This window comes from Elgaria multicarinata, chromosome 17, assembly GCF_023053635.1.
Source record: "Elgaria multicarinata webbii isolate HBS135686 ecotype San Diego chromosome 17, rElgMul1.1.pri, whole genome shotgun sequence".
NCBI classification, from domain to species: domain Eukaryota; kingdom Metazoa; phylum Chordata; class Lepidosauria; order Squamata; family Anguidae; genus Elgaria; species Elgaria multicarinata.
Window position 1 is genome coordinate 28,092,908 of NC_086187.1, and position 250,296 is coordinate 28,343,203.

The following is a 250,296-nucleotide window of genomic DNA, read 5'->3' on the forward strand; positions in this document are numbered from 1 at the left end:
CTGCAAGCTGTTCTGGGATCCTATCTGGTTGACAAGCAGTGTAAAAATGCTTTAAATAATAAATAAACAAGCAAACAAGGTGTTACAGGCAAGATGCAATATTGACACCTCTCTGAAATACCTTGATATATCCCACAGCCACAGCTTCTTCCTGTGCCCCCTTTTTCTGCCTCATTTAAATCTAAATAACTACAAACATGCAATACTATTTCATTCATCCCTAAACAAATGTGTTCTGCTAAATCTGTGCCGACCAAATTATCATCTCTTATATTACTGCCACTGTTTAAAATGTCAGTCCTCAAGCAAAGGGTTTGGTGTTGCAATTACAGCCACAACTCTGCTGGCTGTAATTTGCTTTTCACATCAACAGTGGGGCAATACAATTAAGAACAAGAACAAGAATAGCTTGCTGATGACTGAGAGGACAAAACTAGCAGTTCTGCCTAGATCTGATCCGATCGTGCGTTTTAGGGAGCCGAACGGGTTCTTGACGGGCATGAAAATTGAATTGGTACGCTTTCCAATGTCAACGCTTCCAAGCAATCAAACGGGGATAATCTTCAGACCGACATGATAGCGTGTCAGCGGAAACAACAGATTATAGAATCAAACAGATCCAGCGCTTACGTTTCCTGGTTGCAGATTGCCGTGTGTGCTGCATTATACATGGCTTAGCAGTTATTTTATTTTTATTTGCATGATCATGCTAAATTTCCTGCTTTCATGACCTGCCTGTGAGCTTTCCAGAGACATCTGGCTGGCGTGTTCTTAGAGTAGTGGACTTCTGGTGTGAACCCAGCAAAGACAAATCTTTCACACGCTTACGTTAGGAACATAATTAAGGGTGCAAACCTAGGCATGTTTAGACTGAAAAAAGTCCTATAACTCCAAGCATTCTCCAGTCAGCCATGTATGCACTTCCCCCGCCATTTACCTCCATATTTAATTCAGACCAAATCTATGCTACAAACTGCTGATGCTTGCCGTTCAGTCGCGCGCACATCAAATAAAAGGAGTTTTTGCACTGTACTGACCCAATTACAGTGTGTCATGTTTCTCCAAAAGCAAAACCTGAAACCTGTTACGTGAAGAAGGTGAGAGCTGGTGGATGGGGGTGGGCAGTTCTTTATCCCCCTGCTTGGGATCAGTTTATGTGTGGGTTTAAGCTCAGACAATATATGCCGGAACCAATGAAGGCTGATCTCCATCTTTCGATTTTAGTCTTCGAGATGGAACAGCAAAAAGACTGGCAGCCTCTAAAGCCAGTTGCATGAAGCGGCCATTAATTGGAACCAAAACTCCACAGAATATTAGCCAAATTCCATTTGGGAGTTGGAATGAAGATAGAACCAAATGTTATTTCAGATTATCCTGCAGCTCAAAATTGAGGGGATATGGAGAAGGGGGGGGGAGCTTCCCAGAGATGCCTTCTAGTTCATCCTTTTTCACTGCCAACATCTGTTTTCCAGCTTGGTAGCCATATTCTGGGTCTCTCAGCAGCTGGTGGATGGCCACCATTTCCCCCCCTAGGAGGCATCAGAGTGAGGAAGCCCACACTCCCACCCTAGAGGCCTTCAAGAGGCAGCTGGACAGCCATCTGTCAGATATGCTTTAACCCTCCTGTATCGAGCAGGGGGTTGGACTCGATGGCATTATAGGCCCCTTCCAGCTCTACTATTCTGTGATTCAATGATTCATTGGTTCTGGAATGAAGTTATGGGATGCTATGGAGCACCATAGTGAATACAGTTCATGTAAGGGCAATTCTTCCTGCCCTTAATCCAATTCTCATGGGGTGGGGAGATGAGAAAGTCAGCCATCTGCTACTGGTACTATCAAGAGCACTAGTAGTATTTATTTAATTTATTTTGAATGATTTTTCGGCTGCCTTTAAGAGGAACCCCCAGAGAGCTTCAGCTATTGGCTGAGCAAAAGAAAAATGTAATAACTGTCCACTCACACAACCATGCTTACCGACAGAAGGTGTAAACATGACTTCAAAGTTTTGGTATTTGCTTGAAACAATAGCTCATCACAAAGCATGAAATACACAACAGGAAAAACACCTTGTGGGAGATAATGTGCCTTAATAAGCAAATACCAACTGTACAGTTAGCAAAATGCATTTTTAAAAAAGCAGTAACCAGGAAAATGGCCAGATCATGTCCAGCTATAAATATATACAGAGTCTTAAATTAAAATGATCACCAATAAAAGTGATAGTTATTGATTGGACATATTTACTTCTGATTTGTTACCGCAAATAAGGATGAACTATGAGTTGTAAACAAATCAGAAGAGGCATATCCTTTCCAAGGCTATGATATCAGGGTAAACAAGACCTAACCAAATCTACTTCTAAAGACATTGTATAGAGGGCATTAAAGGAAATAGTGGATGATGGCCTATATACTATTATTTAGAGATAGATAAATCTGTCTGCTTTGCTTTCTCTAGCACCCTAATGTTTTAAATCTGAAGTTCTTTCTGTCCCAGATAAGAAGAAATATGTGGATATCAGTAGATTTTTATTAAAAATGAAATGAAATGCTGGTGGACCAGGATCATTCACATCAGAACTGAAATTCAAAAATTGCTAGGTTAGTCTGAGATAGTGAATGATACCCAGACAGATTCATAGTGAAGTGAAGATTTGAACCCAAGCCTTACTGGTTAAAGTCTGACATTCTAACCATCACCCCACATTAGCTCAATAATCAATGGTCACAGACCCCATCCCAAATTCCTTGGCTTATATCAGTTTGCCATTACATTGTTTTGGCTTGCCATTGTATTTGCTATTGTATTGGCTTGCCATTCTTTTATTATTATTATTATTATTATTATTATTATTATTATTATTATTTATTTATTTATTTATTTATATAGCACCATCAATGTACATGGTGCTGTACAGATAACACAATAAATAGCAGGACCCTGCCGCGTAGGCTTACAATCTAATAAGTTGTAGTAAACAATAAAGAGGGAAGGAGAATGTGAACAGGCACAGGGAAGTGTAAACAGGCACTGGGTAGGGTGAAGCTAAACAGTATAGAGTCAGAACAAACTCAATATTTAAAGGCTATAGGGAAAAGAAAAGTTTTTAGCTGAGTTTTAAAAGCAGTGATTGAGTTTGTAGTTCTCAAGTGTTCTGGAAGAGCATTCCAGGCGTAAGGGGCAGCAGAAGAAAAAGGACGAAGCCGAGTAAGGGAAGTGGAGGTCCTTGGGCAGGCGAGAAGCATGGCATCAGAGGAGCGGAGAGCACGAGCAGGGCGATAGTGTGAGATGAGAGAGGAGAGATAGGCAGGAGCTAGACCGTGAAGAGCTTTGAAGGTCAGCAGGAGAAGTTTATATTGGATTCTGGAGTGAGTTGGAAGCCAATGAAGAGATTTCAGAAGTGGAGTGACATGGTCAGAGCGGCGGGCCAAGAAGATGATCTTAGCGGCAGAGTGGTGGACAGAGACCAGCGGACTGATGTGAGACGAAGGAAGGCCAGAGAGAAGAAGGTTGCAGTAGTCCAACCGAGAGATAACCAGTGCATGAACGAGAGTCTTGGCAGAAGAGACAGACAAAAATGGTCGAATCCTGGCAATATTCTTTCAACACGGACAATTATTTGCTTCAATTAACAGTTACTGCGTCATGCAATTTGTAGACTTAAGGCCACATTAAAATGTGCATGTCTTATGAGAATAGAGATGGTTTGCTGTTAAAGATGAGAAAAGAGTTGGTTTGGTGCAAAAGGCCAAAAATTAATATTGCAAGAATGCTGATATTGTAGAAATGTGTAATGTTCATCCTTGTAAATGTGCATTTCTTGTCAAATGGAGAAATGATTCTGGAATGACTACCAGACATTTTGTATCAGGATCTGGAATATATGGTTCTGCAATATATGATTCCCATTTTTCATAGTTAGGATAAAAATTCGAGCCTGAAAGAGCAGAGACATATTAAGAAGAGCAGGGAGGGGACCAAGAATGCTTCTTTATGCAGAAGGAAAAGTGCTGGAACAACGTTTCCACCTTTCTTGCAATGTCACCAGCTGGAAAACAAATTAGATGCCTCTTGTACATCTTCATGAATTATGTATTTGTGCTATATAATGCATAAGCACTTCCTCTGTTTTGTAAGCATGCTGGGCCTTTTCCACATTTTAAACCAAAAAAAGTAATCATACACATTTTGTATCATCTTGCTGGATTGGCTGCATTCAGAATCTACATAGCTAACACAAGTCTAAAATGAAAACTGAAAATAAAGGTGATTTTTTTTTCTTAACACATCATTATATGGGACTTCTGCTGAGGGTAGTTTAGCTGATTTAAATTTTCCATAATTCTATGTTGTGAATTCTGATCACAAATATTCCCCAACTGCAACAATATAGAATCATAGGATCATAGAATAGCAGAGTTGGAAGGGGCCTACAAGGCCATCGAGTCCAACCCCCTGCTCATTGCAGGAATCCACCCTAAAGCATCCCTGACAGATGGTTGTCCAGCTGCCTCTTGAAGGCCTCTAGTGTAGGAGAGCCCACAACCTCCCTAGGTAACTGGTTCCATTATTGTCCTGCTCTAACAGTCAGGAAGTTTTTCCTGATGTCCAGCTGGAATCTGGCTTCCTTTAACTTGAGACCAAAAAGCAGGCAAAAAATAAATAAATAGAGACAGTGATTTGTGAGGGCAAGGATCAGAGAAACAGGGACTGTTTTAAATGATGTGATATGCAAGCTTGGTCTGTGTTGTCAGATCTCTGTGGACTCTTTTGCACATTCAACCCACTGCTGCACTTTGGAAGTGTTACACATCATGCATGATGCCATCTGAGCAGCTGCAGTGCCCTGACACATTGCTGTTTTTCAGTGTTTTGCTTATTTTGATGTTTTGACCTAAACTTTGGATTCCTTTCATTATTATTACAATTATTATTGCTTGGAGCAGCCTTGACTTCTACTCCATCAAGCGGGATGCCAAAACAAAAATCGTTTAAATAAATAAACAGGAGGAGAAAGAAGGGCGGCTCTTTGCCCCAAAGCTGTAACTGAAAGACGACTCTTCTTCAGTGGAACTAGATCAAGTGCCTGAAACCCTTCAAAAGATCAATAGTCTTTGAGAGTGCTTGTGATGACACGCAGCTGGGCTGTAATCTCAGCAGGAAGGATGGCAAAGGAGAAGGACCAGGAGAGAGAGAGAGAAAGAGAAGGGATGGATTCATATTTATGTTAAGGATGCTATAGAACAGAGGTATTGAACCTGTGTCCCGTGGGCTGTATGCCATCCCAAAGCCCAGTTTATGTTGTCCCATAGGGGTCATAGAATCATAGAATAGTAGAGTTGGAAGGGGCCTATAAGGCCATCGAGTTCAACCCCCTGCTCAATGCAGGAATCCTCCCTAAAGCATCCCTGACAGATGGTTGTCCAGCTGCCTCTTGAAGGCTTCTAGGGTGGGAGAGCCCACCACCTCCCTAGGTAACTGATTCCATTGCCGTACTGCTCTAACAGTCAGGAAGTTTTTTCTGATGTCCAGCCGGAATCTAGCTTCCTTTAACTTGAGACCATTATTCCATGTCCTGAACTCTGGGGGGATCGAGAAGAGATCCTGGCCCTCCTCTGTGTGACAACCTTTTAAGTATTTGAAGAGTGCTATCATGTCTCCCCTCAGTCTTCTCTTCTCCAGGCTAAACATGCGCAGCTGTTTCAGTCTCTCTTCATAGGGCTTTGTTTCCAGACCCCTGACCATCCTGGTTGCCCTCCTCTGGATCTGTCAAATGTTAGTCAAGATGTAAGGTTGGCCCACGGTTTCATTCATATCAGCTTGAGGAGGGGCAGGGGGAAGAAGTTGTTTTCAAATGCTGTGCCTAAAAGAGAGAAAGAGGTTCTACTCTTTAATGTAATCTCTCTCTTTGGGGTCTCCATGATTTATTTAGGGAGGTAAAAGGTGGTGTGCAGGACAGAACTAAAAGCGATTGTAATAAAAACTAAAATGACTTATTTCCTAATTAAATACAGATATGTTTGCCTTCAAGAGGGGGGAGTAGGGGGAGAAGGGGAGAACACAGCAGCAGCATTCAAAGATTGTAAGTCCAATGCTGCATGTAATAACTTGCTGGTGGAAAGGGAGCATGGATGTGTTTTGACTCCTAGAGAATAAGGGCTATGGCAAAAGAAGACCCCCTACATGACCCTGAAAGAAAGGAGATGGAACAGGGCCTTATCCCCTTTTCTGAGGGGAAGTCTACATGATGTGTCCCCTTCCTTCCAGTCTTAAGTGGTAGCTTGAGCTCCCCATCATAACCATGATGGGGGGAGAGCTGTTTTTGCAGGCATTTCTCCTAATGCATGCACTTTTGTATACAACTTTGCCTAACTTACATGTGTTTTGTGTGCATTTTTTTCCTAAATTGATGCTTTTCAGTTATTTTTTTTCACCAAATCGATTCATTTTTCTGTTCACAAAATAGTGAGTTTGAGTCCATGTATTGGTTTGAAAAGTGCCAAAGTTGCTAATTTTATATTAAAATGCATTTTTCCCCTATCACTGGCTCACCATTGCTGATGCTCCCAGGTCCAGGAGACACCATAGCTGGACAGCTCCAATCCCGGTTTCATAGGACACCAGAGCTGGACAGCTCCACTCCCGAGTTCAAAGGACACCAGAGCTGGACATTTTAACTCCAAGGTTCATAAGACACCAGAGCTGGACAGCTCCACTCCCAGGTTCATGGGACACCAGAGCTGGACATCTTAACTCCAAGGTTCATGGGACACCAGAGCTGGACAGCTCCACTCCCAGGTTCATAGGACACCAGAGCTGGACATCTTAACTCCAAGGTTCATAGGACACCAGAGCTGGACAGCTCCACTCCCAGGTTCATGGGACACCAGAGCTGGACAGCTCCACTCCCAGGTTCATGGGACACCAGAGCTGGACATCTTAACTCCAAGGTTCATAGGACACCAGAGCTGGACAGCTCCACTCCCAGGTTCATGGGACACCAGAGCTGGACATCTTAACTCCAAGGTTCATGGGACACCAGAGCTGGACAGCTCCACTCCCAGGTTCATAGGACACCAGAGCTGGACATCTTAACTCCAAGGTTCATAGGACACCAGAGCTGGACAGCTCCACTCCCAGGTTCATGGGACACCAGAGCTGGACAGCTCCACTCGCAGGTTCATGGGACACCAGAGCTGGACAGCTCCACTCGCAGGTTCATGGGACACCAGAGCTGGACAGCTCCACTCCCAGGTTCATGGGACACCGGAGCTGGACAGCTCCACTCCTCTTTCTAACTCACCTTTCCAATAAGATGTGAATCTGAGCCACACACATCCATGGAAACAAGAATTGGACTACTGCCTTACGTGAATGCACCACTCCTCACCCCATGTTTAAGGTCTCTGCTGAGGTTTTCCCTTTCACCATCTTAACAAAGGCATGACAATCTTTTGATGGGGCATGCCTTTAGTAGCACCTTGAAAGCAACTTGGATCCTTCTGCAGCATTCTGGGATGTATTAGATAAATAAATTAATAAATAAATAAGCAGCAGGAAAATGGTGAAATGTCTCTCTTGGTATTTTGTTGAAGCTCCCAGCTGTAGTTATAGATCTTCTCAGTTTCATCAAGATCTTTTGTTCCCTTGGCACTCAGCCCATTTCTCTTGAATGCTGTTCCAGCAGAAACTGCAAAGCCTTCAGCCCCCTCCCCCCCCCCCCCCGGCTTGCATTTTCTCTTTTTCCCCCTCCTCTCCCAAAGCTGCCATAAAAAGAAGTGGAGATGGACGGCTTCTATTAAGGAAGGCTCTTTTTGCTGTTGCTGTGGCTCAGCCTTCAACAACCCAACATGATTTATTTTGTTAAGACCAGAAGGAAATCTGTGGCTATCGTCTGATTTTTCTAAAAAGGAGCATTACCCTCTGGCAGACATGTAAGAAAAAGGTCAACTATTTATACTTTTGACTTAGGAAACACATTTGCCATATGCCCTTAAATGGTTTCTTATCACACACACACACACACACACCATTTTATCCAAAACTATCTCATTGATGTAGGCATTCTTTCATTCATCTGTATTAGTAATCCTGCTTTTCTCTCATTGATGCTTAAGGCAGTGAAACAATAAGCCAATTAAGATGCAAGAAGAGGAATGCATTCCTAATATCATTGCTTAACTAAATCTAAGAAGAATCCAATGATCCTAATCATAATCATAATAATACAACATAGGAACAGAGGAAGCTGACTTATTCTGAGTGAGACCCTTGGTCTATCTAGCCCAGTATTGTTGACACTGACTGTCAGCTGTGGCTCCCCAAGGATTCAGGCAGGAGTTTTTCCTTCCCTATCTGGAGATGCCAGGGATCGAACATGGGAGCTTCCGCATCCAAAGCAGGAGCTCTACTACTGAGCTATGACCCTTCTCCTAATATACTTTGCAATATTTCACAAACAAAAGGGGCCACATTTGGAAAACCCAACTGGTCATGCCAAGGATCACAGCTGGATCCCACCCACTGTTTCATGGAATTTTATTGTGGGGTGGATCTTGGGGGTCATCTAGTCTGACCCGCTGCTTAATGTAAGATCAGCAGTGTGGATTGCAATGACTGCAGCATCCCTGACTGATGGCCATCCAGCTTCTGCTTTAATATGCCCAGAGAAGCAGAGCTCAACACCTCCCAGAGCACTCTGTTCCAAAACCTTTTACACTTCAGAAGTTTTTCCTAAAGTTTATCTGAAATCTGCTTCCCTACATGTTCCACCCGTTGGTTCCAGTAGTCCTTACCTCTGCAGCAACAGAAAACAACCCTGCTCCTTAATATTGCTGAAGGTACCACTTGACCTGCTATACCTGTTTCAAAATGGCCTGCCTGGCATTTCTTTAAAAGACAAGAAGGCGCATTTCCCACCTTTTAGGGCAATTTATGCTAGGAAAATATAACCTACCAAGAATATTTATCAAGTGTCCAAAATACCAGAGCATAAAATGCAGATTTTACACTGCAGGGTGTATTTGTGTTCAGGCACATACATTTACATGCATGAATACTGGAAAGAAGATGCAATACATTCTGCCCTTCCCTCAAACATTTATCTTCTGAAACTTTGAAGAATGATAATTCTAGCAACCCACACTGGCCTCATTGTTTCTGAGGCATCCGCTCAAAAGATAGGGACAAAATAAGGACAGTGATCCTATAAAAATGGCAGGAACCAGAAAAGGACATAAACAGGGAGAATGGGGGGGGGGTGTTACACAGCAGTCAGATCTCATTTATCATATAAGAAGCAGCAACTGAAAAGACCCATTGAAAAATAAAATCTGAGCTACCTGCCAAAAAAGTGAGCAACGATAAAACATTACTGCTCAGTCTTCATAAATATCTTTACCAGTGTCAAGTAAATGCATCATTCCTTACAAAAAAACAACAACATATCCGCCTTTTCATATATAGTGCTCTCTCCTGTTCTCACTTCCCATTGATTTCAGTAGCCTGCAGAGATGTCATCACACAGCCAACTGTGATTGGTTATGTATCAACATGACAAAGGATCTCTGCAAACTGGGAGAATGGCCATCAAAAAGGCAAATACTGTTTAAGGTAAGCAAGTGTAAGGTGATACACGCTGGGGGAGGGGGGAACCCAACTATATATGCTGATGGGATCTGAGCTATCAGTGACTGACCAAGAAAGAGACCTTGGGGTTGTGATGGAAATGCTGGCCCCGAGTGCAGCTGCCATATTCCATGTTAGGCATAAATAGGAAAGGAATCGGAAATAAAACTGTCAAGATGAAACTCCCCTTATATATACCTGTGGTGCAACCTACACTGTGTACAATTTGTGTGTTGGAGGTGGAACCAGTAAATAAGACACAGACACGGAGGTTGGGTTCAACTTGGGCCTCTTTATTTAATTTTGTAGCATCATCCCTCCCTGGATCGTCATGTGACTGTGTGGGAATTAAATCCTGACTCAGGCCCCATGGCCTGTTATTATGGGCAAGCCACATTCCAAGCCAGAAGCCAGTAAACCTGGCTCCTATCTTATCCGTCACTTTGTAAGTGTGGGGAGACCGCCCTATTTTACCCCGCTAGCTCCCATAATGACAGCAAGTAGGTGAAGTAGGAGGGTCTCCAAAGGCACACCATGTCCTGACACGTGAGCTGCAGAGCCCCTGCAGAGCAGGCCATCTGGATATGCCAGTCACCCAAAACGGGTGCCAGTGTGCTTAAAATCCCTAGCTAAACTCTCCAATTCCCACACATCCCTGCCACAAATTAACCTATTTAATCACCCCTTCTCCTAATACCTCCAGTATGAAGTAGGCAAAAACCCTGAAGGGAAAAATTTCCTACTTAGCCCCCGCCCCCCAAAGAGAGCCACTGGCTACTCCCATACTAGAAGAGGGAGGGAGGGTGGGGTCAGCGACCCAAAATAGGTTGATGTCTGGTGAGGGCTGCTTATATAGAGCAGCCCCATGCAGAGGCCCCACATGACAGCATTCACTGGGGGGAGCGCTTATTTTGCTCCTCCCAAGACGCTACTGCTGGCTTCCCGCCCAAACATTCAGTTGGGCGTTGGGCCGTTTTTGGTCACCATGCCTAAAAATGATATTGCAGAGTTGGGGGGAAATTGCAGATCAAGGGGCTGGAGCAACTCCCCTGTGAGAAAAGATTAGAGCAGCTGGGATTGTTTAGTTTAGGGCAAAGGAGGAACATGGTCAAGATATTGAAAATTGTGTCTGGTGTGGAGATAGTGGATAGAGAGACATTTTTCTCCCTCTCTCATAATGCTAGATCCCAATGGAGTCATCTCTGGAATCTGATTGTTCGTCGATTCAGGACAGACAAAGAGAAGGACTCCTTCACACAGCTCATTGTTAAACTATGGAATTTGCTACCACAAGACTTAGCAATGGCCACTAATTTTGATGGCTGTAAAAGGGGATCAGACAAATCCATGAAGGAGAAGGCTATCAGCAGGTATTAGTCATGATGGCTACATATTACCTGAAGTATCAGGTAGTTGCAGGAGAACATGGGCAGTAGGGTGCTATAACCTTACAATATACAAGAGCCTTACTTGCGTATATCCCACGGGCAGCTGGAAGGCTACTGTGTGAACAGAATGGTGGACTAGATGGACCTTTGTTCTGATCCAGTGTAGCTCTTCTTATGTTCTTATCCTGTATGCAGTGTAATCCCTGATTGGCTGGGATTACCCGTGTGTCTCATCCAGGAAAGAAAAAGAATCAGCAATGGAGGGTGAGGAGACGATGAGAGAAATGGAAGTGAGAATGGTTTTTTAAAAGAAAGAAAGAGTGAACGGGTTTTAAACTAGAAAATCAAAATTGGAGGCCGTCCAGCCCACCTGTAACCATTATGCGTGGTTCATGATATGCTTTTCTTTTCTTCATGCTGTTGTCCAACCTATTTAAGTTTAGGATCATTGTTGTTGTTTTTCCCACAGTGTGTTTATGGGAAAGCGTGAGCCATAGCTGAGAGCCACTTGGCTGGAGGATTGGAATGTAAATTCTGCAGAGCTGGCTTTTGGCATTTGGAAAAACGAGCCAAGCGTCTTGGGAAAAGAGAACTCGGCTGGCTCGTGCACCTTCTCCGTTTGGTTTTTAAAAGTCCTCAAAATGCTTGTAAGCTCAAGGCAGGCATAATTAATGCAGTACGTTTAGGCACAGGGCAGCTGCCTCGGGGTGGATCTGCAGGAATAAACTTGGCACCAACCACTGCTAGGGACGAGGAAACTTAAATAAATGTCATGGCTAGACTCCCACTCATATAAGAACAGGTTACAAGTATGGGATGTTGGAAATAAATTTATAGCTTGTCCACCATATGTGAACTCTGGTTGGCACTCTGAGGCTGTCCCTGTGGAACTCAATGGCTTCAATATTAAATTACTGCCTCCTTCGGAGCCCCATGGGACTGGTGCCTGTCTGGTGCTGGGCCAAAGAAGGATGTCCTGAATTTGGAGAAACAGATGCCAAGATTACTCTGAAAAGTGTCTGTCTTTGCTCTTGACAAAGAAAAACCATGATAAAAAGGACAAAACAGGAGAGATGTTGCCGCTTGTTCCTGCCATGGTGGTCATCCACAGTGGTGTAAGACTGCTGCTTCCCAAATTTCCCTTCCAAAGGGAGGGGGCACTGCTCATCAGTAGAGCACCTGCTTTTCATGAAGAAGGCCCCATGTTGAGCAGCAAACTGCTTCCCATAGTGCACTGGTGTCCTGCTTGTGGGTCCCTGGTTGACAGCTGGTTGGCCATTGGTCGCCTGGACATCAGGAAAAATGTCCTGAATGTTAGAGCAGTACAACAATGGAACCAGTTACCTAGGGAGGTTGTGGGCTCTCCCACACTAGAGGCCTTCAAGAGGCAGCTGGACAGCCACCTGTCAGGGATGCTTTAAGGTGGATTTTGTATTGAGCAGGGGGTTAGACCCGATAGCCTTGTAGGCCTCTTCCAACTCTACTATTCTATGATTCTATGAATGCTGGACTAGATAGACCCTTGGCCTGATACAGCCTCCGGGCTCTTCTGATGTTCTCATGTCACTAGCATCTCCAGTTGAAAGGGTCTCTGGGAAAGGCCACTCTGACTCAGGGAACAACTGCCAACTAAGGCAATTCGATTCATCAAGGCCTGCTCCAAGTTTTGGAGGCCCCGTGGGCAAAACAACCTCAGTGGGCCCCTCCCTCGGTGAGTCTACCTTTCCACCCCCATTGTCACCACCTGCTCGTGCTCCTTCCCTTCTTTCTCATCATGGCTCCCACTGGCTTGCTTGACAAGCAGAGAGCCGGTGAGCAAGGAGGCCATGGCCTCTCCGGCTTCTCCATCTCACCACCTCCCTTGTCTGGGCCAAAAGCAAAAGGCAGGTGGACAAACAAGTTGAGGGACCCTCGGCAGATGCCCAACCATGGCCCGATCTACAGTTTGTAGGCCTTCTTCATGAAAAGCAGGTGCTCTACTGACGAGCAGTGGCCGCCTCCCTTTGGAAGGGAAACTTGGGAAACAGCGGTCTTGCATCACTGTGGGTGACCCCCATGCCAGGAACAAGCTGCAGCATCTTTGTTTTGTCCTTTTTATCATGGTTTTTCTTGGTCAAGAGCAAAGACGGACACTTTTCAGAGTAATCGTGGCATCTGTTTCTCCAGCTTATGTCAAATCATTACAAATGTGGAATAAAAAGCAGGAAATAACACTAGGAAAGAGGTATATGGAATGTGGAGTGTGCCTGAACAGGTATCAGCACACCACAATGCCACTACAAAGATCTACCCATGTCTACCCTTGACATTGGCCCAGTGATTCAACAGAAGGCAGCATCACAGTGACATATTTCAGATAGCTGAGTCACAGTATTTTTCTGAATTAAAATTGGAAGCACATGATAAAAAAAACAGGGAACCTCAGCACAGGGCCTCAGAGGGAGAGGCCCCTGTAGAGAGGGTTACTTTTCCGAAGTCTCTCGGTCAGGAGTTACAGCATGGAATGCCTGAATCAAAGCTCTTGTTAAGATGTGAGAGAATTACCTGCCTCTCCCCAGCAAAGTCTGCTTAGGTAGGGTGTCCATGTGAAAAGGAGGACAGGGCTGCTGTCTCTTTAACAGCTGCATAGAAAAGGGAATTTCAGCAGGTGTCATTTGTATGCATGCAGCACCTGCCTGGTGAAATCCCCTCTTCATCACAACAGTTAAAGCTGCAGGAGCTCTGTCCTGTTTTGTATCTGGCCAAGAAGGCAGGGCTCCTGCAGCTTTAACTGTTGTGATGAAGAGGGGATTTCACCAGGTGCTGCATGCATACAAATGACACCTGCTGAAATTCCCTTTTCTATACAACTCTTAAAGATACAGGAGCCCTGTCTTCCTTTCCATGTGGTCACCCTAGCCTAGGAAGACCTGAAAAGTTTTGCATCTCCCACCCTCCCATTTGCAAAATGCTGGGGGCATACAAGGGGGGGGGCAATTATACTTTTAAAATTATGTCTGCATGCTAATTGGTGACATAAATAGGGGATTGGAAGAGGAGGAGGGAGAGAATACACACACAGAGAGAGACACCAAAATAAACCAAAAACTAGTGAAGCAACAATGAATATTCCAGTCATTCTCAAAAGTTTTCTGGAGAGCTGTCAGATGGATGTGATTGACATGCAGTCTAACAAGGAGGTGGCAAGGAGAGAGCCAGAACACGTACTGAGATAACTGCCTGCCTCCCTAAAGGATGTAAGTGCCATCAGGCAATAAATACATGAGATGTTAAAAATATATTTGGATCTTCAAGGTTACAAGAGAGACGCGCACAGAATGGGAAGCCCTCAGGAGGAAGAAAACAATAAGGCAATCATCATAACTGAGAGCACTAAGTAAGTAAGTTCCCAACTGAAATGGCCAGGATCCAAACAGCTGCTTTAGAGGTGCTGAAGGGTTTTCTTGGGAGGCACCCAGGTCTCCTACCCTTAACACTCCGTAATAACAGAAGATGAGCCCTGTTGGATCAGATCAAAGGCCCATCCACTGCGATGCCCTGTGTCCAACGGTGGCTAATCAGAAGCTTCCAAGGTAGCCCAGAAGCTGCCATGCCCCAGAAGCCGTCACACCATGTTTCTCTCACCACCAATTGCTTGGTGGTTCCCCAGTTTTTGAGAAGTCCCCCCTCCCACTCTAAAAGGTTAGAATGAGTCTACCAGAAGATGTGGTGATAGACACCAATTTGGATGGCTTTAAAAGGGGGGTGGATAAATTCCTGGAGGAGAAGGCTATCCATGGCTACTAGCCCTGATGCATATATGCTACCTCAAGTATCTGAGGCAGTAGGCCTGTGTGCCCTCATTGCTGTGGAAGATGAGTGGGAGGGTGCTGTTGCACCATATCTTGCTTAGTTGGACCCTGGTCAACAGCTGGTTGGCCACTGTATGAACAGAGTGCTGGACTAGATGGACCCTTGGTCTGATCCAGCAGGGCTCTTCTGATGTTCTGATGTTCTTAGTCTCCTAAGGCTTAGTTATGGGCCATAAGAATTTTGAACTACAGCAGGCTAGAACAGGAACAGTTCCACACTTCTGGGTGCCCTCAAGCTTGGTGCCACCAAAGGCCCATACCTCCCGTCCTCCTCCTTGCTTCCGCCATGCCCTTAACAGATGCATTATTAAGGCAATATACATCTGGCCTCCTATGCTGTGTTTCAAGACTACTTGGGAGCAGCTGATGGCTGTCAATGGCCGAGCGGTGGAGCTAAGTCCCAGATTTGTCTGTTCACTGGAATAGACTCAAGGAATCTATGCTGGTTCTAGTCCCCACTCAGCCATGGAAACCTACTGGGTGACTCTGGGCCAGTCACAAACTCTCAGCCCAATCTACCTCACAGGGTTGTTGTTGTGAGGATAAAATGGAGAGGAGGAAGAGGATTATGTATGCTGCCTTGGGTTCCTTGGAGGAAAAAAGGCGGGATATAAATGCAATAATATATTCAAGTAACCAACGCTACCATTCTACATTACAAATACTCAACTGCCATCCATGTTTGTTTGTTTATTGATATATGTGTATGTATACACACAAACACACACAAACACACACACACACACACACACTTGCATAGGGCAACAAATCCATGGGGACTATATTACAATTATATTTCAGCCACAATTAAGCAACAGGGTTGATGCAGCAAGTTCAGCAAAGATGGAGGCCTGAATCTTAATTGATCAATCAACCAAGTTTGATTTGGTTAATGAATTAATTAATCGATTGAATCTACGTAAGTTTGCACATGTCTAAAACTAATTTTGAATAAAAGTGCAAACTCCCGTTGTGTTTTAAATGGCGCATGCACGTATCACAGCAAACGCCATCTTGTAAGAGGCATTTTCTCTTGTGTAAAAGAGATGGGAGGATGCCTGTTCTGTGCCTTTCAGTGGCTCTGTGTGTGTGTGTGTGTGTGTGTGTGTGTGTGTGTGTGTGTAATGAAATGTGTTGGGTTGGAGTTTTTTTTAATCAATTTAGGTTGTAATTCTATGTACTCTTACTTAGGAATAAGTCCAATTAGGTTTTAATCGTTTTAACTGATTCACCAATGAATGTTTGATGCCTTATAGGAAAGGCCTAGAAAATAGGAATGTCTGCTTTCATTTCCTTTCCTTTCTTGGTTTTTTCCTTAGCAAGTACTCCACCACTGATCCTTGGCTGTTATAAAAGGGCCGGGTCTTTACAAGCAAAGCAAAAGTGTGCTCAGCTCAAAGCCAGAAGATCCAGCCTATTAAGGCAATAATTACAAAGCAGCCTGGCCTTCAGGGAATACTGCTCTGATGCAGTGCTATAGAAACCCTTTTTATTTTTTGGCAGATAAGCTTAATCTGTTTAAGAAGTTACTGCAATAAAAAAAACATTTTTGAAACAAAATCAAGGGAGAGCAATAGCTGGGAAACAAGAAATATTGCATTTCTGAGGTCTTCTCTCAGCCTGAAAGGAATGTAGCGAATTCATTGCAGTACACACACACCATTAGTTGCAAAACCATTTAAAAAAATAGGGCAAGATTCAGCCACATTTCAAATCCCTCTGTATGTGCTTAAGCGGGAGATCTTTTTTGCTCCTTTTCTTGAACTGGAGGTGCTTTTACCAGAAGCTTCTAGGAATTGGCCTGGAATAGGGTGACCCTATGAAAAGGAGGACAGGACTCCTGAATCTTTAACAGTTGCATAGAAAAGGGAATTTCAGCAGGTGTCATTTGTATGCATATTGCACCTGGTGAAATTCCCTCTTCATCACAACAGTTAAAGCTGCAGGAGCTATACTGCAGCTGTACTGTGATCAGATTGAAAAGAGGGCAGGGCACCTGCAGCTTTAACTGTGGTGATGAAGAGGGGAATGTCACCAGGTTCTCCATATATACAAGTGACACCTGCTGAAATTCCCTTTTCAATACAACTGTTAAAGATGCAGGAGCCCAGTCCTCCTTTTCATAGGGTCACCCTAGCCTGGAACTTTCTCTACCACTCAGCTGTGGTTCCTCATCATTAGAAGCTAAGCAGGTCTGCTCCTGGTTGCTGTCTTGCTAGAAGGCAGCCTGGGAGCTCCAGGGTGGGCCATCTGGAGCTGCACAGATGAAAGAAGGAAACTCCTGCTGGATCAGACCAAAGACTTCTGTGAGCCAGTGTATTGTTTTCTACAGCAGCCAACCAGATACCTCCATGGGGAGCCAAAAAGCAGGGCATGAGTGCAGTAGCTCTCTTACAGTGTTGTTCCCCACCAACTGGTATTCAGTGATGTGTTTCCCCCTGATACTGGAAGTAGCATTTCACCACTGCGACTATTAGCCCTGATAGCCATAGCTTCCAAGGAAAAACTAGAAATGCATGTACTGAATTAATGAAATAACTTTGGCAAGATCATGCCCATAGACCACCTAAAGAAAACTGCACTGAACCAGAATCAAAGCAATGCATTGGCGCAACAATGACACCAATGTTAAAATGTCCAAGAAAGCACTTAAATTTTACAAAAGGGATGGACATCTGGAAACTTCCCAGCAACCAAGTCCTACACGTCTTTGGGGGAAAGTGCGGAAGAAGGTTGTAATGGATGGCTACCAGGGAAAGAGCCTTCTCTGTAGCAGCCCCACATCATTGGAAATCCAACAAATAAATGAATAAATAAATAAATGTAAAAGAAAAGTACTGAAACATCACTCATTATAAGTAGAATTGCCATCGACGTTTTGCTAAAGCGAAATCTGAAGCCAGTGAGGTGGGTGACTCCTTAGGAGGAACATTCCTCAAAATTGGGAGAGGAATCCAGATGGTTGATGATGGTACAATCAAAATCCCATTCCGTTTTTGTTCTATGGCTTAGGTAAAATACCGCATCGAGTTTGCTTTTTCTGCGACGTTTTCCCAATGCATGCAGACGCTTCAGCATTGCAGAGGACGGCGAGCTACCAACGAACGGAAGGAATGGAACACTGCTGCAACTTGCATCAGGTGTTCCCACCCACGGCAATCCTAAATGGAACGATGGAAAACCCTAAAGCATTTGTTCCAGTGCAGAAACAGAACCAGGCAATTTGGAACTCCGAAATCCGGGGGGGGGAGTTCAGATGAGGGGAATTTTGGAAACAGCTCTAGTTTTGATAAGACTAGTGGGTGGAGAGAAAAAACCTCCAGGAAGGGTGCATATAGCCTGAATTGTAATGTGCAGTTCCTGTAAAAGAACGTATTTTTAAAACATCACACACCCCTTTTTGCTCTGCTGCCTTGCATTGAGTGGGGAGGGGGGCGGCGGATAGCAGAAGAACAGTTTCTATTTTGGGTCCTGCCTCCTGATTCATCCTTTCTTTAGAATAAAACACTCACACAAATATATATATATTATAAGTCCTTCTTACAACTCCTAATGCTCTTCGATGACGGGGATGTCAAAAGACTCACTAGTGTAACCAGCTGATCCAACGGAGGCCTTTAATCTGGACCACAAAGCCTCCCGGGGAGGAGGGGTGGGCTGTTAATCCGGATCTGCTCTGCCAGTCAGTTACAAAAGCCCATTCTGGTTTGTGTACACTGGGATCCTTGCCCCAGCGTTTCCTTCCTTCAGAGGGTAAATCAGCTCGAAAAACTTTTAATATTTGGACGAAACAAGGAGACTAATGAAGTGCTGTTGCAGCCATTGTTAATTCACTGCAAGGAAAGAGAAGGTTAAGAAACAAAGAACTCCCAAGTACTACACATGGTGGGGCGGGAGAGATCTGTAAAGTCATATTCCATATGAGCCCACATTCTTGTGTAACAGATAAAAACCAGGCCTGCGTCAGTTAGTTTGGCACCGTAGCAGAGAATGCTGCCTGCAAAGAATTTTAATGTAATTTGGGACAATGAATCCCAGCTCTTTATCTAAATGTAGATTTGAGTATTTGAAATATTTAGATCTAGACATTCTGTGGTGCAGCAGCCTTGCACATTGCGAAAGAGAGAGAGAGAGAGAGAGAGAGCAGAAGTTGACACCAATTTGCATAAAATGTGCATATGCTAATTTATATGTTTAGATGAAAATTTTGGAATAATTACTTTGTCATAACTGCTGCAGGGGTCTGGTTACCACATGTGCACTCTGAAAAAAGAGGAAATCAATTGGCAAAAAAAGAGGACAGAGGCTTGCATAAATTTGCATGTGCTAATTGATATGTAAAGATGCTGATTTAGAAATAATTACCATACTTTAAAAAAAAATACAATGCAACTCGCTGAAGTGGGGAAGTCTGGGATTAGATGACCAGTGCAACTACTCTGTCCGCTGTCCATGTGCTAACAGTTCTTAGAGTTCAATGAATCATAGAATAGTAGAGTTGGAAGGGGCCTCTAAGGCCATCAAGTCCACCCCCCTGCTCAATGCAGGAATCCACTTTAAAGCATCCCTGACAGGTAGCTGTCTAGCTACCTCTTGAATGCCTGTCATGTGGGAGAGCCCACCACCTCCCTAGGTCATTGGTTTCATTGTCATACTGCTCTAACAGTCAGGAAGTTCTTTATCTTGAAACTGGTCTTCATCTGGACAAGACTTCAAACTGAGGATACCTTTGAATATGCAATTGTGTCCAATGGCAGGCCTTCAAATAGAGGACTTCATATAGCCACCTTAGGTGCTAGAATATCCTTTGGGCTTCAGAGATCACATGAGCAGCAACATCTCACATCACACCCAACCTGTAAACCAGATATTTTTAGATGGAGTGCATTCCCATCCAGATCAGGCTGAATGCCACTTTTGCAATCCTTCAAGCCATGCACCAATAGTACCTCTATCTTATCCAGATTTACCTTCAATCCTCTTCTAGTCTGTTGCAAAAATTTGACTTCACTGACTCTATTCAATCTAATTGTCTGTGTTCACACATAATGCTAACCCATGGTATGGGTTGATGAAGTCTGGATTTTTGTGTTGTGTGAACCCAACCATGCTAACAAGCCATGGTTTGTTAACCACAAACAACCCAGAAAGAGAACCTATGGTTTGTTCTTGGGTTGTGAGAACTGTGGGTTGTTTAAACCATGGGTTATTGCATGTGAACACAGAACCATGGGTTGTTCATGGATTGTTTTGCCAGGCTAAAGAAACATTGAGCAAGAGTGGTTAAAAACAAAGAAACAAACAAAAAACAATCATTCTGAATGTCAGTACTACAGCTCCACAAAGCCATTTGGGATACAGGAAGGGAGTGGGCAAAGGAAGAAGGAAAAAACACAGATACTGAGAAAACAAACTGTGGTTTGTTCGACCACCTGCCAGACAAAATCACGAGTTAGTGTTATGAATGATCCAGGTCATTTAAATATGTGGCGTGACTTACCAATACTCATTAAAGAAATTAATGAGTATTAATTTGACCCTATCTAGCCATTGGTGAACATCTGCTGAACATCAGTGCCGATTAAAATGCAGTCAGATTAACATAAGACGAGTCATATGGCCTAGATGGACATCTCACGTGATATCATACAACAAGGATTTCCATTTCAAAATTTTGGAATTATTATTATTACTATCATCATTATTATATTCACATCCTACATTTTCCCCCCTCTTGCAAGGAACTCAAGGTACCTCACATGGTCCTCCTCCTCTCCTCCATTTTATACTCACAACAACCCTGTGAGGTAGGTTAGGCGGGCACTGGCCCAAAGTCATCCCATGAGCTTCATAGCTGAGTGGGGACTAGAACCCAGATCTCCCAAGCCCCAGTCGAACACGCCACTCGTGACACCACACTTGCCTTCATGAATCATCTGAAAGTTGCAGTTGTGTTCCTGAATGCACCTTTTTTTTAATGACACCGTATTATTATTATTATTATTATTATTTATTTATATAGCACCATCGATGTACATGGTGCTGTACAGATAACACAGTAAATAGCAAGACCCTGCCGCATAGGCTTACAATCTAATAAAGTTGTAGTAAACAATAAGAAGGGAAGGAGAATGCAAACAGGCACAGGGAAGTGTAAACAGGCACCGGGAAGGGTGAAGCTAACAGTATAGGGTCAGAACAAACTCAAAGTTTAAAAGCTATAGGGAAAAGAAAAGTTTTTAGCTGTGTTTTAAAAGCTGTGATTGAGTTGGTAGTTCTCAGGTGTTCTGGAAGAGCATTCCAGGCATGAGGGGCAGCAGAGGAAAATGGACGAAGCCGAGCAAGGGAAGTAGAGACCCTTGGGCAGGCAAGAAGCATGGCATCAGAGGAGCGAAGAGCACGAGCGGGGCAATAGTGTGAGATGAGAGAGGAGAGATAGGCAGGAGCTAGACCGTGAAAAGCTTTGAAGGTCAACAGGAGAAGTTTATATTGGATTCTGGAATGAATTGGGAGCCAATGAAGAGATTTCAGAAGCGGAGTGACATGGTCAGAGCGGCGGGCCAGGAAGATGATCTTAGCAGCAGAGTGGTGGACAGAGACCAGCGGACTGATGTGAGATGAGGGGAGGCCAGAGAGGAGGAGGTTGCAGTAGTCCAACCGAGAGATAACCAGTGCGTGAACGAGAGTCTTGGCAGAAGAGACAGACAAAAATGGTCGAATCCTGGCAATATTATACAGGAAGAAACGACAAGATTTAGCTACTGCCTCGATATGAGGAATAAAGGAGAGCGAGGAATCAAATATAAAGCCAAGGCTACGAGTTTCCTTGACCGGAGTAAGCGTGACATCGTTGACAGTAAGAGAGAATGAGAGATGAGGAGAAGGTTTAGGAGGAAAAACAAGCAGTTCAGTTTTTGCCATATTGAGTTTCAAACGGCGATGAAGCAGCCAGGCTGAGATATCTGAAAGACATGCTGAGATACGATCGTGGACATCAGGAGAAAGTTCCGGAGATGAGAGGTATAGTTGTGTGTCATCGGCATACAGGTGATATTGGAGGCCATGAGATTGAATAAGTTTACCCAAGGGCAGCATGTATAGAGAAAACAGCAGCGGGCCAAGCACCGAGCCTTGCGGAACCCCTACTGAAAGGAGAAAGGAGGAGGACGAGCTGCCGTTAGCCGACACGCTGAAAGAGCGACCCTCTAGATAGGAGGCGAACCAGTTATAGACAGAGCCACAGAGTCCAAGGTCATGGAGGGAATCTAAGAGAAGATCGTGATCAACCGTGTCAAAGGCTGCAGTTAGATCAAGGAGAATAAGGATGGAATAATGGCCCTTAGACTTGGCAGTGAGAAGATCATTGGTGATCTTGGTAAGGGCTGTTTCAGTGGAATGCAAAGGACGGAATCCAGATTGAAAGGGATCCAGAGCAGAGTTACTAGAGAGAAAGTCAAGACAGCGAGAGTAGACCACACGTTCCAGAATCTTTGAGACAAGGGGCAACAGAGAGACAGGTCGGTAGTTAGACAGAGAAAGTCGATCAAGAGTGGGTTTTTTGAGAATGGGAGAGACAGTAGCATGTTTAAAAGCAGAGGGAAATGAGCCAGAGGACAGAGAAGAATTAATGATGTGAAGCAAGGACGGGAGGATAGCGGGGATAAGATTAATAAAGACGCGAGAGGGAATTGGATCACGGGAACAAGTGGAAGGCTTCGACGAGCGCAGTATTTTAGACAGTTCATCAGCTGAGACTGAGGGGAACGCCGAGAGAGTTGCAGGAGGAACTGACAGGTGAGGCACAGGAGCTGGGAGCGGAGCAGAGCTGGCCAGATCGGAGCGAATAGTTTGGATTTTAGCATTGAAGAAAGAGGCAAAGTCATTGGCAGACAGAGAGGCGGGGAGAGATGGTGGATTAGGTTTCAGGAGAGAATTGAAGGACTTGAAGAGCCGCTGAGGGTGTCTAGCATTTGACTGGATCAGCGTTGAGTAGTGCTGCTGTTTGGCCAGTGAAATGGCAGAAGAGAAAGAGGAGAGAACAAATTTGTAGTGGACAAAGTCCGCCAAGTCCCTGGTCTTACGCCACAGGCGTTCGGCTGCCCGGGAGCAAGAGCGAAGGTAGCGGAGGAAAGAGGTGAGCCACGGTTGGGGTTGAGAGGGGCGAATTATCCGAGTTGTAGATGGAGCAAGATTATCAAGAGTTGAAGACAATGTGGAGTTAAAGGAGGAGACGGCTGAGTCCAAGGAGACGGCTGTGAAGACAGAAGGAAGAGAGGAGGCTAGAGACTGAGAGAAAGCCTCATAGTTGATAGAATGCAGGTCACGACAAGGGCGTGAAGCAGGACGTGAAGGAGGGGGATTGTGAGTAATATTGAAAGAGACTAGATGATGATCTGACAGAGGAAAGTCAACAATAGAAAAGTCCAGGACAGAGCAGTTCCGAGTGAGGACAAGATCCAGACAGTGTCCAAGGGAATGTGTGGGTGCTTCAGAGCAGAGCTTGAGATCGTAAGAGGAAGATAAGGAGCGAAATCGTAGAGCTGCAGCATCGTGAGGGTCATCCACATGGATATTGAAGTCACCCAAGATCAGAGTAGGAGAGTTGTCAGAGAGGAGAAAGGACAGCCACGAGTCCAGATCAGAGAGAAAATGATTGAACCGTAATGATTGAACCCAAATAACTTTGGGTTATATGAGCTTTTCAGCCTGACCAAGATAAATTTGATGGTGCACAATAAGAAGTGAAGCATGTCAATGCCAGGAATCATCACAGGAACCATGCAAGAGATAGAGAGTGATTAATTCTGCAGCCATCGTGGTGAGGATTAATTTGCTACCTTAGCAGCCAAAGTAAAATTCCTTTGTCAGCAAATTCACTTTCTGAAAGAAGAAAGGAATCCAGGCAGTGGGGGTGTATATATGTATGAGAAAGGGGAGAAAAAAGAGCACAGAGTCCAGCAGAAATACACAAATTGTTGGGGCAAGCTTTTATCGGGTCTGTTCCTTGACCTTGGTGAGTCTTGGAATGTGACGGCACAATCCTATGTGTGTCTCCTCAGAAGTAGGTCCCAAGGATTTCAATGGGGCTTGCTCCCTATTGAGGACAGCATTGCAACTTTGTAGTGCTTTGCTAACATCTGTGTTTTACAACTCTAGTTATTGGGCAGAAGGATGCAGGCATGTACACCAACGGAGAAGCCCTTTAGGGAAATGTTGGAAATGTCCATTTCTAGAGAGCCGAAGTAGGCACCAAGAGATCAAGGGTGCCAAATGACCCCCAAATAGGCCTTATCAATAGTGATTGGGCAAGGCTTGGCATGCAGTAAATGAAAGAGCTTCATTGGTAAGTTGTGTGCCATTTTAAGTCATATTTGCCCTAATGTGAGAGGCAGCAAGTTGAACCAATTGACTCCCTAACTTTGGGGACTGCACAGCCAATGAGAGCATTGGTGTGGTTAGAGGCCTGCCTCTTCCTGCTCCAGGGCCCTTTGGCTGTATCCACCCAAAGCAGCATCTGATTGGTTCACTTCACTGCCGTTCTTACTCATCTCAAAATATGCCCCGCCTAGAGCACCACAATGTCTTGAGATGGCCCTGGTTGGAAAGCGTGAGCTGCTATAAGATGACTTAGATGCATAGCAGTTTCACATGAACACTAAGCCCAGGAGAGACGTGATTGAAACACATGCAATAAAATTAATGAAGCCGCTTGAGTCCCCCAGATGCATACTGAATGGGCTTGGAGATCCTATCAAGTCTGCTACTTGCCAACCAACTGGAAAATCCATTTCTTATTTTTCTGCTGGTTACATTCTAGAGGCTGAACCCAAGACTAGGTCATAACCTGTGATGGGAACAAGGATTTATCTATCTATCCCAGTTCCTGTTAAACTGTACATACTGTAACATGCTGTACGTGGGGCTGCCTTTAAAGAGTGTTCCGAAACTCCAGCTGGTTCAAAGAATCATAGAACCATAGAATCATAGAATAGCAGAGTTGGAAGGGGCCTACAAGGCCATCAAGTCCAACCTCCTGCTCAATGCAGGAATCCACCCTAAAGCATCCCTGACAGATGGTTGTCCAGCTGCCACTTGAAGGCTTCTAGTGTGGGAGAGCCCACAACCTCACCAGGCAACTGATTCCATTGTCGTACTGCTCTAACAGTCAGGACGTTTTTCCTGATGTCCAGCTGTAATCTGGCTTCCTCTAACTTGAGCCCGTTATTCCGTGTCCTGCACTCTGGGAGGATCGAGAAGAGATCCTGGCCCTCCTCTGTGTGACAACTTTTTAAGTATTTGAAGAGTGCTCTCATGTCTATCAAGAGTGCTATCAAGAGCTGCAGCCGGATTGTTGACCGGGGCTGGTTACAGGGAGCAGACAACTCCCTTGTTAAAACAGCTCCACTGGCTTTCAGTCTGTTTCCAGGTGCAATTCGAAGTGCTGGTTATGACCTATAAAGCCCTATATGGCTCAGGTCCAGGTTATCTGAAAGACCGTATTCTCCCTTATGAGCCTGCCCGTGCTTTGAGATCTTCTGGAGAGGCCCTTCTTTCAGTCCCACCTTCTTCACAGGCACGCTTGGTGGGAACATGGGAGAGGGCCTTCTCGGTGGCTGCTCCGGTGCTCTGGAACTCTCTTCCCAGGGAAGCTAGGCTGGCTCCCTCCTTGATGGGCTTTCGGAAGCAGGCTAAAACTTGTTTGTTCTGGCAGGCCTTTGGAGAATAATCTGGTCCTCCATCTATGTTAAGGGACTTGTAAAGTTTATGTTTTAATATAGGTGGGGTTTTTTTTGTACATTTCTTTTCATAGGTTTAAAATGTACATGTTTTAAATTTTGTAAGGCCACCTTGAGGCCCAGTATTGGACAAAAGGCAGGATACAAATAAATATAATAATAATAATAATAATAATAATAATAATAATAATAATAATAATAATAATAATAATACATCAGCCTGAGTATGAAGTCATCCACATGTCCAGACCATTGGGACCCATCCTAAGCATGTGAATAGGCTTTCACCACATAATTCCTTTAATTTTGAGCCCAATCATAGTTCAAGCAAAAACCTGATCCTCATTTTAGCCCAAAGTCAGGTGTCCTTGTTTCCCACTGTCATTTGGCAAACAGTTTGGTTCTGCCTTTAATTAAACACCATTAAATAAAAGAAAGGGGAGTGAAGGAGAAAGAAAGAAAGAAAGAAAGAAAGAAAGAAAGAAAGAAAGAAAGAAAGAAACCTTTTTATTATTGATTTTCAGGGGCAGCCTAGTGTGAAATTTTTGATGTAGTTGTTTTGAGGATTAAAAAGTTGAGCATGAAAATGTATTATTGATTTTGCCCAGCAAAGTACAGTATACTGTTCATCTACGCCATACATTATTGATTAAAGCACTCAACAGTCCTAACCTTTTACTTGATCACTCTGAGGCTTTATTTATTTATTTACTTATTTATTGCTGCCACTGAAGTGACTTACATCCGGTCTCCTCAGCTGGGGGCTTCTGAGGGAGCACCGGACGTCGGCTGGCTGGCTGCAATGCCAAAGCGCCTGTGGAGATGCCGCTCATCAGGAAAAAGCTGCTGAGAGACTTCAGATGGGAGCACACTAGCACCAGCAGCGTAATCCTAAGCATCTTTGACCAGGGGTTCAGTCTCATTGTGTTCAATGAAACTTCATCCCATGTTGGTGCACAGAGGATTGCAGCCCAGATCATAGAATCATAGGATCATAGAATAGCAGAGTGGGAAGGGGCCTACAAGGCCATGGAGTCCAACCCCCTGCTCAATGCAGGAATCCACCCTAAAGCATCCCCGACAGATGGTTGTCCAGCTGCCTCTTGAAGGCCTCTAGGATGGGAGAAGAGCCCACAACCTCCCTAGGTCATGGGTTCCATTGTCATACTGCTCTGACAGTCAGGAAGTTTTTCCTGATGTCCAGCTGGAATCTGGCTTCCTTTAACTTGAGCCTGTTATTCCGTGTTCCAATTTACCATGAATGGTCCCTCTTTTCTGTCTCATGCTCAAACTGAATATGAGCCATCACTGCAATGTGGCTGCAAGAAAGGCAAATGCTATTTGGGGCTGCATTAATAGAAGCATAGCTTCCAAATCACGTGAGGTACTGGTTCCTCTCTATTCAGCCCTGGTTAGGCCTCATCTAGAGTATTGCGTCCAGTTCTGGGCTCCACAATTCAAGAAGGACGCAGACAAGCTGGAGCATGTTCAGAGGAGGGCAACCAGGATGATCAGGGGTCTGGAAATAAAGCCCTATGAAGAGATACTGAAAGAACTGGGCATGTTTAGCCTGGAGAAGAGAAGATTGAGGGGAGACATGATAGCACTCTTCAAATACTTAAAAGGTTGTCACACGGAGGAGGGCCAGGATCTCTTCTCCATCCTCCCAGAGTGCAGGACACGGAATAACGGGCTCAAGTTACAGGAAGCCAGATTCCAGCTGGACATCAGGAAAAACTTCCTGACTCTTAGAGTAGTATGACAATGGAATCAGTTACCTAGGGAGGCTGTGGGCTCTCCCACCCTAGAGGCCTTCAAGAGGCAGCTGGACAACCATCTGTCAGGTATGCTGTAGGGTGGATTCCTGCATTGAGCAGGGGGTTGGACTCGAAGGCCTTATAGGCCCCTTCCAACTCTGCTATTCTATGATTCTATGATTCTTAATAAATCACATTGAAAATTGATTTTTGTCACAATTGTTGACTTGGGAGGCGGAGGGGGAAAGGTGTTGCTAAAATGTTGCTAATGCAAGTTGCTAGAATTATCTATCTACATCTATCTGTTGCTCTATCTACTTAGCTTTTAAACCACCTAAAAGCCCAAGTTCTCTGGGCGGTGTACAATACACTAAAAGCATAATGGAATTAAACCAAGGTCCAACCAGCAGCAAAGAGTAAAAAACAGTCCAGCTCATAAAACCAAAGGAGAAGAAGCAGCAACAAAATTGTCATGTTTTAGGGTTCAGTGCGTGTGATGCCTCTTGGCTCTAGTGTGCATGTGTATAAAACCAGGCATGGGGAACAGCCCAGCCTGTGGGCTGAATGCAGGTTGCAGAAGTTCACCAACCAGTCTTGCCATTTCCTTCCCCAAGCGCAACTCAAGGGAAAGAGATTGCCCCCAATCGACTCCAATTCCTGCTCAGCACTGAGAAAGGGAGTCCCGCTCAGCCAGTGAAGGCTGGTAGCTCTGATTTCAACAGCGGTGTTTTTGAAGGTATTGTAAATCAGAGGAACAGACACTCTTATAGCTTGTAAATCAGTGGAGGATCAGCTGTTGTGGAATAAGTGAGTGAGTGGTGGCGAAGACCCTTTTGCAAGGCAGAATAGTGGTGGGGAAAGGTGTGGCTAAGCAGTGATACCCGCTACAAGAACTGGACTGTTACAAACATGTGGGGTTTTTTCATTGGTGAAAATTTAGATGGAAGGGGGGTGCTCCCCCACCTCCCCCAGCTGGGTGCCAGTTTCTTGGTACTGGCACCAATGGGCTCATTCACCAAAGGAGGGAATTACAAAAAGTTCAAGGCAGGACAAAAAAAACCACATAGCAAAATTGTTGTCCCTAATCGTGTGACTCATATGATCCCTGATAGGTTATCTCCTAGTACTGCTGGCTCTAGAGCTCTAAGGCCTGTTTTGCCCCCTCAAGTCAGACAATGCAAACCAAATATTATGGAGGCAGATTGTCCATGTGAGTTGTACACTGCTGAAAATGTTTGCAAAAACTCATAGGTGTTGGAATACAACCTCCATCATATCCACCCTGTCTTGAAGAGAGCAGATTTCTTGGTCTTCAGATCAAAGAAGGTTTAACTGTATAACCTTCCATAAGAGATTTTGTAGGGAAACAGCGGAGTTGTGCCATTCCAGATCTGCCAGCATTTAATACTGATGTGATGCACAGCAACCTTTTGAGATGGAAATTTAATGAGCCTTTGCAGACTGGTTGATGCTGCCAGCCACAACATCACCATAAATGGAGCTCTGTGAGAGAAGCACAGAGTCTGTGGCTTTGAGGCGGAGATACAAATTTGGCCAATAAGTCACAATCATTTATGCTTGGCTGCTTCATTTTCATCGACAAATGTTATTTACAGTGAATTTGCATGCATGCCATCCGCTAGTGTATTTTATTCCTTTAAGAATGTACATATAATTTATGCTCTTGCTATTTTTTTATTGATGCATAAATTGGGATTGGAGTTGTGAAGCATGCACAACCACCTCCCCCATCCCTGTGGCTTCCTTCTGCGCATTGGGCTGTTGAGCACTGGGAGAGATCCTGATGCAATTCGGCAGAAATCCGTCTGTTTTGCAGACGAATAAACTGAGCCCGAACAACCTCATGAAAAAGGCTCTCATTTTGGCTCAGGGCTGGCTCAGACATTCATGTGCCCTGCTGGATTCACTTACAGCTCCATGTTTTGGATGGTCCTTTGACGGGATACCTTCGCTGGACGCCCTCCCTCGGTGACTCGACCCTCTCATGGCCATGGTCACTAGCTGCTCTGGCTCCTTCTCCTCTTTCTCATCATTGCTACCACTTGCTTGCTTGACCAGCAGAGACCCGGCAACCAAGAACACCACGACTTCTGCTGCTGCTCTTCTTCACCACTATCCTTGCCTGGACCAGAGTGAGACGTAGGGCTCATCTACACCAAGCAGGATATTCCACTATGAAAACGGTATATAAAAGGCAGGAGCCACACCAAGCAGCATAAAGCAGTATGAAAGCGGTATTTAGTATGTCTCAATGGGCCCCAACAGTTGTCAGTGCACTTCAGTACCACTATAAAGCAGTTGTGTGGCTCCTGCCCTTTATATACCACTTTCATAGTGGCATATCCTGCTTGGTGTAGATGAGCCCTCAGGCAAAGAAGCAGGTTGCAAAGACGAAGAGGAGGAGCAGCTTCAGTGGGATCTTGTCAGTGGGGCCTCTGTTGGGGCATGGGCCCTCAGCAGATGCTTGATCATGCCTACCCTTTATGCCAGCCCTGGCTTCATATGATTTCTCAATGATTGATGACCCACAGCTAGTGGAGTGCTTCAGAATCTGAGCTGGATAATCTACGATTCACATTTTATGTCACCTAGATGGTCTTAGATATGCCAGCCTCAGCCCAGCTCCACATCTTTACAATCCGAGGACAATGTAGTAGTAGTAGTAGTTGTTGTTGTTGTTGTTGTTGTTGTTTAGTTCAAAGGCTATTGTGTTGGATCATAGACAACGGAGACTCAGGATCATGGTCCTGCTCAGCCACACCACTTACCATGTGATCGTATTGTGCCAATCCATATCTCATCACCAAAAATAAAAGTTGGGGGCATACGTATGACACCTTGAGTTCCAACATGGATGGCTTTAAAATTGGGTTACACAAAGTCATGGAAGATAAAGTTAGTAACAGTTACTAGTCATGATGGATGTCTGTTACCTCCAGGATCAGAGGCAATATGCCTCTCAGTATCATTAGCTCAATTCTTTCCATCTTGAATATGAAGAACTTTGTGAATGTGGGTAAACTGTTATCAAAAAAATCCGTAAGTGCAGCTATTCCCAGTATGCAGAAGACCATGTTGAACTTGCTGGTCATATAGCTGTTAAAGATGAAGATGCTGTCAGGAGAGAGAGAGAGAGAGAGAGGGAGAAAGAGAGGTGGCAACCTTAATTAAGAAACAGAAACATGGATGAATTCATAGGAATTCAAACCCTCTCAAAGCTCTGGGCCTGATTGAATAAATCTGTCAGTTTTAATTTCTCCCAGATCCAGTGGTGGTGGTGGTGGTAGTTGTCACCCCAATATGGAGAACTGTATGAATTTTGGTAAATTCTTATCAAAACCAAACTAAAACAAATTTCTCACCTATCCCTACACAGAACAAATCCCAATCTAAAATCCAAAACCTGATCCACACATCTCTCCTTTAGAATGAACGCAAAGGAGTCCTCCCTCCATCTGCCATGGGACATTCTTCAAGGATTCCTTTGTACCATTTCATGTCCTGTCAGCGATAACTGCCAAAGGAGGGAGAGAGGGCGGCTTCATGCAAATTAATTGCTGCCTGCTCTTTAATAGGGTTGGATGAGTCAAATAATTAACTTGCCAATAGAGCAAGAAGAGGTTAGAAGCTACAGAGCAGAATATTTAGTTACCAGTTCCAAAGAACGGCTGCTGTAAACCAATGAGGAAAGGAAGGAGTTCTGGCTAAAATTCCAATATTGTTATTACCCTGACCAGAACACAGGCAGAATGTAAGAGTCGCTGGGATTTCCATCTAGCTTGTGGGTTGGATCTTCCATTGAAAGCAACAATGAAGAACTTGGTTATTCATTTCTAAGGCTCGAATTGTACATTATAGGGAGATTTCTGGGTTTCATCAAACCACATTGTTCCTCTCCAAAAGGTCTCAATAGCATAGCAGAGAGGATGGGAAATCTGAGTGCAACATTATTTCATTTGCACTTCCTTGCCTAAGATTTATTCCATTGGCTGTGACTAGAGTTGGGTGAGAGTTTCAGTTCAGTTTGGTTTGGTTTTGATAAGAATTCACCCAAAGTTCTCAAATTTCTACATAGTTTGAACAAACAGAACTTGAGATTTTTTTTAAATGCTGGAGAAAACAAATTTGTACAAATCAAATTGGGAATTTGGAATGAAATGAACACAAGCGTGCATTCGACAATCTATGAATATCATTGGTGGATAGGGGCTGCTCGCATATTTTGTGAGCAAAATCAAAATTCTCATGCCTCCCTACTTAAACAATTCAAATATTTTGATTGTGCTGTAGCCCTAATATTAGCATATTCAGAGTTCTCTGCCCTTTGATTAAAAAATGGGGTCTAAACAGAATAAGGGTAGCTTTTGTGCTTTCTTGTTTTTATCATATCCAGAATGATATGATACCAACCAGACTTTGCGAAGGATTTCCTTGTTTAGAGGCTCTTGGCTTCATCGCCTCACAAATACATTTTAGAGGGATGTTTAAAAACCTTCAGTCAGTTTTATTGCGTTGTTAATTATACTCATGAGCTGGATAGGAAAAGCACTCAAAAAACACTTCACAGTAAAGCTATACATGAAACGGTGTCAATTTTCTGCCATTTTGAGAGAGTTTAATGCATGATTTTAGGTATTTAGATTCATAGCGGTTCAAGTTAAAGACGATGCAAGTGCAAGACTGTTTGCACCTTTTAGAGGCAGCTGTAGCCCAAGGGATAGGAAAAACAAAGCTGTGCTTATGTATGAGTAATCCCAACTGCATTCAGTGACACTTACTCTAGAGCAAATATGCACAGGAATCCAAATCTGGAACATATATATGCAAAGTTTTGATACATTGTACTCTAATTAGCCAGATGAAAATAGAGTTAAGAGGGGAAGTATGTTTATAATAAATGCAAAATTTCATATTTAATTCAAACTATTTAATGAGGTTCATATATTGAAGAAGGAAAATGGTCTGGGAAGTTAGCCTCATCTTTCTTCTAAAATATTAAAATGATACCCGGCATAGCTGTGGCGTGAAAAGCAAAATCAAAATAAATTATCAGCACTCACTGGGTTGGTTATTATTTTTTTCATTAACATCCAAAGGAGAAAAGTCTAGAATTGGCAGTAACATCAAATGATTATAAATGAGGAAAAATAGGAAAGGACGCAGCTAAGACTATTATCCAAAAGCGACCCTGCTCATTACGGTTGGGTTGAAGAATAATGGGGACGTACGTGATCCTCGTGAAAATTTCCAATCAAAACGGTGGGTTATTTTTGCAACGGTTTCGCCGTGATTAATAGTGGTATAAATAGAATGGCATGAAGTGATGGAAGTTACAGAGCCAGCCAGCTGTATACCGGGAAAGGTCTGCTGCGAATCATCGCTCCTCTGGTGATGACTGACGGCAGGCTACAAAGGAGACAAAAACTTATCTCCTGCGTTTGGCCTACCTGGAAGCATCTGGTTGATAAATCATGCCTCTCATTTTGCCTCTGATGCCTTGCTTTCTGCAACGGCGTTCGTGTGCGTGGCTGGCATTGTTATTTCTCTATATCACAGCTTTTCCCAACTGAGTGAACTGATGGGGTGGACTCACTGGTGGCTCTGCTTTAGATGGAGAAGAACCCTATCTCCTATTTCGGTGGATGGAGTTCAGCTCATTTAGAGCTCTGGCTGGTTCTGTCTGAGACCCAGAAAGAATTCATAGCCCCACTGGAATCAGAGCCACCAGCCTCCACTGAATGTAGTCTATCACATCTGAATGGCTGGGGAAGGTTGGTATAATGCTTAACTCCTGCCTCAGATGCCTCGACATTAAATAAAATTGTGGAGAAGTGGGTTCAGAGGAGTTTCTCTCCCTCTCTCACAAGACTAGAACATCAGAAGAGCCCTGCTGGATCAGACCAAGGGTCCATCTAGTCCAGCACTCTGTTCACACAGTGGCCAACCAGCCATCGGCCAGGGATGAACAAGCAGGACATGGTGCAACAGCACCCTCCCACCCATGTTCCCCAGCAACTGGTGCACACAGGCTTACTGCCTCGACTACTGGAGATAGCACACAACCATCAGGGCTAGTAGCCATGGATAGCCTTTGCCTCCAGGAATTTATCCAACCCCCTTTTAAAGCCATCCAGATTGGTGGCCATCACTACATCTTGGAGTAGTGAGTTACATAATTTAACTATGTGCTGTGTAAAGAAGTCCTTCCTTTTATATGTCCTGGATCTCCCACCCATCAGCTTCATGGGGTGACCCCATCGGGTTCTAGTATTTCGAGAGAGGGAGAAAAGTGGCCGTTCAGTGAAATGGATCCACTGGAGGGAGGGAGGAAGAAGGAAGTCCTTTGTACAATGCATAAGTTTTGTATGGAATCCTCTTTCTCTAGCTTAGATGACTTTAAAGATGATTAGATACATTCATGGCGAACAAGGCTACTAGTCATGACGATGGCTGTGTGCTACCTCCAGGTTCAGAAGTAGTGTGCCTCTGAATGATCAGTTGCTAGGGGGAGACACAGTCATGTCTAGCTTGTGGGCTTCCTCTTTGGCCATCTGGTTGTTCAATGTGGGAATTAGGATGGTGGACCATTGAGCTGATCCAGCAGGATTCTTGATATGTTCTTTGTTAAATTTCAGGGGACACACACATTTTATTTATTTATTTATTTATTTATCTATTACATTTTTATACCGCCCAATAGCATCTTGTTGATGTCTCCAGTCTGGAGGCTCTGCCTTACCCCAAAAGGACTCAGTGTCCAACAAGATAGTGGTCACTCCATTCTAGGGAGGACCCTTGGGAACTCCTTGATGCATCCTGAAGACCCAAGGACTCAACCCTCCCATCAACTTCAACCTCCAAGAATGGTTCTCCCCAACCCTCTGAGATCCTTCAACTGTATAGAGCTTAAGGCTATAGAAATGAGCATGGGCACTTCAAGGCTCCAGGCAGTACCCATTTGGAGGTGGAGCTTCTGAGAGGCCTGAGCCGACTGGCTAACTTCAACCTCCAGTTGCTGCTGGTTCCTTGCTCTTTCCATGGGAACTACCTCAGTTTAATAGTCTCTGCAGAGAGCTGTCCAAGGTGCTAGCAGTGTCTACTTTGCTGGGCTCTAGTTTAGCCAGCATAATCGCCAACTGATTATAGCTTCCTTCTACCAAATCCTACAGGAGTCTGCTTCCCCCGGAGTCCAACTTCAGTCAGGACAGTTGCTAGTGTACATGTAGATAAATGCATGCCTACTCATGAACACGGAGGTCCATGCAGTGGACAGCCTGCTTGTTTTAGACACTACAGCAGTTGAGGTCTGTTTTGAATACTTGACGATATGCTGTAGAACAAATGAGGTTTTTCTAGCACATCTTTATCAAATTGTCTTCTTCACTCATAAATCAGTGGAAGACAGGGAAATTCAGGATAAATAAGTATACTGTGCAACACCTGGAGAGGAGTGTCCAGCACCATGGAAGGATGGAGAGGGTGGGGCTCCCAAAGTGATCCTTGTGCAAACCACTGGGGCGGGTGTGTTACAACAGTGTCCCTACAATGTCCCAATTTTAGTGTTGAAGGGTGTGATGACACATGGGACCAAAGTTGTCTTGCAGCTGAGAGCCATTTCTATCACTAGTAGAAGGATACACAGGTGTGCTTAATTGTTGTCTGTGCTGAGTTATTTTGTTGCTCTTCCTGGTTTGTATAATTAGAACACAACACCTGTTCTGCACTAGTCTGGAGATAACTTTTGCTTCAGTAAAAAAGGAAAGAAAAATCAACTGAACCTCCAATCCTATCCAATCCTCCCATCCTCCCACGGCTTCAGCTTAGGATTTAAACAATGCAGGAGACCATAGACAGCCTGCATTTTATTTAGTTTGGTTCTTGGATGGCAGATGAACAACCATTCTGCATTTCTGCGTAATTTATGACCCCAGCTGGCCAAAGCACAGCCTGCTAGCCATGAATTTTAGAGTTGCCACCTCTTACCTTAAACATCAAATGTGGGCTGTGGTTCCACGTGTCCATTCGCTTTCCTCCTCTATTCTCTTCCCCTCCTGAGCTTTAGTGAGTAGGTCTTCAGGCAGGCTGCCTGTAATTTCCAGATATTGCCTAGAAATCTGGGTATTTTTAATGTGTAGAAGTGCAAACAGCCGTCTGTATGCACTACAACATAGCCGCCACTTAAATTACTCTCTCATGCACTCCAGTGCTTGACAGATGAAAACTGATCAGCTGATGTATCATGCATGCAGATTTTTTCATCCCAGCTGCAACACTGACTTCCCTCGGTTTCTTGTCCACATTTTTTAGTTATTCCTGCGGTGAACGACCGTCCTGCTCTGCTGCTGGCGGTCAGCCAAAAACACCTGCCTCCCTTCAATACTGAAGCCATTAATTCCTTACGGAGACTGAGCTTTTGACATCTACATCCATGAGAGTGGGAATGAAATATGAGCTAAGGACCTGGCCAAAAGACCATTAATGTTTACTAGCTAGCTGCCCACCAGCTGGGAAGGTTAATTATGCAGCCTGGTGCAGCATGCCTGTGTGAGGTCAGAATGTTTAAACATTCAGTAGAGGGAGAGGAACGGCATACTGGCTGCTGATGTCACCACAGCTCCTAATCACACCATGTGATGCAGGAAATATATGTTGAACTAGACCCCGAGGGACTCAGGTTCCAAGTAAGGCTCGGCTGAAATGTCCATCCACACAATTTCACAGCTCCATGGCCATGAAATTGAGTTGGGGCATTCCAGCTCTGTTGAGGGTGAGGGGTGCCATTGAGGGGGGAGGTACTGTAATTCCTTTGCTTTGATTGGCTGCTGGTTGCCATATTTTTCCCAATGCCTCTTGGAGTAGAACATTTCTGGGGAAGGAGATGGGAGTTCCGGTAAGTTTCCCCTGGAAATTTTGCATTCCCAATTCCAAACTGTGAAAGATGGACAGTGACATCAAACCTGCCCCCCCCCTTTCACCGCATCTCCAATTCCTTTGCCTCAAATTGGGTCAAACTTCAATAGATTGAAATTCTTTGGAGCCTTTTCGCTACTGCTGCTGTGGCAGCAAATTCAGCAGCCGTGGCATTGAGGGTGGGGGTGGCAGTGGGCTGCAAAGAAGCCTACTCCTGCTTTACACAGAATCATGCATGTATCCAGAAAATTACACTATAGAATGTTAAGAAGCAGCCAAACCCAGTGCTAGGCTGAAATTTTGAAAGATCTATCCAAATTTTGGAGAAGTTTGGGAGTGATAGGGGAGGAGAAGCCACATTTCCCATCTTCTGCATTTTGGGTTGGGGGTTGCACATTTCTGGGGATGCTGGGATTTACTAGAGCTTGTGAAACGCCATTCTGGTGGCCACTGCCATGTTAGATTTCACAGAATATCCCATTCTAAAAGACAATGGGAGAGACGGATGGCAGCCACTGTGTATTGCTCCCCGCAAATGTTCCTTGGAATGGAGCATTCTGAGAAATCTAGCATGGTTGCTGTCAGCATGAATGATGGGTTAGAACAGGTTCAGAGGAGGGCAACAAAGATGATTGAGGGACTTGAGGACATGTCCTCTGAGGATAGGCTGAAGGAACTTGGGATGTTCAGTCTGGAGAAAAGAAGACAGGAGGGAGATATGTGAGCAGTGTTCAGGTGCATAAAAAGGTGCCACGGGGAAGATGGTCAAGCACTAGTTTCCATGGCCACACAAATGAGGACTCAGAATAATGTGTATAAGTTCCATCTACCTAGATCTCGATTAAGTAGAAGGGGAAACTTATCTGTACAACAGTGGAACAGTCTACCTACAGAGCTTGTGGGTTCTCCATCTCTTGAGGTTTTTAGGAAGAGGCTGGACAGCCACCTCTCGTGGATGGTATAATTGGTTTCCCTGCACATTGCAGAGGGTTGGACTAGATGATTCCTGTGGTCCTTTCCAACTCCGCAATTCTATGACAACCATGGGGCAGATGTAAGCAAAGCAAATGAGATTTTTAGTTTGGGTACGACTTGGTTTTTGAAAACTTGCATTTTATGACACTTGAATACACTGGCTTCACTTGTGTTGAGGCTCCTTCTGGGCTTGGTTCAGATTTCGGTTCCAACAGTGACCAGTCTCTGGAAAGCCATCGGAAGGACATGAACGTGACGGATGATGCCCCCTGCTGGGTTTTGTCCACCACAACTCTATTTGGAAGTTTACTCAGTGTAGACTTCCAGGCTCCATGATGCTTTCACAGTGATTAACCACAGATGGACTTACCATCCAAGAGTCTGTGGGCTCTTTATTCATTTATGTTATTATAACAGGGCCTTGTTGATGAAATTGTTGGCCATGACGCCAGTAATTTGACAGAGCCTGTATTAATGTTGACTTTGTGTGGGGTGGGTGGGGGAGTTTAACTATGTTGCACGGATGCCTGCTAATTATTTCTGAGCTGTGCCTACGACATGCACAAACCCCTCTGTTCTACTTACCTGTATTTTAAAAGAAAGAAAGGAATCTGCATAACCTGACTTCATTAGATTTGACAGCTATCCCCTTTGATAATATTCTTTACACCGCAGATATCACTGCAGGCTGCCTCTCCTTGTTACTGCTAACATCTGGCATGGAGCCCTTGCTACACGCAAACAGAAATTTCATCCTTTCATTACTCAACGTGCTTATAAGAAGGTTATAGACTTATAGCACGGGTGCTAAATTAACTTCAAGATTGATTAGGCAGTGCAGACACAAACTGGGCTCTTTGGGCTCCTGCTGTTCTCCCAGTGGCAAGGCTGTGGAGCGGCGCATGCCTCTGAATCCTCAAAGGGTGCCAAAGCGAAGAGAAGACAAAGTGCAGGAACAAAGAGAGGTTGGGAAGCACCGGCATGAAATCCCATGCCTTTACGATGTGTGGATATGGGCACACATGCACACAAGGTGGAGGATAAGTGGCATTTGCATTCCTCCTGGAGGGAATGTTATATCGTGCACTGTGAAACACAGTCGCAGAGCAACGTATGAACATAACGTCAGAAGAGCCCTGCTGGATCAGACCAAGGGCCCATCGAGTCCAGCGTTTGGTTCCCACAGCAACCAAGCAGCTGCCCATGGGAAACCCTCAAGCAGAATATGGGTGCAAAGAGTCCTAAGGTTGTGTGTTGCTGGGAATTCCATCTCTTTGGGGACTTGCTGGATTTCTGTAGTGACCCCCAACTCAGCTTGCATTTGCAACTCAAATTGCAGGTTTCCCCTCAAACTCTGGGGAGGGTGGTCCACAGAGGATTCCCCAGGTTGGATTCTTAGAAATCCAAATTCATTTTAATCTTCCTCAGATTTCTCTAGCATCCCTACTGGGGGCTAGGGAAGTACATGCAACCCAAATTTTAGCTCATCAACAGTCTCCAAATTCTACCTCAAGGCGTGTTCCAACTCATGACCATCCCAGATTCTGGTTTTTGTTTTTTCCTTCTTGCATGAAAATTCATGTGCATTTTCCCAAATGTATGCATCAGTTGTGCACAGCTTTGAAACAGATGCATTCCCCTTCCATTTATTAAAGCATGTCTGTATGTATTTGCACGCTCAGAAATAGTTCAGTCTGGGAGGTGTGAACTGGGTAAAGATCGGAGGATGGTGCGACGACGCCACCTCACACCCAAGGCTCTGACGTGCACACCTCCCTCAGCTAAGCACCACCACTTAAATACCTGAGGAAGGGGTAAAAAGAAAAAGTATAACCTTTCCCTTATAGCAGAGGGAAAAGGTAAGGAGATTTGGAAAAGGCTTTTCTGTGACAAAAACAGGCTGAAGGTTTAATGCAATGTGTTTATTTATGAACCAATAGAGCAGGAGACACAGCCAAACTGACACGTGGTTTTATGGTAGCAAAACAAAGAAAATGTTTATTGTTCTTTATAGTTCTTAGTTCCTTCAAATTCAATTCAACTCCTACATATTCTTAAGAATACTGGTAGTAACAAATCTAATAATAACAATCCTTAGTCCCTATGATCTTATTTTCACTCACTCCTCACACAACTCCTGACAAGAAATCACACAGCTAAACACATCTACCCTCCAACCCCAATCACCAACCGAACCCCTCAGACCACTCAGCTCCCCCATATATATAGACTCCTCCCCCTTTCCACAGCATCACCAGCCACACCCACTCAGTCCAACATTCCGTACTCTCTAGACATACTCATCCAGACATACCTAAGGGAATAGAAATGTGGGTAATGCCACAGTTATGTATTTGCAAGATCAGAAATAGACAGACTTAGAATGAATTCAAGTTCCATGTTTAGTCTGGGAGGTGTGAACTGGGTAAAGCTCAGAGGATCACAAGGGAGAGGGCCTTTTCAGTGGTGGCCCCTCAATTATGGAATGATCCCCCCGAGGAGGCTCGCCTGGCACCAACATTGTTATCTTTTCGGTGCCAGATCAAGACTTTTCTCTTCTCCCAAGCATTTAACAGCATTTAACAATGCTAAGTTTGTTTGTTTTGTAACAGACCTCAGAACTGCTGCTTTAAAATGGTTACCGTTGTTTATTATATATTTTTGATGGTTTTAAATTTTGTATACTTTTTAATGTTCATTGTTTAAACTTTTGTAAACCACCCAGAGAGCTTCGGCTATGGGGCGGTATATAAACGTAATAAATAAATAAATCCAGGACAAAAAGGAACCAAAGTGGATTTCTCATGCATCCCTCCTGGGGGAAACAGCGAGAGGAGGAGGCTGCCTTCCTACTATGCATTTGGGATCCTCAGAAGCATCCATATTGCTGTGTTTCTGAACAGCATGCTGGACTTAACTGGCATTCAGAGACACAAAGGAAAACAGTCACAAAAGCAGTTGTGTAATTTCAGCTCAGCCCTGCTAATAACACACTTAATTTTCTTTTCTATCGCGTCGGTTCTAGCTCTGAGTACAATAAAAAAAAATCTTATAATGGGCCTACAGTTTCCTTCGGGCAATGGGGTGAGTCACAGCAAGACGGCCCTTCTTATTCCAGCGCACCAAAGTTTTCCTGCTGACATGGGAGCAACAGGCTAGCTTGGAAAGGCAACGAAGCCGTGACAATTTCACAGAAAATGTTGTCGGGGAGCCTCCGAGGCATGAAAAGTGAGATGGCGACAGCTAAAATTAGCATGTCTTCCTCCTCCTCCTCCTCCTCCTCCTCCTCCCCCTCCTCCTCCTCCTCTGCAAATGTTTGTTTCAAGAGGCACCACGCATTCCAAGGCAATGTGAACTGCCCAGAGAGCTTTGGCTATTAGGCAGTATAAAAATGTAATAAATAAATCATAGAATCATAGAATAGTAGAGCTGGAAGGGGCCTACAAGGCCATCGAGTCCAACCCCCTGCTCAATGCAGGAATCCACCCGAAAGCATCCCTGACAGATGATTGCCCAGCTGCCTCTTGAAGGCCTCTAGTGTGGGAGAGCCCACCACCTCCCTAGGTAACTGATTCCATCGTCGTACTGCTCTAACGGTGAGGAAGTTTTTCCTGCTGAATCACAATGGGGTGATTCATCAGAGGGCAAAATTAATTTGAGAGCAGCCTGAGTTGGTTACCTCTTGTGACATTGGGTTTCATTGCAGGAAATTATATTCTCTTACCATAGGGGGCCATGAGAACATTAGAAAAGTCCTGCTGGATCCGACCAAAAGTCCATCTTGTCCAAGAGTCCCCAACCTTTTCGGGCCTGTGGGCACATTTGGGGATTTGAGGAACTGCTGTGGGCACCACCACAAAATGCCTAATCAGTGGATCCCTGCTTTGGTGTCTACTTGTCAAATCCATGGACCTGAGGCTGCATCTTATTCAGCAAAAACACCTGTTTTGTGTCTATTGGATGCCACAATGATGCCTTAATAAGAGATGGTCTAATTCAGCTCGTTACTTGTGGTGCAGTACAACTCTTGTTTCTTTTAAACGTATATGTTGTCAATGTCCAATAGTTTCCTCTTTTGTGGAGGAGGTCAATACACAGAAATTTTTGTACTGGAACAGTCTTTAATATTCAGTGATTATTCACCTGCTCCATGGAAATTAACACATGGTCGGTGTTAAAGCATGATGCCTGGTCACCCCAAGGGTCCATCTAGTCCAGCACTCTGTTCACACAGGGGCCAACCAGCTATTGACCAGGAAACTGCAAGCAGGGTATGAGTGCAACAGCACCCTTCCACCCATGGTCCCCAGCAACTGGTGCACAAAGGCATACTGCCTCTGATACCAGAGGCAGGACATAGCCATTAGGACTGGTAGCCATTGATAGCCTTCTCCTCTAGGAATTTATTCTTTGCCATGGTTGCAGGAGGGAGTCCTGTCCACCAGCTCCTGCATTTCTGTGAGCTTTACGTTGGAGCTGCCACTAATAGCTTCCATTGAGCTGCCTTGTTCCTCTGTATCATTGATACAGTTAAATATTTGATTCTATTTGTTGTTGCAAATCTCTAAACAAAGCTGGCAGTTATGCAGAGTTTGAAGAAATTAATGGCACCATGCACACAGACACAGAGAGAGAGAGAGACAGACAGACAGACAGACAGACAGACAGACAGACAGACAGACATGTATGTGCGCACACACATGCACACAGAGGGAGGCAGAGAGAGGGAGAGGCAGGCATGCGCACACACACGCACACGCACACACACGCACACACACACACACACACACACACACACAGAGAGAGAGAGAGAGAGAGAGAGAGGCAGGCAGGCAGGCAGGCAGAGAAAGAGAAAGATTCACACAAAAATATCTTTCCCCAAAAATCTCTAAACCAGATTAGCATTTATACAAAGTCTGAAAAGAACTAACGGCTCTAAGATTTCTTTCCCAGCTCCGCAGGAGTTTAGGCCTGTTCTCCAGAGCTTGAGTGAAGCGCTCTCATGGTCAGTGTGCCCTTCTCTCAGAGGGCGTATCTGCTGCACCGGCTTCATGGGCGAAGAGAGGAACTCTGAGTTTCAATGTGAATTCGGTTGTCATTGCAGTTCACGTCCTGTCCTCAGCGCTGTGTGACTCCACAGTGGTTTTGGGTTGAACAGGGTTTAATTATTCATAGTATCCCATTTATATTTTATAAATTAGTCTGCATCCGCCGTGACGGGTCCCTTATGCATTATGTATGTGTCCCGCTCCATCATGGGGGCATGAATCGATGACCCACAGAAGAGGCATGATCCAGCCAACGTTAAGCCCATGTCTCCTCAGGAGTAAGGAGGTTGATGGGAATCAGCTGCCATCAGCCCAGACAGCACGACCAATGGTCAGGAATTCTGGGAGTTGTAGTCCAAAAATATCTGGAGGACACCAAGTGGAGGACTATTGCTCTGTTCAGACCACCAGGATGCCCCAGCGAGAAGAATAAGAGTTGCACAATTATGGGCTGAATCATGACCCATTTTTTAAAAAGCCTTTTTTTATTTTGAAACCATACTGGGTCAAATATTTTTCAGCTCTTTGTTGAGGTGGCTCTCCACATGCTGGGATAATATAGAGCGGGACGGAAATCTTGCTTCTCTGAAACAGAAAGCTTGTAATGTATTCATCATAAAATTTATAACAATGATGACAGCAGCTGGATTCTGTGCAAAATGTGGTGGGGAGAGCGGGAGAGATGACTTTACAAAGCAGGTTATTTTGAAGGGGGGGTTGAACTTGGCATTTTAATTCTTCTCAGAAATCCTGACTCTGTAAGCTGAAATAAGATGAACTTGGTGCTTATGCAAGCAAATTTAAAATAAAAATTAAAAAAAAAGCTTCCTGCCAATGCAATTTAGCTGGATTTATTTTCAACAACTGCTCCTGGCCTTACATTTTCACGCATGGGAACAGCTTTTGTAAGACATTCCCATGAGTAATGTTTCAGGGCTGAATGAATTTACACAGATGGACATTTTGTACAGCTTGAGTTTCTAGGACCCTCCCAAACACAGAGGTCAGACTGAAAAACAGAATTCGGGGGGAAATTGTGCATCCAGAGGTGCACAGATGAGAACAAGAGCCCTTTTGTGAAAGACACAGGGCAGTGCTGAAATGTACCCTCTTATTATGTCACCATAGTTGCCAGTGGCAAAATTGGAAGGGGTCGGCAATTGAGCAGGGGGGCAAAATATGGGGGGCTCAACACTGGTGGTACTCCTCTGTTTCCATTTGTCCCCTCTAGAAGTCCCCTGGGAATAATATAGGGTCATTCTTAGGAGGGCTACAGGAACTAAAAATGGTTGCTGCCCAAGGCTAGAGGGCCACAGCTGCCAATGTGAAATTAGAACAAGCACCAAAAAAAGGTTGCGCTGGGCACTTCTCCCCAACAATACTCAAAAGTTGGGCTTGAATGTTCTTGCAGGCAAATTTTCAGCTCTGTTGTAATAACTGTAAAGGTGTAGGGCAGCGTTCTTTAGCCGTTCTCACTGGATTTAGCATGTGCCCCAGGACAAAGACGCCAGAGGCTCACCAAAGTGAGGTAGAAGACTTTATTAGACTAAGGGTAGAGTTGATACATGGGGAAGAATAACCAATAGAACATCATAAAGGCATGCATAGCATAAAAACCCAGTAATGGTCTAAAACAATAAAACTTAACTGTGCCTATACTCATGCTGGGCCGGGCCCACCGCTCCTCATGCCAGCAACAGACACCCCAAAATTAGGGAAGGCCTCTCTTATACCTCTCCTCGCTCTTCCCCCCTCCCTTCTCAGACTTTTGTTCTTTGGCCTGGTTTCACACCTCCCTTGGCCTGGGTGATCACTCAAGGCTGTTTGACAGAGAAGGTCCAGGGTTCTGGCGCCAGCCTCCGCCATGCTATCCTCCCCCCCCCCAGGTGTTTCTCAAGGCCCTTTGTCTGTTAACCTTTAATGTGTCATAAAAGATAGTTAAAAGAAATCCCCTTCCCATACTACATCACCCATGTGTCCTTACCCAGCGCAGTCTACCCACTTTCCCTTACAATAACATCCAAGCTGACCAGGAAGATGAAGCAGGGTGCTACAGGCAGGGGAATACATGGATGGTGGAGCCAAACTTCTTAAATTGCTGATCCTAGGATGGTTGGTGAGCACGGGGGAGGACCATTTGGTGCTCTTCTTCAGGAAGGAGAATAACTTGGGCTGGCAACTGGGTCTGTTGCAGTACAAACAAAGAGAGCTCTGTGGCACCTTAAAGACTTGCTGATCAATGTTGGCAGAAACTGTCATGGACTAGGGCCCATTTCAACAGACGAATGAAGGGTTATCCCCAGTTGATAGAGAGCAATATTCAGGAAACAGCAAAAGAACATTTCAGTCCCTTGGGACACTCTCAACCTGAGAGTTGGCGTTCATTCTTCAACAAAGGAAAACACTAGTATGAAATTACTCAGTCAGGAAGTTTGAGTCCATTTGTTTGAGCCCAAAAATATGGTTTCTTGCCCCCTGTAGGGGTTGAATTAGCATTGCAAATTGAGGGAAATGGTGGTGTGTTGTCCCCAGTGACTGGCATCGTGAAGAACCACTGTGTCTACCTGAGATCCTTGTAACTGGAGACGCTGGGAATTAAACATGAGCTTTTCTGCATGCGAAACATGTACAGTGCCCCGGTGCTCCGCCCCCTCCCCAAGTCAACTAAGAAAGGATAAGTCAGAGTAAATGTAACATTTTTCAAGGACTATCCAAAAGGGGGACATTTTTCAAACCTGCTGAAAATACTCGTGACAACCTGTTTATAGTTGCAGCTCTGTCCAAACGGCAAGCCATCAATGGACATAAATTCTCTCTTATCTGCAGTAGAGCCAACACAGGGGTAAGGAGAGCCTTGGCTCATTTCCCACCCTTGCTCGCTGCCTGCCACAGAGTTTGTGTGGCTTTATAAGCTTTAATGGGATCCTTAATTGTCAGAATGCATTAAACTGCTTCCCTTAGCCAGCATAGGCTGGTTTTAACGCACAGCTTTTTTTTTTATCACCATATGTTCCTATTTGTACTAGAAAGAGGAGAGGAAGAGCTCAGATCTTCAAACAAGTTACAAAATAAATGAGCAGCATATTATTCATCATTAAGGTTTTTTTTTTTTAAAAAAAAATGACTTTCTCTATTTCAGGTTCTCTCCATAACCAAAAGAGCTATTACACTTGAAATACAGAGAGAGAGAGAAAGAGAGAGAGAGAGAGAGAGAGAGAGAGAGAGAGAGAGAGAAGGATAGACTGCAAGCATAGACAAAAGGATTTTTAATTTTTATTTTTGTTGTAAATAGTAATTGCACTTCCTCCAGTCCACTCAGATTCAAGTTTGCAAAGAGACAACAAAAACCCCAACTTCACTCAAAGTTCCATCCCATAAGCTTCGTGTACTCCTTTGTTATGATCCCAGTTTTGCTGGTTAGGTGTCAAAATGGCCCAAAAATTCTCTACTCATTGGGATACCCACTATTTGTCTAGCATGCATGAACCATTACACACACACCCAGAGCAGGGTTAGGTAACCACGTGCCCTCCAGAATGCTTTAGACTACAACTCCTATCATCCCTGACTGAATGAGCAGAATTATGGGAGTTGCAGTCCAAAAACATCAGGAGGGTGCTCAGTTTCCTATCTTTGCCCTTGAGGCTTCATCCATCACCCCTACCACCTGGAAGAGCTAGGACTTTCAATCTGTTTAGGTGACCAGGTAAGAAGATGCCATTCTCCCTTAAGGGAGTGACCGTACATAAGTGATAGAGCACCCTTTGGATGCTTCCAATCCCAGGTTCCGTCATATGGTACACAAGAACATCAGAAGTGCCCTGCTGGATCAGACCCAGGGTCCATCTAGTCCAGCACTCTAGTTCACACAGTGGCCAACCAGCTGTTGACCAAGGACCCACAAGCAGGACATGGTGCAACAGCAGCCTCCCACCCATGTTCCCCAGCAACTGGTGTATATAGTAAGCTGCCTTATACCAGGGCAGTCTATCAGTCTATCTAGTCTAATAATAACATACAATCCCAATTAACAAATGTCTGTGCCCATGCAGAATGGGTGCTATAGGGCCTGTTGACCATGTACTCCTGTATTGTAATCTGTATAAAGATTGCAGAGAGAAGCTGATTTCTCCTTTATTAAGAACTCTCCTAGGACAACCTTGTGAAGGTGATGTTTGAAGGATGATTCATCCTATGTCACTGGGAAGGTTGCTTATTTGAAAGAAAACAAGAGGAAATTATGTTGGCCCCTTTTAAAACTTATTATCATAGAATCATAGAATCATGGAATAGTGAAGTTGGAAGGGGCCTACAAGGCCATCGAGTCCAACCCCCTGCTCAATGCAGGAATCCACCCTAAAGCATCCCTGACAGATGGACATATTAGTTTTATTGAATCACTCTTAATTAGCTGTGTTTTTCTTTTGTACAAAAAATTGTACTGGTCTGTGTATGTAATAAACAATTTAACAACTTCAATCCTCATCATCCTCATCCTCATCCTCATCCTCATCATCATAGTCTAGGCTTGAAGCCAATGGCATCAACGGGCCACAGAGAATCCTGCCCAACTCCTCTATTTCTTAAGGCTGATTAGCCGATTGGCCAAGAAATTATTCAGCACCAAATCTGAGGCTGGAATCCTTATGAAATGCGAACAATTAATAGAAAGTGAACAAGACCAAAGAGGCCTCTGAAAGGTCTGGTGGTTTTATAACGAACAAACCATCACGAAGCAGTTCTTTGATATGGTAATGGTGAACGCAACAAAAGAAGAAATGTCAAAATTAATCTCATCATCATCATCATCATCATCATCATCATCATAACTCTGACTGCAGATCCAGGAATCCGAAGTATCCCACCTTCCATCCCAAATGCTGCCCAGCAGCCACTGGACAGCTCTCATGCCTCTGTGTTTCACAGGAAATAATAAATTATCGGACACAGTTCTATGGGAAGCATTCTATTGCACCCCCACACTTGCGTGGTCCATTGTCCGGCTTGTTTCCTGAATGGGGCAGCATGTGGAAAAGAGCTCCCCCAACCCATCCCAATCCAGAAATGAGCATCTCCACTTGTTGTGCAAGAAAGAGGACTTGCAAGTGCAACAGAACCGGTAGAGGCAAAGGAGCCCCATTGAATACTGCCCCATAACAATAAAACAAGATGGTAAAACCCTGTGAACAGGTGTGTTTTCAAGAGGCGTTTACAGCCTGCCAACATTTCTGCCTCTCTAACCGCACGAGTGTTCCAAAAGGTGGGTGCCACCCCTGACAAGGCTCAGTCATGAACCACTACCCGGCAACATTCCATTGGCCATGGAACAACCAGAAGGTGGATATCAGAGATATTCTTTTGTTTGCATTTAAAAAATCCTCTGCCAAGCCCCACAACAAACGCTCCAGAGAAACAGCGCTCTCTGGCTAATGAAATGCCAGCTAACAGACATAACTTCTTGAATCATTGTTGATCGTTCCATATTAAGAATGAAAAGGAGACCTGCCAGTGAAACCTCCAAGCCATTCGGGTTGGGGGGGGGGGGAGAGGGAGGAATGATTTGCTTCTTACAGTTCCAAATACTTGGAAACTTAATTCAATTAACGGCTTCCTTAAGCCAACACGGAAGCCGTGCCAAGCTCTGAGGAGCAGTAAAGAAAAGCATTGGACGGGATTCGAAAAGGTCATGTAGCACAGCAGAATACTTTAGTTAACATAGACCTAATCTATCATGATGGCCTGAACTGGCGTGACACGTCTTTAATTTCATTTCCCACCCCCGCCCCACCCCCCAAAAAACTGCTGACCTGGTTAGAATTGCTTATGATGTGTGCTTTAAATAGGATCTCAAGGGAGTCAGACGTTAGCTGCAATGAAGGATGAGTTGAGTGTAAGGAAAGGAAAGGAAAGAAGTGAAGTGTAGGGAGGAAAGGCAGCCCATGAAACCAAGGTGGGCATCTTGTTTTGGCCTACACCTCCCATCCTCCCACACCATTGGCTAAGGCTGATGGGAGTTGTAGTCAAGATGGGTTAATCTTGTCCCAATGACATCCAGGCGAATTCTGAACACTACTTAAAGGAAAGAGACAGGCCCACAAATGCAACTTGGTTAAGGTTAAACAAATGGATCTGTTAGTCTACTGGCAAGTATTCTTCTTTATGTGTGTAGAGGGAAAATTCTGAAAATTTGAATAAACTGCCTTTCGCTCAAAAGGGATTGGATTGGAAAATAGGCCACAAGTAACCAGGACTCATTATGCTGGATGCATAAACCATTACGAAAACTGAGATATTAAAGGCTTGGAGGCTGTATGGATAGCTGTGAAGGGGCGCATGGTGGCTTCTCCCTCTCTCCCTCTCTCTTTTAGGAAAAAGGCATGAGTTGCACCTTGACTGAGGGAGCCATTTCTTTCAGATTTGTGTCTAAAAATGCCTCCATCTGAACAGGTACAGTCAAATGACAAAACTTCTTCCTTATCTCCAAGGTACCATGTGCTTTTATAATGAGAATTAAGAATTGCAACCTCTGGACCTAAATCCTGAATTGAAATTATTACTTTTTAAGGCTGTCAAGCTTATAAATCTCCGGTTTAGATCTATGGTCACTCAGTGCAAAACGCCAACAGTCAAACGCCAGCATGATCTCAGCTAAGGAAGGCTGAGTTTTAGGGACAAGGCTAAGATGTTTCCTTGCACAGTGCCTTCCCTCCGAGATCTCACTAATCTCTGTGTTACGTTATCACCTATTTGTCCTCTATCTTCCTTGCCATCCATCGGAAAGCTTGCTGCAGCCAGGAAGCAGGTAAAATGGAGGGGGGAATTGCAGCAGGAAAAAACTCATCTTTCTTTCATTTCGATTATTCCCAAGAGCAACACGTGGTTGGAATGACAGAAAGAAACAGATGGGCAAACTGTTCCCAGGGGGAAGTTAAAGATGATTGTATTGCATTACGTGCAACGGTGCAGATATGGGCTTGACTGCCTCACCTGAGTTTCAACAGTATTTCATCCCGGACAGTTTGGAGTAGTGAGCAGGGAGAGACCTCTGAAATTCTGAGCGTGGCAAGTGGCTCAGAAGTAGTGGTGGGAAAACTGAGCCCATCAGAATTGGCAATTTCCCCACCAAGTCACATACCCAACATTTTTAAAATTTGGGTGAATGTCTTTGAAGCAATAACTAAACGTACTGTAATACAAGGGGATTGAAGGACTTTTAAATTATGTTCTTCTTTGTTCTTTTAAAAAAATATATCAGAAGGCTTTCTAAGAGACTGGGAGGTGAGCCTCCTGCCAGGCACCTTCGGAATGGGGCTGGAATTGTCTGTGGAAATGCTGCAGTGTGACTTTGTGATGTTGTTTTGATCCTGTTTACACAATGACCAATCAGATACACAAATGGGAAGCCCACAAGCAGGACATCTGCACAATAAGACCTTCCAGTTTGTGTTCCCCACTTTCTGAACTGAGAGACGTACTAGTAGCCATTGATAGCCTGAAGGAAGGAAAGGAAAGGAACCTCTCATGCAAGCACTGAGTCATTACTGACTCTTGGAGGGATGCCGGCTTTCGCTGACATTTTCTTGGCAGGCCTTATAGTGGGGTGGTTTGCCGTTGCCTTCCCCGGCCGTGACTACATTTCCCCCAGCTAACTGGGTACTCATTTTACCAACCTCAGGAGGATGGAAGGCTGAGTCGACCCGAGCCGGCTGCCTGAAACCAGCTTCCACTGGGATCGAACTCAGGCCGTGGGGAGAGTTTCAGCTGCAGAAACTGCTGCTTTACTGCTCTGCGCCACACGAATCCTCCATGAATTCCACCCAAGTTACTGGCCATCAAAGAGAGACTGAAACAACTGGGCATGTTTAGCCTGGAGAAGAGAAGATGGAGGGGAGACATGAGAGCACTCTTCAAATACTTAAAAGGTTGTCACACAGAGGAGGGCCAGGATCTCTTCTCGATCCTCCCAGAGTGCAGGACACGGAATAAGGGGCTCAAGTTAAAGGAAGCCAGATTCCGGCTGGACATCAGGAAAAACTTCCTGACTGTTAGAGCAGTACAACAATGGAATCAGTTACCTAGGGAGGTTGTGGGCTCTCCCACACAGGAGGCATTCAAGAGGCAGTTGGACAACCATCTGTCAGGTAGGCTTTAAGGTGGATTCCTGCATTGTGCAGGGGGTTGGACTCGATGGCCTTTTAGGCCCCTTCCAACTCTACGATTCTATGATTCTATGATTCTTATGGTAATCAAATCCATAGATTAACTATGCTCTCTGTGAAGTCCTTTGTTTTATCAGTTCTGAATCTCCCACTAGTCGGTTTCATTGGATGGATCCAGGTTCTGGGAGATATGGTTGAAATATACCAGCCTTCCCCAACCTGGTGCTCTCCAGATTCAGCTCCCATCACCCAGAAAAGCCAGTGATCAAGTGTTGGGTTCAGAGTGAAGCTGGATCAACTTCACTTACAGCAATGGACCCCACCACCACTGCCTCCTTCCAATGGCAGACCCTCCAACTGCCCCCCAACAAAAAAAGGCTACACAGAGAGTAAGTGGTACCTGATAAATGGGATGGGCTGTGGCGTAGGCAGAGGAGGGGTCCCCAAATGTCCATCAGCAGAGCCCTTCCTTTCAAGGAAGGCAGATCCTGGATCCAGAGAAATTATGATAATCTTATCAAAACTCGATTGGCTTCCTTTGAAATTCCTTGAATATTTTGTCATGAAAGGACCACTGAACTCCACTTTTAATGTCAACTTAGCCGACATTTCTGTGGAAGCCCAAAAGAATTCCATGCCTTCCTGCTTTCCCTAATGTTGCCCTCAAATGATCATTTACATACTTGTGATCACTTTTCTTTTTCTTTCTTTCCTTTTCTTTCCTTTTAGGCAAGAAGGAACTTGCTAGGAGAGCTGTGAAACATAGTAATTAGCAGATTTCTGTTTAACACACACCTCCCAATTACATTAGCAGCTTACTACTGTTTGTTCTCTGCTGGTATAAGCACAGAATCAAGGTATTCATTAGCCACTTTCAGACCTTCAAATGTGTAGAGTGAGCAAGCGGCACTGGGAAAGAGTGGGACGGGGCAGCGGGTGACCTGCCCACGGTCTGTTGAAGGTCAGAACAAATGTGATGCATGGCCAGCTCTCTCCACATGGATGAGAACCCTGGAAAAGTCTCTGCTTGACCTTGCTGCATCGCCCATGCCGCTCACTATACACAAGCTGAAGGTCTTGTAACTTCAACGGAACAGAGAGGTTTTAAAATCCCCCCTCGCCCTGTTTCATTTAGAACCAACAATCTGTAATTGGTGAATAAGCAGTCACTTAAAACACAGTTGAGCAAGGCAACTACTGTTGAAGACTCCAGGCTTCTTGTTGTTGCTGTTTTTATAAGTTCCTCTGCTTTAGTCCAAATTCTTCCATACTGGCAGCCTGAAGTGTCTCGCAAAGGATTTCAATTTCATCTTTAACCTTGCTATGTCAGATACCCCTCTACTTTGGGTCAGGATTTATGTAGACACACCATTGCCAGCTCTTTGAGCCACTCCACTTTCCTCTTGGTGGATTGATGTCAGCGATGCATTCAATGACCATCCATCCATCCATCTATCCATCCATCTCTTTGGCATCTGTTCAGCACACAGGGGAGAGGTTCTCTCTCTCTCTCTCCCTCCCTCCCTCCCTCCCTTCCTTTTTTTCTTTTATGTAGTGTAAAGGCTGCAAGTACAAGTTGGATTTGGAAAGCAATGATGCACTCCTAGGCTAGAAAAGGCTGCAAACCGTAAGCACACACCAGTTGAGGGAAATGAAAAACGTATGTTGCTCATAACCGAGCTGCTGCTGATTCTGCTGTTTAGAATAGAATTGATGAGTTTTGGCAGGGAATCTAATCCTGCCATGTATGGATGCAGCCAGATGTTGCAGCTGGCCACGGAGTGAGGGATTTTGACAAAATTCATTGGATCTTGAGGGACCATATCTCTGGTTAAATGATCGAAGCTTGTAAAGCTCAGAAAAACTTGTACTGGAGACCCACAGTCAATCAAAGGGGACAATACAGAGCTGGATGGACCAATAGTTGGTTGAACTCAGTCTAAGGAAGCTTCATAGAATGAGTGGGTTGGGTCCAGATTTACTAGCCCACTGAAATCATTTTAAGTTAGTCATGATTTTAATGGATGTACTGACTAAATATGGATCCCACCCAGTGTGTTTCCCTCCTCTACATGGAAACTAAATTTTAAAAATGGAACATCTCCTGAAGCTGAATTCACATTTTCTTTCCTCCTTCACAAGATGGCAACCACATCCACAAAACTCTTATGAGTGAGTTCATAGACTCGCAGAGGCAAAAGGTCTACCCATCTAAAGCAGCAAATAACTTGAATCTGTTTTGCAGATCAGATAACTTGCACACTGTTCCATGAGCAGTAAAGTTAAAATGCCTGGTCAAGTTGTAAACTAAATACATACACATATAGAAATACATAAATATCATGAATAATAGGCTGACGGCCTGTGCAGAGGAATAAAGCTCCACACCGTGCAACGTCTTGGATTTAGATAAGCTATAATATCTTGCCTGTTCTACAGCTTAAACGTCTTACGCATCAAGAGGGAGAGATCCCTGTCCCTCAGCACTACCTCAGTCAGACTAGCATAACCTTGAATTGTAGAACACAGAAGGTGAGGGGCCGTAGCCGAGTGGCTGAGCCCTTGCTGTCCATGCAGAAGGTCCCAGGTTTGATCTCCTCCATCTGCAACCCCCTGCGACCTCGCCCACACTGTACCCAAGGGTCTCCCAGCCCCCAGGGGACAGGGGGCTGCAGAAGAAGATGAGAGGCAAGAAAGCCTATTCTCTGAATGCGCTCTTACCCCGGCAGCAGGAGGCCAGAAGAGACAGAGGAGGAGGCAGCTGGGGAATCCGGCAGCGTCCTTGCCGCCGCCTCCCCGCCAGCCTCCTGCTGCCGGGGTAAGAACGACCCGGGTCGGAGAGCTCGGCTTCCGCTTCCGCCGAGCTCTCCGACCCGGGTCGCTCTTATCCTGGCAGCAGGAGGCTGGTGGGGAGGCGGAGGCGGCAGCAAGGATGCGGCCGGATTCCCCAGCCGCCTCCTCCTCCGTCTCTTCTGGGCTGCAGGTAGGCAGAATCTACACCAGTGTTTTGGGGGCATACTGGGGGCGCGTGCAAGCGCCCTCAGTACGACGTGTAGATTCCTAGGCTCCAAGCCCAGTCTATTTGCATTTTTGATCCTCATGTGAATCCTGGCATTTTTAGATCGCCCTCAATTCTTTCTATGCCCTTGATCTTTTCAAACTGATGTTCTGTTTCTCCATTGCCTGTTGTGAATCTCCCTCCTGTCTTCGTCTTGACACTTTTCATGCCAATATGACTTTGTCTCTCTCTTCTTGCACCCGGATCTTTTGTCCTTCAGTCTCTTGTCCATCTTCCTCTTTTCGGCAGAGTCTCTTTGCCTTAACTCTGCTATTTCTCTTTTTCCTCCTCCTCCTCCTCCGCCTCCTTCTTCCATCCACACTATTGATCCCCCCTTCTGTTCATTTTCTTTGCTCTCATGCTATTGAACTGCTTCGGAAGAAGCCCCATCATGTGATGAACATGCCAGCTACTGCACTGCAACCATCTTTTCTTTCCTTCTAAATCTGCCCTCTCCCTTGCTGAGCTGGTGTGTGTGTGTGTGTGTGTGTGTGTGTGTGTGTGTGTGTGTGTGTGTGTGTGTGTGTGTGTGCTTTCCCCTCTGATCAGCCCTCAATCCCACAACCGCAGCCATCTGCTGTCTGCAGTTAAATCCCTTCTTAAACCACCTCATTTCTGTCTGCCAAGGACCTCACCTCTCCTTAAGAAAGAGCTGATTGACTCTCATCTGCCTGAACATATCCTCTTGCTCCACTCCCTCTTCCATCCCTTCTGTCCAGGGCACATTTTGCCCTGATAAACCTCCCTTCCCTCCTTCGAAATCTCCTTTCTCATTTCGCCCATCCATCTTCCTGCCTCCCCTCTGACCTTAACCCCCCCCCCGCCATCTTCCAACACTTATTCCTCCTGCCGTCTCACTTGTCTGCTGTACATCGTCAACCCCACACTTTTCTCCAGGCACTTCCTGCCGGCTTTCAAACATGACAGTGGTCCCAGCACCCTCCAGCAGTCCTCGTTTGACCAGGGCACCTCTTCTGCCGTCCAATGTACTTCTCTTTGACTCCGAGTCACTTGAATGTGCAGTGCACTGGCTGCCCTCTACTGGTTACTCAGAAATGAGGGGGCAAAAATATAGAGCAAAATCTGGCTCAGATTAACCCCCCCAAAAAGTGTGTTGTTACTTTAGAACATGTACATTCAAACATCGTGTAGATAAGTATTCCAAAGAGGCAGTAAGTTTGAGAATATCGTTATCCAATCTAGGTGGATGGCAGCAGCTGGATGCACAAACAGGTGTGCAATTCAGCCAAGGCACAATACTGATTTGGTTCTGCATCCTATTGGAGCGATGTTGTGCTTTGAACGGGATGAATGATGTACAGTTCGGCTGACTGTGGGTAATAACGTGCAGGTGACGTGCAACCACGATTGCTATCTTCGCTTGGAAAACTGTATATTGCTTTTTGTAGATGAGTGTGCCGAACACTGCATGCAGGAAGTTGGACATAACTGTGTAAATAAAGGGATGTTCATGCACTTTCTATTACATATTTACAAGTGTCAACTTAGAGACAAGTTTAACTGCTCTGTTGGTCCTTTTCATATGATTTTCATTAATTCCAAACTAGCACATAAAACAAATATATTTTGGCTTTTTCAGGCTGTGGTCGAAAGAGCTTGGATATGTGCAGTCTGGTTGCTATGCCATTGATTACACAAAAGCAGGAAGTCAAGCTCCCATGATTCATAGCAGGCCTGAACAAGCGCAAAGCTTCATTCCACCTTCCAAACACAGCAGCTGTTGTTGCACACTCCTGTTTCATTCGCTGCTTGAAGAGGGGCCCCTGAGGACTCAACACTCACCATCCATGGTAGTTCACTTGCCTAGGTTTCAGCCTGTAGGGTGACCCTATGAAAAGGAGGACAGGGCTCCTGTATCTTTAACAGTTGCATAGAAAAGGGAATTTCAGCAGGTGTCATTTGTATATATGGAGAACCTGGTGAAATTCCCTCTTCATCACCACAGTTAAAGCAGCAGGAGCTATACTAGAGTGACCAGATTTTAAAAAGGGAAGGGCACCTGCAGCTTTAACTGTTGTGATGAAGAGGACATTTCACCGGGTTCCCCATATATACAAATGACACCTACTGAAATTCCCTTTCCTATGCAACTGTTAAAGCTACAGGAGCCCGGTCCTCCTTTTCATAGGGTCACCCTATTTCAGCCTCACACCACGAGGCTCCTCTCAGAGTCTCTAGCTGGCATTTCTTTCAATCTAAGCAGCAATAACAGCATATCAAGCTGTCAGATTCTGAACATGATAGAAGATAATTTATGGCAGCTGTGAGTTGATGCCTGTTTGGGGGGAGGCCGGTGGGCTGTGGGGAGGGGGTGGGGAGATCTCTGGCAGCGTCTTGGTGACATTGAGAAGGTCAATGCTTTGCTTCCATTAGTAACAGCTGAGTTGTATCCCCCCTCCCCATGGTTTCATCTCCACTTCCTGCAGTGATCAATTTAAACAGCCCATTGGGATGACATGGTCTATTAGTTGAAGAGTCCTTTACACCTCCTGTTGAGATTCAGACCTAGGGTTTTTTTTTCCCTCATCATATGTGTGATTGACATATATTTGTCAATGAGCATACAATGGCAGGGGATCCTTCATGTCATAGCTTCCTTTTTATTGGATTTTATTTGGGGCTGGGGAGAAAAAAGATGGTACCTGCCCATTTTCATCTTCTGTGGCAGCTTCCCAACAATGGGACCCCCTCCCAAAAGAGGTTAGACTAAGGCAGGATCTACACTACTGCTTTATAGTGGTATCAAGGTGCACTGACAGTTGGGGCCCATGACACATCTACACCAAGCAGGATATAACACTATGAAAATTAGGGGTGTGCTCTGCTCCATTATGGATCCCTGGATCTGAAGCGGAGTGGGCCAATCCGGACCTCTGAAGCCTGTTCCAGAGCGGATGAGGGGAGGTCCGGATCGTCTTGAAGCGGTTCGGAATGGTCCAAAGCGATTCGGACCGTTCCAAAGCTTCAGAGCCCGGTAAATGGGGAAGGGGGCTTACCTGGCTCCGCCACCGCAGTCCGTGTGGCGATGGCGGCAGAGCCAGGGGAGGGGGAGGGGGAGGGGAGATGGGGGCTTACCTTGCTTCTCCACGGTCCGGGCAGCGGCTTCAACTGCAGCCCAGGACTAAGGGCGGAAACAGGCCTGTTTCCAGACTTAGGCCTGGGCTGCACTTGAAGCCACCGCCCAGACCATGGAGGAGCAAGGCAAGTGGGTGCGAGGGGAGGGGGGCTTACCTGGCTATGATGACGACGATGCAGTAGAGCCAGGTAAGGGGGAGGGGGGCTTATTCGGCCCCCATTTTGTCCCCCTTCCCCACTTACCTGCCTCCACCATCCGCCACAGAGGCAAGTAAGTGGGGAAGGCGGGCAAAATGGGGGCCGAATATCGATCTGGACCTCCAGATCTCACTCCGGATCCAGTTCCGGAACGGATTGGGGGAGGTCCAGATCAACCCGAAACGGTTCGGGCCCAATCTGGAAGGTCCGGATCGGGATCCAAAGCAGTTTGGGTAGGGGGTGCACAGCCCCAATCATGAAAACAGCATATGGCATGTGTCCTGGGCCCCAACGGTTGTCAATGCACTTCAATGCTGCTATAAAGCAGTAATGTAGATCCTGCCTCCATATTCTGCTTTCATACCACTTTCATAGTGCTATATCCTGCTTGATGTAGATCTTAATCATGGATGGTTTTTTTAGGTGGACATGAATAGCATTTTTATTCAGTCTGGCCTTCAGTGGTGCATAATGATGTTATTGAAGTTTTAACTCTCTTATCTGCTCCAGCTTCTTAGTCTCTGTATTGAATTTTGATTAATACGGTTTCGGTGATTTTACTGGCTTTGATGGTATCATAAACTCTTGGGGCCAAAAGGTGGACTAGAAATGATTTTATAAATAAATACAGAATAAAAATATATTATTTCTCATATTTATTTGTTATAATACCAATGGACTTCACAGATTTCTCAGCTGGTTTAATGAGTTCATAAACTTTAGTACATGACTTCCAAGATTAGTGGTGCAATTTGCTCATCTCAATGCCTGTGGGGAACCCACAACCAGGTCATGATTGCAATCATGGAATCATAGAATAGCAGAATTGGAAGGGGCCTACAAGGCCATCAAGTCCAACCCCCCTGCTCAATGCAGGAATCCACCCTGAAGCATCCCTGACAGATGGCTGTCCAGCTGCTTCTTGAAGGCCTCTAGTGTGGGAGGTCTTCCTCACAAGGTCTTCCTCAGCTCTTCCGTGTTCAGATATCCTTTGTTTGGTCTTTGGTCCTGATTTCTAGCTTGCTCAACCCTGTCTCCTGATTTGTCCTTTGGTTCTGCCTTTCTCTTCAGTCCAGACTACTGGCTTGTCTCATGTGTCCGTCACCGGTCACCGCAGACCGCTGTCTATTGTGGAGTATGTGAACAATGCATACTACAATTCTACAGTGAATTGGAGACATTCCCCTAGTTAGACTAGAATTCAGGAGGAGAAGGGCAACAGAGGACAAAGGGAAGAGGAGGAACAGTAAAGGACTTGAATGGCAGCAGATCCTTTCACACTTTCCCTTTCATTTTCCCACCTTGTCATTGAGCTCCGGGGTTTCAGGTGACCCTTGGTCACTCAGTGGGTCTTTTCCTTCTCACCACCACAGTTGTCTGGGCCAAAGTGAGAGGTAGGTGGACAAGGAGGCTACAATAGTGAAGGAGAGGGGCAGCTCGGGGGGGGGGGGCTGTAGTCATTTGACCCCTGCTGAGCTGTTGGCCCTTGGCAGGTGCCCAACCATGCTTAACCTCCACACCAGCCATGGTCAAATATCATCATGGTTCAAGTCAGTTCAGCTTTGACTCCAAATACATCGTACTCCCCATCCAACAGCACAGAAAAGCCCCCAATCGGATTAATGTGCAGTACCCGATACTCTCAAGATCATTTCCAATTAAGCACCATTGGACAGAGATATTGCCTGCAACTGAAAGGATGTTAATTAGCTAAGACCTGTCAGGGAATGATTCATGAGTCTCTATTTGGGAAGCAGTGAAAGCCTCATTTCGTTCCGCTCAGAGTCTAAATTTACATACCCTCCAACATCACACAGATGAAAATGGGGACACCATTTTCACACCACGTGCCTCGCCATCTGGACACATTGTTGAAACATGGAACAGGAAGGGCCACAAGCATTTTCCTTTTAAGTTGTATGGATCCCGGCCTCTCTGGTGTCCTCCTTTCCCACTGGAAAACCTCCTTTCTTCCTCCTCTGAAGTTGCTTTTCCAACCTCGGAGAAAAAGCCGGCTTGGTTCTTTCCATGACACCTGCGAGGGGGAGGAGTCTGAGGTTGGATTTCCAACTCTCCCTTCGGAGGTCGGAGCACTGACTTCATTCCATCATGACTGCTTGTCCAGTGCTGAGCTTCCTGTTATCTTTGTAGTTACATCATGAAGACGATCTCTTGGTAAATAGCTTTTATTATGCAAGCTAGAACCAAACCAGGTTACAATTGTAATCCACACACAGCAACAGTGTCAGCAACCTACATTCTCTAGTCAGCTTTGCATAATGCTAATTAGGCTACAAAAAGCTACCTTTGATGGATACACCATGTTAGAAAGTTGCAATGAAAATTGGTGCCAGCCAACAGTACAAAACCTGAGTCGCTTTTCCAGTCCCACCCTCAGGGAGGGCCTTCCCCATGGGACTTCTTTTGAGCAGCCAACCTTTTAGAATGCCTCACATCCTGAAGTTGCTCCTCCCTCCTCACCTGACATCTGATTCTTGTATCCATCACTCCCAACACCTCCCTCACTATAAGACTTTGCATTCTCATGGATGGAGACTGATCCAACTGGTTACCCGGCCTCTGGAAAGACTCCTCTCCAGCATAGTTACCCTGCTCTATCTCCAACGACCTCAGCAGCTCCACCAACCCTTCTCCATCTCCTTCATCTGACTGTGAATCCCACACCTCCTTGGGTTACTTTTGCAAAGATGTTGGGCCCCATCATTACGCTAATAGCCATTGCATGAAATAATCATGCAAGCTTCATTTTTTCCCCATGGGATAAGATGGAGTAAAAATGTAAGAAATCAAACAAGTACTTATAACCATAACTGGGCCACACTGGAAAGGAGGCCATGTAGCTCCAGCTAGATGGGATAGGAACTAAGTACCATTAGGGTGACCCTATGAAAAGGAGGACTGTAGCTTTAACAGTTGTATTGAAAAGGGAATTTCAGCAGGTGTCATTTGTATATATGGAGAATCTGGTGAAATTTCCTCTTCATCACAACAGTTAAAGCTGCAGGTGCCCTGCCCTCTTTTAAATCTGATCACCCTAGTATAGCTCCTGCTGCTTTAACTGTGGTGATGAAGAGAGAATTTCACCAGGTTCTCCATATATACAAATCACACCTGCTGAAATTCCCTTTTCTATGCAGCTGTCAAAGAGACAGGAGCCCTGTCCTCCTTTTCATAGGGTCACCCTAGTTACCATGAGATGGTAAGCTCATGCCAAAAGTCTGTAGAGGGCCACAGCGCAAGGGTAGAGCTCCTGCTCTGCATGCAGAAGGTCCCAGGTTCAATCCCCGTCATCTCCAGGTGGGGCTATAAGGAGAAATCCTGTTTGAAAGCCTGGAGAGACATGGCTGCCAGTCTATGTCAACAGTACTGGGGTAGATGGACCAAGGGTCTGACACAGTAGAAGCCAACTTCCTATATACTCTTTATATACAGGATGATATCAGGAACGGAGGGGGGAACCTAAATGGCAGAGGAGGAATAGGGCAGGAGGGGGAGAGAACACGGAATCATGTGCTCAAGTGACAGGAAGCCAGATTCCGTCTGGACATCAGGAAAAACCTCCTGACTGTTAGAGCAGTACGACAATGGAACCAGTGACCTAGGGAGGTTGTGGGCTCTCCCACACCAGAGGCATTCAAGAGGCAGCTGGACAACCCTCTGTCAGGGATGCTTTAGGGTGGATTCCTGCATTGAGCAGGGGGTTGGACTCGATGGCCTTATGGGCCCATTCCAGCTCTACTATTCTATGATTCTATGATTCTATTGAATTAGAAAATGAAAGACTTAATAAGAAGAAAAGGTAACTCTTCTTGGAAAGGTCTTTTGCCCTGCAAGGACACAGTATACATTAAATAAATAAATAAATAAATTTGGGGGCTATTTAACCTCTAGGGACTTGAAAGGAGGAAGAATGGCAATTTCAGTGCATGGACACACACACTTAACATTTGAAATACTCATCCCAAAAGGGCAAAACTGGGCCAGTGGTTTACTTGTTTCCGGCATCAGAAAAGAGAGACTTTGGCTCATAAATGGGATGCACATGAATTTAGCTTGGTGAGCATTTTGTGTATTAAAAGGAATATTAAATCAGTGATGGACCGTAGAATGTTACAATGTTCTTGGTTGGGGAAAAGCGATATAATTAGTTCCATAGGTGCCAGCAACATTAAGTGTGAGCTGTAATATTAGGTTGTATATTCCACTAATTAGGAAATGCACACAGTCTTAAATTCACTATAGATCCTGTTAAACCTCATGAATAGAGGCTACTGTATCAGGATGGAGGTGTGGGTGGGAGGTAAGAGAATAATTAGTTTAGGGCTAAGCAAGGAGGCTGATGGAAATCATTTCTGGTAGGGAATACAGAAATTCAATTTCAACAATATGCAGAAAAAAGCAAGTTTCAGCAACTTACAAAATCAGCAGTGTGTGTGTGTGTGTGTGTGTGTGTGATTATTAGTGGGTGTCTGTGGAATTTTGTATAGCAATTTTGCTTTACTACTGGACATAATAGAGTCAGGAATCAACAGACATATCTGGCAAACTTTGCTGCCCCATCGGGGTAACCACTAAATGAAAGCGCTCTAACTGATCACAATATCTGGCAAGGCCGTTGCAACATTTTGTGAGTGGTTCTTGGCAGGGACTTTATCCCCATCATTTCTGCATGGTGAGGCATTTGCTTGAAAGTTCCTGTGGACCAGTGGGAACCAAATGTTGCACTTCACCTCTGAGAAGAGGACCCAGAGTTCGGACACTACAGAGGAAACCTGCATGAGAGAAACGTTCAGCACTGGACCCAATTCTGGTCCTCCACAGCTGAACCACAAGCAATACATGACCGCAACCACACCCTCCCACCCATGTTCCCCAGCAGCTGGTGTACATAGCTATACTGCCTCTAAAGCTGGAGGTCATAGATAGCCATCATGATTAGTAGCCAGTAATAGCCTAATCCCCTTTTAAAGCCATCCACATTGGTGGCCATCACCACATCGTCTGGAAGTGCATTCCATCATTTTAACAATGCACTATGTGAAGAAGTCCAATGTTAATACAGGATGTCAAGACATGTTTAGCATCATATCATGCTTGGCTCTAAGATGGAATTCTTTGATTCAGATCTTACTCTGTGGGGACTTCCTCAATGGTTTTTGGCAACCCATTCTCTCTCGGCCTCTACCCCTTAGATGAAAAATGGGCATGATGCAACCCACCCACCCCATTTAAAGGATCATTGAAAGGATACCTGAAATTATATGTGAAAGTGATATAAGGCGCAATCCTATCAATTACAGCCTCGAATATCAGAAGCTCTTGAACTCGGAGGCTTCTGATGATCCAGTGTAGGATGGGAGGAATGGAGGAGGCAATCTTCGCCTCCCTTTCCTCCTGCCCTGCATATTTTGCTAGATGGGCTTCTAAGCTTTTTAGCCCATCTAGTGAGCTAAATCAGAGGAAGAGGGAAAGAGGCTGTTAAAGATCATATCCCAGCCTATCTGGTCTCCTCCTCTCCCCACCCACAGGCACGCCTTTCCCCCACCTCCAAGGTTGACCTTCTGACCTTGGAGGGCAGGTCTTCCCATGCTGGCTGTGAGGGGCAGGGGAGGGGTGGTCAGATCTGACTTAGAATCATAGAATAGCAGAGTTGGAAGGGGCCTACAAGGCCATCAAGTCCAACCCCCTGCTCAATGCAGGAATCCGCCCTAAAGCATCCCTGACAGAGGGTTGTCCAGCTGCCTCTTGAAGGCCTCTAGTGTGGGAGAGCCCACAACCCTTCCAAGGTCAGAGAGGTGTCTTCAGCCTCAGATTGGGGAACCCCTAGTATCCTATGGCCCCTGAGATAATGTGTAAGGGCCATAGAATTGCACTCTTAAGAAGGTAGGAAAAGAGTATTTCTAAACTTTTATTCATTCAGATTTTTTTAATAAAAAAAACCCACCATACTAAAAATTCAAGAACTAATACAGCACAGCTTAATCGTAATTATAATAACTCCAAACTACCATTAACAATTAAAAAAAAATCTATGATCCATATTCCTAATTACCTATTAAGCTTTTACTACTAGCAATGAAGATATCATTGCCAGTACTGGCCAGCAACAATCACTGGGCCAAAACGAAATAAATTACCTGTGAAGTACATTAACATTTTCCCACCTTCTTTTTCTCCCCCTACCCTCTCCCCATCCCAGTTGATTGCAACTGTGGTGTTCCGGGTCCTCAGCAGGGGTCCAACCAATCCTACCCTTGAGGCCAGACCTGCGCGTTTGCAATGTTTCATCCACGCTCACAGGCATAGCCGAAACACGGGGTGAGGAGGCGGAGGTACAAAAGAGCATGAACAACAGGAAGCTGTGGCAAACCGAGCACACGCCGGTCCTTGAATTAATTTTAGAAATTGTCCTAGTTAAATGAGAAGTGGGCGAGTGGACTGCAAGGCAGAGTAAGCCAGAGAAACAATAAAGGGACAGAGCAAGGGATAACCCCTCCTCCCTGGTCATGGCCAACTTTCTCCCATCTGTTTAAATATGACTAACATGCAAGTTTCAGAATTTCATTGTTGTTATGGAGTAGAGGAAGGATTTGAGTGGATCTGATGTGTATCTCTAGTAGGGATGTGCTCCGCTCCGATTAGGAGCGTAGAAGCAGTAGCGGATTGGCCTGCTCCGCCTTACCCAGAGGCGGAGTAGGAGCGGACCGCGGACCCCCTAGAAGCAAGGCGAAGAGAAGCGACCATTTTTCGGAGCTCCGAGTTCAGTCGGAGCGCTCCGGTCGCCATCTTGAAAACATTTCGCCATAGGATTGCATTGCGGCAAATAATCGCGCATAACTACGTTGTTTTTGAAGCTATCGTTCTGGAAATTCTTGTGCACAGAGAGTCGTGGATGGGGGTCATTTTGAGACCACTCTCACCTCTCTGCGTGCTGTGGTTCACGTGCAATATTTTTTTAAAAATCGGGTCAACCGCGGGGCTCAAACTGCGTTTCGGCTTTTCGCCCATAGGATTGCATTGAGGGAAAGAATCGGGGATAACTGGGGGGGGGTTTAAGCTATCGTTCTGAAAATTCTTGTGCACAGAGAGTCGTGGATGGGGGTCATTTTGAGACCACTCTCAACTTTCTGCGTGCTGTGGTTCACGTGCAATATTTTTTTAAAAATCGGGTCAACCGCAGGGCTCAAACGGCGTTTCGGCTTTTCGCCCATAGGATTGCATTGAGGGAAAGAATCGGGGATAACTGGGGGGGGGTTTAAGCTATCGTTCTGAAAATTCTTGTGCACAGAGAGTCGTGGATGGGGGTCATTTTGAGACCACTCTCAACTTTCTGCGTGCTGTGGTTCACGTGCAATATTTTTTTAAAAATCGGGGTTTGGGTTTTTTTTTATTATTATTATTATTTTTTTGGAAGCGATGACAGGCACATTCAACTCCCAATCCTGATGAGAATTCATCTCCTCAGAAAGCATCCTCCTCCAATCCCAGCGTTGGAGGGGGAACTAAGGCAGACCCACCCTGAGAACTTTCTGTTTTGTGTCTCTTTGTGGGTTGGCGTTCGTGGAGGGAACACTTACTTAGCTAGTGCTCCTGCTTTGGAGATAGATTAATTTAATATAGGTTTAGTTTGGCGCGTGTGTGTGTTTGTTTGCTTCTTTCTGACTTGTAGCTTAGTTTGCCCTGTGTTTTCCCCTTACTTTGATTTAATATAAACTTTATTTTTGAATTTTGGAGTGTGTGGTTGGGTTGGTTGCCCCCCCCCTTCCCTGTATTAAAGCCTGACTGTTCTGCTTTTGTGAAAGCTTTCTTTTGAAAGCATACACACACTTTTTGTCCCATTTCCCTACATTTATATTCTTAAACATATTTTATTATATTCTTTCACATAGTCCATTAGTATATATTCTCATACATATTATATTAGTATTCATATTTTGTTCTTCTTATAGTAGTGGTTGGTTCTTTTTCCCCCTCCCCTCTCTTAAATCCTGATTGTGTTTCCTTCTATCTTCTATATACCAAATATACCAAAAAAATTGGATTCTCTTTTTCTTCTCTGTGTAACTTCGACGGAGTGGGCTGCTTTTGTCAAGTTCAACAGGCAGCCACAGATTGAGCATTTTGGGGAAAGCATACGCACACCATTTCCCTATTCTTAAACATATTATTATTATATTCTTTGACATAGTCTTAGTAGTCTATTAGTATACATTCTCATACATATTAGTAGTAGTATTCATATTTTGTTCTTCTTATAGTAGTGGTTGTCCCATTTCTTGTCCCATTTCCCTACATTTATTAGTAATATTCTAAAACATATTATTATATTCTTGTAGATATTCTTAGTAGTATATTCTCATACATATTAGTAGTAGTATATTTTATTGTTCTTGTCCCATTTCCCTACATTTAAACATATTATATTCTTCTTATACATATTCTTAGTAGTACCTTATACATAGTATTAGTAGTATTAATATTTTGTTAGTCATCATGAAAAGAGAAAGCAGGCGTGCTGAAAGCAGCAAGGCTCAGTCTGCCAGCAGGGCTTCCTCTCCTCCTGTGAAACTCAAACGGGCAACTCCTTGGCTGACTGCTCCAAAACAGAAGCAGGACAAGCAGCAGGCAGAGCCACTCTCTTCTGCAACTTGTGCCCGGCGTTCTCTTTTTGAGGGTGGGAATGGGAAAAGTGCCCGTTTGCAAGAGGCACGTGGCAGCAGTGCCATTAGAGGAGGAGGAGTATCCCCAACTCCTTCATTCTCCTTTCAGCCCACGAGCCCGCTGATGGACCTAGACGAGGTCCTCAGCACAGTGGAGGGGGGGGAGGAGGAGGAGGCGGTGGGCCTCCAGGATGTGGGGGCTGAGGAGGAGCAGCAGCAGGCCGAGGCTCTCTCCCCAGTCTCATCCCACACCCCTGTTTCTGTGGCAACACCAGAGAGCTCAGGCGGGCAATTGGTGGTGTCACCACAGAAACGAAAGACAAGCATCGTGTGGGACCACTTTGAGTTGGGAGCGGATCCCCGCTTTGCTGTCTGTCGCCACTGCAAACTCAGCCTAAGCAGGGGTTCATCGACAGGGCATTATGGAACCAGCAGCATGAAGATGCATCTTCATAGGCAGCACCAGGCGATCTTGCTGGGGAAAGAGGCGGGCAAGGCGACTGGTTCCAGGGGAAAGCCGAAGGCTGCTGCTGGCACTGCCACTCTAAGCTCTCCATCTCCCATCCCCACAAGGGTTAGGCAGGCAACCCTGCAGGACATGGGGTGGGGGAAGTATTGACCCACAAGATGGCGTTTTCCAATGCCCACCCAGGGTGCTACTGTGTTGGGGCATCTGCCGGGACTGACTCCTCCCCAATACTAGATCTATGACATGTCACTCTGCCTGCCCCTCTGCTAGCCTGTCCTCCTCGGTGACCGACTCGCTGGGATGGTTTGCGTTTGCAATGCGTGACTAACTGCAATGCTGGCTTAGAAACCAGCCATCACTTCCTTGTGCCCCCAGAAATGCCCGCAGCCTGCCTGCCTGCCTGCCCGCCTCCCCCGGGGTGCTGCTGTGGTGGGGCATCTGCCAGGACTGACTCCTCGCCTACTCTGCCTGCCTCTCTGCCCGCCTGGTGCCTGGTTTGCTCCCAATCGTCCTCCTCTGTGCCCCTCAAGGCGTAACTGCTGGCTTAGAAAGAAACAACCAGCCATCTTTGCCTCACTTTGCGCCCACTTATGGGTTGGTTTGCTATGCGTTAGTGCTCAAGCCATCCTTGCGGCACTACAATGCATGCTGCCTGCCTGCTTTCCATTGATGGTGCTATATAAATAAATAATAATAATAATAATAATTCTCCCCTTCCCGCCTTGCAGCGATGGTGTATGTGTCTTGCTTTGACTAAGGGGAGAAGTCCTTCCTGCGCTCACTTAGACTTTATCAAATTCAATAATCCCTTTTTCAAATGTGCCAGAAGATTTAGGGTTATCTCGTGGCATGTTGGGATTGCCTTGGAACTGGCCCCATTGAGCTGTCTGCAATTGCAACTTTAAATCCCTGACATACTGGAGTGTTCAAATTTCAAAAGTTCCCCTAACATCAGGGGATGATGGGATTGCCTTGAAACTTGGTGTCCATGGGGACACATGGGTAAGCTGTCATGGGACCAAAGGATAGGTTTCTAACGTGCAAATTGACGTAGTTGTAGAATGGGACTTGATTTGGGGTGAGTTAAAAAGTTTAAGCCGCGCCAAAAATCAGGGGATGATGGGATTTGCTTGCAACTTGGCGTGCATGTGGACACATGGATAAGCTCTCCTGGTGCCGAGTTTGAGGTTTCTAACATGCAAATTGACGGAGCTATCCCAAGGGGTGTGAATGGGGTGCCCGATTTTCATAAATTCCCCAAAAATCAGGGGATGATGGGATTGCCTTGAAACTTGGCGTGCATGTGGACACGTGGATAAGCTATCATGGTGCTGAGTTTGAGGTTTCTAACGTGCAAATTGACGTAGTTGTAGAATGGGACAATTTGGGGTGAGTTAAGCCATGCCAAAAATCAGGGGATGATGGGATTTGCTTGCAACTTGGCGTGCATGTGGACACATGGATAAGCTCTCCTGGTGCCGAGTTTGAGGTTTCTAACATGCAAATTGACGGAGCTATCCCAAGGGGTGTGAATGGGGTGCCCGATTTTCATAAATTCCCCAAAAATCAGGGGATGATGGGATTGCCTTGAAACTTGGCGTGCATGTGGACACGTGGATAAGCTATCATGGTGCTGAGTTTGAGGTTTCTAACGTGCAAATTGACGGAGCTATCTAAAGGGGTGTGAATTAGGGTTATGGGAGGTGCGTTAGAGGGTAGAGCCGCGCCAAAAATCAGGGGATGATGGGATTTGCTTGCAACTTGGCGTGCATGTGGACACATGGATAAGCTGCCCTGGTGCCGAGTTTGAGGTTTGTAACATGCAAATTGACGGAGCTATCCCAAGGGGTGTGAATGGGGTGCCCGATTTTCAAAAATTCGCCAAAAATCAGGGGATGATGGGATTGCCTTGAAACTTGGCGTGTGTGTGTATACGCCCATGAGGTGTCATGGTGCCAAACGTGAGGTTTCTAACTTCAACGGAAAAAAAGTTGTTTACTTTTTTAGCTTTCAATGCAAGCCTATGGGGGGGCAAAAACGGAGCTCCGGATCCGATCCGGAGCTCCGAGCGGAGCGGAGCGGAAGTGGGCGGAGCGGGGGCGGGGCGGAGCGACCCGCTCCGAAAAATGGCGGATCTGCAAGTGAAGCGGAGCGGGGGGTCCGTGCACACCCCTAATCTCTAGTGAATGACTAGCATTCTGGTGTCCATAAAACCCCACTAATGAAAATGTTGGCCCATTCTCTTCTGACCTTACATTTGACCAGCAGACTTGATTAAAATCTACACTTTTTTTTAAAAAAAAAAAAAAGCCTACATTCAGGGCAACCGAGTCACAAAAGAGAGAATTACAATGATTCCATTTTATAATGCTCCCATATGGCAAGGAACAGCTTTTCTACACTATTAGTTATCTGCTATTTAGAGCATCAAGAAGACTTAGTTGAATCTCTGTCCGGATTAAGAGGGATTTGAGTTGTGGTGATATCTTTTAAAGAGAAACAGCTGGCTGGCAGAAGACTTTAGCACTAATAGAATTTGGCAAAGGGAGAAGAGTTCTGGTGTGTCTCGGTTTCCATATGCTTCTGCCACAGAAAAAGGAGTTCTTTCGGCTTCTATACAAAAACTTCCTTGGTTTTGCCGCAAGAGAGTGAAAAGCGGAAATCCTATTCCCGCTTACCTGGGAGTAAGCCCCATTGAATTCAGTAGGGCTTACTTCTGAGTAAACTGCACTCAACACAGCTGCCCTTTTGGGAATCCCTTCAAAGGTATATTGACTTCACCATAGATAGAAAATCTGCATTTTCTAATGGACGTGTCCAGCAGTTAAATTCTTAAGGGAAAGGAGACATTCCCTTGATGGATGAATACCTCTTGTGAGCTTTCGGAATGTAATTCCCATCAAAGTTTAGAGACAGAGTCAAATGGAGAAGCAAAAAAACCACCCCAGTTTGGAGTCAGAGTTGAATTGGGAGAGTGGAAGCCTTGAGGGGTTTAGACAGAATTAGCTAGACACAGGTGCAGGCTTGTGGGACATGTGCAGCAGCTATTTCCTGGATTGCTGATGCAAGATTGGTAGTTTTGCAGCCTGCTGTAGGAGTCTTTTGCTTCTAATAGGTGCTACTTGTATATGTATAAATACAAGAAAGGCCCAAAGAGTCCAGTAAATAAAACAGAAGGGTCTGGAAACAGAAATGGATGGGATCTCATTGGAAGACAATGAGAAATGGCCCCCATAGCTCCCAGTACATGCTGGAACTTGGGCAGATTTATATCCCTTGCCACATGCCTGCTGTGTCACAAAATAAACTCACAATTCCTCCCTGGGACCCAAGAAAAAAGGTGGCACCAAACCCAGACGGAAGCCACCATGAGAAGGCAGAACAGTTGGCAGGCAATGCAAGGCCTCCTTTTGCCAAGTTCTTAATCCAGAGAACAAAAGACTGACAAGTGTTTCCAGGAATAGGGTCTCCAGTGGATGCCAAGAAGGGCGGGGTTGACAGGCCTTCTATAAGAGCCATCAGTTGCTGCTGCCTGCCTGTTATAAGGTCTGCACTGCTTGGCTCTTTGTTAGAACTTCCCTGACGTTTCACTAATTGTGCTGTAAACTGAGGATGTATTTCACATGGGGTGTTGTTAAAGTATGGGATTTGCTACCACAAAATGGGGCAATGACTTGGGTGTCTTTAGAAGGAGATTAGACATATCTGTGGAAGAGGAGGAGGGTATCAATGGCTAATAGTTATGATGACTATGTATGACCTTCATTATCAGCGGCAGCATGCCTAGGTATATAGTTGCTGGGGAACACGAATGGGAGGGTGTCCAATTCTTAAGTTTTTATGATCTAATGCCAGGGAGAACACACACAAAACCCAGGAAACAACCCAACAAGTGGTGCTTGGGATAAAGAGGTGGCATCAGGAGAATGGTTGTGGCATTTGGGGAGCCCAGAGGGCTAGACTGGGAATCTGGGCCTGAGTTTCTGTGCCCTTGCACTAGACAGATCTTCGGTCTGATCCAGCAGAGTTCTGCTTATATTCTTGGATGTTTTTCCATCTGACAGGCTCTCAATCCTGACCAACACCCCCAAAGAGAGTCATGTTCCCTTAAAAAAAAAAGGTGTGACAGCTTCAGCACATTAATATTTGCATGATAATTTTATTTCCTTCTCTCAATTTAAATCCTATAAAGATGACCAGCTAGCTTTTTTTCACAAAGCAATCAGAAACTATGATATCCTCAATCTAACTTCTCCTATCTCTCTCTCTCTTCCTTTGCTTCCTGCCACCACCGTTTTAATATGCACCAGTTCAGGCTTTCTTTTGCTGATTTGTTATCTTAATTAATGGCAGTTTTGCAGCGGGCCGAGATTGGGATCGCCATGATTAATTGCATGCTCTTACTTAACACTGTGGTTGAACCAGTGAAGTAAAAATAGAAAACAATTGCTATGCAAGCCGTGGGGAGGAAAGGTTTGAATGAAACAGGTATTTATCTGTATTAAAGAACCCTGCATAAAATTCCATACTTCCCTTAACTTTGATTTCTGTTGATGGAATGAAAAAAGGTATAGCTTTTTTTTTCTTGGGCCAGCAATGCACATGAGTGTTCAGAATCATATATCCCTACCCACCAAATCTCCCATAATATACAGACCTTCCTTTCGCACCCGTTGTTGGTCTGTTATTACTTGGCCATGAAGCCATTGAAATTTGACACCATCTGAGGATGTGTCCACATAATGAATGCTGCACCCAGGGTAGAAAATTAGACATGCTTTGTCTACCTTTCCCCTTTGTTTGCTCTACAGCAATAGCAAAGTACAGATGCCATTGCTCCCTAAAGACAAATAATTCGTAGTGGTCTTGCCAACAGCACTGGAAGTACCAAAGCTTCGGAGGAAGCAAAAATGTTGTCTAGATTTTGCTTCCTTGTTGACTCTGGGGGAAAGTCGGTAGGAGGAAAATAAAGACAAATGATTGTCATCAAAGCAAAAGGGAATATTGAAAATGTAAACCGATGACCAGAGTTGATCTGCTGCGATACACGCTCTCTGGGTACCAGAAATTTAGCTGTCTTTCCATTGCATTTGATGAAGAATCTCACATAATTGTGCAGGTCTTTTCCTCCACTGGCTACCTGGAGATGCAAGAGATTGAACCTGGGACCTTCTGCCTGCAAGATATAAGGCAAGCTCTACCAAAACCTAGTCCCTAGTGGTGATTTTTAGCAGCAAACTGAAGAACTGTCCATATGACAATTGATGAATCATAGAATAGCAGAGTTGGAAGGGGCCTATAAGGCCATCGAGTCCAACCCCCTGCTCAGTGCAGGAATCCACCCTAAAGCATCCCTGACAGAGGGTTGTCCAGCTGCCTCTTGAAGGCCTCTAGTGTGGGAGAGCCCACAACCTCCCTAGGTAACTGATTCCACCGTCGCACTGCTCTAACAGTCAGGAAGTTTTTCCTGATGTCCAGCCGGAATCTGGCTTCCTTTAACTTGAGCCCGTTATTCCGTGTTCTGCACTCTGGGAGGATCGAGAAGAGATCCTGACCCTCCTCTGTGGGACAACCTTTTAAGTATTTGAAGAGTGCTATCATGTCTCCCCTCCATCTTCTCTTCTCCAGGCTAAACATGCCCAGTTCTTTCGGTCTCTCTTCACAGGGCTTTGTTTCCAGACCCCTGATCATCCTGGTTGCCCTCCTCTGAACATGCTCCAGCTTGTCTGCGTCCTTCTTGAATTGTGGAGCCCAGAACTGGACGCAATACTCTAGATGAGGCCTAACCAGGGCCGAATAGAGAGGAACCAGTACATCACGGGGGTTGCTATGTTGGTTGCTATGTTGCTGGAGTTTGCTAGTGAAGAAGTGAAATGAATAGGAAGTCCCGTCTGCCAACACTTCTTTACGATAGAGCTAAAGACAGTTGGCCAAGGCAAGAGGTTAAGGGAATAACATATTCTAAAGGTAAAAATATTTGTCCAATATTTAACAAGAACGGGGTACATTTTGTGACATTTCTTGTTAAGATACACCGTGACAGGACAGAGGGAGGTAAGAATGGGTCTGCCAAGAATTTTTTCCCCCTGATGTGTGGTAGGAAATTTCCCTCCTTTCATCCATGCTGTCAATTGTAACTCAAATGCAGGAAGGAGACCGTGTTTTCAGTCCTGATTAAAGTTTAACAAGGGCACAAGTTCAGGAGCTGAAGATGATAATGAGACATTCTAGCTGGCTCAGGTATTTTTCCTTTATTCCAAAATCTGACCCCCTCCGCCACATTGTTCAGGACAGTAACACGTTGCAGGCTATGACAGGGACTGTACCATTAGCTGCCAACACCTGGTGCCCTAGACGGACCGTGCTGTAAGTGCTCCACCCCCAAACCCCAAGGCCAGATTTAGGCTGAGGTTTTTGGCAAACTGGGAAACATTTTGCCCCTATGTGACGTTTAAAGAAGAGGCAACATACAAACCCCTGCATTTTTGGAAGCAGAACTATTATCATTTATAATAAAGCATGCCCAAAATGGTTGTCTTCTCATATATATATATATATATATATATATATATATATATATTTACTAAGCACTCTGTCAGCACAGAGAGTCTGATAAAACAACAACAGAGATGAGCACAGCCTTACGCTCTGCGGGGGAACAGAGGTCCCATCCACAAGCCCCAAGGGAGGTCCCTGGGAGAAGGGTCCCAGTTGCATCCTTGGGGTGACATGACCAACAAGGTGCCACCAGCCCCAACAATCTGCCATCTGAAGGCAAAGGAAGCTGCTGCTCTAGGGGTGGGTGCTTACACCCTGCCTCCCACTAGGAGCAACAGTGAAGTAGGAGGATCTCCTGCATTGCTTGAGGGAGGACCAGGTCCTAAAGGTGGGTGGGCAGGCTCCCTGACTTAGCCCCACCATCCCAGCCACTTGCTCACCTGCATAGCCTCATTTATATTCCCTCTGAATGTGCGTGGGAATTGAAATCAGGCCTAGGCATGAGCTACCGGGATGACCTAAAGAACGCCCTCCTCAGGCACAGCTGGGAATAGGATCATGAAACGTCACCCCCTGTGATTGGTGAGCAGCGTGACATCCTTAGATTGTCCACACTTGGGGCCTTGCTGGACCAACCTGGGAATCCGTGCTGGAGGTGGGGTAAAAGCAGGCTATCCCACAGAGGCCCCTCCCCTCACGGTCCACACGTCCTGTGGCCCATCTTAGCTCCGGAGGGGGGCCGGTGCGGGAGGTTGTTGCAGGTGTGGCGCTGTCAGCACAAGCACAGGACACGGCGCAACACGGGTCGCATTTCCGGGATTTTTTTTTGTTCTGTAGTGCGATTTGCGCAAGTGCGAAAGACCGTAATCCGCAGTGGGTTGGCGGCGGCCACACACATTTGAGGGCAAAGCAGTGCGGTTGGTTTAAAAAAAAAAGAGCCGGCGCCACGCCGCTCTCACAGCTGCGGACGGGGCGTTAATGGCGGAGTAGCTCTGACCGAAACCCCTGGCCACTCCCCTTAGCACGACTTCTGCCTGAGCGCTGACCTCACGGGGAACCGCGCTGACCTCATATCTCGCCACACCACCGCCGCCCGCATCGACATTAGCGCGCGCCGGCAGGAAATACTGGGCTTAAAGGGGTTTCGGGAAAAACGCCACAACAGAGGTTTCAGCTCACAATGAGCACGGATGGTGGTGAATGTCATGCGGCCCTCTTATGACGCCGCCGGTATGTATCGCATGATAAAACCCCATCTAGCAAGGCCCTTGGTATAAAAGGCTTGGGGTGTTACCTGACCAACAGAGCAGGGCCTTCTGCAAGCTGCACTTCAGTCCCTCACCCCCAGCTCCTCCAGCTGACATGCAGGAGAACCTGGATTGGAGAACTCCGTCTGCCAGGTCTGGCCCATGGCATTTTGCTGCCTGACATGGAACCACAAATGGCACCCTGAATCAAAGGGCGTAATACCCAAGGCTGGCTAAATTATTTTGGCACCTAAGAACATAAGATAATCCCTTCTGGATCAGACCCAGGGTCCATCTAGTCCAGCACTCTCTTCACACACTGTGGCCAAGAAGCTGCCAACCAGGACACGGGTGCAACGGCACCCTCCCACCCATGTTCCTCAGCAACTGGTGTATATAGGCTGACTGCCTCAGATATCTGAGGCAGGAGATCTCACGCACCTTCTTCTGGAGGAGTAAAACTACAACAATAATACAATCAAGAACGAAGAACTTGTTGCCCATCCATGACACTGCAATTCAGTTGTCTGAGGCAGTGGCCTCGCTCTGCCTAATGGTAGGGCTGGCCCAGCCTTGGAGATGACTGCCGAGAGACTCAACCTGAGCCTGGGAGGCATGGGGAGGGAGGTAGAGTGGCTTTATGTTCCAAGCAGAGACGCAGCCAGGCAGCTTGAGTGTTGAGACAGCAGGCATTTCTCTTTGCTAGGTTTATGTTAAATGGATTTAAGCCCATCTGAAATAACTGAGCAGCTGACTCTCTTTTTGTTAATGTATGAAAAGAAAAATCTGTCAAAAGCCTATTGTGGAGTTCTCCAGAGGAAACAGATGAAGAAGAGAAAACGCGTATCTGAAAGTGTGACAATTACGCAATCACCAAGAACAATGGTCGGAGCGGAGGGGCGACGTGAGGCACATGGGAGCGTAATGGGAAATTGCTGTGGAACTGATTAAATGCCAACCAAAACCTCTACCGACTGATCTTATCAGGTCCAATTGAGTTTCAGACATTCAGAGAGAGGAGGTTGGGGGAGGAAGAAAAGATTTCTAATCCTTCAGCAGCATTCGTCCTGTCTCTGGGTTGATTATCAAGTTTTTCAAAGCCACACGTGCAACAGTATAATATGCCCTCAAACACATTTCATTTCAGTCTTTCTTTAACCAGGTTGTTAAATCCAAGGCTGAGAAAAGGAAATGTGTGTTTTGCAAGTTCTGTTGCAGCTGTGTATTCGTTGCTTTGTTCGCAACGCAATCATACTGAGGGAAATACAAGCCCTTAAACTCCGTATACACTTGACAGCTAAGACAAGCATCCCAGGAAGATAACTTCGGTGCCTGTGATGAATCTGGCAAGAGGCATCAACAAACAGTAGACCTTTTGATGCTGTTGTCCCTTTTTCGGCTGAAGGTTTCTGGCTGGTGGATTCATTTTGTGGCCCATTCCATATAACAGCTAGTGTACATCTGCAGGGGAAGCTAAGTGGAAATATCCAAAAGATGTAGAACAGCAACCATCAAATAAATGCACTTAGGACACTGAGCTTCTCAAACTTCATTCACATTAAAACACCAGCAGTTTCATGAAGATTTCATCTTCCGTGTATGCTGCTCAGTAGGAGAGACAGTGATGAATTACCAGAAGAGAAGAAATGCACCACTCAAAAAGAGGACATAATAGGCCATGAATTTGCATGAAATTTGCATATGCTGATGTATCTCTCTAGATACAAATTTAGAAATTATTATTATAATTGAAATAGAAACACCGCTCATCACACCGCAGTGTGAAAGAGGGTGACCAGTTGACTTGTGTAACCAGGTGCTGCTACCTGCGGATGGGCAACAGGATGTGATGGTTCATTTTCTTTAAAATGGGATTGGACAGGACAGGAGAGCCCTTCATAGGACAGGAGTGTCAAATAGAGCTTGGTCCACTGGCAGCCCTTGAAAAACGGGACTATCACCTGCAAAAGAGGACAAACGGCCACCCTATGACACTCAGGGCCATGAGTCATAAAGCCACCAGTTCCATGACCTGAATTAGCCAAGCTATGATTTTCTAGATTTTCTCAGTTTCACAATTCAAGAAGGATGTAGACAAGCTGGAGCGTGTTCAGAGGAGGGCAACCAGGATGATCAGGGGTCTGGAAACAAAGCCCTATGAAGAGAGACTGAACGAACTGGGCAGGTTTAGCCTGGAGAAGAGAAGATTGAGGGGAGACATGATAGCACGCTTCAAATACTTGAAAGGTTGTCACACAGAGGAGGGCCAGGATCTCTTCTCGATCCTCCCAGAGTGCAGGACACGGAATAATGGGCTCAAGTTAAAGGAAGCCAGATTCCAGCTGGACATCAGGAAAAACTTCCTGACTGTTAGAGCAGTATGACAATGGAACCAGTTACCTAGGGTGGTGGTGGACTCTCCCACACTAGAGTCATTCAAGAGGCAGCTGGACAGCCATCTGTCAGGTATGCTTTAGGGTGGATTCCTGCATTGAGCGGGGGGTTGGACTCGATGGCCTTGTAGGCCCCTTCCAACTCTACTATTCTGTGATTCTATGATCATGTATTGGAGAACATAAGAACAACGTGACTTATAGCATTGCAGTCTAAAACAAAACAATGGAGACAAAAGAGAAAGGGTGGCTGTACATCATGAGGGGCGGGACTGTGGCCTGGGCTTCTAAAACCAGCAGCACTTACCATCGCCAGTGGTGCATCGAAGTGATCTTCCAAGGAACAGTGAATTTTTAAGCTGCTACTCTAAACATTTGCTTTAATTGCATTGCGATAAAGGGACCGGGCTGTGCAGTAGCTCTAACCATAGATGAGGAGAAGGGTTATATAAACACTTCAGTCATCGTCAGCGGGCTGGCTTTTGACGCCGTCTTGTGCGTGTGCTTGGTTTGTCTTTCTTAATTGGTGTAAAATTGCAAAATCAAGAAAAAGCTGGCAGCATTTTGAAATGAGATGATCTGCCGTATATGCACTAAGAGGCTGCAGTTGGGCTGCATTATCTTGTGGCACAAGGCACAGGCCCTGTCGTGGCGTAGGAAGGATTTGTTTCTTTTTCCTTCCTTCCTCCCTTCCTTTCTGTCTTTGTTTTGTTTCTCTCTTGCTTTTCTTTATGTAACATGCTCTAAATCAAATTGCTCTGCAGCAGCAGCTTGTATCGCCGGGAGCAGGGAGCAAACAACGGGAGACATTGGCTTCCAAGCGTCATGGTGTGCTTCTTCCTTTCCCTTTGAAGCATCTGCTCCGATCCGCAGAGGGCTTGGCGAAAATAGACCTTGGATTCCATGAGGGGTCTACAAGAATTCCGTTACTGTTCAATAATCATGGAAACATGACCTGTTCGCTGTCCCAACCAAAACCACAAACAGGAATGTGTTCCTTTGTCAAGAAAGGTTGATGTTTGGGAAAAGTGTAGTGTTCTTCACTGGCTGCCAATTAGTTTCCGGGCGAAGTATAAAGTGTTGGTTATCACCTTTAAAGCCCTACATGGCTTGGGTCCAGGCTACCTGCGGGGTCGCCTTCTCCCATACAATCTGCCCCGCACACTCAAGTCCTGACAGGTATTACCCAGAGGACCTTCTCTTCTGCTGCTCCCAGACTGTGGAATGGCCTGCCGGAGGAGACTCGTCAACTTGACAGTCTAGTAGCATTCAAGAAAGATATCAAGACTGATCTCTTCTGGCAGACCTATCCAGGGGGATTTTAGGATTCTTTTAGAATGCTTCTAGGATGTTTTAACAATGTATATTATGTTCTTAATTCAGTTTTATGTATTTTATATTTACTGTTGTTCCCCGCCTCGATCAAAATGGAGAGGCGGGTAAGAAATAAATTTTATTATTGTTGTTGTTGTTGTTTTAAAATATGCACTACAATTCCCATAATCCCTAATCATTAACCAGGCTGGCTTGTGCTAATGGAAGTTGTAGTCCAAAAATCTGGAGAACACCAAGTTGCCTCCCCCGACTGAGTTCACAAGAGAGAGGCCTTTTCAGTAGTGACCCCTCAATTATGGAATGCTCTCCCCGGTGAGGTCAGTCTAGCTCTGCCATTGTCATAGTGTCAGCCCCAAGTTAAAACCTACCTCTTACCCCAGGCATTTGTCAGCATTTTAATGGGTCCTGGGATTTCTTATTGTACATTGGCAAAAATGTTTATATTTTTTCTATGTAACTGATCCATATTACGTTTTTTTCTGATGCGTTTTGAAAGTTTTAATCAAATTTTAAAGTTTGGGGTTTAACTTTTAAAACCATTTGGGTTTTTTTTTTAATGAATCCATAGTCTGTGCTAAAAAGGAATTTTCCGATCACAGAAGAACCGTTCATTGGATAGTAAAGGAAGCCAGATTCCAGCTGGACATCAGGAAAAACTTCCTGACTGTTAGAGCAGTACGACAATGGAATCAGTTACCTAGGGAGGCGGTGGGCTCTCCCACACTAGAGGCCTTCAAGAGGCAGCTGGACAACCATTTGTCAGGGATGCTTTAGGGTGGATTCCTGCATTGAGCAGGGGGTTGGACTCGAAGGCCTTAGGAACGCCTCCTCCGGTATGTACCTGCCCGGACCCTAAGGTTGTCCTCAGGGGTCCTTCTCCACGAGCCCTTGCCAAAGGAAGTGAGGCAGGTGGCTACCAGGAGGAGGGCCTTCTCTGCTGTGGCACCCCGGCTGTGGAATGAGCTCCCTAAGGAGGTTCGCTAGGCACCTACGTTATATCCTTTTAGATGCCAGGTGAAGACCTTTTTATTCTACCAGCATTTTAACAGTCTATAAAAATTTTTAACTTGGTGTTTTAAATTTGTAATTTTGCATTGCTACTGTTTTTATCTGGTTGAGCTTTTATATTGTATTTTATACTATGGTTTTATACTGTTGTTTTATACTTTGAATGTTTTTAATTTTTGTGACCTACTCAGAGAGCTCCGGCTATTGGGCGGTATAGAAATGTAATAAATAAATAAATAAATACTATTCTATGATTCTATGATTCTTAATAAATCACATTGAAAATTGATTTTTGTCACAATTGTTGACTTGGGGGGCAGAGGGGGGGAAGGTGTTGCTAAAATGTTGCTAATGTAAGTTGCTAAAATTATCTATCTATATCTATCTGTCGATCTATCTACTTAGCTTTTAAACCACCTAAAAGCCCAAGTTCTCTGGGCAGTGTACAATACACTAAAAGCATAATGGAATTAAACCAAGATCCAACCAGCAGCAAAGAGTAAAAAACAGTCCAGCTCATAAAACCAAAGGAGAAGAAGCAGCAACAAAATTGTTGGACTCGATGGCCTTGTAGGTCCCTTCCAACTCTGCTATTCTATGATTCCATGATTCTGTGATTCATCCTCCAAATTACGACTGTTACATTTTTATAAGCCACCTTAATATATATCCTCTTGTTATCCACTCAATGCAAAACCTCTCATTAAGAGTTTCTGGTGAATGGAGAGCAAAAGGGGTGGGGAACCATTAGAAAATCAAAGTCTCTCTTCCATAGATTTTTGCCTTTTGTGTCTGCTAGACCAGGGTCCATACAAAAAGATCCTATGCATTTGCTCTCTGTTATCCACAATGAGGGTTTCCAATTTTCAAAACATTTGAGCCAGAACAGCTCAGTGGAGGCTGGTGGGTCTGATTTTGATGGGGATGTAAATCCATTCTGGGTTTCAGTCTGAACCCCACCCCCGAAGTGGGTTCAGCCACTTGCGTAGCTCTTTTAGCTAACAAGAGAGGGAGCAGCGGAAGAGATATTTTCATGTATTCATTAGAACTAATCAGCCAAATCTTTAGCTAGAGGCTACTAGTGATATTTTATGTGAATGTTCTGTGATTGACAGTATTTCATAGCTGATGTGCAAGGATATTTAGTCTCTAATAAAATGACAGTTTACAGATTTTGTTTTGGATTGCTCTTTCCCTTGACCCCGTGACCGTGTCCTGCCAGTCTCTGGAACAACTGAGTGTGCTGATGAGTCTCTTGGATCAAAGCAGGAGTCAGTGGCAGCCATAGGCTCTTCTCTGACATAGGAGCAGTTCAGCCAATCACTGTTAGAGGCAACACTGCCATCTGGTTCTTCAATCCCTTACAATTTAGATTGCAATATACACTTCCCCAAGGCTAATACATCTAGGGCTTGGATCCAGGTGAAGTCATACTTGGAGCAGACCCATTTAAATCGAAGGGACTTGAGTGAGTCATGACTAAAGTCCCATTGATTTTAATGACTAAATCTGGGTCCAGTCCTAGGTTCTGTAGGCTGCAAAATACATCTTCCAGTGTTTGAGCAGTTATATATGGGAAGAGATGATCCTTCAGGTAACTTGGCTCCATAGTTTTATTTAGGGCTTTAGAGTTTATACCAGCACTTTGAATTGGGTCTGGAAATGGACCCGATTGGCATAATAAGCTCATATTGAACAGTCCCTGCCCAAAGCTAGAAGAGGCGCTATCCCGGGGTGATCCACGGGATCATCCCTCTGCATTCACATGACGCACAGGGGATCCTGGGATCAGGGAGGGATGATCCCTCCTTTGCCCCAGGATCTCACCCTCACCTTTGAATCTGCTTTTTCCAGAGTCTCAGGCTGATCCTGAGATCTCAGAATGTGTGTGCGGGCATCGCAGTTTGTCCCAGCTCCTCATGGTTACTCGCGAGGAGCAAGGAGCCACGCGGGGGGCGCAGAGCTCCTCAGGAGCTCTGCGTCCATATGGCGTGGGGTCAGGGGAGCGGGGAGATTTTTTTTTAAAAAAAAAAAAGACTTACCTTCTGCGCACAAGCGCTCCTTCTTCTTTAAAACGAAAAAATGGCAGCTGCAATGTCGCGCACCGCATGTAGACCAGTGAGACAATCTCGCAATCATAAAATCGCGAGATCATCATGTAACAACCCCCTGGTCTAGCTGAGGCCCCTGGTGTTAGTAATCTCACTGCCTTATTTTGGACCAGGTGATATCTCTGGACCATTTGCAAAGACAGTTCCACATATGGGCTTTCCCATCCCATTCTGAATTCCTTTTCACTGGACATGCTTCCAGGAGATGACCTTCTGCCTGCCGATCTGTGTGATCTAATGAATGCAGTTTGGAAATCACAATACTAATGAACAGATGAAACCAAAATGACTGGACTTTTCCCTTTTTGTTTCCATTTTCGTATCAATTTGGCAGAAATTATCTTTATTAGAAAAATGAAATTTTCATGTATTTACATTTTGTACATCTTGTTATACTTGGCACATGTGTTTTCTCTCGCAGGTATGTACATTTCAGTATACGTAAACATTCAAATTCCCCACTACCTTAGCATCTTCTCCTGCTCACTCGCTCCCTTTTCCCCTCCTACAGATTTAACAAAAATGAAAAATACAATACAATTTGAAGACAACCATAGTAATTATATACTTTTTTCCTATCATCAAAAGTTTGAAGCAAACATTTGTGGGGTTTTTTGTAGATATGTCTGAAAATATTATTTATACAGTATTAGCACTTAGTCATGCATTTGGATTTAAATATGCTGGAGGGGTAAACTGCTGTTTAGACAGAATACATAACAAAGAAACAAACAAACCAAAAGAAAATATCCTGGATCACAATTATTTTTGTATCCCACTGTGTTAGTTAGAACATCATATCCAACTATCATTGTAAGATTTTGAAGAAGTCTACAAGTGTGTCTGGACATACTGTGTATTGGTGACTCCGAGTGTGAAAGTGCATCTCTAAAAACTGCTGAGTTTAAAAAAACTAAAACCGCAATTATGTGTGTGTGTGTGTGTTGAAATCACTTTCCATTTCTGGTGGCCGGCCAGTTCACACAATACATGTTAGTTGCTTACCTTGACAACATCAACACCAAGTGTTGACTTGCATGTGCAATGGGATGTCATACATGGACCACCAGAGACAGAACATTCATATCAACTCATACTCTTCAGTAGAGCCAGTCCACTAATTTATTTATTTTTCTTAGATATTTAAACACCTAAGTTGTTTTAACTTTAAATGTAAAAAAGTGTAACATGTGAATGCCACAAAGAAGTGCAGGGATTGGGTGGCCATCTGTCAGGGATGCTTTAAACTGGAGTCCTGCACTGAGCAGGGGTTTGGACTCGATGGCCCCTGCCAACTCTATGATCCTATGACTCTATGATACTTGGGTACGTGAGTATCATGCAGGAATACTCATCAGGGAAACGAGGTTGACTGAAGCTCCTTTTTGAACATCCTCTACAAAAGGCACCCCCAGAAAACATGTTGATACACAAAGTTTGCAAGTATAAATGTCTGGATTTCTTATCTCCAAGTATGAAAGACTTGTGGTTGTATGTTAAATGGGTCAAAATAAATTGAATGGCAACGGTATAAAGGATCAGGTAATCTTATCTATTTTGTTTTAATACAATTTATATGAGTGGGTGTAACGGGGATGCTAAATTACTGAGAACTCAATGGGTCATCTCAGGCATGTCATACTACCTGAACGTATTCATGAATGTCTAAATTCAGCAGGACATCTCCTGGAAGACCCCAGTTTATAGATACAAAAAGATTACCTAGAAGTCTACACTCTTCGTGTATTAACAGTAGAAATTGTCATCACACATGGTATGATATGTTGTTGACTGAATTTCACTCATGAATAAGTTCATATATGATGACATGGAGGAGTTGACCAGCCTCCTGTTCAGTTCTCGGTGATTTAGCTTTATCAGCACACGCACACACACACACACACACGCACGCTATGCCGCTTGCATTCATACGTGACAACAGCTTGGTGCTGCAAACACTCTTCCGGCAGGGTAATGTAATCATATGTTAATGCATTTAATACATTTATAGCTGAAGACTCTTGTGCGTGAATGGATTTATGCTGCTCTTGTTTGGGAGGTGCTCCCCCTCCCCCATTTTTAAACGTTGTGTGTCTAAATTTAGTTTCATAAGAGAAAATGCTCGGTGGCATACCTGGGTTTTCTTGCTGCATAACGTTTGAGTTGAGAATGGAAAAATCAAGGAGGTGGACACACACACACACACGTGAATCCGCCGTGAGCCCCTCTATCTTTTTTTTTTAAGAGAATTTGTACTGTAAGTTCTTATACAAGGCCTTGGCTGCCACTTGTAAATGCACCATTTATTTATCTGTTACCTAGACAGAGATTTATTTCTCCCACTATGTAGCTTTTGTTAGCAGTTTGAAATTTATGCCTGAACTCTTTAAGGTGTGAAGCATTAGTCTCTCAAGGATGCAATAGTAAATTGTCCCAGAGAAAAGAAAAAGAAAAGAGGAAAGAAAAAGATCATTACAACTAGTAATGCTTTAATTTCTTCTTTTCTAGCAATCCCGGAATGATCTCTTCACCTCACCCTTACTCAATGCAGGAAATATTTCCACAGGTCCTAATGAGATTGTCTGGTTATTTTAACTGGATTTTCTGAGAGTATTCAAACACTCTGGGCAAACGTGGCCTACAAAACTAAAAGCCTTACACACACGCCCTGCGCAGCCTGGGCGTGGTGAGGCCGTTGTGGGTGGGGGTGGCGAGACGAGGTGTGGAGGCTGTCCATTGGATGGCCTCGTGTCGCACCACTGAAAAGAAGAGGGGATCCAGAGGATATTTAAGGGTCTCCTTACCTGCCCCCTACTCTTCTTCTTGAAAGTGGCTCCCTCCTGCCCTTCTCTGTAGGTAATGTGGGTTCGCTGGTCATCTCTAGGAGGCCAAGTAGGATTTTTTTACTCGTTACCTGATTTTAAGGTCGTGAGTTTTTTCGCCTACTTCACACTGCAAGACAGGCCAGGGTGTATTAAATAGGTTGCTTCGAGTTCTTTGTTTTGGTCACATTTGTTGGCCTGGAAGCGGACATCTCCACAGGGTTAGGGCTGGTGAGCATTCCAAGGCACCTAGCGGTGATGGGTAAACACCTGAGGCTCAACAGCTGCGACGCCGACAGTCCAGCTGGGGAGATAAGTCTTACCCTGGAGACCAACCTTTCTCACTCACCCGTAGACTTATGTCACGGGGAGGGGTGACACCGGAAGGTCTCCCACCCCAAAAGGGGGTGCCAGGGGGTGGCGGAATGAGTCACGCCACCCTCTGGACTGGAATGTTTCGCCCAACATAAGTACGGCTAGAAGCCGTTGTAGAGGAGATACCCGCTTAGGTTACCCTTCTGCAGTTACTCTTTAATAAAATGGGGCCCAGTTATAAAACCCAACTGTTGCCTCGTTAGTTCCACACTCCACTTTCTGCAAACCAATGAGGCGCAATTCCACATTAAGACATAAGGTTGGGTCCAGATTTAGTCATATGTAGACCCATTTAAATCAATGGGGCTTGCTTTAGTTTTGATTAACACATATCCTATTGATTTCAATAGGTCTACTCTATGTATGACTCAATCTGGACCCAACCCATACATTGAGGAGGAGGCAACCTGCAGCTTGGATGGCACAACGGCACAGGAGGTGGGTGTTTCCCTTAACAGACCAAGCAAGGCTCTGGTTTGCCGCTCCAGGCCTCAGCCGCTGCCTGAGTCCCCTTCTCTGATGAGAAATGGTCTCCTGCAGTTTAACGGTGGGTGATCCTCTGCTTACTCTAGCAGAATGTACTGATTTTGTTGGGATTACTTTAGACTGCATCTAGGGCTCAATGATCACAGCCTTACAAATCTGGGAATTGCTGATGAACATTTGGGACAAAAGAAAGACTGAGCTGAATACTCTACTTGAAGGGACCATCCCCCCCCCCGGGCCTACAACTATTATTCTACAGCAGCCTCCCCCACCCTGGTTCCCCCTTGATGTGTTGGACCACAAATCCTATCATCCCCAAGCAGTATGGCCATTGGCAGAGAATGATGGTAGTTGCAATCCAACACATCTGGAGGGAAACAGATTGAGGGAGACTGCCCTAAGAAGGCATTTTCTACACACTTACTTGAGAACAATTCCATAGAACTCTGGCTTACTTCTGAGTAAACATGGATAGGTCACACATGTCACTGTCTACTTCTTCTTTTTTAAAGAGCCTTCCTGATGTTTTAAAGAAACAAGTCATGAAATACTTTCCAGTACATTCAAAGAAATGGTGGAGCTCTGTCTTTGGGTTGTGGGGAGGGGGGTGGGTACATTAACTAAATACTGCATTTGGCATTCAGTGAGGGCATTTTTAATTTTAACCACCACCTTCCATATCCCATCTTGAGGCAGGATGATAACCTGATGAAATTTAATTCGGGTCTGTTTTGCCCCCTCTCTCCTTGCCTTAAAAAAATGGACAAGTATTCGCGTAGTGCATAATTTATATCATGGTGTGTCTGTGTGTGTGTGTGTGTGTCATAACCCAGAGACCAAAGCCAGGGTGTCCCTATTCCAAGAAAGGTGTTTTGTTTTTCTGGGCACTCCAGGGATATTTGGACAGGAGTGTTCAAAGATAATAAACACACACCCTGGCATGTTCTGTAACTACAGAATTACATACGTTATGTGCATATATTGAGTATTTCTGATGAATTTCATTAGAGAAGTAAAAAAGAAGTTCAAACGTACATACATAGATGATATTTCTAGACAGAAAGCAAGTCACTATAGACGTCCCGAGGTGCTATTGGCAAACAAAATAGTCCTGCATTCCTGATTGAGTCCATTCAACATATATGGCTGTTGGTGTCATACATTAAGACCTGTACGTAACATTGAACATATGGTTAACCGGAATGGGACCTCTACTGGGTTGTAAACAAATGAGCTACAATTATTTTGGTGGCAGCGGTGGGGGTTCTTTTTGGAGCAATGTGAAGGGACAAGGGAAAGAGAGGTACTATACAGCCCTGAGTTATCATCACCAATGAGGGAGAGACACAAAGTCGTGTACACATTTAGGTTTCAAGTTAGATTATGAGGTCTACAGCTTGACAGACGTAAGCTCCATACACCAAGACTTAAATATCTATATATTTTCACAGCTGTGGAGATCTTCTAGCTGTGAAAGTTGGACTGTGGATATTTTTCCCCCTACAAACCAATTTCATTACAAAATGAGTATCTGTGAAATAAAATGAAAGCATTTGGACACCAACATAAATCAGTAGCTTACAGGTGCAATGAGTCGGGCCTACGTTTCTTTCCCTATTTTTGGCTTTGGTCTCCAAATTGGTCTCTCCAGAATCACCTCCCTGAAACTTAGGGTGGATTTAGACTTAACAAGGCAGACCTTGGAGCGGCAGAGAAAGCTCTGTGCTGCAGCTGTAATGTCTGTAAGCCACTTGGTTGGGCAGATTGTCAGCAGCCCTGTATGAAGGATTCATCTCATCCTTCCAGTTAAATCCTTACAAACATTATAGATATAATGTGGTGCCACAATGCAGAGAAACTTCCCACCCCACCCCGCCGCCCCATCACAAGACTACCTGTACTATATTTGTAATGTCTGAATCCACCCTCATTGTCTCTACAGTCAACAAGACTCCTTTGAGACTAAAGTGTTTTTAGTAAAGTCAGCTATAAAGTGCTGGCCTTCCAGGTCTGCTCTGGAACACCAATAATTTCAATGGAATTCATCCTGGAGCAAAATCACATGGATTAAACCATACGGGCACAATCCCCCAGGAACGTCTCCTCCTGAGTCAAGAGTAACAGGACACATTACAGTGACCAGGAAGAGGTGATTCTAAAATCTCTTCATATGGTGGCTACCGTCAAATGGTGAGCTATTTGTGTGCAGCAGCTCAACATCTTCATGGGGACATTTTGCCCACGTCACGGCCTACCACACAGGGCCATTTGAAACTTCCTCAAAGAGCACATTCTGCCCTGCTCCTAAGCCTTCTGCCTACAGAAGCCTAACACAAATACATTTCTCAGGTATAAGCTTTCCTGCCACACATCAGCACACCAGGCAAGCATTCATGCACCTGCAAAATTTCTGCAAATGGCAAAAGGCGCTGGGCTAGTAAGAAAGATGGTGAGGCTACGATAAAAATGGAGACCATAACATGTGAACAGACTCCAAGTCTTGTTAAAAAGAACGGGAGTTGTCCAAGAACACAGGAGCGTTCTCGTGTGCTTGTTTTGTTTAGGGAACAGCAAAATGGCTCTACCTTGGGGATGGTCAGGAGGGTTAAACTCTGCAGCTCAAACTTCTGAAGAGCTTCTGCCTACCACCCACCTGCTGGTATCTCCACATGAACTGTCAGGGGATGAAAAATATACTTTAGCATCTGAGGATGGTTGGTCCCTAGGTAGGTGAATTATCTGGGAACCTATATGCTTAGACCTCAGTGCTCTCTTCATATTGACAGAGAATAAAAATGCCTAACATCAGCCCCTTCGATAAGTTGGAAGTAAGAGGTCTCCAGATTGGCCAAGCCATAGAAATGCCAGGAGACTGGTCTCTTTTTTCTTGCCTGGTCAACCGAGCGGGATTTCCTTGTTGCTGCTCTCTAGGCTGCCAGCTCACCCCAGACCTGGTCCCGGGTAAGGTCACCCACATCCCCAGCTTGGCTTTGACAGGGACTAGTGTGGTCTGTGCAGTCATAGATTGGGATGGGGAAGAGTCCCTGCCTTTCCTGGGACACCTTTCCTGGGACAGGTTCCCCCTTCCTGGTTGTACGCCACATCGCCCAACTTGGAGCTGCTATCTGAACGTGTGACCTCAATTAGCAATTATGAAACTTCCATTCCTTTCAATGGGATTTGGCAGGGAGTGAGTTGTCCACGGTGGATTGCAGCCTTGGTCTCTGTAAGACAGACAAAGATGAACACAATTTTGTTTCCATTCATGGGCCCTGAGGATTTTTTCTTCTTTTTTTTCTTTTTTCTTTTTTTGCTTTTGTTTGACTGTGTTTAAAAACAAAGATGAGAAGAAATCAAATAGATATACCTATATATAGTTGTTTGTTCTTTTTTTTTAAAAAAAGGACTAACTTTCTAATCTCTTTGACAAGTCTTACCATTGTCAGTGTGCAAATGCATTCTTAATTTGTTTTTGTTCATTTTTTGTTTTTTGTTCTGTGTCAAAGTACATGCATACCATATTGCTTATTCTCTATTAAAAATAAAGTTTGGGAGGACAGAATTACATTAGGTGAAAGTGCTAGAAGGACTCAGTCTGATGGACAAGGTAAAATAACCATCCTAATATAAAAATAACATAGTTGCCAACATGTATCGGGGTTATTCCAACATGAATGACCATCAATGGTGGCCATTTTTGACCAATGTGAATCCATCCCTAAAGGCATATTTATGCTACAGATTGAAACTTATTAAATGGTCATTCCCTTTTCCTGGAGAACTATAATTCTGTAAGGGAAACCAGGGATCTCTAACAAAGAATCCTAAACACCATTACCAAGATACAATTCTCAGGGTGCTTTGGGGGGACCCCTAGCAGTGGAAAGCTGTATAAAACCAATTATTTACGTTTGTAGTATAAACATGCCCTTGGAGGGGTTGTTCTTCCCTTTCTTATTTTTCTTTCCTTCTCCATTTTTTTGGTATAACTGTGCAACTGATTGACGACGTACTGATTCAATATACGGAAGGCATTGCAAACCCCCAATTTCTACCGCCCTGCTAAGGAATATCCTCTTTGCATTTGAGATGCTGGCAACTATGTTTCCCTATAGATAAAATTGTTAATGGAAAAGCTAAACGTCTGATTCAATGCTAGGCATCTTCTTATACACGCGTCTATTGCTGCAGGAATTTAAAACTCTTGGAGCCGAGTAAACGCTATTCTGATTTGCAACATAAGGCCTCCCATGCTCCGAAATGTACATGTCGTTGTGGACCCGGCCGTCTCTGGAACAGTACGAGGTGGTCGATTTTATCGACGACCTTGAGTAACTATCATTTCTCGCTTTTGTGGGTAATGATTGTTTATAAAGGCCCGCGGGGCTCCGCCCGAGGACCAAGTGCTGGTCGTCGCAATAAGTGTGCAGAAAAGGGTTCTCCGCAGAGCGGTCGAGATACAGGGACTTGATCCTCTTACCGTCGTCCAGAGTGCGTGTGAAAAGCGGAGCCTGGTTGCTCAAGAGTTTGCTTTGGGGAGCATTAAACAGGTTTGCATAAGGGCTGCCTTCCAGAAACTTCTCTTTCTCTTTCAGGCTTACGCTTCGAGCCGGCCGCCCAACGTCGATTTCCCGGGGCTTGTCAAGAAGGTTGTCGAACGAATGCTGCCTGCTAATCTTCAGCTTGCTTTTTTTTTGAGGCTGGGTTTTGTTGTTCTGCACCCAGTCGTGCCGATACATCTCTTCCCGTTGCGTAGAGTTGGCGCTGTCCTGCAACATTTGGTCTTCGTCGATGTCGTAGAGGTTCCCCATCCGCACGCAGGCATCGCACTTGTAGGGGGACCGACTCAAATAGTGTCCTGCGTAACTGGGAAGACTGGAAAGGCAACTTCTGCAGTGTGTGGACGTCTGCCTGTATCTGTCGTTGGCTTCGCCGAAGGAAGCGTTCTTATCTTTTAAGCTATAGTGCTTTGAGTAGAACTTGTACTGATCATTACTTGGAAGACTTTCTTCATTTGGCAAGGGAGTCCTGTCACTCTGTTCAGCCGTTCGGTAGTTGTCGTTGTGATCCTGATAAATGTCAGAGAACTCCATAGACTCTGGAAGAATAATATTCTCAATATACTGGGGTGGATCTAGATGAAAGCCGCAGTCTTTATCTGCATCGATGATGTAAATTTTATCCCGGGGCAGAGACTGTTTGTTTTTCAGATATGTCAACTCTACTTCACTACAGTCCTTCGGATATTTCGATACGGGCCTTTTTTTAACGTTGTCCTTCGACTTGTGGGGCTTGTTGTTGTTTTCAGGCTCCATGTGGCAGGTGGCTCGGCTTGAGGTATCCGAAACATCGGAGCGAACAATCTCTTCGGGGAGGAACCGTGAGCCTTTCAGAGAGTGCTGCCGGTTTTCGTCGGCTTCGTTCTCCCTCTGAGAGCCTTGGCGAATGGATTCTTGGCGCAACGATTCAACGGATTTCCGCCACAGCTGCCGTGGGCGCGAGTTTCCTTTGGCTTCAGCCGCAACAGCAACTTCCACCGTGTTTGGGTTGGATTCGTTCAGCGTCAGCGGGTGCTGTCCTTGGAAAACGTAGTTGTTGAGGTTGTCCTTGTGCCGATTGCCCATGAACGTCTGGAGCTCGCTCATATTGTCACTGAAAATGTTCTCCTTTGGTGGGAAAGGCCTGTTGTTGTCAGCGAAGATGATATTCCCCTTATCCATCATCATGTCCATGATTAAGGAGCCCCTGTGAATGAAATCGGCTGTTCTTTTGGGGGAATTCATCTGTGAGGGGTTCATGTTGGTGATGTTGGTCATATTCTTGGCTGACCGCAGGAGCTTCAACATATTCGTTTGAGAACTCGTCAGAGTGAAGTTGGGCGATTTCTTCTTCTCCTCAATGTGCACCCCATGAATGCAGCTGTAAATACCCTGCAATGGTTCCAACATGAAACAGGTGACATTTCAAATCATCAACTCTTCGAATGAATGCATTTGAAGATTTTACACAGGTCATTACTTGTAGCACTACATTTATTTTATTTAATTTACAGCTTGGTCCTTCCAAGTAGCCTAGTGAGAAAACATTGGGCATTATGGGAATTGAACCAGGAGCCCTGTGGAATTAGGCACATATTCCCTGCATCATCAAGGGGTGCTATCTGAAGATGGGAATTGTTGATGGTTCAAGTCTTGATATGAACCAGGAATAGATGACCCAAAAGAGCCAATCCTGTACCACCTCTTGCTATTCAGCTCAAGCTCTGCTCCCTTCCCTTGTCATGAACAACCTGTTGATGCAGTAAGCCATTTGCTTTACCCTCTGGGCTTTCAGAATGTCATCCTGGTTCAGACTTAAAGTCCAGTACCCACCCACCCCAATCATATGAATCTGGGAAACCCACAGGCTGTTCTGCCTGCCACCCACACTATTTCAAGCTTCCTGCTGCATCTCCAGGTGCCAAAGGTGAGACGATGGTAGCATTTGATGCACAATGGTGTGACAGGTGGCTACCAGGAAAAGAGCCTTCTCTGTACTGTTTCCCACCCCCCCCACCCCCCCGATGTGACTGTGGCAGGAGGGACTACAGAAAATGCCCTTCCTGGGGAGATCCACCTGGCATCTTCCCTATATAGATTTAGCCACCAGGTTAAGACCTTCCTCTTGCAACAGGCATTTAATCTTAAATCAGTTGCTCTGTTCGTTCATTTTCCAGCTGAGTCTTTAATGGTTTTAAAATTTGTAATGTTGAATATTGTATTCTTTCAATGTATTCATACTGTAGCCCTGAAGGTTGTGAGCTATCTCCAGTGTTCGAGGCAATAAGCCTGCATGCACCAGTTGCTGGGGAACATGGGTGGGAGGGTGCTATTGCACCATGTCCTGCTTGTTCATCCCTGGCCGATGGGACAGGTTCTTGCTAAGTTCTAGCTTCCTCTGCATTTTTAATGGGCATAAGCAGGCAGAGAATACAGTCGAGTCTGGTTCTTTCCCGCACACTAGGAAAAAATCACTGATCTGCCATCAGCTGTCAGTCATAATAGCAGCCAAATGGAGCAATAAATGGTGTTACTAATCAACCTTCCAGCCCAGTTTGTGAGCATCTGACTTCTGTTCAAAATAGATTGCTGGACTGGATAAGTTGTGTTGGACCCAGCAAGGCCTTTTTCGGTTTTGGCAATAGGGATGGATTTGGAATATCTTTCAATTCAGTTTTGACCAGAATTTGCCCTGTTCACACCTCCCAGACCTGAACACAGATTCAAATGCAAAGTGCAGTTGTAGTCCATAGATGTTTGAGCTCACAATGCAGTTTGCAGAACAAAAGGAAGGCATTTGAAACATCCATACGTCTGAAAAACATGTACGAAAAGATGGGAGAACCATGGGAGAAAAATTTGTACACTTCAGAAATGTGCACAACTGACGCATACATTTGGAGAAATGAGCAGACAAATGCACATAGGTTTTCAGGCCAATTTTTTTTTAAAAAAAATGGTGCTTGCAATCTGATTCAAACACAAGTTGAAACGGGTTTTGAGATGGAATTCAGAGAGCTCTGATGGGCTTGAGTTTTGCTGATTCGTACACCCCTGGAAAGCAATTTTGTGCACACATGTAGGCTGTTTATGAAGACGTTCTGCAAACCAGCAGAAAAAAAGAGGTGCCTGTTTCAGAGCCAGGAGGCTGAATTTTTGATAATATTATTGCCAAGTCTTTCTCTCTCTCTCTCTCTCAATCTCCTCATGTAATTAAGCATCTAGCTCAGTAGTACCATCCAATTATTTTCCATACACTTTGGCGAGGATAGAATTGCAGAGTCAATTAACTGATTAAAAAGAGAGGGGGAGGAAGCCACCACTACCACCACTGGAAGTGGCCAAAGATTAAAACTAAGCATATTTACAGCTTGTATCTAAACAAGTAACTTATTTGGAAATAAAAAATCCACTGGTTGCATAATCACCCATTTTTTAAAAAAAGAAAAGCAAGAAAGTTGGCATGGTCTCTTCTGGACAAATGACTTCATTTATAATGCTAATTGCACTTATTGAAGCCGTCTAGTTAATTGGGAAGATGTGGCCGAGGTGCTCAGCTTTATCATTCCATGCGGGGAAATGCAAGCTCAGATGGATTGGCCTTTCCGAGTTATGAATGTGCTGGTGTGGAAATGTGGCAAGGGGAGCCAGCGACTTCACTGAGAGGGTGAGACCTTGGGATTCAGTCATCTGTATGAGTCTGTGTGTCTTTTTCCAAGTGAGTTTTTCCCCCCTAGTTTCTTTAAAGGCTACAATGGCCCAAGCCTTGCGGGGTTCATGGAACACCTTCTACCTCATAAACCTCCCCAACTCCTGAACATCTGGAGATGTGTTCCCAGCTCACCACCCTTCTTTCACTTGAGCTGGGGTGAGACTAAGGTTCGGGTGATAAACCAATGGCTTTGATGTTGAAGGCTGAAGGCAAGTCACGTGCCGCAGTCTGATCAGGAAGGATCCTCTTGAAGTTGGGGTAAGTATAAAGTGGTGTGATAGAAGTGGCCAAAAATGGCTTCCATGTGGACAGTTTATCAGGGGCAAACAGGTGCCCTCCAGATGTTCTGGACTACAACCCCCTTGGCCAGCATTCCAATCATTGGGGATCATGAGAGTTGTAGTCCAAAGTATCTAGGGGCACCAGGTTGCCTACTCCTGGGTTAAGGTATGTGTTATTGGTCATATACAACAAAATACGCAGTGTGCGTACGTAACCGGGAAGGAGGTTGCTTAGATGGATGGCCCAGCAAACTTCAAGTAATGTGTGTCCATGGCAAATCAACAGATAACATAAATGGTTCCTGTGAACACAGAAACAGATTGGCCAGGCTCCAGACACCCATTTCAGAATGCCTAGATGCTTTATATGCACCCAGGGTGAGCTTTTGACGTGTGTGTTTTCCTTGAACGTGCTTGGCTTTGTTCTTAACATCACTCTCAAAAGTGGCTTGCCATGCAAACTTTGGGGGAGCAGAGGCCGCTGAGATGCTTTTTTAGGAACTTAAAACCAAAGACCCTTTGCTAAGGTATGTGGAACTATGGTTCTTTGGGATCCTGGTTATTGACTGGTGAAATTAGTAAAAAATGAAACTAACCCTGCTGATAGAAAAGAGCAATCCTGTCCTGTCGGAGCAAACCCCAGTGAAGCAGAACCTCAGTTTCCAGTAAAACAAGTGCTCCCACACGAAGGTGATCAGGCTGAGTGCCATCGCAGCAGCAAGCATGTAAAACACCCCGGCCATGTTGTCAATATCCAGCTGACTGCTCATGACCTCATTCTTCTCGTTGTGACAAATGCCCGTCAGCCACAAAGTTTCCAGTTCCTCCATTTCTCCTAGAGAACAAACATCAAGAAAAACAGAAAGCAAGGCATCCAAGGTTAGGACATGGAAACCAGGAAACTGGCACATACTGTCAAGATGGTTGGTCCTCGTGCCTTCCAGAGTGCAACAGAGAACTCTGGTGAGGATGAAGCACCTGGAGCTTTCTCAGAGGTCGTTCAGTTCAGCAGCTCAATCTGGGCTGTTCTGGCCAGAGAGCACAGCCCTGCTGTGACCCTCTGGTTCAGAGGATGAGTTCCCAGCAGAACTAGCCTCACTGAAATTTAAGACTGGGAAACCAGGTGAGGGCCCTTTGAAGTCCAGTGGGCTCCTCCAGGCTGGTGTCTTTCAAGAAAAGATGCCTTTCCGCTGCCATCTTTGAAAGACTCTCAGGCAATTTCAAGGCCAGCAAACTTATTGGAATGCCGATGAAAGAACCTCAAGAGCAGCAACACAGAAGGTTTCGTTCTAAAAAATATCAAAAAAAAAATCCCCACCCCATGATATTCACTAAGGCCGTTGCTAGTCCTACCTGAAAGTCCGGTCGGGAGGAGGGGCGAGCCCGCGCTGCAGCTAGCGTGGGCTACCGCCCCAGTCTACATGTCACACGCAACGGGCTATAAGAAAGCCCCGTCATGTCTGCCATTTTTAATTTTTTTTTGTCTTAAAGGGCCAGGTGCACAGGAGCACACCAGCGACCAAGGTAAGTTTTTTAAAAAAAGATTCCCCACTCCCCCCTGCCCCCAATCCCTCCATCTCTCCCCAGCTGCAATCTCTCCCCCTCCCCGATCTCCCCACCTCAACTCTGATCTCCCCCCCAATCTCCCCACCCTGGCTCCAATTTCTCCCCCCCCCCGTATCTCCCCACCCCAGCTTCAATCTCCCCCCCCCGATCTCCCCACCTCAGCTCCAGTCTCTCTCCCCCAATCTCCCCACCCCAGCTCCAAACTCTCCCCACCCCAGCTCCGATGGGCCCAGCGCTCCTGTGGAGCACTGTGTCCCATGCACGGCTTCTCCCAGCTACACGTAAGACGCGTAGCTGGGGAAAGCCATGGAATGGGCTAGACCTTCCGTGGTCCCGGCCTCAGCCCAGGACTGCGGAAATATCAGGCTACAAGCAGAGCCCGTTACCCCGGGCCAAGGGACAGTTGACCCCTGCCTGACCCCGGGATCCCCTGTGCATCATCTGGATGCACAGGGGCAAGCCCTGGTGTCAGCCCAGGCTAACCCCTGGTCTAGCAACGGCCTAAGGTACCGACAAGCACAATACTGCTCTCCCCACTACTAACCTGATTAGAAAGTCACTTCTTCCACAACTCAGATTTATTTGCTTATTTTTCTGGGTGGGGGGAAAAAAAATCCAAATCTGCTGGTTTGCGAACGGCAGACCAGAAAACTCAACCCAGTCTGCAGACGTCACGCGGACCAGACTAAATGCATTCCTAACATCCCCCGTGGCTACTAAGGAGAGGTCCTTTTGAGCAGTCTGGCTGTCGAAAGTCCTCCCCAGAGGAACTCGCCTGGTGCCCGCATTGTGGTCTTGCCGCTGCCAGGGGAGAACCGTTTTATCCTCCCAGGCACTTTAATTCTTCAATTTAAAATCTGTCATTGTGTTTTACATCCTTACACTGCTGCTGGCTTTTATTTGGGTTTTATAATGCAGCTTTATATTGTGTTTGGTCATGTTCTTTATATTGTTATCGTTTTAACTGCTGTGAACCACCCAGAGAGTTTTAGCTATTGGGTGGTATAGAAATGTAATATACAGTTACATAGAATGACAGATAGCGCAAGGAGCCCTCCGTCTGGAAGCCACGAATGACGCTTGCACGGTGGTTTTTAAAAGACAACTGCAGGAAAAATCTACTTCACCAATGCAAGCCCACCCCTATTGATTTGCCCTAAAAAATAAAAAAAAATAAAAAAGAGCCAGTTTTGGACGCTAATGTGAGAACTGAATAATTATAGAGTAAAGTAACATGTGCATATGCTAAAACCGGTCTTTTCCTTTTAAAAAAGAGAAATGAAAAACGCTGATGGGCTTGTTGTGGTTTCGGTATAAATAGAGAAAATAGCTGTAAAGAATTACTGAGATAAGATGATCTCCCTTTTGTTACAAAGCTGATGTAATTAGAGGGGAGAAAGTGGCTATTCAAGGCATGACAAAGAGTTAATCTCTTTGGCTCTGAGGGTTTGCAGGGAGGAGAGAAAATCAAGTTCCAGGAGGACTTTTTTAAAAAAATCATTGAATAAGTCACTGCAAATGCACCACACTGACGCATCCCTCATAACTCCCACGTAACGTTCTCTGCTTTGGTGAGTGCCGGAGGGCCTCCCGTTGAAGGCATTGGAGATGAAAATTAAGAAGAGGAGACACCCTGAATGTACGCCAAGGAAAAAAAATCCTGAAGGTTTCTCTCTCTCTCTCTCTCTCTCTCTCCCCCCCCCCCCCCCCCGTTTTAACAAAATTGCTGGGGACCTTTTTCTCCCACCCTCGCTATGGGCCTCCTGCCTTTTGAAACTTTAAAAATAAACATTTTATGTTATGTTTCCAAAGTTTTCTCTGTCGCCATGATATTTAAACATTAGAAAGGTGGACAGATTGCAGCATTTCCATGTGTGCCAGGACTTTGCATTGCTAAAGATGACAGTGCCTCCAATGAGGCCATCCTTATTATGGGATGGAGCTTCCAGGTTAAAGCTCCATGACGTGGGGCAGGGCTGCTGAACCTCTTCCACCCAAATTCAGTTTCGGAGAAGACCTTGGGAGCCACATCCCAGTGGTGGGCAGCACCAAAGGCAAGAGGCACGGGACACAAATACCAAAAACTTTCAGCATATTTCAGCTTACAGCTTTTACTGCCAGTAACTAAGAGTGTTTCTGGATGCGGCCTTTTATCCTGCCATCGCCACGCTTCGTTTACGGAAGGGAGGTCCAAAACGACGTCTTCAGCTTGTCACCCTCCCGTGTTTTCCCACCACTTCTTCCACCTTTTGTCTTAAGAATTTGACCTAGTTACAACTCCAATAATGTGATGCTGCAAATGAAGTGCATTATTTGAAATACGCACACCTGCCCAAAGAGCCAAAATTGACAATTAGCAGCTGCTGCTGCTGCTGCTGTTGCATTCTGCACAGATCAAATTCATGTAATCCCCTTTTCTGGGTGCCCTTTCCGGGTTAGAAAAATTGACTTCAAAAAACAAGCTCTCCTTGGAAAAGAGATGACTGAGTAATAGCTATCAAAGCTATTCACGAGCTAGTAGCTATCTATAGCCTGGCACGATCCTGTTCTTCAAGGCTCAATGGACAGCAGAGCAGGACTTCCAATATTATTCTCTCTCTCAGGCTTTGCAAAGTGTAGTCTTTTCACCACCTTCACTCCTGCAACTTTTCATTCTCCTGGCTGTTTTCCACCACCACCACCCCTGCCCCGGCTTAGCGAGGGCACTAAACATATCAACAGAAAGCCAAAGACATCACCGGGGATGCATGTGTGTGTGGATGTTCTGCCTGTGTACAACGCTGGGACACTATGGCCTGGTTAAAAGGAAGGAAGAAAAATGTAGCCACGACGCTTGCAAAATGTGGCGTCAGTGTTTAAGGCACCTTTAAGGGTACAAGATAAAGACAAAGAGTGCAAGATAAAAACAAACAACGCAACACAATAAAATGCAACTAAAACTAGGGTGACCATATGACCGGATTTGCCCAGATTTGTCTGGGTTTTTGCCGACAAATCCGGGAGGGGGAGGGGAAATCCGGATTTTTTTTCCAAAGAGCAGCTCTAATGGGAATTAACAAAAATGCTTATAACTCCATCATTTTTTAAGATAAAGTCATGAAACCTGGCACAATGGTAGCTCTTAGGAAGGGCTTTAGTCATACCAAATTTGAAACAGATCCGTTCATCCATTGATTTTTTAGGAATTTTTTAAAAATTGAGGTTTTAAAATTATTATTTTTAAAATCGTCATCTTTAAAGATAAAGAGATGAAATTGGCGCCATGATTGCTCTTAACAAGGACTTTAGCTATGCCAAGTTTGGAACAGATCTGTCCATCCATTGAGTTTTAGGATTTTTTAAAAAAGTTTGAGGTTTTAAAATTATTTTTTTTAAATAATTTTAACATGGTGACCATGTTGTCCTCCTTTTTGGTTTCCAAAATATGGTCAACCTAACTAAAACAGTGTCTATGAGCCCAGAAAATAGTAAATGGCCTGTAAAAAGCAGACCTCTCCTGAACTCCTTCAAAGAAGAGGCCTGGGGAATCCCCAACAGAAGTTCCTTCCAGAGGTGAGAGGGCATTACCAAAAAACCACACACACACCTGTACTCACCAAACTAATCACCCTGGGTGGCAGGCAAGTGAGGAGGGCCCCTATGGCTGCCCTCAGAGTGTGGGCAGGTGAGTACAGGTAAGAGCAACCCCTCAGGTAGCTTGGGCCCACACTATTTAAGGGTTTACATGCAATGTATCTTTGCAGACAAGGGACCCAGAAGATGTGCTGCACCCCCAACAAATGTGCAGAGAGGGAGAGCATGCGCCATTCATCATAATGACGGACATTTTGCTAGTCGACGCTCAGCAACAGCACCTGGGGCTATTTTCAAGCCTGTTCCATGTAAGAAGTTGGCTTATACTAGAACAAACTATTTTCTCTATCCAGACCAAAACTGGCCTGGTTCAGACAACACCCTAAACCATGCTGCTTAACCACAAAATGGTTAAGGGAATGCAGTTAAGCAGCATGGTTTGGCGTGTTGTCTGAAAGAGGCCAATGTCTGTTCTCCCCAGCAGTGAATCTCCAGTAGAAGAGTATTTCCAATAACCTGCTGTCCAACCTATTTAATTGGAGATGCTAGAGATTGAACTGGGAAATTTCTGGATGCAAAACAAGTGCTCTAACTAGGAGCTAGGGTTCATCGACATCTAGAAGAGCATGGCATTTGGAGCTGTGGTCGCCATTGCAAAATGAAACGCATGACTTTGCAAACATGTTACATTGCAAGCTGTCCTGAGAACTTTTTGTTATAGGGCGGCTGATAAAAGCACTTGTTAGCAGCAGCAGCAGTAGCCATGGAGGAGGATTCCTGGAAGGTGAACAGGAGGAGGAGCACACTTCCTTTTGGCTTACCATCCCCCACAAATTGCAGGAGCGCAAGATCAATTGCCCTCTTCCATGGTGATCCCTTCTGGAGAGCGATGCCGTAGCCTGTGGTGGCAAAGATGTAGCCGCTGCCAATGGTCACCAGTTTGCACCCCTCGTCTCGCCCGGCCTTGTAGTTCAGCACTGCCGCGTCATAGATGAAAGCGTCCAACTTCCTGAAATAAAAGAGGGTGTTTTACAAACCAAATGAAACAGCAGAGGGGCAGTGGAGCTTCCTTCGTGCCCCCTTGATGCTGTTGAGGCCCTAACAGCATCTTAGACAGGTTCAGCAGCAGCAAGAGAGGATTTCTGATCTACACACAACACTTTCAACATTGCACAGTAGGGGAGGGTGGTCACCTTAGATGTTTATGGAACTCAACCCCATGGAAAACGGAGGTGGTCACTGCGGCAGGATCTACATGACTGCTTTAAGATGGTTTATAACAGTAGTGACAACTGTTGGGGCCCAGGACACACCCCATAGACAGTTTTCAAACCATTTTCAAAGTGTCATATCCTGCTTGGTGTAGATATGACCTATATTAATTGGCATTAGAAAGAGGCAAAACAAATTCATGGAGGAATTTGGCCATGAGGAATTTGGAATTTGGCAAGAAGGGAGAGGACCTTTTCAGTGGTGGCCCTCCAATTATGGAATGATCTCCCCGACGAGGCTTACCTGGCACCAACATTGTTATCTTTCCAGCGCCAGGTTAAGACCTTTCTCTTCTCCCAGGCAGTTAACAACATGGGCTGAGTTTGTTTGTTTTTAACAGACCCCAGAATAGCTGTTTGTTTTAACTTTTGTAAACTGCCCAGAGAGCTTCAGCTATGGGGCAGTATATAAATGCAATAAATAAATAAATAAATAAATAAATAAATAAATAAATAAATGATAGCTAAACAAGGATCATTATATTATGTGAACTGCTTAGGGGTTTCGTTATATTAAGCAGTAAAGATCACAAATTCATGCTTTTTATACTGTATTTTGTATTTGTGTTTTTAACCTGTTGGTTGTTTTATTATGGTTTTAATTTTTGTGAACCGCCCAGAGAGCTTCGGCTATTGGGCAGTATAAAAATGTAATAAATTAAATAAATAAATAAATAAAACAATTTCAGAGGCAATTTGCCACCATGTACCACTTTGGGCCATAATCCATGGGCTAGACTGTTTGCTTCTATAGACTGCTTGTGGCCTTAGTTTGACTACATGGATTATACCAAGATGAAGCAAGAACTAGTACTACATAAGGATGATCTCAGTGCAACCCTTTTTCTAAAGATTGAGGTTGCTCTCTGTCCATCAAGCAAGCAAGTGGTAGCAATGATAAAGAAGAAGAAAAGAATAAAAAGACTTTGAGGAGACCTTCTAGACTGTGCAAGGATATATTTGGTAGTATATGTACTGTATGTACAAAGTTTCTTGTGTAATTTTTTATTCAGTCAGTCAGTCCACCCTTTCTCTGAGGACCTCAAGGCAGCATAGATGCCCCCCCCCCTCATTTTATCTCCACAACAGCTCCATGGGGTAGGTAGGTTAGGCTGAGAGATACTGATGGTTCAGTCACTCAGTGATTTCACTGAGGACTCACACCTGGATCTCCCCAGTTCTGGTCCAGCACTCTAACCACTACAAAACACAGCCTCACTGTATGGAGGTTGGAGTGGATTTTATCCAACATATTGATCTGCAACCACCTCTAAAGATCAACTTTTTTAAAAAAAAAGCATCATGAAAATTGCAATATGTTTCAGTCAGTCTTTGCTATGTGCTCTTGTCTTATAAAACAAATCTCTTGGCAGAGAGAAATAAATAAAATACAATGAAAACACTGGGGAATTATAAAAGAAGAAGGTGGAAATTAATTCTCTTGTCAACTACTGGAAGCCCTTCCAAGGCCATCTGATGGAACTACGTACATAAAGGATCTGTGTTTAAAATAGACTCAAAAATCTCCCTTCAAGGTTCATGGTCTCCTGCCCCTCGTCACTTCTACACCTCAAGAACAGTAGAGATGGATGGAGGTGCAGCGGAACATTTGTTTAAAAAAGTGTTCAGGGCAGTTCTTCATTACAAAAAGAAGAAAAGATGACTAATAATAAATAGAGCTGCTATCCCTCCTCCTGTTCTTCTGCAAGAGATCTAAGACCAGTAGTGAGAAGAAAGTATGAGATGGGCTAAATCATCATCAGAGAAACCTGCCTAAATGCGGGAAAGGACCATAGCTCAGGGGTAGAGTACCTGCCTTGTATAGAAAAAGTTCAATCCCCAGTATCTCCAGTTAGGGCTGAGGAAGACCCCCATCTGGAACTGGAGAGCTGCTTCACTGAGCCAGATGAACCAAGGGTCTGAGTCAGTATAAGGCAAGGGGAAAGAAGAAGATCCCATTCACGCCATTTTTTTTCTGTCTAGATCCAGGTCCTCCTCCAAGAGCCTACTCCGAGGGCAGCTCAGAGGATGGCAACCAGGGAGAGGGCCTTTTCAGTGGTGGCCCCCCAATTATGGAATGATCTCCCCGATGAGGCTCACCTGGCACCAACATTATCTTTTCAGCACCAGGTCAAGACTTTTCTCTTCTCCCAGGCATTTAACAGCATTTAACAACATATGCTAAGTTTGTTTTTTAATGGACCCCAGAACTGTTGTTGTTTAAATGGATACTGTTGTTTTATACTTTTGTTTTTATAGTTTTGATGGTTTAAAATTTTGTATACTTTTTAATGTTTACTGTATTTAACTTTTGTAAACTGCCCAGAGAGCTTCGGCTATGGGGCGGTATAGAACTCTAATAAATAAATAAATAAATAAATAAATAAGGATCCCTTGTTAAGGCTTCCAAGAACTTGTTAAGGCATATAAACTAGGGCTGTGCTCCACTCCGTTTCAGAGCTTAGAAGCAATAGCAAGGCGGCCTGATTCACCTCCAACAAAGGCGGAGACTAAGCGGGTTGGGGGGGCTGTGGATCAGGGCGAGGGGGGCCTTACCTGGCGCCGCCACTGCCACCACAGTCCATGCAGCGGCGGCGGCAGAGCCAGGAAAGGGGGCAGGGGGGAAGGGACTTACCTGAGTCCGTTGTGTTCCGGCAGCGGCTTCAACTGAGCCCAAGGACTCTCGGGCTCAGTTGAAGCAGCCGCCAGACCCCAACAGACGCAGGTAAGGGGGAGGAGGGAGGGGGTCTTACCTGTCGCCACCACCACTGCAGAGCTCTGATTCAGATCTGGAGCTCTGCAGAGGAGCGGACCATAGGCGGATCGACATGGGGTGGAGCGGACCTGATCCGGAATTTGTGTTTCGGGTGCAGAGCGGATCGGGGTGGGGGGTTCGTGCACAACCCTAATATAAACCCATTAAAGCAGAAAGTAAGAATTTAGCAAAGACCCACTAAAGGAGACTCTAGCCCTAACCTCTCCCACAATGCCCCATCAGTATGCTGCTACTGCTGCTGCTCTCTGCACAAGCTCCATCACGCAGCCTGAGGAGATACTCCAAACCAAGCCCTTCTGCACCTCTTTCCAACAGCAGCCTGCCAGATGCCCCCCCACACGCAAAGCATGAAGACAAGAACTCTCTGCCACTTCTGCCTGCCAGCAACTGGTACTCAGAAGTAGCGATGGGTGGATCTGCCTGGTCCATTTCTGCAGACACCCCCCTTTCCCTCCTCCAAGTCTGTTCTGTACTAGTTCAGTGTGGATTTTATTAATTTTTTAACAGGAAACAAATCCATATGGTGTTTTTTTTTAAAGAATGATACTAAGTCACCAGTGAATTGTAGTAAGAGACATCTGTTCCAGGAATTTCTGCAGACGTTTGTATAAGTAACCCCCCAAAGAAGGCTTTAAATTAACAGTAGGCCAAAAAACGTTGGTCTTCTTCCAAATACTTCTTTTGTTCTAGCATCCTGAGACTTTCTCTCCGTCTTTGGGTCTATTTTGGATGCTCCCCACTTACGCATCTTCGTATTTTTTTTAATGCACATTTTTTTGCATATTCTTCAAATTATACACATCCACCCATGGGCTAAAGTGTGTTCAGATGCATTTTTGAAACGTACATGCTTTTTTCTTCTTTGCACACATTTCAACTATGTGTATGGTATCAGAAGCATTTCCCCCCATTCCCCTGAACCCATCATACTGTAACTCTGAAAATGTATGGATTTCTGGTCAGCATTTGTTTCTGGGTGGTGTGGATTGGCAAAATGTCCAAAAACTAATGATACTAAAATCTGACGGAGCAAATTTCTCACATATCTGAGATGCACAATGCCTCTCAAAACAGGAGGTTGCATAGAACCAAGAGGACCAGTAGCCACTGAATTTTTCTAATCCCCTTTAACCCACGTAATCTAGTGGTCATCACTCTACCACATGGCACCAGATTAATAAATCCATAAATCAATGAGGCACGGTGAGATGGAGGACTTTATTTTGTCCATTCTGAATCTCCTCCTAGTTTCATGGACATCCCAGTTCAGGTTTTATGAGATAGGGAGAAAGCCCTTCTCTCTGACCGTTTTCTCCACACCGTACATCATTTTATAAGGTCTATCATCCCATCCTGCAGTCGCTTAATGATCTGATTCAGCATAAAGCAGGTACATCTTAGCATTATTTATTTATTGCATTGTTAAATGCTTCATGAAATAGATTTCTCTGCGCAGTGCAATTTAAAATATCATACTCAGTCTCACACAATAATAACGTAATAAAAATGCAACAGGATCACAATAAAGCACTAGCATCCAGCACGACATAAAACCAGGTAGACAGAGAGTGGCCACAGCGTGACAACATATAAAGATAAAAACCACCAGCAGTTAGAAGAGATAAAACCACAGCACTAAATAGGAGGTCTTAAAATGCAAACAAAATTCTAAAATACTTCAAACGAGAACACAAGAGAACACAAAAGTCTTAGCCTGGTGCTGAAAGGGTAGCAATGTGGGTGCCAGGTGTGCTTCACAAGAGAGCGCATTGCAGGGCTAAGGGGCCACCACCAAAAAAGGCCACTCTCTGATTGGGCCCGTTCAGACAACACGCTAAGCCATGGTTAGGCCACTAACCCTTTTGCAACAAATGGTTAGTGAGCGGGTTTAACCCGTGGTTAGGAATGGTTCACATGACATGCTAAGTTATTGTTCACACGACACACTAAGCCATCGTGTTTAGCTCAAAATGCTTAACCACTGTGGCTTAGCGTGTCGTCTGAACAGGGTCTTTGCCACACTCCAAACCCAATGCGAACTGGAGGGATTTTCCTACTAACCCCATCCTTCTCCAGCTATCACATTCTACTTTCTACAGATGATTCAATCCTGAAACCAAGGAAAGATTTTCCCCCATTGAACTAAAATATAAAGGCACTGAATGGAGAGAGAGAGAGAGAGAGAGAGAGAGAGAGAGAGAGAGAGAGAGATTTTTTTTAAAAAAGAGGCTATTCAAAGATTTAAAAGGGGATAAAAACACTTCCCCAACTCAGCCCCCGAGAGGCTATTTCATATCAAACACTCAGAAGGCAAACATTTTGGCCCCAAACAATTATATTTAGTGCGTGACTCACCGATAGCAGTGATCAAACACGAGTCATGACAGATTGCAAATGCCAAGGCACTGAACCATTTCTGGTTTACCCAGTGATTCTCTCCCTCTCTCTCTCTCTCTCTCTCTCTCTCTCTCTCTCTCGAGCATTTGCTAAATCTCCAGCATGCTTTCATGAAAGTGATGGCTATTTTTATCCCCAAGTCTTGAGAGTCACAGAGGAAAGTTTTGCGGAGTCCAGAAAAGGTCCCAAACACTCCAGCAAGGGAAGTCTCTGCAGCAGGTCGAGGGCTGTGTCTCTTCCCGAGCTGCTGCAGAGATAGATGCCCAGATAATCGGGAATTGCTGCATTTTGACCTCACCATTCACACGGCTATACAAGCAGAGCAGAAGCGCTCTGAGTGTCACCTGGAAGAAAACTGGAAGTCTCCTGCTATGAACAACTGCGGGGCTAAAACAGAAAGCTGTTAGTGGTGCATGGCTTTTTTCAGTGTAAACAGCCATTGCAGGAGAAGGTCCGCAGGACTGGGGCCACCACAGCATGTGAACATAAGAACATAAGAAAAGACCTGCTGGAACAGACTATCCATTCCAACATTTGGTTCACACAGGGGCCAACCAGACGCCCACAGGAAACCCACAAGCAGGACACAAGTGCAAAAGCAGCCTCCAGCCCATGTTCCCCAGCAACTGGTGTACATAGGCTTACTGCCTCTGATCCTGGCGGTATCACAGAGCCATCAGGAATAGTAGTCGCTAATAGCCTTCTCCTTCAAGAATTTATCCAACCCCCTTTTAAAGCCATCCAAATTGGCGGCCATCACTACGTCTTGTGGTAGTGAGTTCCATAGTTTAACTATGCTTTAACTATCATTGTACTGTTTATGAATTGTTGTAAACTCCTCAGAAAGCTTCAGCTATGAGGTGGTATAGAAATGAAATTAATAACAATAATAATAATAATAATAATAATAATAATAATAATAATAATAATAATAATAATAATAATATCTGCTTGTGTGAAGTCCTTTCTTTTATCATTCCTGAATCTCCCATCAACCAGCTTCATGGGATGACCCCATTGGGTTCTAGAATTACGGGAGAGGGAGAAAGATGTCTCCATAGCCACAGTCTCTCTCTTTATCTCCCCACCACCACTGACGTCCTGGCCATGACAGCAGCAACACCCCAAAGATGCTATTTTCCCTGGAAGGAAAGCTCGAGAGCCATTTCTCAAAGAACCATGGTGAGTGGCAAGGACTGAACACTCCTCCCGATGAAGAATGGTCCTGATCCTGCCCACCACTGGTGGCTATTCCCATTTGGATCAAATGTAAACGTCTGTTCATTGCTTTCCCACAATTCACGGCATGCTGCGCTTGGCCCCGGGCCAGCCTCCCTACAGCTGTGCTGAGCCCCAAATCCAAAACCTGACCGGGTGCAGCGGAGCATACTATCCCGGGGACAGAAAAATCAGTACGAGCGCCATGACAAGATGAAATCCTGTCTTCCCCGCAGTTGCATAACTCTGTGCCAAAGCTGTTATCGGCACTGTTGCCTGAGCAGCGCATAGCCATCCATCACAGCGCGAGGAAATAAGATTTCCCTGACAGGGCCGCGTCGCTTAACTCTCTTTATAAAAAGACTCGTTGAGAGAGAAAGTAGAAACAAATCGCTTCAACGCTCGATACAATCCCGGTGTTCATTACACATCTTTCACACAAAGTTTTTCAAAGTGGGAGTCAGCGAGATTCGCAAGAGTCTCTCTCTCTCTCTCTCTCTCTCTCAAGATGGAGCCACACTTGCTGTGTTGCTGGAGGAAGGAGAGAGAGACCACTGTTAGAGGAATCACACTGTGAAAGGGAAACAGGAGCTGCCTTATGTAAGGCAGACTAAATGTCCATTGAGCCCAGTATCATCGAGAGAAGGAGCCTTCCTATCCAATCCCTTTCCCATGTTACAGCAGCTTCACCAGCTACCCGTCTATTTCCAGGCAGAATTCAAAGTGCTGGTTATGAGCCATAAAGCCCTATAGGGCTTAGGACCAGGCTACCTGAAAGACAACCTTCTCCCACTTGTGCCTGCCCGCTTCTTCAGATCTTCTGGAGAGGCCATTCTTTCAAGGCCACCACCTTCAGAGGTATGTTTACTGGCTATCCGAGGGAGGGCCTTTTTGGTGGCCGCTCCCAGGCTGTGGAACTCCCTCCCAAGGGAGGCTAATGTCACTCCCTCTCTGCTATCCTTCCACTGGCAGGCAAAGACCACCTTGGTCAAGAAGGCCTTTGGCCTGTAAATGGGACTGGTGGGTTGGGTTCTGTTTTTATTCCATAAATATTATGCTTTGATTCTACTTTAATGTGTTTTATTGTTTTAATCTATTTTAAATTTATGTATTTATTATATTTACATTTATAACCTGCCTTGTTTGTTTGATTGATTGTTTGATGCATTGAGTGACAATTTTGTGAACCGCCCAGAGAGCTTCGGCTATTGGGCGGTATAAAAATGTAATAAATAAATAAATAAATAAATAAATAAATAAATTTGTAGTCCAAAGGTAGAGTATAAATCAAATAAATACTCAATGACTGGAAGACCCTCACCTCAGAGGCTCCTGACCATCCCATGCAAGGCAAGAGGAACTGCAGAGGTGATCTTGGCCTCCTTGGCCTCCTGCCCTAAAGGCTATCAATGGCTACTAGCCTTGATGGTTGTGTGCTATCTCCAGTATTCGAGGCAGTAAGTCTGTCTGCACCAGTTGCTGGGGAACATGGGTGAGAGGGTGCTGTTGCACCATGTCTTGCTTTGTTGGTCCCTAGTTGACAGCTGGTTGGCCATTATGTGAATAGACTGCTGGCCTAGGTGGACCCTTGGTCTGATCCAGCATCAGGGTGCTTCTTATGTTCTTATGACTGTGCTTCGGACGGGTAAGGAAGGGTGCTGGAGAGGCCTCAGGATAGCTCATATCCTGGCCTCTGTGGTCTCCTCCCCTCCCCACCCACAGAACCGCCCCCTTTACCCCCTTTAAGGTTGCTCTTTCCACACTGGCTCTATCTCAGAGGAAGCAACACTGACAGATTTGCCCATCCCGAATATTCAGAGAAAATTCGGCCAAGCGGCTTTTTTTCCTAGGGGAAGGGCAAGGAAAAGAATAATCTCCAGCATGTTCTCGGAAAAATGTCTCCTGAGAAATTTCTGCACAGCTCTAATACAAGCCAGGGTAACTGACGAAAGAGCCAAGCGCCGTGTCTTCACAGCGCCATTAATGCATTTTGACAAACGGAGCTCGGCTGCACCTTTCATGCAGACTGCTTCTCTCGTGTGTGTGTGTGTGTGTGTGTGTGTGTGTGTGTGTCTTCAGAGTGTTCTGTGTTATTGGTCCATAGTAAGTCAAACTGACACTGTCACATCACTCAAAGGCCCTCCGATGTAGCCACTACTCCTTCGTGTGGTACCTCTGACTGTCTTGCCTTTTCCTTGCCAGGGTGACACTTGGGGACAAGAGGAAAAAAGCAAAAACGCACGGCTGTTTAGAGCAGAGCTTTGCCTCCTCAGAGGCTGTGATGATGTGCTTCGTGATACGTATTTGTACGTCATTCTTATGGCTTCATTAATAAAGCTTCGTCAACATGCATGATGCTTTACACCAGAAACAATTTTTTTTTTAAAAAAAAATTGAAATAAAGAGTTTTTCTACATGAAGCTGTTCTTTTTGGTTTTGTCCCAGAATTACGGTCCGAGCACTACACGGGAAAACTTTCCATTGCTGCTTTTCCACTACATAACCTCTAGGTGGCACAGCAGTACAGCAGAAAAGCACAATTACACAAGTGAGGGGAAAAGTATGCTCTTTTGCTTTCACCAATAATATCACATTTTCCCTGCTCTAAAAAAACAAAGAACAAAAAACACCTCACCAAAGGTGATGTTTAAAAACAGAAGTGAAACTGGAAGGTCACAGTGTCATCTAAAGAACCTATATGAACCACCATGAATAGGAAATGACAAGTGCACAATAAATGCCTTGTGTAGGGTATGATAACCATTTGGTGATTGTATTATATTTAGCAGCATATCAATATCACAATAAACAGATAAATTGCTCAGATAAGCCCCTGTCCCTGCCTCAAGGTGTTTACAACTCAGATCAATAGAAGCAATATGAATTAATTTGGAGAAAGCACTGCAGAAGGTGTTGTGATAGCACCTAAATTGCTATAACATAAGGCTGGATAAGTCTTGAAATTTAGCTTAATTGAGACAAAAAGGGGCAGGTTCCCAACCACAAAACTGCCAGGAACTTTTAGCTTGAAGCTCTCAGCACCATTAACAAAGCCTTAAGAAGGACACGTCACCCTTGTGGAATGAGGAAGCCGACAGCCCAAAACCCAGGGAACTGCCAAGTGATTGTCAGTTGGAGGAATGGGGGAGGGGCCAAGGGAAGGGGGAGGGAGCGTGGCCCTTTGCGGAACTCTGGAGGGAGAGATTGGGACCCCAGGCCTGAGGTTCAGCACCCTTGGTCTAGAAGATGAACCTTTAGTCTGATCCATCAGGCTTCTTCTCATGTTCATCTTGCTGTCCTGCAATGGCAATCAAGGATTGCTGCCCCAGAGGCATGCATAAGAATGCAGTGTGCCGAGAACACCCTGTTTTCCCCCGATCTATAAATATTGTCCAAGAAAATCATTTTGCAATCTATCTTTCTATACTCTGTGCTTTTTCTTATGCCTGATATATTGATCTGAACTCATTCTGTCTGTTATAATGAAGTGGACGGTATAGAAATAACCTTCGTAGTTACCGTAAGTGACAAATGGCTGCCATCTTTCCCTCCCTCCGCCAGCCTGACCTAAACAACATTTGTAAACATCTTTTGTTTTTGTTTTTGGGTTTTGCAGAATAAAATAGAGCCAATGATACCTCCTCCCCATATGACCTACCTTCCTGGATCAGGCCAAAGGTCTGGGTAGCTCAACGCCATTTCCCACAGTGGCTGGACAAATGCCCCAATGGAGAGCTGACCAGCAGTGTGTGAAGCCAGGGGCCCTGTCCAGTGTCTGATTGTCAAAGACAGACTGCCTCTGCCCTTGGAGGTTCTATGTACTCTTTGGATCCCTGCAGTGGATTCTGCGTGGGGCTGCCCAGGACGACAACTCAGAAGATTCAATAGGCACAGAATTCAGATGTCAGAATTTCACTGGGACTGCCAGGTCAGGACACATCGCTCAGAGAACTGCATTGCTTGTTGATTTGCTTCTAGGAACCATCTATCTATCTGTCTCTCTAAAATTATTTGTAGAGTGCGTTTAAGAGTAGAACCTTCTCAATTCAAAGTTCTGGGATTTACCTTTAAAATCCTAAGTGGCTTGGGACCCAAATACTCAATGGAGCATCTCTCCTCATATCTGCCTGTGTGAAAGGATGGAGTAGAAATTTGTTCAGTTCACGTTTTAATGTGAAGGTACCTAATTTTGCACTTTCGAATCACTGTGAACTGAAATTCAGCTGCTCTTGTCTACCGCCCAGAGAGTTTGGGCTATCGTGCGGTACAGAAAAGCAGTAAATATATATATTAGCAAAAAGCTCTCTGGCCACTCTTTTCCTGAGGTCTGAGGTCTGGTCTTGGGATGAGGATGCAGAAGGAGGGCGCAGGGAAGGAAGAGGATGGGCTGCAGCTCAAGAATATCCAAAGTTCCTGTACTCAGCATGTGATTCAGCTAGAGGAGTTCAAAGGCCAAGCTAGCGCAAAAGAAAAAGTGCTAGAAGAGGGCAGAGAGGCTAAAAAAAACCTTGGCTGCTTCTCCCATCCCAGCAGGGTGTTGGATTCTCGGACGATTCCAGGGCTAGGAATGCGCAAACTAGCGATGTTCAAGAGGGCTAGATTCTCCAAACATTGTCTTGCCGCTCGGCTCATGGCCAATTCCAGTCCAGGTTTGCGTCCGCTACTCGCTTTGCCCGATTGGGAGATTTGTGTGAGTCAAACAGTGATCAGATTGGCGATCTGCACAAATTGAGCAGTGTCCGACTGGGAGATTTCTCTGTGATGGCACCCACCCCTCTGGAAAACCCTCCCTTCCTGCAGTTCGGGAAGCAGAAATGTGACCTCTTTCAGACATCTCCTGAAAACGCACCTATTCAGCCAGGCTTCCTCCCTGGGCTGGAAGTAAATTATCATGATGAGAATAAAATAATATACATGCTTTAAAATACATGAATGCTTCCCCCCCTCCCGCGCGTACACACACACACCACCCCCAACACACAAAGACCAACCGACCATTTTTTAGTTACTGCATCCATAACTCAAAATGTATGGCATACTGTCAGTTCCATGCAGAGTCATTTTTCTGCTTTATTACAGTCATAATATGGTTAACAATACTTGACAGTGGATAAAACACAAAATGGTGAATTTCCATCAGGGAAGAAAAAATGGTCCGCAGACTTTCCACCGACAAGAACAAGGGAGCTGCCCCCTTTCTGGTTCAATGGTACAAGCCAGCTAAATAAAACCTCCAGGTCCCAAAACAGTCTACCACTGACTGCCAGTTTCGCGGGAGAAATAGTGGGAGATGGTTGCTGCCTTCATATCCTGCATCATGATCTTCCCTTAGCTGCTGTAGGGAGAAAGAACTTCAATGGACCCGCGACGTTGCTATATTTTATGGTTTTTAATTGTGCATTGCCCTGAGAGCAGTATGAAAAGGTAATAAATAAATAAATAAATAAATAAATAAATAAAATAGATAAGTAGGGATGTGCTCCGCTTCTAATCGGACCTGCGAATTAGAAGCGGAGCGGGGTGCTTCGCCTCCCCTTAAAGCGGAGGCGAAGAGGATTGGGGGGCCAGCGGAGCGTTGCGAGGAGGATCGAGGTGGGAGAGGAGGGAGGGGGGCCTTACCTGGCGCCACTCCCCTCCACTGCAGAGCTCTGATTCGGAGCCGGAGCTCCACGGCGAAGAGGAGCGGACTATGGGCGGAGCGGAGTGGGCCGATCCGAAATTTTCAGATCGGCCCGTGGGGCGGATTGGGGGGTCCGTGCACACCCCTATAGATAAGCCCCATTCAACTTGGTGGGACTTAATTCTGAGTAGACATATACAGGATTGCACTGTTTGAGACCAGGGGCAAAGAAGCAACGAGGGACAGGGTCTTTTCAGTGGTGGCCGCCAGACTATGGAATGATCTCCCTGACGAGGCTCACCTGGCGCCAACGCTGCTATCTTTCCGGCGCCAGGTTAAGACTTTCCTCTTTGCCCAGGCATATGGCGGCACATCTTAATCACCCACTTGTTTATTTTTTTAACGGTTTTTAATGCTTTATGTGTGTATGTTCTGTGTTTTAAAATTTAAAATTTTGTAGACTTGTTTTTTGTCTTAATTTTAGAATTTCTGTAAACTGCCCAGAGAGCTCTGGCTAGGGGGGGGAGGGGGCGGTATATAAGTGTAATAAATAAATAAAATAAATAATCATGAAGTGAAAAGTCCTGGATTCAAATCTCTTTTCAACGATAAACTCAACAGCAACATGATAACGATACTGCTCTACTTCATTGGGCCATCATAAGTGGCACCGAAGAAAGGAACGGTAATATAGAATTACTCAATAGTATTCGTGTTCCTCCCTCTCCTAAACAACCATGTTAGAAACCTCTGTGTGTGTGTGTGTGTGTGTGTGTGTGTGTGTGTGTGTTTTCCAAAGTGTTTTCCAAAGTTACCAGCTGAAACGATTAACTTCTCCCCCTCCCTTGCTGAAGCAACAGCGACCGCTTCGCAAGGGGAGCCCTCCCCACCACCACCACCACCCCAAGCCACAGACAAGGAAAAGTGTTCTCTGCGTTGCTTCTAATCTCCAGTTCCCTGCCTCATCTGTCAAAATTTCATATCCCTGCAGAGAGACACACAAGACAACAGCAGAGTGGGGCGGGGGGGGGGGAAACAGCTCCGTGCAGAACCAAAAGCTACCCACTGTAGTAGCCGGATCGCAACAGACTCGGAGAATGCTTTCAAACGCCTCCTTTCGCACTTGCAGAGGGAGCTCCCTTTTTCACCGGCCTCGTCAGCCGGAAAGAAACGCAGGCAGCAGCCAAGCTCACAGAACAAGAACGCGAACCGCAGATACGAGGGACGTGCCGGTTGTTATCTGTTGGAAGAATTCTGTTCCCCTTTATTTTCATGAAGCGACAAAGACAGGGATTCTCACCGATGCTGCATTATTGAACACCTGACAAAATACTGCCTCGTTTCTTGGCGCTGAGCTCGTTTTTCGGCCCAAGGGCCAGGCTGCCAATGGCAAAAAAAAGTGTCCAGCGCAGAAGCGAGGAAGACGAATATTTCAGGAAGAGCTGAACTCCTCCCGCAATCCCATTCCTCAACCAGCCTGGTTCCCCCCAGATCTTTGGGACTTCAACTCCCAGCATTCCTGACCACTGCCCATGCTGGATGGGGCTGGAGGGAGCTGAAGTCCAAAACACCTGGAGGGTCCCAGGAAAGGCTGCTTGACTGTTCCACCGCCTGAATTCCAGGTTAATTGGGATGGTGCCCAAATTCAGTCCCAGATTTGGCCTGTGTGTAGTTTGTGCTGCAGCGTTCGGCTCCTTCTGTGCCTTTTGTATCATTTTCCCCCCTCAGCGTTACCAAACACACACTTCTGCATGGAACGAACACTGCCCCAGACTCATCTACGTGAGGCAGCCTGTGTGTCATCCTGTGATGGACTTGAACCTGAGGCCCTCTCAGCAGTGTCCGGCTCAGCCTTCGCGCCTGCATTTCGCACTTGGGCCTCGAAAACAGGGCTGACCTAGCTGCAGCCATCTGATGCTCTTGGATACATGCATCACTATCACTCCATGTGGTGCTCGAATATCTCTCTGAGCAATAAACCAAGGATGGGAAATCTGTGCCTCTCAAGATGTTGTTGGACTCCAACACCTATCAGCCCCAGCCATTGATCAGGGATCATGGGAGTCGAAGTCCAGCAACATCTGGAGAGGCACAAGTCACCAAGTCCTGAAAAGATGGCTTGCTATTGGAGTGACTCTACCCACCGAGAGTAGCCATTGGCTCTCCTCAACAGGAAGTACTAGAAAAGCTTCCTGTTCAGCCTGGGACTTTGCCTGGGCAATGATAACCTTTCCTGATTCCCAGCTCTCTGGGCAAAATCCAGTGGGGTGCTTAGGTCTCTGCTGATTCCAAGTGGAACTCATCACTTGCAGAAGGAAGTTAAATTCTTAAAAATTCAGCTGGACGTTCTTAGAAAGAGGCCTTGAAGGACCGTTTCCAGCAGTCCTCGCCTGATGTTTTCCAGGTTGTGTCATTTATTTCCAGTTGCAGGGCTTGGGATTTCTCTTTGCAGAATTGGCTTTAAAAAAAGATTTTTAAAAACTCCGCAGAACTTCCAAAACGCTCTCGACATCTGTGCCTGATGGAGTGTTGCGTTTCCCTTGCCTCTCAGCCATTCCTTGGCTCACCGGGACCCAAACCCAAACCCTTCGGAGTACATAGCACTTGTCAGATATTGATCACGGTAATACGGTACATGACAGGTGATTTGCACCATCTGCTGCAGAAGGTGTCCGTCAAGGGAAGCAATGAAGACACCTTGGGATGTCCACATTGAGAAATCACTTAGAAAGGGAAGGTGGCAGCAGCGGGGAAAGTGTCAACAGCAATGAATAGCCCATGCTGTCGAGAGGACGGAGCTGACGGCCCTGGAACCAAGGGGTGGGTTTCATTGCTCTGCAGCCTCACACTGGATGCCACAGGAACAGCTTTCCGGCCTCATCCTAATTCATGCTGTTCTATGGTTAGGTTCCATCAGGCTGAAACAGAGGGAGAGGCAAGTAGGGATGTACAGATTTCATCCAATTCATTCCATCTGCGTATTGCGGATTATCAGGCGTCTTTTGCCCCATTATCCGCTCATTGACAGAATCAGATTTTTTCACATTAGCACAAATGCACATTCGGACACTTCTATAAATGCACGAATGCACATTAGTTACTGTCAATTAGTACTAATCTGCATTAATGCTAATGTGAATTACTGCCAATGTGCATTAGTGCTAATGTGAATTAGGGCAATTCCCCTGCCCCATCAAATGAAAAAAACGTGTGATTTGGGAAAAGACGGTCTGCTGTGGAATCCACAGGGTGGGTTCATAGGAAACAGAATCATAGAATAGTTGAGCTGGAAGGGGCCTATAAGGTCTTCAAGTCCAACTCCTTGCTCGATGCAGGAATCCACCTTAAAGCATCCCTGACAGATGGCTGTCCAGCTGCCACTTGAAGGCCTCTTGGGTGGGAGAGCCCACAACCTCCCTAGGTAATTGGTTGCATTGTTGTACTGCTCTAACCATCAGGATGTTTTCCTGATGTCATCTGAATTCATTGCAAACTTCTCCAACATCCCTAGAGGTGAGACAGCCAAGCCTTCTGCTAGTACCCTCCAGACAACTGCTAATCTGATTGGGCAGGTTGCATATTCCTCACCATGGATACACTGGATGTGCGAAAGACGGCAATGGGTGACAAGATTCGTTTGGTTCACATTTCAATGAGAACGTACTAAATTCACACTTCTTGAATCTAAACAAGAACTGGAATGCTATTTGCTGCAGTATGGAGCATTAATGAAAGGGACTTAAGTCCCATTCATTTCAGTGGGTCTACTCAAAGTAGTATTGGATTTTACCCAAAACAACACTTCATTCATTCACATATTGCTTTCAAAAATGCATATATTTTCAAAAGTGCACACAAAAATGCATCAAATACAAATTTCAACACATACAAAAATATGAACAATTTTTCATGTGGGTGGGTGGGGAATGCAATCTTGATGTGGAAATGAGCCTGAATAGATGGTGTGGAAGGAAACTAAAATCCCACCTACCCAGTCTTCAAGCTGACCAAAGCGTCCTCCACTCCTTTCTGATTATATTTGACCATGTAGGCATGCATCTCCTTATAGTTGTTCCTGATATTTCTCTCTGTGCTCCCATTTGGGACTGTCCCGAACCGGAATGGAGGCGAATAAGCATACGGTTGTTGAAACTGGATGAAGGGAAGATGAAGGAAGGACAAACTAATCAGGAGCTCCAAGGAAGCCCTGCTTCAACCATCCGAGCTTCAGGGAATATATATTTTTTTCTGTTCCTTATTTTGGTCTCATCATGGACCTGGATGAATAAATGAAGTTGCCAGATGCCAAGTCAAGCCCTTTGTCCATTGAACCCAGGGCAGGGCAATGTCCAGAGGTTGGGGGGCCATATTGTCCACCCAGAGACCGCCAGGGACGGCACCCAACCCTGCCGTAATTGCCCCCAGTGAATCTGCAGGTGCAGCAGCAACCCAGCCACCCTGGTAGCAGTCTTAGAAAGAAACAAGGCATGTGGGGAGTGCATGCCTAATTTCCAAGCAGAATCCTGCTCAGAGGAGGAATACCTTGTTTTCTTCCAAATTTGGTGGGGGTAGGGTGGACAGCAGAACCACACATTGCCCACCCCCTCTTGATTGGCAGTGGCTTCTTTCAGGGGTCTATAGCTCTCCAGGAATTGGTGTTCAGCAGATGCGATGGTCTACATCTCCCATCAACTCCGGACAGCAGAGCAGGCTGGACTATGGCCAAGGGCAGCTTTCCCCAGCCCAGTTAGAGATGCCAGGGGATGAACCCAGAACCTTGAGGTGTAAAGCAGCTGCTCTACCAGTGCATTGCAGACTCATCAGTATGAGCTGCTTGGGACAGAGGCAAGCCAAGGGCCCATCCAGCTCCACCTTGGCTTTGAGTGGAGGTAAGTCTCTTGAATCTCAGGTGGAGAGGTGAGTCTTTCCAAGCACTGATATCCCAATATCCTTTTAATTGGAGAGGACAGGGATCAAACCGGGTCCCTTCAGGAAGTGAAGCAAGGGCTCTGCCAGTGGGTTCCAGGCCCTCCCCTTTTCCCTGACTTGAAACCGCTCTGCAGTAGGCATGAGGAGGGGAGAAAGCAGAGATCAAAGGACCCTCGCTCACCTTCTTGTCGCTCAAGCCCGTCACCTGGTCGACAAACTCTTCCTGGATCATGAAGGCGGCCAGGTTGGCTGTGTAGCTTGCCAAGAAGATGACGGCAAAGAAAGCCCAGACAGACACCATGATTTTGCTGGTGGTCCCCTTCGGATTCTGAACTGGCACAGAATTGTTGAACACCAAACCCCAAAGCAGCCACACCGCCTTCCCGATGGTGAAAGAGGGGCCGTGGGGATCTGTGGACACAAAGAACATCAACTGTTAGCTCCATTGGGTATTCATTGACATGATCATAGAATCCTAGAATCCTAGAATAGCAGAGCTGGAAGGGGCCTACAAGGCCATGGAGTCCAGCCCCCTGCTCATTGCAGGAATCCACCCTAAAGCATCCCTGGCAGATGGTTGTCCAGCTACCTCTTGAAGGCCTCTAGTGTGGGAGAGCCCACAACCTCCCTAGGTAGCTGGTTCCATTGTCAGATGGAATCAATTACTTGTTAGATGCTTTGGACTCTTTCTAGGAAAGGGAGGGTGCACCAGTAGCTGGGGAACATGGGCGGGAGGGCACTGTTGCACCTTGTCTTGCTCATGGGTCTCTGGCCAACAGCTGGTTGGCCATGGGGTGAGCACAGGGCTGGAGCAGAGGGACCCTGGGTGTGATCCAGCAGGGCTATTCTTATGTGCTTATTCTGCCTAATAGCTCCAGGAGGCTCTGCAGTCACGTGCAGTAGAGTAGAGATCAGGGTAGCAGTAACCTTGGCTGGCAAGCCGCCCTGGGGGCACAGGGGGAAGGAGCCAGGGCCCTGCTGCCAGAGGCATTTGTCCAAGACCTCTGATGCTTTACAACAGTGTTGTTTTGACAGATGTCCTTAATTAAACATACACATCGGAGATATGGCTGGAAGGGTGCCAGAGGATCTAAAGCATTACACCAATCCTAATAGTGCTGCTAATGCAAATTCCAACCATTTGTAAGATACAAATGACCCATCGTGTCATCACCACCTCAAATGGCCACCCCCCACCCCCTTTGCCCTGACTGCTGATCATTCAGTAGTTCCCTGGGTTTTGTGTGGGGCCCCTCCGGCCCTTAGAACAGCCTGTCCTAAGGCTTCGTCACCGGCAATAAGAGCCTTAAGCTCAAACAGGCTGGTATTTTGACACTGCCTTTATGCCCTTGGCCTTTCCCCATTTTCCCCTTTGGGGAGGGGCCTGCCACTGGAATGCAGCCCTCAAGAGTTTTGCCAAGATTAAATTTGGCCCTCAAGCTGTAAGAGGTTTGAGACGCCTGCTTTAGAGGCCCTTTAGGGGTGGTGAGGGCAGAAACAACCCTACGCAGAAGGAGAGCCTTGATGGATCTCACCAAAGTAAAAAAGCTCCCTGGAGGGTCAGATCCTGCACTGAGGAACCCATCACGGCAAAGGCCTGGCAGTCGCCCGTTGTCTTAAGCATCACAAGCGATCTCATGAATAAAGGTGGGGCCTGAACCGTTCCATAAGTCAGCACTGATGCATAGTAAACACTATTGCATTAGATCCTGGACTCGTCCAGCAACCTGTCAGGGAAGGATGCTTTATACCCGCATTTCAGCCAAAACCTCCCTTTCCTATCATCTTAATTTCCAACCTCATCTCTAACACCCTCCGGCTTCTGAGAAGATGCTGCACTTCTTTGATTCAGGGTGGCCTGAAAAAGATACCATGCAATAAATAAATGCAATTGCACACTGGCGTCTGGCTCAGGCAAGACAAAAAAAGAAAAACGAATAAGAGCTCTGAGGACCCGTAAGAAGCCAAAAGCGGAGCAGTGATAAATTATTATGGATGTTCTCTGAGCTCCTGAGATAAAGGCAATATATCAGAAATTACCAAAAAAAAACAAAAAACAAGAGAGGGACAGAAAGTTTTTGCAGTCCCCTAGTCTAGGACATTAGATGCACCAATCATGTTCTTACATGGAATTAGGCCAACCAGGCCCTTATGCTTTGAATCAGAAGAGGGCCTACTATCAACTTCAGCTGATACGCCAGCTGTGCCCCTTCCTAGAGTTGGAAGACCGAAAGACAGTAGTGCACACGCTGGTAACTTCGAGGCTCGACTTCTGCAATGCGATCTACGTAGGGCTACCCTTGTGCCTAGTCCAGAAACATCAACTAGTTCAAAATAGGGCAGCCAGGTTGGTTGCCGGTACACCTAGGGGGGACCATATTACACCAACTCTAAAATCACTTAACTGGCTGCAAATTAGTTTCTGGACGAAGTACAAAGTGTTGGTTATCACCTTTAAAGCCCTACATAGTTTGGGTCCAGGCTACCTGCGGGATCGCCTTCTCCCGTACAATCCGCCCCGCACACTCAGGTCCTCTGGGAAGAATTTACTCCAGCCAACAAAAACAAGGCTGACAGGTATTACCCAGAGGACCTTTTCTTCTGCCGCTCCCAGTTTGTGGAATGACTTGCCAGGAGAGATTCATCAACGTAACAGTCTTTCTGAATTTTAAAAAAGCTATGAAGCCTGGTCTCTTCTGGCAGGCCTACCCAGTCGAATTTTAAGATGTCTTAAAAGATTTTAAGATTTTAATAATGGATTGGTTTTATATGTTTTTAATCAGTTTTATGTATTTAACAGTATTTTTGTGTTCAGTGTTGTTCCTTGCCTTGATCCAGAGGGAGAGGTGGGTAAGAAATAAATAAAATTATTATTATTATTATTATTATTATTATTATTATTATTATTATTATTATGTGGGGAGGAAGAAGCATTGCATAGTACACACATCTAACCACTGATCAACATGGTAGGCTGATGATGTCACTGTCCAATGACTGTGCTGGGCAGCACCTTCACCCCAAAGCCCCAGCCTGAACCACTGTTGGGCACCCGGTTCCCCACAGCGGCCACCCAGATGACCCAATGGGAAGCCCATGAGCAAGGCATGAGAGAAACATGCCTCTCCCATTTCCTCTGAGCTAGTGCTCAGAGTTATATGGCCTCTAAACCTAGAGGATCCATTCAGTTATCATCACTAGAAGCCATAGATAGCTTGATCCTCCTTATCTACCCACCCTTTAAATTCATCTAAGTTGGTGGACATGAGTACATCTTCTGGCACCGGGTGAAGAGAGAGACTTCAAAAAGCTCTACTTCTGAAAGCCGTGGAGGCATCCAAAGAGGCCGGTGAATGGCAGAACCTGATCTCTGGAACCCATCTCTATATTTGCATGGAAGAATCCACTTGTCTCACTCAATGAGCATGATTACAATGCTGCCATTCACGCAAAACGGCAGCGTGTTAATTGAGTGCCGCACATTAATGCGCCACTTGTACAACTTCCATTGTATGTTCTCTAATTGTTTCCCAGGAAGAAAAAGGAGAGAAGGAGGTTCAGGGTGGGGGGAGAGGGAGAGAGAGAGAGAGAGAGAGAGAAGAGTGAGCAAGCTGAACAGAGCCTCATTCGCGCTGCGAGCGGAACATGAAGCCGTACCTTTCCCTTGCGCTAAGTTCCGGTTATAGCCCACGGGGCTGAAGTACTCAAACACAAACACCGCAATGGCTGACACAATGAGCAGCATCACAAACATCATCACCCAGACAGAGGCGCTGAAGGGCTCTGTGGAAAGAGGAGAGGCATGGGTTAGGAAAACCAGCCCCCACAGGCTTGCTGGAGAGGATCTCGTTGAACAACCAAAATCGCAGCAGACAATCTGACAACGCAGCCACATCTTTCTCAGAGCTGCAATGCAGGTTGGCGAGACCCTCGCTGCTGCGCTCCGAGCAACAAGCATGGAAGGAAAGGCTAGAGACCCCCGCAGCACTGTGCCCTGGAACAGAAGCTGCAACACCGGCCCCACACCCACTCTGGGTGGCACAACGTAACCGGCTCTCCTTGCAACGTTCGCTCAGGGTCACCGTGTGGGTCAGCAGCATCTGTGCTGCCGCTGAATGTGTACAATCACATGGGGAGATGTCAGGTCAGGTTAAATGGATTCAAACAAAGGAACAGGGAGAGAGAACGAGAGAGAGAGATGGTGCAATCTCCTCTTGGACGGTGTTTCCCTCCTGGGACTGTTTGCTACAGAATTAGGACACATCCAGATCAGGGTTCTATTTCAGACTTCGTTTGGGGACAGGCAAGGGTAACAAGGTGCAAAGGCAAACGCTTGGCTACTTTCGAGCTTGAATGGGAAAATAATGATTCAACAGTGTTGTATGTTAAGCATATTTGTTGCAATGCTTAATACCTCAAATAGAAAGTGAGCATCCAGTGCTGTACACTGTCGAAGTTAAATGCTTGGAACTGATCAGGGCCTGGATGGGAGACCACCAGGTGTCCCATGGAAGCCCCTCTGGAATTCACAGGAAAGAGAGCACGGGGCAAATGGCTTGAGATTTCAGTAACTGACGGACCATCTTTGCCACATGAACCCAATGACCAAGGTCGTCACCAGACACCCTTTTCTGGCTACCCCTCCTTCAGAAGCCAGGTAGATGGCTACTAGAGAAAAGGTCTTCTCTGTGGTGCTGGCCAGGTCCCTCCCACGCTTGCTTCCTAGAGTCATCTTTATTAGCTTACAATATTTACAATAATCATAATAAATACAATAAAGAGAACATAGAAAGAAAATACATATTTTAAAGGGTTGTTCCACTCAGACTGTTCTAATATTGTTGTGCCTATGAGCTGAAAATATAGGATTCAGCCCTGTTGACTTTTTGTAGAAGACCTTGAGGAGTATTTAAACTTTAAGGGAAACACATTTATTTTTCTTCATCTTTCTGCATACGTAGTAGCCAGCTAAGAAGTGAAAAGGTGCTGGTATAAAGTGCCAGGACAAGATGGGTCATTGAAGTGCAACAAAACAGGAAGTTGGAGAAATCCGCAATGGAATAAAATGTTTGGATTTCTGTGAGGCTGACCTGTGGATTCTGCAGTGAACCAGCTTTTCCCAAGTCGCACAGTCTTTTTCTATTTTCCAGAATTTTATGCAAATTTTGTCATAGAAAAATACATAAAATAAAAAAGCACCAGATGAAAATGTGTATTTCTTGGCTAAGGCATTAAAATGCACATTTTGGGGGATTTGTGCATCTTGGGGGATTTGTGCATTTTTGCAAGTTTAAATTTGCACAAATGTGAATTTGCGCAAATTTGTGAAATTGGAAAAAAGGCACCTGGCAATCCACGAAATGCAGACAGAATTTAAGCTGAGAAGAGGTGATATTCTTAGGCAGCACACCCCACACCTCTTCATACCATCTTTCAATCTTGGGGACAGTGGTAGGTTCGGGATATTGATGGTTTATACAGAACCATGATAAAGGACCATTGAAACGTCCCCATGACTCCACTTGGAAGTTATAACTATGGGGATCCCTTCCCCACCCCCACGAGCCTGGTTTAGCATCACAGGATGCAAATCTACTTTGGCTGAAATCCTTCACGGGTCTATATTGTCCACATCTTTACTCTACCACTCTTTCTGAGAAAGCAAACTCCACAGCCCACGGGCCAAATTCCACCCCTGGCATGATCATGCGATGTGTGAGTTGTATCTTATTATACAGGATACAATTCATACATCACTTTGACTGTCCAAGATGCCTGGCCTGATTTTTTAGCCTGAGACTTCTCCAAGACTGGGCAGATGGAGGTTCTGCCAGGGATGCATCCGCTTAACCAGAGAACTGTGACAGGATTTTGTCCTCTGACCGGGAGGGCCCCAAAGATGGCACTGACCATCCTACCCTTGAGCAGCTTGTCCACACCAGAAGGCCCAAGAACTGGGGCCGTGACACCGCCAGACTAGGGTGACCCTATGAAAAGGAGGACAGGGCTCCCGTATCTTTAACAGTTGCATAGAAAAGGGAATTTCACCAGGTGTCATTTGTACATATGGAGAACCTGATGAAATTCCCTCTTCATCACCAAAGATACAGGAGCCCTGTCCTCCTTTCCAGATGGTCATCCTACACCAGACTCAAATGAAAAATAATCAGAAGGCATTCCAGGAGACTGTGTTAACGTTTCCTGGTGGATTATCCTCACTGCTCTGTATTCTGGAGCCTTTGGTTTTTATTATTAATAGTGTGTTAATGATGATGCAGTTGTGTAACCTACCCTGATCACTGTTTTTCAGAGAGATAAAGCTGAGGTATCTATGCATAAGTAAACCAAGACACTCATTTGGCAATGCCAAGCAATGCTCTCCCTGCAGCATCTGGGCAGGGGACCTGCAGTCCTGCCCTCTCTTCTCCCAGTACTCACCCTTCCTTGGGAGGATCTCACAATGCAGCTTCCTGCTGCCATCGCTTATGATAGCATTCGGAGCACTGCTGTGAGAGAACTTGCCATGTCACGGAGGATGGAGGCAGAGGCCTTCGGTTTCCAGCTCCCCTGCCAAATGCTGGCCCCCGTTTTCAGCGCTATATTAAGCAGATACGTTTGCTGTCCAAACTTTTAAATGTGCAATTTAAAAACTGTCAGAAATGTGTCAGGGAACAGCTAGGTACCCTGTGCAGCTTTTCTTTTTTAAAAAAAAAAAAAAAAGTGAAACCTGTCAAAAGTATATGCAAAAAAGAAAAGAAAAAAGATAACAAAGCCAATCCAGTCTATAGAAAACTGAGCATTGGGGGAGGAGGGGGAAAGGCTTACCTAAAAAAGCAGATGGAGAAACGGTGCCGTTGCTCCGAGATACCATGACGCTAATTCCCGTTTCCACGAACGGCACCGAAAAATCAACCACCTCCGAGCGCTCCCCGTTAATTGTGAGGGACCCCACAGCCATCACGGCTTGCTTTTTGACCACCTGGTTGCAAAAACAGAGGGAGGGTGGGGGTTAGGGAAAGAGAGGGGGGAGAAGACGGAGGCAGAAAGCGTTAGCACACCTACGGGAGCCGGCAACGTCCCGGGGGAATTTGAAAGGAGGGCATCCAAGGCTTGTGTTAAGAGCTCTTTTACCTAACAGAACTTACTTCACCAATCATTCCATTCCACTCATTATTGATCTTTTTCCCGTGTTTCCCGTTGGTCACCAGGTAGAGGTCGTAGGTGAACTTGATGGCCTTGGAGAGTTTCTTCAGGATGTCGATGCAGAAGCCTTTGCAACATTTTTTCACGTTCTTGCCTTCCTTAGTGATGTTACTGATGACACAAGCAAACAAACACAAGAGGCCACCCAGCTTTAAAAAGGGACATTCATGGAGATAGACAAAAGAGATAGACAAATGCATAAAGGAGGAGGAGGAGGAAGAGGTACAGGAGGCATGGCTACAGCTACACGATGACTAAATAGTACCTCCATACATAGGAGCAGTCTACCTCTGAATGCCAATTTCTGGGGAACATGAACAGGAGGGTGCTATAACAGCAATATAAAAGTATTGGTTACCAACCCTGTCTGTCCAGGAATGGCTTCCCATAAATGGGACGCCAGCTGTCGTGTACTGTAGCTGCTCCAGCTTTCTCTGGGAGACGAATGAGGTGAAGTGCTAGGCAATGTACAAAGCTTTATTGCAAGCAATAAACACTTCTGTAACACAAACTAGGCGCCTTCAGTGAAACTCCCCCTTAGGCAAAAACTATGCAAACTAAGTAAGACAATTGTCCGTTCAAAGAAAAGGCTTTTCAAATGTTCATAACTTCACGGTGGTTGAAGCGTGGACGATTTCTCATGCAATCTGTCCGACAGTCTCTTTGCCGCTAACTTCGCTGAACGTTTTAGTTTCCAGTGATTCCTAGCATCAAGTAAGGTCTTTGAATGCTCACCCCTGGAAGTTGACTCCCTGTCTCCTGAAAGCATAGAATTTGACCTTGAAGAGATAGACCCTGGAGGGGGCAGATTTCCAGCTGGAGTCTCACCCGTGTGAACCTCCTCCCCCACTGGCTCTAACTGCCTGGTGCCTAGCTCGATGTCTTCTGAGTCTGAATCTGATTCTGATTGATGACCTGCCTCACCTACTCCCAATACAGGAGCAGTGGGGCTATAGATGACACCACCCCTGAAAAAGGAATTCAAATGCTGTGACGACCGGAGCCCAGAATGAGGAGACTCCATTGTGGATTTGGACGGCAGAAAAACAAGGACCACCCCACCAGCTCTTGCACTGGGGTATGCTTTGGGAGGAGTGCAGCCTTCACAATATTTCCTTTGAAGGCCACACAGATCAGATTTCTTTGAGAAATGGAGCATTCTTGACAGGGTGAAAATAAAACTACGGACTTACTTAATGATGATATATTTTCGGCAGGGCACGGTGTTCTTCACGCAGGTCTCCGTCAAAGGGTCCATGTCTTCCACAATGACAAACGGAGCCTCCTCCAGAGTGACAATGCTTAGGTGGTTGTTGTCCGGGTCGCTGTCATTGAAAGAATTGAACCTGGGCCACACGGAATACTTATGGCTCAGGCTCCTGTTCTCCCATTTTCCCACCTGAAAGGCCAACACGTGAAGATGGCTGAGATGTGGCTGACCAAAGCCGTGACAATTCAAAACCTGGCGCTACACCCGGGCACTTTTCTTTTCTTTTTTTTAGACCAGGGGCAGGCAGAAGGTGGATCTGGATGGGCTGATGGAACTCTGGGTTGATCTGAAGTACAACGGGCAGCGTTTCCAGCTCCCAATGGTTAAACAAAATAAAACAAAATGGATCTATTTTGCTTCCACTCTACCTTTTTTGTAATTTCTCTTGTAATTTATTCTGCGCTGCTCCGATCTTTCTCAATGTGGAGCAGTTTATAAGTTTTGTAATAAGTAAACAACAAGAACAAGCCTTCCCCCTTCCAAAGTGTGCTGCAAAAATCAAGAAAGATTGCAAGTGTGGGAATACTAATGTGAAAACGTTTGTGCGCAAGCGCCAGTTAGAATCATAGAATCCTAGAATAGCAGAGTTGGAAGAGGCCTACAAGGCCATCGAGTCCAACCCCCTGTTCCATGCAGGAATCCACCTTAAAGCATCCCTGACAGATGGTTGTCCAGCTGCCTCTTGAAGGCCTCTAGTGTGGGAGAGCCCACAACCTCCCTAGGTAACTGGTTCTGTTTTGATTGAAAACTTTCCCCAGTTAAATAGGCTTTATAGGTGAAAACTAGTACCTTGAATTAGGATTGGAATCATACTAGCAGCCAATGCAAGCAGGGCAGAATTGATCTTATATGCTCATACATTCTAGTCCCAGTTAGTAATTTAACTTCACAGAATCATAGAATAGTAGAGTTAGAAGGTGCCTGAAAACTATTTCTTGGGTTCTGCGTGTGCTTTAGGGTGGATTCCTGCACTCAGCAGGGGGTTGGACTCTATGGCCTTGTAGGCCCCTTCCCACTCTGCTATTCTATGATTCTATGCTCAGAGGCACCCTTGTTCTAGTGGAAAAACAGGCTAGAAAAAACAAGTTTGAAGTCTGCCTGCTCCTGCTTTAGCCCTCCCACACTGATAACTGAGCAGTCTTCACAATTATCATTTTAGAATTTGCCTGGGCTAGGAAGAAAAAAAGGCAGGGGGTGGGAGAGCCAATTTCAGATCATATGGTGAAATAAAGTTTTAAAAAACAGGTTCAACGCGTATTAGCGGAGCAGCAGTAGCTCAGCTGTAGAGCCATATGTACTGTATTTATTTATCATCATAGTGGTCATCACTATTGCAGCTGGTGAGGCTGAGGAGGGGATAAGGCTAAGATATCGTAGCTAGGGATGTCCATCGCCAGGAAACCCAACCCTTTGGGGGCTTACCATAGTTTGCACAAATCTTTATTAGCGCAATAAGAGAAACACAGAGAGAGAGGCCAAATCTACACCAAGCATGATATTGCACTGTGAAAGCGGTATATAAAAGTCAGGAGCCACACCAAGCAGGATATAGCACTATGAAAGTGATATGAAAGCAGTATATGGTCTGTGTCCACGGGCCTCAAGAGTTGTCAGTGCACTTCAATACCGCTATAAAACAGTAGTGTGGCTCCTGCCTTTTATATACCACTTTCATAGTGCAATATCCTGCTTGGTGTAGATTAGGCCAGAGACAGAGGCCATAGCTAGACCAGGTCTATATCCCAGGATCGTCCTGGGATCATCCCTGTGCATCCAAATGACACACAGGGGGTCCCAGGAGCAAGCAGGGACAACCCCTCCATTTGCCTGGGATAATCCTTAGGTCTAGCTAAGGCCAGAGAGAGAATCCACTAGCCAGCCCAACTCAGTGCAGACCAAGTTGGGCAGCTAGCAGAAGATGTGCCAAAGTCTGGAGGCTGAGCCAATGAAAGTGCTTCGAACTCCACCCCAGCCACCAAAACTGGATTGGTCCAACATCTCTAATTGATGCTTGCCTTAAAGCAACCAGGAAAAGGGCCTATAACGCTGCAGCAGAGAATGTTCCTTTGCATGTAGCATGTTCCAAGTTTAATCACTCGCCTCCCCACTTTCCAGGAAACTCAAGTTGCAGGGTGAGTCGCTTGCTGTGAAAGCCAGCATGGGTGCTTGGTCTGATCCAGCAGGGCTCTTCTTCTATTCTGATGTTCTTAATTAATGGCCGAAGAAAAAGCAATTAACTGAAGTGGTTTCTCATAGGCTGGCCATTCGGAAGGAACGTGGAGAGGCTAGGCATAAAACGGGAAAGAACAGAACTCCCCAGGGATGTCACACAATGCAAGGCCGCTAATCAGTCCTTGGGAATGAATATTGTCCTTTATTGTGCACTAAAAGTTATTCATAGGTCCTTCCACTTTAGGAGTCACGGCGTAATTCTCAGCAGAGCGTTTTAAGCAATGGCTAAGAAAGATGATGGACTATTCAGCAGGCGCATCCATTTTTATTTTTATTTAAGAATGGAAGGGACAATTACCAGAAGGGGAACAATTTCAGGGAGGACAATGCGATATCGTTAATCAGGTTAATGCACTAGACTAGTGATGAGGCAGCCCAGCCCAGCAGCAGCAGAGACAGCGGGCTGTAAAATGTACAATAGGAAACTTAATTGGCCATCGGCGTCAGGGACCCAAATGAGCCATTTCAAGGTGTGGATCTTAAGGGCAGCAGCCCTTTATAATGTGAGGCCGGGGGGGGGGGGCTTCTTTCACATAGAAAGCTAGCACATCAAAGAGAAAGGCAGGTGTAACATCCCTCCCTCACATGCCAGCTTTCTTTCTGCGCAAAGAGTTTTATCAGTGGGGGAAATATTCAACCGCTTGTTTACAGAAATTGCCCTATTAGAGCTGGTCACTGCTGGCGGCAATAGACTGTGCGATAGAAACTAGCCTTCCTTCCTAGTTGGACAGTTCCCCCACTGTAACTCCCCTCATCCTCGAACATTGGCTGTGCTGGGTAGGGATGATGGATGTTGTAGTCCAAAACATCTGGAGGTGAAAGGTTGGGAAAGACAGTTGGAGTTTTACACCCATCAGGGCCTAACCTGTATTTTATTTTATATCAATTTTGTTGCATGGTTTTTATCCTGGTTGTGCTTTTTATACTGTATTTTGTATTTGTGCTTTTAACCTGTTGGTTGTTTTATTATGGTTTTAATTTTTGTGAACCGCCAAGAGAGCTTTGGCTATTGGGCAGTATAAAAATGTAATAAATAAATAACCTGCAGGACACAACCAGAGCCCAAATTGGCTCTGTACAGCTTACAGATACCACATAACTCTCCCACACTATACGCCTTCAAGAGGCAGCTGGACAACCCTCTGTCAGGGATGCTTTAGGGTGGATTCCTGCATGGAGCAGGGGGTTGGACTCCATGGCCTTGCAGGCCCCTTCCAACTCTGCTATTCTAGGATTCTATGAAAGCGGTATCTGAAAGGCAGGAGGCACACTGCTGCTTTATAGTGGTAAGAAAGTGCTGGGTTCCATTGACACATACCATATATTGCTTTCATACTCCTTTCATAGTGTTATATCCTACTTGGTGTAGATGTGTCCTGGGCCCCAACAGTTGTCAGTGTACTTCAGTACCACTATAAAGCAGTAGTGTAGATCCTACAGTGCACTTCAATACCGCTATAAAGCAGTAATGTGGCTCCTGCCTTTTACATACCACTTTCATACCGCTTTCTTAGTGGAATATCCTGCTTGGTGTAGATGAACTCTGACTGACCCTGAGCGATAATATTATGAACAGTGGGTCAAGGTACAACTTGACATACAGGAGTTCATCACAACAACACCCACAGCCATGACCCCCAAGAAAAATCCATAGCCACACACTCTGGGATATTTATATCCTGTTTTTCTTTTACTTATACTCAAAGGAGCTAACACTCTGCTTAAAAACTCCATTGTAAATCACAGACATCCAAAACAAGCAAACCACTGATGAGAAGTTCATAACTGTATTTACATGGCATGACACCTCTCTCATGCATGGTTAGCTGGGAGCCAGCTCCGTTGAGCTCAAAGGTGCTTACTACTACTAACTGGATAAGTTTGATCTGTGAAGCACTTTGAGCTTTAGTGAATAAGCTTCAGCCAGGAGAAACACAACCTTTCACTTTTAATTAGAAATGCAAACAACCTTGGGACAGAGATGTGAACTCCTTGAAACTGCTAAGGTGGAGCAGGTGCCTCACGGAAGGAAAGGAAAGCCTTGACTTGAGTATTTCTGTCATAGAAAAATGTAATAAATAAATAAAATAAATAAAATTTTCTGATTCCCTCCATGCTGTTACTAACAGGAATAAACCTTGAAAGTCTCATAGAATCAAAGAATCATAGAATCGCAGAGTTGGAAGGGTCCTACAAGGCCATGGAGTCCAACCCCCTGCTCAATGCAGGAATCCACCCTAAAGCATCCCTGACAGATGGTTGTCCAGCTGCCTCTTGAAGGCCTCTAGAGCCTCCCTAGGTAACTGATTCCATTGTCGTACTGCTCTAACAGTCAGGAAGTTTTTCCTGATGTCCAGCCAGAATCTGGCTTCCTGTCGCTTGAGCCCATTATTCAGTGTCCTGGACTCTGGGAGGATCGAGAAGAGTTCCTGGCCCTCCTCTGTGTGACAACCTTTCAATTATTTGAAGAGCGCTATCAGGTCTCCCCTCCATCTTCTCTTCTCCAGGCTAAACAGGCTCAGTTCTTTCAGTCTCTCTTCATAGGGCTTTTTTTCATTAATGTTCTCATTATTGTCTCTTTCACTGGCCAGAGCAAGAAGGCTCTAGCACTCCAGTAGGTGACTAACTTTACTATACCACCAATTCTGAAAGGAACAAAAATGTATCCTTCCCAATTCTCCATGGATCATTTTATAACCCCCTGCTCCCACCCCATATGTCTACCTTTTCCCTAAATTGAGAATGGCCAAAACGTTTAGTCTCTTCTCCCAGGAAAAAGTGTTCCTGGATATATCCTGCACCTTTTCTAGCTGTCAAACCGCTTTCGGGGAAATTGACCTCACCCCATCAATGTCTATCAGCAAATCCACCCAAACAGATCAATCCAGACTCATTTTCCCCCCTCGTTCGTTTGGCTAAATCCCCATTTAACTCATTATCCGTTGCTCGTTCATCAATACTGGGCCTATTAATCCAAGTTATGCCCTTGACAATCTTGCTTTTCTTCTTCTCCGCTTCTCCAACATTCTTAAATATAGCTGCTATTATGCACCAAGAATCATGATTACTGTGAATTAATGCTCTCCGGCTTTAATTGCTGCCCATATGGAAACTCTTGCCATTCTCTCAAAGTTAAAACGGCCCTTGAGCACAACGGTGAAGTGTTTCAAGAGAGCGTGACTCAGGCAAAGAATTATACAGTAAGTGGTATAGAAATGATTGGATGTGACCAGCAACTTCTTCCTCATCCCCCTCCATCTCTCCTCCTCCTCTCTCTCTCTCTCTCTCTCTCTCTCTCTCTCTCTCTCTCTCCTCCCCTCGTTTAGTTACAGATGAGATTAATAAGGACGCCAGCTCTTTTTACAGATGGCACTGCTGGGCTGCAACAGTGAATTAATTGAAAGCTAAATCGAGTTAAAATTCCAGCCTTTCTGTGTCATTTGGAAGCATTCTCAAATCAAATGCCAATGTCGTTGGGGTGGGGAGAGGGAGAGAGAGAGAGAATCCAAGGGACTAGCTACATGCTACATGCAAAGATGTTTATCAGATGCCTAATGGCATCTTCTATGCCTGCAATGTATCGTTCCATTCTAAGGGGCAAAATACATGTTATTTTAGAGCCACAGCTAGCAGTTATGTGTTTTTCTTTTCTTTTTCTTTGCTTGGATGTTCATTGATAAGGGCAAAGGCAAGGAGAGACACCACTACTGAATTCATGAAAGCAGCACACGCTCAGGGTCCTGCATAAAATGCTGGTTTGAAAAACAATCAAACACAGAACAGAACCAGGAATCGGTTCCACTTCTCTTCCATGAGCTACACAGAAGCTGTACCTTACCTTCTCCCATGTCCGGGATTGATTTAACACAATGACCACCAGTCTGGGATGCGCTTGATAGCCGTCTTCAGTGAAAGATAAGTCTTTGCCTTCCCAGGTCACATTCATCATAAACCTAGAAAGAAAGGAAATGTTCAAAGGGAAATTAATGAGCTGTCCAACAGTTAATGAGCAAGCTAATTCAGTCATTGGATTAACTCTGAGGAAACACACGCCATAAATCCTCTCTTTGCTATGAAGAATCTTCTTTTTTTCCTTCATTTTTTTTTTGGCTCAAATCAAATCCACCATGTATGTGCTTGGGGATTACTCCTATTAAGATCAGCGACACTTAATTCCCACACAAGTGTGAATTGGCAGCCAAAGTCTGTGGTGTTTAAAGGACTAGAAGGGCATTCTTTGAAGAGCCAGCCAAGCTATTATGACTATCTGCCCAATACTGAAATGGTGTCCTGTTTCTTATCCCTCTGCATATTACTTTAGACAATTAGGGAGGATCACTTAATTGCGATTCTATAAACATCCATCACTTTACTCTGCTGATGTGAAAATTACATGTTTGCTGTAGCAGATAAGTGTCCCAAAACAGAAGAAAAAATATTCTCAGGTGCCTGGGGGGAAAAATAACTTTGTGCACAATGCGTTTTGGAAAGGATTTTCCTTCTTCAAGGGCTGTAATTAAAACATCATTGCAAAATGTTATTTAATTATATTTTAACATTTGTATAGTTCTATTTATATGATTTAGTTGTATATGTTTTAATTTTGTAAAGCCAACTTGAGTCCCAGTATCAGGGAAAAGGCGGGATACAAATAGAGGAGGAGGAAAAGGAAGAGCAAGAAGGAGGAGAAGGAGGAGGAGGAGGAGACGAAGGAGAAGACGAAGGAGAAGACGAAGGAGAAGACAAAGAAGACAGAGAAGAAGACGGAGAAGAAGACAAAGAAGACAGAGAAGAAGACGGAGAAGAAGAAAGCAGCAGCTAATGTGACAGTTAGGTTTCTTACAGAAAGGAAGCCAGTGACAACGTATTAGATATGTTTATATTTTTAGCTTTCTTTTCTATAACAACAATGTGAGGGGCTTCGAAAAATCATATAACATATTAGAACATGTTAAAGCAAAATGGAAAAAAATGGCTCCATCAGTTTTGAGGCTGTTCCCCACTCACCCACCCTGCCCCCATCTTTCAGTGGTGTCAAACACCAGTTCCGAATAGCCAAGGTACAAGGTACGCATCATTTTAATTCAACGCTGGTTTTGGAAATTAAGACTTGGCTCTAACAGACAGCTTCAGCATGAGCAAGGGGTTCATGCCAGCTCAGAGGAATTTTTTATTTCTTTTTCTTTGAACAGTCATCACATCCCTGCCATCATCATCATTATTATTATTTTAAAATATTTGTATCATGCCCTTCCACCAAACCAAAGCTTCATGGGTTACTCCCAATAAATAATATAATCACTTTGGCACAATAAAAGTGCAAGATTAAAAAGAATAGTTTTTGGAAACTTCTCTCCACTTCCAAAGCTGTTTGCCAAGCAGATTGTGTGTGCTGGGATGGGGGCGGGGGCAGAAAACACATTTCTAAAGCGCCTTTGGGTTTGCGGAATTAGTTTCACGGTTCTTTGGATCCGAGGCCTGTATCGGCAAGGGAAAAGGCTGTTAATTTTAGTTTATTTTAATATCTTTTTAGGCAATCTCCCATCTCATTGTTCCTTGCGATATCATTAATCACACTTCCCAGATGCTCATAGTGAAATAGGCAAGGCCTGTGATACAGGCAGCTGCTGCATTGTTGATTCCAGAGACCAAAGACCTGTTCACCTGAACTAAATGTTGGCCTGACCATGCGTTACATTCAAAGTGCATTCAAAGCTCAGGATTAGTCAACACTAAGGATAGGATGATCCACATTTTTAAGCGAACCGAACTAATTCACACTTCCCGGGCTAATGTGTGGATTGGAACACAGCTATTTTTCAGATTGGTCAGTTCTATGAATTTTGCAATGCGGTACTTGGCTCAAATTGTGCATACAAAAAAGTGTATGTTAGGGGAACATTGCACACAAAAAATAGATGTTTGGTGGGGGAGTGGGAGATGACTAAAGGTGGTAGAGAGTGAAATTAGAAGTGTGGAGAAAATGGAAAGATTTTTTTTCACCCTCTTTCATAGTACTAGAAAGTAAGCTCCTCCAAGTAAATTGGTTGGCAGTAGATTTGGGACAAATGAAGTACCTCTATAGAATGCAAAACTGGTTTATGGAACTCTGTTGGGGCATCTGGCTAATTCCTGTGTGAATCCATTAGGTAAAGGGGCAAATATTTATTTATTTTTATTTATTTATTTATTTATTTATTTATTTATTTATTACATTTATATACCGCCCCACAGCTGAAGCTCTCTGGGCGGTTTACAACAGTTAAAAATGGTAAACATTAAAAAAAAGTATACAAAATTTTAAAACCATCAAAAACATAAAAACAGTATGAAAACAACAGTTTTTATAGAAATGGCTGGATGCACCTTTTCCCATTGAAGGATCCAAATAGGCTTGTCTGCCAGTTGTTTTATATGGCAGTTAAGGGCAATCATGAGTACGCCCTCTTGTGCCTTCTCTGTTGCCCATGCATGGACAATGTGTGCCCATTTACACTGTACCTGCATTTCATTTAGTCCCTCAACTGTTTTTGCCCTACTTTTCCTCCCAAAAGGAAGGCTGCAGCAGCCAGTGCAAACATTCCAAAATGAATATAACAACATACAAAAAGTAAACAGCCAGAGGACCAAGGGGTCCTGGGGGCTGCTCCCCCCTTCCCCCACCATTTCCTAGGAATAGCACCGAGTCAAGGGGGAGACCACCCTGGACCATCTTCTGGCCAAAGGAGGAGCAGCTGTTGGGAACTCATCTCTCCTTCCCAACCAGAAAGAAGACTGGATTCTCCTATAGACCGTTGCCCTGCTGGGACTGCAGAAGGTAGAGGAAAGAACACTCTAGCCTCATCCATCGGCCAAAGGAACAAGAGACACCAATTGTAAGAACACCAGCAAGGAATTCACTAACCCAAGATGCAGTGAAGGCCACTGATCTGGATGGTTTTAAAGGGATGGTGGATAAATTCCCAAAGGGCCTGATCGACACCAAGCAGGATATTGCACTATGAAAGTGGTATATAAAAGGAAGGGGCCACACCAAGCAGGATATAGTGGTATGGAAGTGGTATATGGTATGTGTCAATGGGCCCCCACAGTTGTCAGTGCACTTCAATACTGCTATAAAGCAGTAGTTTAGCTCCTGCCTTTTATATACCGTTTTCATAGTGCAATATCCTGCTTGGTGTAGATGAGGCCGAGGAGAAGGCTAGCAATGGCTACTAACCCTGATGGTTATGTGCTACCTCCAGTATCAGAGGGATTACGCCTGTATAGACTAGTTGTTGGGGAACATGGGTGGGAGGGTGCTGTTGCACTGGTATCCTGCTTGTTCATCCCTGGCTGATGGCTGATTGGCCCCTGTGTGAACAGAGTGCTGGACTAGATGGACCTCTGGTCTGATCCAGCATCAGGGCTCTTCTGATGTTCTTATGAGAAACAGCCTGGTCCCAAGTGCCTGTAAAAATGCCCACTTAGTCCTCCCCAAATTATTCCAGGCTTGAAAAACTGCTGCTCCTCCTCTTCCTTTTCCTTCCTTTTCCCTTCCCTTGTACGACTTTTTCTTTTAAGCTTGCAAGCCTAAGGGTGGGGCATCTCTCTCTCTCTCTCTCTCTCTCTCTCTCTTAATCGATGTGAGATGCTTTGGGAGACAATAATTGTCTGAAAAGCAGGATCAAATACTGTAAATAAATAATAAACAGCCAAATGATGATCTAATAATAAAACAGGCTACAATATCAATAAAATTGAAAATCAAATTTTTCAGCACATGAGCAGGACCGCTGAGACGCCCCCGCAGTGCAACCGCCTGCCTTTTTACACACTGCAGATGCTGAGATCTGCTTTGAACTGACAATAAAACGCACTGTGGCCAAACTGTCTTTTTTCAACCAAACGAACTACCTCTGCCTCAGCTTATAAATCGGCGGAGGATGGCGAAGAGCCTTCAACAATGCCCGGGGAAATGATCCCTGGCGTGAGAACATGGGATGGTGCAAACATTTGCCCAGTTTTCAGCTGTGAAAATGTGGGAGGGTAGGTAGGGACCCCCTAAACAGCATCCCAGAAACCCCAAACGGAGTGTGGGGAGCAAGAGAAGTCGAATTTGGTGGGGGGGGGTTAAAGTTATCCCCCACTTCCATATTATATAAACTGGGTTTATTTTAAAAAAAAGTAGCAGCAGGGATTGGAGAGTCCAAGGTGTATCTTGGGAAAGGGTTGCAGGCAGAGTGGGAAACAGGCAAACATCAGACTATGCGATGGGGCTGTTGCACCGTGGCTTCAGCAGGAGAACTTCCCAGTGCTTTGTTTCTCGTGTTCATAAGAGGTTGGAGGTGGTGGGATTTACCACTCAAACAACCTCAGCCCACCCTGGGGAGGGATGCCAGGCAAGCAGGTCCCACCACTGCGAAAACTCTTCTCTAACTTGAACATCCTGGATGAGATTATTGCAAAGGTGTTTGCGTTGGGCTGCCATTGAGCAAAGCAACAGAGACGCCTTGTGGCCAACAGCGGTAATGCCGTAAAAGTGTCCGGTGAAACCTGCCGGTGAAATCCGTGGCAAAGAAGAGTTTGCTGCCAATCAGCTGTCAGGAAGCCATGTTCGAAGGCCACGTGGACATCCCCATGATCCTGGTGCTTGCTCAGGGCTGTGCTTCCAAGATGCGAGAACTATAGCAATGCAAACGGGATGCCACAAACGTTACTGACGGCTGCCGTTGGATAACATGTCTAGGAGACGATAGGACTTGCAGTCCAACAGATCTGGAGGTCACTGGGTTGTAAAAGGCTGATACATAGCCAGTTTCTGATTGTGGGGATATGCTGAAGGTTTTAGGTTGCCTGTTGAAGTTGTGGAGTGGGGGGTGGCCTAAAAAAGATTCCGGCGACAGACGGGAAAGGTGCAAATGCACTGGGTGACTCAATCCTTTTCCTTGACTTAATTATGCAAAGTAAGAGACATTGTGCAAATCTGTTTGATTTGGCTCAGTGACACAGCTCATAGAATTAACCTTTTACTTGTCGCAGGGTTTTCATGGAAAATGCAAAGGTAGCCATGCTGGCCATAAGAAAAATCCCCCAAAATCTATATTAATACCATTAAAAGATCAGAAGAGCCCTGAGGCTGGATCAGACCAAGAGTTCATCTAGTCCAGCACTCTGTTCACACAGCGGTAACCAGGGCAGGATCTACACTATTCATTACACCGTTGTTTAAGTGCATTGTTGCGTCCTCCCTTGCTACGTTCCAAAATGCAACTTGAGCCCAGTCAATCGAAATACCTTTTCTTCTATCGTTTTACCCAGGCACACTCTTCTTTAGAACGTTCTTCATTATGCTCATACCGGCTCTGAAGTAAACCTCCTTCTTCCGGTGACTCTGAGCTAGACCTGCCGGGATAAGCCGGCAGGGAGGCGGGGCGACGCGTAGGGACGAGGGAAGCCCTGCAGCATCTTAAAGGGGCCACGTGCGCCCCGAAAGATAAGCGTTTTTTTTTAAAAATTAAGCCTCTGTCCCCTCTTTCACCGCCCTCCCTCCCCCTCCCCCTCCCCCTCATCGTGTTGTGCCAGCTCTCCCTCCCCTAGAAAAGCCCTCACTTGTCCTAATCAGGAAGCAAAGACCATGGTCACGAGACATGACTTTGAAAGACGGCATTGAATACAATGAAAGGTTGGGGCACATTGTTAGTTTTAAAACGATTTTAACAGAAAGTGGAACGGTTTTAAAAGTCAGAAGAAACGTAACAACAACAGCATCACGTGACTGCTGACGTCATCTCTTCCAACTTGTTACGTTTCATCTAGACAAGTGTAGACGGGCTCCAGGTGTTGACCAGGGGCCCACCAGCAGGACTCAGGTGCAACAGCGCACTGCTGCCTAAGTTCCCCAGCAACTGGTGTACATTGATGGTGCTATATAAATAAATAATAATAATAATGGTGTATATAGGGTTACTGTGTTCAGATACTGGAGGCTGCACAGAACCGTCAGGACTAGCAGCCATGGATGGCCTTCTCCTCCAGGGATTTATCCAACCCCCTTTTAAATCCATCCAAATTGGAGGCCACTACTACATTTTGTGCTAGTGAATTCCATAGTTCAACTATGTGTTGTGTGAAGAAGACCTTCCTTTTATCTGTCCAATCAGCTTCACGGGGTGATCTCATGAGGTTCTAGTATTATGAGAGAGGGAGAAAATGGTTACCCAACTCAATGGTCACCTCAAAAATGCAAGCTTTAAAGATCTCCAGATCTCTTTCATCAAGCAGGATGTTACAAAAAGCAGGTGGCTGGGACGGTGGGGAAAGGGTGCATTGAAGCCATGAGGTCTGCATGGCCAAAGTCTTATGATGAAATGGGGGTGGGTGGGTTGCAGAGGTTCACATTAGGGCTCTACCAGTTGAGTTGTTGGTTTCCGGTTGCACCTGGGACTGCCCCTAAAACTTCAGGGAAACAAACAAACAATGGTGGATCCTCCATTTTTGAAAACATAAAATCCGGCTGTTACTCAGAGCTGTCTCCAGCCTTAGATGAAACGCACAGGTTCCTTGGGAGGTGGAAAATAGAAACAGAGAGAAATGAGCTGGAGATAATTTAAGATGATGGCGTTTTTATAGAGTGTGATTTAAAGCAACAACTAGAATGTGGGTAACTACCTTAGAACAGGTCCATTGAGCTTAATTCTCTCCTCTGACCATAGCAGTGTTTTACCCAGAGTTTCAGTAGGGTGACCCTATGGAAAGGAGGACCAGGCTCCTGTATCTTTAACAGTTGTATTGAAAAGGGAATTTCAGCAGGTGTCATTTGTATATATGGGGGGGAAAGGAAAGGAACCTCTCATGCAAGCACTTGAGTCATTGCTAACTCCTAGAGGGACGCCTGCTTTCGCTGATGTTTTCTTGGCAGACTTTGTAGTGGGGTGGTTCGCCATGGCCTTCCCCAGTCTCGGCTACCTTTCCCCCAGCTAGCTGGGTACTCATCTTACCAACCTCGGAAGGCTGAGTTCGACCAGAGCCGGCTGCCTGAGAACCAGCTTCCGCTGGGATCGAACTCAGGCCGTGGGGAGAGTTTCGGCTGCAGTAACTGCCACTTACTACTCTGCGCCACACGAGGCTACATATATGGGGAACCTGGTGAAATTTCCTTTTCATCACAACAGTTAAAGCTGCAGGAGCTCTGCCTTCTTTTGAATCTGGTCACTCTAGTATAGCTCCTGCAGCTTTAACTGTTGTGATGAAGAGGGAATTTCACCAAGTTCTCCATGTATACAAATGACACCTGCTGAAATTCCCTTTTCGATACAACAGTTAAAGATACAGGAGCCCGGTCCTCCTTTTCATAGGGTCACCCTAGTTTCAGGCAGACTATTTCCTTCCCACCAGCTACTAACGGATTCTTTTTTTAATGGAAGAGGCCAAGAATTGAACCTGGGACATTCAGCACGCCTACCCCAGAGCTATGGCCCAATACATCTGAGAGGAGGACCAGAAGCTACCTTAGGCCAAGTCAGGCCATGGGTCCATCTAGCTCAATATTGTCAACACTGGCTGGCAGCAAAGGCTCCTCCTCTAATGCACCTGGGCCTCTGTATGTTTCTACGGCTCTTTAAAAATAACAGAACAATTTTCATTTGAGGAAAATAAACATGTTGAAACCTAATATGCACCATTTATTTAACGCACACAGCTGGAGCAAAGAAAGCGTTAATCCAGCCATTCCTAACCTGATGCCATAAATGTGGCTTTATTTTCTGCTGTGAGTGTTCCCCTCCCCAGCCCCAAAAAGGTTCCTTGTAAGGAAGCCCTACGGTTCTCTCACACTTGGTAGCAGCTACAAGCCCTGAAAACACAACGCTTGGGAAAATAAGCTACACACAATTAAGTTGGCTTTCTGCTGTGGCTGCACATACAAGCATTTTGATGGATGAACTGTTGCCGCTGCTGCAGTTGTTTTAAATGTAATCGGAGATCTCCATTAACCAGTAATCATCTCCAAAACATTGTAATAGCTGCCGCGTCCAGCGATTGTAGGCTCTGCATGCAGCCTTGAAGAAGGCCCAAGGACAGGGGATTTGGGGGCTCAGATTTGGGAGGCATCTGCTCAGAAGTAGACCTGTACATCCCAGCTGCTGCCCCTGACATCTGGCTAGTTTCTCACACTGGCCAACCCAATGCCTCTAGGAAGTTCATAAGGACATGAGGACAATAGGTCTCTCCTGTTGTTGTTCTCAGAGAATGCTGCTGCCTCTGATCCTCTGGGAAGGAAAACTCACGGAATGCATTGGCTATGGATGCTCCATGTTTTACCTGTTCACACACCTGCAGCTGCTGGGGTATTTTTGTTGATCATATAGTTTAGGAAGGCGGTCATTTGTTCTTTGGAGGCATATCTCTAACCCAAATCACCCTCTTGGCTTTTACATTGGTGGAGGACAAACGAATTCAGAATAAACAAACATGGTGCATGGAAGAGAATCCACCCTGCCCTGTGTGTAATCAAAGGGGGACACCAAGGCCTTAGCTAGACCTAAGGTTTATCCCAGGATCATCCCAGGGTCGTCCCTGCCTGCTCCCAGGATATCCTATGTGTCATTTACATGAACAGGGATGACCCCGGGACGATCCCGGGATAAACCTTAGGTCTAGCTAAGACCTTAGACTGTAATCCTTGGTTTGGGAACAGAGGTGTTACCAGCAAGTCTCTTCGTAATATTAGAGAGTACAAAACAGAATCCTATAATGTATTTATTTAATAGATTGATATACCGCTTAGGATGCCATCCTATGTATATTAGACAGAAAAAAGTCCTACAGCTCCCAGCATGCCCCAGCCAGCCCTTACCATGTTGAAAAATATCTGTAATGTTCCCCTTAAAACAAAAAGCCAATATAGGCTCATCTTGAGATCTGCCCTGGTGCTTCCAGGACAAAATTAATAGACATATATTTTAAAACACACACACAATATTTGGAAGAGGCAACGGTGAGCCAGTTCTGGCAGTTAACTTCTCTGAAGCTATCCAAGCATGAAATGAGTGTTGCTCCAATTAAGATCTCGGCCCCAGCTAAACCAAATGATTTAGGATGCAGGGGATTAAAGTTATGAAATGAAATGCAGTTTACATCAAAGCCATCTTGGGCGCAAACCATAACGCATGAGGATGGGGGAAGGACAAATGCTCAGGTGGCATGAAAACGGGGGGGGGCATGAATTCTCCCCTCCATTCCACTCATCTCTTTCGTAGCCTCAGCTGGTGACCAAGAAACTGATACAAACTCTCAACGTGGTTTCATGAGTGCTGCCATTCCAGATGAGCTGTTCATTTTTTATTTCTTCTTACATTTATATCCTGCCTTTTCTTCCCCTCTTGCAAAGAATCCAAGGCAGCTTACATGATCCTCCTCCTCTACACATTGGGAAGACAGCAGTCTTGAAAGGCAGCTAAGACATACAATATCATCATCATCATCTATCCTGCCTTTTCCTCAAGGGAATCCAAGGCAGCGTACATGGTTGGCTTCCTCTCCATTATTATCCCCACAACCCTGTAAGGTGGGTTAGGCTGTGAGTCAGTGACTGGCCTAAACTCATCCCATGAGCTTCATGGCTGAGTGGGGACTAGATTTCCTAAATCCTGATCCAGACCTCTAACCACTACTCTCAAAAGCGCTGCTCTCTTTTTCCAGTGGCTTCCAAGTTTATTAACCAGTCTCACCAGGATTAAGTGTCCTCACACGAATTCTCGTTTTCCTTTCCTTTTTTTAAAAAAAAAACATGTTCAGTATGCGAATTAAAAAGAAAAGCAGACAGTTCAAACTACGGCTTAATCAATGTAGTCTTAAGGTAGCAAAAAGAGGCCTCCCACTACCAATTCCGACAATGGATTCATGACTCTCGTTTCCCTTCAGAACGATGACTGATTTGATACAAGTCAAATGTATTGATTTTGTTGAGTCGGACACAGCCTATAACTTCCATAGAAATTCTGTTTCGGTTGGGACACGGGGCGTTTTCCATCTTGCCACAGTTTCTAGCTTAGCTAGCTAGCATGGCCACGCTCCCCAGCTGGTCATTCCTTCACCGACCCCAACAAGAGGGATCCAAAGGCACGTTGCATCCCCTCTCACCTTTCCTTCATCCTATAGCGTGGGTTCTGCCCGTCTGGTTTTGTAGCTCGTCCACCAATTCTGCATCGACACCGGCACCGAGGTTGCCACAGCCAGGTTCTTTCTCAGGGGGAGGGAGGGCCACCGCTGCACTGCTCACCTCTGCCCAGTGTATGCCAGCCCCTTCTGCCAGCAATTCTGCATCATGGACTGTAGGAGTTCATGTTTAAAACCTAATTGCATTGCCTCTACACATGCTTCTCCCCTTGTAGTCATACAGATTTAATAGCCCAACACAGTCAGAGGGAAGAGGAGGATAAGTAGCTGTAGAATGGTGAGCTGCTCCAACTCATTTAAATCTGGATGTACAGAAGGAAGGGGGAGCATCGCCTTCTGCACCTGAAAGCAGCAGTTTATCTTAAGCGATGAAGAGCAGGCTGCATTGGGCTTCCTCCAAAATATTGTGGCCACCAAAGGTAACTGCCTCACCTGGCTAATGGAAGGGCCAGCCCTACTTACTCCTCCTGCCCCCACCCCATATAACTAAGCCCAGCTACACATAATGGAAATAAATGCATATTCTCCACATATTCTTTCTCTTTTGTGGCACCCCGGCTGTGGAATGAGCTCCCCAAAGAGGTCTGTCTGGCGCCTACACTGTACTCCTTCCATCGCCAGCTGAAGACCTTTTTATTTTCTCAGTATTTCAACACCTAATTTAACTTAAATTTATTTTTTTCTGTTTTAATTCTGTATTTTAATTCTATATCAATTTCTGCTGTGTGGTTTTATCCTGGTTGTGCTTTTTATATTGTATTTTGTATTTGGGTTTTTAGATTGTTGGTTGTTTTATTATGTTCCTCGTGGTTTTAATTTTTGTGAACCGCCCAGAGAGCTTCAGCTATTGGGCGATATAAAAATGTAATAAATAAATAAATAAAACCCTGTTTGTCTTTCCCTCCATTTCCTTACACTTCCTCTGTTGACTCCCCATCTCAATCAGGGATGTGTGGGTTGTGTAAAATGTGTTCCATCTGTTTCACAGATTGCCTGGTACCTGTCATTCCATCATCCATTCACGGATGGAATCCGGGGGGGGGGTTCCCCAATTTCCTGAATTTGCACAAATTCGCATTTGCACAAATTCACACGTCTGTAATTCACACTTGCGCAAATGCATAAATCCCCCCCCCCAAAAAATGTGCAAATCCCAACCAAAATGTACATTTTTTCATGCTTTAGCCTGTGGTGGGTGGGGAATGTACATTTTCAGCCAGTGTTTAAAAAGTTCCCCCAATCACATTTTTGACACAAATATCGAAGGTAGCATATACATTCAGCTCAGGACTAGTATGTGCCAGGTCTACTACAGCGACACACTCTGTCGTCCCGTCCCACCCATCGCCACCCTTTTCAAGTGGATGCCAATGAAAACGGTGCTGCCCTGCCATCTTCACACGTTTTTGTTTTTTTGCTGTAGCCATTCACCCACCATTTCAGGGTGTGGAGAAACTAGATGCAAGCCACTTTGGGGTGGGTGCGGGGGGAGTGGTGGAAGAATCCTTTCTTTGAAGGTCTTCTTCCCCTTTGGCAACGCACATGATGAATATGGATACAAAGTCTGAAAAGAGCACAATCAATATCCAGCACTCTGCAGGAATGACAGAGTGAGCCGGCTGAACTGAAAAGCAACTGGACTTTCCAAAGAGAAGGTCCAGAAGCTGCTTCTACAGAGTCATACCTTGGGTCCTTCTAGACCAGTATTGTCAACACTGACTGGCAGCCAGGGCTCTCTGGGTTCCAAGCAGGATTCCTTCCTAACTCTGCCTGGAGATGCTGCCGGGATTGAACCCGGGAGCTGCATATAAAGCAAGGGCTGAACCACTGGACTATGGCCCTTCCCGTTCAGGGGAAAGACAGCGAAGGATCTGAAAAATTAGATAGCCTCTAGCAGAGTCCCAAGTTATCATGTATACGTCCGGTATGAACACAACTCGAAGCCTCAAACAGATACTTATCGGCATTTGTTTCATAAATATAGAGATGCTTTCCCTTCTGAGAGCGCTACTTATGTGCTTCCTCTGCAACCACAGCCGCAACGACGACGACAACAGATCCTTGACAATCAGCGTAATTGGCTATTAAAATAACCATACAAGGAAACCCTGAATTCCCCTTACAATGTTTTGTAATACAAGAGACGTGTTTTGGATACATCTCCTTTGATGCAACGAGAAGAGCAGCCAAGGCCGGAGTTTACCTCTCCAGGGCTCCTGAAGGAAGGTTTGTGAGCATCTGATGAGCCAGCTCTAAGATCCCTCAGAGCACAGTAATGTCTCCTGGGCCTGCTCTTTTGAAAGACCTCCTTCTTTAAAGACTAGCACCGCCCATTTGGGTACTTGCCTTTTGCTCTGGTAACAGCTAGGGATGTCATGGGGGGATCAGTTGATTTCTGACCAGAATTCACCAAGTTCACACTATCAACAACAACAACAACAACAAGCATTTGTCCAGATCTCCAAAGCGCCATGCAAATATCTTTTTTTCCTTAAGCACAAATAAAGCCTTACTTGTGTAGTGTGTGAGACGGCTGCTCATTGCTCTCCAGCTGTCCATAGCAACTGGTCTTTGCTTCAGGGATAAAAGCGTACTTTTCCAACATGGCTGCTGCAGCCTTAGTAATAATCCCAAGGCCGTCCCGTATCCGAGCATCCAAGCGGTAGTCCCATTCGTCGTAGGCCACTGACATCAGCCCCGCAGGAAACTCTTTCGGCGTGATTTCCATGTTCCCACTAACCAAGCTAGGAACAAGCCAAAAAAAGTCGTAGCCAGTCAGTCCCAAGGACCGTGCTTCATCCAAGATGTAAACGGCTTCGTCCTTGGAGCAATACAGAAGGATAACAGAGGAGTGGATCTTCTTCAGTTGAATCGTTGTCTTGGCATCTCCAATGGATGTGTCCAGGGTGACAATGTTTTGCATGTCCCAGCCCACGAAACTGTTTTCCACAGTGTACTTGATGAAACTAATGAAGTCCCGGTAGCCGGGGAAAGTGCTAGTCACCACAGAGAAGACGTGCCAGTCGTAATACTGCATGAATTTCAACATGATGATGGCTTCCTGCTGGATTGATGCCCCGAACTGGAAAAATGTGGACATCACATCCTACAAAGAGCCAGGGAGAAAGGAGAGGTTGTTTAATATTAGACTGATTAGTAGGTGGGTTTTGATCATGCTCACTCCTAGATATACTCTATTTCTTCCACATTTCCAGTTTTCCATGTTAGCTAAAGACTTTGACAATTTGGTTCTTTCATACATTTCTCTGCACAAGTCACTCAAATTGCCTGTGCCCATTGGCTCCACAACTCACCGGGCCCTACACCAGTGGCGCGCTGTGGCCAGGGTTATGTCATCTGAATTGGGGTTGCTAATGGGTGGACCTGGTTTGGAATGGAAGCCAGTTCTACTTCTAGCTGGCCACAGTTCTACTTCCAGTTTGTTGATCTAAATTATTATTATTATTATTATTATTATTATTATTCAAGCAGACAGTCATCAAGTGTACACTAATCACAAATAGAGAAACCAAGTGGTATTCTTACACATGTGTGCCAACCCTTGAGACTTCACCCGTCTTGGATGGGAGATTTGGGTTGATCCCCTATTCAAACATACCATGTCCTTGAGGTTCAGAAGAAATCAAAACAGTAAGCCATGCATTTTTTACTGAGATCTCTGTAATCAGTTAATTAATCCATTAATCTCTTTGCACCCTGAAAGGTTATCTGAACCCTATGTCCTTTTTCTTCTTACCAATACAAAAGAGTTAACTACAGAAACTACAGTTACGTATTTGCTGACAGCAATGAGGATACGATCTAAAATAGCATCTAACGGGCTTAATTTTGATATATATATTTTTGTACTAACGAAGATATCTGACCTATGTTTTAGGATTTTACTTCTGCAAGTTAAAGAATGGCTCTGTATTTTACTCTCCCATGTCAATTGTTCTATAGGTTTTATTGTGAGGTCTGTTGGCTGGATCAATAAACTGATTGATTGACTATTCGTGACGGAATGTATCTGCTGTCTCCACTCGAAAGCATTGCATTTGTGGCAGGATAAAAACGTCTGGCTGCAGTGCTTGGTCTGTGATCAATATTTCATCACTTATGTGTGCATAAGCCCAAAGCCATGGGCATCAAAGGCATGGGGTGGGGGAGAAGGGCATTGAACCTCTGCAAGACTTTACACCATGGGTCTCAAACCTCTTTCAGCCTGAGGGCCAAATTCAATTTCAGATAAGCTCTTGGATGCCTGGTTCCAGTAGTGGGCAGGACCAAACCAAAAACAGTGGGACCAAACTACTCCAAACACCAGAAACACCAGCATTTCTTGCATAAAGTTCCTACTGCTAGCAAATAAACCTTAGAAGAGGCGTTCAGACCTTTTAGATGGCAGGTTCTGCGCAAATGCTGGGCATTTGCAAATGCAAGCATCAGCGGTTGTGGGAAAGGGGATAAGCAATGATGAAGGGCACATAACTATCTGGGGAACCTTAAAGGGTCCTATTTGCAGCCCAGTTGGGGCAGATTTGTCCCAACTCCCCTGCTTTACGCATTCATCGTCAGAAAAAGTAATGCATTTACTCCATTCAAGCCTGATATTGTTTCTGCTCTGCAAACGTTAGCAGCGGGAAAGGAAACCCAACGTTTGTTGAAGAAGCAGAACGATTAGAAATAGCCGCAGTGTGAAGATGCTCAAGTCTTTTGAGACTCTGTACCCACAACATGAGAAGCAGAAGCAGAAGGGGACAGTGGCTGCCACTGGAGGAGAAGGATCACCTTCCACTCGCCGGACAAGCTCAGCTTGTCCTGATCTCATTTGTTTATACAGTAGGCATGTCTACACCAGCCATTTATCCCGGGATCATCCCTGTGCATCCAAATGACACACAGGGGATCTCGGGAGCAGGCAGGGACAATCCCTCCATTTTCCTGGGATAATCCTTAGGTGTAGAAAGGGCCAGGAAAGCTGCAGTATCACAGCGAGTGGCGAGAACCTGATTGTGTGGGCAAGAAGGCGCATGCCAGTCAAGGAGGGAGATTCGGTGCAAAGCGGTGGCAGATATTCACAGGGAAGGGAGATGTAATTACCAGTGATGCTATTGAGCAAAGAAATCTGTGTTTCACATATCTCATCTTCCTGTAAACCTTACAACCCTGTAAGATAGGTCAGTATTAGTAATCCCATATTGCAGATAGTGGACACTGAGGTCTTAGCTAGACCTAAGGTTTATCCCAGGATCGTCCCAGGGTCATCCCTGCTTACTCCTGGGATATCCTGTGTGTTATTTACATAGAATCATAGAATCATAGAATAGCAGAGTTGAAAGGGGCCTACAAGGCCATTGAGTCCAACACCCTGATCAATGCAGGAATCCACCCTAAAGCATCCCTGACAGATGGTTGTCCAGCTGCCTCTTGAAGGCCTCTAGTGTGGGAGAGCCCACCACCTCCCTAGGTAACTGATTCCAATGTTGTACTGCTCTAACAGTCAGGAAGTTTTTCCTGATGTCCAGCCGGAATCTGGCTTCCTTTAACTTGAGCCCATTATTCCGTGTCCTGCACTCTGGGAGGATCAAGAAGAGATCCTGGCCCTCCTTTGTGTGACAACCTTTCAAGTATTTGAAGAGTGCTATCATGTATCCCCTCAATCTTCTCTTCTCCAAGCTAAACCTGCCCTGTTCTTTCAGTCTCTCTTCATAGGGCTTTGTTTCCAGACCCCTGATCATCCTGGTTGCCCTCCTCTGAACACACTCCAGCTTGTCTGCGTCCTTCTTGAATTGTGGAGCCCAGAACTGGACGCAATACTCTAGATGAGGCCTAACCAGGGCTGAATAGAGAGGAACCAGTACCTCACGCAATTTGGAAGCTATACTTCTATTAATGCAGCCCAAAATAGCATTTGCCTTTCTTGCAGCCCTATCGCACTGTTGGCTCATATTCAGCTTGTGATCTACAACAATTCCAAGATCCTTCTCGTTTGTAGTATTGCTGAGCCAAGTATCCCCCATCTTGTAACTGTGCCTTTGGTTTCTTGAACAGGGATGACCCCGGGACGATCCCAGGATAAACCTTAGGTCTAACTAAGGCCTGAGTTTGAAAGAGGATAACTTGCCACACAGAGACACATGCATGCCAGTCATGTGCTGGAGGGATATACATAATTATCATGTTGTGTAAACCCGGCCAGCGTGGCTTGTTGTCATGGCCACCCAGAAAACGTGGGCTACATTAGTTATTCTTAGGGCCTGTTCAGACAACACGCTAAGCCATGGTTAGGTTGCTAACCCTTTTGCAATAAATGGTTAGTGAGTGTGGTTATATTGTGGTTATGCAGCCACCATGGTTCGGAATAGTTTGCATGATGCACCAAGTCATGGTTCACATGACACACTAAGCCATAGTGTTTAGCTCAAAGTGCCATTAAGGTGTTTTGGATCATTTGGTTAGCCCTTTTCTGTACCTTTCCTTCTTCTGTGAAACACTAACTTCAGATGCAGCAACTTCCTCTTGGAAGTGGAAGCACTGCTCACTCTCACTTTCTCTCTCTTTCTATCTCTTGCACACACACCCTCCATACAAGTTCATTTTATGTGCTCTCTGGACATGGACTTGTCTGTATTCTATCCACCATGAAATGAGTCCTGCATCATTTATCGGACACAAGGTGCCTATTGAATCTTCAAAACAATTAACTTTCCTGGAACAAAACTACCTCTGTTCAGTTCTGAGTGCTCACTCCCAAATTGAAATTTGCATAAGAGAGGGATGAGAGCTGCAGTTACATCATGTACAATTGTGCTTTAGGGTTCACTGTGGATCCTTATTCTATGGCTTCTGTGTGATTGTGTCTAATAGCGAAGAAGACTTGGGAGATTTGAAATGTTTTGAGAAAATCTCTGGCATTGGCTTAAAGTGGCTAATGTTGTTATCAAGAGGGAACAGGTGGGCATCTTTTCTTCCTGGTACTCACAGAACCATTATTACATTATTTTATTAGTTTCTGTACAAAAGCATGTCTCTTGGTACACAAAAATGATACAAACATAAAGGCTCTCAAAGCTTCTTGGAGTTGTTCTGGGAGCTCCAAGCAGGCTCTGGAGGAGAAAGTTGCTTCACATGTTCAAAGCCACCTCTGGGGGAAACAGCTCTCTGGAAGACTAAATGGCCATTTTCCTCCTGTAAGTATTATAATCCTAGCACTCTAGGTGTAGCACGATAGCGGCACCTAGTGACACAATACCAGCATTGCAAAGTACAGAAGACCAACCAAATGGGAGAAAAGAACGTAAGAAGAACCATGCTGGATGAGAGCATCTGGTCCAGCGCTCTGTTCCCACAGTGGCCAATTAACTGTCAACCAGAGACCCACAAGTAGGACATGAGTGCATCAGCACCCTCAAACCCATGTTCCCCGTCAACTCGTGTATACAGGCTTACTGCCTCTGATATTGAAGGTAGCACTTAGCCATTGGGATTATTAGCCATGGATAGCCTTCTCCTCCAGGAATTTATCCAACCTCTTAAAGCCATCCAAATTGGTGGCCATCACATCTTGTGGTAGTGAATTCACTATTCACTGTGTGAAGAAGTACTTCAGACAGGAGAAGGGCCGTGTAGACCATAAGAAAATTTCCAAAATCCACGTAACATGGATTTTGGAAATATCCACAATGCTGCAGTTATAGAGTGCCTCTCCAGCCCTCTTGCATTTGCAGTTCTCCCTCAAGCCCGGCAATGAAATCATTCTGGCTTTAGCATGTGAAGTTCATGAAACAAGACATCTCACTGGAACATAATGTAAGAGCAGCTCACCCAAAAATAAATTAGCTTTTCCCTCGTTGAGCAGGTGTGCATTAGCTTTAATTGGTGTGCACCTTCAAGGGTTTCAGCTCTGAAAATGTTCTGATTGTTCAGAGGACAGAAACTGCAAAATTCCAAATTTCATGCTCAGCAATAAAGTAGAAGACAAAATATTTGTCTGTGCATCCCACTAAATACCAGAGGGGCAACCATCTTGGCATGGTATAACGAAAGCAAAAGGAATTTTCGGGGATTTTAAAGAGTAATAGATTTATTGTGACAGAGAATCCAAATCAGATATGCATACACAGAGGGTACCGGGGTGTGGGGGGGGTGGAATGGTAAATAAATAATAGGTCCCCAAAGCCATGAAACAGAAGATGTAAAGTCTGTGATATTCCCATGAAAAGCTGGTAAACTCTGGCCTTAGCTAGACCTAAGGTTTATCCCGGGATCGTCCCGGGGTCGTCCCTGCCTGCTCCTGGGATATCCTGTGTGTCATTTACATGAACAGGGATGACCCCGGGATGATCCCGTGATAAACCTTAGGTCTAGCCAAGGCCTCTGTGACAACCACAGCAATTAGCAATAAGGTTATCTTCTTTGCTTCACTTTGCTGACCGCCCCAGTCACCCATGAAGCTGGCCAGTCACCATCACTCAAGTTAAACTACTTCACGGGGTGTTCCGCATCCCAAAGAAGGGAAAGGTTGGTGGGTATGTAAACTGACCAGTTAACATCTATTGTGGTAGAGAGAACCTTTGTCTCTGTTGAGTCCTAAACAGATAGGATCAAACTTGCTAATAAATTCTATTCTGGCAATGTCTTGCTGTTGTCTCGGTCAGAAATTAGTTTGTTGGAGAATAAAAGTGTACAGTTAAGAGGGCTGGTGCAAAGGGGATTTGGTCCCTTGAGAGTGTCATTTGCATTAGGCCCAGTGTTGAGATACACAGAAGATGTTCATCATATTTGGCCAAGAACCAAAGCAAATAGATAAGGATGTTCATCCCACTCATTTGAGGCATGGGCTGGAATTTCAGCTGCCAAATCTGTAACGAAGCCCCTTACCCATGCGCAGGAAAAGCAGCACTTCCTGGAATTCCTTCTTATAAGTAGTTCGTGGCCCTCCTGTACTGCTCTGTATAGCAGCCTCCACTATTCTGCTGTGCTTCAGAGTAGTTTGACCCTATGAAAAGGAGGACCGGGCTCCTATATCTTTAACAGTTGCATAGAAATGGGAATTTCAGCAGGTGTCATTTGTATATATGGAGAATCTGGTGAAATTCCCTCTTCATCACAACAGTGAAAGCTGCAGGAGCTATACTAGAGTGGCTAGATACTAAAGAGGGCAGGGCACCTGCAGCTTTAACTGTGGTGATGAAGAGGAAATTTCCCCAGGTTCTTTATATATACAAATGACACCTTCTGAAATTTCCTTTTCAATACAACTGTTAAAGATACAGGAGCCCTGTCCTCCTTTTCATAGGGTCACCCTACTTCAGAGCATACTATGAAACAGTGGCGATGTGAAGAATCAGATGAGTTTGGAATTCTGGCCCGCTTGCATTGACTGCCTATATGTTTCTGAGCCCAATTCAAGGTGCTGGTTTTAACCTATAAAGCCCTACACAGCTTGGGACCACAATACCTGTTGTAAACCGCCCAGAGAGCTTCGGCTGGGGGCGGTATATAAATGTAATAAAATAAATAAATAAATAAATAAATACCTGATGGAACGCCTCTCCTGACATGAACCTACCCATACACTGCACTCAACATCTAAGGTCCTCCTCTGAGTGCCTACTCCAAGGGAAGCTTGGAGGATGGCAACCAGGGAGAGGGCCTTTTCAGTGGTGGCCCCCAATCATGGAATGATCTCCCCGATGAGGCTCGCCTGGCTCCAACATTGTTATCTTTTCGGCGCCAGGTCAAGACTTTTCTCTTTTCCCAGGCAATTAACAGCGTTTAATGACTCTAGGTTGGTTGGTTTTTTTAACAGACCCCAGAACTGTTGTTTTTGAATGGATTCCGTTGTTTTTATACTGTTTATGTTTTTGATGATTTTAAATTTTGTATACTTTTTAATATTCACTGCTTTAAAATTTTGTAAACCGCCCAGAAAGCTTCGGCTATGGGGCGGTATATAAATGTAATAAATCAAATCAATCATGACTCATGGATTCTGAAACAGGCTGGCATTTCCCAAATCACACACATTCCACAAACTTGTGAACCATTTGGGGATATATATTTTTCTTTATTTGTTTGTTTTACTTTCTGGAGGCTTAAACAAATTTAGTCATAGAAAAATATGTAAAATAATAATAAAAATATGAAAAAATTGGTCAAAAATGAGCATTTCCCCCATACTGTAAAGCATAAAATAATACACACATTTGGGGGGGGGGATTTAGGCATTTGGAGGGAGGCACATTTTTCGCAAGTGTGAATTTGTGCAAATGCAAATTTGTGTAAATTTGGGAAATGGGGGGGAAAGATTCGTGGGATGACCCTAGATCCTAGTATTATGAGAGGTGGAGAAAATTGGCTCCCTGTCCAACTACTCGTTGCTATAACAAAAGTGTGGGGTGCCAGGGGAGGGGGGGTGGATAAACAATGGGGGACCCCAGAGTCCAGAGTGCAGCATCTTCACTTCTTGCAACACCAATATTCAGCTGCTACAGCAAACATCGCAGGCTGAAGTCTGGGCCTCGAATGTGCCCGCAAGGGTACAGGACCAGACTGCCTGTGCATTCTGTCAGCTGACCCCAAAGGGGCCAATCCCTGCACACCAGGCCATATAAAACCCTCCACTCAGGTTTGCTGTTCCGTCGCAAAACCTCATCTGTGGTGTGAAGACACAGCCTAAGTGGCTGTTCTTGGGTTCTTTACTTGCGGCTTTTTAACTTGGCTTGATTTTGAGTATGCATCCACCGCTGTCCCTTGACCCATGCTGAGGCCTGGGCAGATGGATCATGACCTTTAATATGTCCCTTTTCTATTATTATTCCCCATGATAGTAGCCCACCAGAACCAAACCACTTCTAATGCCTTTAACTCGCAGCCTGGCTGGTTCAAATTTGCTCCGATTAGCCTCCACCAATTAATCAAGTAGAGCTGATTAATCTATTGATTAAAGCTTGCAGCACTAGTGATAATAGGAAGAAAAATTGTGGCTGTTGCAGGGAGGCAAATCTTAACTCATGAAGGGCTGGAAGGCCGCGAACATTCGATATTCTTTCTCTTGATATAACTTGACCCCTTTATGTAAGATATGTAAGCTTCTTTTGCCCAACAAGCCATTTCCTGGGTGGCCCAGATAACTGCCATTTTTTAATAATATATATCACAGTTGTCAACTCGGAACTGCTGACGGTTCCAACTTTCCAACCTTACTGTGAAATTTATGTGTTTATCAGAATTCTGCACAACTGGAAGATGGCATGTAATTTCCTTTGACTGTGTGTAATGGAGGCAGATGGCACTGCGCCTTGAATTCCCTTCGGAAATATCTTTTTATTATTATTTCCCTGCCTTCTGCATAGTTTCCCCCCAAACAACCAATGGGCTTGTCTCCTTTTTTTAAAGCTAGTCAGACTAATTATAGAGAGCAAATTAAACAAACCAGGGAGAGGCTGGAGAGTTAGGACTTTTCCCAAAAGTTTTCTTCCTCTCTGTCACCTCAGGCTAGTTCTTTGGTTTCTTAAAAGCCTTGAAACCTCTGGGCTCAACAATAGGGTGACCCTATGAAAAGGAGGACCGGGCTCCTTTATCTTTAACAGTTGCATAGAAAAGGGAATTTCAGCTGGTGTCATTTGTATACATGGAGAACTTGGTGAAATTCCCTCTTCATCACAACAGTTAAAGCTGCAGGAGCTATACTAGAGTGACCAGATTTATTTATTTATTTATTACATTTTTATTCCGCCCAATAGCCGAAGCTCTCTGGGCAGTTCACAATTTAAAAGAGGGCAGGGCCCCTGCAGCTTTCACTGTTGTGATGAAGAGGGAATTTCACCAGGTTCTCCATATATACAAACAACACCTGCTGAAATTCCCTTTTCAATACAACTGTTAAAGATACAGGAGCCCGGTCCTCCTTTTCATAGGGTCACCCTACTCAATAAGCCTGGGAGATGCCCTCCTCTACCCATCATTGCAGTCTCTAAGAGGGTCTTCTTTAGCTGACCGTATCTCAACCAAGTTAGGACTGCAAAGCTGGACACAGAAGTGGACAACCAGTGGCCCTTGAGATGTTTGACTACCACTTCTATCACCCCTGTCCACTGTCCATGCTGACTGGGGATGATGGGGTTGGAAACCTACAGCAACTCCAGAGCCACAGGCCATGGCTAGACCAGGCCTCTATCCCAGGAATGTCCTGGGATCATCCCTGTGCATCCAAATGACACACAGTGGATCCCAGGAGCAGGCAGGGATGACTCCTCCATTTGCCTGGGATAATCCTTAGGTCTAGCTAAGGCCACGGGCTCTTCATGCCTAGCATACCCAGGCAAGATCTCAGAGGTATATTGATCCCAATACTGCCCAGTGCAGTGGTAGAGAATTCAGCTCATGGAAGGTATCAGTTGGATCTGTGGAGGAACCTTCCCCAGCCCAGCCCCCTCCCCTGATTGACTGGGGAATGCTGGAAATTGTCTGGCTGGGGAATCTTGGGAGGTGTAGGCCTTTTTTTCTAGCTTTGGGTTGCTGGGATTTGTTGGGCGTTTTTCCCAAACATACATAGGATTGTACTCTTAGATATTAATTAATACAAGTTGGAGCTGCAGCAAAATGTTGCAGTCTGAAGTGCTCCTGTTCTAGTCAACTAGGGTGACCCTATGAAAAGGAGGACAGGGCTCCTGTATCTTTAACAGTTGTATTGAAAAGGGAATTTCAGCGGGTGTCACTTGTATATATGGGGAGCCTGGTGAAATTTCCTCTTCCTCACAACAGTTAAAGCTGCAGGTGCCCTGCCCTCTTTTAAAATGGTCACTCTAGTATAGCTCCTGCAGCTTTAACTGTTGTGATGAAGAGGGAATTCCACCAGGTTCTTCACATATACAAATGACACCTGCTAAAATTCCTTTTTCTATGCAACTGTTAAAGATACAGGAGCCCAGTCCTCCTTTTCATAGGGTCACCCTAAGTCAGCCAGCCATGTCATCCTCCACATCATTCCCTTCTATTTTCCTTCCTACACCAATTTTCTATTAGACCATTTATGGCTGCAGTTTTGTGCAAATGGTGCTTTTTATGGCTGCGATTTTGCACAAATCAGGATTTCTATCAATAACTATACCTGTGATTTTGCACAAAGTAGCAGCTTTTTATGAAAAAGTGGGAAACTGTGCGCTCTTGCTGGGGGCCTGCAGACTGCCTGGGGTCTCATCCCCCGTGCCCTCCAGGGCTGGGCAAGTGGTGGGAGCCCCATGAGTGATGGGCGAACAAGGCGCGGGGGAGTTCACCCATTCCTAACGGATACTCGAAATGTTCAGCCCTCATGGGGACATTCAAGGGGTTTCTCTTCCCACTTCAGATTTCTTTTTCCTAATGGGTTTGCTTTGTACTTCTGCACAAGTCCCCCAAGCCTACTGATATCGCCGTCTTGCACACCGATGGTGCCGTTTTGGTGGTTTAAGCGTTGGCCCTCACATTCTGGACATCTGAAATAGAGTGAAGCATGCCTCAAAATGTGTGCTCGGAATATTAGCCACTGGGTGTAATTGCCAAACAGGAAAAGGCCTTTCTTGAATGGTATCTGAAACCGGCTTTCAGCAATATTTCTCATTCATGGGGATTTGACGCAAAGCAAAGACGCCGTTAGCCAAGGCCATTTCGGTGCCTGTGCCTTTTGTGCTGATGATTAAGTAGGCTGCTCCTCACTCCCACTAAATAGGAAAACAGTTATGCAACTTGGGCGGTAATTACTCACTAAAATATTGAAATAGCAGAGACTGCTCTCTTCTCTCTCTCTCTCTCTCTCTCTCTCTCTCTCTCTCTCTCGCAAGCCTGCTTTTTCCAAATTAAGCTGATGAAACTGTGAATTAATAAAGGGATGGTAAGCTTCATTTTTTTAAAAAAAGAAATATTAAAGACACTTCACACTAAAAAAAATATGATTTTTTGCAGATTTCCCTGAGGTGCACACGATGCCATGCTTTGTATCCCCGGTAACCTCTTGACAAGATTGGAGTTTGGAAGCATTTCTCTTACTAAGCTGAGCTTGGTTTTATCTTGACGTGTGTGACACCACCAGGCAGAATCCAAATGTGAGCTGGTTGCTGTTACAGGGACCAGTTGTAAAACGGGATTTAGATCCAGCTCCTTAACAGCTGTGTAGGTGTCAGGATTACTCCAAGAGACGGAATCAGACTAGATTTCCCTTTCAGAAGAACGTATCTACACCCCCTGAATGGACCAGGATTAGGATGGGAGGTGTCGATTTTTCTATCCCACTTGCAGTTAGGAAAAGGGGGCATTTCAATCATTTTCAGGAGTGGAAGGGTGAAATTGTGCAAAACGTTTGGAGGACAGCAAGTGGCACACATTTATTAGCCTTTCATTTAATGTAGCACTTGGTCGTGCTACATGGCTGGTTTTGCTGCGCAAGTAATGCATTTCCTCTCTCTTTCACAATTCATAAGATCCTGAAGGTAATCTACCACCATCACGATTAGTAGTCATTAGTAGCCTGATCCTCCATGGATGTATCTCCTTATTTTTAATAAGGAGTGTTTTCCCTCAAAACTATGAATTTAAATCCATATTTTCTCTCAAAAGGCACGTTTAAATCCACATGTTGATGCAAGAAGGGCATCTCTACATTCAGGAGAGCACAAAACATGTTGGATAGCTCCGTCTTGAGTGGGGAGGCTCAGGAATTTGTGAAGGCCAAATTCCTCAAGCATCCTCCCTCATTCAGTCTTCACCTCGTGCCATAATGCCTTGATGCAAGTGTCAAGTGGACCTCTCTGAGGAAGGAATTCCATAGATGGGAAGGAATTCCACAGAGGTAGTGTGGTACACAAATCATGATTTACAATATTTGTATACCACACCACATCCATGATGGAGTCAATTCCAACCAATCAGGCTACAGGTTCCCTTAGCCAATCACAGTAGAAGAACATCTACTGACTCAACATGGCCCCATCGTAATTCAAATTGATGCAAAATGGACAGCAGAAGCCCATTCAAAGGGTTGCTTGGCCTTCCCTAAGAACGATTCCAGCAACACTCACGATGAGCAAAGAGATGAGAGAGGAAATATGTCTGTCTTCAGCAATTCCACCAACTGAGCAGTTGGCATAATTTGAAAGCACAGTGATTCAGAGGGCAAATCTATGCAGCTCGCTCATCACCAACTACAGTATTCCAATTCAATCCTGTTTACATACAATGAGCTGGTGTGTGTTTTTAATTATGATCTTCACATCTTCCTAATAAAGCAGTCAATCCCACTGCCAAAAAGGCAAGACAAAAACTGAACAACTCGAACCATGTCTTTAATTAGAAATAGAACCAGATAATGTTCGTGCATTCAAATCTGCACAGGGCAATTGTTTGAGGTGAGAAACTCCATTTTAGCTGTATCAGAAACCAGCATGGAATGTCTCACTGCGCACTGTAATATAACACACCCACCTTCCCTGACATGGCATCCTGCAGTTGTGTGGGACTACAACTCCCATTGACCATATTGGTGGGGGATGGGGAGGTTGTAGTCCAACACATGGTGCCACCTTGGGGAAGGCTGACACACACACACACACACACACACACACACACACCATCTATTCTGGGTTGCAGGTGCAGATCCAGAAGAAGCAACAAAGGCAACCACTTCTGATCTCGAAAGAAAATCATGGTTGCTGTCTAAACCCAGTGGCATTAAAGGATTCATTCTGCACGAGTAACTCTTTTTCATGGTAAGCCAGGGCAGCCGATAGCTGAGGGATGGAGCTGAGGTGGCCTAGGGCAAAGCCAAGGGAGACTGATTACCTCTTTAAGTCATTTAGAAAGAGCCTAGATGTCAGACTCAATTGGCAAAACAGAAATCCCCATTATTAATTCTCCCCCCTAACTTGCATCCAGACCCTCTTTCAATTAACCATCAGATTTAAGAGAAAGTCTTTCTTTCTAGGTCACATGGCAAATTAAATCCCCCTGGCTCTGCATCACCGAAAGGTTACCGTTAAAACCCAATTAAAAGCACTGGAGTTAGAAGATGGAGGTAGGCTGAAGTTCGAAGAGTTTTAATGAAGTTAACAATTAATGGGGAAAGATTTTGGACTTTCTGCGCCCCCTGCTTCGTTGCCCAATTGGCAGAAGAGGTTCTGCATTTTTCATAGAAAGCCTCTAATCCTCTCCTTCCACTCCTCTGTAATTTGTTGTCCATGGTGCAACATGTTATATAAGTTGCCTGTCAGTCCTTGGGGCTTTTCAGCGCAACTCAGAGAAAGGTGGAAGACACGAGAGAGAGAGAGAGAGAGAGAGAGAGAGAGAGAGAGAGAGAGAGAGAGAGAATGAGAATTCTGGGAACATTTGGACATTTGAGTGTGTGTGTCATGGGCACTCTTGCAAAATGGTTTCTTGGGAGGGGGTTGCCCACTGATAAAATGACTGCCATGGGGTCCACGGCTGATCACAAAATGCCCATTTCCCAGAAGTCTAACTGCTGAGAGGAAAAGAAAAGAAACTTGCCCAAAAACCTCAGTACAAGGCAGAGATGGAGTCTGGGGTCCAAAACACCCAGCCAATGTTTTGAAACCAAGTAAAGATGGCGCTGAAGGTCAGCACTTTGCTTTATATCCCCCACCCTGTTAAAAATAATATTTAAAAAAAAAAATCTTAGAAATGAAACAAATACGAGGAGAGACAGGGAGCCTGGCAGATGCCAAAAGAGTTGCCCACGAGCAACAAGTTGGAGATCCCAGCATTAACTTAAGTACATAAGAACATAAAAAGAGCCCTGATGGATCAGACCGAGGGTCCATCTAGACCAAAACTCTGTTCACACAGTGGCCGGCCAGCTGTCGACCAGAGACACACAAGCAGAGCATGAATGCAACAGAACTCACCTGCCCATGTTCCCCAGCAAGTACAACCCACAGTTTCTTGAAGAACATTACCCAGCTTGTTCATGCAGCTGTAGCGTTCCTCATCACAATGGGAGAGAGGAGGCCAATGTGAACCGCCCAGAGAGCTCCGGCTATTGGGCAGTATAGAAATGTCATTAATAAAATAAATAAATGTCCATATTGATCATCCAGGAAGTGATCATGCACCAGAACATGGCTACCCTTGCTGTTACGCAATATTCTTCTTATTATTATTATTTATTTATTTATATAGCACCATCAATGTACATGGTGCTGTACAGAGTAAAACAGTAAATAGCAAGACCCTGCCGCATAGGCTTACATTCTAATAAAGTCATAGTAAAGCAATAAGGAGGTGGAGAGAATGCAAACAGGCACTGGGTAGGGTAAACAGGCACAGGGTAGGGAAAAACTAACAGTATAACTAACAGTCTAAAGTCCGAGTAACATCAAGTTTTAAAAGCTTTAGGGAAAAGAAAAGTTTTTAGCTGAGCTTTAAAAGCTGAGATTGAACTTGTAGATGGGTGCTTACATGCCACAGAGCCTTCTCTACAGTGGCACCAAAAAATGGTGGCATGTCTTCCCCATGGAGGTCTCCTTCACTCCATCCCTCCTAACTTTTAGGCACAAGTGTTTTGGGTTGCCCTGGCTGTTTTGAATGTGGAACGAAAGCCACTGTTTAATTTTATTTATGCTATGAGGCTGCACTTCAGAGGATATTGGCCTTCCTGACTGCCAGTTCATCTCTGTTCTCTGCTGCCATGATTACACAACTGGACTTTCCCAAGAAAGTCCAGTTTCTTGGGAACCGCCCAGAGAGCTTCGGCTATTGGGCGGTATAAAAATCTAATAAATAAATAAATAAATAAATAAAGAGAAACAAGAATAAATTCCAGGTTCCAATTCCACTCTCTTTCCCTCCAGTTTGGGTTAGTTTAAACCAAACCTGTTGCTTGATGCCCTAGAAAAAGACGGTGCTTAATTAAAACTATGGGGGGAAGGAGGGAGGAAAAGAGCATCCATTTTTTGTTATAAAGATCAATCACAAGCCTGGAATTGCCAAATCGAATCAAATTGCTTAGCAGACAAGAGCCCTACAGCACCCCATTCCTCACAACTAAGGAGAAAACGACACTGATTAGATGATATTGATCAGGGAAACGGCCCATTCCCAAGATGTATTATTTGTTGCTATTACACGGAAGAGACTGTCACTCGAATGGTCCCATTTGACAGGACCGTCTAGACTACAAGCCGGCACAAGCTCTAACTCTTCCCAGGAGGCACCATTCACCACGGGGGCAGGGAGACACCTCTTGCCAGACAAAGGCAAGCCTACATTTGCTCAGTGCTGTGCCCAAAAAAATCCCCCCATATTTTTTTTAACCATTCTCATTCAATTCGATAGGAAAGAAATGGCTTCCGAAAAGAAAATTCCATGCCGAAGAAAATTCTCATGGATTGGCTTGGGTTTTCTTGTGCTCACTTTACAGAGGAGGCAGCCAAGGAGTGTGCAAGGATCTTGATTTTCATTGTCCAGCAGCCTGCTGCTCACACACCTCAATGAGAGCCCATGCCTGAGGGGAGGAGTCTCCGTTTTCCAAATACTTCGGAGCGTTTTAGATCCTTGCACTGCCCTCTCTCATCTCACACTATTCCCCCGCTCGTGCTCTTCACTCCTCTGATGCCATGTTTCTCACCTGCCCAAGGGTCTCTACTTCCCTTGCTCGGCTTCGTCCATTTTCTTCCGCTGCCCCTTACGCCTGAAACGCTCTTCCAGAACATTTGAGAACTACAAGTTCAATCACAGCTTTTAAAGCTCAGCTAAAAACCTTTCTTTTTCCTAAAGCTTTTAAAACTTGATTTTGTTCTGACTTTATACTGTTAGTTTTATACTGTTAGTTTTACCCTACCCAGTCCCTGTTTACCCTACCCTGTGCCTGTTTGCTTTCTCTTCCCCTCCTTATTGTTTTATTATGATTTTATTAGAATGTAAGCCTATGCGGCAGGGTCTTGCTATTTACTGTTTTACTCTGTACAGCACCATGTACATTGATGGTGCTATATAAATTATTATTATTAATCATCATCATCATCATCATCATCATCTCTGGCACCTGGCTTGAAATAAGACAATGTTGTGCAATGATTGGCTTTCATTGGACCCCTCGAGAGTTGTCACTTTTCAGAAAACTCTAGTTATCATAGCTGTAGACAGAATTTACTTTGAGGGGATCTACACTGCGTACTGAAGGCGCTTGCGTGCGCCTCCAGTGTGCCCCGAAAACGATTGTGTAGATCCCGTTTGGAAGAGGCAGAGGAAGAGGCGAAGGAGGAGGAGGCTGGGGAAACCGGCCGTGTCCTTGCCGCCGCCCACCTCCCCGCCGGCCTCCTGCTGCCGGCGAAAGAGCCACCCGGGTCGGAGAGCTCAGCGGAAGAAGGCAGGGCTCTCCGACCCGGGTGGCTCTTTCACCAGCAGCAGGAGGCCGGCGAGGAGGTGGGCAGCGGCGGCGGCAAGGACGCGGCCGGATTCCCCAGCCGCCTCCTCCTCCGCCTCTTCCTCCACCTCTTCCAAACAGGATCTACACAATCGTTTTCGGGGCGCACTGGAGGCGCACGCAAGCGCCTTCAGTACGCAGTGTAGATCCCCTCCATCTCCATTCATTTGTCAAATCTTTTTTTTTCCCTAAGCCTGCTAAGCTACAATGTAAATCACCACAATTAACTCCTATTTGAGAAGATGGTTTATAGTAAACAGACCGGGGGCACGGCGGGGTGAGAGGAGGAATCTTGGCAGCTTTCGAACTCATGTTGTAAAAATGTTTGTAGTACAAAACTTACAAGCTGCAATTCCCCATTACAGAGCGCCTACGCCCAGCCACCACCATCAAAGCTGCCAACTCAATTTTGTCACGTCTCGCAACGGAGTCTGTCTTAAAGGCCAGAACCATGAAATTGACGGTAATTCATTCAAAATTAATATCACTAGATATTATTTTTGCAAGAGTAGCATTGGGAATACGCCACCGCCCCCAACTCCCCAAAGGAGAAGTGATAAGGAAGAATCGTTCTCTTTTTAAAAAACATAGTTTAATCACAGCCACGGGGGTGTAGACAGATCGTTATTTTTGAACAACTGAGGGTGCAGAACCGGAGGACACATTCCACCTATATCTCCATGGGGGGTACATCCTATTCCACCATCTACCCAGGTGTGCCATGTAAATTCTATACACTCAGTTCGCAAACTATCTTGTCGATATTTCCCTATTCCTGCCAGTGCTCGACATAAACATGTAAAATTGCCTTCTACCATATCTGTCAGGCTTGAGTGCAGGACCCCTGCGGTTTCTGATGATCCTGATTCAAAATGTGACCAAGGTGGGCTGGAGGTGGCCTGAGGTTCCACGTCTCTGCTATAGTGTGACTGAGAAATGGTTGGCCCGTGGAAATAAATGACAGGGGTGCTATGCATACAGCAGCAGGCGATGTTCCCAGTTTTGGGGGTCTCCAGGGGCCAAAAAAATGGTTGAACTTCTACTCCATTGATGTCTCCCGGTGCGCCCCTTGAGTTTTTCCCACCTCAGTTCATTCAGCACACAGTTTGGAGCCACTGGGTCGATAAAGGAACAGGAAATAATATAGCACAAACTAACTGTTTACCTGTTTATTGTTTCCTAATCAATTTAAGATCCCCTCCTCCTGTCCTTCCTCCTCCTCTTCCATCAAACTTTCTCCACATTCCAGCTATGAACACGGGGCAACTCTACCGAGACAGCTTTTACAGGGAGGGACATGCATGAGGTTTCCGATACAGATTTGATGCTCAGTAAATGTCGTATTCTTACGACATTTTTTAATGCTGATGTTTTTCCCCAATTTTGGCAGCTCGGAAAATGCTTGTCTTCTGCCCCGTTTCTCCCAAGCCCCCGTCCCTGCACCCAACATCTGCAGCCCATAAAAGAGCTTTGGGCGCAGCACGATTCCTCCGAGACCGACGCATGACGGGAGGCGGCGGTGCTGTGTACATTCATTATCTCAATAGCCCTAACCGGAATTATGCTAAATGAACGGTTAATACGCATTCCGTGGAGTCTCCCCATGGCACTGGGGGAATGGAGAATGCAAATGCAGAGGATGGAGACGGCTTCCCACAGCCCCCCACCCAACCCCGATGCCTGCGTTTTGTTTAAAAGTTGGTCTAACGCTCGCAAAAGCAGCCAGATGGCAGCCCTGAAGATTCGCTCATAAATACAGCACAGCAGAGGCAACAACAAAAAAGAAAAAGCAAGACTCTGGTTGCTGCCTCTCAAAGGAGTGATGGGATGGCGGTAGGCAAGGAAGGTGATGAGCTGCCATCAACGTGAAGAGCTCCGGGAGGAGGGGAGGGGTTGGGCCAGGTTAGACCCTGCTCCGCATCCCATGTCATGCCTCCAACGAGGCTGATAAAATCGGGCTTGCTGTGGGGTGAAGAAAGTCTCTCTCTCTAGAGCAGCCTTCCTCAACCTGGGGCGCTCCAGATGTGTTGGACTGCAACTCCCAAAATGCAATCCAACACATCTGGAGCGCCCCAGGTTGAGGAAGGCTGCTCTAGAGGCAGGATCTACACTACAGCTTTAAAACAGTTTATAACTGCAGTAACAACTGTTGGGGCCTAGGACACATGCCATAAACCGTTTTTGAAGTGTTATATCCTGCTTGGTGTAGATCTGACACACACACCCTCTCTCGCTCGCTCGCTCTCATATGTACTGGCGGGGAAAAAGGGGAGTTACAGTGTGGAATGGCTGGGGATTATGGGAGTTGCAGTTAAACACATCTGGAAGGCTGGATTACACAAATCAATGGAGGATTGTAGAAGGAGGGATAGCTCTGTCAATGTTTACTAGGTATGATGACTAAATGAAACCTTCATCTGCCCACAAGCACCTTTTTGGTGGCCACCAGGCTCCATTTCTTAAGGGTTGGTTGTATTTTTAATGGGGTGGGGGGCTGGCATGCTCCAAAGTGAAGGGGACCCCTCCAGCACCATCTTTGTTTGGGTTCACAAGCGTGAATTTAGGTTTTGGAGCTCAGATCCCCACCTCTGCTTTAAGGTTCCCGGGAAATTAACTTTTTCTTTCACCCTCGGAAGTTTAACTTCTAGGAAATGAGTGTCTTGAAACCAGCCACAGCTTCCATCGCAGCCATTTTATGAATGGGCAACCCCACACCCACAGCTTCCCTTTTTTGAGAGCGCCCACAACGGTCTCTCAAAATTCAGTCAAACCGAAAAGGTTGGAGTCTTCTGCAGTCTGGCTTCTTCCACTCATACGATTTCAAAAAAAGGCATCCCTGAAAAGCAGCCATTGCGACAGAACTGGAATGGTGATTTGCCAGATACAGAGACCAGAGAGCAGGGCCTTCGTGTCCCTGATCGTAGGGATGGTTTAAGCCAGGCTCCCAACGGTGGCCCCACCCACTCCCGAAACGACGCAGTGGTCGCAGCACTGCAAAAGAGCGCTACACCTTGAGACTGCAAAGCATTGGCGGCTGCAGCCGCTTTGACGCTGCAGCGGAAAACAGCAGAGAAGAGAATTTGCCCACTCAGCATTCCAGGGGAAAGCTCTCAGCAATTGATGCTTTGGGGCCGCATCCCGTTCCTTTATTGCTGTCAGGAAATAAGCAGTCGAGGCTTACGGCATCCAGCTCCCCACATCCAAGAGAGTGCTTGCTGCCAAAATCTTCTGACCCGTTTCTTTATCAGCCAGCAGCGAGGAGGAGCTGCTACATTATGACTAAGAGAATCCCAGCATTTTGCTGGCTATGCAGGTTATAATTTCCCCCTCTCTGCTGCTCCTCCTCCTTCTCCCATTCCAGGCTGTTAACTTGCATTAACCTCAGTGTGATATATTGAACGCAAATATTAAATGCTGGTGTCTCTTGGGAGGATCTATTTAGAAGTGGCCCTCTTGCGACGCAGCGCATTTGACTGAAAGGCAATTAACAGGGACACGGAGGATCACAGTCCGCTCGCCAGATCTGACCATTTAGTGCAGGGTTCGGGAACCGTTTTCTGCCTGGGGGATGGGGGGGTCCAATTCCAGTTTGCAAAGGGGGGGGCTGCATTGCAGCAGTGAGTGGAGATGTAAGGAGGACCGAGAATGCAAAGTGGGCACGGCCAGATGCAACCCTTACCAATTTGGACATTTTCCTATCAAGCATTCAAAACACAGCTTAATTCTAGGCATGTCTGCTCAGGAGTTCACCTCACTACACCAGCTTTCTTGCTTGTAAAGCTCAGCACAATTCTCTGCAGGGTATTGAAAAGCAGGACATGCAAAGTTTAAATGCCTTGAAATGAGGAGAAGTTTGCAGGCTGGAAGAGGAAGCCGCAGGTTCCGCCTTTGGCCTGTGGCTCAGAGATTCCCCATCTTTGTTCTAGTCCAGGGGTCCCCAACCCACTGCCCCATGGGCGCCATGGTACCTGTGGCAGCCTCCAACAATGCCCTAGACGCTTTCCATTCCCCACCCCCATAAGACAAAACCTACAATACAATTGCAGCTACAGCCCAGGACGGTCCCATAAAACATCATCAAGGCAAGGCCAGAATAAACCAGAACGTCTTCAAGGCCTTCCTAAAAGCCTGCAACGATGGGACCTGATGGACCCCTGATGCCAGGCCATTCCAGAGGTGTGGGGCTGCTGCACAAAAGGCCCTGTCTTGTGTCCTTGTCCACCTAACTGCCCTCAAAAGTTGTCAAGTGAGAAGTGCAGGCTGATATGGAGGAAGGTGGTCCTTCAGGTAAGATTTAAAGGTCAAGAGCAGCACTTCAAATTGGGCTTGGAAACACACCGGTGAGCCAATGCACCTGGCCCAGTACAGCTGTTGTATGATGTGATCACCACCAACTCCTCATGTAAATGACACACAGGGGATCCCGAGAGTAGGCAGGGATGATCCCGGGACAATCCCGGGATAAACCTTAGGTCTAGCTAAGGCCTGGGTCTCTTTCTCACTCCTTCTGACATCTGGCAAAGTGACTGCCTGAAGAAGCAGGCTCAGGAGAGAAGATGCAGTAACGGCACTGTTTCAGCACCACTTCAGAGAGCCAGGATATGATCCCGACTCCCTATCCAGCCAATGCTGAGCTGGTGCTGAGAAACGGGGGCCCTGTGTAATTATCATATGCAGCCCAAGGCAGCATCAGATATGACATAAGCCCCCCGCTGATCCAATACAGCCACTTTTAGAGGCTCAAAGTAAGCAAATGACCTTTCACCAGATTATATTGATGGCTTATTTCAACCTCTTCCAAAGCAACAAATCCAGGGTTGGCTGTGTGTTTTTCCAAACCATCCCTAAAATGACATCCTACTTAAGATCATCTGAATGTTAAAACCAAAGAATTGGTTTTTCTGATTTTATCAACAGAAATCAGGTGGAACAGTATTATTCAGCTTAGGGAAGGGGGGAAACTGTGCAGAAAATGGGTAAGAAAAAAGGAGAAGGGCGAAAGAGTCAAAATTTAAGCCTCTGCAAAATCATAATGATGCGGATAAGAAAACAGGTGGAACTTTCAGTATACTCAGAGTACCTGATCCTGCTATTAATAGAATGGGCTGCATTAATGGAAGTATAGCTTGCAAATCGCGTGAGGCACTGGTTCCTCTCTATTCGGCCCTGGTTAGGCCTCATCTAGAGTATTGTGCCTAGTTCTGGGCTCCACAATTCAAGAAGGACGCAGACAAGCTGGAGCGTGTTCAGAGGAGGGCAACCAGGATGATCAGGGGTCTGGAAACAAAGCCCTGTGAAGAGAGACTGAAAGAACTGGGCATGTTTAGCCTGGAGAAGAGAAGATGGAGGGGAGACATGAGAGCACTCTTCAAATACTTAAAAGGTTGTCACACAGAGGAGGGCCAGGATCTCTTCTCAATCCTCCCAGAGTGCAGGACACAGAATAGCGGGCTCAAGTTACAGGAAGCCAGATTCCAGCTGGACATCAGGAAAAACTTCCTGACTGTTAGAGCAGTGCGACGGTGGAATCAGTTGCCTGGTGAGGTTGTGGGCTCTCCCACACTAGAGGCCTTCAAGAGGCAGCTGGACAACCCTCTGTCAGGGATGCTTTAGGGTGGATTCCTGCATGGAGCAGGGGGTTGGACTCGATGGCCTTGCAGGCCCCTTCTGACTCTGCGATTCTATGATTCTATGCTGCTACACTCCTGAACCCCAATCCTGAGAAGGGTGAGCTTGCAGTAACCTCAGCATTTACTCAGACTGCAGTTTCCTAGAAGGAGGGCACTGGAGACTTGTGGTATTCCTTTTATTTATTTTTAAAAAGGGGGGGTATTTACACTGTGCTCAGGATTATATCCTACAACAACACAGCTCCAAGCAAACCCTCCTTCCTCCCAGCTGCCAGTTGGATCTTCATCTGCAAGACAAAAGCCAGCCTCTCCTTTTGTCTTAGATTGAGCTTTTCCCCAGATTCACTCCCTCCTAGCCCCTTTGGGCCTTGTAGAATAAAAAGGCCACCCATTCAATTACAGTGTGGGGGGGTCTCTTTTACCCAGAGTTATTGGATTGCAAGGGACTCTTGGAGGTAATTTAGACTGACCCCAAACATGTAACACTGTGGGCAAAGAACAGGGGATGGGCACCTCTTAATATCCTGCTCGAGAATCATCAAAACAGGAGGGAACAGGATTTCCAAAATAGGTGCTGACCTTTTTTCCTTTTCTTTTTTAATTGTCAAGAAATTAAGCCACAGGACTACTGACTTCTAGAAGCCTTCCTTAAAACTCCTTCCCCACACACATCCCTCCTTAAAAAAAAAAAAAGAAATATAAAATAGCAGAGCTTGGACTGCTTCATAATTTTTCAACGCAACAGGAAGCGCCTCGCATGGCCACATTTCTGAAAATGATTTCTGTGCTCTTGTTTTGGCCTAAGAACAAGAGAGGGAGCCGTGATAGGCGAGCGATTCTGTGCCATTACATAACGCCTTTCATCAAGGGATCTGCATGTACACAGAAAACATGACTTAATTAATTATGCTTTATGAAGCCCCCAGGGAGAAACAAGTGTCATATTTCGCAGCCAAGGGAGGCAAAGGTGAACGAATGGTTTGCCCCTCTCCTGGGTGGGGGGGAGAGGGGGGGAATTTATTTTATTTATTTATTAATTACATTTCTATACCGCCCAATAGCCGGAGCTCTCTGGGTGGTTCACATTAGCTAGGATCGGTCATTCTGAGTTGGTTCGTCCATTCCAAGCTAATAAAACTGCAGAATCCTTGCCGAACTTTTCTTACCCGCAACATCTCAAGTCATTAGAAGTTGTGTTATTGTCATTATTAGTGCTTTGCAAGACCTTAAATCTTGGCCAACATCTTGAGATGCATTTTTGCTGCGTTCCGTTTTTCGGAGAAAATGAGTCAAATCGTACAGGGAAGAAAAATGAACACCAAAGGAGATGAAGAATTACACTAAATGGAGTGGAAAGACAAAATGTTTTCCGTCCATCACCCCCTCGTCTCCCAGCCTCTGGTTTTCTGCTATCAACGCTGGACAATTTTTCCTCCCTTCACTATTACAAAAATGGCTTTCAGCAGAAAAACTAAATTATTTCTGCTGCGCTTTCTTAATAACACTGGTATTATGCATCAAGGGCACTGAAGACGGCAAACAGTATAATAATCGAACACAAAGAGAATATGCTATTTGTTGTTATTGCCTCTGTGTGTGTATGTGTGTGTGTGTGGGTGGGTGGGTGTACATGTAATATTTAGTTACAGCAAATATGGGGAGCAACAGCAGAGACCACAGTGAACTCCATTTACTCACTGTACTCACTGTCTGCCTGAGCATTCTGCTTAAGGGAAAGGTGCAGGCAGAATATTAGCTTCATCCCATGTACCTGCTTCTGTCGGATTATCCCCGTAGTGCTAAGCTTTCGCAGATGTTGTTTTTGCTACCAGTCAACAGTGATCCTTTGCATACCAGGAAGTGAGTTTAAGGGGGGAAATGTAAAAAAATCATTAAAAAATCAACAGATGACCCAATTCAATTCAAATTTGGTATGCTTAAAGCTCTCCCTAATATCTGTTACTGTGCCAATTTTGGTGTCTTTATCTTTAAAGCTTACGCAGATGAAAGCATTTCTTTAAAATCCTGCTCCTGCACCCCAGCAGCGGCTCGGAAGATATGCTCAAAAAGTAGGGGCTAAATACGGCAAATCTTTTGGCTTTATAGCACAATTAAGGCAAGATGGAAGGGAGTCCTTCACAGTCAAAGCCAATTATAAGGTGGGAAACTTCTGAGTCCTTTGCATGCAATTCGCAGTGATTGCACAGTATAAGGCTGGTGTGATAAAGCTCTCCGTCAGTCATAGAATCCACCTTCCTGACAACATTGGCTTTCACTTTTGGCAAAGTAAGTTCCTAGACCTCATGGCTGTGAAAGCAGTCTTCAAAGTGTGTGTGGAATGCGTACAGAATTAATTCTTAATTATGGATTTCTGTACTTGAGTGAGTAAGTCACTTCGACAGTACTTTTGGTGGCAGGAAACAACACATATATTTTAATAATAGCATTAATAACAAAAATTTGTAGTCCAAAAACATCTGGATGACACCAGCTTGGGGAAAGCCTACACCCTAGAGAATGTAATGTATCCATTATGACAGCCTTCCTCAACCTGGGGCGCTCCAGATGTGTTGGACTACAACTCCCAGAATGCCCCAGAGCACCCCAAGTTGAGGAAGGCTGCATTATGACTTGTAGCCATTGATGGCTACATGAATTCATCTAATCCTCTCTTAAAGCTGTCCATGTTGGTGGCACCACCAAGTTTTTTTTTCAGCTAACCTTCCCAATGCTTCCCAACAGACCCTGGCTTCAAAAGCAGGACGTGTAATTCCCTGGCACTTTCATCTCTCACCTATAATAAGTGTTAAAGAGCTTACGAAGCAGCATCAGGCTAATTAACATCAAATCAGCTCTAATTGGACGCGATTCAGCAGTCTTAGCTCGTAGTAAAAGTCTCTCCTGGTTTCGTTCACAAGAAAGATTAATGCTGACATAGCAGCAGGAAGAACACTGTGATCAAAAATATGGGAAGAGGCGGGTTATTTGGGGAGTAGTCACAGACCACTACGGAGTGGACCAAAGTTATCGGTGGCCGATGCATTCTGCAATCTGATGCATAATTATACTGGCCAGGTATCCACTTGCTTGCCAATCTTCTTCCAAGCAGTTCAGCGGGGTGGATAAAAATGGAGGATTTTAATTAAATAATAATAAAACCAAGGCCATAGCTAGACCTAAGGTTTATCCCTGGATTGTCTAGAGGTCAGACATGTTCATCTAGGTGACACACAGGGGATCCAGTGCTCAGGCAGGGGCGAACCCTGGATGATCCCAAGATAAACCTTCGGTCTAGCTGTGGCCCAAGTTTTTGTTTCTAAATCAAATCATTGTTTCATTTAAATTTTAATTCAGGGTATTATTTCATTCGTTTGAAGTTCATTTATTCATATGCCCCTTAAAAATAATCTGCTTGGAGCGATATCTGACAGCACCACCCTACACACGACTACTCAGAAGAAACTTCCATCGAGCTCAGCTTGCAGCCTGAGTATAGTGGTATTAACACTCGTATTCGCTCCAGAATGGAATCCCTCCACCAAACTCACTGAGCAGGATCAGGCCAAAGTTAAGGCAAAGAATATGTGACCGTGGGCCTTGCTAGACCTACCTGATAATCCGGCCGGGAGTTGGGGCGACGGCGCGCTGCAACTAGCGCGTGCCGTCGCTCTTTTCCACACATAAGACGCGACGGGGCAAGGGGAAGGCCCATCGTGTCCGCCATTTTGTTTCCAAGTTAAAGGGCCATGTACGCAGGAGCGCACCGCCACACCACGTAAGTGATTTTTTTAAAAAAAAAATAAAGGGCCCCCCGCTCCCCCTGCCCCTGATTCCCCCCCACAATGCCTGATGCTCCCCCTGCCCGCTCGCTCGCCCGTCCTCCCCCCATCCGCCAGGCCCGTCCCCGTGCCCAATCTTCTCCCCCCCCCGCTTGCCAGGCCCGTGCCCGCTCTTCTCCCCATGCCCCCGTCCCCAATGCCCGATGCCCGTGTCCGCTCTTTTCCTCCCCCTCTCCTGCCGGGTCAGTCTTTCCCCCGGCCCTCATCTCTCCCTCTCATGATTCCCCCCCCCCGCCCGATGGGCACAACGGTCCTATGGAGCGCTGTGCCCAGTCCGTGGCTTCTCCCGGCTACTCGCAAGCAAGCAGCCGGGAAAAGCCACGGAAGTCGCTAGGCTTTCCGCAGCCCCAGCCTGAGGCCGGGGCTGCGGAAAAGCTGGGCCATAAGCGAATCCACTTATCCCGGGTTAAGGGAGGTCTTAGCCCGGCCTGACCCCAGAATCCCCTGTGCGTCATCTGGATGCACAGGAGGGCGACTGGGCCTCACACCGCACTAAGGCCTTGTCTAGCTGTGGCCCAAGTCAACCATTATAAATATGAAATCAAGAGGTCAGGTACTGTATGGGATATTGTCAAATTATGGCTATTTAGACTCTGCCAACTAAACAGTGTGGGCATATACTTTACACCCTATGAAGAAAGACTCACCTGCCTGCTCTCTACTATCCCCTGGTAAAGTTAAGCCATCATTTGTTTAAAAGATGCAGATCCCAGCGGAGGCTGCTGGCTCCCATGTCAGTGGGTCAGTGATTCGGCTCCAGGCTTCAGTTAGAACCAGACAGAACTCGAAAGGAGGCACACTTTGGATAGTTCCTTGGTTTCTCTTCCGTGAACATGGCTGGGCTCAGTAGTAGCATAGATGGACAGCCCAAAAACTAGCAAAATAATATACCTCCCCCCCCTTGTTTTAACACATTCACCAGGAAGGAAATAAAAGCAAACCCTGTGAGGCTGGCACTCCCAATATTTATGGGACTCAGTTAGATGGAGTGAATCCCAGGGTGATCCCTGGGATCATCCCTGTATGTTCATAGAATCATAGAATAGTAGAGTTGGAAGGGGCCTATAAGGCCATCGAGTCCAGCCTCCTGCTCAATGCATGATGCACTGGGGATCCCGGGATCAGGGAGGGATGATCCCTCCTTTGCCCTGGGATCTCGCCCTACCCTTTTAGCCCGGTCTTTCTGGGCTGAGCCCGAGACCGTGGAATGTGTGACCAGGCATTGCGGTTTCTCCCGGCTCCTTGCAATTACTTGCGAGGAGCTGGGACCTGTGCATGGGGTGCAGAGCTCCTCAGGAGCACTGCACCCATCAGGGGTGAGGTGGGGGGAGTGGGGATTTTTTTAAAAATAAAAACTTACCTTTTGCACACAACAGCACTCGTGTGCATCTTCCCCTTTATGAAAAAACCCCCCAAAATGGTGAGCGTGACACCTCTCCCTCAGAGACGGTCACGCACCCCATGTGAACAGAGGGGGGATCTCATGATAAAACTATCACGAGATCTTCAGCCCTCCCTCCCGCTAGACCGGTAGGTCTAGCTAAGGCCATTGGCAGTAATAAAAACCACTAAACTCTGGAGGCATGGAATAGGTTCCCTGATTGGACTTCGTCCCTCTGTTAATGCTGCACAGACAGTACGCAATACAGATTGTGTGAATCACGATGCAGAAGCTCAATCTCAGGCAAAATTTCGCAGGGAAGAAATTTCTTTGGGGCTCCTGCCCAGCCCCCCCAGCCCCCCCCCCCCCGAGAACACTCTATGAATTGTCCCCCACTTGCAAAGATTTCCATCGCCAAGAATTTCAGGAGGCCATTTTTGGTCAGCCCTGACTTCAAGGCCATTAGCGTGCATTGGGTGCTAGTCAAAGACGACATTCTTACATATTCTTCTGCTGTTTACCCTACCTACATTTCTCTCCGTTCCTCTGTGTTGAATTTTAGATTGTAAGAAACTTCAAGGCAGGAAACTGGCCTCATTCTTTGTGATGGTCTGAAGGCACATGAGGGAGCCGCCTTGCTGAAGCTAAGCCACCCTGGGTCTGGTCAGTGCCTGGGGGGCAGACCACCTGGGAATCCCATGATATTATCCACAATGGTGATGAGTGAAAGCCAAGGAGCCAACAGAGGAAGGGAGAGAAATATAGATGAGGTATAAATGCAGAAATAAATAAATAAATAAATCATAAAGACATACATAAGAAGAGTCTGAATGCATGGTGGCCGACTACCTGCCCTCAAGAAACCCATAAGCAGGATGTGGGTGCAACAGCAGCCTCCTGCCCATGTTCCCCAGCAACTAGGGCACACAGGCTTATTGCCTCTGCTACTACAGATCACACATAGCCATCAGGGCTAGCAGCCATTGATAGCCTTCTCCTCCACGAATTTATCTCACCCCCCTTTAAAGCCATCCAAAATAGGTGGCCATCATTACATCTTGTGGTAACCAATTCCATAGTTTAAGTAATGGGTGAAAAACTCTTTCCTTTTCTTTGTTATGAATCTGCCACTGATCAGTTTCAGGAGATGATCCGGATTCCAGTGTTATGAGAAAAGGAGAAAAATATCTGCCTTTATCAGACTGCGAGCACCTTAACCAAGGTTTTAGTCTGTATCTTTCTTTGTATTTATAGAACTACAAGGTGTTTGTTTGCTTTAAAATTGTCACCTGCCCTCAGACCAAAGAAAGGAGCAAGCCAGAAATGAAAATGATTATTCTTTTTTTTTTTTTTAAACAATCCCTGAAAGTAATTTAGGCTCTTACCAAATGTCGTCTCTCCCAGTACACAGATCATATTCTTCACTGCTCCGTTCCTATCAAATGCAATAATGTCACTTTGCAAACGTTGGTACATTTCAGCTTTCAGTGTCAGCATTATGTAGACCAATTTTTTTAAAGCTTTATTTAAAAAACAAATCAGAGGCTGGGGAGAGCGGATACTTTTGGCATAGATTGGGTGATCATACTCTTGGAGAGTTCAACAAAATCTGTTCGCTTACACTGTTCCCCCCCCCCTTTGATCTTTTTGTGTTGCAATGTCCAAAGCCTATTTTGAGTCTACTGGGCATAATTTTCCAGCTTTTTAAGCTACACCATGCATTATCCCATTCCACCATTCCGAGCCAGGCAGGGGAACATTCCAGAAGTGCTTCTCTACAGAAATGATTTATTGCATGCTCATAACTAGCCACTCATGGAGGTTTGTGGGTCCATTACATGATGCCATAAAACCTCCAAGATGTCTCTTGTGCCTCCCCCCAGAAATCTCTCTTTAAAAAAAAAAAGAAACCCAGTGATAATCCAGTATCTAAAATAATTGTGGGATTAATTCTGCCTCTAGATGGTGCTGTTTCATTGAGCTTTATAAAACATTAGCCAGAGGGGAAGGTTTCAATTACAAATCAAGTGGTCACATCTAAAGGAGCCCATAGTGAATGCGGAAAGGGCCGAGAGAGAAAAAGGGCTGGGGGTGGTGGATTTTTTTCATTATCATAGGGGTGTTCTTGGTGTCAACAGGGCTAGTGCTGAGCAGGAGAGGAGCTGTCCAGAAGGTAGCTAGAGAAGGAGCAGATTTATGGAGGCTATTGCATCAGAGGCTTCCAGGCAATGAAGGAGGTAGCAGTGGTGTTGTGAGGGGGATCAGCACTCAGCTTGACAGCCCCACCCTTCCCAGCATATTAATAGGGCCTTGAATCTGACCCTAGCTCTGGCCTCAATTCCTTCTCCCAAGTAGGACCTGCTGCCAAGTGAGCACTGAACCGACAGGACAGCGTTCTGTTTAGGACTCATTTCCATTGGTGTTCTTGAAGACCTGGTGGTAGTTGTGGAGGATCCGGAGTCAGGGGATGAATCCAGTCCCTCCCTCCCCTGCTACTTGGTGGCACGCCGAGGCCTCTGGCAACAAACCCCTGTCTGTAAAACCCCAAAGCTCAAAAAACAGCCAACATTCGTAGTCACTCAATTTGTGTCCGCGTGTGCGTTTTATTGCAAGTAATGTTTCTCTTTATGAAAGCACACAATTGTATCGTGTTTGAGGGAAGCACTTAGCATTCCGGTTATGGTTGCCGTCACCACCCGTTGCTTCAAAAGGCAAAACAGGCCTCATCTCTGCCCACACTTAGCACTTCCTCAAAACAAACCACAGCCCCCCCAGAGCTTGGCTTGGCATTGGTCCTAGCCCTGGTTTTGTACATCTTTTTTGCTAATAGCAGCAAGAATAGGGTGACCATATGGAAAAGAGGACCAGGCTCTTTAACAGGTGAACAGAAAAGGGAATTTCAGCAGGTGTCCATTGTATGCATGCCATGCAGCACCTGGTGAAATTCCCTCGTCATCACAACAGTTAAAGCCACAGGTGCCCTGCCCTCTTTTCAAGAAAACAACTATGTTTTCAGGAGGCACTGGAAGCAATGCAATGTTGGCACCTGTCTGACTTCCACAGGCAGGGGATTCCTTACCATTCCTTACCATATAGGGCAACGAGAGGTGCAAAACATGCCATCCGCTGGGAAAACCTGGTCGTAGAGTGGGCTGTACGATTAAAAACCCCGCACCTATCTCACAGCACTTCTGGATGTTCTGCAAACGAAAGAGCCTTGACCGGGATGGGTTAAAGCAATACCCATAGTCACTCGAAAGTAATAAAAAAGGAGACTGACAGAATCACTCTGACAGGATATGACTGGTGCACAAACACAGATGGATGTCTTAATAGAAATGTGGTTCCTTCAAAGAGAAGGAGGAGGGGGTGATCATTGAAAACTGCAGACCTAAATAAAATTGATCTTAAAATATTGCTCTGAGAGGAGTCCAGAGTCTTTCCCGCACCATGCAATAACGTTCCCCTCCCGTTGCATCAGTCACTAGCAGGTTTGAAAGGGCCAGCGAAGAGGATGCCACTCAGTTTGGACACAGAGAATCTAAGCATTAAGTCCCCCCAGATATCTTATGGGAAGGGCTGGGGGGAGGAAAAGGAAAGGAAACAAAGGGACATTCCTTCTTTCAACCCATCATACCACATTAGGAATTTACAAAATGGGATAAAACAGAACAGAGAAAACTGGGGGATGGTGATACCAAGACACACTGCCAGTATTTCTGAGGTGGCTCTGGAAAAATGCAGCCAAAAAAGCTCTTCTGGTGGAAAATTTTGTTTTGGAGAATGGAATCTTCCATTTTTCATTGTGTTAAGTAGGATGACCCTATGAAAAGGAGGACAGGGCTCCTGCATCTTTAACAGTTGCATAGAAAAGAGAGTTTCAGCAGGTGTCATTTGTATATATGGAGAACCTGGTGAAATTCCCTCTTCATCACAACAGTTAAAGCTGCAGGAGCTATACTAGCGTGACCAGATTTAAAAGAGGGCAGCTTTAACTGTGGTGATAAAGAGGAAACTTCACCAGGTTCCCCATATATACAAATGACTGCTGTAGAAATTCCCTTTTCAATACAATTGTTAAAGATGCAGGAGCCCTGTCCTCCTTTTCGTAGGGTCACCCTATGTTAAGAAGGATCCCAATTTCAGAGAGCCGGGTTAATAGCCAGGCAGAATTCTTTGCTAACACCTGACTGAAGTCTTACTCCCAAGCGTGAAGGTCAGGAGTTGGCCAATTCATTCGAACTTTGGCCCCTCGGCTGCCACTCTGGGCTTGTGCCTGGTTCTTGCACCTGCTCGGGTCTCCAGGCCTCCTCTGATCCCAGTATACAAGCAGTACTGGGTTAAATGGAGCAAGGGTCTGATTCAGGTGCCTGTGTGCCACATCTCTTCTTGATGCTTTCCAAGTTGGTGTTCATTACCATCCAGGTCTGCATCCTGTCTTAGGCCTTTGCTAGACCATGGGCTAGCCCAGGGTGAATCCCGGGCTCGCCCCTGTGCATCCAGATGACATACACGGAATCCCGGGCTCAGGCAGGTGTCAACCCTCCCTTGCCCCGGGGTAACAGGCTCCAGTTGTAGCGTGATATTTCCCGCGGCCTCAGGCTGAGCCCGAGACTGCAAGCATGTAGACCATTCCGCCACTTTTCCTGGCTACCGCAATTACTCGCAAGTAGCCAGGAAAAGAGGCAGACGGGGCGCAGCACTCCTCAGGAGCGCTGTGCCCATTGGAGCAGGGGGAGAGATCACAGCAGGGGGAGATTGGGGGCAGGGTGGGGAGAGCAGGGAACCTTTTTTAAAAAAAACCACTTACTTTGGTCGATCGTGCACTCCTGCACACCCAGCCCTTTAAGAAAAAAAATGGCGGACACAACGGGGCTTTCCTTTAGCCCATCATGTCTGATGCTTAGACTGGGGCGACAGCCCACAATACTTGAATCGCGGGCTCGCCCCTCCTCCTGCACAGATTTAAAGGTAGGTCTAGCAAAGGCCTCAGTCTAAGGCAGCATCGCATGATCCCCACGTAAAGAGTGTTTCTCTTATAAGATGGCACTTAACAAAGGAGATCTTGTCCCTGTGACTGAACTATTTCTTTTCCCCAAGTGAGAATATATGCAAATTGTATAGACTAATTAATCAACTAAAACCCATTCAATTAATCAACTAAGCTAGGTGATAGACCAAGCAGGCACCTTGCAGACTGTTTCCCCAGTTTGGGACTGGTGGCTCCCTTCTGCGGACTTTGCATTCCCTCCATCACCCTAAATTCTCCTCCACCACCAAGAAGCAAAGACCCAGAACCTAAACAGCCTGCATGAAATCACGAGAGCTCTGAATCGCAAGAGCTACGCAACCTTTTCAAAGTCCAGCTGGAAATTAAACTGTTTATTATTGCCTGCTACATCTAGGGTTCATTTGCCAATACTTGATGTAATTCTCTAGGAAATAAACCAAGTCAAATGCTCATTTTTATAGGATGGTGAGCATCAGCAGGAAATAACAAACCATTTCCACAGAACTACTGGCTCTCCATCTGCCTGGGGAGATAAAGATTGCACACCAATGGCCAATAACGCACCGGTGCATAATGAGGAGGACATTGGGAAATGGGACATGCTCCGTTCCTCTGTATGCACGCAGTGCCAGGTGGAGGAAAGCGTCCCCCGATTTCCCTGGCCGGCAGCCGGGCCTTTCCATTTAGCAAGGAATTTGCAGCAAGCTACACAACGCTGCTCATCCGAAGGATTCAATATGGCAGCCCATATAGAAAGTTTTCTATGGATGCTCAGCCATAAGCAGAATGGCAAGCCCTCACTTTATTACGAGGAATGTACTTGCTTTTTTATTTTATTTGCCTGGACGAACGCGCCTAGATTTATTCAGACATGTACACACACACACACACACACAGAGGGAAAGAACGAAAGTACAGGCAGTGCTCATAAACCATTCCAGCGAGAGAGGGGGGAAATGGATAGATGCAGCGGAGCTGAACAGCACAGAGTTCATGCCAGATTTTAAAGAAGAGGAGGCAGATTTCAGTCCTGAGCTGGAGAGCAACGCTCACCATTTATGCAGCACATTTTCAGTGTCCCAAAAAACCCCATATCGGTTAGCTCAGGAATCCTTACAACAGTCCTGCACTGTGAACTCAAATTAGCCTCTGTTTCAGATTGGGTTTGAGGGGGAAAGATATCGGCTTACCTAAGGCTACATCATGTTTTAATAAATGAGATGAAATTTGAACAAGAAGCATATGAAGAGCCCTGAGGCTGGATCAGACCAAGGGTCCACTTAGTCCAACATTCAATACTACAAACGAGAAGGATCTTGGAATTGTTGTCGATCGCAAGCTGAATATGAGCCAACAGCGCGATAGGGCTGCAAGGAAGGCCAATGCTATTTTGGGCTGCATTAATAGAAGTATAGCTTCCAAATCGAGTGAGGTTCTAGTTCTTCTCTATTCGGCCCTGGTTAGGCCTCACCTAGAGTATTGCGTCCAGTTCTGGGCTCCACAATTCAAGAAGGATGCAGACAAGCTGGAGCAGGTTCAGAGGAGGGCAACCAGGATGATCAGGGGTCTGGAAACAAAGCCCTATGAAGAGAGACTGAAAGAACTGGGCGTGTTTAGCCTGGAGAAGAGAAGATGGAGGGGAGACATGAGAGCACTCTTCAAATACTTAAAAGGTTGTCACACAGAGGAGGGCCAGGATCTCTTCTCGATCCTCCCAGAGTGCAGGACACGGAATAACGGGCTCAAGTTAAAGGAAGCCAGATTCCGGCTGGACATCAGGAAAAACTTCCTGACTGTTAGAGCAGTGTGACAATGGAATCTGTTATCTAGGGAGGTTGTGGGCTCTCCCACACTAGAGGCCTTCAAGAGGCAGCTGGACAAGCATCTGTCAGGGATGCTTTAGGGTGGATTCCTGCATTGAGCAGGGGGTTGGAGTCGATGGCCTTGTAGGCCCCTTCCAACTCTGCTATTCTATGATTCTATGATTCTATGATTCTGTTCACACAGTGGCTGGCCAGCTGTCAACCCGCAAGCAGGACATGAGTGCAACAGCACCTCAAACCCATTTTCCCCAGCAACTAGTATACATAGGCATACTGCCTCTGATACCGGAGGCAGCATATAGCCATCAGGACCAGTAGCCATTGATAGCCTTCTCCATGAATTTATCTAATCTCCTTTTAAAGCTGTCCAGGTTGGAGGACATCACTAGATCTTGGAGAAATGAATTCCATAGAATCATAGAATAGTAGAGCTGGAATGGTCCTATAAGGCCATCGAGTCCAACCCCTATAGTTTAATTCTGTGCTGTGTGAAGAAGTCCTTCCTTGTATCTGTCCTGGATCTCCCTCCATCCAGCTTCATTGGATGACCCCACTGGGTTCTAGTATCCCCCAACCCTATCCAGTTTCTCCACACCATGCATAATAATCACTTGCCTTTTTCCTAAGCTGAAGAGTCCCAACCCTTTCTATATTGGGGGGGAATTGCTGCAGCTCATTGACCATTTTGGTTGCCCTTTTCTGCACCATCTCCAACTCTACAAGATCCTTTCTGATGCAGGGACCATATACAGTATCCCAAGTGTGGTCACACCAAAGATTTGTATAAGGTCAATATGATACTGGCAGTTTTATTTTCAGTGCCTTTCCTATTTTTCCCCAACATAAAATATGTCTTTTTCAAAGGCTTAATCCTCTGGTTAGGGTTAGGGTGGAGATAGTACAGCTCCCTGAGTGGGAACTGGGGCCACGGAAGAGCCTAGTAGGACCAAGCAGACTGAGGACCACTTGCCGGCTGTCTTTTAGTGGCTGGAAGAAAATCTCAGCCACTAAAATCTTTTCATTTGCTCATAATGACCAAATGAAAACATTTCCTGCGCAGCGGCCCGCATGGATCAAACCATGATGCCCTCAGAGCAGGACCACACCTCACACCTGCCGTGGCTCTTACCGTGGGCACAGAGCTGAATCCACTGGCAAACTTAGCAGAGAGGCGTTGAAATCTGGAACGCGCCTTTCTTTTGCCTCCTGGGTGTCTTTCCTTCCGCAAGGCTGCCCTTCGTCACAGGCTTGACTGAGCAAAACCTTGTCAAGTTCTCCCTTGGCTGCTACTTCCTCTTTGATCATGCCTGTCTAATTAATTTTGGGTGTGTACGGTGTTGCTTTTTTCCTGAGCTCCAACGATGGTCTCGCTCTATCTTTCTGTCATAAACAGGGAGGGGGGAAACTGTCAAGGTTATTGGTGGTGCTCAATGGAAGACTGGGATTTCTTCTCCTTTCCCTCCCTCACTCAAACAGAGCTGGGGTGGTCTCGAAACTGGAGCTGAGATGAAATTTCTCCAAAGACACCTTTCTGAGGATATTTCTGAGATTTTTCTTTTTCTCACCCACCTAGAGAAGGGAGGCCACTTTGCAGAATTATCTCCCAATATTCTCCAGCATATTTTTTGGGCAAGTGTGATATGTAACGCACCAGCACCCCTCAAAGTCACAATCAAAGGATAATCACAGTTCTGGTTTACATGCTCATTCTGGAAGTGCAAATTAGGTTGGTTCGTATTAAAACGCCAACCAACCCAATTTCACCATCCCTAGTCGTAAGATAGCGTCCTTCCAAGCCTTGTTCTGGAGAGGAAATGGGGCCATTGTTCATCTGGCACAGTTGTGTCACAGTGCTAAGAGATTCTACAATGGCAAAGTCCTTTGATTTTAATTGTGTGCACTCCATCGTGTTCTTGGGCAACCTTCCTCGCCAGATATGGGCACAAAGGAAAGGAAAAGAACGACGACAGAACCAACAAAAGGGAGATGCAGCACCAATTTTAGTTCCACTATCTGCTCTCTCTTCAACTATTAATGTCCGAAGAATTTATTCATAGCCTGGTTCGAAGCAATGTAGATTGCACAGTAACTGCCAATTATGAGTCAAGTTTTAATTAAAAGAGGCGGTGCCTCACATAAAGGACTTCTCTAGTTTTCTTCAACTTCTCAAGTATCTACTCAAAATTAAGTCCCGTTGTTTTCAATGATGCTTACTCCTGGCTAAGTGTGCCTAAAATTTCACCCTAATTACTTTTTGCTTGCTTGCTTGCTTGCTTGCTTGCTTGCTTGCTTGCTTGCTTGCTTGCTAAAAGAAGTTATTTTTTTGTGCAATGGAATTAAACCTTCATCTAGTCAAAACAGACCACATTAAAGTAGGTTTTGTACAAGACATACAACACAGAGAAAAGGAGTGTGAGGCATAATGTAACATTTTGAGCCATCATGAACCAATTATGGTCACATGTTGTTGGTATCATAAGAACATCAGAAGAGCCCTGATGCTGGATCCGACCAAGGGTCCATCTAGTCCAGCACTCGGTTCACACTGTGACCAACCAGCTGTTGACAAGAGCGACATGGTGCAACAGCCCACTCCCACCATGTTCCCCAACCACTGGTGTATATAGGCTTACAGCCTCTGATACTGGAGGTGGCACATAGACATTGATTGCCTTCTCCTCCAGGAATTTGTGTATTCCTCTTTGAAAGCCATCCAAATTGATGGCCATCGCTACATCTTGTGGTAGTGAATTCTATGGTTTAACTATGCGTTGTGGCTTTTATCTCTCTTCAATCCCCCACCCAATGACTCCATTGGGTTCTAGTATTATGGGAGAGGGAGGAAAATATCTCCCTCTGCACATTCTCCACACCAGGCATCATTTTGCACGCCTCTATCATGTCTCCCCCTTAGCCTCCTTTTTTCCAAGGTACATAATCTCAGCTGTTGTAACCTTCCCTCATAGGGGAGGTGCTCCAACGCTTGATCATTTTAGCTGCCCTTTTCTGCCCAACAATCCAAGGTTTCTGTCCTGCAAGAGCCGATTAAAATGTTCCTCAGCCCTTTGAGAGATATACAGTGATATCCATATTTGGCCTCCCTTCTCATTTCTGCATCTCCTCCAATGTGAGCCAAGATTACACAAGTTTCTTTTGCTGAAGTGACAACCCTGAAGCATCCCTTTGAGACACTCCTGTACCTGGCAGGCATTTCGCATTGCGTCCCTTGATTGATCCCGTGTCGGAAAATGTTCTACAAATGGAGGCGCCTGGGACAAAATCAGTCCTCTTTGGGAGGCCCTTTAGGCTCCTCTGGGAAGGAATTATTTTTTATGCAGCCCTCCCTAAAGGTAGGAGATGAAACAGCAAAGGCTGTCTGAGCATTGCAACAACAGATGTACAGGGAACCATTGTCACATCACTTCGGGATTTCATACCCTATTAGAGAACCATTCTGCGGGTGGGGGTGTACGCTACACCCTCTCCTCATTTGCACAGAGACAGGCATGCTTAGTTTTGCCTTCCTGCTGTCTTCATTGCTGCTGGCAATGTTCAGATAGAACACAATAAAGGTATTGGGGGGGTGTTTAAAATTTGTTCCCGGGCATGTATAATGCATTTTTCACCCTCTGCCCCTAATCCAGACTCCACTAACCCTGTACCCTCCAAGGTGCTGGGGATGATAGAAGATATAGTCCAACACATCGGGAGGGTGCTGTCATAACCAATTAATCAATAAACATTTCAGCAACAAGACCAACAGCGACTTACTTTACAGGATTGTCGTCTCAATCAATCAATACTTCTTTACCGCACAGCAAGAAAATTGCCTTACAGTTCCGACAGGGAAGCTTTAAGAATTACTGACTAACAAGAACGTGTGAGTTGGGAAATGTATCCCTTCCACATCTTCCACGGGCTTCAATTCCCATCCCTCCCCTTTCCCATGACATTTTATTGCAAGGTCTGGGATGTACTCCTTGCTCACCGAAAAAGGCTTCAGTTCCTATTATAGGGAACTCCCAGATTTGATTCAGATTCTAATTCGGTGCTTCAGAAAGCTGCTCAGTTCTGCATAGTCCAGTTCAGAATCTGCATGCTTCAACTCAGGAACCAAACCAAAACTGAAATTCAGACATCTGGGGATCTGTGCTGCCCACTGACTAAGATGGGAAGGAAAAAATGGCTATAACTTTTTTTCTTTGTCAAAATTAGATGACATATGAGTCAAACTAGCCCCTTAGGAGGGGATGATGCCTGTCAGATGTCAGAAAATAGGTAGGAATGTGGAGCGGGAGTGTTTTGCTTCCTGGTTTGGGGGTGGGGGGGAATTGTATGAAAATGGCACACATCATAGAGGTATCCTCAGGCAAGAACCCGGCAACGTTACAGAACCATGTTTTAGAAGGATAGGTGCAGAGGCTATGGAATTATGGTGGTTGAATATAAGGCTTTTTTCATAGCAAAGCCTGGTGGTGTTGGTAAACAGCCATCTCACAGTCCCATCCATAGTGATCAGAGCCCATGGGAAAATGCACCCGATGATTAGAAGATGGGCTTGTCAGTCACCCAGCCACTACACTCCCGTTGGTGATCAGCATTTTATTTATTTATTTATTTATTCATGCATTTATATCACACCTGTCTTTTGCCAAGGAACCCAAGGCGGCATACATTATCCTCCTCCTCTTCTCCATTTCTATTCTCACAACAACAACCCTGTGAGGTGGGTCGGGCTGAAAATTTGTGACTGGCCCAAAGTCACCCAGTGGGTTTCCATGGCTGAATGGGGACTAGAACCTGGATCTCTCAACTCCCAGTCTGACAGTTTAGCCACTACACCACACTATACCACATTTTAGAAAAACAAAATCAAAAGACACTATTTGGAGAAGACACAAAATGTCTGCGTCGCGGAGATTGAATCAGGAATGAAGGTGCATCCTGGCCTGGCTTCATTTCTGTTGGCTTTGGAGGCAAGCCCACTTCACCACGGGAAGCTCCAGAAACAGTCCGAAGGGGCCTGAATCTGCTTGTGCTTCAGGTTTCATCCAATTCCACTGCACATTCCTAATTCCCGTAATTCCCTCCCTTCTTGTAGAAGTCTTGATTGCAAGATTCTCCAAGCTGTCTTTCTAGAGGGAGGATTTAAAACCATCTTAATTGCCAATGTTGTAATAATAAACAACAGGGAAAGCCATTCTCAAAAGAGATGAGACTTCTGAAAAATAAAATAAAAAAACTAGTACAAGTGGTTTCAATGCTGCCTTGCGTATTAGCAGGGCTATCAGGTTGTTCTACAGCACTTCAACCCTGACAGATTTCCCTCGCTTTATCTTCCCCAAAGAACCATTTTGTCCTGAGTATCTCCGCAAGATCTTCTCTAAGGGAGAACAAAGCCAAGGGACACATTTAGCTTTGCAGCTGGGCCTGTCATTCCTGAAACTGTTTCCTCTGGGCTGTCCCAGGAGACTCGTGCTAAATCCTTAACAGTCTTCCAATTTTGGGCATATTTATTGAATTGTTTGTTTTATATCACCGGCTGCTTTTAGAAATGTACAGATTTTGTAAAATCCGATTTGTAAAATCTTTGTTTCTCAGACTGCTGGGAAATTTCTTACCATCATCCACTCTTTGATAGGTGTGGGTGGGTGGGTGTATTAGGAGTACAAGAATTTTGTTCCTCTTGCACTAATGCACATTAACACACTGACATCTCTTGCAGCTTTTCAACATTTTCCTGGCTGGGATTTAAGTTCCTAATGCCACTTTCAAAGGATATGATTTCTGCTATTAACATACACAGGAATATAAGAAGGTTCATCATACTGAGTCAGACCCTTGTTCCATCTAACCCAGTATTGTTGACACTGGCTGGCAGCAGCAGTTCTCCAGGACTTCAGGTGGGGTGGGGGGTTTCAGCCCTACCTGGAAATGCTGGTGATTGAAACTGGGACGTTCTGTATGCAAATCAGGGGTTCTACCAAAGCCCTATGAAGAGAGACTGAAAGAACTGGGCATGTTTAGCCTGGAGAAGAGAAGATTGAGGGGAGACGTGATAGCACTCTTCAAATAATTAAAATGTTGTCACACAGAGGAGGGCCAGGATCTCTTCTCAATCATCCCAGAGTGCAGGACACAGAATAACGGGCTCAAGTTAAAGGAAGCCAGATTCCGGTTGGACATCAGGAAAAACTTCCTGGCTGTTAGAGCAGTACGACAATGGAACCAGTTACCTAGGGAAGTTGTGGGCTCTCCCACACTAAAGGCCTTCAAGAGGCAGATGGACAACCCTCTGTCAGGGATGCTTTAGGGTGGATTCCTGCATGGAGCAGGGGGTTGGACTCGATGGCCTTATAGGCCCCTTCCGACTCTACAATTCTATGATTCTATGATTCTACCACTCTTTCCCCTGCTATAGACTTCACCCAAGCCTGCACCCAACTCCCTCCCATTTTCCAAGAAAAGGGTATGTGGAAATAGCTGCAGGGCAAGGTTGACAGAGCAAGCCTGAGTATTTCCAGTGCAACTTGTCAACCATCCTGAACAACCCAACAACAAACCATGGGTTCTCAAGTGGCTGTTTGAGAAAAACCAGGCACGCTACATGGCTAACAAGCCAGCCTGCAGAAAATGTCCTGGGTTCAGTCAACACGCTAATCCATGATTCAGCAAATAACCCATGGTTCAACAACAACCCACACTCAGTAGTGTGTTATGTGAACCCAGTCAATGCCTGAGGCTAGATGCAAGATGTGGGCTGTAAGTCTTGGGACAGGCAATGGAGGAGGCCAACCAAGGCAAGGCAATGGGTAGAGAAGTTGGCCCAACTGGTGAAGCTTTAACATTAAAAGGAAGGCAATTGAACAGTGACCTCACAAGTTGTACCTGAGCAAAGCATTAGCTCTGGGCAAAGAACGCTTGCTACATCCCCTGGACAATAATAAACAGAATTGATGCTAGGTTCAGAAAGGAAAAGGGTGGGGGAAAACTAGCGCTGTCTATCTCTACCCTAAAGTACAGATTAGGTCCTTGTTGTGATCTAGATAAGGCATTTCAGCTGTTGCAAAAGCACGCTTATCAGATCCCTTCCTAAATCCCTTTAAGTTTCAAAATACCCAGTTTAATACCACTGAATTCTAATAAGTTAAAAGCTTCTGGAAAATCAGAGAGGAGCAAACCCATATATACACCTAGGGAAATTAATCTCTTAAATGGTAAATTATAGGCCTTTATCTAAAAACAGTCTAGAGCTTCAATTCATTAACAATGTGAATGCTTTCATTAGCTAGACTTGTTTTGGGTGGGGTTTTTTTTCTGAAATACACGCCTGCCCAACAATTAACACTCATTCAAAAAGGACGGAAGGAAGGAAGACTCAGCAGGGTTCTGCAAGCATTTTGCTTCATAACTAGAGTGTGGAAATTAGGTCTGAAGTCCAAGTAGTGGTGCCATAGGGGCAGGATTTGGGGGCAGATCTCCAAGGCCCCACTCAGCATAAGGTGTAGGAGGTCCCCCAAAACTCTGCAGGGCTGCCTGAACACGTTCTGAAGCCAGTGATGAAATATGGGGCCATCTAAAGAGGGCTCCCATACAGTTGTTTGATGTGGTCTCCAAAATTGCCTAACCACATCTCTGGCTCCATGTTATCATCTGCAGTAGGACTGATCCAGTCTACATTGTAGAACAAGGAAAAGAGGGGCCATGCTGAGAAACTTGGCTTGCACATAGGTCCCATTGGAGTAACTTTCCCATTTTCAGAAAACCACAAAATGCATATAATTTAGATAACCATGAGTAAGGTTTTCAGATCCAATGTGCCCGGACACCTGATTTTAAGACGGTTACATTACGGACAGTGGAATGAATAGAGATGGGGCTGTTGATTTTGCCGCTCTAGCTTGATCCTTGGGGTCCCTTCCAGCTCAACAGTTCTATGATTCTATGTTATCGTCTCCCTCTTGAGCTCCTGCCATATTTGGAAAGGCCCCTTCTTGGGGTGGGGGGCACAGCTGCATGAAATAATCATCATTTCCTTCTAATACTGACTGTATTAGTTACACAGTTACAAGACGGGGGATACTTGGCTCAGCAATACTACAAACGAGAAGGATCTTGGAATTGTTGTAGATCACAAGCTGAATATGAGCCAACAATGCGATATGGCTGCAAGAAAGGCAAATGCTATTTTGGGCTGCATTAATAGAAGTATAGCTTCCAAATCATGTGAGGTACTGGTTCCTCTCTATTCGGCCCTGGTTAGGCCTCATCTAGAGTATTGCGTCCAGTTCTGGGCTCCACAATTCAAGAAAGACGCAGACAAGCTGGAGCGTGTTCAGAGGAGGGCAACCAGGATGATCAGGGGTCTGGAAACAAAGCCCTATGAAGAGAGGCATAAATAACTGGGCATGTTTAGCCTGGAAAAGAGAAGATTGAGGGGAGACATGATAGCACTCTTCAAATACTTAAAAGGTTGTCCCACAGAGGAGGGCCAGGATCTCTTCTCGATCCTCCCAGAGTGCAGGACACAGAATAATGGGCTCAAGTTACAGGAAGCCAGATTCCAGCTGGACATCAGGAAAAACTTCCTGACTGTTAGAGCAGTATGACAATGGAACTAGTTACCTAGAGAGGTTGTGGGCTCTCCCGTACTAGAGGCCTTCAAGAGGCAGCTGGACAAGCATCTGTCAGGGATGCTTTAGGGTGGATTCCTGCATTGAGCAGGGGGTTGGACTTAATGGCCTTGTAGGCCCCTTCCAACTCTGCTATTCTATGATTCTATGATTCTATGATTCTGTTCACACAGTGGCTGACCAGCTGTCAACCCGCAAGCAGGACATGAGTGCAACAGCACCTCAAACCCATTTTCCCCAGCAACTGGTATACATAGGCATACTGCCTCTGATACCGGAGGCAGCATATTCTATGATTCTATGATTCTATGTAGTGATTTAGCAGGGCTTATGGAGTTAGTGGGTGGTTCTATTCACCATGTTTCCCATTTAATTATATGGGAAGAAGTAAATGGGCCAAAACTGCCCTTTGCCAGAGGGAACTGGCTTCACTGGGGATAGGAAGAAGGTTTAGTCTTGTGCTGCTGGAAGCAGCTGTTTGTAGGATGCTCAGAGGTGCTGCCATACCCTCGGGGCTTCTGTAATGGACAGTATGATCCTCAATACACACAAAATGTTTATTATTTAAAATGATATAGGCCCCTTTAAGGTAGAACCAGTGTGGTGTAGTGGCTAGAGTGTCGGACTGGGAGTCGGGAGATCTGGGTTCTAGTCCCCACTCAGCCATGGAAACCCACTGGGTGACTTTGGGCCAGCCACAGACTCTCAGCCCAACCCACCTCACAGGGTTGTTGTTGTGAGGATAAAATGGAGAAGAGGAGGAGGAGGAGGAGGAGGAGGAGGATTATGTACGCCACCTTGGGTTCCTTGAAGGGAAAAAGGTGGAATATAAATTCCCATTGGAGGCCTGACTGGCGCCAACGCTGATTTTATTCCGGCACCAAGTGAAAACATGGCTTTTTAACAAAGCTTTTAATAGTTAAATTCACTAAGATGGCACATTGTTTTAACTGCTTTAATTGTTTTACTGCATTTAAATTATATATTGTTTTAACTTGGTTTATGGTTTAATTTGTTTTTAGCTGTGTATATTTACTGTTTTATACTGTATGCTTTTATCTCTACGCCGCCCTGAGATCTTAATGATATAGGGCGGGATGTAAATGTTTTAAATAAATAAATAAAGTATTGTAATGATGGTCATTGAAACTAAATCAACAACAGCAAGGACTGAAAACTGGGAGGTGGGGAACCCTCTGTAGCCTCAGGGCATGTTCTGCTAAAAGATTTTCACTGGCACTCAACCAGGGTGAAAATGCCCGGAGCCAGCAAAGAGCTGCCAGGCCCCCCATCAGCACAGGCCTTCCATTCACCTGTGCTGATGAAGGGCCGGTTCGTCTGGTGAGTGTCTCAAGAACTCCCCGTCGGATCGATGGGCCACTTTTGCTCACTGCCATGAGTCGGTGTGCCCAGCTCTGCCACAGCCACAAAGCGGATGCCGACAAGCGGAACGCTGCCATCTGCAGCAAAAGAGGCTGAAATAAATCACACGCGAGGAAGGGACAAGAAACGGAGTGGCTGCTGGGCATTGCTGCACGCCAATTAGTGCCAGTGATGCCATTTTAATAGGCTTCCAGAACATAAAGCATGGACAGAGTGTTAATTCGGGGGGGTCTAACTTCCTACCTTTGGGGGACTTTCGTTTGCATTCAAAGAGCCTTTCCACATCTGCTTTCCTCCACAAAGGTTTTGGAGATCCTAAAACATGCCCAAGCCTCCCTTGTGGCCAGCGCCAGGGTAAAGAGTAGGCATGGTTGCACCTCTGCCAAGGGCCAACACCCCAGGGGAGTCCCACTGACAAGAGCCGCCTGGATTTGGTTTGTCCTCTTCACCCTTTCAACCTGCTTGGGACCACAATACCTGACAGAACGCCTTTCCCGACATACACCTACCTGAACACTACATTCAACATCTAAGGTCCTCCTCCGGGTGCCTACTCTGAGGGAAGCTTGGAGGACAGCAACAAGAGAGAGGGCCTCCTCTGTGGTGCCCCCCCCAACTGTAGAACAATCTCCCTGACGAGGCCCGCCTGGTGCCGACATTGTTAACTTTTTGGCACCAGGTCAAGACTTTTCTCTTCTCCTAGGCATTTAGCAATATGTAATGAGCCTGAGTCTGTTTTTTAGGCTCATAGTTTTTAAAGTTGTTATAGCAGTTTTGAATGTATGTGTATATTTTATGATTTTGTGGTTTTTAATTTTTGTATGCCTTAATATTATGTAAACAATAATTAAATGGTTCCTTCTAAATCACCATTCCTCCTTTTGCCTTTTAGAGTTGCCTTTTTAAAATATTGCTAGTGTGTGTTTCTAGACATGCCATCTTCAAGGTTTAGGGTCCCTCCCCAGATTCTTCAGGCCATAAATCTCTGAGCAGGGGAATGGATGCATCTTGACTCCAGTGCAATGCGCGCGCATCAGCACTAAGGGGCCACCATGCAGAGTGTGGCCTGCTGTTTCCTACCCTGCAGCTGCTGAGGGATATTTTCTTGATACGATAATGTAGGGCAAATATGCTTTCCCATGGTATCTTCACTGAAATCACCTTCTTCATTTTCCCCCCCAAATATGTGCAGGGGAGGGTTATATTGCAAAGAGAATTGCACACTCCAGGCTGTGAAGAGCTTTCCACCAGGTGTAATGAGGTTGGTGGGGGATCCTGCAAGATAATCTTTGGGGAAGAGGCATCCTACCCTCACATTCCTATTTTCATCTGTGAAATATTGGAGGGTACGTGATCCATGGGGGAGGCCCCTTCATTGGATTCATGCACCCACATCATCAATTGCTCGAGGGGCCGTGTGTCCTCCCTGCCCAGTCCAGGCACAGTTTAAAGAGGAGGAACCCTAAGATGGAAGAGCTTCAGGGGCCTTGAAGATGCCCATCCATCGTTAGCACCTGGGCTGCAGACGGACCTGGAACTGGAAGCTGCCAGGAGAGAGAACCGTCTATATTTTCTGAAGTGTGATGTTGTGCAGGTGCCAATGCCAGGATATTGACAGTGTTAAGATGGCTGTTGGACAGCATCCAGGAAGGCCATTTAGAGCTCTGGGTTTCGCCAACTCTTATCTCAGCCTGCACAATTCCCCACCACCATCTTGGGGAGAGGGGGAGCAAAGCAGACTCTGCATTTAAGACCCAGAATAAATCACGATTGATCCCTGCACTTCTCTGTCGAAAGGCTTTATATCTTCCCCCAAAACCATTAGTTCATCTCCTGAGGTTATGTAAATGATCCAGAGCAGGAACAGACAACTGGTAAACTGCAGACTGCATCCACGCCTTAACCTGTGGTGATGATATGTGTTTTCCCCAACTCCATCACTCCTCCTCTGTCTACATCACAAAGATGAGGACCTAACTCAGCCTTACTGAAGCTGATGCTCTCCAGGGTTGTTGGACTACAATTCCCATCATTCCGCCCAGTTACTTGTCAGTGCTGAGGCAACTCGTCTGTACTGTAGCTGCAAGATTGCTCTCCGTGGTCCTGAAGGTGAACTTCACACCCCCTGGCTGGTACTGGCAGTACTGTCCATGGTGCTGAATCCATTCCCTCTTGGGCTTTCTCTCGTTGGCTGCTTCCTATCATGCCCCAATGCTTGAGCCATGATCTAAGGCAGACTCCCGGATGGAGCAGGACACTGACTGAGATGATAGGACCGACATTCCTAACTTTGTTCTCAGCCAAACTGAGCTCTCCAACCGCTCCCCACGGAAGACAACTCAAAAGGAATACAAAATACAAGGCAGAGCTCAGCTGCTGGAGGCAGGGTGTCCATCTTAAACTCCTCCTGCACACAACGGTATTAGAATTCCAGCTTTCTCTCACACAATGTTCAAAGAAAGCCTTCAGATGAGAAAGCGGCAGGGGAGAGGGAGGGGGAGAGCGAGAGGGAGAGGGAGGGGAGAAGATTCCGACATAGCTCAAACAATGGTGTCTGAAGGCGACCGACATGAAGGAGTGCGCTGCTCATAACAGATTCAGTGTGGGGCGAACCGTACACCCAAAGGGCTGGTTCCATGGTATAAAGAAATGAGCGATACTAAGAGGAGCGGCTTTCCCATGACAATAACTCCCCCTTTCCCATGCTTAAACCCTCCCCCCCAAAATGAAATTATATTTAATAAAAGGCACATCAGCATAGCAGACATTTGCGGTACCAAAGTAAGACTTACTAAGAAAATAATGATGGTTGGGATATAAGTGGAGACATGACCTGTCTGTTACTGAAAAAAAGTCACTCCTAAGAACATGCAAAGAGCTCTTTGTGGGAGACCCAAAGACTATCAAGCCCAGTATCCTGCTTCACCAAAGCAGCCATCCAGAAGCGGCTGTTAAACCCAGAAGCAGCGCAGGAAAGCAGGAGATGTTTGCAGTTTGCATTGTTTATGAATGAGTTAATGCAAAGAGGAAAGGGGTGTCGTGTATTTGGCGGTGGCTTCTCCATCATGGATAGATAATAACTGATATTGTGCTGCCTATTTCGTAACTCATTTGAAATATTATAACGTTAGTATTAGTGAAATGATCTGCCAGGGTTGTTAATTGTTGTAATGCTGTTGTAATTGATGTATTGCTGTGCTTTCTTGTTCTTGTTTCGCTGTTGTGTTGTTAGACACTTTGGGCAGCTTTTGTGGGAAAGTGGGATATCATTTAACTGATGGTGATATTAAAGCTGCCTTAGAAGGACTCCTACTCAGGCAGCAAAGCGGGCCTGCACTGCCCATGCTCCGGCCATCCAAATGGATCTGCAGGGCACGGGGCTTCCTAGCCAGGCAGGGTAGGCGAAGTCTTCGGACAACTGGGGGTTTCCCACCCTTCCTTATGGCACCATCTCTGTGCCAGCAAATATCCCTTGACTAAATGGCCCTGTCTCGATGAGCGATCTGTGGTTAATGGGGCAGCAGCATTTAAATAATGAAACTGTGACTGATGAAAGCAGTGCAGGAGAAGAGGGAAGCGAGAAAGCTGGTGGATGGCTTTGGAATCCCGGACTCTTGGCTAGGCAGCATTAGGGAGAATTACGCCAAGATCTGGACATACCATGGGGGTGGGAAGTTATGTAGAATTGCAGCTCAGTCGGAAATGTGTGGTTGGCTGCTCTGAATCTGTTGCCTCGGTCTGTCACCATCACCCCATCCTATGAAGGCATTAAGAGTATACGAAGAGCCCTGCTGGATCAAACCCAGTCCAGCATGTCTAGTCCAGCATTCTCTTCCCAACCAGCTGCCACAATGCCCAGAACCAGGACATGAGCACAATTTCACCCTCCTGCTCATGGTCTCCACAGAGAGCCAGTGTGGTGTAGTGGCTAAGGTGTTGGAATGGGAGTTGGGACATCCAGGTTCTAGTCCCCACTCAGCCATGGAAACCCACTGGGTGACTTTGGGCCAGTCACAGACGCTCAGCCCAACCTACCTCACAGGATTGTTGTTGTGAGGATAACATGGAGAGGAGGAGGATTATGTACACCGCCTTGGGTTCCTTGGAGGAAAAAAGACGGGATATAAATGTAATAAATAAATAAATAAACTGGTTAGCAGGGGCATAGTGCCTCTGATACAGGAGGCAACAGATAGCCATTGAAACTATATTACTAGGTTGCCTGCAAGCAGAAATTGTGGGGGGATGAGATTAGATAGGCCTGAGGGCTCTAGGGAAACTCCTAGTGGAATAGTAGGGCCTGGAGCAGAAGGAGAAGGAGAAAGGTACAGCATAAATTACAAAGTATGGAAGCCTCAAACCAATGACAGGTCTATTGAAGATGGAGGCATTCAGTATCTGATTGGCCAAGGAAGAGTCGCGGTGCTGGGTCCTTTTGTACGTATCAGTAGAGAATCAGGCCAGCTCATTGCAAGAAGCAGTTTTTGCAAGAATACATGGTCTACATTTCCAATGTGGTGTCTGTGTCCTATTCAAATGATTCAGTCAATAAGTAAACATGGCTTAGAATGTACACAGAGCCGGCAGTAGACTAAGGGCCGTGCCACCTCTAAGGAGCTGCATTGACAAAGGAACCGGAGGGAAAGGAGGTAGCAACCTGCCTGTGACATCCTCCGTTCACACACCTGAGTTGCGGGGAAAACATCTGACACTTCTCCCGCCCCCCCAGAGGAAGGAGGGACAGCGTGCTCTGCTGAGCAGGGTAACTCATGGGTCTGCCACAATTCTGCCTTGGGTGGACCTGCACTGCAGAGCTCCCCATGAGGCCAGGCAGCCTTCTGAACCCTGCTACAAACACTGTTTAACCCACCTAACGGAATGCCTTCGATACCTCTATGGATGTGAGCTCTATTTATGCGACAGCCACCCTTTATCAAGGGACCATTGTTTCAATCGATCGATAGACCTGTCATTGGTTTGAAGCTTCCATACTTTGAAATTTATGCTGTACCTTTGTGGTTTTAAGTTTTGTGAACTGCCCAGAGAGCTTTGGCTTCTGGGCAGTATGGAAATGAAACAAAAACATAAAATAAAATTTTGAAACTGTCACTCCAAGAAGCCTATGCATGGGTCCACCAACAACAGCCCATTTTATCCTCAGAATCACCCTGCAAGGTAGATTAGGCTGAGATATATGTGTGAGACCAAGGGCACCCAGTGAGAATCATGGCTGAGTAGGGCTTTGAATCCAGGATGTCTCAAGACAACGACCATATTCAACAGCACATTGGCTGCCCTTGCTATCATCCCATGGCAGAAGATGAGTTTGTAGCACCTGTGCTGTGCTGTGTTCCGGGTATCCCTTAAAGCCTGAATGATACTGCAAACGGGACAATATCTTACAATGTAACATTCCTCCCTCACACTCACACTCACACTCACGCTCACACACACACACACAGAGAGAGAGAGAGAGAGAGAGAGAGAGAGAGAGAGAGAGAGAGAATGTATCATCACTCTGCGGATTTTTTCCATTGCTTGATTTCTTGCAATGTGTGTAACCTGTTTCAATTGAGCAAAGCCAGGTCACAGTAATGTGCTTTAAGTAGCCCTTGTTTAAAACTCCTTTGTCCTAAAGAACTCTAGATTACAGTCCAGTTAATAATCTTTAATATCTAACATCACCTTCATTCCTCATTGGTTCTGTTCTAGTTTGATTGTTTTGTTTGCTTGTTCCTGCTCTGGATACTGAAGAAGAATTTAGAGCAACCTGGTTCAGCGAAGCTAGGTCTGAGTAATGCGCTTGAAATAGCCCTTCTTTAAACTGTCTCTTTTCCTTTATTCTAAAAATCCCTCGTTTACAGCCCAGTTAATAAGATCTAGCATCACTTTCATGACCTATTGGCATTTTTGTTTGCTTTGATTTTGATTTGCTGTTCTTAAACTGAACGCTACAACTGAAGGACAATTCATAGCAACCCCCAAACCTTGCTTCCTATGTTTCGAAATGGTGTGCCATCTCACCGTCTCTATGGGCTGGTTCTCATGTGCATGTGTGCATTGCTGGGTGACGGTTGCATCAAGTCGCAGATGTGAATGGAGCCATCCAAGAAGCACAATCAAAAAGAGGACTTTTTCAGCACCCAACGTCACTTCAGACTCTGCATTTTTTAACAGAACCAATTCACAAACCCAGCCAGGAATCATCAAGAGCCATAGCTAGACCTAAGGTTAACCCAGGATCATCCTGGGTTCATCCCTGCCTGAGCACTGGATGCCCTGTGTGGCACTTAGATGAACAGGTTTGACCCCAGGACAATCCTGGGATAAACCTTAGGTCTAGCTACGGCCAAGGAATCAAGCAGCATTTGTGCATGTGACAAAACACCCCCTGATTCTCTCTCTGATGGAGTTTTGCTACTATTGCAATTGGCAGTATGCAGAGGAAGCTATAGGAACATGGGCTGCAGAAAGACGGCTCCACAAACAGTTGGATCAAGGAAATAAGTTGATGCTAACAGCCGTTTAACTTCGCAGTTGCTTTGTCAGTGCAAGAATCCGAGTGCGAGGTTGTTAGAACAGCTGCCCCTGACCTCCCTGATGTCATCCTCATTGCAGGGGTCACACCCAGGGCAGACAGCTCCCTTATCCGATTCCCCCGGGGAATATTTTTAGCATGCAGATAAGACTTGAATAAAAGGGAAAGGAGCTGCGATATTTTTTAAAAAAAATCGGGGAAGGAATCTTACAGCTTAGCTTCTGAGAAGAGATAATGGGGGGGAAAGTTCAGGAAATGGTTGTGATCTCCTTATAAGTTACAATAACCCCATGCTGTGTTACATCCATAGAAATGAGGAAGCAGACCCTTTCTGTTGCTCTCCAGATTAATTCATTGTTCTAATAACATCCCTAAAATATCTGATCCAAGCAGTCGGCTTTGCTGGAATCCAATTAACAGCATGTTTCTGAGTGGTGATCTTCAAGCCTCACATTTGGCTGTTGGATTCAACAGAAGCCTCCCCGACACCCTGGCAAGAGGGAAGGAAGACTGGCAAGAGGTCACACCGGCCTTCTCCATCACTGCCCAGAAGATGCACCAAGGAAAGGCAACTGATGGAAGCCACAGGAAGCACCTAGTTCACCAAGGATTCACCCTCCAAGAACATGCCTCGGATTCCGGACTTCATGGAGATAATGAAGCCCTCTGGATCAAGGCATGTTCCACCTGTGACATTCACCCATGCAAGTCATTTATTTTCTTCACCTGCAGGAGCATTTTTAGTGCTTTTGGTTTATCTCTCCAGCACTCAGAGAGGCTTAGAAGGAAACAACAATGGTAGAAAGGTATGATTTATCACATTTCGGAACAGAGGCTAATGTCGACTAATGAACATTATATTTAACCATCATTTAATAACCGTGAGTCATCTCTTCCTCCTTCCTTCCCCCACTTCTCTCTTTCTTTCCCTCCTTCACTTTAGTCTTTGGCCTTGTTTTGAAATTTTAGGGTTGGAGAGAAATAGATGGATAAGCAGGAAATACCATCTATACAACAGGGAACAGTGGGTAGGTGGGTGAGGGGAGAGATACCACTTAGCATATTATTTTTAATATAACTAAAAGTGGTTACATACATATGTATGTGTGTGTATACATTATGTGATATATATACAGATATAGATATAGATAATGTGTGTGTGATATATGTGACTTACTAAAAAAAAACCCAACTAAAGTTCATTAGGACGTATTTCCTTGCAGCATTCAGTGTTCTCTGTTCCCTTAAAGGCAAATCAAAATAGCAGCTTATTCTAATTCAAACCCACAGCAAGCCTTGAACCAATGATGGTGGGCATGGGCTGGGGATATAACCTGGGTACCACCAGCTACACTGACAAGCAAGATTCCCTCCACCCAGTAGGCCATAGCAAGTCTGGTGACACTCCTGAGCCCTATAGAAGCTTCCAGGCTAGGGTTTATTTATTTATTTATTTGTTACATTTTTATACCACCCAATAGCCGAAGCTCTCTGAGTGGTTCACAAAAATTAAAACCAGGGTTGATTGCAGGGTCAAGCCAACTAGCAAGCCTGATTGCAGGGGTGAGCCAACTAGGAAGCCTGGCTACAGATTGCCTTTGCCTCACCACCACCTGCCTCTGCCTTGTCTTCTTGCCCACTCCTGCCCATGGTCTGATGCAAACTGATTCAAATGAGGAACACACTTTCTCTCACTGGCTCAAATTTTATTTGAAGCTTTGCTCTCAAGAATGGCCATGTGTCCCAGATTCACTGCCCACTGACCTTCCATTATGCAGTTCCTCATGCAAAAGGGCATGCATGCCAGCTGTCTCTCTTTCTTTCTTTTCTGGGATCCATCTCTGGTCAATCACTATCTCTGTTTCCTCCCATATCCTATAACCTTTGCTCCCGCAGCTCTCTCTGTGATGCTGTTATAAATAATGCTGCAGTTTCAGGGACCCTGACCTTAGCACTCTGATTTGCTGGCACTGCCAGCTCTGGGAACACACAGCCCTACATCATCATCATCATCATCTCCTCCTCCTCCTCTTCATCTGCTATGATGGAAAGAGAGCATCGGTCATGGGTTGAATGGAGTTGTACGTGGGTAACTTGACCTGATTTTGCAGTAGACCCGTGACCCAAACTGGCAGCTCTCCCAGCAAGTAAACCAGTGCAATGGTATAACTAGTTAATTAGGATCCCCCCCGAGGTGCCAGAGCTCAAGGCAACGTTCATTAACATTATTCCACTACAGCATGTGTCCTACAAATGGAAAGGCAGGGCCTGGCCTTTCAACCCACATCCCAGCACTGAAAAACTCACAGGAGGAGGATCCCAGGAGCGAGCGAGCCTCAGAAAACAGCAGAGGAGGCATTATAAACAACACAGGTGTTTTATATGAAAAGGCAGAGAGGAATTAATAAACAAATACATTGTATCCCATGCCTGCTCCAAATTTTGCAGGGCCATTGGGAAAGATGCCCTCCATGGGCTCCTCCCTCGGGGCATCTACCTTCTCACTGCTACTGTCACCAGATGCTTTTGCTCCTCAACCTCTTTCTCATTATGGGTACCACTGGCTTACTTGACAGGCAGGGAGCCGGTGAGCAAGGAGGCCGCGGCATCTCCGGCTCTTCCTTCTCATCACTAGCGCCTCTCTTCTGAGCCCCGAGGTCTCTCTGCTGAGCAACGACTGTCACACAGAGATCCCATTTCAAGCACTGCTTTGCCACAGTGACGCACCTCCACCCTCCCTGCAACGTCTCCTCCCACTAGAGTTCCCAGAGCTAACGAAAGCACGGCACAACGACGGATTGTTCCTGTTAAGGCCTTTTTTCAGTTCCTGGAGGTGGAGAGAAAGCACAAAACACCCGCGTTCCTTCTCTTTCTAGATACATGTGGGATGTGAAGGAAGGGGGAGATGAGAGGCAGCCAAGGAAGCGTACTTGCCTCCACGAGGCTGTTCCCAAATCTAGGCTGGCAACGCAAAGCCTGGACTCCAACTGGAAGGAGGTTCTCCTCCTCATCTCTCAACCAAGGAAGGCCAGAACACCAGCAGGCTGCTGAGAGCATTTATACCAGGCCAGCCAGTCCCAAGATGTTGCCACCGTTATTCGCTTCCTTTGGTGCTTGGAGAGGACGTTGAGACCGAAGGGAGCACAGTCCATGATAGATCCGTAGGGTAACCTCAGAACCAGGGCTTACAAGAATTTTCTTTCCTGTTGTTAAACATCAGAACCTGCGCTGTTCACACCCCTGAACACACACGCATTTGGGGACACTGTGAGCTTGCAATCTCGTTCGCAAAATGCATTTATTAGAAAAATGAGCCATTTGGGAAGGGGGGGTTGAATTTCCAGGCTTTAATTAATGGGGGGAGGAAGTACGTATTGTGGTGCATGCTCTAAAACATAAACTTGCACCCAAAAAAATTGTAACTGAGTTCTGATGAGAGCTGTAAAATGGACTTGTTCTGAGAGGCTGAGGAAAAGGGTGGAATGGAGACACATCTGGGGAAGGAGAAGAAACCACTGGGCCCCACACCCAGTTCAGGAGCAGCCAGACGACAAAACCATCTGAGATGGGGCACGTGAGTGTTCAGACACCAGCATCAAGTCAGCACACCTGTGTCGAAAGCCGCTGCCGCCGCCCCTGCCACTGGGTTATGCATGCAGGAAGGCACGCGAGGGCTGCCTGAGCTCCTTTTGCAGGAGCAGCAAGGGAAACGCACATCTCAGTCTCCTCAGCATCCCAAGCTGACAGGCGCTTGCTCTTTGCCACAGGAGAAGCGGTTTTTGGAAGGCTGGGTCTTAAGAGGTTTCTGCTTGAGATTCTCTCTCTCTCTCTCTCTCTCTCTCTCTCTCACACACACACACACACACACACACACACACACGTAATAAATCAGACACCAAGCTCTACATTCCTGAAAACTGGCATCTCAGGACCAAGTTGGATAAGATGCTATTAATGGAGTTAGCGACTGCATGAATGGCTTTAGGGTGGCCATGTATCCTGCTTTTACAGAGGGCAGTCATCTGTTTGAAGGGCTGAACTGTCCAGTCCTAACCTGGTTTGAAGATAAAGAATGATCAGAAGGCAAGGCCAGGTGTCCTTTTCACTGACCACCTGCAGTTTGCACCTGGGCAAGATCCTGAGCAGGCACATGGGTGACCTGGTCACCATCTATTCTGACAGGGATGCTTTAGGGTGGATTCCTGCCTTGAGCAGGGGGTTGGACTCGATGGCCTTGTAGGCCCCTTCCAACTCTGCTATTCTATGGTTCTATGCTCTTCCCCTAGTATTCAAATTATTGTAACTCTTTCTTTCTTTCATGCAAATCAATTTCCTCTTTTGTCCTCTTTTCTGCAGGTGTTTTTTCTCTTCTTGGGTGACATGTAAGTGGACACCCTGCTTTTAAACATCAGGCATCGGGGGCCCTGATCCAGATCAGGATTCTGCTGAGGGTGGGGCAAGGTGGCTTTAGCTCTTTTCCTCCACCTCCTACTGTTGTCCTGGTCCAGATCAGCGGGGGCACCTGTTATTTCCCTCCCCAAAACAAATAGCAGGTGTGTGGTCCTCAATCTGGATTGGGACCACAGCAGGTGCAAAGGATTAAAGCTCCCTGCCAGGTTCCCAATGCCCCTGCACCCATTTCACACACTTGCTAATGGCAGGAATGGCATCTAGCTTGGAACCTTATTTGCAGGTGGGGAGTGATCCTTGCACCCTGCTCCCCAAATTGACTGCAACTATCGCAGGGTTGTGCTCGCCTCTCCTTGGGTGCACGGGTAGCTATTTGTGCAAAGTGGAAATCCACGAGTTGACATGGGAAATGCAACTGAAAAGGCGGAGAAAGGCCAAACTAACACTGCATCAGTCACAACGGCCAATCTTTGCGTGTAAACAGAGTTATCCTCTGATGCCCTGATCTTCACCTGGAGCGTTCTACCAGGTTGGCATACAAGGAGCCAGACCTTTCTTTGGACATTTTGCTTTTTATTTTAGAAGGAACCTATGTGGGCTTTGCAGAACCAAACAAACAGTCCTCTTCCACACTGTTCATACTGGGGAGCAGGGAACGCATATTCCAGCTAGCCCCATAGAGTGCTCAGTTGTAACTTCAGTTGATTGCACGTTGTACAATCCAAAGATTTACAGCCACGAACTGCAGGAGGGGGGGAACTATTTGCCTCCCAAAGGAGTACTTGCAGTGAAAGTTTGTCCATCGTCAAAGCGTCCCTGAATGTAACTATCTGTGCAGTTCTGAGAGAAGCTGGTTTGCTTAGGTGATATAGTGAACTTGTGACAGAGCAAAGATGTCAGCTGAGACCTTCCTCCTTCATAGTTCCTGACAACCAACCCTGGAATGCAGGGGTAAGCCACCTAATGCCCTTCGCATGTTTTGGACTACATCTCCCATAATCCCTAACTAAGGTTCAGTGAATGCCTCAAGCTTGATTTCACTCGGATCCTCTGTGTGTGTGTCTTTTTGTTTGTTTGTTTTACTTTTAAGTTCATTCCATCTCATTTCCACCTTGACTGGGTTTTTTTCATCTGCACAAAAGTTTGTACGGATTTTTGTGTGCATTTTTTTAAAAAAAAGTACACACATTTTGTATTCATTTTTTTAAGAGTGTGTGCCTTTGTGTGTGCACTTTTTGCAAACATCAACTTTTTTGCAAACATCAACATCAAATATCAGTGGCAGCCTAAAAATGATTTTAAATAAATAAAGAGTAAATTTGAGAAGTTCACATTAAAATGTGGGCACAACCAATTCTCACCCATCCCAACGCCTGAATGTTGGCCATGCTGGCTGGTGGGCAGGGTATTATCCTCCATCTTGCAGGTGGGGGAACTGAGGCTTGGAGCGAAAGGCCTGCCTAAGGCCACCACATGAGTTCATAGCAGAGGTGAGGTTTGAATCCAGGGCCTTCTGATTCACAGTTCAGCCTCTTAACCACTATGCTACATGGACTCTCAGGGGAGCTCAGCAACAAACTCTGACAGCTGGCTAAGAAGACTGGCAGAAAAAAGGGGAAGAAATGTAAGAACTTGGAGCAGAGGTGGGAGCGGTGAAACGAAGCTGCAGAGATGACGTGGTGAGAAGGAGAGTAGCGAATGTTCAGTTCCCTGTCTTAGGGAAAAGTTTTTGCCTTTGTCTATCTATTCAGAGCCATCACTCTCCCACACAAGAGCAGTGGGCGGACGGGTGGCAGAGGCATGTGCATTTACAGGGAGAATTGGAACTTAATCTGTTGCAGTTTTCAAAGTGCCAGGATGGTATTTAAAGCAGGTTATTTATTTTAAAAAGTGACCCAATCCCAAGCTGAAATGGTGCAGGTGGGGCGTTCATGCTGCAGTTTTGCTCATCGAGACTGTTCTAGCCAGGCTAGAGTGAAACCGGTCTCCTGTTGGCAAAGAAGAAAGACTGAACCAAATAAGATAATCCAACGCTCTTCTGATTACAGTCCAAGGTGCAATACTTGGACTATCCCGGTGTCAACAGACAGCCCTGCTTGCATGCATTTATTATTGGCAAGTGGCCCCTGGAGTTCTTCCTCCTCTTCACCATTGCACCGTCAGAGGCAGTAAGCCTGTGTGCACCAGTTGCTGGGGAACATGGGAGGGAGGGTGCTGTTGCACCGTGTCCTGCTTGTGGGTCCCTGGTTGATAGCTGGTCGACCACTGTGGCCATGGCTAGACCAGGCCTCTATCCCAGGATTGTCCCGGGATCACCCCTGTGCATCCAAATGACACACAGGGGATCCCGGGAGCAGGCAGGGACGACCCCTCCATTTGCCCGGGATAATCCTTAGGTCTAGCTAAGGCCCCAGTGAACCAGGTGCTGGACCAGATGGATTCTCATCTGATCCAGCATCAGGGCTCTTCTTGTGTTCTCATGGTCCCTTCTGAAAGATCTCAGTAGTCCTCCTTTGGATACAACAACCTGCCAATTTTCTGGCTAGCAGACCCGAAACTGCCAAAGCTGCTTCTCCACCCCAGCAGCAGCAGAAACGCCATTTCCAACTCCCGGGTGTTATATGTGACAGTGCAACATGCGTTATGTTCCCTGCTTCTTATCTTGTCAGAACATTTGTTCCCTCCCAGGACCTCCCATTCCCTGGCCTTGAGTTCTGCTTGCAAAGGCAGAAGCTCCATCTGTGGCAGGGAGGCGGTCTGGGATGGAACAGCCTGCTTGGATCACAGCAGCATTTTGCAGCAAACCAGGCTTCCAAGAAAATGCAGGGGGGGGGTGGATTCACCACCCTGTAGTAGTAGTTTCAACTCACCATTTCAGCAAAAGGGCTCCTCTGGCCAGGTGCCCTATTTTACAGAGGGCAATCCTCAATTCTGGAGTGCTGGCAGAGGAGTATCCTCTATTTGAAGTCGCCTTACATTTGGTGGGCTGTCCAGTCCAAATCTGGTTTAAACCCAAAATCCATAAGGAAGGAAAGCTGCTGCAGCCTAGAAGTTGTTCTTCATAGAGGTTCTGTATCATGGCTAATAGCTGCAGAGACGTGTCCAATCTATTTCTAAAGCCATCTAACTTGGCAAGTGCTTCCAGGCCACGGGGCTCCTTGTGCTATCCATGAAAATAAAAAATAATAAAGGCTTTTCGCAGCTATCCTGTATTATCTTCCATACTGTTGTTGTTATTATTTTCTGGATAGAAAAAAAGAGGGAAGAAGCAATGGGATAACACAGGCTACGAATTGAAGATGACATCTTCTGGACCCCTCTAAAATTCGGTGGAAGAGGCAGGTGGATTGGACAATCAAAGATTCATCTGGAAGCACCCAGTAGCTGGATAGCTCCTTCAGAGTTCTGACTGAAACCCGGAGAAGATTCACCGCCTCACTGACATCAGAGCCACAAGCCGCCACTGGCCCGGCTCAATCCCAGCATCCTCTGGCATGACTGTGGAAAGACCCCTGTCCATCACCCTGGAGAGCCTCTTACAATGAGTGCGAGCAATACTGAGCTAGATGGACCCATGATCTGAGTTGGCCAAAGGCCCATTTCTACAAAATTAGAATTCCTCCGTGCAGAACTGCGCGTGACGACAATCAAAGCTGAAGCTCTCAGACTAGCCCTGCTTTTTTGGTTAAAAATCATTTTTAAGCAGGTATCAGAATTTCTTCTGATGGTTTTGGAAGAGATGGGCTCAAACTTATGGAAGCATAAAATGCAGCTGGTTGCCATGAATTTGGGATTCTCTATCTCTTTCCTCTTAACCCAAGGTCATGATAGAGCTAAAGTCTTAGTGCTCCAAATGCTTAAGGATACTGAGGCTGTAGCTAGACCTAAGGTTTATCCCAGGATCATCCCGGGTTCATCCCTGCCTGAGTGCTGGACGCCCTGTGTGGCACTTAAATGAACAGGTTTGACCCCAGGACAATCCAGGGATAAACCTTAGGTCTAGCTACAGCCTGAGATGCAATCTCAGGCGGCTGAGATCAAGACTTGCCAATCTAATAGTCTCTATGCCTCTTATATTCCCTTGTATTTATCTTTTCCAAAATACCTGGTAGATCTACCAAATATTAAAATGGGGGTTGCCTTCACTTGGGCAAGATTAAATACTCTCCCATTGACAGACTGGGTGGGTCAGCAAAAGAGGGATAACCCTAAGAAGGATAGAGTATGCAGTTGCAATTCAGTGTCAATTGAAGATACTACTCATGTACTGCTAGAATGCTCTGTGTATAATGATCTCAGAACCAAATGCATTCATCCGTTGTTAAGATCGTTCAAGGGAAGGCCATCCCTTGTTAAGGCTTGTTTCCTATTGTCTGATGCTGAGAAGTATGCATCCTTTAGAACTGCCAAATTCCTTGTCAAGGCTCTACAAATATGTGCCACAAAGTCAAAAAGCTGTATGGAAAACTATTCAACTCTTAATGGCTTGTCGGTGGAATTTTAAATTGCATAGTGTTTTATCCTGTGTTTGTGTATAATGACAATTTGCTAAGACACAATAAAGAACTTTTGGTTTGGTGTGGTATGATTGGGGCATAGTGAATTCTGTATGGCATTTCGGAGCTGTGCAAAAAGGAGCTTCCCTTGGGTCCATTCCTGAAAGGCTTCCTTGGGTGGTTCTCGAAACCTGGGAGAGAGCGCTGATGGCGAAAGAAATGGGAGTCGCTGTGTCAGCAGCTATGAGGCCATGCAGGGGACGTGGTGGAGCGCTCCAAAATGTACCTTGTGGTTCATCATAATGGCCTGAACCGCCACATGGACAAGCAACGTACTTTACTATCTCCCAGGAGGACTCTTCCCCAGCTATCAATAATCCTTGGTGCCTTCTTAATTAAGAAATGATGACCCAAAATGTACTTCTGCAGGAATTACGGTTGCCAGCTCCCAATCTCACGCCACGTTACATAAGCAACTCATTACCAAGTTCTCTACCCATGGGCGCATTTACCTTTAATCAAAACCAACTAATTGCATCTAAGAATACTTCTCTGCAACTAAATTGGAGGGGGGAAATCATTTTAATTAAGAGATCATGGCAGAATTAGAATCCTCCGTGATCGTTCAGGGCAGTTTGAGGTAACATCTTCTACTTTCTCAGCAAGTTTCCACAAAATGTTCTCACAATGATTCCCGCTGAGTTCTGCCTACGTGGGAATTCCAGGCAAGGTTTCTGCAGGGACGCGCTCCTAAACTGGGGAGCAGACTTAGGCCATAGCTAGACCTAAGGTTTATCCCTGGATTGTCCAGGGGTCAAACCTGTTCATGTAGGTGACACACAGGGGATCCAGTGCTCAGGTAGGGTTGAACCCTGGATGATGCCAGGATAAACCTTAGGTCTAGCTGTGGCCTTAGTGGAATGTGCACACCTTTCCTTTAGTTCTGCTACTCTTGCCCTGCATGTGCTTCTGGCGTTACAGCATTTTACCCCAAACTCCATGGTGCAACGCAACTGCAAGCTACATGAATGACAGCTCTTGCTTATGCCACTTTTGAGACTACAAACTCCATGATGCAGCACAACTAAGCTAAGTACAGAATGTATGACAGTTTAGATAAACAGTCAGAAATCTTTCCGCGTGCACATAAGCACACATTTACTCAAAGGTATCCCTCAAAACTCTGTAATATTTACCCAAAGTGGCTTAAGAAGAACAAAAACAATAATAATCTGTGAGAATAAAAAAGAGCAGAAAAGTAACAGTAAAACCATAACTAAAATGTATTTTTTAAAAAAATAATTTAATCTTAAAAAAATGTTATACTGATAGTCTGCCTTTCTGTCAAGATTGGTATGGAAGGTGACTAACAGAAATTAGGTTAGGCCTGAGTTCCATGCTGCCACCATACACCCCTCCTCCTCCTCTGACTCCTCCTCCTCCACAAATTTATCTACTCCTCTTGGAAAGTCAGTCTAACTCACTGACCATCTTCACCTCTTACGGCTTTGAATGAAAAGCCATTTTATCGGAGGCCACGCTAGAATAGGAAATAAACCTTGGCAGGCAGGTCCCCAGCCAACAATGAGCCCATCACCTAAGGTGGCCCTAGGAAAAGTAGGACCGGGCTCCTGTAACTTTAACAGTTGCATAGAAAAGGGAATTTCAGCAGGTGCCATTTGTATATATGGAGAACCTGGTGAAATTCCCTCTTCATCACCACAGTTAAAGCTGCAGGAGCTATACTGCAGCTATACTGTGACCAGGGCAAGATCTACACTACGGCTTTAAAACTGTTTATAACAGTAGTGGCAACTGTTGGGGCCCAGGACACACTGCATAGACAGTTTTCAAAACGTTTTCAAAGTGTCATATCCTGCTTGGTGTAGATCTGGCTCAGATTTAAAAGAGGGCAGGGCTCCTGCAGCTTTAACTGTGGTGATGAAGAGGGAACTTCACAAGATGCTACATGCGTACAAGTGACACCTGCTGAAATTCCCTTTTCTATGCAACTGTTAAAGATACAGGAGCCCTGTCCTCCTTTTCATAGGGTCACCCTACCATCACCCTACCTTCCCGTTCTCTCTAACCAAGCGGTTGGCTTGGCCGTACCGTGAAGAAACGTGAAAGACTGCATGGGGGAGTTTGAAAAGCGCCGTCGCTCCCCTGTGCAAAGCGCCGGATGTGCTCGGGCTTTTGGGTACAACCTAAGCCGAGTCAGGAAATCCATTCTCCACTCTGCCCTGAGGAAAGACAAGACAAATCCATTCCTGTGCCCCGTTCCCTACACGCTCGTCAGAGCATATCAGCATCTCAGCCTGGAAGCCAGAGATGTTCAAAGGCAGCTCATTCTGAAGGCACACGACTTCCTGGGCTGCTTTGGGACATGACTGAGAGTCCTTTGCACAGAGGAAGAACACAGGACAAACACTGAGGGTAATAATGCGGAGGGCCCCTTTTCCACCGTGACCCCCTTGTTGGGTCACTCCCCAGAGACAGCAGAGAGGGCCATGCCTCCGGCCTTCCCCTGATTACGTTCGGTCAGACTGCGTTTGTAAGTTTTATTTTTATGGTGTGTGTTTGACTCTTTTTTTTTTAATAATGTTTGCTGTTTTTATTGCATTTTTACAGTTTTTGCAGTGGTTTTAATACCACATTGTGAGTTTTTATTATTATTATGTGTTTTATTGTTGTATACTACCCTGGGAGGACTCGTGCCCTGAAAGGCAGCCCAGAAATATCTTAAATAAATAAATAAATTTAAATGAAATTAGTAAATAAATATAACACCCAGCCTTGCAGCTCGCTCCTCAGTCCGAGCAACTCATCTCTGGAATAAGGGTAATACTTACTCCAGAGATGAGTTGTGTGAGGTACTGGTTCCTCTCTATTCGGCCCTGGTTAGGCCTCATCTAGAGTATTGCATCCAGTTCTGGGCTCCACAATTCAAGAAGGACGCAGACAAGCTGGAGCGTGTTCAGAGGAGGGCAACCAGGATGATCAGGGGTCTGGAAACAAAGCCCTATGAAGAGAGAATGAAAGAACTGGGCATGTTTAGCCTGGAGAAGAAGAGATTGAGGGGAGACATGAGAGCACTCTTCAAATACTTGAAAGGTTGTCACACAGAGGAGGGCCAGGATCTCTTCTCGATCCTCCCAGAGTGCAGGACACGGAATCATGGGCTCAAGTTACAGGAAGCCAGATTCCAGCTGGACATCAGGAAAAACTTCCTGACTTTTAGAGCAGTATGACAATGGAATCAGTTACCTAGGGAGGTTGTGGTCTCTCCCACACTAGAGGCCTTCAAGAGGCAGCTGGACAACCACCTGTCAGGGATGCTTTAGGGTGGATTCCTGCATTGAGCAGGGGGTTGGACTCGATGGCCTTGTAGGCACCTTCCAACTCTGCTATGCTAAGATTCTATGACTTCCAACAATTGCTCCCTCGCTTTGATCACTGCCTCGGATCTTGATGCTAAGCTGCTTTGGCGCTTCACGCCTGAGTTTTGCCCTCCTAAACCAACAGTCAGCCCCCACCCCTGAGGCCCTCTTGAACCCAAACTGACAGGAACCTTCCCTGTGCCAACGCCTGCCATACCCACATACTAATTCTCCCTAGTTTGTCATCAGCCCTGGTCTGGATTTAATCCACCCATCCTGAGTCAGCTCTTTAGCAACCCTGGAACTCCTTTGCTGTTTCCTGTTTGACAGAAAATGCTCCGTGGGTTTCTATCATCATACACATGAGACACACACACACACAGAGAGAGAGAGAGAGAGAGAGAGAGAGAGTCATAACTTATCTTTTATTTAGAATGGCATATGGCGTATAATAGGATTGCAAACTCACTTGGATTTGATGACTTCTATTTTTGTTTTTATATAGTGCAGGGAGTGTTAGTTTTGTTTGCTGCTCTGATTTATTAGAACAACTCTGCTACCATTGTTTTATAGCGTGTGGGGGTGTGGGGGGGTGTTTAATTGTGAACTGCTTTGGGCGGCAGCAGCCCAAGAAAAACAAAACAAATAAATACATTTCCTATGAAGAAAATGCAGGTGCCAGTTTGCCCACATGTTTATTTATTGATAAGTAAAACTTTTAACTGCTTTTCCGAAAGAACAGCAAAAGAAAATAGACCCAGGCTTGTATACAAACACGAGGAACAGCAATCAAAACCCTGTGCGACAAGGATAGTTCATTATAGGAGAAGGAATTGAGATTGAGTGCCCAGTTTAAGAGTTGATATAGCCTAAAGTTGCGGGGGGAGCGATGTGTGTTGAATTCAGAGACACTCCGAATATACATACGTCAGAAGAGCCCTGATGCTGGACCAGACCAAGGATCCGTCTAGTCCAGCATTCTGTCCACACAGTGGCCGACCTGGGAGGATTCTACACGTCATTCTGAGGGCAACGATGTGCTATCATATCCAGGCAAGCTACACGATCGCTTTGGGGGCGCACTGGGGGCGCATGGAAGCGCCCTCAGTACGACGTGTGGAATCACCCCAGTTGTCAACCAGGGACCCACAAACAAGATACAGGAGCAACAGCATCACCTGCCTGGGTTTCCTCGCACACTGCCTCTGATCCTGGGGGCAGCATATCGCCTTCAGGACTAGTTGCCATTGATATCCTCCATGGAATTGGAAAGGCCTGGCATTCTAGTTTTAAGAAAGGGAGAGAAATTTCTCCCTAGCCACATTCTCCACACCAGGCATCATTTTGTACATCTCAACCACGTCTCCTCTCACTTGCCTTTTCTCTAAGCTAAACAGTCCCAGATCTTGTAACCTTTCTTCATAGGGGAGCTGCTCCATCCAACTGCCTCCACACAGCTGGTTTCCTGCTTCTAATATATTTAAAGAATTCTTTGTTTTTGGCCTTGATGTTGTTAGTGATGTGCTCCACAAAATGCCTTTTTGCACCTCTTCTTCTCTGCTAGCCCTCCTTCGTGCAAATTTGTGCTCCCTTTCCCCCCCTCCTCATTTGGGCAAGACTTCCATTTTCTGAAGGAAGCCTTCTTTTCTCCAATAGCTTAGGATGACCCCATGAAAAGGAGGACCGGGCTCCTGTATCTTTAACAGTTGTATTGAAAAGGAAATTTCAGCAGGTGTCATTCGTATAGATGGGGAACCTGGTGAAATTCCCTCTTCATCACAACAGTTAAAGGTGCAGGTGCCCTGCCCTCTTTTGAATCTGGTCACTCTAGTATAGCTCCTGCAGCTTTAATTATTTTCTTTATTTCTTTATTTCTTTATTGCATTTCTATACCACCCAATAGCCGAAGCTCTCTGGGCAATTTAACTCTTGTGATGAAGAGGGGATTTCACCAGGTTCTCCATATATACAAATGACACCTGATGAAATTCCCTTTTCTATGCAACTGTTAAAGTTACAGGAGCCCTGTCCTCCTTTTCATAGAGTCACCCTACAATAGCTTCCTTGACCCTGCTCCTTCACCATGCTGATGACCTTTTGGACTTGGTGCTACCTTTCCTATCCTGTAGTATACATTCCAGCAGAGCCTCCATTATTGTGATTTTGAGCAACCTCCAAGCATTTTTAAGGGATTTAATCCTTTTGATACCCCCTTTCAAATTCCTTTTTACCAGCTCCCCCATTAGAATGAAAAATGTAACTCCCTTGGACTTCCATGATGATTTCCCACTTAAATACATATTAAATCTAATAGCAATGTGGTCACTGTTTCCAATTGGCTTGACAACACTTACATCTCGTAGTAGGTCCTGGTGGCACCATTTAGGATTAAATCCAGGGTTGCTTACCCTGTGGTCCGTTTCATGACCAATTATTCCAGGGCACAGTCATTTAAGACATCAAGAGATATAACCGCTTTGTTGTGACTGGAATGTGCATTTATCCAGTCAATGTGGGGGTAATTGAAATCAGCACTTATTACAACACCTCCTCATTTGGAACATCCTCAGCTTCATTTTCCATCTCAAGAACAACTTAAGAATTCTGGTCTGGGGGAGGATAGCTTGTTCCTAGTACTAAATTATTTTTGGAGCCTGGTATTGTCACCCTCAGTGCGTCTGTGGAGGAGTCTGCTGCCTCTTTTAGGCATTATGCCCACAATTCATGCATGGTGAACAATTACTGAGCATCCCAATGAGTGGGGGGACTTTGAAGTTGGGACACTTTAACAAGCTCACCGGCAAAACTTGGGGTCATCATAAAGGCCATCAACACTATGGCATGGAGGACACCAAGATAATGGGATGGAACTTTGAGCCAAGATGGAAATCCCGAGTCCCCTTCACAAACTTCAATCTGATTGGATTGGAGGAAATGCAGTTGCTGTTGTTTTCAGCCCAAAAAAATCCTTGTCGATGCTTCTTCTGTGGAGGAATCTGTCTCTTCTAGTTTTTGTTTGTTTTTAGTTTCTATGTTCTCTTTGATGTACAAAGTGAAACTTCCAGTGTGCCCTTCCCTGTCCTTCCTACACAGTTTATATCCAGAGATGACCGTATCCCAGTCGTCCTCTCCATTACACCAGGTTTCCGTTACGCCCACTACATCTACGTTCTCCTTGAAGACACGCCAGGCACTCCAACTCTCCCGTTTTGCCTCAGAGGCTTCTAGCCCTCACATCCCCCTCTGCCTCCCCCTCGCACAGGATCTCTGCAGCAGCAGGAAGGAGACCTTTCCTAAACCTTGCAAACACTTCACAGCTGGAAGCAGGGACATGTTTATTACATCCCTGTTTAATGCCCGGGTGCCCCCCTCACCTGATTGCTGTATTCCACCACCCTCTTGGCAGGACAGCCCTGGCACCTGGGGAGATCGAGGAGGAGGAGGAGGAGGAGGAGGAGGAAGAGGAGGCTCCCAGTAGTGGCAAGGACCAGGGGAAGTTGGAGGGTGATCATAGCCCTCCAGAGACCACCACCATGAGTGATGCCTTATTCAAGCCGGCTACAGCATTAGAAGAATTGAAGCACCTCAACTGAACCCATGGCTCTAGGCCCACTGGGATCACCCCCAGTACTGCAGGAACAAAAGTGGCAGTGTGTACCTACAGGAACCCAGAACCAGAGGTTCAGTGCCTGTTCAAATCTCATTAAACCCTACTCATGAGGAGGACACACGCTCTGCATCAAGCCCCTTATGACAAGCCAGGAAGAGCTTAGACAACAACATCCCCTATAATGCCACTCCATTGGAGCCTAGTGCTTATTTATTTATTTATGTATTTATTGCATTTCTATACCGCCCAATAGCCGGAGCTCTCTGGGCGGTTCACAAAAACCGTTGCGGAAGCGACACCTTTCTTGCTGTGTTCTCAGCTGGGCCGCTCCCCTGCTTGCCTGACTTTCCTGATGCTTGAGCCACAGGACAGCTCCTGATAAGGCAGGAATTGACCTTCGTCGCAGGGATGGGACAGATGTACATGCAATGGGGACAGGGGTTCTATTCGAAGACTGAGATGAGGAGGGGTGAGAAGTAGAGCAAGGCCATTCCACCAGCCCTGCTAAAAGAATTAATTCTCCCCTCTCCCCTCCTCCCTCCTTTTTCCTTGTGTGCTGTGTCTTTTTAGATTGTAAAGCCTGTCTTGCTTAATCAGTCATACGCAAGCTGCCCAGAGAGCCCTTTTGGCTGAGCAGTGATATAGAAATATCTCAAATCAATCAATCAATTAATTACTTAATAGCAGTCCACCTGCTGTATTAGTTTACTCTGCAGTTATCTTACTTCCACTGATTTAAAAGCCAAGAGGCTGATAGTTCTTGGTTATACTGGGGGGGGGGGGTGTCCAACAGTCCTACAACAGGTTTCCCCAACCTGGTGCCCTCCAGATATGTTGGACTACAACTATTATCACCCAGGGAGTTGTACTCATCCAACACATCTAGAGGGCAACAGGTTGGGGGAAGTTATCCTACAATACATTATCAACAGTATATTGTATTGGCATTTCATTCTCTTAATCATTTGAAATTCTCCCAGTGGACCTTTGATATTAGGCAGATCTAATATATATATATATATATATATATATATATATATATATATATATATTAATGAATACTGGCAGAACAGCTGGCGAAGCCCAAAAGATGGTGTAAGTGCTAATATTAAAGACATTCTAGAAGATGGATTGATGGATGGCTCAGAGACAGAAGGCATCCAACTCTGTCTGAAAGCCAACTCTTGATCCATCAGGCCCAGTGTTGTCGACACTTTACGGCAGCCACAGCTCTCCAGGGCATCAGGGAGGATCCCTTCCTAGCGCTACATGGAGACGCTGCCATGGATCGAACCCGGGACCTTCTGCATGCCAAACTTGTCCTCTATGCAGACAAGCTGGAGCGTGTCCAGAGGAGGGCAACCAGGATGACCAGAGGTCTGGAAACAAAGCCCTATGAAGAGAGACTGAAAGAACTGGGCATGTTTAGCCTGGAGAAGAGAAGATGGAGGGGAGACATGAGAGCACTCTTCAAATACTTAAAAGGTGGTCACACAGAGGAGGGCCAGGATCTCTTCTCGATCCTCCCAGAGTGCAGGACATGGAATAACGGGCTCAAGTTAAAGGAAGCCAGATGGACATCAGGAAAAACTTCCTGACTGTTAGAGCAGTACGACAATGGAACCAGTTACATAGGGAGGTCGTGGGCTCTCCCACACTCGAGGCCTTCAAGAGGCAGCTGGACAATCATCTGTCAGGGATGCTTTAGGATGGATTCCTGCCTTGAGCAGGGGGTTGGACTCGATGGCCTTGTAGGCCCCTTCCAACTCTGCTATTCTATGATTCTATGATTCTATCCCACTGAGCTTTGGCCCCTCCGGCCAATGTCCAACTGGTGCTTTCCGTCTTGAGAGGCTTCAAAACCAAGGGCCCCTTTCACGTGTCGCAGGCAAACCTGGCATTCCCCAGCACCGAGTTATTGCATCGTGACTCTGAAAACATTGCTCAATGAGTGGTGAAGATTTAGGTCATGTTTTCAACGTCTATTTTGGGTAAACGCATCCTCCTTTCCCAGAAGATCAGCATTATAGACTCCTTTTATCGCAGTTGAGCAGTGCCGAAAACAAATAGGACGCATTCGTTAATTTCGCATTCCTCTTCTGACTGCCCCGTTATTCTCATGCACATGTATCACGGCACCAAGGCTTCCGAGCTGGCAATGTATTGTTAGAGTTTCCATCTGCACAGGTAAACGTAAAGGCAGGATGGGATGGGGAAAGGGGATTGAAAGCAGGTGCATCTCGAGATAAAAGGCTGTCGATCTTCTCGCATTTTTATTTGTCAACAAAGAACAGGCAGGCAGGCAGGCAATCTGCATTTGTCTATGAAGAAATACCCGTTCCTCCTAAAGCTAGCAATATGCCACATGAGCTCACCAGCCTATTGCAAAAACTTTCTATCCTTCATGAGCTTCATTGTTTCTTCCCAAATTAGCCACAAATGCAAATTAAAGCACTTGGTGTGCCTCCCTCCCTTGCCGTTAGATGTGTCTGGGGCCTGGAAACTGGAGGGGACATTTCAGCTCAGCCTAAACCGGTTGCTCTAGAGGAGCTCAGCTCAGCTCAGCAAGGTTTCAGCCCCTCTCTCTCTCTCTCTCTCTCTCTCTCTCTCTCTGCAAGCAAAAGTGCAGAATCAACATGTAGAAGCTGTTTGAACCATTCGCACACTCCAATTCTGAATCATAGAATCGTAGAGTTGGAAGGAGCCTCTAAGGCCATCAAGTCCAACCCCCTGCTCAATGCAGGAATCCACCTTAAATCATTCCTGACAGACAGCTGTCCAGCTGCCTCTTGAATGCCTCTAGGATGGGAGAGTCCGCCGCCTCCCTAGGTCATGGGTTCCATTGTCGTACTGCTCTAACAGTCAGGATGTTTTTCCTAATGTCCAGCCAGAAGTGGCAACAAATTCCAATTGTATGACCAGAGATTCACTTCAGCTTCTCTCGAGTGTCAGGGATGCTTTAGTGTGGATTCCTGCATTGAGCAGGGGGTTGGATTCGATGGCCTTATAGGCCCCTTCCAACTCTACTTTTCTATGATTATATGACTCTAAGTAAGCCATCCTTTGCAAATCATCTCTTTGCATGCCTTGCTCTGTTTGCTACCACAAGTCTTCACTGACCGACTGGTCCCCAGGTTCATGATGTATGTCAGCCGTTCTGGATGAAATCATCCTGGTCACCAGATCTACTCATTCTGGCAACTGAAATGTAGTTACTTCTGGTGTTAATATTACATATTCAAGTTTTAAATCATAACCTTTGATGCTCTGTCTCCTCAACTGCTCCCTGAAGGTATTTATCTCTTGGCCTTAAAGAGGGCCATGCACAAGCCAAACCAAAACCAAAACGTGACTCAGATGGCTTTTTGGCCTGGAGTCCAAAATGTGGAGCTGATTCACACAGTGCATAGTTAAATTATGGAACTCACTACCACAAGATGAAGTGATGGCCACCAATCTGGATGGCTTCAAAAGGGAGTTGGATAAATTCCTGGAGAAGGCTATCCATGGCTACTAGCCCTGATGGCTATGTGCTATCTCCAGTATTCGAGGAAATAATCCTGTGTGCCCCAGTTGCTGGGGAACATGGGTGGGAGGGTGCTGTTGCACCATGTCCTGCTTGTTCATCCCTGGCCGATGGCTGGTTGGCCACTGTGTGAACAGAATGCTGGACTAGATGGACCCTCGGTCTGATCCAGCAAGGCTCTTCTTATGTCTGTCTGTCTGTCTGTCTGTCTGTCTGTCTGTCTCTCTCTCTCTCTCTCTCTCTGTGTGTTTAAGTATAGCCAACTTTTTTAAAATGACCATCATCATATTCATTGTGTGAATGTCTGAACTGTGCAATCTGTATATTTGTAAACAGCAGCCAAGCTGCTGAGCTCGTAAGCACACACACACGTACCATCCCATACAGTGCTGCATGAAAGATTGCCACACAGAGAGATCCACAGGCTCTTGCAGAGCTGAGCGTGGCGGAATAGACTGGTGTTGGGTGAGCAACATAAAGAACTGGCCATCACAGGGGGCTCTTGCCGTGACACAGTCTCTGAACAACAGGCCTGGCCGCGGACACTCCCTGCTCAAGCTAAGCCCCACCACTTGAGGAGCTTGAGGCGAGGGACAACCACCGCCTTTCTCCAAACTATGTGGAGAAAGGGGTTACATTGGAAGGATTTCAGGAATAAATTAAAGCGCTGTGAATTATATGTACTGAGGTGAATTATTGTCAGAGTGGGTGTTAAATGTAAATAACTGCAGATGATAATTGCCAAACAGACACGTGGGATTTTTGTGGTAGTTAAAACCAACTGATTAAAATTTTATTTTAAAAGTTCACAAGCTTTGCTTCATAATAAAACAGTTAAAAAAACCCTCTTTTTAAAACCTCTCATCCAATCCTTTCTCTCTTCTCATACACGCTTTCCTTTCTCTCACACATTCACTCTTGAACTTTCTTTATTATCAGTATTGATTAATATACACCAACTGACTATCAGCACACCACCCTCAGAAGACACCACTCTCTACAATGAACCTCAAATTCTCCAGAACCCAAGTACTCTACACACCAAGAGCTAACACAGAGAGAGCTAAAGCACTAAAGGCTAAAGACTCAACAAATACCTAAAAGTCTCCCTCAGTCCTTCCCTTATATATCACTCCTTCCCCTCCCAAGACATTCTTACTCCACCCACTCAGGTCAACATTCTAAACACACCAGACTTACAAATTAAGCAAGCAGACTTACTAATCATGCATTAGGGAACTGACTTGTGGGGTGTAACACCACAGCTCTCCATGGCGCTGAAGCCCTGCTACCTGCCCTGCCATTTGCCATACCTGGTCAGAATACATCCCTATGGGCTCCAGCGAAAAACAGAACAGAGCTTATTTAGGCATTGCAGATAAATGCTGCTCTGTGCACACACAACATTCCCTGTGCATAGAAAGCTAGCATCTCAGGAAGAAGGGTTCTAGCTTAGCCTTCTCCCTGACACGGTGTTCATTTCAGAAGCGATAGCTTTCCTTGATGCTATGGCGCATTAGCAATGAATCGGAGGTCTCTGAGCGCGTGCCCTCTTGCGGTATGTCTGCAGTGCAATTCAAGCATGCCCGCCATTTACCATTGCAACTGACAATGAAATATGAGCAGTTTCTGTACTGAAAAGGCCGTCCGGAGGCCTCATTAACAACTTCTTCCACTCTACTCTCTTGGCCGGCGCTATGTATGTCTGCCATCTTACCTGGGCTGTGCTGCTGCTGCTGCTCCCCATCCTTTAAATGCTACCTTTTGCTTTTCATCTCACAAACAATTGCGCAATTGGGCAAAACTCAGAGAGAAATCTCAGAGCAAGGTGCATACAAGCGGACTAACGCAGGTGGGAAATTATTTGCCCTGCTCTGTAGACTCATCAGGCCTACAGAAGGGAGGGAGGCAAGGAGATTCCAGCCTGGTTAACACAAAACAAGTAGGATGTAAAGGTGAGCTGACTAGCCCTGGGCAACGCTTCATGTTACAGCAAAGCGGGGAAGGGAGAGAGGGCCTTCTCAGTGACGGCCCCCAAATTATGGAATGAGCTCTCCAGTGAGGCCCACCTACACCAATACCTTTACAGCACCAAGTTAAGACCTTCCTCTACTCTCAGGCATTTGGCTTCATATGAGAAGGTTTTTCATCAGGTCCTGGGATTTCTTATTGTTGGTAGTTAAGATTGTTTAGGGGTGGGTGGGTGTTGTCTCTTTATAGGATTGCATGTAAATGTTTATTTTATGTTATTTATTCAATTGTGGCATTTGAATACCACTGAATATAGTAAAAGAAATCCCTCAGCGGTTCACACTATTAAGGCCACAAATAAATATATTATGTACACTGTTGTGTTTTTAAGATTTTTAATTTATTATTTATTTATTTATTTTATTACATTTATATACCACTGCACAGCCGAAGCTCTCTGGGCGGTTTACAACATTAAAATCTTGGTAAACCAGCCAGAGAGGTTTACAAAACTCAATGAAATAATGCAGACTTCATGTTACTTCTGAGTCCTGGACTGTACAGCTGGACTGCACAGAAGAAGCCTCCCTGGACCCAATCCAAGGTCTGTCTCATGCAGCCTCTTGTTTCTTACAGTGACCTAATGCTTGCCTCCAAGAAGTCACAGGCCATGAGAGAAATTGCTGTTGTTTGTCAACCAGGAAGGGTATCCAGTAGCATATAGCTTCTGGGCCTGCATTTCCATGCAGTCATTGCCACGGTATGAATGGTTAAACAAAGCTAAACAAAACAAAAAAGATAGTTCCGTATACAGGATTCAACATTGAACCAGCACTTTGGGGGCCATTTCAGAAGACACAAGTTTATGCTGAACTCTAGTTGACCCAGTGTGTGCGTGTGCATGTGTGCATGTGTATGTGTTTCACTCAACCTTTTTCAGAACTCACTCTCTCTCTCTCTCTCTCTCTCTCTCTCTTCCATCTCAGTGTTGATACAACCCAAACTGTTAGCTGTAAAAGTGTTCTCCATTAGCTAAAACTTAATTTCTGAGAGATGGGTTGGAGGAGAGAATCACCAACGATAGACTGCATTATCAGGCTGTCGACAAAGTGGATTCCTCCTCCTCGGGTCCTTACGTAATGGACAGATTTCCACACAAAGCACTTAGAGTCATTAAACATTCATGTGGCATGTCGTTTCACATTTGTTTGCTTTGGGCCAAATCTTCTCCAGAATTTATCACTGGAATCGAAAGAGGAAGTGCTCAGTAGGTGTAGGATTTTGCCCAAACTCCGCTTGGTCTTGCCTTGAGTGTCACACAACCCAGTGAAGATATATGGCGCACCGAGGCAACCAATTCCAGCATCAAGGACATTCTCCCAAACCCCCAGAAGAATGAATTGCAAACTGCATCTGTAGCAGCCTTCCCCCAACCTAATGCTCTCCCAATGTGTTGGACTACAATGTCCATCATCCCCAGCCAGGGTGGCCCATGGAATGAATGGAGTTCCAGCCCATTGCATCTGGAGAACACAAGACAGGGAAGGTAGCCGTGCCCCCTTCTCTTTGGTTCATCAGCCCCATTTGAACCAGGAAGCATCCATGACTACTTCTCCATCTCCAAAGCCAAACATTTCATTTTAGACGATGGGACAAGGCCTGGCACTTGCTGAAGAGTCACACACAGGCAGGGGCCTACTGACAAGAGTCCCCTGGAGTTGCTCCACCTCTTCCCCTTCACCTTTTCACCTGCCTCTTGCTCTGGCCCAGACAAAAGTGGTGGTGGTGGTGGTGATGGTAGTGTGAAAGAGGAGCACAAGATGCCACTGCCCACTTGCTCACTGACTCTTTGCCTGGCAAGAAAGCAAATGGGCACCATGACAAGAAAGAGGAGGAGGAGGTGCAATAGCAGCTGGCGACAACGGTGTTGACCCATGGAAAGTGTCTTGCTCAAGGGCCCTCACTGTCTATCACAACGGGACCCACCCTTGGAGATCTGGGTCATTTCTGTCCCGCTGCTTCAGACGTGAACTCTGGATAATGGGAATGGACGTCATCTGCCAGGTCAAAAGGTGGCAACCCCCTTGCGTCAGCCATCTATGGTAGACTAGGATTCTTATCCCCATGTGGTGGTGGAGAGGGAGGGAGGGAGGGAGGGCTAGATCAAAGGTGAGTTGTTTATCTGAGCACAGCTAGGGAGTTCATTGCAGAGGTGAGATTTTGCTTGCAAGAGAAATGTGTGTATTGGGCACAATTGTAGGCAAAAATGCATGTATCTTTTCACTTTTTTTAAAAAAAATCTCAGCATTCAGGAAGAACTAAACATAAGACTGGAAAAATGAAAAACAGAGAGAATCCCACATTTGCAGATCCATCTCTCCCTCGGTTTTGCATTAACAACGTCCTACTATTGCAGTTCGAACTGCTCTTCGCTAAGAAGTGGCTTGGCAATGGGTTCAAGTCAGACACAAGAATGTCTTTCTTCATGCAACACACATAATTAACCTTTGGAATTCCCTACCACTGAGCCACAAGTTTAGAAGACTTTAAAAAACAGGATTACACAAACACATGGAGAGGACGATCAATCAACAGCTGTTCGTCTAGACAGATAGCACATGCTGAGGACAATAATGGGAGAATTGCCTTTACGCTGTGCTTCTGGGTGTCTCGGCATAATGGACTTGCTTGTTCTTTACTCCAGGCCCACAGGACTATTTGTACATCGCACGACCACAGTACTTTCATACCATGAAGTCTCCACTGCCAATTTCCCACCTATGAACAGCTACCCTGTACATTGTCTGCCATAATTTTCTCCTTTGCTGCATGTTGCCCTCTGATATTGGAGTACTGGCATCAGGACTAGTAGCCATTGATAGCCTTCTCTTTCAGAAATTTGACTACCTCCCTTTTAGCTCTATCATAGAATCATAGAATAACAGAGTTGGAAGGGGCCTACAAGGCCATTGAGTCCAACCCCCTGCTCAATGCAGGAATCCACCCTGAAGCATCCCCGACAGATGCTTGTCCAGCTGCCTCTTGAAGACCTCCAGTGTGGGAGAGCCCACAACCTCCCTAGGTAACTCATTCCATTGTCATACTGCTCTAACAGTCAGGAAGTTTTTCCTGATGTCCAGCTGGAATCTGGCTTCCTTTAACTTGAGCCCGTTATTCCGTGTCCTGCACTCTGGGAGGATCGAGAAGAGATCCTGGCCCTCCCCTGTATGACAACCTTGCAAGTATTTGAAGAGTGCTCTCATGTCTCCCCGCAATCTTCTCTTCTCCAGGCTCAACATGCCCAGTTCTTTCAGTCTCTCTTCATAGGGCTTTGTTTCCAGACCCCTGATCATCCTGGTTGCCCTCCTCTGAACACTTGTCTGCATCCTTCTTGAATTGTGGTGCCCAGAACTGGACGCAATACTCTAGGTGAGGCCTAACCAGGGCCGAATAGAGAGGAACCAGTACCTCACGTGATTTGGAAGCTATGCTTCTATTAACCCAAAATAGCATTGGCCTTTCTTGCAGCCATATCACACTGTTGGCTCATATTCAGCTTGTGATCTACAACAATTCCAAGGTCCTTTTCGTTTGTAGTATTGCTCGTATGTTACTTCACTATCTAAGGCAGTAAGCCTATATACCCCAGTTGCTGGGGAATATGGGCAGGAGGGTGGTGTTGCACTTGTGTCCTGCTTGTGGGTTCCTGGTCGACAGCCGGTTGGCCACTGTGTGAACAGAATGCTGGACTAGATGGACCCTTGCCTGATCCATCAGGGCTCTTCGGTTAGCTAACTGGCAACTCAGTAGTTCAATCTGTGCCCTGGGGACATTCCATCAGTCCTCCGCCCATAATTCTATATCCCAATGGTGCAATCTTTAAAATCTCCCAGCATTTATCCATATATTTATACACACACACACACACACACACACACACACACGATTAATCGTCAGAGTCAAAGCAAGCTTTGGATAATATTTAGAACACTCAGTGTGGTCATAAGAGAGTTGAACAAAGTATAAAATGAAAGCAGAGAAGATTAGCAGCACCAGCAACAACATGGTTTATACCAAGTTCTGCTCCACCAGGAAACACAACAGATCAATGCAATATTGTTGCATTGCAATATTTATTGTTTTATGTTGTATGATTTTATCTGTATGCCGCCCTGCGATCCTAGCAATATAGGGTGGGATACAAATGTTTTAAATAAATAAATCAATGCAATAAAAACAGAAGAAGAAGAAGAAGAAAAATGGGAGATAATCACAGGCGGCAGTCTTTGAAAGGTTGTGCAGCTCCTGACTGTGAAAGTTCCTGCTTCAGCTGGACTGAAGTGAAACTTCTCTCGACATGGGCTCAGCAGCTGGGCTGTTAAGGAAACCCTCCTGTCTCATGGCCATGCTACCAGCTCGGAGGTTAAAACCAAGCTGCCGTTGCACAAGGCATATGGGCAGATGGAGCTGTTGGTGGAGAGCAGAACGAGGAAATGGCGATGTGTTTGGTTAGTTAGACTAGGCCTGAGAGAATGCCGCATGTGTCCGCGAATACTCTGCGGAGGAGATGAGTGTGTGGCAGTCGCAGGGCTGGCTTCAAGGCAGAGGCGCAAAGCGCAGGCCCCTCAGGGAGGAAGGGCTGCAGCTCAGGGGTAGAAGGAAGGTGCTTGGCACACAGGAGCTCCCAGGCTCAATGCCCGCCAGCATCTCCAGGTAGGGGCAGCCAGTGTTGATAATATTCGGCTAGATGGACCAATAAACTGAGGCATCACCCCGATGACACACACACACCGTCCGAGAAGCTAAGGCTGGCCAAGTTATTTCGGACATTCCACACACACTAAACTCCCTGGCCCTAAAAATACAACAATAATAAATTAACAATCCTATACATGTTCACATGGGCTGGGGAAAGTCCTACAGCTCCCATCCTGGTAGTCATAGGGCTTTTTCCCCCTTATCTAACATGCATAGGATTGGACCCTAAATAACTCACCCTTTGCTGCTCTTTCACATCACCCACATTCAGCTGCCTGAGGCAGCTGCCTCACTCCGCCAGCCCAGGAAGCACGTAGCAGAGCGATGGGAAAATAGACACAGAGAGATCCTTACACACAACTAAACCTGCGTACCTGGGTCCCCACTTACATGTGACTGTTGTGCACCTGAGAATCTTTCTCCCCTGTAAGCCTAGAGGCCATCAAGGAAGACTTTTTCATCCTGCCCCTTCCGATCCCATGTGCGAACTGCAGCCAAGAGTCCGTGCAAGCACTCTCTCAAAGAACCAACCATGAGTGGACAGCATCACCCTTGCTGCCTCTTGAGCACTTTCTCCATTCAAAATATGGCCCTGTTGAGAAAGTTATTTGCCAAGCCTGTTTCTACTTCCATTCTTTCTCCACTCACACAAATCACTGCATTGGCCATCATTGATCCTGGACCTCCCAGAGTGCAGGAAACGGAATAACGGGCTCAAGAGACAGGAAGCCAGATTCCAGCTAGACATCAGGAAAAACTTCCTGACTGTTAGAGCAGTACGACAATGGAACCAATGACCTAGAGAGGTGGTGGGCTCTCCCACACTAGAGGCCTTCAAGAGGCAGCTGGACAACCACCTGTCAGGGATGCTTTAGGGTGGATTCCTGCATTGAGCAGGGGGTTGGACTGGATGGCCTTGTAGGTCCCTTCCAACTCTGCTATCTATGATTCTATGACTTCCCATGCAAAGGAGGTCACTGTATGGCCAACCTAGAACCATGCCGCAGTTGTTATTATTATCATTATTATTATTTCAAAGAAATGGTTTGAAACCTTGCTTGTTCGTTAGACTTGGTCAATTACATTAGCAAAAGACAGGGAGAAAGAAAGAAAGATGAACTATTAAACTGTCAGTTCCAATTAAAGCCAGCATGTGCTCGAGCACTGTTAATGGATGACAAAGTGAGGAAGGAAAACGTGTTTGACAGAGACAATATGCGTTGCCCTTCTGTTTCGTTCACACAAGCACATCAGTAAGAAGTAGGTACGGTCCTTGTGGAGCTCAGGCGACCTGCACCATTTGGAGGCTATTTCATTGGGCTATTGCAATATTTAGAAATCACATGGGGCGCTTTTGCAGGGAATCAAACATACCCCTCAGAGGAAGCATCCAGTAATATCGGCAGAGACCCTGTATAGATAGGAGTTTGTTGCAGGCTGAGATTGCTAAATAAGGCCAGGCCCCTTTAGCATACAAAGTCTCAGTCATTGTGGGCGTGGGGCCAACCAGCCTAAATGCAGGCACCCTCTTATTTAAACATCTGCTCGTTGTTGGAGCAACATACAGACAACCCTGTCTGGCTTGCAGGTCCAGCATGACAGGAAGCTTTCTGTGGTGCTGATCTCTTCCCATCTTGCTTACATGAGAAACTAGAACTAACCTGAACCCTTTCAACATATGGTTAATAGCAGATACCTGCAAACCAGGCTACTGTGCTGGCCATCAGCAGAACCCGGAGCCTGAAATGCTACGCTCCTAAGTGGAGCTTCTCCATACAGAGGTAGTATACCTCCAAGGGTGCTACAAGCAGCAGGGGAAGGCTTGTGCATGCCTAGAGAGTTAATATTGGGCATGAGAGATCTCGCTCTAATCCAAATGAGCATTTTGTATGTTGCCCCACGCACTTGACTGAACCTCAAATGCACCATCCCTGTTGCCAATTGCTTGGAAGTGAAGAGGTGCAGATGAGGCAGAGATGTGTGAAGACCACTGAGAGATGCTTCTGACACCCTTTAAGTATTCCCGTTGCGGTGTTATGTCATTAGCCATTATTGACAATATCCTAGTCAATGCTAATACATTTGCCCATCTGTGCTGTGATTCTATGCTTGCAATGAAACCGAGATACTGTTTGGGGTTGTGGAGTAAAACACCCAGAGAGAGAGACAGAGAGAGAGAGAGACCCCCAACCTGTGTGTATCAATGATCCATAGGGATGCAAACCAATTCTTGTCACCAATACCAAAAAGACATCTATAGCCCAGTAAAGGCATAAGGAGACGTGGGAGAGGCGGTGAGGAGAGGTGAGGAGAGGAGAAACTGAGCTATTTTTATTTTTCTAATATCTGGTTTGTTTTGGGTAGACTCAGCCGCTGTTGCGAAACAGTCTCGGGGTTTGATGTGCTGAGAAATTATTTGCTGAAAAGCTAATAAGTGGCTCTCGAGTCAGCAAACGACTCACTGAATTATCATCAACTCTTTACATAAGTGACAAACAAGATTGCTTCAAAAGCTCTCCGGCGCCAGCCAGGATCATCGAGGCAAAACGCAAGAAAAATTGCAGGCGGCAGGGATTGCGACGGAGGCCCACGCGTCTCGCAAGGGAACTTTGCATTTGCAACTCCATTTGATGCCAGCTGGAGTGAAGGAGAAGCAGAAGCTGTCCCATGCAGACACACAGGCATGCAGTGCGCTCAGCTCCCCGATCCTTCTCCGTACCCCACCGTCAATACCCATCTTAAAACTCCAACTGCACAGGCATCCTCAACTGCAACATCCAGTCAGCCTTGTCTTCTTCCTCTTACTTCCCCACATACCACCATACTGCTTTGGTAACATGTTGCCTGATGAAGAGACCTGGAGATCCCAAAGGCTTGCACACTTCTTGTAATCTAATAAATGCATTACACTATTTGGTTTTGGATTATTATTATTTTCCTTTATGGCCAACACCACTGCCTTTGTGCGTGTGTGTTCTATTGGTTTACATTATTATTATTTTATATTTTTTATTTCTATATGTCCCAATAGCTAAAGCTATGACATTTTGCAGCAGGACGGAGCAATTGGCAATCCCCAAGCCCCATCCAGCCCCCAAAACAAGTTCATCCAGCCCCTTGATTTTGTAGTCATGGTGTAGCAATAGATTTGCCCACAATTTCATCTGTAAGGTAAGAGATGGGAATGATACAATCCTAGAGTTGACAGGGCCCACTGAGGTCATTGAGTCCAACCCCCTGCTCAGTGCAGGAACCCAGTTTGAATCATCCCAGACAGGTGGCTGTCCAGACTCTCCTTGGAGACCTCCACCAACAGAGAGCCCAACTCCTCCCTAAGTAGCTGGTTCCGCTATCTGACTGTTAGTTTTTTCTGAACTTCAACCAGAACCTGCCTTCCTCTAGTGGCAAGAAATGCAGAGATTCCACACTTCACTGTTAACAGCTCTGTGTTTGATCCTGAAGTCAATTGGCATATTTATATGAAACACCACGCCCATGAGCCTTCGCATCTGTGAAACCTTTAACAATGAATGGCAACAATTATGTGGACCATGGCCATTTGGTTTGTGCAGAAAATGTATGGCTGGGGCCTCAGGCTACAGTCTGAAGGATATAAAGTCCCCCCCCCCCCCGACCCCCAAAAATCAGAAGTTGGATATTCCTGCACTAGAGAGTAATACAATAACAACCAAAGCAGATGCCTCTTCCAGGACACTTCCATTCAGCCTTGAGAAACCAAGGCATGGAAGGGAGAGGACAAGTAACAACAGGGTGAAAGCAAGTGAGCACAGTTTCAAGTCTCTTAGGTTTGTTTGCGATGATTCTACAGATTTATAGAGCAGCAAAAGCTAGCAAAAATACTCATTGAAACAACTTTCTGGTCTGGGAAGATGGAGCTAATTTCACTACTTTTGTGATGATGATGATGATGATGATGATGATGGGATCTTAATCTAACATATCTAGAGGGCAACTGGGGAACACCAGAAAAGACAAATGCATGGAGTAGAAGTCCATGAATGGTCTTTTGACGTACCTAGTAGTTGACTAGAACCTTCACGTTCAGAGGCAGAATATCAGTGAGTTCCAAATGTTGGGGACAAACATGACTAGCCACTGTAGGAGACACAAGAATGGATCCCAGCCCAGGATCCATCTACTTCATCATTCCAAAAAGACTCGCCACAATTTCGCCTCCAAGTATCCACAGCATCTGGTTCTCACTCATCCTCCTCCAATTCTTTTTGCCATTCTTTAGAGCCACCTACGCTGGTGACCATCATCACATCTTGTGGTAGTGACCTTTTTATGTCGGCTTTGAGAACTTCCATGGGTTTGCTTTGCATGCTGACAAACCCAGGCCTTAGACTCATCCCCGTGAGTCCATAACATTCTGTTTAGCAATGTCTTCCATTGCCATGGACACCTGGAAATCCATTCAAGCTCATCACACCCTTGGGGCTGTCCCAGTTTCTAGTCTCCACTGATTAATATCACCACTTTTTCATTTTATGTTTTTGTTTGTCTAAACTGCAAAGCCCTGTACCCAACCCATTGAACTCATACAGAGACACAACTGTCCAACGCCAATATCAACACTGACATGATTTAATATAATGCCAACAAAGTACCTGATGCCCAGCCATGGTTTCCTTGGAAGACGTGCACCATTGGAATAAATCTAAATTACACATTGCATATCAGTTTTATGGTCATTGTTCCCCCAAAGGATTATGGGAGTTGTACCTGGGGGAGGGTTGCTGCAACACAACTACAGTCCCAGGATTCCCTGGGGAAATGGAATGACCCTTAATCCGACATAAATCCGTAGTGCAGATAAGCCCTGTTCAACAAAACACATTTCAAAGTCAAAAGTAAGAGGTCCTCTCACACCCATATCAGGAAAATGCTGGCCTAGAAAGCCTCTTTACATCAAGAAACATAAGTATACATGGCTGAGTGAAAGCCCAGACTCTCCCAATTGTCACCTGATTCAGAGATCTGTTCTTGTGAGTATATTGGTGTCTTTGACCCAGAAGACCTTGCAATATTGTAACAATTAGGAATGCCGTTCAAAAGGAATATCATTCCTTGGATGATGGGGAAATCCAAGGAGAGGCACATGGAATAGCCTGGCACTGGTTCTGCCAGTGGATTTTGGTACTGGCAACGAGAGAGAAGGCACAGTAACAAAACCACAGGTCTAATCCTTCAGCTACATATTTACCCCAAAGACACTGCAACGACAGCTGAGGAAGCCAAGAACAACCCACTAAGACAAACCTCCTTGACCTGGTACCCTCCTGGAGTGTTGGACTACAATTCCCATCATGCCCCAACCAGAATGTTGGCTGGGAGTAATAAAGTTGCAGTCCAACACAGCTGGAGGGCACCAGGTTGGGGAGACTTGCGCCAAGCAGCTGTCCACTGCCAACTTCAGATAAAAATGCCCTTTCCTCCTACCTTGTCTGCCATGATCATGGAAGAGCCACCATGGATCCCCAAGATCGGAATAAAGGTCTGCGACGAAATAAAATCCAAAATTTGAGCGATGGCCTCCTGGTCGGTGTCGTCTCCAAAAACCACCCCGTGGATCTTGGTGCCCGACATCAAGTCGCAGACGTTGGTGATAATGCTTTTGGGGTCGGTCTGGTTGACCAGGAGGGGCACCACGTTGACATCAAGGGCGAGGTTGCCCGACATATCCCTGGTCCAAAGCGCTCGGACGTCCCTTTCCGTGACGTACTGGGTCCTCCCCAGAATGACGGCAATGTTCAGGATGGGGTAGCTTTTCTCTGCCCCACGGACCAGGGCCAACTCCGCCAGAAGAGCTTGGAGCACCAGGAGATTCCAGCAAACTCGTGCCATCTTGACCAGCTCCATGCCCTGCGGAAGAGGTCACATCACACAAAAGGTCAGGCTAAGCAGCCACATCCTCCTACCCCCGGCGGCGGGAAGCAAAGCCATTCCCGGCAAAGGAGCATCTTTGTCCTGCCAGCCGATTCCTCCTCAGGGGTCTTAAAGTTGAACTTCAGCCTGACTTAACCCAACTCTGAACTCTCATAAAGCTGCAACCATGCTTGGATGTTGGAACGGGCGCTCCTTCACTTTGCTCATGGAGTTCCCTAAAACACACACGCACAGACAGAGATGAAACGGAGGAGAAATGGGGAGCGCCTCCACCCACCTTTGAGAAAATCAGATTGCTGAGGGCTCTCTGGAGGAACCCAGCACCCCAGGCCTGCCTCCCGCCACTGGCAAAGCAGCCGCACTCCGCAAGCCCCCTCCCCTTCCTTTCCCTTTTCCCCTCCCTTTGCATCTTCTGTCCAGAAAACGATATTTTATTCCAAGGCTCATTTCAAGCCGGCTGGCCGGCTGCTCACACAGAACCGGCTGCATATCTGGAACAGATCCAGCCACGCATTTAACCTAACCTATTGCTTGCTCCCCACCCCCAGACCTCCTCCGCTGCCTCCTCTCCGCAACCACTTGGGCATCTCAAGGCATTCGCCTGTCCTTGGCATGTGTGCTGCAGGGCATCGCTTGTGGGTCTCTTAGCTCCTGTGTCTTTACTCACAGCAATTTGAGGGAGGGAGGCAGATAGGCAGACAGATAGACAGGGGATAATACAGGAGGCGGTGTCAATGACTTATTGCCAATTCTCTTTGCTTGGTGGGGTTAAGTTCTTGGACACCCCCCAGGTGTGTGTGTGTGTGTGTTGTGCCCACCTTTTGATGGGGTTTTCATCCAAGCGGGCTTATGGGCAGGTGGATGGAGACCCCCCACCCCAGCCCCAGCCCCACTCTGCCATTCCTAGTTGCAGAGAGTGCTGTCAAAGGGGGCGCTACCTTTTCCTGCTCTGCGGCATTCTCCCCACCCCACCCGCCGCCCACCCTCTGCGATCGTGCCCACCGCCAACCTAATGACCACCCCGTCCTTCTGCATCAGCGGCAACACGAGACTCGTAAGGAGATCTCCGCAGCTTTGAGGTGGGCACGAGAGAGGGTCCAAGAGAGGGTCCAGGGCTCCTTGCATGCCCCCTCCCCTCCTCTCTCTCTCTCTCTCAATCTTCTCCCAGGCTTCATTTGGATTCAAACTCAGCTGTTGTCTGTTGCAGGGCAGATATTGTTATTATTCCCCTTCACTACTGCAGTCGGATCAGGCAGGAGGCAAAAAGCAGTGCAGCATGGGGGTGGGGGGCGGGGGGGTTATAGTAAACCGAACCAGCTTCTTTCTGCACCTTTTAACCTGCTTCATTTCGAAGCATTTACGATTGGAAATATTCCCCCCCCCCCTGTTCTAAAAACACACACACACAAATGCACCACTCTGGGAGAAGGGGGGCGGGGGACTGTTTGCACCAATTAGAGAGGATCCAGGCGTGCACAAGGCACGCAGGCACACACACACACACACGCACGCACACACTGCGAAATCCTGCAACGCTCGCCTTTACTACGTAGAAGTGGGGGGATACTAAGCTGCTCGCTCCATTCATGGGGCGGAAGGAAAGCAAGGCCAAGGGCGCCTCCTGGCGGCTACTACCATCGCTCGCCAGGGCTGCTCCCCCTCCTCCCCCTCCTCCTCCCCCCCTCCTCCTCCTCCTCCTCCTCCTTTTTGGCTCCCAGCCTCATCATTACCAGGGATGTGAGAAATCGTAGCCGCTGCTGCAAAGTTTGGCATTTCGCAAGACTCCTCAGCGCCGCGCGTCAGGGGGGGCTGCCATCCTGCTTTCCAGAGACGCGACCGCCGGTGCTGAGCAGAAGGAGCGGGAGAAGAGCGAAGCGCCGCATCGCCTCTCCGCGAGGCAGGGAGGACTATCCGTGCAAAGGGGGTCTGGGGGAGGCAGGGCGGGGGGGGGGCAGGAGGAGGGGGGCAGGCGAGAGGGGGGAAGGGGGGGCAGAAGGAGAGCCACGTTAGCGCGAAACCAAACGTACATCAAATCCAATTAAACCCAAAAGAAGACCCTTCTTTGCAATGCAACTTTTAAATTAAATAAATAAACCAGTCGCCCGAGGAGAGCGGATTTGCTTTCAGGAGAAGGTGGTCTCAGATCTAGACCCGAAGCGAGAAGCTGCTGGCCAGCGACGTTCCTTGGAAATCCGAGCGGAGTTTTCCCTGCTCCCCCACTCTCCGCGCATGCTGGAGAAGACGGGCAAAGTGACCCTCTGCGCGTTTACTCTCGAAGAAGCCTCGGGGACTTCCCCCCCACCCCCCACCCCGGGCCGGCGTGCAGGGGGCTGCGGGATAGTTGGGGCGGGGCTGCTTGGATTTGCAAGGGGCCCGACTAAGGGGTGAGCCTGTGCAAGCTGATTTACCGTGGGGAGCGGGCTACTTCCAAGGAAACGTGCATAGGAACGGGTGCTTAGAGTAGACCCATTGAAATCCATGGGACAAGCTCCTCCCTGAAGCATGCCTGAGTCGGGAACCGACCCCGGGCCTCTTTGCCGCCCCTCGCCCCCGCCCCGGCTGCACGCAGGTCGCTCCTGGGCCCGCTTTACTCGGCGTGTAAGCCCGATGCGATTCAGGAAAAGTGCCTCCACCCCTCCCCTTTCCCCCGGGTTGGAAGAAGGACGAGGAGTTTTTGGTCTGACATCCTGACTTGGGCGCACGTCCCTGAGAAGTCAGCGGGACTTACTTCCGAGTAAACAGGCACCGTCTCGGGCACGATTTCCTGAAAAGGGAGAACCCCGCGCCCCGGGTCGGAAGAGCAGCGCAGGCTGCTCCGAAGTCGTGCCTCCTCGCGAGTAATTCCGCGGCACTGGGGGGGAATTGCTCGCGAGTCAAGAGGCAGGGGATTGCAGAGAGAGAGAGAGAGAGAGAGGATGAACTCGTCCCACCTGCTAAGAAACGCCCCGGATTGTATTTTCTGAAATAATGTTTAATTCATCCGAAAAAGGCTCGGGGGGGGGGGGTGTCTTGCCTTTCGCCCGGGCGCGCGGAGCCCCCAACGGGACCTCTCCCGCTCCGGGGGGCCGGGCAGCCTCGCCAAACTTCGCCCCGCAGCCGTGCCAGGCAAAGCCCACCCACCCCCGGCCCCAACCGTGCTGTCTCTGACACCATCCTCATCCCCGGGTTACTGTCACGACTACTCACTGCATTCGCCCTCCACATAATTCCAGGTGGAAAATCCTCCCAGTCATCTCAGTGGATTCCTTTGCCCCAGTCAGAAATCCGTCTCGGCTGGTCGTCGAGGGGGGGGGGGGGGCGGGCGGCCGGGGGGGGGGGCGCTTCGTCGGACGCCGCTTGTTTTTAATCCCCGGCTTTCCTTCCGCAGGAGCAGCAGGCGAAGCCGCGCCAGGCAGGTCGCTCCGGCGCCCCAGCCATGCGCGCGCCCGCGGACCGTCCACACCGCCGCCGCCGCCGCCGCCGCCCCCGCCGCCTCCCGGATCAAGTTTTCAAGCCGGCCAAGCGCCGGGGCCCGACTTGCACCCAGAGCGCGAGAGCGATGGAGAGAGCGGCGGGGGGGGGGGGGGCGAGGCAAAGCGGAGCACGAACGGGAAGGTCTGTTTCGAGCAAGCCCGGCGCTGGCGATGCCTCTTCGCCCGCTCGCCTCTGCGGGGAATGCAAACAGGGCAGGAGCGTGGGACGCTCGCTCGCTCGCACGCTCGCACGCTCGCCCCCCCGCCCCCAAAACCGAACGAGGAAACCTCCAGCCTCTCTCGGGTTCCACTGGGAGGGGGGCAGTCAGGTGGAGGGGGGAGGGAGCGAGGGAGGGATGGGGAAGGCGAGGGAAGGGGCTGCCACAGCTGAGCCGCGCTGATGGGGGGGCGGCGCGGGGGGGGGGCGTTGGCTCGCCCGGAGCGCCGGCCTGGACCATCCGAGGACGAGCAGGCGAAGAACTGCAACCCCGGGCTCGCCAACGCAGCAGCAGCTGAGCCAGCCACAGGGCGAGGGAGGGGGGGAGCCCACGGGCCACGCGCTCTTCCCCCTACCACCACCACCACCACCACTAGCAGCGCCGGCCTCTGCAGCCCCCCCCCCCCGCGCGCGCCACCCCCGCCTCAAAACAGGGAGGGAGGCGGAGCCGCTGCAAAGAGGCGCACGGGGTGCAGAGTGCAGCCCGGCGGCATGGAGCATGTGTGTGTAAACACACGCATGGATGCGCGCGTCCACAGAGAGAGAGAGAGAGAGAGAGAGAGAGAGAGAGAGAGAGAGAGAGAGAGACGCACGCGGCGCCGGGCTTCGGGTATTCGCTGGACAGCTCCTTTCGCCACCGCCAAACCGCTGCACCAGATCGAAAGGGAGGGATACAGGGATACGTTGGTACTTACTCCTTTGCATTCTGCCGGTTTGTTGGTTTGCTAACCCATTCTGTGGCTTATCAAAGGGATGCCAAACTCACTCTACAGGCTCGGAACGGCTTAGAGCAGCTTCTCTAACCAGACTAATGTGTATCGTGCTGGTCACTACACCTTAAAAAAGATATTATAGAGCTGGGGGGAAAGGGGGCAACTCAAACGATCAAGGGGTTGCAGCGTCTCCCCTAGGAGGGAAGGTGACAGCGGCTGGGATTGTTTAGCTTGGGGGAAAAGGAGGCTGAGGGGTGACATGATGGAGGGGCGCAAAATGATGCCTGGTGTGGAGAATGTGGAGAGGGAGACCTTGTGATTGTGTTGTGCTTTTTATATTGTATTTTGTATTTGTATTTTTAACTTGTTGGTTGTTTTATGATGATTTTAATTTTTGTGAACCGCCCAGAGAGCTTCGGCTATTGGGCGGTATAAAAATGTAATAAATAAATAAATAAATAAATAAATGTGATCCTTCCATCTCTCAAAATACTAGAACCCAACGGGGGTCTTCCCTTGATCCTGATGGTTGGGGTTTTCAGAATAGATAAAAGGAAGGACTTCTTCACAGGGCGCATAGTTAAACTATGGAATTCGCTAACCCGAGATGTAGTGGTGGCCACGCATTTGGCTGGCTTTGAAAGGGGGTTGGATAAGCTCCCGGAGAAGGCTATCCATGGCTGCTAGTCCTGATGGCTACGTGTGTGCTACCTCCGGTATCAGAGGTAGAAAGCCTGAATACACTAGTTGCTGGGGAACCTGGGCGGGAGGGTGCTGCTGCACCATGGCCTGCTTGTGGTCGACAGCTGGTTGGCCACCATGTGAACAGAGTGCTGGACTAGATGGGCCCTCAGTCTGATCCAGGAGGCCTATTCTTATATTCTTAATCATTTTGACCCCAAGGGTCTTGCAGGATTTTTAGCTTTAAATCGGAGAAAGGGAACGTGTGGCCTTCCAGATGTTGATAGACTACAACTCCCATCAACTTTCACCATTGGCTCTGCTGGCTGAGGCTGATAGGAGCTGCAGTCCAGAAACATTTGGGGAAAACAAATGTTTTCCCCAAATACCCGTCCCCAGGGCACATACCCGTCCCCTGCATTAACGAGGCCTATCTAATCAATATAAGAAATAATATTCAGTATTTTAGGGTATCGTTCTGCACTCACTGATCTACAAATAAGTCAGTCCATTGGGATCAAGTAGAACTTACTTCAGACCAAATGCACTTAAAATTGTTCTATTAGTCAATCAAGTTTAAATAAGTTTTCATAAACGTCAATGTGCATGCAGTGTTTTTTAGATTATGAATGTAGTGAGAAAGGACTTACAATTTCATAAACATAAATACTCAAAAGCTAGACCTTTCATATTCTAATTCTTTATCGCACTAAGGCACCAGCACTGAACTTCAAAATCAAACAGGTATTCCCTGAACTCAGAATTCCACTGATTAAAACAAATGTGACTTCTGTCAATAAATCAGTTGAACCATTAGTGGATACTCTACTGATTAAACTGGCTAAGGGCACAATCCTATGCCCTGCTACATTAAACGTAGTTTACTTTCAGGTAAATGTGCATTGGATTCCACCCACAACAAATATATAGTCATTTCCTGGTCAATTTCGACCTGGCAAAATCATCTCTGGTGACATCTTGCAGGTACAGGGGCTGAGAGTCTCCCTCAAACCAGCTTATCACTGGAGGAGGTATGAGGAAGCAGGCTTTATTTTAAGCACTTTTGCCTGGCGAGAAAGCTATGTGGATTATTTATGACAATTCTGTCAGCCTGAACGCCCTTTCCACAGGGGACAGCACTCATTTAAAAATGATTGAAGAAGCCCATTTTTTAATCCGTGACTTATTCATGAACCTATTCATTTGCAGCAATCAGCTGATTGATGCATTTTTACCTGTGAATATTATATATCCAAAGTATTCCAAGAAAAAGGGGAATTCTTCCCACACCTTTGGATAATCAGATGTTCATGAGGGTGGGAGTAAATTTACCTAGGAGTAGTATTGCTGTGTAACTCAGCACTGATTGGCATAGATACAAGGGTCTTGCTGTCTTCACTAAGGATGAGCAGAATCCCCTGTTGTTAATAATAATAATAATAATAATAATAATAATAATAATAATAATAATAATAATAATAATAATTTTATTTGTTACCCACCTCTCCCTCTGGATCGAAGTGGGGTACAACACAAATGCAAACACCATATAACTAATGAAAACATTTAAAACTAATACATTATTAAAAGGAGCACATTATTTAAAAAGGCATCTTAAAATTCAGCTGGGTAGGCCTGCCGGAAGAGATCAGTCTTTATGGCTTTCCTGTTAAGTTGATGAATCTCTCCTGGCAAGCCATTCCACAAACTGGGAGCGGCAGAAGAAAAGGTCTTCTGGATAGTAGTTGTCAGCCTTGTTTTTTTGTTGGCTGGAGTAAACCCTTCCCAAAGGACTTGAGCATGCAGGGCAGATTGTACGGGAGAAGCCGATCCCGCAGGTAACCTGGACCCAAACCATGTAGGGCTTTAAAGGTGATAACCAACACTTTATACTGTTCTGTGTTAGCTGGGGGAAAGGTAATCATGGCCGGGGAAGGCAACGGCAAACCACCCCGCTATAAGGCCTGCCAAGAAAACGTCAGCAAAAGCTGGCATCCCTCCAAGAGTCAGCAGTAACTCAGTGCTTGCACGAGAGGTTCCTTTCCTTTTTCCAAGTCACCTTTGCTCCATGTTCAACTTTACTTGCCTTCCAGTTTAACTTGGAAGGTTTCCAAAATTTATCTCAGAACTTGTGTATGCCACAAGTTTCAGGAAATATGCAATCCTATGCATATTTATATAGGGGAAATGTCCTAAAACTCTGGAAGCATGGAAGCATGCTGAGAGTTGAAGGACTGTTGTTTTTTTCCCTCCCTCTATGGCCGTAGCTAGACCTAAGGTTTATCCCAGGATCATCCCAGGTTCGTCCGTGCCTGAGCGCTGGATGCCCTGTGTGGCACTTAGATGAACAGGTTTGACCCCAGGACAATCCTGGGATAAACCTTAGGTCTAGCTATGGACATAGAGGGGGAAAAACAGTCCTTCAATTCTCAGCATGCTTCCAGAGTTGTAGGACATTTCCCCCTATCTAAATATGCATAGGATTGAATATTTCCTGAAACTTGTGGCATACACAAGTTCTGAGATAAATTTTGGAAACCTGCCTAGGATTGCACCTGTATGTCTTTCTTTTTATAAGTTACCAATGTTATCAAGCAACATGCAGCCACTTGGAGGCTCCACTTCCTGCATCACAGAACATCACAGCAAGGGGAAGAAAACCAGCCAGGCCCTGATCCATTGGCTAGAGAAGGAGTAGAGAGTTTGGTTTCCCCCATTTCTCTGCCAGAAAGAACACTCAGCTCCAACCTCCAGTTTCCTCAGGATGAGTGAGCTGAAAAGAAGCACTCTCTGGACCCATCCATCAGGGGGGAGGTTATTGCTTCTAAGCCCTGTTGAGAAACATTTGATTGAAAGGCAGGGAATACATCTTCGAAACAATCAAACAAATTAGCAAATAAATGGATGTGAGCATTGATTAAAATACCAGGGGGGAGGGGGAGAGGTTTGACACGATTGCACTGAGTGTCTTTTTTTCCCCTCCCCATGAGCTGCGCATACATGCTTGTGTGCATAACTAACCTGAAAAATCAAAGCTAAGAAGTGGACTGAAAACTGTGGAGAAACTCCCTGCATGCCCAGAGGTCTGAACAAAAGCCTGCAATCAAAAAGAAAAAAGGGCGAGGGAATGGAGCATCAGGTGTCCCACTTCTCAGATGAGAGAAGCCCAAATCGAGGAGGCAATTCAATTTTGCAAGCATCTCTGCTATCGTGCCTTTAATGACCAGCTGCTGGAAAGGACGCACCAAGAAGCGCTGCTGTGCTGGAAACGAAGCATTCTGGCTGTGGTGTTCGATCCGAGATGGCCCAGTCACAGGCGGGTGTCTTCACCTGATGCTCACTTTCTTCCCAAATCCCTTGGTCGCTTCCTTATCCCTCATCTTGCACAGGAGACCTTTACTGATGGCTCCCGCTTTTGGGGGCCTACCAGGTACAGCACCAGTTTTCCAGGGTGGAAGCAGATAATAGAAGTAAAATAAGTGGTGGTGGGTCTAGGCAGCTGAGCACTTGGGGAGCCACGGTGCACATCCTGAAAGGATCAGGACCAGAGCTCAGCGGATCCGCTGAAGGGTCAGTCCCCAGACGGGACGAGTCCATCCAGAGGGCACTGGAACAGCGATGCCAACAGCGAGGCGTGCTGGCAGGCAGGCAGCGACGGCTGGAGCCAAGCCTGGGGACCACGCGAGCAAAGCCAGAGTCTCTGTGATGCCCAGGGCCAACCAGAGACATTTATAGCTAGATCAAGGGTGATCAATAGGCTGCCAGGATCAGGGGGGAGGGGAAGCTGGCAGGGCTGAGCTGGGATTTGGAAGGACCCTGCCTCTGCTTTGCCCAGCCTGAAGCCTTAGATGGCTTTCTCCAAGAGACAGTCATGCATAGACTAAGAGGCTCTGGGTTCAAGTCCTTAATGAGCCCAAGAAGATGTCAGAAGGCTTGTATCCCCACACCATCTGACCATTGGTTTGCTCAGAACAAGGATAGGCATTGTTACCCTAGCAAGGACCCAGTCAGCTGCCCCTTGGAGTCACTCCTCACCATTGCAACAGCCCTGCCTCGCCTTTTGCCCCCAGTGCATGTGATGTTTTGGAGGCGGATTGCCTCTGACCATGGAGGCTCCGTTCAGCTCTCTTGGTTCTTAAGTGATAACATCAGAAGAGCCCTGACCAATGGTTCCTTTCGTCCAGCCGTCCCATTTCCCCCCAGTGGCCAACTAGATGCCCTAATGGGAAACCGATGGTGGACTGCCTCTGAACAGGGGAGTTCCATATAACTGTCATGTCTCACAGCCATGGGCAGACCTCTCTTTCTCCTCCAGAACTGTGTCCAGTTCACAGATGACCCGTCAAGCAAAAGCTAGGGTGGCCGGCTTGGTTGCCTACCTGCCTGCTCTGCTTCTTCATCTTCTTGGACCATCAGCCCCAAGATGCTACCTCCCCCTAGGTGGGGGACCTCAGGCCTGCAGACCAAATGTGCCCTTCCTGGGTCCCCCAGATGGCCACACCCCTCTCCCTCCCCCTCCCCCAGCATCAAACATTTGGTGTTTTCTCAACCTTCGCACATTTTTTCCCAATTCTAAAAGCCACCTGCCCAGGTGTGCAGAACGTCTGGCTCAGGGGCCAAAGCCAGCCCACCTGAGGTCCCAATCCAGTCCTCCACGTTTCCCCAGATGGCCACTCCCACTTCCCCTAGTCCCACCCCCTTTCTCCTGTTGGTTTCTGGGCTTTTGCATAGGTTTTTTCTTTTACCCCATTCTAAAAGGTCAAAATGCCCCTCTGAAGCCTCTGTTACTAGCAGCAAGCTTCAAATGAAAAGAGGCAGATATTTTTGGTAGTCTGGCCACACCCATTTTGCCCTTGGCCCCGCCCACTACTGGAATACCGCCGGCTGAGAGCTTCTCATAAAATGGAATCTGTCCCTTGGGATGAATAAAGGATCTGCTCTTCCGCCCTAGTAAAACAACGCCCAACTGGAATTGTTCTGTTAACGCCTCCTCTGCGCTACTGAAGGCAGCTTCTGTCGTATCCACAGGTGTGTGGTTCCACCCCACCCCCACCCCACCCAGTTTTACCCCTGTTTCACCCCGGGAGGGAGGGAAGGAATCCTGGTGGGTCCTCTTTTTCGCAGACCACAAAATATCCCACAACTTCTCTTTTTGCACATTGCAAATCCTTGGCTCCATTCACTGCACTATTTGAAAAGGGAGGTGGAAAATTCATCATCATCATCATCATCATCATCATCATCATCATCATCATCATCCCTGAAAAAATGCATATTACATCACCCTGTCTGGAGAATGCCATTAAATCAAGCCTTCCTGTCATTTATGAAGGAACGCTGGTTAGCCAGCGTCACCTTTGACACACTTCTCGCAAGAACGGTTGTGGCCGTGCCAGCGCTGCTCTTGTGTGGCCACTGTGGTTTCCATCGCTGATTCTGTTCCAAAATGCTGCAGTGCAGCCAAGTAGTTCCCTTACATATTTCCACACAAGCCTTCCCGCAGGGCAAATGGAGACCGTATCCCCACGCAGTGTTTCCATCAGCAATCCGCAATGACTCCTTCTGTCGCTCCCTGAGCCTGGCACCACTTCAGTGGGTGGGTGAGCAGGACATTGGCCTGAGGAAAGTGGGGTGCCCCTCTCCCTGAAGTTACCCCCACAATGGGGAAATGGCCATGCCGAACAGCAGAGGAGCTGCAGGGCTTGTTGGGGGTATTTATCGCACTCACACCCTGCTCTTCCTTCAAGGAGCTCAGGGTGGGATGCACGGTTCTCTCCTCCCCCTGACCCATTTTTCAATGCTGGTGTCCCCAGTTTCAACCCTATCACTCCACCAAGCTGCCCGCCTGGGTTCCAGTTCCAACTTCTTTTTAAGTGTCCCTCTAGCCCAGCCTTGCTCAACCTGGTGCCTTCCAGGCATGTTGTAATTTTTATGAACCACCCAGAGACTTTTGGCTATGGGGCGGTATAGAAAAATAATAAATGAAAAGAAATTCCCAGCATCCCCCAACCAGCAAGGATTCTGGGAGTTGTAGTCCAACACACCTGGAGGACCTTAGTTTGGGGAAGGTTTCTCTAGCTATTTGCTTATAGAGCAGAGGAGGAGGAGGAGTTTTCCTGCATGAGGCATTTATCGTGCACTCGTCATTCCGTACTCAGTTGTTTAGGGGTTCTTTAGATGATGTTGTGATCCTCCAGTTTTGCTTCTGTGTCTAACCAGTACATTCACAGAGGTTTTGTTTGTTTGTTTTGAACAGGGAAAATGGGGCATTTAATTGTGAAAGTGAAAGAAAGAACAATTTCTTCGTGTGTACTGTATTTGTGCTATTGTGCTATACCACAGTGCCACCTGGAGGTTACATAGCAGAAAAGTAGGAAGGGAAATGCTCCTTGTGCAATCCTCAGATCTCAATTTTGTGACAAAACCAAAAGTAGATTCAGCAGATTAACAGACAATTAACAGCTTCCTGTAGAGGAGGAGTGGGGAGAATTTAGGGTTCAATTGAAAACCAACAGAAATAAAATATAGCATTACCAAAAAAAATACACATTTTCAAAAGCAAACAATAAGTAAAAACAGCAGCAGAGCTGAATATTCAATACTTGTCAACATAAAAGTATGTTTAAAGTCAACAAAGAGGAAGCCTATTGAATTTTCACAGAGCTTTGCTGCTGCCACAGAGAAAGCCGTCCCCCACCCCCAAAATATCCGCACCTCATTGGCGGGTGGTATTTGAAACACCGGAAGAGTTATTATTGTTATTATTATTATTATTATTATTATTATTATTATTATTTATTTATTTATATAGCACCATCAATGTGCATGGTGCTGTACAGAGTAAAACAGAGTTGAACCTGGGATCGGGCTCTGACACTGTGGCCACTCTTGACTCCTGCTCCCTTAAGTGGCTCCGCCTATCTCCCGTGCTCCTGTGCCCTGACGCAGGTGCAAGGAGAACGTCCTTTTCTAGGCTGATGTCTTGATGTTAGTCCAGGATGATTGGCTGTGGTTTCATCAATGGGAGCTAAGGCTGGGAGACATTCCCCTGAGATCTGGGACTCCCTCATTGTCTCTGTCCAGCACCTGGAATGGAATATCTAGGACAGCTGTAGTGAGTGGGAGGGAGCAGAGAAAAGTTGGGAGCCAGTTTTAATTCCCAGAGCATGGTAAAGAGACAGAAAGAGGGTTGATTTGGCCAAAGCAGAACCATCCTTGTGAGTGGGAGGCAGCGGATCCCTTTGCAGAGAGGCAGCGAGATTGCCAGCTGTGCTGCCTGCTGCAGGAGTCCATATTCGCTTCCAGCTTGCTCTGCTGGTATAATATTTGTACATTTAAAGGCTTGCTTTTTCCCACCACCACTGCCCACCTTGTGAGTTTTTACTCTCTTTCTGTTCTTATGCAACCTGCCCTGGACACATGGCCAAAGTATGCAAATATTGGTGCTTAAATTACAGACATTTGGGGGGGGGGGATCTGCCCTTAAGTTTTGTGGTGGCCCCTTTAATTGGTTTGTTTATTACATCTATTGAGTACAGAGCCATCCTTCCTCCGAGGAGACATGGGAACCAGGTGGTGTGCGTACAGTGAACGGGCAGCTGCTGAGAGAGCCTTCCCTAGAGTAACGCCACACCGCACATTCCATGGTTGTTAACTTTAATTAAAAAGCCAGAAGGTCTATAGATACAAATTCTGGCTTGACCTACCAAGTCAGATATGAGTAATTCAGTGTTGTGTCGCCGCCGCCGCCGCCGCCATCCCCCCTCCACTAGAAACCGTTTTCCCTTTGCATGCTAAATGATGGAAGCCTGCTAAGAATGCTGGAAATTAATGTGAAGATGACATTATTAGCGTGTCTGTGTGCACATGCGCACATACTTGGGGGGAGGGAGCATGGGCCCTGGCCCCGGTGAACCTCAAATGACCTTCTGCTACCCAGCAGCGCAACGAGACAGAAGCTCACAGATCCTCCGGCAAACCGTCTGGCTGAGTAAAGGCCCTGAAGAGGAAGCAAAGCAGGGTGTTGAGGGGAAAGCGTTGCCTTTCCTGTCAGGAAGGAGCCAGCTCATGTCTTCTGCAGGCCAGGGGCTGCTCAACGACATCATTTCATGCATGGCCTGGTAAACTGCAGGAGAAATAAGGGGCACCAAATGCAAACGAAAGCAATCGAGGAGACCTCCCCTGCTCCTTCCATGCCAGACACGTCTTGTGAAAGGAAGCCCTTTCTTCACACCAGACAGAACTCATTTACGGAGTTCATCACCAGAAGAGGTCATGATGACCAACGGCCAGTGTAGTGTTGGACTGGGGTTCGGGAGACCCAGGTTCTAGTCCCCACTCAGCTATGAAGCTCAGTGGGTGACTTTGGCTCTGTCATTGACTCCCGGACTAACCTACCTCACAGGGTGGTTGTGAAGATGAAATGGAGAGGGGGACCATGTGGTCCTTTGCAAGAGGGAAAAAGGTGGGATATGGCTGTAATAATAAATAAATCCATGGTTTGGAAATGGAATTAAACAAACACAAGCAAATATGTAACAGAATTAAACAGATTTACTTAGGAGAAGGAGGGCTCTATTAGTGCTTTTAGTCATGATAGAGCTCCATCTGCAAAGGCACTCTACCTAGGAATAGTAGGTGCTGGACCCCATGGGCAATTGCTTCCTGCAACAAGATCCCATCATGACACAAGAGATGTTCCGGCAATTATGTATCGTGGTCCCAGGCTATGTAATGCTTAATAGGTCAAAAACAGGACCCTGAATTGGGCTCGGAAATATACAGGCAACCAATGCAAGCAGGCCAGGATTGGTGCCATGTGTTCACACCTATCCATCTGGCCACCTCATTTTGCACAAACTGCGGCTTCTGAACCATCTTCAAAGGCAGCCCCACATAGAGGACATTGCAGTAATCTAATCTGGAGGTTGATTGTGCAGGCAACATATCAGGGGAAACTGATCCATGTTGTTTGTTCAGACTTTCCATTATATATGTTTTGAATGCTATAAACTATCTTTACTACTTTATTTATATTTCTTATCTAAAAAATCTAAGGATGATCTTCTACCCTAAATCTTTGTATGTCTAAATAAGATTGCTGATTTCAAAGCTTCTTATCAAGAGAAATGATCGTAACAGCATACTTATACAAACATTTTAGCTTCCCTCGACATGTTACAGACGTATTTGTGAGACAAAAATATTTCTTTGATTGCATCATGTCTTGTGAGCTTGTTTCCTTGTTAACATCTGTTGTATTTTACGATTTGGGGTGAACATTCTGTTTGCTTTATCTGATGGCCTGCCTGGATTTGTTATGAAGATAATTTATAGTGCCTGGAGACGTCAACAACGGAATCAATTGCATTTAGATTTCTATGAATCTGACTTGCGGATTCTGTAACTGACTGTTTTTTCCTGAGTAGCATGAATTCTGCAGATGTGCAGAACATTTTTGTACCGTTACAGAATTTTACAGAAATTCAGCTGTAGAAAAAATACATATGATTTTTAAAAAAACAGCCAAAAATAAGCATTTCCCTATAGGCCAAAAGCATGAAAAATTTGGGGGAGGGGATTTGAGCATTGGGGGAGAGGGGGTTGCACATTTTTTCAAATGTAAATTTGCGCAAATACAAATTTTCACAAAGACGAATTTGCACAAATTCAGGAATTTTTTTAAAAAAACCACAGATTCCATCAATGAGCAGATGATGGAACAAGATGCACCTGATAATCCATGAAATGCAGATGGAATTGGGTTTAGAAAATCCATACATCTCTAGTAGTACGATGCTAAGAGGAAGAAGTAGCTATAAATTTGACATGGGCACCTCTTTGTCTGGATTCCTTTCTTATGGTCAATGATCAATCTCTGATGACCTGCCATTGCTGTTTCTCTTCTGGGAAACCTCTCAGATGAGACACCTTTATTGTCAGGAGGCCAAACTGTGTTGCATCATTCTTAATTCCAGAATTCTCTTGGAGGCATCTGATTAGAGAATGTTCCAACTGGGCAGGAGGGGTTAGATTCTTAGGGTGACCCTATGAAAACGAGGACAGGGTTCCTGTATCTTTAACAGTTGTATTGAAAAGGAAATTTCAGCAGGAGTCATTTTTATATATGGAGAACCTGGTGAAATTTCCTCTTCATCACAACAGTTAAAGCTGTTGTATTATGTTTATGTATTTTATGTTGTTTTTAATTGTGTTGTACCCCGCCTCGATCCAGAGGGAGAGGCGGGTAACAAATAAATAAATATTATTATTATTATTATTATTATTATCATTATTATTATTATTATTATTATTATTATTATTACCTGAACTGGTAGCTGCAATACCACTCTCTGAACACCTGCACCGGAGGCGCTAAAGAGTAAGAGAGAGCCTCCTTACTTAGGAAGCAGCCAACGGTTGTCCAGAAACCTTACTGGGTCTTATTTCCATTTCAAGTTCAACATGCTTTCCCTGCACGTCACTCTGATCAAACAAAGCACCTCTTGCGAACTGCCCTGACATCCCACCCAAAGCTTATTTTGCCAGAAGTGGAAATGCCCAAAGCCAGGAAGGGTCCACTACATCCCCTAGTGTTTTTCCTTGCTTTATTCTTATTTTATTTTATTATTATTATTATTTTAAGAGCTTGAATCCGTCTGGCTACATCCCCAGCTTTGGCTCTGAATTATCCTTACCAGGCTAAACATCCTGCCGCACGCCCTCCCTCTGAGAGATGAAGAGGAAAAACAGCAGGAAGCTCTCCTTCCCCCAGCAATGGGCAGAACATTGCGACTGGAAATGTCACGGAACATAAGTTGTCCCATGGGGGAGAGGGGAGAGGGACCAGGAGGGGAGAGATGCCACACGCCGCCATCCTTTCAATTACACCGCAATTATTTATTTATTTATTTATTTTTAAATGAACAGTGTTGACCAAAAAAAACATGTGCCGTGCGTTACGTAAATGCAAAGCCATTTCCATTTTAAAGTACAAACATCAACCGTCAAAAATGGAAATGCCTGTCTTCTCAGCTTAGGCAGTATCAAAGAGGCAAGTGATGAACCGGGACAAGTTCACACATTCGTGTACATCACTTGATTTCTAAACCCAGATGAAACGGGCTCCACTGAAAAATATGTCGTTTGAGGGAGCGCAGAAACCCCCTCGCTGGAGCCGGATCTGCAATCTTTTTGTATTTATTTCTCTTCATCTTCCCATCTGTTTTTCAAGTGTGTGCCCAGCTTCAAAGCCTTAAGCCTTGCTTGAAAGACAACCCATTAAAATGGCATTACTAACGATATCGCCACCCAGGCTCCAATCCTAGACATACTTACCAGGGAGCAAGCCCCACTCAAGTCAATGAGAGTAGACATGTGTCGGAGCGTGCTGTGCACTAACAAAAGCGGAACTCTTAAAATACTGGCTATCAGCCCATCGTCCACAATTTTCCCTATGCCAAGAAGATCTAAAGAGGTCTCATGACTCTGCCATATTGGGACAATGAGGCTGTGGTTTTGGAGGGCGCATCAGAGGGGAAGAATGAATTGCCCCGCAGTGCCAGCTGGCCATGATCCCACTTTCCTGGAAGGCACTTGGGACAAAACAAGAGGAATTTTTGAAAAAAATATTAGCTATTTGAATTTGGAGAGGGAAAAGAGTTGGCTAAATGTGGGGCCCTGAGAAGAGTCTTCCACATGGTGCATGCTACCACTGAAAAGCTCACCTGCTGGGTGAGTGTGCAAAGCAAGGCATTTTCAGACAATCCCAAAGCATGCTGACGAATGATGAAAGAAGGTGTTCCTTCAAAGGGCCAAGGTCCTTTGCACTAGCCTATTCACACATGAAAGTTGTCACGTGAAGTTGCAGCAGTCAAGTGATGGTGAGTGTGCACCACTGAACCTGTTATGGAAAAGGCAAGGCCCATGAGAGGGATTATCAAGAAAGGGAATGAAAATAAAAGTGCCCACATTGTAAATGCACTGATAACAACCTTTACTCTGCTGATTGACCTTTCACGGGTTAAGGCAGACTCTTAAAAGACCCTTCAGTCTCCTTTTGGAGTTCACTTTTGCCCTCAAAGCTGCAGTAGGATGTCACAGTGACCTGCTTCACATGATCACAACAGCCCACAGTAGCTTATTTAACCCCAGAACAGCCCATGGGTTCTGGGTGGTTCATCACCAGGTTCGGATGACATGATAAGCTGTTGTCGCCATTTCAATATTAAAAATGGCAGCCCACATGCACTCCAGCCCACCGTGGGTTGATCGTGCAAACCGGCCTGGTGTGATGATATTACATTTCCAAAGAAGTTACAAATCAAACAACAGACTGAGCCATCTGTGTGTTTAAAGACGACCTAGAATGTAGGCTATTTAGTATGAGATTCAGAGCTCAGTGGTAGAGCATCTTCTTTGCCTGCAGAAGATGCTCGGTTCAATCCCTCGAAACTCCAGTTAAAAGAATTGAGTAGCAAGACTTTGGAGAGACCTCGAGCTCCCACTGTGAGAGTACCTTACATTGCTTTAGTTGAATCAATGGTTTGACTGAGTATAAGTCTGTTTCTGTGCTCCACCGCTACTGAGAGGCAGCGGCATTGGAGATAATCCAGCTCTGATTCCATAATTTGGGACTTTACTCAGACTTCTTGTTTATGACGTCTTGTATTTCATGTCATCTATATTTAGAAGGCTGCATAGCGTGAGTTTTTTTTCCCCTTCTTTCTCCATGCCCTAGTTTTAATATAAATTATTACACTTGAATCAGCTTCTGACCTAGATCTTGAGGAACAGGAGATTTCTAAGCTGGAATCCACAGATGTCCCCTCCGCAAAGTGACAGCATCCATCCTGCGAGGGGATGTTGGAGCCACAGCGCCACGGAAGAGAAAGAAGTTGCCTAGGCAGAGGGATGGTGCTGGGTACCGGAAAATGTCAGTGCCCTGGCCGGTTGGAAAGCCCTGTGAGGGGAAAAAGTATACATGGATACCATACACCTGAAGGTCAATTTGGTAGTGGGCAAACCATGGTGGTGGAGGTGGGGAACCGCTGCGTGTGGGTTTCCTAGAAATATCTGGTTGGCCATTGTGGGAAGCAGAATGCTGGCGTAGATGCAGCACCAGTGTCAAGGTGTCGGCATGGTCGGGCCACTGCCAAGAACCCACACCCCAGCAGGGGGACAAAGACAAGACCCTCCTCTTCACCCTTGCAAGCTGCATGTTCACCTGCCGCTTGCCCTGGCTCAGATGATGGTGGCGGTGAGGAGGAGGAAGAGGAGGCAGAGATGCCACGGCGTCCTTGCTCCCTGGCTCTCTGCCTTCCAAGCAAGCAAGTGGTACCCCTGATGAGAACGAGGAGGAGGAGGAGCAAACATAGTTGGTGATCAGGGTGGTGAGTAGGCAGATTCACTGAGGGAGGGGGGCCCATGGAGGGAATCGTGGTTAAGGGCCCTCCAAAACAGGGAGCCATCACTGGGTATACGGCCATTTGCGGGAGACTGCCCTTTGGATATTCTACAAAAAATGGAAACAGCTGAACAGCAACAGCTGCAAACAGATGTCGGCAGCTGCAGAGTGTGAAATAATGGTAGGCTGTGGAGGGCATCATTCTTTCGTGTCCAGGCTCATGCCTTTACATGCGCATGTGCTAGAAGCAATATACAGGCCGACGCTACACGCACCCAGAAACAGAGCTGCTCAAGCAGCCTGCTCTTGTGAATGAAAGCTCGTACACTGATGGTGCTATATAAATAAATAAATAATAATAATAATAATAATAATAATAATAATAATAATAATAATAATAATAATAATGCCGCCACCCTCGAACTATGACGGTACCATGGGGCTCTTGGTTGTCTTATACGGAGCCACGGCAATGCAGCCAGCCACACAGTTGGGCAGCCGTCCATTTTACCGCCTCTTTCTATGACCCAAGTCCGTCTGCTCTATAAATATCTGAGCAGGGGGCACCTGCTCCTTGGCCGTGCGACGGGGAACAGGTCTCCTCTCTTCCGCTTTCCTCGCATTCATTATGGATGAGGAGGGAAGAGATTCAAACAGCCGCCTCCCATTACGAAGCCATCTCGGTGGCTGCCCATGCTGGGAGAGCACGCCGAGCGAACAGCAGGCCCCCAGCCAGACACCAGGCCGGCATGAATGAAGACCACTCGCCCCAGCGCCAGCCCTCCCAAAATAAATGACCTTTAGAGAGGGAAAGATCTACTAAGCGACAACATGATTCCTCTTCTCCAGGCGGAAGGAGGGAAGCAAATGAAGAGTAATGACAGCTTTTGGGATCATGGTCCCTTCCGGGCAGGAAACATTTTGCTTTCTGTTTCATAAGTCTGCCCTGTAAACAATTACATTTGATTGTTGTTGTTGATGATGATGTGGGAGGGGGGAGCTTATTGTTACATGCAGCTAATGAGCCCAAGCCACAGAAGGGAAAAATATCAAATGGACCAGGCACAGAAGGAGAGGGCTGGCAGAAGAAGAAGACAAAGAGTCCTGGGTGTGACACCATGCCGCAAACAGGCAAGTTTCGTTTGGAAAGACTAACTGAGCCTAGGGCCGTGTATCTGAAAAGCATCAGCCTCTACGATGAGCCAGCTATCTCTTGTTTAAGGCCTTGCTCAAAAAATATTTAGCCTTTTCTTTTTTTCTGTCCTGGATCCACGAGTCATCTATTTCAATGAGTGGCCTCACGGGAGAAGTATTTCCCTGCATCACAACTCTTCACACTTCTCTTAATTTTATAAACCTCTGTCATCTCCCCACACACCTTAGCTTCCCCAACTCTTTACCCCCCCCCAAAAAAAACCTACCGAGGTCCCCCACCCTGCAAAGACCTTTGGAAACTTTGATGAACTTCCACCCCGTCCAAGGCCCGGATCGTCGTCCCTCCTAGATGTAACATCGGAGCATGAACTTCTAAACTGTCTACGGTGGAGCCTGCCAAGGCTGCTGGGTCTGTCACTTGTTCCATGAGATCAGCCTCCAACGGCTCTCAATCGGTGTTGTCATTGTCATCTTCATGCTCCAAGTTGCAAATTAAAGAATATCTGTAAAAAAGGAACTGATTCATGTTCATTTTCTGAACCTCTGAGACGTGCCAAAGAGAGTCTGGCAGGCATTCAGACCCTTCCTGGCTGATTATAATCACGGGGATGTATTAATACCCGCTCTGCTAATTTGGCCTTGCCAGGCTGCGGAATGGTGCGCCTGCTCTCAAAGGGCAACTCAGAGCCATTTGGTCTTTTATTAAGGCAATCCATCGCCGCTTCCTGGGGAGAGTGGAAGGATGCCAGCCTGGTGTGGAAAGCAGTTGTGACTGTCTGCCCCTCCAGGTGGCAGGTCCAGGTTCCAAACACTCCACAGGTAGGCCAAGGATTCAGGCAAGATAACCGCTCAAAACTCCGGGCAGGTGTTAGCGCTCAAACCTGAGAGCTGGACAGGCTTTGCCAATGAACACACCGGGTTGGAGAATGCAAGTTAACGTTTATTCGTAAATTAATGTTGCAACATGGAACTCCAGCGCAAAATGCAAATTCAGAGTTCCCCGAACAAAGGGATCCTCTAGAATATATAGACTCTGATTACATCACTTGTTAGAAGACATCATTGGTCAGTTTGCTTATCTATAATGGACTTTATTGGCCCATGCTGAGTTAAACAAACTAGGTTACACTACTAGTACAAGGTAAGGTGAATACAATTCATACGTCACAGCTTACATTCGACACTGATTGGTTGAAAGTTTTTCCTTTGTCTAAGATGCACTTAGAATCCGTCATGAAGGAATGTTGGGGGGGGGGGGGTTCTTAACCTTTCACCTGCAGCATAGGCTTATTTCACAGAATGAAATTCCCTTTTACACACATCACAGGGGCATTGGTTTAATGCCATCTGCAGCTGCCTTAACCCCTTTCTATACCTTTGATTTTTCCAAGGATCATCCCTGGATTTTCCCTTTGCATCCAAATGACTCACAGGGAGTCCCAGGAGCAGGCAGGGATGACCCCTCCATCCTCCCAGGATATCTGAGACCTCGTTTATCCCAGTGTTTCCCATGATCCCAGGACGATCCTGAGGACTGCAGGCGATGTGGGCGCCCATCCTGGCTTATTCCCTCCTCCCCGTGAATAGCGGGGTTCAGCAGAGGGAAGGAGCCAGGCTGGGGGGAGTCCAGGGACATCGGGATGCGGGGAGCAGGGTTAGACCTTTTGCTTTGGTTTTGACTTACTTTTTCGCTGGAGCCTTGTCTGCCAGCTGACCTGTTTGAACCAGAAACACCAAGGATTGAATCAAAAAGCAAACCAGAAGCTTTTGCGATTAGCTGTCTTCAACGGAGGCAAGTAGCTCCAATGTCAGTGGGGCCCTGAATCCACTACGGGTTTCAGTCAGAGCCAGTCCAGATCCTTCAGAGTTCTGACTGGTTGTGACGGAAACCCAGAGTGGATTCAGGGCCCCACCGATATCAGAGCCACCAGGCTCCACTGTAACTCCTTCCCACAGTGCCCCAGTCTCTCCCCTGTGACCTGTTGGGCAACACACACTCACCGCACACTGGCCCTGCCCAGCTACCAACATTTCGGAAATCAAAGGGTCGGTGACCCTGTTTCCCGCTTCTGCCTCTTGACGTTGTAATGGATTTTAATATGTTTAATGGATTTTAATCTACTGTTATATGTCAAAGTGTATGTTGTTACCAACAATTGTCGTAGAATTCCTAAAATGGGATTTGTAGTTAGAATCTTTGGAATGTTCGGGGGCCCTTTCTACAAGCTGGAAGAATGTGCGTAACCGTGGCAATGAAGGACACAATGAATTTATGGCTGATGAGAGGGATAAGGGCTACTCTCTCTAGAAACTTAAACCACTAGAATATACCTTCGAAGACGGAAATAAAGGGGGGTTGTGGGGGATAAGGAGCTGTTTATGCGGTGGTACAAATACAGAGTCTTTGAAGCAAAGAGCCAGTCCCTTCCTCCTGGCATGGAAGGAGGCTCCATCGCGGGGTCTGTATTCTGACTTGCAAGTAAAGCGATTTATGCTTTGAGACTGTACCTGTGTCGTGTCAATGTTTGGCCAACAGAATAAGGAAATCCACGACGATGTGTTTTTGAAAGACTGATGTAGCATTCACAGCCCCATAAACGTTTTCCCAAAATAAACCTCCCATTTAGCAACCTGTAACCTAAAAATGTACCATTGGCTGCTGCCAACTTTATATAATGATGCGCTCATGTGACGAGAGTAATAAATAACAACAATAGAAATGGCAGGGAGACAATAGGTTCCTCTGAGAATTTAAGGTGGCTTAAAAGATGGGCCACTGCTCGTGGCGTGCAATCTCGTCCGCAGTTTTATTGGGAGTCAAACAGGAGGTGCAGGGTTTTGTCTTGCTTCAAAAACCTGCACAACCTGTTTGACCAGAAGGACAAAAGAAATGTGAGCTTACATCATGGGAAACGAAGACTTTCTAAAACCACTTTCAATCGTGCTGAAAGAAAATGTCTGCTCCTGAGCAGCTTAGCGCTTAGTCTAACTTAAACAACTTCCATTTCAATGGGTCTACTCTAAGTTGGAATAACATTGGACACAACCCCAGGCACAACAACCCTCTAGAGTTCCTGACCAGTGGGAGGGCTTCAGGGCTAGACCTCTGAGTTATTCTGGAAAGGCTAACTGTGTGGAGGTAGGAAAAAGGAAATTGGCCATTAGTTCTTATTAGGGAAGCAAATTAAGTTTAGGTGATAGCTGGTGCTTTAAGGTAACTACCAATTTAAGCAAGAAACAAAAAAGGCATATTGGTAATATCTGAGCTGCTCAGCCATTGAACATCTTAAAGCATATATTTAAATGTAAATGTAAAGAAGTGAAACTCCTTCTCTGTTTGTGTTATGCTTGTAGACTAAAGCTCCAATACTGAGTGTGTTATAAGGGGAATAAGCAGTTTAATTAAGAATTGGATTGTGGCCGTGGAAATTAAGGGATAATGAAAGCAGACAGTTATTATTATTGGTGGGATCTTAAAGACGAAACCCCCACACACACATTTGGTAGCATTGGTGGAATTAAAAGGAGGGAACTTTCTACAAGGCCCATTTGGGGAACAGCTTTAGCTTGCAGCTAAACAAAACTCTGAAGGCTGTTCACACAACGCGCTAACCCACACTCAGTGGCTCAGTGTAGGTTGTTGTTGAACTGTGAGTTGGTGTGTTGTCTGAATCCGGGACATTTTCTGCAGGGTGGCTTTTTAACCACCTTGAACAACCCAACAACAAACCATGGGGTCTCAAGGTGGCTTGTTCAAGAAACGCACTAATCCATGGTTCAACAAACTGTTCAACAACAACCCGCACTCAACCATTCCATGTGGATTAGCATGTTGTGCAAACCATGTCACTTAACGAGTGGTCGGGAAAGGGGGAGGTTGCACTCCCTGCCTTCCGGGAAGAATATCACAGCAACGGAGAGACCAACGTGGCCCGATCCGTCAGCCAGAGTAGAATTATAGA

The 250,296-nt window shown here is 45.9% G+C and overlaps 1 protein-coding gene across 1 annotated transcript; it reads right to left on the bottom strand.

Moving 5' to 3' along the window:
- Positions 1 to 88,388: 88,388 nt before the first annotated feature.
- Positions 88,389 to 228,525, bottom strand: GRIN2A (glutamate ionotropic receptor NMDA type subunit 2A). The gene is made up of 13 exons (XM_063143369.1): positions 228,442 to 228,525; positions 226,265 to 226,687; positions 143,509 to 144,101; positions 130,677 to 130,791; positions 124,530 to 124,735; positions 123,279 to 123,447; positions 122,959 to 123,112; positions 119,791 to 119,916; positions 116,315 to 116,544; positions 115,196 to 115,356; positions 98,744 to 98,931; positions 93,380 to 93,618; positions 88,389 to 90,182 (listed from the first exon to the last, which is right to left on the bottom strand). Exons 2-13 carry the CDS (start codon positions 226,682 to 226,684, stop codon positions 88,389 to 88,391), a joined length of 4,395 nt encoding a protein of 1,464 aa, XP_062999439.1. The 5' UTR covers positions 226,685 to 226,687; positions 228,442 to 228,525.
- Between the last annotated feature and the right edge of the window lie 21,771 nt (positions 228,526 to 250,296).

Coding starts and splice junctions, on each gene's coding strand:
- GRIN2A (XM_063143369.1), bottom strand. CDS start 226,684: ATGGAGCTGGTCAAGATGGCACGAGTTTGCTGGAATCTCCTGGTGCTC. Junction 119,917..122,958: donor TTCTCCATCTGCTTTTTTAG/GTAAGCCTTTCC, acceptor CTCTTTCCACAG/AGCCCTTCAGCGCCTCTGTC. Junction 115,357..116,314: donor CGGGCTTGAGCGACAAGAAG/GTGAGCGAGGGT, acceptor CCCTTCATCCAG/TTTCAACAACCGTATGCTTA.